At 42.3% G+C, this 258,327-nt stretch overlaps 2 protein-coding genes, 1 long non-coding RNA gene and 1 pseudogene across 3 annotated transcripts; 1 reads left to right on the top strand and 3 right to left on the bottom strand.

Annotated features, from left to right (window-relative positions):
• Nucleotides 1-34,150: 34,150 nt before the first annotated feature.
• Nucleotides 34,151-118,872, bottom strand: LOC118655926 (sperm flagellar protein 2-like). Its single transcript, XM_036308503.1, has 27 exons — nucleotides 118,831-118,872; nucleotides 113,477-113,611; nucleotides 111,476-111,551; nucleotides 109,503-109,564; nucleotides 107,429-107,532; nucleotides 103,325-103,581; nucleotides 101,032-101,140; nucleotides 99,858-100,015; nucleotides 96,061-96,237; nucleotides 92,148-92,198; nucleotides 88,974-89,122; nucleotides 87,180-87,307; nucleotides 86,958-87,096; nucleotides 86,423-86,560; nucleotides 81,654-81,805; nucleotides 79,322-79,502; nucleotides 71,845-71,992; nucleotides 69,731-69,859; nucleotides 68,027-68,165; nucleotides 64,658-64,887; nucleotides 54,534-54,640; nucleotides 53,486-53,668; nucleotides 49,409-49,501; nucleotides 45,489-45,668; nucleotides 41,803-42,042; nucleotides 41,546-41,668; nucleotides 34,151-34,333 (listed from the first exon to the last, which is right to left on the bottom strand). The coding sequence occupies exons 1-27, from the start codon at nucleotides 118,870-118,872 to the stop codon at nucleotides 34,244-34,246; spliced, it is 3,720 nt and encodes a 1,239-aa protein (XP_036164396.1). The 3' UTR covers nucleotides 34,151-34,243.
• A 10,115-nt stretch (nucleotides 118,873-128,987) lies between these two features.
• LOC118656806 (sperm flagellar protein 2-like) lies at nucleotides 128,988-163,363 on the bottom strand. Its single transcript, XM_036310464.1, has 9 exons — nucleotides 163,242-163,363; nucleotides 154,079-154,181; nucleotides 151,306-151,558; nucleotides 145,660-145,800; nucleotides 144,202-144,266; nucleotides 139,204-139,390; nucleotides 137,757-137,945; nucleotides 132,111-132,298; nucleotides 128,988-129,177 (listed from the first exon to the last, which is right to left on the bottom strand). The coding sequence occupies exons 1-9, from the start codon at nucleotides 163,297-163,299 to the stop codon at nucleotides 128,988-128,990; spliced, it is 1,374 nt and encodes a 457-aa protein (XP_036166357.1). The 5' UTR covers nucleotides 163,300-163,363.
• Nucleotides 163,364-200,904: 37,541 nt separating this feature from the next.
• LOC118655747 lies at nucleotides 200,905-202,436 on the top strand (annotated as a pseudogene).
• A 45,146-nt stretch (nucleotides 202,437-247,582) lies between these two features.
• Nucleotides 247,583-256,665, bottom strand: LOC118656102. The gene is made up of 3 exons (XR_004967490.1): nucleotides 256,584-256,665; nucleotides 251,124-251,212; nucleotides 247,583-247,842 (listed from the first exon to the last, which is right to left on the bottom strand). It is a non-coding gene; the product is annotated as an uncharacterized LOC118656102 (long non-coding RNA).
• Between the last annotated feature and the right edge of the window lie 1,662 nt (nucleotides 256,666-258,327).

Below are 258,327 nucleotides of genomic sequence, written 5' to 3'. Positions count from 1 at the left end.
CAGGAGGCAGCTGATGGATGATGTTTCTCTTTCATCTATGTTTCTATCTCTCTATCTCTTCTCCCTTCCTCTCGCTAAAAATCAATAAAAACCTATTTAAAAAATAAAATAAAATAGGATTCTATTTGTGAAAGGCTGATTGTCACACAACTTTTCAGGAACATGTGGTCCATGTAAATCACACTAGTATCTACATGTGCAGGGCAGAAGCCTGAGACAATGGGATATGATTCAGGCTCTCCCTCCATTTGTCTACCAATCAAAAACATTTCCTGTCACAGTCTCATGGATAAAGTGGTGATATTTGTTAAGCCTGGCTACCTCTTGGCCATCCTTGGATTTTTGTCTTTAAGCCATCACTAGTGTAAGAAGGCACAGATTAAGAGCGGTTCAGTCATTCTGAAGGACATACTTCTGCTCATTAGATGAATAATCAAACCTGGTTTTAGGCTATCAAACTCTCTCTCTTGATTCACAGGGGCTCTCTTTTAGAAAAAAGTCACATGAGTACGACTCTAAGGTACTGAGGACACAGATGTTGCGTGGTCAGTGGGTTATGAGCTTCTGTTTGATTCACTGTTACTGGGTAGAATCGGTCCTCTGGGCCAGTGGAAATGATTAAATTCACAAAGATAAACAGAGTCTTTGAAAGCTCTATGAGTTAGTCTCATCATTACTGTTATGTGACAATCTCAAAATAAGAGGTGGGGCATTTGTACTGGTCTCTGAGAACCACTCTTGAGGGCTGAGGCAGATCCAGCGACAGAGATGGAGAGCCCTGTTTATAATGCCTCACTCCAGCCCAGCCGGTGTGGCTCAGTGGTTGAGTGTAGAACCAGGAACCAGGAGGTCATGGTTCGATTTCTGATCAGGGCAAATGGCTGAGTTTCACCCTCGATCCCACTAGGGGGCAGAGATTGATGTCTCTCTTTCTCACATTTCTCTCTCTTTCGCTCTCTCTCTCTCAAATCAATAATAAAAAAGAAAGCTATCATTGGAAATTTTCATAAACGAAATAAGCGTTCAAGAAGAAATCACACCTTATATCTATCACCAACACAGATCTAATGAACTACTCACAGGTTGCCACTCCATGAGTAATTGGGTCATGTCTCTTTAAATCCTCTTGTTTATCATTTAAGTGGACTATCATTTTGATTGTATCTCGTTCCTTTAGTTGTGAAGATTTAAAAGAACAAAGCCTAGACACAATATTTTGGTACAGCATGTGCTAGTTTGCTCAGGGGATTTCCACTGGGGTGCTCGCTCTCTGCGGGTGGGGCAGGAGATGCCGAAGGACCTCAGAGAGAAACCCAGATAAAGCGTGGGGAGCTCAAAGCAATGAGCAGGCTCACTCGTCCTTCTAGGGTGACGGGGACCCATGGTGCCTTCTCTACTGTCTTCACCCAGGTCTCGTGAGTCCTTGGGAGACTTAGGAAAACGAGGAAGGACAGCCTTACTCCAACTGTCCCCCAGATGAGAGACACTTATGATGCTGCTTTGTCACTATTGTGCATGAGAGCAGTGGAGAGAGAAGAAAGGCAGGTCAGGACGGCAGCAGGACCCCTGAGCCCCCAGCTGCGAAACCAGGAGCCGAGCGGTGGACTGTGGGCGAAGCAAGTCCTTGGACACAGCAACTTGGTTGGATCATACATCGTCTCTCAGCGCTACCATCTCTCTTCCTTCTTTTATATCTTGTCTTCCTTTAGTTTCATGAGTTGCTCTGAAGCGCTGAATCATGAAAAGGAAAGGCATTTGATCGTTTCTCACAGTGACCTGGTAAACTCCCAGAATCAACCAGCTAGCTACATTACTCCTTGCCATTCCTGTGTTGGTTCAGACCACTTGTTTAAACAGACAAAACACATAAAGATTTTCTTTTCATTTCGTACTGGGGTAGGTTATGCACCCTCTGGCTATAACTGGGACAGTCCCAGAGAGCGGAGATAAGTGACTCGCAGCTGGCCCCGAGAAGCGGGAATGTTAGAGTTGGAGGAGGGTGTGCCCTTTCCCTGATTGTTCCTTGTTTGTCCACTTGGTGAAAGTGCACCCCAGCCAGTCCCAGATTTTTCTCTTTACTTCCCATCAGTTAAGGACAAAAAATTTCTCTGGGAAAATTCAGGCTGAGCATCTGAACTTATTACGAATCTTCCCCATCTGGACTCCTCTTAGGAGCAGAAATTTCACTTCCATTCTTGACAGAAAGTATAAAGTTAGTGGGACAGACACTAATGCATGATCTCTTTCAGTGCTCTTGGGAAAGAAACTGTTTCAAAAGCAAAGTGTTTCTCTGGGCCAGATTTTAGAGAAAGCTTATAAAATAACCCTTAAACATTTAGCTATATGTTTTCAATGAGAAAGAGTTAAGGGTGACTCACCTTGGGATTGGATATTGAAGGGCAATAGAGTGAAACAACAACTACTACACAACAGTAAGAATAATAAACAGTATGTGCTGCTATAGGAGTATCCTTGGCAAAATCCGATGTTTGAGAAATGCTCAGAAAGTTCCAACACGTTCAAGAAACCTGTTTTAACTGTCCCTCCCCCTACAGTCACTTACCTTCTTTAATTAACAGTTAGATTTGATCCACAGCCCCTGCTTCCTGCTGGAGAAGAGAAACCCATGCCAGCTCAGCGGAGTGACTAAGGACCCCCAAAAACTGTGGAAAAAGAGAATTAAAGCCACTCCAGAGGGTCAAGTGGGTGAATCTGGCTGTAGGGAACCTAACCTTGGTCTAGTCCTAAATGAACCTTCTTTAGTATTTTATCAGTGTGTGCTGAGTCAGTCCTGGGCTGTCGGGGGAGTCCCAGCATCATGAGGTTTCATTTCCAGGAGCATAATGTTTTCCTTGTTGTGGCTCTTCTTTCATTTCCCTTTCCTCCTACCCCACGGCTTCAGCCCCATGCCTTGCTGTCGTTTGTGTTCTTTCTGGGCAGAGTTTGAAATGTCAAAGATGTTTTGTCTCTACAAGATTTTAGTCTTGGTCTTTGCATGCAACAAAAATGGCATCTTTGGAGTGCCAACTGTTCCTTCTTTGCTGAAGACATTTCTGCCAGAAATGGAGTCGTTTGATGTCAGGACATGCCCACATTTCGGTAAAAGTGTAAACAAGAGTGTCCATCTTTGGAGAAAGTGACTTGCCTTCTGGCAATGACTGCAGATGGCAGTAGAGCAGCTGAAGCAGGTGTTGGTCTCTCTGTAACTCAGAGTCTCTCTCAGGCCCTTTCCAGAAGACAGTTCATGGTAGGATCCTGCTCATAACCCTGATGTCAGGCACAGCCTTCCACAGAGAAAAATCTGGCTCAAGTGAGACCATCCTGGGCCTTGGCCCTCCACAGAGAAAAATCTGGCTCAAGTGAGACCATCCTGGGCCTTGGCCCATGGCCCTTGTGTTGGGGTGAGCTTCTATCCTCCCACAAACCACGTTCTAAGGGACTGCAGTGCTGATTGCCACACCTGCATTTAGACCCAGACAACTGGGAAAATTGGTAAAAGCCCTCTGTTCTATGTCATGTGCTTCCTCTGCCAGGCTAGAACCCAGCATCTCTTTGTAAATTGAGTCCCCAAAACAGCATTGGTATCCAATAACTTCTCAACCTAAATATGCAAAGTCAACATTAAAAGTGATCCTGAGTGGTAATGTTCATGGAACTGTCACAGAGAAATAGCATGTGTTCCTAAAAAAGAAGAAATAAGAGGTGTGTTTGTTGACAGACTACATGACCCTGGGCTAAGTCACTTCCAGAAAAATTTCAAGAAAATGGGGAAATAGTACCTGCTTTTGTGTACCCAGATGTAAACATTTTACTTATCTGTATCAGAAGACATTGGAATTTAATATAGAATTTTTTTGTTGTAAGTATCAGTTGGGTTATGTCACTGAAAGAAGGAGATGCAGAAATATGGTGGCTCTAACAAAGGTGCAAAATTTACTGCTCTCTCATAGTAGATGATCCCTGGGGTAGGCAGCTCCATGCCTTCATTCAATTAGGAACCCAGCCTAGTCTTTCATTTCATAGGATGTTGTTCTTTTTTTTTTTTTTTTTTTTTTTTTTTTAAATATATTTTATTGATTTTTTACAGGGAGGAAGGGAGAGAGATAGAGAGTTAGAAACATCGATGAGAGAGAAACATCGATCAGCTGCCTCTTGCACACTCCCTACTGGGGATGTGCCCGCAACCCAGGTACATGCCCTTGACCGGAATCGAACCTGGGACCCTTCAGTCCGCAGGCCGACGCTCTATCCACTGAGCCAAACCGGTTTCGGAGGATGTTGTTCTTGTCTATGTATTTGATGTTAGCTTCCCAGCACATTGCAGTCCTTGGGAAGTAGATGCAAAAAAGTGAAAAGAAATCAGTTTCCTTGTCAAGGGCATGATCTGAAAGTTGCATATATGATATTATTTCTACTCTTCTGCTATTGGCCAGAGAGTAGCCCCCATGGCCAATAGCATAAGAGTAAGGGAGAAAGGAAAATATGGTCTGAAAAGGAGTAACTATGGACGCAAGTAAAACTGCAGGTTCTGTTTGTAAAAGGGAGAAGGGGGAGAATGCGTTTTGGGGAGAACAAGTAGCCTCTGCAAGAGCTGTGTGCTGAGTTGCTACGCAAAAGTATGTCCACGAGAACATAGGCAGCAGTAGCTATCTCCGCCTACGGGAGGCGAGAAGGCACTTGCTCTTGGGGTTAAAGGATGTGAAATGACCTAGCAGGTGAGTGGATCTAGATATGGGTGGGGTGGGCTTGCACTTGGCCACTGAGCAAGTAAGAATTTTAATATTTATATCCAGGTCATTTTCTCTAATCTCAGATTTTTGCTCCTAAGAGGCTCTAAAGAGAAGTGACGCTTTAAACCCGGGATTCTAATTGGGGTACTCCATGAATCCCCTGAAACTCTAAGCAACATATGGGGGTAAAGTTATCATTATTATTTTTTTTAAATATATTTTATTGATTTTTTACAGAGAGGAAGGGAGAGGGATAGAGAGTTAGAAACATCGATGAGAGAGAAACATCGATCAGCTGCCTCCTGCACACCTCCTACTGGGGATGTGGCCGCAACCAAGGTACATGCCCTTGACCGAATCGAACCTGGGACCCTTCAGTCCGCAGGCCGACGCTCTATCCACTGAGCCAAACCGGTTAAGGCAGCTATTTTTTTTTTTTTTAAATTAGACTCTCAAAAGGAACTGTGACCCAAAATATTAAACTTCAACACATTGACCCAGGGGGACACCATGTGAAAGCAATTGGGTTGTCATCATGGGGCCTGTGGACGATGAGAAACCCAGGCAGCTGTCTCTGAGACTCTTGGCTTGCATTTTTGGGTTCTGAGATACTGCAGGATCCTAACGCATCCTCTCACCTCCATCTCGGCAGTTAAGGGACGATATGTCCAACAGTGCAACTCACGCATCAAGTATTTGTGCTGGCTTCTACCTTCCCAATTGAGGAGCAGCTGGGAGCAGCTGTCCTTGCTTATTCCATCTCCAGTGATTGGAAGGCGGTTGGCCTTTCTCCTGTGGAGGCTTCTGACCATCTTCTTCTTTCTAAGCACTGCCTGTACCTCTTCCAAAGCAACTGCCTTTCTTTCTGCAAACGGCGCAGTCTATTCCCTAACTCTGCCCCAAACCTGGGCTCTCTTAGCTACATTCTCTTCCACTGCTGGAAGCGATAGAAGAGGACTTACTTCTGCTCAATGAATAATGGCAGAGGCAAGAAGGGAACTCAGGGTACATCCTGTGCTTATTTTTTCACTGAAAGGACTCTGGCTTTTTCTAGTTCATCATGGGAAGCTGAATTTTGCCTGAATTGTACAATGTCTCCCCTGAAGGCAAAATCCTATTTAAGTAAAATCGTAGGTCATTCTGGGCAGTGCTTTGTGCCCATGTTTCCAGAGGGTCCTTCATAAAGAGTTTGGAGGCTACTGAAGTGCATAGGAGGGAAGAGGAGGAGGCTGAGCCAGGGTGCTGAGGGTCTGGCTCTAGAATGGTGATGTTCTGGAAATATTAATTACTGCTCCCTCCCTGCCCTGCCCATGTGTCTTCCTTCTCCTTTTTGCCCTTATTCCTTTCTCTTCGTAGGAGAGCTAGGCATTCTGAACTCTTGGCTCAGGGTGTTAGCCTAGTTAGCTAATTATTGATGGGCAAGGAAGCAAAGGGGGAGTCAGACATTATTGAGCATATTCACCCGGGAAGCGGAGGCCTGTTTTCTTCACCAGGAAGCTAGAGCTCCACACAAAGTGCATGGGTATTAGAGCATTGCCCAGCCAACTCTCCTCCCTTCCCCTCCTGGATTGTGGGGGTGTGGGGATGAGGAGAAGCAGGGGTAGGTAAGTACATGCACAATAAAGTCAAAATGGCACAGGGAGAGGTGCTTGACCATAGAGGCCTGTCAGTTTAACATGGGAAAGGGATCATTAGCCAGGGGTGGACCCCATCGGAAGTCCAAGAAAGTTTGGGAAGTTGATTGGTCATTTTGAAAAAACTCCTGGTTAAATTCTCAGATGAACAAAGAATCTCTCTCTCTCTCTCTCTCTCTCTCTCTCTCTCTCTCTCTCTCTCTCTCTCTCTCCCTCCCTCTCCCCCTCACTCATGAGAGCTCCAAAGGACTATGAAGCAAATATTCTAGATGCTGGCCCTTGTCTTGGCCTTGCTGAAGGCAAGATTGGCTTTTTCCCTGGCAGGAGAGAAGGGCCATCACAAATAAATCACCTTGTCACCACACCACAGTCTCCCATGTGCAGATCCTTGAAATAGTTTTCTCTCAACCCCATGGAAGATCTATTTTCCACCCACAACAAGGGCAGAAAGGCGCTAGTTGAAAACACTGAAGAAAGTATCTCCTGGCTTTTGAATTGCAAAAGCCTGAGCTGTGAAGACAGTAAAGAGAAGAAGGCATGAAGAGAGTCACAAAAGTACTCTCACCTTCTCTGTACCCTCATATATCACACTGTCCCTCCCTCTCTCCAGCAAAGGGTTTGTATTGGGGAGGAGAGAGTGGAGAGAAGGGAGAAAGGATAGGAAAAGAGGGCATGTCCCCAAGGCTCAGAGGGAGCAGCTCAGAGATGGAGCCCCTGCTGCAACCGGTCTTCCAATCCCTGGGATCTCTTCGCAAGATAAACCAGAGCCTCACCTCTCCACTATGGGGACCCTACACACCACCATAACCCAGAGCTCTACCAGCCGTCCTTCCCATGGGGCCAGGGAAGATTTTACTTCAACATGGCCATCAATTTCCCCTCCTGACTGCCCGCAGGGACAATGCTCTATTATGGTCTGGCTTTTGCCACAATGAAGTTTTGGGTGAGTGCTAAATACAGAGAAGACACAAAGTACAGCCTTGGACATTCGGATAGGACTGGAAAGAGGAAGAAGAAATTCCCTGAACTTGAGTCAGGTCTGAGGGAGGAAAGGGGAAGCAATTTGAGTTGAGTAGCTGTTGGTCAATATTAACTTGGAAATATTAATGATCTAGTTTGCTCCTAAGACTTCATTAGGAAACCTAAATAAAGAAGAGCAAACTAAGCTCCCTGAACTCCTTTATAAAAAATTATTTCCATTTAAGATCCCTTTGAAAAAAAGTGAAATCCCACCAAACCGAGAGAAGAGAATTCGCAACAAGTTGTTGAGGATAGAGAGTTAGTTTTGGTAGTTTGTGTCTTTCCAGGAATTTGTCCATCATCTAGGTAGCCTGCTCTTTCATCCCTGATGTAGTAATTTGAATCTTTTCTCTTTTTCTAGATCAGTCTAGTTAAGGGTTTGTGTAAGTTTTTGACATTTTCAAATGTCTTTCTAATGTACCATAGGTATATATTTTTAAAGAAAATCATAGAAAGGAGAGAAGTTGGGAGGGAAATATCTTACTGAGAATACTCCTTAAAGCCTCATTCTGATATCTGACTGGGGAAAGTATTACTAACGAAAGATTCACATTTTAGTATTCTAGAATGATTAGCTAGAATCACAGCACAAATACAAGAAGAAATGAGTTATAGTTCAGATGAAGTGATTGGAAGAATTAGATGTTGTTCATGGTAGCTACATGGTAGAAAGCATATCTGACTTACGATGGGACAAGATCAGTGTGTGGCCGGTTTTCCAAGGGTTTTGTGAGAGGCCTGAGTGGTCACATGTGGCTAAGAAATAGGTTTTAGTGTTGGTGGGCAGTTGGCTTCCTCTACCTAAACTAATAAAAGAGAAACATGCAAATTGGTGTCACTCTGCTACACCCACCAGCCAATCAGGATGAGTATGCAAATTAACCCAACAAAGCTGGCAGTTAATTTGCATAAGCAGGCGTGAAGCGAAGACTGAAGATGACTGAGGACTGAAGAGGCATGGCTTCTCCACTGCGGCCGAACCAAAGGCCTGGGTCCCGGGTACTGGAGGAAAACCAGTGCCGGCAGCCAGGGGAAGGAAGGCTTATTGCACGAATCTTCGTGCAATGGGCCTCTAGTCTTAGAATAAAATGGCTGTTGTGTATCTGTGGAGGAAACAGGGGCATGGGTTCAGAGAGCTTGAGTAGCCAGAGAAGGGGCGAGGAATCACGGAGAGAGACCCTGGCCTGAACTGATGTGAGAACTGTCAAATGACATAAAGTTTGGGTAAACAGACTCTCAGGCTGTGTGATGGTGAATTGAACCATATAATAGCTCTGCTCCAAAGTCCCAAGACATTGGCAATAAATTTTATATTAGTTATCAGTGCCTTCACTGTGGGTTTGTGTGTGTGTGTAGTGTGACTAATTTTAGACTGGCTTAAAGAAGGAACAAGACTGTGAGAGGTGTTTTATGGTTTTCATACCTCTGGGCCCCTGAGCTGGTCCTCAAGGGGACACCGGGACAGGGTAGCAATGGCACCACCTTCTTCCACCATAATTAGTACATGTCCCTGGTTAAATTTTCAATATATTGCCAATTCCCCTTTTAAAATTTCACTTTGAAGAGAAAATTTCACTCTTCTGATGAAAAAGCATGGGACTAGATGATCTGTAAGTTCATTTTTATGGAGTGACAGAATAAATATGACTAGATTAAATAAAGGAACTAGAAGAGAGCTGATCTTTGGAATTTTCTAGCAGTTTTCATTTTTTATTTTTATAAACAACAGGTGAAGGAGAAATAGTTGGGGCAGTGAAAACTCAAGAAGTGACAATTTACAATCTTAAAGAGGCAAAGTTTACCTTTGCAATGTATGAATCCTGTCTCTCAATTCTGTGGGACTTTTTTCTTTGTCTGATAGAAGCTTTGGCACTGCCTTTATTTTTTCATCTGCTTCCTTTGCATATTTTTTCTTGTTATTCAAAGTGAAGCTCCGGAGGTTATAGCAATATCAGTAAATAATTAAAATGACCCAAGAAGGTGAAGTTCAGCCATCCTCTCTTCTTTTTCTGTTTAATATATTCTGCCCTGGGCTGTGTGAAAAGAGAGAGGAGAGACAATGACAATCTTGTGTCACAGAGCTTCACTGACCTGACTATTCAGATTAACCAATTGTCTCTGTTTCCTTTACACACGCTGCTGATACTTCAGGCCCACTGATCACCTAGGCATGCTGCTCTGACCAGTGGGATTGTTTATTTACCAAAGATAACTTTCATGGGTCTGCAAACTTATTTTTGCCAGATGTATTTGTTATTGTAATTACCCATGTTAGTTCAATACTACATAAACTGATGATCTATCCATATAATAAAAAGTCATTATTTCTATAAAGTCACATTTGAATTATTTTTTAAAAGTTGATTTACTCATTACATTGAAATATGGTCATCAAACTAGGTGTGTGACAATTGTTAAGGATTGGTAAGAAAAAAAAATCACCTACATGTAAAGGCATTCTTCACTCAGTTTCACAAGTACCCTTAGTTTATTGGTTAATTAAGAACAATTAACTGGAAATTATTGGAAAAAGCCTTCTGAAGACACATAAAAAATAACACCAAACTCCAATTAGAGGACATTAACTAAAAAAAACACACAAACAAAACCCTTAGTCTTCTATCAAGATATTGGCAGATAAATGGACATTAATTTGTCAAACATGCTTAGATTATGATTTTTAATGATTTTGCTCTTTATTCTATTATTTTTAGCTAACCGACCGACTCCTACTTCTGCTAGGAGAACTTCTCCAGTAACAACTTTGGTGTTCCTTACCCAGTGCAGGATTGTTGTGCTATGTATGCCTTACTTTAACAATTTTAAATGGTGGTATTATTTCCATGTTAAATTACCTAAAACTTAGAGGGGTTAAAAGACTCACTCAAAATTACATAACTAGAGTGTTCATAGCAAGAAATAAATAAATGAATACACTGCAGATCACATCAGAGTGGCGGAGAAAGCCTGCCTGGGGAAGCCCTCCCCTGAGTCTCAGTGTTCTAATTTAAAAAGTGCACAGAATGATGCTTTTGCCGAGACATGAACCTGAAAGCATGTAGCAGGAAATGGACATATAACAAGTATTCAGCAAATGTGGCTGTTATTGTGGTACGCAGTTAGGCAAGACATGAGCAGGGCACGGACGATGGGCCAGGTACTGAAGGTCACAGGGGGGAAAGGCCTGAGTGGCTAGCAAAGGAGAATTGTAGGTGGGACCTCGTTCCCAGGGTGACCTTTCTTCCCCTAGTGAATCGCTGGTCATGCAGTTTGGATGCCCCACCCTTGTCCTCCCTAGAGATAACATCGAGGCGTCAATTGTATTTCAGCTCCAGGCCCAGAAAAGCAGCAAAACCAGACACGCCAGGATGCCATGGTTGACCTCTGGACCAGCTGCATTGGATAATGAACACCAGCCAATCAGTGGAGACCTAGACCCTGAAGGGAACACCTGGAAAACTGCTGAATATTTGATTGAGATCTTCCCCTGGGACCTCCCCTAAAATCTCCCCCTAAAAACCCTTAGGATGGAGGACCCAGCATGCTCTCCCTCCAGGGAGCAGGCATGAGTCTTTCCTCCCCACCCTGTCTTTAAGGTGCTTTTAAGAACTTCTAAGCTCCAAGGGCCCTTCCTTTACCTCTATAACTTGTTTCCTAAGTGCCGGGGTCCAACCCCAGCAGGTCCAGGGGTCCCCAAAGGTGTAGACGGAGTCGGCAAAGAAGGAAGGACACGGAGACAGTGTTCAGTTGATCAGCAGCCTAGCCAGGATCTCCAGCCAGGATCTCCAGCCAAGTTCTGGTCTGGATCTCCAGAGAGGTTCTGGTTAGGATCTCCAGCCAGGTTCTGTGTCCATGTTCTCTTGCTAGGTTCTCCAGGTTCTCCAGCCAGGTTCTGTAGCCATGTTCCCTCGCTAGGTTCTCCAGCCAGGTTCTGTGTCCATGTTCTCTTGCTAGGTTCTCCAGGTTCTCCAGCCAGGTTCAGTCACCAGGTTCTAGTCAGGTTCTCTTGCTATGTTTTATAGTCAGGTTCAGTCCAGGATCTTTTGCCATGTTCTCTCCAGCGAAGTTCTTCTGTCTGTGTAGGTTCTGTCTTCTTACATCTGTATTTATACCAGTTGATTCCAATCCTATCAGTCTCTATTCCAAAGGTTAGGGCGTTTCTTATCTCCATTCCAGGGAGTAAAGATTATGTAGCTTAAGCATGATTGTTCGTAGTTAAAGTGATTAATTACCCACCTGGCACTTAGTTAAGAGGTTTTATTCCCTCCCTAACTTCAGGGGAAAATCCCTACCTGGGGAAACAACCTTTCTCAGAGACCTTGGTTAAAACACATAGTGCCAAGAAGGTGAGCAAACATATTAAGAACAGTATGCCATATAGGCCAGGTCCCTTGAAACAGCAAGCATGGACCGGCTCCCGGAAAATTCCCCCTTTTTTATTTTTTAAAAGCAGGCATTAAAAAGAAAAACCCCAAATGCTCTCTTGTATCCATTTTAAGAGTAGGATTGGCGCTTTCAGCTATTACCTGAGTCCTGATCTATCACCCCAGGGAGAGCTTGCCAATCCTGCACTTTCCCGGGGTGGAAAGGCTGCAGTGGGGTTAAGGATAAGGCTCCTTGGGCCTACCTTCTCCCATGCCTCTACATTTACCTTTCCTTCCTCAGAAAAGCATGGACATACTTCTTGTATAAAATGTTCTGACTGGGAGTAACCTTAATTCCTCTGCTAGCAAGCATATGTGTTAAAAGATCAATACAGAGTCATTTCTTTAGACTCAGTATGGCACATCTTCTTAATCTAAAGATCAATACAGAGTCTTCTTTCTTTGGACTCAGTATGGCACATCTTCTCAATCTAAGTTCTGTACTATCCACCTTCTTACCCTACTTATTCTTTATAGGGGGGTCTGTAGCACCCTGGTGGAGTCCTATCCGTCCCGAATGTGGGGGTTCTCAATTGGGGGGGGGCTTACCTAGGGGAATCCTGTTCCAGGGGTTCCCAAAGGTGTGGACGGAGTCGGTGAAGAATATCCACCCTCTTCCTATGGTGGAGTCCGATCCGTCCCGATTGTGGGGCAAAGACTATCCACCCTCTTCCTACGGTGGAGTCCTATCCGTCCCGAGTGCGGGGCACTTACCTAGGGGTCCCTGTTCGGGCGCCATACAGAACTTAGATTGAGAAGATGTGCCATACTGAGTCCAAAGAAAGAAGACTCTGTATTGTTTCTTAGATTGAGAAGATGTGCCATACGGAGTCCAAAGAAAGAAGACTCTGTATTGATCTTTAGATTAAGAAGATGTGCCATACTGAGTCTAAAGAAAAAAGACTCCGTATTGATCTTTTAACACATATGCTTGCTAGCAGAGGAGTTAAGGTTACTCCCAGTCAGATGGAACATTTTATACAAGAAATATGTCCATGCTTTTCTGAGGAAGGAAAGGTGCCGGAAAGGTAATGTAGAGGCATGGGAGAAGGTAGGCCCAAGGAGCCTTATCCTTAACCCCACTGCAGCCTTTCCACCCCGGGAAAGTGCAGGATTGGCAAGCTCTCCCTGGGGTGATAGATCAGGACTCAGGTAATAGCTGAAAGCGCCAATCCTACTCTTAAAATGGATACAAGAGAGCATTTGGGGTTTTTCTTTTTAATGCCTGCTTTTAAAAAATAAAAAAGGGGGAATTTTCCGGGAGCCGGTCCATGCTTGCTGTTTCAAGGGACCTGGCATATATGGCATACTGCTCTTAATATGTTTGCTCACCTTCTTGGCACTATGTGTTTTAACCAAGGTCTCTGAGAAAGGTTGTTTCCTCAGGTAGGGATTTTCCCCTGAAGTTAGGGAGGGAATAAAACCTCTTAACTAAGTGCCAGGTGGGTAATTAATCACTTTAACTACGAACAATCATGCTTAAGCTACATAATCTTTACTCCCTGGAATGGAGATAAGAAACGCCCTAACCTTTGAAATAGAGATTGATAGGATTGGAATCAACTGGTATAAATACAGATGTAAGAAGACAGAACGAGGAGAGACAGAACCTACACAGAACATTCTCTAGAGACAGAAGAACTTCGCTGGAGAGAACATGGCAAAAGATCCTGGACAGAAACTGGCCTCAGAACCTAGAGACAGAACCTAGCGAGAGAACATGGCAAAAGATCCTGGACTGAACCTGACTACAGAAATTGGCAAGAGAACCTCACTAGAACCTGGTGACTGAACCTGGCTGGAGAACCTAGCGAGGGAACATGGCTACAGAACCTGGCTGGAGAACCTGGAGAACCTCTCTGGAGATCCAGACCAGAACTTTGCTGGAGATCCAGACCAGAACTTGGCTGGAGATCCTGGCTAGAGATCCTGGCTAGGCTGCTGATCAACTGAACGCTGTATCCATGTCATTCCTTCTTCGCCGACTCCGTCCACACCTTTGGGGACCCCTGGACCTGCTGGGGCCGGACCCCAGCACCTAAGCCCATTTTTTTCTCAAAAGTCTTGCAATTAGCAATGGCTCCTCAAAGAGCCAAGATGATAACCCATTTTTTTTTCTATGAATTACTTTTGTGATTTTCCAAGTAAATGTTCTCTTATAATTTGAGTCTTGGCTCTGAATTCTTCTTTTTCTCTCCGAATTCTTTCCTAGCCAGAACCCAAGTACTGAGGTTGCTGAACCCAGGTCCGGTCTGACCCCACTGGTCTAACACCAGGTGCTGTTCTTGCCACCACCTGCATAATCATTAGATCTGCGTTCTTTTTTGTCCTCAGCACCTCTGTTGGTTCTGCTATTGGTTTCCTTTGTTTGATTCCATGCCAACCTGGGCTCCTTCTACTCAATCCCCAAAGTCAGGCAATTCAAAGTAAAAGCAGGCAAGTTCATCTTTGGAGGTCAGTCGCACAATGCACCGTGCCTTCCCTGTTAGGCCAGTCTCCTGTCCTGGTGCTATGTGGATGCAGCCCTTGAGCATTGTCTCCCAAGTTAACCGGGTCCCAGGAGGTTAGAGAAGGGCAGCTGGGAAGGAAGGAACAGGCTGCTTGCTCTCTGAAATAATTTAAAAAACTCTTCTTACTGATGGAGAATATGAGTTCAATAGTCTTCTCTGCATTCCCTACATTTCTCTTTTCTTCTTACTTTATGTGCGTTTTTATTTGCCTTTCATTTGGCAAAAAAAAAAAAAAAAAAAAAAAAAAGATGTTGGCTTATTGTCAGTTTTCCTGTATAGAGATAAAAGATTTTTGGTGTTTTTTGTTTCCTCTCTGTTCCCATCAATTTTGGTTCACAATTGTTCAGAATGTCTTCTCCTTTTTGGTCATCAAGATGATAACCCATCGTTGTTTCACATTTGCAAATGAACTAAGAAATGGGATCCAAAGCGGTATTTCACTATATTTAAAGTAATAGTTTTTTGGAAATTTAAAATTTCATCACTTGGAAAATTAAATAAAAAAAATGTAGTCAAGATAATGTATCAGAATGTTAGAAGTATGTTAATGCTAATCACTGACTCCAGACAAAAACGTCAACTTGAATAGTGTCATTTCAACAGTTTAGTCATAAAACATCACTTTCAGTCTTTCTCTGATTAACACTGAAAAAAATAACAACCCAAAAAACCAAAGCCACTACTCCTTTCCCTCAACTTTCTAGGTAGATGTTTGGCGATTACAGGAAATGTTTGTTTACGAAGCAATTGAGGGAATGACTATGATACAAAGTAAGAATCCATTATGAATGCCGGCAGGCAATTAGGCAGTGTTATGACCATAACTGAGCGGGGTGTGGAATCATGAGTACATTTATCAAAAGAAAATCTGAGAGTTCTGAATGGTGAATGGAAAAAAGCCCCAGGCAGGAGAGAGAAATACAGCTCATAATAGGAAAAGGACCAGGTAAAACCAATTCATGGGAAGACCGCATTGCAGTGACGGAAGGGCAACCCTCAAAAGGCTTGCAATTAGCAATGGCTCCTCAAAGGGCCAAGTGAATAAATGCATATGCAAGGGGCCCACTATCCTTCATCATCATCATTATCGTCATCATCACCACCATCATTGCAAACACATGCTGAGCATTTGTTTTATCTCATTTAATTATTTCAACAAACTTACTTAGTAGGAGACTAAGCCTTTGGGATTTTAAATAGGAACCTCCACAGAGTGATGCTGCTATTTTAAGGGGGATGCAGGTCTGTGTGATTCCAAACTCATGCTCTCAGCTGCTATACTAATCTGACCCAAAGAACAAAACTTAAAGACAATATACCATGTGAGGGGGGGGGGGGGGGGCAGAGTTTGCCACTCAAAATATGCCCTTTGGGATATAGACTATTTTAAGGCAATTATTTTTAAGAAACACAAGACTCAGGGAAAACCTTAGCTTTTCTCCCTAACTGCCTATGAGGAATTTAGATACAGGAGCTGCCCCAGGAAGGGCGATGTCATCATAGATAACTACAGTGTAATAGGAGCTAGTGTGTGATAACAGGAACCATTCAAAGTCCTCTGTGTGCCCCAGTGTTCAGATGGCCCAGCAAACATGTATTTACCAAACGCTTGCTTTTCATCTCCAGGTGAATTGCCTTCTTGTCTTTTGAAATCCCAAGCCTCAGCTGCAGATGGCTTCTAAGCCTCAACTGCCCAGTGTTTCCTCAGGGCTTACATTCTCATACATACTTGCTAAATTTGGTTCTTTCCCCCTGTTGATCTGTCTCATGTTAATTTGACTATTAGCCGGACCAGAAGAACTTGGAAAGGTGGAAAAGCATTTCTTCTTCTTCTACACTTGGCTAGCCCTCCTGTAAGGAGCAGGTACCCACTTCAGCTGTTTCTCTGCTGCAGTTCCCATAGCCTCCTGGGGGCCCGTGCAAATGAGGACACTGCTTATTAGTCAATGTCCTGCACTAAGTGAGGAGTCCCTGGAAGGAAGGGACAACGTCTTGTCCTTTTCTTTATCACCATCATAGCACCAGCGACAGGGGCAGAAATAGAATGCTGGGGAACCAGCTGGAATTGTAAGAAATGTGAATCAGGCTCTGTTAACTGTGAGTGCTTTGTTCTGATTAAAGAAGGCACATTCTAACCTGGCTGGCAGCTGCACTCAGGACCTGGGAGCTCACCTGGAAATCAGCCCTTCCTCCCCATTGGAGCAGCCTATTATCATGGAAAGATGAACAACTTTGTTGCAGAAACCAGAGCCCTTTGAAGACCCCAACCCTTGCATATCACTAAGATCCCCAGCCCTTTGGCATACCTGCAGACCTTTGTAAATCTCCAGCCTGCTTACCTGTTAACTGCCCATTTAGCATACCCTTTAACTACTTCCCCATGTGCCCAATATAAGCAGCTTGCTTATGGTGGGGTGCAGAGTAGATTTTTGTGGATGGCCTGCTGCTCTCCCATGCTGCTGGCAGTATTGGCATAAATGCTCATATATGATTCAACCCTATCTCTGCTTAATTGGCTCAAATAGTGACAGGCAGCCTGGACCCACTGATTGTCTGGTTACACCAGGTATACTGTATTGAGAAGATGAATGCATGGTTGATTATTTTTAGCATTGATTGCAAAGTATGAGTCATGGAATCATAACTGTATGAAACGTCATTACAAGTTTTCCAGTTTAATTCCTCATAAATGTTCGCTGAGTAAAGAAAGCTTGAAAGTTAATTCCTTCATGCAGTGATTTAGGCTCACTTTTCTTTTGTTGAGGTCAGGACACATCAAGAATTGCTATGCATGGGTGTTCAGAAGAGCCTTCACATACGTGGAGACCATTGCTAGGTCATATGCAAATCTCAAATCCTATCCGAAGGCTTCTCAATGTCTGTTCAAGTTCTGCTGCTGCTTAGTCTAAGATCACAGAATGGGATTTGGGGTGCCAGTAAATGCCTGCCAGCCCTGACTCCCTTGAAAGCGCTACCACATTTGCTAAAATTTGGAAAATACTCCCACACCTTCCATGAGGACAATGTTATTTCAATGAAACTTACAAGGAAAGAAGGACCTTCTAGGTTCTCAGGGACAGAGTAGCTTCTTATTTATTTATTTATTTATTTAAATATATTTTATTGATTTTTACAGAGAGGAAGGGAGAGAGATAGAGAGTCAGAAACATCGATGAGAGAGAAACATCGATCAGCTGCCTCCTGCACACTCCCTACTGGGTATGTGCCCGCAACCAAGGCACATGCCCTTGACCGGAACCGAACCCGGGATCCTTGAGTCCTCAGGCCAATGCTCTATCAGCTGAGCCAAACTGGTTAGGGCATCTTATTTAAATTTTAAATGAGCCGACTTCAAGTTTAAAAAGAAGATTGAATTCGTTTATCAACCAGGCTTAAAATGCCCTCATAATTCTTATTTTGACTCTCAATGAAAACGAGCCAGTGTTCTAAGTATGCTTTTTGCACCCATCTTCCTTCTTCTCTGGTCTCTTCCCTTGTTTTGCTGCAGATGACACACGATTGGCTTAGTCCAGGCTGGCTGCAACTATTCCCGCCTTGGTTATCTTGCTGTGAGTTCCGATATCAAAGAAGCAAGGTCTTAACCATTGCAGGCACCGTCTTGATGTTTTTTGATGATTTACCAACTTGCTTGCCGAACAACAAAAAAGGTGTTCAGGTAGAAACCTTTATAGAGATTAGGTTTTCCTGTTTACATGGTTTAGGCAATAGTTCTATCTTGACACCCTGGCTTTTATTTTTGTGATGCACCAGAAGTTGACGTTGTCTTAGCCACTTTGAAGCCGGGCTGTGTTCTGAGACTGACTTCAAACAAGTAGGATTAGATCTTGTTTTCCAGGCAATAAAAACAAAGTAAAAGCCATGAGCCAATTTTGAATAGAAATTCAAAGGATTCTGCACCTTCCTCTTCTGTTTGGTTTCTGAAATCCGGTTTAACCCCTTTCTTTCAATAGACCTGCTACCTTTTGAGCAGGTAGCCAACGTACGGTGTAACTCAGCACTTCGGGCCAGAACCATGTTGATACCAGTTTTTGCTTACAGATGAAAATTGTTCTTGAACAAATTGTGGGAACAAAGAGCTTTGTTTAATCTGACACTCTGCTTGTGGTTTATAGGTGTTAAAAACATTTCCCCAATAAGAGAACACCCGAAATACATGCAATTAGCATCTTGGCAATTATTTAATGAAAATGGATGAATGTATGTTTTTCATCTGGATGATTCTAGAACTTGCAGACACTAGACCCTCCAAAAGCTTAGTCTTGTGCCAGCTTGAGGTGTATTTCCATATGTCCTAAATAGAATATTTTATATACAGAAGGGTCAGCATAACAAATGTGATACCCAGGCAATAGTTTACATGATAGAGCCCCCTCGCTCCGCGTGCAAAAGAAAAACTGCCAAATAATTTGATCCAGTCCTGAAGACAGCTTTTAATCTAGAGGTCCAAAATGATTCATTCAAATATGAGTCATTCTAGTAAGATGAATCAAACTGGCCACTTTAGGGGAGATAAGAGCTGACTAAGGGAGCAGTTTGGTTCTTAAGGATAGTTCTTAATAAATCATTGAGAACACTGAAGGAGAAAAAAGGGGAACCTGGAAAGAGATGTCTCTATCTGAAGAGCAGGGTAGGGTAGGGTTTTGTGGTAGCATTTTCTCTAATGTTGCTCCTGCCTGATTGAAGAAGTGTTTCCATCATGATTTTAATTCATGTTCCCGCTCAATAATGTTTCGGAGAAGCCTTATATAATTGGAAATAGGTCAGCCAGCGTCGGTAAGTGATTTGCAATTGGGCAACACATTCCCGTCAAAGTAGGGCAGGTCAGTGCCCTGCGAAGCACGATTCTACTTGTGTAAGTAGGAGTTCATTTTTTCACAATCAAAAGCTACGTAACATTTGAAAACAAAAGGAAAAAAGGTAGAGTTACAGAGCCCTCTTTCCACAGTGATGAACTATGAGTTGCAATCCAGCCAATGGAACTGAGAACCACAGTAACAGTAAAAATTACCTTTAAAGCAAAGAATCATTACTATGGCACCCAATACTTCCGAATTCTGGTAAATTAGGTACCCTTAGAGGCATGCTTCATTAGGAATCATCAATAAATAAAACACTTCCAGGATCAATACATTGAAAAATAAAACAAAAAACCTGAGAGGGTGTGATTAAGAAAGGAGCTTCCTTTACTTATAATTGCTTTAGAATCAGCAACATTTATATGTGAATTTGATATGGTTCTTATTTCATGCAATTCACCAACTCGAGATGACATTAATTGTAAAGTTCATTCCAGCTTCAGAGAGGCTCACTTTCGGGGAAGCCAAGTCCATCGTGTGGAAATGGCCTTGCATCAGGATGTCTTTTTTTCACTCTAGTTCCTATAAACACATGCCTTTAATATTTGTAATCAGTAGAATTATACTGCTGAGAGAGTATTATGCTGCTTACTCTCATCCTGAACTCGGAAAGGATTCCCTATTAAAGCAGACAATTACTATGTACCGTGCTACGAAGTTATGAGGGGTGTGTGTGGAGGGGTGGGGCAGTCAAACAGCAAAACATAAGACTTTGGTGTTTTGTCTTATGTCTCATCCTGGGTGTCCCTCCCTATCCACGGATCACCCTACATGTCCTGCAGGACTGTTTAGCTGCATTCCAGGAACCAGCGACAGGTCTGAATTCCCAATGGACCTTACCTTAAGGTGCTGGGGAGGAGGCAGGATGGGCCATCATCTCCCTGGTGCCTTCTTGTCCCAGAGAGGCTGCTGCCTTGCCAGGGAGATGGGGCTGAACACTTACTGCCCAGTGCCAGTTCAATATTGGTCTGGAAGGGGAAGTTCTGATGGGTCAGAGGTTATCGTTTTTCCAGATGCCTTGGTGATGCCCCCACCATCTTTTTCACACAGGCTTGTCTACTTGGTGGAGGTGAGAGGGACGTGATGTGATTTGCCCAGGAAGACTAAATGTTTACACCTGGTTGGCACCAGAAGCCCCGAGAACACCAACTCTTTCTGACCCGCCTTAACAAACCACAAGTAAACAGTATGTTAACCTCCGACACTGTTGTGAGAAAAGTTAATGAAGGTGACACGAAAAAATGAGGCAAGGGAGATGGTCTGCTTCTCTTTCATGGTTAGAACTTTCTCCTTTGGGTAAGAAACTTCTCAGAAAAGAAAGAAGCAGACAGCAGATGTTTTGGATAGCTGGACATCTAGATATCTCATACTTTTCAATTTCCCATAAAAATAAACATTTTGGGTGACGTAACTGAATGTATTAGATTACATATATTTTCAGGTCAAATAACTTTGCCATTGAAGTCAAATTAAAATCTGTATTTTAAAAGGAGAAGGAGCTGGGAACCTATATTGTGCTCCATTTCTGAAATGGTTATAGCATTGCTTCAGACTACAAAACCAGGACTGTGGCTTGGAAACAAACTTTGATATTATCTGAAAGTCTTAAAGAAATGCAAGTGCGGCTGTATTTTTTTCTAGCTGTTCTGCTGTGTGTGTATTTTAAGTGTCTGATTGTGCTCAGATGTGGGTAAGTGGTGGGGAGGAAAAAATAATGTTTCTTTACTCTGCGGATAAAAGGATTTTAAATTCGGTGCATTTCACGTACTTGGGTCATCTGCCCTACATTCTGCCCCGTGATGTGGGGTAAATACTGCTAACTTGGTGTTTATTTCTTTGGAGGAAACAAGCTTGAAGGGAGCTGTTGCGGACAGGTGGTGATTACTGAGCTCCATAAAGGGAAATTGGTGATACCTCTCAATGAGGACCTCGGGGGGCAGGGGATTCAGTCACAGTTATGGTGCCTACCCTTATGAGCAATTGATTTGGGGAACCCACCTCCTGTCCTCCCTGGTCATTATTGAGATACCAGTCTTCACTCTGATTTTGTTTTTTCTGCTGAAAACAACCAAACTAGGAGATATCATGTAGGCACCAATGAGCTAAGCCTGGATTCTCACACATTCATACCACAATCATTATAAGGAAATTAAGAGAGGAAGACCATGTTCTGAGAACATTGGGGGGGGGGGGGGTCTCACATTTTATCTTAAAATATATGTGTAATTTGTTTTTGATGTCATACATAGGTGTTTGTTTAATATAAAATAGAGTTTTTCCAGTTTCTTTATATATAAACCTACTTACATATACAATAATACTATCATACATGCTATTTTAACACAATTTTCCCCTCATTTTTGTATTTGTTTGCCCTTTTCACCCACAATCACATCCTGCCACCTAAATCTAGGCTAATAATTTAGTGTGTGTCTTCCCATTTTTCTACATCGTATAGAATCATATATAGCAGCACACACACATGTATATACACATAGAACACATGGTACACACATACATATGCATGTAGTTTTTGTTTTTTATTTTAAAAAATGGAATCATATAATACATGCTTTCCTGAATCTGGCTTTACTCACTCAACATACCTTGTGGAAATGTCTCTAAATCAACAACTTACCTCTGAAGTTTCTCTCTCTGTATATTTTTCCTTTTTTGTTTATTTTTTCATCTTTTTAAATTTTTCTTTTATTTTTTTTAATGATGACATAGTGTCCCATGACCTGCATATATCATAATTAATTCAATCATTTCCTCTAGGAGGGCCATTTTCCTCCATCTGTTTCCACTGATCTTCAAGAATGGGATTGTTGGGTTGAAGACTTCAAGTATTTAGACTTTTAACAAATGTTGTAAGATTTCTTTCCAAAAAACATGTATTAATTCACACTTCTCCCAACATGTATTAGAGTAATGTAATTTTCAAGATGCTTGTTATTCAATGTATGCTCCATGGACCAGCAGCCTTAGCTTCACCTGGGAGCTTGTTAGAAATTCAGGGTCTTAGCTGGACTCAGGACAAAAGATTTACTGAATCCCAATCTGCATTTTAATAAGATCCCTGGGTGACTCAGATGTACTTTATCATTTTGAAATCAATGTTTTAAATCATTTGCAATCTGTGTAAAAGTGAGAGGGGGTGTATTTGTCAAGTATCCTCTCTGGAAGGATAATTAGGAAATTAGTCATAGCAGTTGACTGTTATGTGGAGCATTGTGGGACTGGCAGACAGCACTGGGGTGGAAATTTGCTTTTCACCATATATGTGTGTAACCTTTGTACATTTCCATGTGTATTATTTGTTTAAAAGTTGTTAAGAGCAACTGTTTGAAAATACAATGATTACTTTCCACCCTCAAGTCTACAGGGAGATGGCAGCCCTGTGGCTCCAGTGGTTTCTATTGTTTGTTTGGTTTTTTTTTAACAAGTAAACAACCATAAGCAACATTTTATTGAAAATGATAAGATAGCAGCACTTTACATTTTAAAAACTTAGTGAAAAACATCTTAGCAAAATCTGTTTCCAGAAGGATGTGGCACCCAAAATGCACATTTCATTAAACAATTGAATATAAGAAGTGTCTCCAAAGTCAGAAGTGATGCTTTGGTATATCACTGGGCAGACTCTCTCTTTAGTGAAGAGAAGCTAGCACAGGCAGCTGATGATGGTGACCAGATAATGATTGCTTTTAAGTGGCAGGACGATGCTAAGCAAGAATCATGGGGGAGAAAGGAGAACCTGGCATCAAATTCCGGTTAAGGGAGTGGTTCTTAAGTTCTAGAATATACATTTAATTTCTTCTGCCATAATTACTTAAATAGGATGGACATTTTTTTTAGGGTTAATTAGGGGAGCACATACCCGTTAAAGCATCTTCACAGAAAAGGACTTGGTCTGTCCTGGGAGTTAGTATATCACACTTTAAATTCTAGTTTGGGAAGCCTGGTGAGGCCCTCTCTAAGCAGCCCAGCTTACTTTTTGAGGATATGAAAATGTAATGATGTCAGTGGGGGTTATCTGATAAGGGAACATTTGGCAGGGCAAATGTCAAATGACAGAGTGAGTCAATGCCATTGGGCACCTCCCAACTTTTTCTGCGACACCCCCATAGTGTGAAAACCGTGATCACCATCCCAAGTAACAGGAAACACACTGCGGCCATGACACTGTACTGAATCTAGCTGCTCTAGCTTCTTCTATGCTCAGGGTACACTTTATCTCAGGATTTTACTTCTGCATACGGGCTTCTGAGTCCCAGACTGAGTTCCTGCTATACCCACAGCAGAAACTCCCAATTCATGAGAAGTAGTGGTTTATTTCTGGTCTTCTCCATGGTCTAGGAAAACACCAAGTACCTAAATAAGATGGTCATGGCCAACCAGCTACCATCTAATCAACTCTTGAGGAACTTCCAGGGACAGGGACCAGCCAGCTGTACAGTCATTGGCTCCCACCTGGGTTCATGCACTTCTTGCTCTCTCTAGCACGCAAACGGAATTAATTTCCCCTGTCCTCTGTGGGAAAGAGCAGCACGTATCACCTTCCAGGGAAGTTGAGGGAAAGGGGGTTGTTCTCCATTCTCAGGTCCCTGCAGCTTAGCTGGGAGGATCTCTGGGTATTGGGCGGGTGCTGGGGCAGGTGGGGAACCAGAGGATGGGAGGAGATCCAGGAAGTGCTTTTACCCAGAGTTCCCCTAGAATCAGTTAAGAGGTTTTCATAAAGTCTTATTTTCCTAAAGAGGAAAGGGGGTGGCAGTGCAAAGGAACAGGATGATGGGTGGGCATAGGAAACACATCGGACCAAGCTCTTCCACCTCTGGGAGTTTCTGCCAGGGGAAGCGGGTGTCTTATGAACTGAGTCTGCAGTCACTTGGGAAGTAGATCGACCAGCTGTGGTTTGGGAACGACAGTTTGATCATAATTGATATGTGAGTTTTGAGTAAACTCGCCACCTCGGTAGCTTTGCCCTGTTTCTAGTCATAGGAGGAGGGGTGGCTACAGGAAGCGGTGCTGGCTTTTCCATTTCAATTCAGCCTTGCAGATAACATTGAGAGTTAGGTACAAGGTAGGTGCACTGCGATTCAGCCTCCTTCTGCAAAGGGACGCGTGGGCAAGAGCATCAGCAGATTGTGCAATGCGGTCATGTGCTTATTCTTGGACTTGGCCTAGTTCACCACTTCCAGGTTCCTTCAAGGCTCAGCCTTGTCCCACGCGTATGTGCAAATCTCTCTTCTATCCTCCTGTGTCTAACGTGGATGGGACTCGTGGGTGATAAGAAATGGGCTGTAGACAGGGTTGTGCCTTTGATCTTGGTCTAGCTGTGCACCCTAGCCTCCTGGGGCTCAAATGTCTGACAGTCTAGGAATTGATGAGCAACAGCTGGAGAGCCCTGGTTGCTGCCTGCCTTCCTTCTTCAGGTTGTTTTATGGTTTTGTCCTCAAGGCCTGAGTGTCCAGGTATGCTGGGTGGGGCCACGTCAGGGCTGAGGAACATAGCTGGGCGGTTTGTGCACTGCAAAAATGCAACCAGTTGAGAGGAAAAAGGGAGAGGAACTCTCTTAGCTGATCTGCTGTGCCCGGCCACGTGCTGAGTGTCTGGAGGAAGGGACGTCTCCCCGAGTGTGTCCGTGGAGAGTCATGCGAAGGTGCTAGATGAGCGAGTGGTGACCCTGGGCACAAGGCTTGAACTGTGAGCACTGGGTTTGGCAGCCTATTCTTGCTGCCATGACCAGTCCTTCTGACTTGCTTGGAGTGACCCCTTTGGAAAACCTGATAGTGCAAAAGCATGAATACAGTCACTTGGCTCACACAGAGTTGGCCCACGGAGGGTTTAAAACTATTGAATTAGTTGTCAATATTTACAGTTTAAGACATTTTGCATAAAGACCAGAATTTCTGGCTTCCCATGGTATTGCCATTGCCAGTGACATTGGGTGGCAGCCAGTTAGGGTGTGACAGTCCTCGCTTCGCCCAGTGGCCTCGCTAACACCAAGGATAAAGGGTAATCGCTGTTGATCATCGTACTTGTGCTTGTTTTCTTCAGTAAAATTAAGAAAAAAAGTGAAGTCTATCCTGTACTCTCTCTTTTTTAATCCCCACCTTGAGATATTTTCCCATTGCTGTAGGATAGAGTAGAAGGGAGGGAGGGAGTGGGGAGAGAGAGAGAGAGGAGAGAGAAACATCAATGTGAGAGAGACACATCAATTGGTTGCTTCCCACACATGCCCAGCCTGGGGCGGGGCATGGAACCTGCACACTTCGGTGTGCAGGCTGAGGCTCTAACCACCCACCAGTGCTGGCCAGGACTATCCTGTGCTCTCTTTTAAAATTAAAGACAGACTGAGAAGCCATTTTAAAAAAACACACAGAACAAAAACCTGACCAGCTAAGCACTTACAAAATGCCTGTCCAGTCCCTCTAGCATTTGTGTTTGCAGCCTGTGCTCTTATGGTCAAATCATCTCATAACCACGCCATCGAGGAAATGGGAGGAATTCCGTTGAAAGCACATGAGTCTTCATTTGGCCATTACATTAAGCCACGGGGCTCACAGAAGAACTTGGCTTATTATGATTCCTCTGCAGTAGAGGGCTTACCCTGGGAAGTGTATTCTGGGGACTCATCTGTTCCAAATGTCCCCAGTCTAGAGTGTTTGTCAGGATAAAGGGTTTAGACTTGCCTGCTGACCTGGGAGGCCAGATGGTGAGTGGACTGCATGCAGCCAAGTCAAAGGTCAAACAGCGGGAGACTGTGATTAGACAGGAGGAGACCCACATGGGGGTGCGGAGAACAGACACATTAGGAACACAGGGAAGGCCAACCAGGTGGCCACAAAAGGTGGGGTCTGTCTGTCAATGGAGTCAGATCCAATAAGCCAAGGCCCTGCTGGCAAAGTGCTGCCAGGGCAAAGGCGAGGCTCCAGGGCATTGAAGAGGCTGGTCTGTAGCTGAGGGGAGTAAGTGGGACTTTCCTCACGAGGTTATACCTTGTGATGCCCCTGCCTGACCCACAGTGGCAGGTGAAGAGCCCACATCTGGAGACAGATCCTTTCCCTCCCGGTAGGAGTCCTAGCCTCTTACTAGCTGTGTAGTTAGGTGGATCCCTTACCCCCTCATGCCTTTTGCTATATAATGAGGGTAGTAATATACCGACCTTATACGGTTGCCTGGAGGTGAGAATTAAATGAGAAAGTTCTTGGAAAGTGTGTAGAACAGTAGCTGGACATGTCAAATACCCAAGAAGTACGTATTGCTACCCACTGGCTACCTCTCTCACCACCCATAGAAAATGTAATATTTAGGAACATGGGTCTCAGCTTGGAGGAAGTTGCCCTTTGGGAGAAAGAACAGCAGCATAGTTTCACAAGTGGCACCTGGCATTTTAAAGAAAATTTCCATATGGCACCATGAGCGAGCTTTATGAGGGGCAGCCAAATTCAGCAGGGAATTGCCCACATCTCCTGCAGCAAGAGAAAGCTCAGTGGTGTGTCCTCTAGTCCAAGGCACTGTTCCTGTAGACTCTTTGCAAGAAGAATGGTGGCAAAGGCTCTCCTTGACTTAGAGGGACTTTACCATGAACTGGGCACAAACAGGGAGGCCGGCGGAAGCAGCAGCAGCCCTCTACCTTCAGGGTGCACGGTGAAGTCTGCCGTAGGCGAGGAGGATGCTGTGGTTTCAGCCTGGTTTGTGGGGGCACAGCAAGGTGAGGCTGTTCAGACAGGGCTTGGTGTCGCTGTCTCCCTGTGGTTAGCCTGAAGTGAGCAAAGACACAGCAGTGCTGGCTCGGAGCTCAAGTGCTCCAGGCGTTGCTTTGAGCCCGTATGGCCCTCTGGGGACTTTGATCTGCAGCCACAGACTCTGGTGGCATCTCTTTCCAGATTTGTTTTGACACAGGCTTGAAAACAACATGTTACTCTGTCCTTATGCTGAGAATCTGAGAGTGAACGTGCTTACAGATTTGTTTATCCCTCTGTCACCAGCATCCTTGGTGATGCCACCAGTAACAGAGGACACCAGCTAAGCCTGTGTCAGAGAACATGACAGGAACACCATGGGAGACCACAGGAGCTATTCCACCAGTGCCGGGGTCCAACCCCAGCAGGTCCAGGGGTCCCCAAAGGTGTGGATGGAGTCGGCGAAGAAGGAATGACACAGAGACGGCGTTCAGTTGATCAGCAGCCTAGCCAGGATCTCTAGCCAGGATCTCCAGCCAAGTTCTGGTCTGGATCTCCAGCGAAGTTCTGCTTAGGATCTCTAGCCAGGTTCTGTGTCCATGTTCTCTTGCTAGGTTCTCCAGGTTCTCCAGCCAGGTTCTGTAGCCATGTTCCCTAGGTTCTCCAGCCAGGTTCTGTCCAGGTTCTCCAGCCAGGTTCAGTCACCAGGTTCTAGTCAGGTTCTCTTGCCAATTTCTGTAGTCAGGTTCAGTCCAGGATCTTTTGCCATGTTCTCTCCAGCGAAGTTCTTCTGTCTGTGTAGGCTCTGTCTTCTAAGTTCTGTGTGTAGGTTCTGTCTTCTTCCTTCTGTCTTCTGAGTTCTGACTCTTTCTGTCTTGTTACATCTGTATTTATACCAGTTGATTCAATCCTATCAATCTCTATTACAAAGGTTAGGGTGTTTCTTATCTCCATTCCAGGGAGTAAAGATTATGTAGCTTAAGCATGATTATTCATAGTTAAAGTGATTAATTACCCACCTGGCACTTAGTTGAGGGGTTTTATTCCCTCCCTAACTTCAGGGGAAAATCCCTACTTGGGGAAACAACCTTTCTCAGAGAGGCGACCTTGGTTAAAACACATAGTGCCAAGAAGGTGAGTAAACATATTAAGAACAGTATGCCATATATGCCAGGTCCCTTGAAACAGCAAGGATGGACCGGCTCCCGGCACACCAGGACACACACATTTGTTATTCAGACAAATGTGCCGGTACAGTAGGAAAGGCAGATTAAGTTGGGCAAGGTGTAGGGGTAGAATTAGGGCACCTTTTTTTAAGAATATGAAATGGGTAGGGAGTTGAGAGGGGCCTAGAGGGAGCCCAGATGGTAGGGGCCACTGGGCTGACCTATTCGGGGGTTAGACCAGGTTCCAGGTCCTAAAAGCATGTTCATTGGCTTCCATGAGTCAGTCAGCCTCTAGCAGATGTGACTTCACTCACCTCTTGTCTCTAGAGCCGCAGGGGGAGAGTCAGAAAGAAGGAATGTGACCCACCTTCTACCTGTACACACACAATCCTAAAAGGTTAAAATCAGTTCTCTCTATAGATTTAACATGAGAGATATATTTAAGATTATAGGAACAACTTTACTGCAAAAAGTTCCTCTCCACCTCCTAGAATTCCTGTTAAAAGTAGACATCCCTCTCCATTCATCAATTCTTTCCATAATTATTGAACATCTAACAAGTACCAAGGGCTGTGCTGAGTGGTGCTGTGTAGAGAGAGCCTGAGAAGGCACATGGGCATTTCTTTAATTACTGCCAGCTGAAGCCAGTGATGTTGGCAAAGCCACGTCCTGGAAACACGCTTTGCCAAAAGGCAGGAGTGTTGTCAGCTTGACCTTCAGCCCAGGTGCCAGGGGGTGGGTTTTGTTATTTAAATCCAGCCAAGCACCAGGAATGAATACAACTTGGGCCCACCCAAGAATGTGCATAATCTCCTTTGTCTTGACTTTTAGTAAAACTTCCTGTTTTTTGCTGTATAAAATAAACACTGTATTGGCTGTATTGGCCCTGGGTCCCTGTCTCTCCATCAGAGGACAGTGGTTCCACCCGGACCCAGCTTTTTTCTTCCATCTCTGTGTCTGTCTCTTTCTTTCATTTTCTCAATCCCCAGGCGCCCCTACTCAGTAACTGGACTGCTCTCTAGCCACGCTGGACTTGGAGAAGAGAGAGAGACATATTTACAGTACTGTGTGAACTTGAGTATAAGGAAAAGATAAGCATAGAGTCAGATTCTAAATAACATGCTAACATGTAATATGGCGAGCTGGCACCGCCATGGCATACTCAGCCCCAGGGTGCCTTATGTGCCACGCCAGCTCAGCCAGGGTCAGTGACCCTGAGAGGGGGCCGTGAAGGATGGAGAAAAGACAGACAAGAGAATGAGCTGGGTCTGGGTGGGACACTGCTCCCGGATGGAGAGAGAGCGCCACGGACTATAAGTTGTGTCTTTATTTTATAGCCAGATTCCACAAGGCAAAGTAAAGGCATGGTCAAGATGTTTACAACATTCTTGTGGGTTTTGATCCTACTCAACTACATGCACCTGAACTCTATTAAGCCCATATCACTCAGGCACGTAGGGCCATGTGTTCAGACCATAGGTTCAAGCTTACGATAGCTGTTGGCCACGATTGTGCTGAGAGGGCCCTGCCCTCGAAGCTTGGACTTGCACATGGCAATGAGAGGACTGTGCCCTCTCATTAGTCCGAGGCTTGAACCTGTCCAAATACTGTAGCCGCTCTCCACAATGTAATTTATTTGACAGCAAGGAACCAGAGGAAGGTTTTTAAGTAGAAGTGTGACATGCTTAAGCAGAGTTCTGGGAAGGTTATTCGGGAGCAGTGTAGAGGCTGGGCTGGGGTAGAAAATGCGGGCGGGGGGGGGGGGTTGGAAGAAGATGCAGGAGGATCTTTCAAGGTTCTGCTACAAGTGTCCAGATGAAAGCTGTTAAGGGCTTTTAAAATAAGGTGGACACTGTGGGAAGTGAAAGGAGAGGAGAGATGAGAGAGACATTTATAAGGAGAAATCAATAAGACTTGGGTGTGGAGGGGGGGGGCAGAGAATGAGGAGGCAGGGACTCACTGAAGGTTTGAATGTGGGAGACCAGAAGACCCATAAGCGATGCCCTTAATACAGGACTGGAAGGTAGGAGGAGGGAGTCTCCCCAGAGAACCTCAGAGATAGATGGAGCCATAAAGTCATCCACCAAATGCCCCATCCAATGTCTGCATCCCTTCTGATCCCATTGTAATCCCCCTTAGGGAACCACAGGCTGGCTTGGGCAGGGCAACAGCTAAGTGGCTGAAGACTAGTATTGGTCTCCATGGGTGGGAACTCTAGTGCAGGCAACTATGGGGTGCTCAAACAGTGGGCTAAGCCGAGCCAAAGTGCTCTAAAGAAAGGGGAGACCCACACACCATGGACACCCAGCTGAAAGGGCCCTTTGGGAGGTGGAAGTTGGAGTAGCAGAGCTGAGAAGCTGATTCAGTAGAGAGAGAATTGCAGTAGGAGCAGGACAAAGAGGTTAACTTCTGGGCTCCTGTCATGGCTGCCAACTTCCCTGCCACCTGGTGTCCTGCCCCTCTCAGAAAACTTTCAGAAACAGGGAGCTTGGAGCTCCATGGGTTCAGTTGAAATCTGTCTTACTGCAACCTTCACCCTAGTGTTGCTTCATCCCCTGGGGCTGCAGAAAAGAGACTTCATCTGGACAGCTTTGCAAATGGCTGGGATGGAAACCTCTCCAGTCAAGGCCCCGGCTGAGTGATTTTGAGTTCCCTCACTTCTGAAGGGATAGATCAGCTCGTCTGCATTTATGGAGCGTGCACATATGAGAGTGTGTGGCCAGGAGCCACACATGGAGTATCATCAGAGGCCTAGCCACCGGGCGTGGAGGAAAAGCTGTGTCTCCCTTCCTACCCGGAACTTGAGGACACTGGATTCTTTAGGGCCTGAACCACAGCAGACTAGATGAATTTACTGGGAACAAGCCTTGTGTTTTTATTGTGAAAGACTGCTAAGCCATACTTCCTCCATCCCGTGCTTTGAAATTGGCTATTTGTACCTTTATTGAGCAAACTGGGTAGGAGGAAGGCTTTTGGGATTATTACAAGGTTTCTAGTTTGTGTCTATTACTTACCAACTGTGTGACTTTGGGAAAGTTACACAATCTCTTGAAAATGTCATTTTCATTATATGTCAATGGCAAGCTGCTAGTAAGCATTTCGCAGAGTGGTGAGAAGTGAAAATTGAATGCCTGGGGTGGCTCTCGGCACACTGCCTGCCTCCTGGTAAACCCTCGGCAGTATTTGCTATTATTATCTATTGTTGCCTATTAGTAATATCTAAACTTGGTCATTGGGTCCTCTTTCTCTTATTAAACATAATTTAATTCAAATCTCTTCCAACATTGTGTCAACTATAATTATAATTTGCATGGGTTCTGTATCTTCCTTTGAATTTCTTCGATGTTTTCTGTCACAGAGGTGAATAAGACAGACATAGTCAGTATCTCCTATAGCTGACAGTCCACTGAGGAAGAGACACACTAAATTATTCATGTGATAAGTCTTCTGTGCTTGCTGAAGACACTCCACTCCAATACAAATTCACTTGTCTTTTTTCCCCACTCAGTCTGTATTGTTTACCTTGTTCCTGAGGATATATGAGGATACCAAAAGTGATCCAGTAACATGCCATACTGATTTCCAGAGGAGAGTCACTAGGATAAGAGACCTCAGATCCATCTCACAAAAGCAACAGATGGAGGGGAGAGAGGGGGGAAGAAGAGAGGAGAGGGAGAGAGAGAGAGAGAGAAAGAAATATGCTGAAGAGGGTGACAATTTGGTGGTTAGTTTGATGAAGATGGAGAGAAGGCAGCTGTAGTTGACATAAACTTCCAATGAGGCCAATGTTATGCTGGCAGGAGGTGGCTTTTCAAGCACTTCTTGCCGACAGCTCCTGGACCATGATTCGGAGGAAATGGTGACTCCCTTGCAGGTTTTCCCCAGGAATTCATCTAAAACATCAATCTTTATTATAGATGAAGAAATGGGTCTTTGATTTAAATGGCCATTGCGAGTCAGGTGTGAAGGGGGTGGAGACCTATTTAGGGAAAGAAAGAGAAGAGAAGGAAAATCCAAAGAGGGTTTCACTTTTTGGGAAAAAGCTGTCAATGCGCTACTGTAGGTCTTTGATAAAAGATGAACTTCAGGAGAGCAGAGGGCATCCTTATGCCTCTGTTCCTTTCTCTGGAATAACTAGAATTATTTGACAATAACTAGAATGACATGTGAATCAGCTAAATTGTAATTGTGAAATCCCTGGTAGAGTTTCTTCTGCATTTCCCACCCAAGCATGCTTCTGAGTCATTAATCTTCATCTCGAAGACAAAGTTTTGGGAACGAAGCCTTGGGAAAAGCTTAGTCCATAAGCAGCAAATTTAGGAAATGTGTCACTTCCTGGAAATAGACTATAATTACCACCTACAATAGAGACTGCTCATTGTTTTAGTGAGCAATCCAAATATGATATTTCCACACATTTTGCACAAATGCATCAACACAGTTTAAAGCTGGTTATTGTTTTACTCTTAGGTTCTGGGGCATAGCAATAAAGAAAATAACACAAAATCCCTTGCTTTCTGGCACTGACAACCTAGTGGAATGACAGACAAACAAAAGAGTAAATGTATAGTTTGCCAGCTGTTGATAAGTTCAATGGGAAAAAATCAAAGTGGGGGTGAGCCGTGTTGGGGTGGTGAGTCATTTCTATTTTGTATTATGTGTTGAGGGAAGGCCTTACTGGCAAAGTGTCTTTAGAACAGAGACCTGAAGGAAGTCAGGGACCAAGCCCAATAGTTGGGAGAAAGTCCTTCCAGGCAGAGAGAGAAAATAAAAAAAAAAGCCAAGGTCCGGAGGCAGGGGCATGCCTGGTGTGTTCCAGAATCAACAAGGTGGAGTTGTCCCTTAAGCAGAGCGGGCAGGAGGGAGAATAGCAAGAGATGAGATCAGAGAGGTAGCAAGGGGTGAGATCAAGGTGAGGACTTGGACTAGACGCTGAGTGAGGTGGAGGCCAGTGGCGGATCGGAGCAGAGGGGTGACGTGACGTGACTTGCCTTATTATAAATGGCTCCTCTGCTGGCTGTGGACATGTGCTTGTGATAACTATGACCTATCCATGTGGTGATCCAGTGGACAGCAAAGGAGAAGGGTGCCAGGAAGATGGGAATGGAAACTTCGGCACTAGCTTCTGTAATACCCGTACGTTATGGAAATAGAGGGGTCATCCAGGGATTGACTGTGGACAGAAAACACTGAACCCTGGAGACACAACAGTTTGGAGACCCAACAACATCTGTAAGAGGAGGGTCCAGCAAGATATCCTCAGAAGGAGTAGCCAGTGAGGAAACCCAGAGGGTGTTTCATAGGAGCCCAGCCACTGAGAATATATTATCACTCACTTAAAAAACAACAACAAAAAATTTCTTGAGATAAGTATCATTGAATTGATTGATTTGCTAATTTATACAACTAAAAAGATGCAATTGTTGCCGAAACCGGTTTGGCTCAGTGGATAGAGCGTCGGCTTGTGGACTGAAAGGTCCCAGGTTCGATTCCGGTCAAGGGCATGTACCTGGGTTGTGGGCACATCCCCAGTAGGAGATGTGCAGGAGGCAGCTGATCGATGTTTCTCTCTCATCGATGTTTCTAACTCTCTATCTCTCTCCCTTCCTCTCTGTAAAAAATCAATAAAATATATTTTAAAAAAATAATAAAATAAAAAGATGCAATTGTACATCCATCTCTACAGGAAAGTATAATAATAATATTTCATCCTATTCTATGATGAAAGAATTATGACTAGACTACAGGAGCATGAGTGTACCAGCAGCTGATGAAGTAGCCTTCTCCTTGGCTAGTGGGATGAGCCTTGGACTTTACAGCACACGGAGCAAGAACCACAAAACGTCCACAGCAGAAAGGCCCTGGTGTGGAGCTTTGGGGGAATTTTGACTGCATCTGCCTCCTCTAGACATTTCTCATAGGGATTGCTCAAGTGTGGATTTTTTTTTGGAATATCTTGTTCTGGTGCCTTCTATTTTTCAGAATCCCTTCAAAATGCATTCCTTCTCACTTTGAATTTTTGCTCAGAAATTTAAGATTTATTACAGAATATTGTCTGAGTTAAAGAAGCCCCCCTCATAACCTGATAGGGGTCATTTCTACACTTACAAGAGAAACATACATGACAAACACGGTGTTTGCATTGGATGTTGAAGGATTCATTGCCAAGTTGTAACAATCACACTCTTTTGTTTTCATTTCCTGTCCTCTGTCAGTCTTGAGGGAGATCTCTCTTCATCACTTCCTTGTATATGCTCACTCCTTAGCAGAATCAATTTAATATCCTAAGAGAAGAGATTTAAAGGGAAGTTGTAAACATTTACCAATGACAGGATTAATGATCACCTAATACGTGGCAGTGATTAAAGAGTAAGGAGGTTTTTATTGTTTTCCTTTGATAAAGTTGTTCTCTATTTAGTTTGAATCCTCTCCTGCTTTCCCTCATTTCATAGTGGAATTGTCCCATTAGCTTAAATCACGTTTATAAAAGCAATTACACGGAGCTTGGCACATAATGGGTAAGCCAAAAGATTATTTCCCTATTAATGAATAAAAAGCAGTACTTTCTATTAAAGGAAAATCCTAATGCTACATTAATCATGTCTCCAGACTTGTAGACTTTTAGAACAGCAGATTACTGAGAAGGTGGGGATTGCCTCATTTCTTCATTTTTTTTTTTTAATACCAAGGATAGAAGGATCTGTTTTTCACCCACTTAAAATGCCCAGCTTGCTTACATTTTAAATCACAGATGCTTTTCCAATCTACTTGTAAATTATTATTATACTTGTGATTTAAAAAAAATCTTTATTGTTGAAACTATTACATAGTTTTCCTTTTCTCCCCCCCCCCAAACCCCTTCTAGCCTGCCCCCACTCCCTACCCCACGTTTTCACTACCCTATTGTTAAAAATAAACTTAAAATACTATCACAATGTACCAGGGATACAAACACTTGTGGAAAATATAGAATTATGTTTATGCGGTTTCTAGTTTGCTCCCCCCCTCCCCTACACACACAGATTTAGGGAAGCTTCTTTTCTTCAGAGCTGAGTTCCAAAGGTTTCAGTTTGACTGTGGCCACTTCACTCACAAAGACATGAGTTAGTTCAGCCGAGTGGCACACACGCAGGCTGCTTCTACATGTCACTGCCAGGAATCGTGGTGAATCATTGTCTTGAGGAACGCTTCTTTGAAAACACAGATCTTCTCCAGTCAAAGGCCGATCTTCAGTGCACCGAGTGAAGAACTGGGAGAAGAAGAAGTCCGCCAGCCAAGGACTCTGGATAACTTTAAATAGTGCATGTACCGACTGTCAGCTCGGGGTCTTAGGGATGAGCTGGCCTGTGGCTCTCTGACCCTCCGTAGCAGGGGGAGAATTGAAAACTCCAGATACATAAACCAACCTGGGCTACGCTGATAGCTGAAATCGCAGGCCATCCTGTTCAGGAGCAGTTCATTGAGAAAAGCTTGAGAGTCTGGAAATGTTTGACCTGGGAGCTTTGAAAGCATGAGGCACTGAAGCAGCCGTCACGTTTTGTTATAAAGGTAAAGGAGAGGTGGAGCCTATTTTAAAATCAGGTGCCTTGAAGACAAAACAGCACGAGAGTCCCTTCTAGTCACACTTACAGTTATAGGAATTTGGTCCTCATGTGATTGGGTCTTCACAGAAATTCTCTTCCGATTTTAACACAAGCAGATTTATCATGATCTCCTGTTGAAAGGGAGCCTTAACTTTAAGGCTCTATGTTCCATTTAGAGCAGTGATTCTCAACCTGTGGGTCACGACCCCTTTGGCGGTTGAATGACCCTTTCACAGGGGTCGCCTAAGACCATCCTGCATATCAGATATTTCCATTGCGATTCATAGCAGTAGCAGCATTACAGTTATGAAGTAGCAACGAAAAATAATTTTATGGTTGGGTCACATGAGGAACTGTATTTAAAGGACCAGAAGGTTGAGAACCACTGATTTAGAGGTTAGTTAAAAGAAAATTACATATAATCAGCATGTGTTCATGATAAGAAATGACATCTGTTAGGTTTGTAGAAAATCACGTGTTCGCTTGCATTTTAAATATATTTGTCAGAGGAAATTAATGGACTCTACTCGCTAATAACCAAGTCACAATGCTCTCATTGGTCTTGTCACATTTCACCAAAGCATTTTCTTAATAATTTAGGAACCTTTCTTGAAGATATCCTTTTCGTAGCAGAGCTATGAAAGTAGAAGTGAAATAAGTGACTCTACTTGAACAACTATAAAATCCAACAAAAAATCTGGATTTTCCATGTAGATATTTTCCACAGGGTTGTTCCGGGGTTTGAACCTTTGTCTCCAGGGCCCTGCACCAGGGACCGCTTTCCTTCTTTCCAGAGCAGACACTGAATTCAAGAGGTGACATGCCAGCTTATTAGTCCTCCCACACATAGCGTTTACACAGCTCAGAAATATTTCCTGTGCAATTACCATCATACCCACTGATAATAATAGCTAGTGGCTAACATTTATTGAGCTATCTATAGCTGCCAAGCACCTTTATATCTCTATATTAAGTAATTTAATCTATACAAGAACCCTGTGAGGTATGTGTGATAATTAACCCTGTTTTACAGATGGGAAACCAAGGCATCATGAGGTCACTTGCCCAAGATCACACAATTTGTTGGTATGAACCCGACACACGGATTGGTTCATCAGTGTGGTCCCGAGCCTGCTCTCCTAACCACAAAGCCAGGCCACCCCCAGCAGGAGCAAAATAAAACACACGAAAATAATTATGCATCCTTGGTTTCTAAATATGCACTTTTAAATGCTGCTGCTCTCAGACATGAACCTTGTAAACAGAGTTGTTGCCCAACAGAGCTGTTAGGCAACACCCTTCGCTTCCCACTGTTGATAAGAGCAAACACTGTAAAAACCACACTCTAGCTTGTGCTCTATTATCTTGAGAGATCTTCACATAACACCACTGTGGGTAAAGTTCATTTTAAAATGCGATCTATTTACCTGCACATGGATATCTGGAGCAAAAATGATGGCAAGGCCTGTGCCTGCGTCTTCAGAGTCTTCTTTCTTTTCCTTTCTGTCTTCCTTTCCTCCCTCTCTCCCTCCTTTCTTCCTTTGAAGGGAGGGGCCGATGTGCGGGGGATGCTGAAAGGAGAGGAATCCGGAGGAACCGGCCGTGGAGGAGACTGCCTGTCGAGGGCCTGTCGTGAGGTCTTGCGGGCTGATCTGCATACCCATGCCATGACCTTACGAAGTCCTGCAAGGAAGTCCTGACCGTCAGTCCTCCTTCCGTCCTTACTCCTTACTCCTTCCGATGCTCCTTTCTCTCCCTCTCTCCCCCTCTTTCTTTCTTTCTTTCTTTCTTTCTTTCTTTCTTTCTTTCTTTCTTTCTTTCTCCCTTTTCTATTATTCTTTCCTTCTTCCTTCCCTCCCTCCTGTTTCTCTCTTTTCTTCCTTCCTCTCTCCCTTCCTCCCTCCCTCTCGCTGCCCCTCTCTCCTTCGTTCCCTCCCCTCCCTTCTTATTCTCTCTCTCTTTCTCTTTCCTTTTTTGCTTAGTGAAAGTGAGAATAGAGCATGTTATTGGAAAGGAGACTTCTTTCATTTTAGAATATCAGAATTAAGCCTTTTCAGGTGGCAGGCTCAACTCCCCTTGATTCGCAGTCATGAGTGAGTCCTTATGGTGGTGGCCCACTGACTCTCCTTAGATGCCTCATTGGCGTGGCAGGGACGAGATGTGAAGGTCAAGGGGAGGAGAGGCGAGGAAGCTGACTCAGCAGAAGCACTCTGGCAGCGAGGGAATGAGACTGAACAGACTGACGACTGGCTGACAGACACACTCTCTTTCTGCTATTGGAGCGTCAGGCCATCCTGGTTCCAGAAGCCAGGTCACTGGGGTAAGACACCCTCAGCCAGGGGAGACTGGGGAAGGTGCGGAGGTAGTTTGGGGGTCAATACATCGAGGTGCTCCTGGAATACAGTGGGTAAGGCCCCAACTGTTAGATTGCTGCCACACGGGAGACAGCCCTGCGCAAAGAGGAACCATGTCATCCAAGATGCCAGCAGGACTTCAGTGGAGGTGACTGCAAACTGATGAAACTCCCTCCAAATGAGGAAAAAACCACGTTAAAAACAGCCTCCTGGCGGCCAGCTCCCAGGAGTGCGGGCACCGCCCAGCGGCTGGCTCTCCAAGGCAGCACTGCGGGGCCTTGTTCTTTTCTCTGCAAAGTGCCGACCAGCATCGTCAGCATCTTCTCTGCGAGTTACCCACCACGGTGGCCAGTCATTCGGCGAGAGTAGGGGTGATCACAAGTGGTCCTGACGTCGCGGGGAGTTTTCCTCCCATCCGGGACACCTGTGGTATCATTTTATGCTCCTACTTATTCTCGGCAATAGAAGATGAATGCTATTGTCCACAAGGCCAAGGGGTTTTGAAAAACCTTTTTGCTGGTTCAAAATAGGACTGCTCCCTGAAATGTGGGCAGAACACGTGGGATGAAATGCAGTCTGAAGTCACGGGCTTCTGGAACCCACTGTACCCAGAAGGATGGCTAACAAGACGGATAAAGGGGGACAGATCCCCACAGCTGATGACTCCCCACCCTGTGTGTGACACTCACTCACCTGTCTCTCACTGCTCCTTTATCTGGTCCTGGTGTGCTCCGTCCCCACTAATTCTAGGGGTGTCCTGACTTATGCCCTCCTAACCTGAAGTGGGGAAGAAAGCTGCCCTGTACTAATGAAGGAATAAAATAGAAGACGCTGAAAGGGACATGCGACATACTAGTTTCAGTGCAAACAGCAGATGCTTGTGGAATGTGTGAATAACTTGGAATAACGGCCAACTGTGTTTCCAAATATCTCAGACCTATTTACTAGTAAAGAAAGAGACACAAATAATTCTTAAAAGAGTCCTGTAAGATGTAGAGGCATAATGGCACGCTATGGTTAAGGCAAAGAAACACATAGGGACGAGAAATTAATACCCTTTCACACCCCGGCTCAGAAGCCTATATCCTCTCCCCATCGTGTTTCAAATCAAATCTGAACTTCTCCGGGTGACCTCTGGGGTCTTTGCTACCTGGCCCGGTCTAACTGCTCTGACCTTACTGCTCCGATCTTCCTGCTCCGAGGGCATCACTAAGCCCTTCACCAATGCCCGTCAGCCCGTCAGGCTGCTGTTCCTGCTCCTCCACACCTTTGCCCAGGCCTCGCCTCTCACCTGGGAGGCTGCCCCCGCTCCACCCCACAGCAAAAGCCAGGCGGACACCCCCTCCTCTCCCTCCACTTTCCCAAACCCTGGCCATCTTTGAGGACTCGCTGTCTAGCACACACGTACAGAAAGCCCTATGTTTTGAATTCCTCTAATTGTGCGCTTGGGTGCTTCGCCTTATGTCATTCTCATGTGGTTCCTGCACGAAAAAGTTCCTTGCAAACAGAAGTGTATTGCTCAGGAGCAGCAGCTGAGCTGGGTGCTCATGGTCCTTCTATGACGGGCGTCAGCGGTGAGTGCTGGGTGTTGACTAGTAATCACAACAGCCGTCATTTCTGTAGCGCTTGCCACGCGTCAGATACCATGGCAAGCGCTTCCGATGCATAATCTCATTGACTCCTCGCCATGACCCTTTAAACAGGAAGGGCTGCTATCCCCACTGAACAGACGAGAGAGCCAGGACCGAGAGAGAGTTAAAGTCAGGTTCTAGGGAGTGGTAGACCCCAGACTCAGTCCCATGACTTTCTGATTCCAGAGCCTGTGTTCTTAAATGTTATGATCATGCTTTACTGCTAGCTCATTAGAGATCCACTTCAGTTATTACGAATACAGGTAGTAGCCTTTGTATGAGAAAGGATCACCAATTTAGATACAAAGATATTTAAGTTTGGATCGTCCCATTCCTGGGCATAGGTAGTTATCACCGAGAAGTGAAGAGAAATGCATCTATATTACCTGTATTTTACCAAAGCTAAAGTGCTTGTATCTTAAGCTCAGCAAACGTGTTTTAGTCCAATAAACAACTAGCAGGAGCCAAATAGGAGAACTTCACGCATGTGAGAGGGTCGCAGCAACCTGCCACACCCTGGAAGGGGTCAGCCTCTGTCCTCCTACCCTTGCTGTTGGCGAGCTGGGGCTGGCCACGGTGGGGGTACATTCAGCATGTGGGTTGAAACTTGCTTGGTTACTGAGTGAGCTCTGAGGTACAGCTCTTCCTTTTGTCCTTCCTTTCTTCTGCTGGGTTGGTCCAGTCTTTATGGGTTTCATCCTCAGTTTCCCCATCCTGAATAATGTTTCCCGGATGGAACTGGCACCCGATCTTTCTCAGGCACTGTGACCATGTGTATTACATAGACAATGTGTACCATGGATATGTCATCACTTGGCTGGGGATCGTGGTTTCACTTCTCTTCGGCAAGGGGGGATTTATTCTCCACACTTTTCAATCACAGGCTCGGTCATTAGGTGGCGGGAATTATCCAGAACACAAATGCTGGCATCCATCTGGCTTTAACTATCATCTACCCCCAGCCTTCTGTTGTAGATCCAAAGTAATCCTGTGGTCCTGCTGAGGCAGATGCACAGTACGAAGAGAACTACCCTATTGTTTCTAGTTCCATCCATAGCACTGAGAGCACTACCCCTAGTGTTTCTAGTTCCATCCATAGCATCGAGAGTACTATCCCTAGTATTTCTAGTATTATCTATAGTACTGAGAGCATTATCTCTTCTAGTTCTAGTACTATCTATAGTGTGAGAACACTATCCCTAATATTTTTAGTGTTAGACATAGTACTGAGAGTACTACCCCTAGTATCTCTAGTACTACCTGTAGTACTGAGAGTTCTATCCCTAGTATTTCTAGTACTATCTATAGCACCGAGAATATTATCTCTAGTATTTCTAGTACCATCCATTATACTGAGAGTACTACCCCTAGTATATCTAGTACTGTCCATAGCACTGAGTACTACCCCTAGTATTTCTAGTGCTATTCCTAGCATTTCCAGTACTATCCATAGCACTGAGAGTACTAACTCTAGTATTTCTAGTACTACCCATAGCACTGAGAGTACTATCCCTGGTATCTCTAGTACTATTCATAACACTGAGAATACTAGCCCTAGTGTTTCTAGTACAACCCATAGCACTGAGAGTACTACCCCTAGTGTTTCTAGTCTATCCATTACACTGAGAGTATTATCCCTAGCATTTCTATTATTTATAGCATTGAGAGTACTACCCCTAGTATCTCCAGTACTATCTATAGTATTAAGAGACCCCTAGTACAGATAGCTATCTGCACTGTGCCTGGCCTGCTGCCCTGGGGGATTGTAGGCTGGCTTATCTGGCCGGATGCCATTCCAAGCTCAGCTTCCCCAGACCCTGTCTGGCTGAGTCCAGCTTCTCCCCGCTTCCTGCTAGTCCACATCTGAATGTCCCACTATGCTCCAACCTGAGCTCAGCCGAATGAGGATGCCTTTGGGTGATACTCACAGGAATCCTATAGCCGGGATAACTGGAAATCAGGTCTTGAATAAAAGGATGCTTCAAAAGAACAGAGACTTCTATCGGCTCCAGATTCTTGGCACCCAGGTCCTCAAATACTTTTATGAAGCTCTTAAGAAAGATAAAATTAGTTAATCTTACAATTCTGCAAATGTTAAAAAGTGTTTTTTACTTAATAAATTCCATAAAAATATGCTTCGACTTGGGGCCACTTTTCTTAGGCACAGGTTGCTTCCTTTACCAACCTCTAAGTAGGCGTTCTCGGCCCTCAGGTGGTGGGCAAATCTGTTGGTGTTCTGGGCTTTGTTTTGTGCTCGGAACACTTGGAGCAGTGTTTCCAGAGAAATCTTTTCCGTGTTGATATTTTCAGGAATTTCTGGTTCCCTTTCCTCCCTTTCCTCTATGAATTTCCTGTACGCACTTAGGAAGGCCTCCTCTGGTTCAGAATAGTTCTGCAGTGGACTCTCGTCAGTAAAGAAGTAGGTCTGCACAAATAAATGAAGAGAACATGAAGTCAGACTGAGTTCTTCCCAGGAACAGAGGCATTTAAAAAGCACCAACTCTGTCACCGATTTTTTACGCCATGGAATGATAGTGCCTACCACAAGCTAGCTCCACAAAGTCAAGAAGAGAATATGTTGGCCAAACTGAAAATCATGTCCAAATCCTAGCCCAATTCTGTTGGTAATTAAATCTAACCGGGGGGAGGGAGGGGGGTGAGAGAGAGAGAGAGAGAGAGAGAGAGAGGAAGAATTTTCTATCAGGTGAAGATTTTGGAATTAAGCACATCTATTCATCCATCCATCCATCCATCCATCCATCCTCTTCTCCATTTTGAACAGCTGAAGTGCTACATGGCATAACTGTGAAGCTGGCCTTGTCTCCACCTAGGAAGCCTGGGGATCATCACAGTGGCTGCCCATCAACAGTTGCCCAGGGTAGTGAAATGCACGGAGAGATGTGAAACCGCCTGCTGAGTGAGGGAAGAGTGAATGAATTCCTATTCAGATGCAGCAAAGGTGCTGGGTGGACCCATAAAGACAGAGCCTGTGGGTGAGCCAGTGACTAGTCAGGTGAGAGCAGTGGGTGATACCAGAATTAAAGCGAGAAGGAACCTGGTCTCTCCGCACTATCTCCATGGTTAGGAACCAGCCTTTCCAAGGCCTGGCACGAGCAGCATGGATAAATGATTTTTCAATTTTAGCTAAAGGGTAACAGTTTAATCCTTAACTGATTAGTGTCAGAGGATGCTCTTAAAATTTTTGTGGTTTTTGCTCTCTAGGGGGTTGGGACAGAATGGAACCAGTGGTTCAGAGGGAGGGGAGAGGGGAGCGAGGCTGAGATTGGGACCAGAGCGACTAGCTCAGCCTCCTGGCAGGACTGCAGGGCGTGTAGAGGGGACCTTCTCCAACACACATCTTGGAAAGACCACGGGTTTTAATGGAGGTGCGTGACCAAAGCCAGGAGGCGGGAGAGGAGAAGAGCCAGTGCGTCTGAATGAGCAATTATTAGAGGCATCAAAATTCTGTGTGCGTCACTTTGTCATCGTATTGTGGCCCTGGCAAATGCTATGTCACACCCCGAATGCTCAGAGGGAGACCTGGAGACCTCCCAGCAGATGCGTCTCCGGAATGGTGCCAGACCACGCGTTCCTATATCCAATCAGTTCATTTCCGCATCTCAGGGCGGAGCAGGTCACTAACAGGACCAATGTGGGCAAAGCATCAAAGAGCCAAATGGAATAAAAATGTGTGTGTTCCCAACCCCAGGGCCTCCAAGGCTCTGCCAAGATGCTTTAACACGACTCGAAAACTCTGGGAGATTCAAGCGCATCGGTTACTCATTTCCAACATCAAAACCCCACACCGCATGGGTCAGAATGAACCATTTTCCAACGTGTCAACTTCCTTCAGGTTTCACTGGGATGAGGGCGTACTCATTCGTGCTCCGCTCCTGAACGTCTTTTAAATTACCCAAGAGGAAGGGGGTCTCATTGGTAGGTCTGTGCCACACCAACCGGAACAGCCTGCGTTTCAGAAGCAGAGTCAGAAAAGCTGAAACATCCGGGAGGTTTCTAGTTGTTTATGTGGAAAGCAAAAGCAACTCTGATTCAGTGCCTTGGGAGTGGCTGTGAATCTGCTGGAGGTGTGATTTCTGAGTAGGCTCATTTTGGCTTCCTGAGATGAGGTTGCCCAGGAAACTAAGAACACAGTTGGAAAGGGCACAGGAACAGAGCCGCATCATCGGATGCAGGATGGCAGGACAGGGGTGAGCAAGAATGAGGGAGGTGGGTGGATCCTGTATGTCAAACCTCCTAGGGTTTACTCCAGCCAGGAACAGGCTGGTCCGTGTGGTGTGGGACACGTGCATTCCATGCCTGGCTCCTCTCCGGGTCGCTCTGCTGTTCCCTGGTTGTGGGTCAGTTCAGGTGCAGTGTCCTTGGGTTTTCAAAGAGCTCTTGAGAGAAGCCCTCCAGGGGAGAGCTGCTTCCTGGGTGGGGCAGTAGCTGACTTTGAATGGGTGATTCAGGGGTAGAGGGGATTCCACCCTGATAGCTGGCTTGGCTGCTACCCACCACAGCAGCTATCTGTTGCTGTAGCAATAGCTTTAGCAAGGGCGTCCTTTTTCCTGGTCTCTGGCTCCTTGTAGCCTCATGGCTCCTGTTTTTACCTCTGCCTGGAATAGCTGCTGTCTTCTGCTTTACCTTGGAGACTGGGGTCTATTCTTTCCCCTCTCTCTCCCTCCCTTCTTTCCTGCCATGTCTGCAAACAGTTGAACACTTGCGCTGTGGCAGCTACTTTGGGGTAACATGTCGTCCCCAAATCAAGGTAGAAATAACTTAGCAAAAGGATTCCATGGATAAGCAACTGCCTTCCTGAATAACGAGCTCTCCTTCTTGCCTCTTTTGCGCCCCCTGCAGTCTGACCTCAACACCGCAGCCCGGGAGGGCCACACATTGTCCGTCAGACGGCCACACTCCAATGACTTCTGGTACCATCTCTTGTGGGGCCTGCCAAGCCCTCTGAGCTCTCCCCCCACTTTCCTTTCCAACCACTCCTCCAGCTCACTGCTCTCCACTACAATGGTTGACTCTCTGTTGCTGGGCATACACTAGGCGTGACCACTTTAGCTGCTTTCGCATTTACAGCTGTCTTCACTTGAAACGCTCTTCTCTCAGAGACCAGCCAGGCTCCCCACCTTCTCTGGGCCTCTGTGTATATTCTCTCCACAGAGAGACCACCGACGAAGAACAGAAAGACAACAACATTCCGTCATGAGATTCACAGATCTATCCTCCGAAGATCAGGGCAAGCCTAAAAAGTCATGTCAATGGATACCTAATAAGGACATTAATTAGTACCCTGGCCTGGGGCTTTTTCACCGGAAAAAGCCCAGCAATGCCAATGCCTTAGAAATCTAAGGGGAACGTGGGGTCTTGTTAGATATTAAGCTTCTCTGTCCCAGGATGCAGGAGACACAAAGCACCTGGGTTTTCAGGTGGCTGGGCTTCGGCCTGAAACACTACCAGCGTCACAGACACGTGGGGTGTGTCTAAAGTCTGGGTGGGTGTTACATAGGGTTTCCATAAAGCCTTCAAATAGATTGGGCTGGCCCCAGCTCTTTCTCATTTATCAGGATAAGCACCTCATGCAAAAGAAAGGCTGTCCTTTACAGAGAAAACTTGGATTCCGCCAAGAAACTTTGAGCAAATTTTGACAACTACAAAAGCATTTTTTTGGGGGGGGCGGGGGGGAGAGACAGTGGAGTCCGATTGAATAAGGCTGATTGAAGACCTAGGACATGCAACTTGGTTGTGTTAGTTACCCAGGAAAATACGGAAAGGAAAAGAACACAGTCCTCCTTAGAAGCGTAGGACTTGCTGGCATCCCCCTCCAGACCCCAGGGCTGCCCCATTTCTGAACTCAATTACCTTTTCTGTGGTAAGCGAAACCAATTCGATGGGCTGGAAGATGTGCGTCCCAACGGCCACGCTGAGGGCCCTGTAGACCCCTTCTTCGGCGTTTGAGTGGCAAGCAAAGTAAAGCAGCATCTGTGTGTAGTCGAGCAGGGGTGGCTCCTTCTCAGGGTCGGCGAAGAGCCTAAAGAAAAACTGCCACACAAAGGATTTCAGTCAAACGTAAGATGCACGCACTCCGGTTGCCCATGCACTCTGTGGACAGGCCACGCGGACGCCCTTGCCCAGCAGCCGTGGAAAACGGTCACTTTCTGGGGACAGAATCAGTAAAACTAACATATGTGATGGCGAACCTTTTGAGCTCGGCATGTCAGCATTTTGAAAAACCCTAACTTAACTCTGGTGCCGTGTCACATAGAGAAATTTTTTCATCTTTGCAACCATAGTAAAACAAAGACTTATACTTTTGATATTTATTTTATATATTTAAATGCCATTTAACAAAGAAAAATCAACCAAAAAAATGAGTTTGCGTGTCACCTCTGACACGTGTGTCATAGGTTCGCCATCACTGAATAGTGAATGGTATTAAATGAAGAATATGCTAAATAAAATTTAAAAACCCCATAAAAAGTAGGGCTTGGAATTCTAATGGCAAAGAAAACTGTATGCTAATCAATGGTATGAACATATTTAGGGAAAAAATGTGCTAATCAAATGGGGGGGACCACATGTTAAGCAGGAAAAGGGAACCCAAGAGCAAGGACCCTCAGTCTGGGCTCAGCACCACCATGAGTCCTGAACATAAAGCTTCTGGTACACCCCTCTCTGTGTGGAGTGGGGAGAGGAGGAACGAACAATGCCCAAAGCCACTGGGACTCTCGCCATTAAAATCTTGAAACGGGCCCACCTTGCTCTGGACTTCGTACTGAATCTGCTGACAGTGATGTGACTTCTCCCCACAGGGGCTCACCTCCAGGGAGAGAGTGCGCTACCCATTGAGCATCCGTTGTTTGCTAAGCCTCCCTCTCATGCTGGGGACCAAGGGGGCAGCCAGCTCTATGCACAGCGTCTCGTGCGTTTGGCAGCACGAGGAGCTGGTACGTGGGAACCTAACATCCTCTGGGGCCCTGCAAAGCTGAGGCCATGCATGAGACCCACAGGCCACACCTAAGACCTATTGGACCTGTCTGGGGAGGTGACTGGCTCTTCTCAAACACGTGCATACAGTGACCCAGAGAATCTGTTCGAAATACAGACTCTAATGGAGCCGATGGTCTGGAGCAGCCTGAGGTCCCGCCCGGGTAGCAAGCTCCTAGGGGGCTCCAGTGCTGGGGCCTGGCCTGCGCTGTGAGGAGCGAGGGCCTCGATCCGAGACACCATGCTGTTCTCTATCACCAACAATCCCTACAACTGTGGGCACATCTCCTGAGACATATTAGTACATGAAGACGGAAAAGGAAATTTCTGATATTCGGCAAATCTAATAAACATGTAAATAAAAATAATGTTTATAGGAAAATGCATAGAATTGGTTACGCTAACAAAGCAGAGAAGAATCAGAGTTTGATGGGATCTGTAAGTTCATTCATTCAGCCACCCTTTATCAACCGTTTGCTGAGTGTCGCTGTAAGCCAGGCCCGAAGCCAGGCTGAGATGCTGAGAAACACCCTCTGATGCTGAGGCACCTTCGGTTTCTCAGGGATCATGATCCCGCTCGCGGGTTCATCCAGGACCACGCATTTCCCTCTCCTCATCCCTTGCCTTTGAGATACTTCAGGGGCTCCCTGAAGGACGAGGAGTACAGGGGGCTGACCATTTCCTGCTTTGCTGCTACTCGGCCCCGGGGGCGACCCACACCCGTCTGCCTTCTGGCTCCAGCGGCTGGGTGAGCAACTAAAAGGCTCTGCCCTTGACTGATATTTCTTTTTCTTTTTAAAAATTCAATTTTTAAAATTGAATTTATTGGGGTGACATTGGTTCACAAAACCATACAGGTTTCAAGTATACAACTCAACAACGCAGCATCTGCACATGCATCGCGCGCCCTTCGCTTCCAGCAAGGTCTCTTTTTGCCCCACACTTCCTCCCTGCCCCCACCCCCACCCCCTTTCCCTCTGGCCATGACCACACTGTTGTCTGTGTCTGTATGGGTTATGCATCTGTGGTTTTTGTTTTTTGTTTTTTGCTTAATTCCTTCACCTTCTTTCATCCAGTCCCTTAACCGCCCTCTCTTCTGACAGCTGTCCGTCTGCTGCATGCAGCCAGGACTCTGGATCTATTTTGCTCATCCGTTTATTTTGTTCATTAGATTCCACATATGAGTGAGATCATGTGGTGTTTGTCTGACATTTCTAAAAACTTCTGTCTGGAAAGGAAGGTGCTATCCAGTCTGCTGGTTTCTTGACAAGTAATGAAGGACCTGTTCATGTCTCTGCAGATTTATTTGTTCACAAAATCGTTCAGAGATGGCCTCGCGAAGCTTTACAGAACTGATCTCAGTCCCCCAGGGCCCTGTTGTAAAAAACACCAACAACCCAAACAAAAAGCCGCCCCTGAAACTGCCACCTGTCTCGGGCTCCTGGTAATTCCGGGGTGTCTCTCCTCCCTGCTCTCCTGCTCGCATTTAGCAGAGATGCTCATAATATGTCATTCAATGGAAGGAAATCGCTCCCTTTGAGGTTATAACTGGAGTCATGTTCAATTTTGCTTGGCAATTCTGGACTCGTGGTCGGCTGGAAATGGAATAATCGAGCTACACAGCTTGCTGTGGTGTCTAAATCTACCCTTCAACCCTTCTCCTAGCTTATTGAGTTTGGCATATTTCCATATTTTCAACATTTACAATGAAGTCAGAGTCATTTTTAGATTTTAAGGTATTGCTTTCTATTGTGGCCTCAGGAAAGAAGGTAATAGCATGACTCTATTATTATCATCAGTGTTACCACTATCATTATAGTACTATTATGAATAGTTACTCTTGATATTTTAGATAATAATGAAAATCCAATGGGCCATGGCCAATGCCATATATGCAAACTGTCGGTATGTTATACCATGTTAGTCAAAATCAGAAATGAACAAAAACATATACATGTAAAATGACCGTTTCATCCTAAGCTTTTTGAATTGGAAGGGCACTTAGAGACAGATGTGGTGAGTAACTCACTAGCTTGTTTGACAGATGAGAGGGAAGCCAGAGAGGTGGTGGAACTTGTCCAAGATCCCCTAGAGCAGTGGTTCTCAACCTTCCTAATGCCGCGACCCTTTAATACAGTTCCTCATGTTGTGGTGACCCCCAATTTCATTGTTACAAATTGAACATAACTAAAGCATAGTGATTAATCACAAAAACAATATGTAATTATATATGTGTTTTCTGATGGTCTTAGGCGACACCTGTGAAAGGGTCGTTCGACCCCCAAAGGGGTCGCGACCCACAGGTTGAGAACCGCTGACCTAGAGGGTCAACAGTGAAATTCTACCTAAGAGTGGGCCTGTCTCCTCCCCAGGGCTCCTCTGTGCTGCCACTTAGAGAGTGTTCATCTTTCCCTAGGGGATGGAGCAGAGGAACTGGAGGGTGGCAGTGGTGTCTGAAACAAATTACACAAGTGGAAGAAAAGACAAAGGAATTGATCAGTGTCAAAATACTCAATTTTAAAAAAATTCTCACTCAAGGATATGTTTTTATTGGAGAGAGAGAGAGAGAGAGAGGAGAGAGAGAGAGAGAGAAATATTGATGTCAGAGAGAAATATAGATCAGTTGCCTCCCTTACACACCTCTTCTGGGGATCAAACCCCCAGCCTAGGTATATGCCCTGACAGGAAATCAAACCTGCAACATTTCGGTTATGAGATGACGCTCCAACCAACTGAGCCACTCAGCCAGGGCAAAGTGTTAGTTTTTTTTTTTTTTTTAAGATCTTAGTAATTACCTGTATGAGATGCTCCAGCCTATGGAATCGCAGCGGTTCAAGAGGATTTTCTGGAATTTTTATATCTTCATCCTCTGTAAACCACAGACCAGCCTATACAAAAAATAAAAATTATTAATGTAGCATGCTGAGATATAATTATTCCGCTCAAAGCCACAGAGACTGAACCCACCTTGTGCAGGTGCCTGAAGTGGGCTGGAGAAACCTTGGAGATGCAGAAGCAAATACTAGAACTAACATTTGCATATATTTTGATCATTTGTAATTTTTATTTTTAAAAATGTAATCCTATGTAATAAAAGCCTAATATGCAATGTGTCCCCTTGACCAGGAATTCAACCAGGAGTTTGACTGGGGGTGGGGCCAGCGGCAGCAGTGGTAAGTGGCCAGGGGAAGGGACTTCCCGTCCCCGAGGCCGGCAGCGGCGGTGGTGACAGGCGGTCTCTAGGGACCCTACTTGTGCACAAATTTTGTGCACTGGGCCTCTAGTAATGTCTATAATACATCAGTTGCAGTAGTACACATGTATAATTTACAAATGAAAATCCACAAATTAGGGATGCTAGCTGTGTCTGAACTTGGAATATGTGATGAGGCTTGAAGGTTACTGCCTAGATTTTGCTCACACAGCAATATTCTGGAGGGGACTGCTGCACCAGTGACAGTAGCTCGCATTCCACTCGCCCTGTCTGAGTTGCTGTCTGTTCTCAGAGCCCATTGTTGGTTCTGGAAAGTCTTTGTTGAGTAACTGACTGACTGACTGACTCAAGAGCTCAAAGGTCTACTTTTTACTGACCTTGCTGTTTCTCAGCCCGTATCTAACACCTATTATGAAATCCCTGGATTCCCATTTGGCGATGCTTTGCTCATCCCTCCCTTCCCACGGCTGCCATACTGGTGTGGAACCTCATTACTCCATCACATGCCCCCCCCGACCCCCCGTCACCTCGGAGCTGGTTATGTGTCCAGTCTCCCTCTGATTTGTTTTAGCTTGTACCTTGCAACCATATCAACCCTCTCACAACTTTAATCTTGTCAAATCAGTCTCTGCTCAGACCACTTTCTACTTTCTTTTTGACACATCTTCACAAATCTTAATGTAACCTTGAAATGATAAAACTGATTCAAGTAACCTCTCTGCATGTCTGACAATATGTAAAGTATACAAAACTGGGCACCCAACAATATAAACTTCACACTACCTGGCATCCAATAGAAGGTCACTAGGCATGCAAGAGAAGCTAGGAAACATGATCTGCAGCCAGGAGAAACATCAACCAATAGAAATGAACACAGAAATGACACAGATGATAGAATGAACAGACAAGGTTATATTCACTTAGCGATTCTAAACATATTTCATTTGTTCAAGGATGTGGAGGAAAAAATGCATATAATGAAGCAAGAAATGAAAGAAATTAATAGACCAAACATGAGCTTCTAGGGATAAAAAGTACAATACCTGAAAGGAAACATCCACGGGATGGTGTTAACAGTAGAGTCAACGTGGCAGAGGAAAAGTCAGTGAACTTGAAGACATAGAAATAGAAATGAGGATGAAATAAAGAACAGAGAAAGAAGACTGGAAAAAATGAGCCAAGCATCAGTACCTTTGGAACAATAAACATATGACTGGATTTTGAGAAAGCAAAGGGTGCAGAAAATAATATTTGGGAAAATATCCTGAAATTTCTCCAAATTAAACAAAAAACTAAAAAACCCATAGATTCAAGAAGCTCAATGAACCCCAAGCAGAAAAATCACTACATGGAGGAACGTAACAATCAAATTGCTGAATACATGTAACAAAGAGGAAATAGTAAAAGAAGCCAGCGGGGGAATGAGGAAACAGGGCTAGGATCCCTCCACTTTCCCCCATCACTCAACCAACTCTCAACTCCATATCCGACGGTTTCAGTGCACAGGAATCTTCCTTGATTTTTAAAACCAATGGTTCATTTAGATTAGTTTTCCAAACGTTTATAGCATTTCAGAAACTACAAAACTGTTTCAAATGTTCCACACTTGCCCTGGCCAGCGTGGCTCTGCTGGTGGGAGCATTGTCCCTTGCACCAAAAGGTCGCCGATTCGATCCCCAGACAGAGCACACGCCTAGGTTGCAGGCTGGGTCCCAGGTCGGGGCACATGTGGGAGGCCCCTGATCGGTGGTCTCTCTCTCGTGTTTCTCTCCCTTCCTCTCTCCAAAACAATAATATAAAAACAACACCATATCCTTGGGTGAGGATTAAAAAAAAAGTTTCACACACAAGAGGGCCACATTAGAAAGAACAAAAATAACCTAATCGGAAAACAACTGATGGTGTTAAAATAGTCAGTCATCCATGAAAACGTTCACACTATGAAATGCTGACCTGAACCTGCATAGCAATCAGGGCTGAAATGGATAAATCGAGGTTCAGGCCACCACCCCCTGCCGCCCTGGCGAGTGAGGTGATTTCTCCTTGAAACATGGAAATGCCCTTGGAACTCTCTTGCTAGCTAGAATGTGGCCAAAGGATTTTTTCTTTCAATGCTTTTCCTTAGAAAATAAATAATTACTGCACCGCTGGGATCCTGGGACGCCTGACTCAAGAAGCCTGCAATACCACCACGCTCCCCGAGAGCAGGGGTGAGAGCTGAACACCAGAGAACTGCACACGAGAGTGGCCACACATGCACGCGAGACAGAGGCAAGCGTGTGACGGCGGCTGCAGGGCTGCGGGGAGCACAGGGGAACGGGCTTTCATGCTCGCATGCAAGGCTGAGCAAGGCGCAGGCCCTGACCTCACACACCTCGTGTCTCCTCCATCGTGAGAGCCGGGAAATCAGCACACTCTCTCATGTGGCTGCTGTGGTGAACTCGCAATTAGTCAGAAGAAAAGAAAACGACAGACAAAATAAACAGCGGAGGAGAGAGCCTTCCTCGCCCCGAAAACTTCATCTCAGCAGTGGGCTTAGAGTCTTAGACTATTGCCCCGTTGACATGACAACATGGCATTGCCATAAACCTTACAAAGTTTTGCCCTAGAAGCTGTTTAGACTTTTCCCATAGAAGAACTGGTTTTGCTGAGCTGGGGAGGCTGGAAACCTGTAAAAGTCATGACGGGGGATGGTCCAGGGCCTGTCCAGGTGGCCTGGTTGTCCCGGGGCCCCTGAGGAGTGGGAACTGTGGGGGCAAGAGGAGAGGGCAGAGCAGAAATCAGCTGCTCCCGGAACACGGGCGGGGTCCCAGCAAGTATTTCCGAGTCTCTCTCAGGCAGCAGCCAGCTCTCTCTAAGAAGCTCGCGCCTTTGGTAAAGCAGCTTTCTGGGTTTGGCTCAGGACTTCGGTAAAAGTCGCTAACACCCTTCGCTGGTCTCACGTTTGCGAAAAAGGATGTTTAAATCGATATCCTGTGTTAATGGGCGCGCACTGTAAACAGTGAAGGGGGGGTGATTGCACCGTGCCCGCTTTTAAAGGTCTTGAGCCAAAGAGAAAAATCACCTTCACAAGTTGTAAGCCCGGGCCAGCTTGTTCAGAATTCATAAATGGCTCTACTTGGGACGTAAGTCAGCACCTGACCACCCAAGCGCTGGTTTGGTCAGCCTTGGAGGACTCTTCTTACCATGTAAGTGCTGTTACCTCCGGCTCAGTTGTGAGGCGTGAGAACTCGGGGCTGGCGTTCATTATGGGAGAAAAGACAGCGGGAGGGGTGACCTTTCAGGGGTGGCATGCACTTGAGAGACAGGCCTCTAGGGGGTATCACCCCCTTTCAAAATGAGCACCTTCCCAGCGTGAACGTCTTTTGTGTCTGCCAGCAGCGTGAACTGGTCAGCAACAGGGGAATTCAGTGAGTAGGCAGGCAATGAGCAGCGCAGGCCCTTCTCGGTTATGGGGTTTCACTCCTTCCTTACTCACACTTCTCAAAAATGAGTTGTTTTTTCTTATGTTCACTTTCTAAAGGCCTCACCATTCCCTCACTCTCTGCGATCCAGATTCTGCCTCTGCCAGAATTGCTCTGGTAAAGGTCCCCAGTCACATCCGACTTCTTAGGTGGAAAGTGGGCTGGGCTTAGTGCCACTGGGCATCGATAGCCACCTGCATATACTGCTCGTAAGTGATGGTGCCGGACTGCTCCTTGTCCACGGCCTTGAACCTCCGCAGGGTCTCCAGCAGCTGCTCCTCCAGAGGGATGGGCCACGGCAGCGAGGTCGCCAACAGGAATTTCCGCCAGTCCACCATCTCCGAGTCGACTGTTAATATAGATGTTAACTCCTGAAACTAGAAGAAAACAGGAGATGCCGTTGGAATGTTTGTGTGATTCTAGAGCAGGGGTCCTCAAACTTTTTAAACAGGGGGCCAGTTCACTGTCCCTCAGACCGTTGGAGGGCCGGACTATAGTTTAAAAAAAAACTATGAACAAATTCCTATGCACACTGCACATATCTTATTTTGAAGTAAAAAAACAAAACGGGAACAAATCCAGTATTTGTATTTGCATGTGGCCCGCGGGCCGTAGTTTGAGGACCCCTGTTCTAGGGTGATGCTCTATCTGCTCATGTGTCTTGACAAGAGATTCGGGTGAAGGAAGTAGGATTTCAGCCCCTCTGCACCAGGCAGTCAGTACCTAGAGAGCGTTTCATCTTTCGCTTCTTTGACATTTGGGTTTCTGCCTACTGTTACGTGATAAATTTATACACGTGTCCCCAGTTGATTTTGCACGTTTTCAATAGAGGTGGGAGAAAAGTGAGATAGGGGCTGTGCAAGGCATACAGCCTGTAGGGAAATACTCCTTAACCACTTTGTCTTCTGATACATTCTTGAGAAACAGAGGAAGATGAAAAGCAGGAACTGCCAGAATCATCTGCTTTTACTAGTCAGGACCGTCCCATCAGGTAACAATGGACACAAGCTTAGGGGCTGAGCCTCACGGGCTCAATCATGTTTCACTGACTGTGAGCACCCCTATTCCTTCTTCCAATACCGAGCATGTGTCTTACGTTCATCCATGCCATCATTCAATTGTTATTGGTTGCCTACTAAATGTCAGATACGGTGCGAGTAACTGGTTATTCTTGAAACTATTGATGTATTGATCAAATAAAATTTCTCAGAGCTTTGAAACCCAAACAAAACAGATGCTTACTTCAGGTTGAGTGAGGTGCATCCAACTGCTGGGAAGGCTGTTGGTTCCGAGGTTCAGAGTCACCAAGTCAAGAAGAATGTCAGTAAATGGTTTAGTTCCTATGATGCCTATAACACAATGAAAAATATTTTTTTCAGTTATGTGACGGGGAATCACTTTACTATTATGATGGAAAACAATAACCTTTAGAAAAACAGAAGACATTTTGAAAGCATAAAAATAACAATCAATTTCCTGATGCGCTCCCATTATTTCTTTCCTGGGACTTCATATTTTAGTTTGGAGGGTTTTTTTGTTTTTTTTAAACCTTTTACTCGGAATCGGTTGAATTTTTAAGAATACTTAAACTTTCCTATTATACAGTAGGATGCAAGAGTAAAATATTGCAGAAAATATGGGACAAAGGTGTTTCAAAGGCATGCAGATAAATCACCACAATGATCAAGGTAACACATGTATCCTCACTTCACTCTTTAGATCAGAATATATTTGTTTTATAAATGTAGGGAGATTTGAATTATTAAATGATTGGATTGAAATTATTAACTCAATCACTATTTCAAAATAGAATTTTTAAAAGATCACTACTAACCTTTTAAATGCTTTGCTCTTATATACTAATCTACTTTACCCTGTCCAGCAAAGATGTTTGCTTAGTCAGTTTCTCATTTCAAATTGTACGCACATGCATTTAAAAGAAATAGGAAAGCAAAATAAGTGAATCTGCTTCAAGAATGTCTAACTCCCATAGCAGAGGCTCCTGCTAGAGCTGAAGAGACTCCTACACGTATTGGGTATCTTTCAGGTCCAGAATGTATGGTTATTCTTTTTTAGAAATAGAAAGAATGAAAACTGTGGACATAGCATCTCAAATTTTTTGCTTTACTACTAAGTTTTTAGCATTTATAAAAGTCTAAACTAAACTTTATCATCTCCTTTAACCTTTAGGAGCATGCAGTAACTCATGCAAAATTTCAGTGGTTCAAACCAAATCGACAATTTTGAGATTTAGACGGTAACTTTCTGGGGAGAAAGAGCAGAATGTGTTTTTCTTTGATATGACTGGCCATCCAGCGGGTTGTTCAGAAATAAATTCTTTATCTTTTTTAAATCAAATCTGAATATTCAATTTTATAGAGATGAGAATACTTTTCAAGGTAGTAGAATTTTCAGTAAAACTATCTTTACATGGGATCACATTGGTTTTCAGGTAAGTTAGAATAAATCATTCATGTTCCTCACTATAAAACCATAATAAAACCTCTTTTGAAACCATGAAGAGGCTTGAAATACTTACAAATTCTGGTAGATGTAGAAAATATTTCCACTGTCTCTAATAGCCATGGTGCAAGCAAAGTGTTGTAAGATAATACATTTTTTATTGGTTTTTTTTTTAGAGGGGAAGGAGAGGAGAGAGGAGAAAGGGAGGAAAGCAGAGGGGAGAGAGAGAGAGAGAGAGAGAGAGAGAGAGAGAGAGAGAGAGAGAGAGAATGTGAGAGAGAAACATTGATTGCTTGCCTCCCAAACGGGTAGCCTTGACCTGGGGATTGAACACACAACCTTTTGGTGCACAGGAGGACACTCCAACCAACTGAGCCACAATACTTCTAATTACATAGGAACTCTTTACCTGGGGACATTAGTGTGAACTGTAAAAAAGCTATTTTAATATTTGTCCTGTTACTTAGATGACCAAGACATATAGTGATATGATCTGTACACATAACTCTCAGAAAGATGACATCGAAATAACACCATTGCTTAGAAATATACACCTCCACCCAAAGACTGTGAAGGAATGTGTGGATATACAAGTAGAATCAGAGTGTTATTGGAAAACCAGTTTTTGGATTTTTGCTTTGTATGTCTGGGAGATACCAAATGCCTTTTGTCTTTGATGCGAAGACCAGTGCTGGCTTTACTTTTATATTTCAGGCTTGAAAATAATTTTTTTGTTTCTGCTATGATCAAAGATGAAGTCAACATTCATCATATTACTGGTCACTTCCATCATGGCTTCCTGAGTTGGATGAACAATCCGAATTAGGTCTTGTGTCACCAGCTGAAGATAGTGTTCTCATATTCCATAAATGGTTAGCTTTCCTGGGGTCAACGTTATTAATGTCTGGAGAATTCATTTGAATAGTCAGGAGATCTGACATGCCATCAGCCTTGACCTTGGCATGCCTCTGTGACTTGGTGCATTGCATCTGACGAAGCCCCACTGAGTTTGCCGGGAGGGTCAGTACGAGGTCCACTGTGGTCAGGTTACTTGGATATCTGTGTAAGCAAACCGAAGTCACAACATCTCAAGTCCATTTGCGGATGTCCTGTAACCTAGGAGGGAAAGCGAAAAATGTGAAAGATTGATACTCCCAAAATTTACCCTAATATTTGTTTGTAAGGATCAGCATATTTGCTGATGCTCACCCAGCATAAATCTCTAATTTCAGCACGCTCCCCTCAGTGGGCACTTCATCGATTTGTACATTGGCAGCTGCCAATGCTGGTCCATAGTGTGCCATCAGGATGGCCACCTCTTTATCTTCGAATTCTGCCATCAATATGCAAATGAAAAGTTACTGATATAAAAAGCACTCACACAGACGATCAAAGAACCGCAGGCTCCGAGTCAGGGCATATCGGTTACCGTGATTGATCTTTGCGGGCCACGATTGAAAGCTTCCAGTCACAGCTGCCTCCACCACATCTTGGCTGGCATCTCTGAAACAGCCTCGCAGCCTCGTGATAAGATGTGTCAAAACCATGTTTCTCACACTAGAAAAGTTTCCTTTTCCTTTGAGGCAGTGACCATGAAAGTCTGCGACTGAAGCCGCCCCAGTTCTCTTGGCCTGGGCCGGGGAGAAACAAAATGCTCCACATCAACCATTAAATGGAAAAGCCCCTGGCAAATGATTTCCCAAGACATCATCCCCGACTCCTCACCTCATCTGATACGTTCGGAGCATTTCCCGTGGCGACCCCAAGGTAGCAAATACACCTGCGATTGAAGACTTTTCGTTTTGGCTGACATGGGACAGAATGCTAGGCTCATTAACGACATCCACCAGGCCATGAACACATCTAACAGTGTCTGCTCAGAGAAGGAACTCTGGAAGTTCTTTGGCTTTCTCATGACCGGTATGACTTCTGCCTTCACCCATCTGTACCACAGGTTGGGAATAAAAGAGTGGTCTATCTTTCTCAAAATTATTATTTCGAATTGCTCAATAAAAATATTTTCTATTATTCTGAAAAACTAAAACAGTGGGTTAGTTCCGAATTACTCACTGAACGCAGTTGCTGGACAATTGCAGGGTGTCCCTTGGAAAGGCCTGGAGGGCTGCCTGTAATCCTGCAGCCATGCCTGCCCCCCGACCCCAGGAGGCATCACAGGATGGAGGCAAAGGCTTCTGAACGCAGTTACCGGGGAGCTCTTGCGTAGCGGTGAACTTGATAGAAGTGACAGGTGCTGTGGAGGAGGTCTCTGACACTGTTGTACGGGGGAACGTTCTGGAACTCCGCCTCATGAGAGAGTTCACGGTGATGTGCTGAGCAATACACAGCCAGCACACATGGCTGGATTGCTCTTAAAAGCAGGGCCACGCAGCTGTTTTCTCCCTCGGAGCCAGAGGCACCATCGCTTCCAGAGCCAACCAGCTTCCTTGCCCAGTCTTGGCCCGACAGCCTAAGCTGAAGATTGCTCTCTAGAATTTTCTCAGTGGCAGTTTTGATGGCCAGAGGATCCTTTCTTTTTACTGTTGGTACCCCAACGAGCTGGCAGTGCACCTTCTGTGTGCAAGCTGCCATGGACCGGGTCAGCGTCCTCCATCGCTCCGGCTGAGAGCCCTTCCCCGAGGACAGGGAAAAGCTGACTTCTCTCTAGTTCCTCTCTTCAATCCCCCGAGTTCTACTTTAGCAACAAGATACGTAAATGTTCTTGCTGATTTGTTAGCTCAGAACACAGGGCCAACATCGACACCCTTTGTATCATCCAACTTGCACATCCAAATGAAATCTTGGAGGGGCCGTCCGGTCTTGGTGACAGCATGGCAGGATCGGAATAAGTTCCGGACTCTCCCCAGGGTTCCTTGGCTCGTGGTCCCCGCCGCCCGCTCCGTGGAGGCTCTGTTCACCGGAGGACCGTCTGCTGCTCCCGTCAACGGAGCTCCGGCATGAGCCGTGATGAGGGGCTGCGCTCCGAGCTGCTGCGCTCCGAGAAGCCCAGCCCTAGCGCTGTCAGTGCCGTGGAAGAAACTCACTTGATTTCCCCTCGATTACACTCCATGCTTATGACACAGGCCACGGAACCTAAGGTTTAGGATCTCATCATATACAAGCCAGGGGCCTTTTTCTTTCTTTCCTTTTTTTTTAGCCAGATTTTCAAAAATTGATTGTTCTTCTTTGGAAGGTAGTGGTCAAGCGTCCATGTTTTTCTCTGTGTTTCAGTGACTCGACTCAGATGGCCTGCAGGGTCCCCGCCTTTAAAACAGCTCCACATTGTTATGTTAGTGTCCGCCAAAGTCTAACCCCAGTTTTGCTTAATGCCTGCCCCTCCCTTAGCCGCCCACCCCCCCCAACTTCCTCATTGTTTCTGGAAAAGATCAAAGTGCGTGCTTACTACTTACCGGGCATCCTGGCTAGTGTTTTCATTGGCTTTTATCATTTAATCCTTATAATACAGTCTCTTTACTTTATAGTGAAGAAAATGGACTAATTACTATTATCACCATTTTCTGGGTAAAAGAACCAAGGCACAGAGTTACTGAATCTATGCAGTGTCAGAGCGCTCACAGCGGTGGAGCTGGGCCTCACTAGCAGGCAGTCCTTCTCCACAGCCCCCACAGTTACTCGCTTCATTATGACGGGGTTCTCATAAGGGCAAAGGGGGCTGCTCTTCACTCTAGAATCCATTTCTCCATGTGTTACAGGGACACTGAATTTGCTATCATTTCCTTTCCATGGTGAGAAGAAAGAACGACAGGGCATGCACAGCAGCGTGTCTGCAGGCTCGGATGTGGGCCCTGCCGGTGAGCCTCAGCGGTTGAATGTCGACCCGTGAACCAGGAGGTCAAGGTTCAATTCCTGGTGAAGGCACATGCCTGGGTTGTGGGCTCGATCCCCAGTAGGGTGTGTGCAGGAGGCAGCTGTTCAACGATTCTCTCTCTCTCTCTCTCTCTCTCTCTCTCTCTCTCTCTCTCTCTCTCTCTCTCTCTCTCCCTCTCCATTTCTCTTTCAGAAATGAATTAAAAAAACAAAGCCTGCCTTGGATGAATCTTGTCTCCGGCATCTCCAGCAGCCGCGCAGCCACCCTGTTACAAAAGGGCGTCAGGCTTTGAGACCCGTCAGGTGGTTTTGTAAAGCAGCTGGGATTCATGCCTCTTGTTTTCCTTCCCCGAAAAGGTCTCATTTGTGATGATTTGCCAGAGAGGGGAGTGTATACTTACCCGGATGGAAGCACACAAAAATTAAAATTACACAAAACAAAACCCTACAATACCAGCTTCTCTGAAGGCAGAGAGCCCAGCCCACATACTCATCTCCTCACAGGCAACAAGCCAGGCGCCCTGGCTCCCGCCTCCGGGCTGGCTGAGGCTTTGTGGATGGAGTAGCCCCAGCTGCTCTCCTGGTCGCCTCCTCCTTTAATCCCTGCTCCTCATCCCTCGGCTCCACACGCCTTTGGTAACCCTCTTCTTTCGTGCCCTTTGTCAGCCACTTGAGACTTCACGACTTGACCACAGCCTCTTTGTGGTCCTCACCTCCTGCCTCTTGCCCCAGCTGGTCTGTGTGCTGTTCCCTAAATATGTCATGCCACCTCCAAATCTCAATGTCTGCCCCATGTCCCCGGTGCCTGGCATGCCCTGCCCCGCTTCTCTTCCTGGAAGCTCCTGTTCAGGAGTCTCCGGCCAGCGAACCCCTGTGCTGACCCACATGGGCGGCCATGACTGCTTCCTCCCTTGAGTTCCTGTAAGACCAAGGAGCTGAATGGGTGTGCTTAGCCACCACAGCCTGAGCTCTGACATGGTGCCCTCTGAGACAGTCCCTGATCTAAGGGTCTCCCAGAGGGGTTTGCGGGGGGCTGCTTGTCAGTTCTCAGAGCAATGCGAGAGGCCTTGGACCACTGAACGCTGCCTCTCCTGAGGAAGGAGTGAGGGTCAGATTTGCTGGACCTGTTCTCCCCAGATCACCTCTCAGCAGAAGCCCAAATAGCTCTGAACTGCATCTCTGCGGGCATTATGCAGAGTACAGACAGGCTTACGAGCTAAAGGAGTTCTTATGGTTTAAATGGGGACAGAAGACATTGCTAAAGTGTTCTAGTTTCTACAAACTCCAAATTGCTTCCACTGGATAAGGGCTGTCTTTCTGATGTGCTTGGCACTTGCTGTTTAGAGACAGGCTGTACCGACCCAGAGCCTACTGTCATACAAAAATGAGTGTTTTTGTTTGGGATGCTTATGGTCCCTGGGGAGCCACATACCCCATGGTTTAATTCTACCAGGTAATGTAATTTTTTCTGGATGTGTTCTAGGGTAATGTTGCAGGTGCTAATAGGATATGTGCACCTTCAGGGTGCTGAGCTAAGATTTTGAATAATAATAAGAAGAATAGTTTACATCAATATTGTATAATGCTCTATATTTTCTAATAATATACTACTGTACTTATGTAATTAAATGATTTATGTTACACTTAATTGTACATTCTAGGTACCAGACACTTTCTAAGCAGTTTATGTATATCAATTACTTTAATACTCATAATAACCCCATTAGTTATCCATTTTACAGATGAGGAAAGTGAGATAGAGAGGTTAACTAGCCCAAGATCGTATTGCAACATTTGACAAGAGCGGATTTGAAAAGAGCTGTGAGACTGCTCTTACCCATCGGTGAATCTTCTTACCCATCCAGCCATGCTAGCATGGCATAGCTTCTGATGCCATGTCAATATTGGCTTTTGTTATAATTCAGAAAAAACTCACTAAATCCCCTCTCTGTTGGGAGTATGCTCGTGGGAAGGATGCCTGAGACAGTCGATGGGACAAATGTCTTGCTGATTCAGGGGCTGCCTCTTACTTAAGCTTCTCTTAAGATACTAAAGGGTGCATGCCACCAGGCAGCAAGAAAATGCTAGCACGAAGGTTGTTTCATTGCATTTAGCATGACCTTGTATGATTATCACACATAAGGTCATTTTCCCCAGCCTATTTATGACAAACATATTAAGAAATGATATGTTATGTCTAATTACTACCTTTACCAAAGGAGACTTAGAATCGTCACAAGCAGCAGAATTTGACCAGGAAGGGATTGTTGACTACAAGCATTAGAGAATATGATACATTTTCCATTTTCCATTATCTTTAGTAAGAACTATTTTTTAAAATTGATTTTTAGAGAGGGAGGGAGAGAGACAAAGAGAGAGAGAGAAACATCAGTCGGTTGCCTCTTGTACTTGCCCCATCTGGGGGTTGAACCCACAACCTAGGTATGTGCCCTGACCAGGAATTGAACTCATGACCTTCCAGTGCATGGGATGATGCTACAACCAACTGAGCCACACTGGCCAGGGCTAGTAAGATCCAGTAGATCAGCTAATACTCAGCAGAAAACCCCTTAAGCTTTAGTTCTTGCCATTTATGTACAGAGAGTAACTACTCACAAGTACTTAAAGTATCAGTCACTTGTTTTAATCACAGATTATCTATTTCCTTCTATAATTTTATTTATGTAGAATAATATTAACACCATTAAGTTATGCTTTATAACTCTATTTTCATCATTCATGTAAATTTGGTAAAAATATTCTTACTGCAGGTCGAGTAACATAATGACTGTTATGTGCAAATATGTATGCTTTTCTTCCTAGAAAAAGAAATCCATCTGTTCATTTTATTTTATATATTTTAGTGAGCTTGAAGCTTGCATTTGAAATATCCTAGGCTGCTCTGGCATATATGAAATAGTGTAAGAAAAAGCTCCTATTTCTCTTAGCTTAGAAATAATAACAATTTTAAAATTCTATAGCAGGAAGTTCTGTCGGATCACACATCTAGAAATGTACCACCTTCTGACAACGCTCCACAGTTTCAAATCTGTTATTACTCCCACTGAGATTGTCTTTTGATATCGTAGAGTTGTAGGGTAAATACAATGGAAAGTATCATAAAATATTGTTTTCTAACTTTTGGAAGGAATGTGACAAAGGATGTCATTGAAAAGCTAGAAAGGCGTGTATCATTTAAGGCACTGAACAACAGTGACAGGAATGTAGAGGGAAGGTGAAAGTCAGAGAACGCTTTTCGGGGCTGGGTGTGAGGGGGAGAAGGAGTGGGTGGCAATTGTTGGACTTGCTCAGGGTAGGGGTGGGAGCAATGCCAATATTGGCAGCCTGACTTGAAGGTGTCATGAGAGAACCTCTAATTCTGTGACTCTGGGGCACAGGAAGTGGAATAACTATTGTTTGCCTTCCCTTTATAACATTAGCAAAAACAACAGCACAGAAGATTACTTCTGTTGGTAGACTACCCAAATGCTGTGAGAAGTATTTTACATGTAATTAAGAAGCAAAATATCCAATAGATATTTTTCCCCCAAATGGTATATTTGAGTTAATAATAAAGAAAAGAGATTGAACTGCTTGCTCATAGACAGTAACTCATTTTGAACCATCAACATCCATAAGTCCCTCAGTATTATACAGCCTCGGAAATTCTGCATGAAGCACAACCAGCATCCATAAACCAGGGTTAAGTCCCCAGCTCCGGTGGGTGGAGGTGGCTCCCCAGACAGAGGAGGCCTCCCCATCCATTTGCCTGCAGCTCATGCAGATGGGGAAGGAGTAGCAGAGCAGGGTCCTGCCCTTTCCTGAAACACCCCAACTCATGCCTCATATACACACACTTCCTAGTAACTGTTCCCCAACTTTAAATCCCCCCCCAGTAACCTTGCCATGAAATCACTCTTCACTTCTTTCAGTTCCTCCCTCCAACATGTAGTTGCACAAAATTTTGCCTGACCAACCTCCCTATATACTGATTCTCCTTCGCTTGTCATTCTTGAGTACGTTTATAAAGTTCATATTCTGTTCCAGAAAGAACCTAAATAGACGTTTAGGTCTTCTTCTTGTTCGCTTGCCTATGCAAATTTCACTCAAAGTCCCCAGGGCAAGTGGTTTTCCTTTTACACCTACTTTGTTAAAAATATAACTCCCTCCTTCTCCCCCTCGCTGCTTCCCTGTCTTCCTTCTCCCTTCCTTCCCCTTTCTACCATACTTTGAAAGCTGTTGTACTCTACCATACTCTGAAAATAGATAACTGTATCAGTTGACATCTTTTAATCCCAAGGGTCTCTAGAGTTAATCTGAGACATACACATGTCAAGTTATAGCTTCTTTTTTATATTTTTTTTATATTTTTAAAATATATTTTATTGATTTTTTACAGAGAGGAGGGGAGAGGGATAGAGAGCTAGAAACATCAATGAGAGAGAAACATCGACCAGCCGCCTCCTGCACACCCCCCACTGGGGATGTGCCCGCAACCGAGGTACGTGCCCTTGACCGGAATCGAACCTGGGACCCTCCAGTCCGCAGGCAGACGCTCTATCCACTGAGCCAAACCGGTTTGGCAAGTTATAGCTTCTTTTTTGTTATTTATTTTTAAACTTTTGGTTGAAATACAAACTCTGGTTTTGAGGTTGGATCTAAGAACGCATTATGGTTATCACCATAGCTACTAAGGTACCTTCCGAAAGGGATTAAGAGTGGTTGATAATCTTCAATATCCACTTCTACAAACTCACAATCCCCGTACAAAGCCTAAAGCAGAAGCACACACGAAGCCGTCCCTCAATTGCTGAATGGAGCACGGCTCAAATTTACCAACTCACCGGCCAGGAATGATGATCACCACACGGCCAAAGAGTTGGTCACTGTTTTTCTTCCATTTGTTAAATTCGGATCTATGTTGTATGAAGCAAATAAGAGATGGACTACAACAAAGCCAGGGCTCATTTGGGGGCCGTGCAGTCCCGGAGGGCTGATTTTGCTTGTGGGCAAGTGGTTACCATCCTGGCGAATCCTGACCTTCTTTGTGCTCTTTTCATCGCCATCGTCTTTCTTACCTTTGGGTGCAATATCTGAGAACTGTTCTCGCAGAGTGTCCAGCTGCTCGATGGTCAGGGTGCCATTCTCCTCCCTCTCCACGGGCGGAGGGCGAACCGGAGGAAGGGGGTCGGGGAAGACTTTTATGTCGCCATTAATGAAGAAGCCGTCCTGGTCTAAATAAAGTTCGTTCTGAATTTTCGTAGCCGTTTCAATGTGATAGCGAGCTATCTCAGTTAGTTTCTCCACACTGAAAGTGGAAAAAATGAAGAGGGTTATTGCCAGCGAAGATCCCATGAAGTTAACACTGCTTGCTTATTCGATACACACAGAAAGTTATGATAGTCTATGGCTAAGTTAGACAATTCAATATGCAAATTTAAAAATTCTAACTCCTCCTCAAATCCATTTCTGAAGAGGCAGGGTATAGATAAATAAACGCAGACTAGAATCAAAATACATGCTTGTAGTAGAGCTTACAGCCACGTGTTTTATATAAAGCTAAACAAGAAGGGATATTAAATATGGTTATATTTGTATTAGAAGATATTTTATTACATAAGCAAGATATGTCAAGTGATATATTTCATTCTAAGTATGAACCAGAATCTATACTAATAATAGAGGAATATGCAAATTGTCCAGGATGCCATCACATAATGAGCAATCAGGATGGGGGCAGGGCTGCGGTGGAGAGCTATCAGCACACCTGCACCGGGGGTCCAAAGGGTGCGGAGAGGAAGGAGGAGTACATAGGCAGTTAGGGGGATCAGGCCAGGAGGGGAGAGCAGTTAGGCAGTTAGGGTGATCAGGCCAGCAGGGGAGGGCAGTTAGGGGGATCAGGCCATCAGGGGAGCAGTTAGGACATCAGGCAGGCAGGCAGGTGAGCGATTAGGAGCCAGTGGTTCCAGATTGCAGAAGGATCCCGGATTGGAGAGGGTGCAGGCTGGGCTGAGGGACATCGCCCCTGCTCCCCCCCACCCCCACCCCCTGCCCCATGCATGAATTTCATGCACTGGGCCTCTAGTATGGTTATATGCCAGAAAAAAAACACACTTGTAATATATGACTGTTGGAATAACATGCTCATTTGGAATCAGGATAAATTATTAAGGGAATCAAATTTATATAAGCATATATAACCTGAAGGATAAGTAGTGATAGTTAGGGACTACTGTGGTCGCTGGGCTGAGCTCTCATTCCAGGCCACTCCCTAGCCATGGGTACTTGGGTTCCTTACTGAATTCTCTTAATACCCTTATCTTTGCCATGGGGCCAATCACACACAACTCCATACCTCATGGCTATAAAAGCGAAATCACATAGGGCGTGGATTTAAGCTGCATTGGGGATTATAGTTACAGCTCTATTAAAGGACAGAAAAGTTTTATAGGTAAGTACTGTATCCTGTATTACTGGGAGGATTTTGTTCATAGCTTGCAACACAGATTGAACATAATAGACAAAAATGCATGTTTAATCTGTTCTTACAGAATTTAGAAATACCAAAACATTCACATACTGAAATTGTTAAAAAGTAGTATGAATTGCTTTTTTTCCAATGATATCGTTCACTTTACCTCCAGCATACCATGTTGGTGAGTGTCCATAGAGTGTGTTATCTAATTAGTTTGGACTTGATGGTGTTAGTGTGCGGAGGGGCGGAGGAGGGCATTGGATGGCTGAGCCTACAACTGGTGAGTGGGAGGGACTCCAAATGCAGTCAGAGAGCAAGCCATGAGCAGGATATCATAGTAAGCAGGCCATCTGGTAAAAGGTTACCAAGAGCAACCTTAGCAAGAATGGGAGGGGAAAATGCTAGAAAAATGAAAAGTGGGATTTGAAGTTCCAAGGATTCTGAAAGCTCTATTTTATTTATAATCTCTGAAGGATTTTTGCAATAACCAAAATAGAAAGCTCAGCTGAGCAGCCCTACGTTTGAACTTCTTGTGGCCACATTCAGAGATCAGAGATATGCAGATATATAATATGCACCTGAGAAATATGAGTAGATCTGATAAAAATAAAGAGCATTTACGTGTGATGGCTCATGGGTGAGAGCTCTGACTCCTCAGAATGAAGATGATGGGCTTTCATTGCTAAAGGACAGGCAGAGCACAGACCCGAGCATCAGTGCTCTGAGATGCTGATGAGTAACTGACTCGGCTGTTCAGTGAAATCATTGTAAGCATTACTACAGCAAGGTTACCAATGGAGTGAGTGTGTGAGTGTGTGAGTGTGAGTGTGTGAGTGTGTGAGTGTGAGTGTGTGAGTGTGTGAGTGTGTGTGTGTGAGTGTGTGAGTGTGTGAGTGTGAGTGTGTGAGTGTGTGAGTGTGTGTGTGTGAGTGTGTGTGTGTGAGTGTGTGTGAGTGTGAGTGTGAGTGTGTGAGTGTGAGTGTGTGTGTGTGTGAGTGTGTGTGTGTGAGTGTGTGTGAGTGTGAGTGTGAGTGTGTGAGTGTGTGAGTGTGTGTGTGAGTGTGTGTGTGAGTGTGTGTGTGTGTGTGTTACCATGAAGCAACAGATATAAACAGCTGGGATAAATATTTTACAACAGAACTTTCATTATGAGACAAGGATTGGAGAAAACAAGCCATAACAACCACCTCTTTTGCCTCTGAGAGTACTTGCCATCTGTATCCAGGACTTGCCATATGTATGTAGCAACTTCCAAATGTTTAGTTAATGTTTGCTGCCAACTCTCGTGTATCAGAATCTATATCTAGTAGGAGCCTGGGAAATACTCCAGTTGGAGTGCTTCCTTTTACAGATGAAGCGGGCCCTACAGCGATTAGGCACGCTGCTCATTTGTGGACAAAGTGGGAGCCCAGGTCTCCTGAGGGCTATTTTCACGCTGCCCAGATGGTACTTTACTCCTTTTTAGGGGAGAATTAAGAGGATGAGACTCACTGCCCCTCACGAGCAGCGAGAGTCTGGAAAGCCTTTGGAACCCAACAGAAAAGCAGAGCATAGCATTACCCTTCCCAGGGGACCAGCATGATGAGTAAAACATGTCATGACTTCTCAGCCTTCCATTAATTGGCCCTGACTAGTAATAAGCCTGGCATTAGAAAGATATGAAACATTACCTTACTTCTGAAAGATATCTAAAGATTACCTATACTCTTACCTTGTAAACTAAGGTCCTCATTGAGTAGTGGGAAAGCCAGGCTCTTAAATTATGTGCAAGACTGGATATTGCAATACAACCCTTTGAAATGTGATTTACCATTTGAAAAAAAGAGTCAATACAAAGATACTGTGATTGTCTAAAAGGTCAAAATTTCTATTTGTAAATGTAATTTGCATTTGTATACATCTTAAATTCTTGTCAATTTTGGTCTTCAGAAGTTACCAAAGTGTATTTTTAAAGAGTCCCGCAGTACTTTACCTGGCCATTTCACGCAAGTACCTCTCACCAAGCCACTTTTCCAGGAGTTTATATACGTCAACGACCTTTGTTACTAGATCTTCAAGGTGAGCCAATGCTTTAATCTTTATTAGCTCAAGTCGGAACTGGGTGGCTATCTCTATTTAAAAAGAGAAATAAGGATTTTTTTAATGTATTATTTGTACATGCATATTCTGATGAACTGAAGTCAAATTTTAAACCAATCATGCTTCGATTTGTGAAACTTTAGACACACATGTAATCTAAAAATATGGATAATACCTCATTGAATATCTCATTGAAAAGCAGATGTGGTAGAGTCACTTGACAGTTTATTTAAACCCAAACTGTAGAGCTTTACATTTATTACACCTCAGAATAATATACTCTTCGACAAAGCAGAATGGAAAAACACAAATAGATAATGTCCTAATTTCTAAAGGGTGAGCCTATTGATTTGGGATGACAGTACCATTGTCTTTCTCAGCACTGGGAAAACTAGGGTCAAGTTCATGGGTCCCAGAGCAAACTTCTCCACAGTCTACCAGTTCAGCTCAAGCATTAATTCACCTGCTAGGAAGTCTTTCTTGACTTTCCTCCCCCCGCCCCCAATGCTCCCTTTGTCCTGTAAACCAACTTTCAATATCACAACATATTGGGCTTTAATTTTGTTAGTTTGGTGTTTGTGTATATACGAATGTGTTCCCAGCAGCTGTTATAGGGCTGGCATATCGTGGAAACCCAATAGACATTTATTGTGTGAACAAGCGAATTAACCACAGCAGGGCTCATGTATGAATGAACTGAAAGGTGAAGTAGACTTTACTGAAAGCAGAGGTGGAGATGGGCAGTGGGAGAGAAGATGTGTCCTGCCTTTCCTGACCCCACAGATCTTTCCATGTTCAACTTACTTCCTGTGTTCAATTCACCTGCTGGGAAGGTCTTGGAATTATGGAAGCAGATGGTAGTGGGATGGGGGGAAAGGAGAAGAGGAGAGAAGCAAGGGATGGAAAACATCAGTAATAGTTAATGGTCATTGAGCAGTTAATGTGTCCTAGCTGACCTAATAATGTAATGTTATTATTTTGTCAACTACTATATTTACCATAGTTCCTTTCCAATTAGAATACTTTTGCTCATTTTCCTGATCTTTTCAAGTCCCACTTAGCAATGCATTATAAGACAACTCAAGGAGCCCAGAGGAGACTGTCTTGTAGAGTCATTGCTATTCAGAGAGGAGGTCCTTGGACATTATTGATCCACGACTTGCTCTCCTATGGGCTTTGGTCCCAATAATTCACTTTCAGGGCCTGTTCAACTTTGGGTAGGTTTTATTTTTCTAATGAGATGCCTAAGTAATTCTTACTAGAATACCAAGCCATCTACCTAGCCTTCTTCCCATCTGTAAAATCACACCAACTCTAGAATATTCTGTGTTTCTATTCTTTGAGATTATACATTATTGCTACTCTCCAACCCCATCCCAAGGTCTCATTGTTGTTGTTGTTCTTTGAGATCCTAGCAGACAATTATACAACAGTCAAATCTGGTCTTCCTATGGTCACATGAAAACAACCAACTGAATGCTGTGCTTTTCAGTTTGCTTTGTGTCCCTGAAGACACAGTTTGAGCTGGCGGTGGGCTACTTGCCTACTGGTCTATTTTCTACTGAAAAGGATCATCTTAGTTCTTTCTAATTGTTACCTTCAAATTGCAGGGCAGCAATATGCTCCTCCTTTATTTTGACTCTCAGTTCATTCTTCTTTTCCATTTCGAGCATATCCTCTGGGGACAGCGCTACCGGAGTGGCCTCTGCTGTAGGTGGTGATTTGCCTGAGAGGCCAATGAAACCCAGTAAGCTAACAATAGACAAGTGTGCACACATGGTACTTGGACAAAATGAGTATAAAGTAAAATGTGTAGAGCTATAACCCTCTAGCAGTGGTTCTCAACCTCCTCATGCCACGACCCTCTAATACAGTTCCTCATGTTGTGGTGACCCCCAACCATAAAATTATTTTCGTTGCTACTTCATAACTGTAATTTTGCTACTGTTATGAATCGTCATGTAAATATCTGATATGCTAGTGTTTTCCAGTGGTCGCGACCCACAGGTTGAGAACCGCTGCTGTGACTTAGAAAGGAGAAAACCCTGGTCTTGGGAGTGTGAGTGTGAAATATTGATAGTATCTCCCTGAGAACTCTCCATGTGGCATCTGGGCTGGACACAGATAAAAATGCCCTGTTTGTGTGGCATTGTGGGAAAATGAGATTGTGCAGCAAGTACAGACATGGTTACAGACCAACTCCAAAGAGGTTGCAATTCAGAGTATGGGGACAGAAATTGGCAAACCTCAGTGCACCGTGGTTGCCATTAGCCGCCTGTAGAAGAACAGCTCTATAAGGGTTACTTACATTAGCCAGTGTTTCCTTGGTCTTCATCAAGAAAAGACCAGAGGATCATATGGCTGAAAGGTAGCTGGTGGTCAAGAATCTGTAGTTTACTTAATTACCTTGCAACTGTCACTTAACTACAAGTACTTCAGTGATTGCATAAGAACATTAGAACCTGAGAGTTTGTCAGTATGGGAGAATTTGACAGTGTGATTCTTAGTTGTGGGCCCAGTTTACATAATTCTACTAAGTTCAGTAAGTAGTTCCTGGAGGACCTCCCGCAAGGGGTTTAAATCTTTTGAAGAAGACATAAGTGTAAACAAAGAAATTCTAATAAGATGTATTGATAACAACAGTGGATCTATGTATAAGTTACCGGTGAAAGAGAGCTGCTTCATCTGCGTCTCTGTTTTATCATCTGTGAAATGAAGAGACGGGATGTGACTAGTGATTCCATGAGAGTAATTTGAAGCATTTCCTGCAAGTGTTGCTTATATCTTCTCTTTTCATCATCTGAGATGAACTGGTGTGTCCTTTATCGTGGTGCTATCCTTCCATTTGTGTCAAGTGCCACCACCCACACCCCTCCCTCCCGCCCATGGCTGCTTAAATGGACTCCATTGGGAAGTGTTTCCCTGCCCCTCAGATGGAGTGGGGTGACCTTGTACCTCCCCTCCCGAAGAACAATGAGATGCCAAATGCCCATCTCTGCTGCTAGACTCCAGTACCATGGGGCGAGGGGCCATGCTCTGGTTTCTCTAGAATTCACTGTTGTGTCCCCAGCACCCATCGGAGTGTGTTTCACACAACGGGTGCCTAACGCACATTATGAGCAACTGCTGAGTGGAGTGACTGTGTGCATGTGCGTCCATCTCCTCCTCTCTTGCCCCACGTCCCTGCAGAAGTGTACACGAGGAAGCATTCAGAGCGGGAGGTAATGCTGTGGCAGGGCTCATCCCCAAGGTTAAGGGGCGACCCGAGTTTTCTTTCCTCTTGACTCTCCAGGAGGCCTGGAGGAGAGAAGGACTTGCTTGAAAAAAACCTGAAACCTGAATTAAACCTTAAAGGCACATACACAGAATTAGCTTTTCACTTTCTCTTGGTTACTGCAGTGACTGTCAGCCGCTTGGCACACACTTTTCAGATCAGAGTGTCATCTTGGAGTTCTGCTAGCATGTTCAAAAAGGCCGCTGAGGTTAATTCTACCCTGGATATGCATGGCTGCTTGGATAAACAAGTTAGGTAGGACTGGCACTCAGTATGATTTACCAACCAGAACCTCAGTTCCCAGGAGCCTGGGTCTCTAAGTTAAACCTAATGGACCTCATTCAGCGGCTTAGAGGCTAGTGTGCGTGGTGAAATGCTGGGTTTCCGCCATGTGAGGCTTAAGCAGCCACAGTTCTGGATGCCCAAACCATGAATACCTTTCTCTTTTTTTAATGAAAGTTTTCTCTTCGGCGGTTCCTTTTTGGCTTTTTTGTTAGCGTTCGTCTGAGGAGATTTTTCTTTGGTTTCTGCTGGCTGGTTTTCTTTCTCCTCGTCCAGGAGCCTCTGATGAATTTCCGCAGCCACCTGGTTGTAAAGAGCAATATTTCAGTGAGGGCAACATTGTGAAATATGGGAACCTTTTAGCTGTAGTCCTCAGGTGGTTCCACTGAAGCCACCACAAACCACCATGGCCTGTGCTCAGGCTTTCCAGCGCGCACTGCGGCCTTCTAATGGATGGAAACCTGGCCAGGTCCCCAGAGGCAGCTCCCTGAGGCCTGTGGAGGCCGCTCACCTTCCCAAGCCCTGCCTGCAGGGGGTGCGTCCTACGTCTCCTCATTGCCACCTCCAGACCACGACAGCTCCCTGGTTATGCAAAAGTCCCCTTTGAAAAAAATCTCAGACCCTATGGACCTACCTACCCCTGTCCTCCCAAGTTCCTAGTATTTCTTGGCCTTCAATCAGGGGCATTCCCCTATATCAGGGTCTCTCAATATACATTTTATTATTATTATTGACCCCCTTTGGAATTTTTTTTTTAAGATTTTTAAATTGACTTTTATAGAGAGAGGAAGGGAAAGGGAGAGAGAGAGAGAGAGGTGAGAGAGAGAGAGAGAGAGAGAGAGAGAGAGAGAGAGAGAGAGAAACATCAATGTGAAGTTAAATCATCATTTGGCTGCCTCCTGCACGCCTCCTACTGGCAATTGAGCCTGCAACCCTGGGCATGTATCCTGACTGGGAATTGAACCAGCAACCGATGGTGCCCAACCAACTGAGCCACACTGGCCAGGGCTACTCCCTTTGGATTTTTAAAAATAGTTTTCCCATCACACCCCCCCCCCCCATGATATTTTAATACTGCAGGAGAGATTGTATCTGTCTATGTATTTTATGCATATCTTTGTTTTACGCATAAAATGGGTTAGAACTTTTCATGCTCCCCAAGTAGTTTTGGGAAGCACATGCTCTGTATGTATTAGGCTCCTGGACACCTGAATCCTGAGTTCCATTCTACTCGAAGACCAGACGTCGCCCAGGAAGGTGCGGTGTTTGTGAGGAGGGCCTGTCCTACAGGCTCACCTCACTGCTGCTTCTTAGCTTCCTCGACACAGGAAACTCAGTTTCTCTTCATCTCAGCAAACCTCTCCTTTCATTCTCACACGTATCTGGCTTTGAGAGATTTGTTGTGTGGCCACCCCACACTGGCTGATGAATGGGGAGGGCCGGGCGCTGCCAGGACCCGCCTCACCTTTCCTCTCAGGCTGGTGCTGTGCTTCAGGCAGCGAGAAAAGCTTGACTCGAGGCTTGGACAGCTGGGGCTGTGCCTACAGTTAGGAAGATTGGACCTTTTTAAAGGAGTCCAAGGGGCCCTGGAGAGGTGAAGGGCATTTCTGGGTGTCACCCTGAGAAATGAGAGCTGAGGAAAGACACCCTGGAGGCAGGAGCCACATGTGATTCAACTTTAAAATCTTAAGAAGGCAACTGGTGAGGAAATGGCGGCCCACGGGAATTCATTCGTTTACTAAAGTGCTTAGCGTGTCCAAACCTGACATCGTTGCTGCGGGTGGGTGGTGGGGGTTATTGGGTGAGGGGCCAGAAGGAGAAAGAAGAAGTTGGATGGAGGTGAATAGAGAGATAAGGCACAATCTCTGTCCTCAAAGAAGCTTAGTCATGGGGGCCAGATAGACCAGTCTATTCCGGCCTTCTCCAAATCCCTGCTGCACTCCATACCCTGTGGCTTGGCATATAACTGTCCCCAGCTGTTCCATGAGCACGAAGTGTCACCCCACCCTCCACAGGGGCTGGGAGGCTCCTGAGAGCTGGGCCAGTCCTACTTCTTGGCATTCTCCCTACGGCACTGTGCTATGCTCAGAAGGGGTGGCCAGAAAATGCTTGTTAGTTGATGGAATTTCTTTTAAGATAATCATATTCCACAGAATACACCCATACCTTCTTCAGTATCAGCAGAACTTTGGAGGGATACAGAAAGGTTTCAAAGAGCAAGCAGGTATGTTTTTAAATCAGATGTTCTTTTGATAAAAATGGACTTCATGATATATACTGTACTTCCAAATTCTTGGTAAAAGCTGAACGCAGGCTTGTTAACATTCCACCCTAAATTGCAAGCAATTCATTTTTTGAATCTGTTCTTGCAAAGCACCAAGTTAGCAATTTCCTTTAAAATTGGATTTTTCTCCCTTGTCAACAACCTTGTGTTGGTGGTGATGATGATGATGGTAATTATCATCATCTTAATTTTTCTACTCATGTCTTTCAAAGACCTTTGGGTCTTTCTCAAAAAACAACAACAATAACACACACACACACACAAAACCAAAAAAACAAACACATAATTCACAATCTATTCAGCAGTCTAGTTTATAAGGCTGAAGAAACTCTGGAAATAATGCCTTCGCATCGTGGGCATTAAATAGGACTTGTTTCTTTGAAATCATTGCATACCTGCTAATTAGAAGGAAGTTTTCCTAAAAATTAGCACAGCATGCTAAACGAACAGCTCCTGGTAAGACTGCTGCATGGAAGAAAGCCCGTGTTACAGTGTTCTCGTTTCAGGGCACTAATCTCAGCTGGTATTGCTTTCCCTGCAACAGTTAACTGAATCACCTGGAACTGTCTCATCTCCGAGCCACACTGGCCAGGGCTACTCCCTTTGGATTTTTAGAAATAGTTTTCCCATCACACCCCTCCCTCCATGACGTTTTAATACTGCAGGAGAGATTGTATCTGTCTATGTATTTTATGCATATCTTTGTTTTATGCAGAAAATGGGTAAGAACTTTTCATGCTCTCCAAGTAGTTTTGGGAAGCACATGCCCTGTATAGACTGGGCTCCTGGACACTTGAATCCTGAGCTTCATTCTACTTGAAGACCAGACGGCGCCCAGGAAGGTGCAGTGCTTGTGAGGAGGGCCTGTCCTGCAGGCTCACCTCACTGCTGCTTCTTAGCTTCCTCGACTCAGGAAACTCTCAGTTTCTCTTCATCTCAGCAAACCTCTCCTTTCCTTGAGGAACTCACAATCGCCTTAAGGTCATGTGACATCAAAGTCATACATGCCTCTTAGAAACATAAAAGCAGGATTCGAAATAATTATGAATAATATTAATCCGCAAACAACCCTTTCTCCTGTGCTTTCTGTGTGTTTTTTAAAGCTCCACAAGGAAAGTAGTCCGATTTTGAATATCTTAACAAAATGATCTGTTACACTTAAAATTTCCAAAACACTTCTATATACATGATTTCATGAAATCTTTTCAACCATCCGAGAAAGAGAAGGTAGGTAGAATGTCTTCCATGTTATACATTGAAGGAATAGAAGGCTCAGACTTTCCTAAAATCACATGGCTTCATCAAGACGGGTAGCCAGTGCTCTTTGTGCTGTAGCATATTCTCTTTCTAACAGTGTTTTACAAATGTAAAATGTCTACGTGTCATATTTTAAAATGTCATTTCCCCCAGGTAACTTTATTTTTTATTTTATTTTATTTTTTTTGCACGCATAAAAAATCAACATAGACGAAGTTTATAGAAAACAATAAACTTCTGAGAGAAAGATTTATAAATACGGGTTAACAAAAACTGATTAGGTAGGACAGAAAAAGCTAAAGCAAACCCAGGTAACTTTAATGGGACTCACAAGACTTGCAAATTATGTTTATGCAGCTCCATTAGCAATAAAAATAATAATTCATAATTTTTTTCCTAGAACTCCTAGCTCTAGCTCTGGTTTCCTACTTTCTGGTGCTTGATAGCTATTGTGGTTTTTGTGGTGATCACCACTGTTATTGAAGCATCACTAATATTCACATCAGCGTTATCGGTATGGAAACAGCAGCAGTTAGGGCTTAGTGCCATGTTAGATGTGGGCATTATCTAGGTGTAGGCTATATAACAGTTTTAGAATCTAGTTAGTATTCAAGAAAATAAAAAAATAAAAATTAAAACAATGATCTAGATCAGTGATGGCGAACCTTTTGAGCTCCGCATGTCAGCATTTTAAAAAACCCTAACTTAACTCTGGTGCCGGGTCACATATAGAAATTTTTTGATATTTGCAACCATAGTAAAACAAAGACTTATATTTTTGATATTTATTTTATATATTTAAATGCCATTTAACAAAGAAAAATCAACCCAAAAAAATGAGTTCGCGTGTCACCTCTGACACGCGTGTCATAGGTTCGCCATCACTGATCTAGATAATAAGAGCCAAATGAATGGGAGAGGCAATAACTGTTAAAAGAATTGGAAGAGCACAGGTCATAGAAGACTAGGACTTCCGAAAACAGGCAACCAACTGGTCAGGAATCAAGGTATAAACTAGTGCTGAAGACTTAAAGAAAGTGTAGAATTCATGTGAAAAAAGGAAGGAAAAACAAAGTTTAGGAAAGAGAAATGGCGTTAGCCAAGGCATTGAAATGGTTAATGCCCATTGAAAATATAGGGTGCGCTGTCTAGTCAGTTTGCTAGAGGGTTTGAATGGGAGAATAATCCCCCCAAAAATAATGAGGAAAAAAATAAAGTTAAGGGAAAAAAACACAAAGTAAAATGAATTAATGAAGTTGGAAGTTAGTTCTTTGAAAAGACTGATATAATTGATAAAGTTCTGGGTAAGCTGATCAAGGAAGGGGGAAGGCACAAAGATATTATCAAATAGATAATATACTGTGTTATAGTAACACAAACATAAAAATATATTTTAAAGAACTTCATGCTAATACTTTTGAAAATGTAGAAATGGAAAAATTTCTAGCAACACAAAACTTACCAAAACCAACCCATGTTTTTTCCCAAGAAGATGCAAAAATAGAATTACCCTATATCTATTTAAGAAAATGGATCCCTGTGTGGCGGGAGCAACAGAAACTCTTCATACAAACTTTCTACAAACTTCCTATAAGCCTAGGTGTCTTATTGGCAAATGCTACCAAACATTTCAAGAAGAAAAAATTCTAACTTCCACAAAAATCTTAAAAAAAGCTATATCCCAGCTCAACTTATGAGGCTAGTATTATCTGGATGCTGAAATTACTTGTTCAAAAATTTAAAAATCCAAAACAGGTTATTAGGAAGACAAATTCAGCAATGTGCAAGAAGGGCGAGGCTTCATTACAATGCTGAACTTATTCCAGGGATGTGATGTCAGTTTAACATTATAAAATTGATCAACATATTTCACATTAGCATAAAATGGAGAAAAAAGTCACATGATAATCTCGATAGATGCAGCAAAACCATTAACTAGCACAACTCATTTAAAAACCTTCATAGTAAGCTAGAAATGAAAAAGTTTCATAGCTTGATAAGTACTATGAAAAAATAGCTACAGCCAACATTTTCCTAACTCTTGACAAGCTGATGTGAAAACTTGTATGGAAAGGCAGAAAGCCTAGCAAAGCCAAAATGCTCTTGACTAATGATGGCAAGGTGGGGAGATTTGCTCATCCAGATAACAAATCAGTGTACAATATCGTGTGGTTTGGGTACAAGGATAGGCAGATAGAGCAATGCAGTTGACATAATGTGTGATATGTGGTGGCAAGGATGATACTGCAGGAAATGGGGAAAGGCGCTAGCATTGCCTCTGAAAGCGGAAGCACTATGTATACCACTGACATGGAAGATAGCATATATGCCCAGACACATGCCTCACAATGATGGGTGCACGTGCACATTAGGGGACAAGGTCAAGAATGTTCACAGCAGCAGTAGCCACAATGACATCCAAAAGGGAGCCCACATGTGTACCTGGTTAAACTGTGACCTACTTGTATAATGCAGTGCTATACAGTGACGGCGCTGAACAGAACGCAGCTACGCTCAACCGGATGGACTATCACAAATACTTCTGAGCAAAAGAAGACACAAAGAGGCAGGAGGTAGGAGTCCATTTATTTAAAGCTCAAAAGCAAGCAAAGCTAAACTATGCTGCTTAGAGGTATAGACTTGGGGAATAAAAGAAAATCAAGGAAATGATTGCGAAGCAGGCAGGACGGAGGCTCCTGTTTGCAGGGATGAAGGGGTGAGGGCTGGGAAGGGGCACATGAAGGACTTGGCGGGTGTAGATCTTCTCCTTTCTCCCCATTGGGGGTCCCAGGAGTATGTAATCTGGACATGCAATTATAGTTCATGTACCTTTCTTATGTGTGTCAAAACGCACACTGAGTGGTTTTAAAAAGAAGCAAGACAATGGCAGGAGTTTACAACCCCCTTTGAGAGGCAGGAAACAAGTAGGAGAACAAAAGAGAGGGGCAGGGGACAGAAGGGTGACACTGAGGCTGCTGTGGGACAAGGGCCAGAGAAGAGAACCCAGGAGGCAGACTGGCCAGGAGGGACTCAGAAAATGCCCAACCGGAAGCACTGATCGCTCGCCAAGAGAGACTGTCATGCAAGATCCTCTTCTACCACTTCCACAAAATCTTTTGGAAAGTTGGCACTGCTTTCTGTTGGAATGGGCTAGTTCAGGGAAAATCGGAGAAGGCCTGGCACAGAACAAAGATGGAAACTGCATCGGTGGGCCCAGGGCTGGAGGATGAGGAAACAATGTCGCCCGAGTTAAACTCCATGTGTGCCTTCTGTAGGGGTCGCAGCCTCGAACTAGATTACAGTGACCTGTACGCTCTTCCTTTGATTTGGTGCAGGCTCAGTGCAGGCAGGACTATCATTACTTTACCTCCCAGGGAAGGAGAAGAGGACATGAACTCTGATGTCATACAGACCCAGAATCAAATCTCATTTTGACACTTACCTGATGAGTGACCTTGGGCAAGTTTCTTAATCTCACTAGACCTTGGTTTTTCAATGTAAAGAGGATAGTGATACTTACCCCATAGGTTGCTTGTATAAAATGCCTAGCAGAGGTTATAAACTAGGGGCCTAACGGGCAGATGTGTAGTTCGCTTGTCTCTGTAAATCTTTAAAAATTTGACTTAATTTCTAACATGTTAACATCAGTAGGTGTCATATAAAAATATGAATTTCTAACTTTTCTTGTAAAATTGAAAATCTGGTCATACTGGGCTTCACCCTTCAATGGAAAGTTGGTTCGGACCGAGTAGCCCATGCCTCTTGAGACAAAGGTGTGATTTCCACTTGGCCATAGTCCCACCCTTCCCTATTGCCTCCCACTTGACCCACTTCATTGACACTTCTGGTTGGCCCTGTACTTGGAACCCTGCCTGGCCCAGCATAAAAAATAACCTAAATGTTGGTTCATTCCTTTTTTGAGCATATATATTTGCTGTTTTAATTGTTTCATTTTATATTTCTTTCAGAAGAAAAAGTGGAGATATTGTATACAATGCTTGCAAACATGGTGTAAATTTTTTATTCATAACGACCAATATTAGCATTTAATGAGTGGGTATTACTGAAATATGTAAACAAGCACAGCTTACCATGTGGGATATTGCTAAGGAAGCCTGCTGCCAGGTGTCCATTATCAACTTCTCATCTGTCTCGAAGTTGAACTCTACTTTCTCTAGCGAGTAATCAGTCTTGCCCTTCAGTATGGCTTTTGCTTTTGGTTTGGATACAGGTACGTCCGTAGAAATGGATACTCGAGAAACTAGAGGAATTCTTTGGAAAACAAACAAAAAATATAAAGACTTTAACAGAGTTTTATTTTCCATTCCCATGTTACTCTGTGAATTTTGTTGTCTTGCTTTACATCTCCACTTTCAAAGTTTTCCTGGTAGAGCTCTTTAAATACAGAAAAGACGACAAAAGACTGCATTCACATCTTTGTGGTCTAGGACGTCTTGAAAAGGAAAACAGGAAACTGGAAGCAAACAATGACAAGACGTAATTTTCAGGGTGTGTTCTTAGTAACTGCGAGGAGGGGATTAAACGATGGCAATGAAATGCAACTTTGAAATTTATCTGGGGCATCCACTTCCAACCAGGAGCAAGTCACCCACAGGAAACAGCGAACCATGTGGAGCGGGCCTCGCGTCTTTCAGCTGACTCGCATCTGGCTTTCTGAGCGGACGGTTAGAAAGCGGGGTGTGGCAGGGGCGGTGGGTCTGCAAGGGGTTCCAGGGGGCAGCCACGTTCCAGCGGTGAGTGGGGAGGAGTTCCAGCAGCCTCCCCACTCTTTTTTTTTTCCTTTTTTTACGTTGAACAGCTTTTTTTAAAAAATTGATTTTTTACAGAGAGGAAGGGAGAAGGATAGAGAGTTAGAAACATCGATGAGAGAGAAACATTGATCAGCTGCCTCCTGCACACCCCTTACTAAGAATGTGCATGCAACCAAGGTACATGCCCTTGACCGGAATCGAACCTGGGACCCTTCAGTCCGCAGGCCGACGCTCTATCCACTGAGCCAAACCGGTCAGGGCAGCCTCCCCACTCTTGCACTAGCGTGGCCAAGGCTGTCTCCTGTTCTGCAAAGTGATGTGGGAACACGGAGCTACATCTCCCTCTCCCTGCCGGCAGCCCTATGGCTTCCATGTAGCACGTTCAGAGCCGCAGGGGAACAGTCCATCACCTCAGGGTCCCGGGATCTCCAAGACCAGCAGCAGCAGGAGAGAGCCTCGGGCAGGATGCTCGCTGGGCCTGGGGTCCTCTGGGTGACAGAGCGAGCAGAGCTTTCGGCCTGGGCAAGGGGTGGGGAGAGAGGCGCTCCGAGGGTGCCTCTGCTGAGGCTGTGGAGGGGAGTCAGGAGCGAAAGGAGAACACGCATTGGGTTTGGCAGTCCAGCTGCCGGGGGCCAGAGCAGTGATGCAGACGGCGGATTGTGAGCCCCAGCAAACAATTAGCTGGCCTTGTTGTTTCTGTGTTGCTAATCCCCGCCTGAGGACATCTTCCCATTGATTTTTAGAGAGTGTGGAAGAGAGACGGAAAGACAGAGAGAAATATTGATGTGAGAGAAACACATCGATTAGTTGCCTCATGCACACACCCTGACCAGGGCCCTGGCTGGGGAGAAGCCTGCAATGAAGGTATGTGCCTTTGACCGGAATCGAACCTGGGACCCTTAGGTCTGCAAGCCGTTGCCCTATCCACTGAGCCAAACCGGCTAGGGCTTAAAGACATTTTGCTGTCTGTTCATAGCTTCTCAGGGTTTGGGATCTTGCCCCTCCCGGTCCCCACCTATTGGGTCTATAAAATATTTTTTATAAAACTTTTGTATTTCACACAAGTGTTTGGCTGAAAATATAATTTTTGTCCCACCCTTACCACTAACTTAGTTTTCTTACTGGCAGGAATCTGATGTTAGACCATTAATGTCTTTTATTATCATCATAATCACAGATGACTGGGTCTTTACTATTTCTCAATTTTCTCACCTGTAAAAGAAGACTCATAACCCCTTCCATTTTCATGTACATAATATGATACATACACACATACACACAAAACAGCCCGAGATTTCGATGAAGTGGCAGAGGCTCACAATCCCTTACTAGAAACCCTTTGTTTTCAGAATTCAGAGTTCATACACACTATATCATTTCTATTATTCATAGCAGAGTCTGTGGAAACATTCCCTAACAAAACACACGCTACCTCTGCAGCAAAAATGAGTAAATATTCACCATTAGTTGGATAAATAATGCATATCAATAGTCCTAAGTTGAAGTTAGAAAAAAATGTTCAGTTTTTAGAGCTTTTTTGGATTTTGGATTTACAGATACAGGAGAGTCGTTTTTATAAGTGGTATTTGATTTAAAGTATTAAAGTGTTATGTTCAGACAAATTACAGTGTGACATAATAATCTGTCTTACCTCAATTGGCTTTCCAAAATCTCTCTATTATCCAGTTGGACCAATGGGAGGCGAGTAAATTTCTTATTGTCTTCTATTGGGATTTTGCCTTCCATTCCCTTGTAATAATCTTGAAGGAGTCTCCTTGTATCTTGAAAACGGTTCAGTTCTGCCTTTAATAGCAAATATAATGTCAATACCGCCCCCCCACAAAAAAACCCAAGCTGATCTGTGCATACTTTCTATATAAGCTCTGTGAGCAAGGGCAGGGGAAAAAGGAGACATATGTAATACTCTTTGTAATACTTTAAGCAATAAAATAATTAAAAAAATAAAAATAAAAAATAAAACAACAACAACAAAAATAAAGCATTTAGGTTGAAATCAATTTTCTGGAAATTAAGAAAGAGAACTGGCTACACGTGTATGTGTAAAATTTCATAAAAGTTGAAGAAAACTGGTGACTTTGCATTTTCTGTGCTTACTGAGTACTAGAGGCCCGATGCACGAAATTTGTGCAAGAGTAGACCTTCCTTCCCCTGGCTGCCGGCACCAGCTTCCCTCTGGCACCCGGGACCTGGATTTCCCTCCAGTTGCTGGCTGGCACCCAGGACCCGGGTTCCCTCCAGCTGCTGGCTGGTACCTGGGACCTGGGCTTCTCTCACAGCCCCAGCTTCATTCGGAAGGTCATCCGGAAGGATGTCCGGTCTAATTAGCATATTATGCTTTTATTATTATAGATAGTCCACTAAAAAAAAAAGAATATTTCTATGCCTCTTAATATTGTGACAAAAGACTGCATGATGTCTGATGTAGTGTAGTGTATATTATTCATTATTTTGATATTAAGAATTCTTCCTGTGTCCTGTATTCAAGCAATCAATACATTAATAAACATTTTGAGTGTCTTCTGTCATAGGTCACATGTTAGTTGATTTGAGAGATACTAAAACTATTATAAATATAAATGTAAAATACAAATACAAACAACTGAAATACAAAATAAGACTAGGCTTGGTCCTCTAGTTGTGGAAAGAGGATAATCAGGAAAGTAAGTGATGATGGCAGTTCTCTTGTCACAGGTCCATCCTTGCTCAATCTGTAGGGTAAGGTCACTCCTCCATGCTCCCAGCCACACCCTCTGCTGGCTTCGCCAGTAGGTGCCTTGAGGGGAATGGAGAAGCACAGAGGAGCTGGTGACGAGACGAGCATCAGTTATTCACCAGCGGCTCCCTGCCAGCCAGGTCATTTCCCTTTGCAGCAAGACACACGTGAGTTTTCCCACCTTTGCTGCCATTAGGTGTCAGTCTTGTTGGCGCGTCTGTGCTTCTCTTTGGTTGTGTAAACACGGCCTCCCAGACTTTGCTTTTGTTAGTGGGGCTCCTTAAACAGGTACCTGAGGGTTTAACTTCTGAAGCTCTCATGCAGATGTACTCCATATAGCCAGTGCATTACAGAAGGCCTCTATCCTAAAAGGAATGGAGCCGGCCTAGTGTTCAAAGCCCTTAGCTGCAACTGACCCGAGGGTGTTCCTGAAGGGATCCCCATAGTTACCAAGCAATTAATGTGGTCAGTTATTTCATAAGACAACAACTTTCAAGAGACTGTCTTGTACAATCGTATTCAGTTTGGGACAAATGCATGTCTGCTCTGCATTGTCGTCTATAACAAAAGACAAGAACGGTTTCAATAAGTTTGTTTTCATCCCCCAGAGCTAAGCCGAATTGCTTCTGGAAAGCTGTCCTCTGCAGTAGCAAACTTTTCTAGCTAAAACAATGAAAGAAGAAGAAATTCATTTGGTTCATTCGAATCTATGTTGTACAATAGAATTACCATTCATATGTTGTTTTAAATTATGGACACACTTGAATTACTCTTGGATTTTCAACATAAATATATATTTAAGTAACTTCAAACTAGCATTTTGAAATGATTAGGAAAACGAAACATTTTCCTTGCCAAGAAACCCAATTGGGTTTTAAAATATCCACATATGGACTAAATTTCACAGTTTGGAAGTAAGTGTTTGTACCTGTCGTGCTTAGATTTGCCGAAACAGTGGTGAGAAAATGAGTCTTGTAAACTATACTCATGTGAACCCCCACAAAACCCCCGGCAGTGAGCAGCATGCAAAGGTCAACCCATGTACAAAATGAGTATTGGCAAATAATGTTGGGGAAGTGAAGAAATGTGTTGTGAGGTTATAAAAATCGTTAATCATTAAACTATAGCATTACATTATTTGGTAAATAAATTGAGAGACCAGGAAATTATTTCCTCTTTAGCTTAGAGAACTGAACTCCTTCATTATGACTAAGTTTAGTGGATCCTATTTTACACCATTGGTATTTGGCACAGTGCTGGTATCAATGCTCTAGGCTAACATTGTTTTGTTATTTTATATAAGAGGGCAGAATTTGATACAGCTATAGCTAACCATAAGTAAGATGCCATTCTATATCCAGGATTCTCATATAAGCAGAATTGAACAAGACTCCCCTCACCTTCATGATAACTAGTAAATAATGCTTTCTTATTATTTCTATTGTCCTAAAATCTTAGTGACAGGATTCTTAGAAATGATCTAGGATAGCATTCTCTAAAATTTATTTGGTAGAAAATGTATCCTATAGGCCAATGATGGCGAACCTTTTGAGCTCGGCATGTCAGCATTTTGAAAAACCCTAACTTAACTCTGGTGCCGTGTCACATATAGAAATTTTTTGATATTTGCAACCATAGTAAAACAAAGACTTATATTTTTGATATTTATTTTATATATTTAAATGCCATTTAACAAAGAAAAATCAACCAAAAAAATGAGTTCGCGTGTCACCTCTAATATGCATGTCGTAGGTTCGCCATCACTGCTACAGGCTATCCTCTTTTCCCCATAGTTGCTTTTAGCTGTAGACTCAGTTTCTCAGAAAGGGAGAGAGAGAGAGAGAGAGAGAGAGAGCCTTAAACCTAGGTATTTCTGAGAGAGTTATACCATTTCCAAGTATTGCCCAGACTATTGAGAATGATTCACAAAAATTCTCTATTCCTTTTACCTGCACTAGTGGATTTCAGCTATTTCTGCTATAAGCGTTTGGCACACCTGTTCCAACATGCAGTCTCTGCTTGCCCAAACTCATGTCCTGGAATGCTACTCAGACTGGCTTTAGCTGCTTGGTTGTATCACTTTAATCTCTTGCACAATCCATGCCTTGGAAGTCCCATCAGGATCCCGGAGTTAGTCATTGGTGAGGTTGTTCCAGGCCAACTGTGGTCCAACCTCACAGGTTTCTGCAGATTTTTCAGGCCAACGGTGGTCCAACCTGCCATGCACCCGGGGTTTGTTCTGACATTCACAGACATTTGTTAAAAAAGCATTCATTGAACACCTACTGTATCTTAGCTCCGGCGATTACCAGCTAAATATTCTCATTTTTGCAGTAGGTCCTCATGTAAATGAATCAGCAGAAGCCGAGAAATGGCCCCCTTTCCATTCTCTGCCCTGACTGCTATTCGCTTAGGAAAAAGCACTCATGTAGACACAGCTTGACCACAACAGTCTTCTTATTCCCCTTAGAGAGATTAAATTTCAGACAGGCTTCTTCCTAACCCTAGGCTCGTAACCTCCCTTGTTCTTAGTGTATTTACTTTATTTACTTATTAAATATATTTTAATTGATTTCTGAGAGGAAGGGAGAGGGAGAGAGAGAGAGAAACATCAATGATGAGAGAGAATCATCAATCGGCTGCTTCCTGCATGTCCCCCACTGGGGATCGAGCCCGCAACCCTGGCATGTGCCCTGATCAGGAATCGAACTGTGACCTCTGGGTTCATAGGTTGATACTCAACCACTGAGCCATGCTGGCCAGGCAGTATATTTACTTTAGAAAACTTGTCAGTGTAAATCCTTTCTCTGTCCCTTTGAGCTATCTTTTGATAACCTTGTCGGTTTTAGAACCCAGGCTGTCTTTTTCTAGGAACTGGGAACCATCTCTTTGAAATGTAAGCATCAAGAAAGAGAGCCCTCTAGGTCTCGGTTCCTTTGAGAGGATGACTTGGTCCAAGTGGCACAACTTCCTCCTGTCTTGAGCATAGGACATAGTGTACCCCCCCCCCCGCCCCCTTTAGGCAAGGCTGATTAGAAAACACAGGCGGCCTACTAACTTGTTCCCCTCACCCCACCCCAGGTCTTAGAAACTGTATGCCCTTATCCTTGGCAGAGCTGGGTAGCCACACGTGGTCTGTGCTCCCTTACTGCTGATAGTAGTCTGGGGGAATAAAAAAACCAATGTCTGTCTTCTTGTTCAGTGCAGCTTGCTATTTAACAGGCTGCAAATATGTTAATCAGGTTGTTTTCATGAATGGTCTGCTTTTCCAACCCAAGCATAACCTTTTCTTCTGGCATCAAATGCTCGCTGAGGCTGATCTGGCCCATCCTTCTGATCTGCTCTCCTGGGCTTCGGCTGGCCACTTTGGGTGTCCGCTGTGAGAGGCTAACGAGGGAGCAGCCATCAGTGACACCATCTCCGCTGGCCCCTCCACAGCTCTAGGTGGTCTGGAAGCAGAGCTGGTTGGTGGGTAGTTGCTTGAGATGCTCCCAATTCTGGTGCTTGTTTGGCTGGAGCCAAAATGATTTCTTTCTGCTGACTTCCTGGGCTTGGAGCTCCGGGCGGGCGGAGTGCATTGAGTGAAATGAGCCCTGAACAGACCTCTGCATTCCCAAAGGACTTGTTTACATGAGGAACATGGCTGTGGCAGGCGGAGTCGAGGTCATCCTGACCGGCGCTCTTACCTGCATCAGCGAGAAGAAATTGTTAATCAGGATTGCAGTCGAGTCCTGCAACCAGCTATTGCTAATTATGTCCAGCCGCTCCTGCTCGGCCTCCTCCTTCCGGGCATCACAGATGTCCCACAGGCGGTCTCGTAAATCCTGGGCAGAAAGAAACATCGCTGTTTATTACCTCAGTGTAATAAAACTCAAATCCTTTTCCTGTCTTAAAAATGTCCCTAAAGAGAATGTTGACTTAATACACGTCATTCAACAAATATTTATGTTGCTTCTATTCTGTCTGAAAGACACCAAGTCATATGCCCATGTTTTTGCGTTGGATTTTCCCCTTGACTGAGGCACTAATCCCCCAAATATCCGCATGGCTCACTCAGTCACTTCTGTACTGAACTTGCTCCTTCTTGGAGGGCCTTCCCACAACCGCTCCTGGGACTGAGTGTTCAGGCCATTTCCCTCTTCATCCTCTCACCTCAGGGAAGCAAGAAGGGTATGGGCTAGGGGTCTGCAGTACAAGAGAGCGTGCGGCCCAGCAGCTTACATTCACTCTTTCGTGTAATTCCGCCTTTGTTTCCTCATCATCCCATAAGTCCTCAGGAAGAGAGTTGAAATCAGCCTGCCATTGAGATACAAAATCTTGCTTCTGATCTGGACGCCTTAGAAAATGCTGGAAACTTGTTCTGTCAGGCATGAAAAGAATGAGCTGGTACTTACGTGTCATGCCTGCAAACTACAACATTTGAACTTTGGCAGCTTTCCTTACCGAATCTCATACAAGAAGGCAAGCACAATGTGCTGGTCTTCTCGGAGGTTCCTCAGGACTAATTTGATGGAGTTTGCATAGGAACGTTCTATTAGTTCCCAGTAAAGTGCTAAAAATGAAGGCATGTCCTGTTAAACGGAAAAGCATACAGATCATCATTTCAAAGTGACATTCTGAATAATTGAGTCAAAAGAGCAACACTAAGCAAGAAGGTCAAGATGCAACTGCTAATATTTGAAAAGTCTCTGTGAAACTTCCTGTTCCTTTTTCCTTCCCCTCACCCAGCTAATTCTTGGGACCACCTGTCTCATAGAGCCAGGAGCAATGGTTGTCTTACTTGAGACTGTACAGTTTTCTCTATAATTTCCACATCCCTGGGGGACAGTAGGTGCCCAAAGAAACATTGATTGAAGGCATGAATGAATGAATGAGTGAACTGCATTGTCACAGATGTCACATTTTACCTAAGTTGGAAAATTGCCTTGTATAGAGAGCATCTAGTGTTCATGTCAGAATGATGATGAGTTATTTCTCTGAATTCATCAAAGAGATTTTATCTTGTTCTGTGCACCTTGAAAACTGGAAGTTTCTTTTATGTTATCTTGAATAATGCAAATAAATAATTAAGAACCAAGAAATAATCACAATGAAATAAAACTGATGATCTTCAGTATGAATTTACTGTACTACTTATTCTCTTATTGGCTGTGCATTTAATTACTCAGGGAATCACACATGGGGTCATTTGACTTAATTTTCTCTTCAATTCAGAAATGCCAAATACTAGAAATAGACTGTTCAGTCTCTACGTGGACCTCACTGATGCATCAAGCATGACATTCTAAGGCAGCCCCCTACAGTGTCGCACAACTCATGTTACTAGAAAATTCTTCCTTGTGTTGAGCAGAAATTTGCCTTCCCGCAGTTTATTTTAAAAAGTAGCATAGTTTGGCTTAGTGGTATCAGTTATACACATCCATAATTATATAACTTCATGTTCTCCTCTTCACATGTTTTCTGTGGTAATTTCCCCCTCGATACGAATTAATTAATTAAGGAGTTTATGTTGTAATTGGGGAGGTAAGCCATTTCCCTAGGAAACCTCAATAAAAACAGCAACACCCCAATCACTGCAATTCATGACTGAGTCTCAAAGGCCTGGCACAGATGGTCAGCTAAAGGAAAGGCCAATCTGTGATTTTCCAAAGGTGGTTTCTCTATTAGGGCCATCAGATGTATCCAGGTGGCAACTGGGCTTTGCAGTTGTTAGAGAACAAAGAACTGAATGGCACTTCCAGGGCTTACCTCGGGCATCTCCTCCCCTGAATTCATGCACCCATTTACTAGTAAAGTCCTCAGGCCAGACAACTACCTGTTCTTTTATTAGCTTAGTTAGCTTCCAAACATTTCTTCTATTTCTGAACATCAGAGGTTAAACTTCATTTGGAAGCATTATGATTAGTATGGGAACATGGGAAAGGAGCTATAATTTGCTGGGTATGTGCACTGGGGAAGTCATTTTTCCAGGAAACTGCATCTCTGCTTGTCCCTGGGGAGAAAATGGGTCCTCACAGGACCCACTGGCTCCCCTGATTTCTGCACTCAGCAGCGGTCCAAAGCATGACTCAGTAACGAGGGAGTGGAGGAAGGATGAGATGTGGCTCAATGAATAGTCTTTAAAAATCATCTCAGTTTTTTGATGAATATATTCATCAACATGTATGGAATGGCGTGACTCTTACTGTAGACAATAAAAAGAATATGTTCTACTAGCTTGAATCTAAACTGCCATACCTCAGGAATTGGTTCATTCACGTAGACCCAGTCTTCCGATCCTGGCTTTGGTGGTGGTGGCACTATTGGGGTAGGTGACAGAACTGTGGATTCAGGAGGTGATTTCTTTCCTGATGCTTTTCCTCCTGACAGTTTTCCTTTAGTAGAACCTTAAACATGCATATAAATCATTCCACTACAAGTAGGTGAACGGGACCAGATTCTGGCGGGTGAATAAATATATGAATGCCATGGACTTCAGGCAATTCATTAATTACATTTTAAGCAACTCTGGGTAGCATCAACTAATCAAAAATAATAAACCTCATTTTCTACAGCCCAGACATTAGCTAGTAATATCAATACTAGTTTTTGTGTGTGTTTTTTTAAGCAATGCAACCTCTCTTGTTCGTTTGGCTATGACAAGCAACTTGATATTTTATTTTTATCTCTGTCGTTTCTTCCACAAGGAACATATAGTTCTTACAAAGTTTAGAGTCTAGAGAAAAGTGTATTTCATTTACTATTGCAAAAACTGGCACGTGAAACTCCTCACCCTGAATGAGAAAGAGGGCAGCTATAACAGAAGTGGTTCTTGGTGTTCCTTGAAGCCCAGGGAAGGAGGGGAGGGGGGCGAGGGAGAAGAGGAGGTTATTGTAGGGGTTATCCAGAGCTGGTGAGGGATGCGGGGGAAGAGAAGAAGGCATATGGTACCTCCTGAATAGTCCCACATTCCCTGCATGAGACATTGGGTTTCTGCGTGGAAAACTATATTCGTTGCTGGAGTCAGGGAGTATGGATAAAGGTAATCGCCATGCCATAGCCTGGCTGAATTAAGGCATTAAAGAGACAGAAGAAGAGGAGAGGGGAGGACATATGAGGGGAGAGAAGGGTAAGAGAGAGGAAGGAGAAAGAGGAGGAGAAAGAAGAGGAAGAAAAGGAGAAAGAAGAGACCTAATTTTCAGTTCAGCATCAAGATGGGAATGAGACCTGTTAAGTGCACCCTAATGATCTAAAAGACTGTGACTGACCAAGGCACCTTGATTCTGGAAGGACATTACTTCCTTAAAGGATCGAGGTTGTCAGAGTGTAGAAAGTCATTCTGTTTAAATTCTACTTATCAGTAATCCAGATTCTAGATGCAGTTTATAGATGCCTATAGAATTGGGAGCACATTCTTTCCCAAAAATATATGTATGTAATGTTTTTTGAAGAAAAATGCTCTTTAGGAAGTAAATATATCTTCTACTTTAATGCTAGTTAAAAATATATGGATTATATGTAGAGGGGAAATTGGCAATTGTATTTTGTAGGTAGTTTAGGTGAGTTCTACTTATTTATTTAAAAAGAGTATCCATTATCCACAGGTCTAATGTTGTATCTAGATTTTTTTTTAATTTAGAAAAATTTAAGAAAATCTTTGTTCAGTCAATAACCAAAATGTTCATCTATTTTTTTTCTGTTGATAATTTTTCATCCCTTGACTTGACTCTCTGGTGCAATAAAAGTGAGAATGCTATGGCCACTTTAAGATAAATTTCTCTAAGAAAGATTCCTAAGAAGAACCTTGTAATTATCAATGTGAGATGGAATGAGTTTTATTTTCTTCTTCATGTATTTCAAATATTATTAAATACAATAGAATTTCAGTAAAATAAGAGCTAATTTTTTTCTAAGTCCCTGGAGTTACTTAAGTTGAACTAACTACATCACTCCAGTGTATGTATTTTACTGGTTGAACTTGTATCTGCTCATTGTTTGTTTAGAGTCTGTATACTTTTATGATCATAGAGCATGTGCACTATTATGTCTAACTTGATGGTTTAGTACCTAATATGCATAGGTATAATTAACTCCTACTTTCGATGATTTTGTAATAATCCTTCATTTGATTTTGTTGATCACACTAAGAAAGCAAGGGATGAATCACGTAAATGTGAAAATTATTCTCCTATTAGTATAAGCAGGTGAGAGGTGAGCATAAGTAATGGCCTTAAACATTTCAGCTAAAATTTTTATGTCAGTGTTAATTCACCAAGTGGCTCTAGTTATATAAGCTCGTCAGGGCATATGATCAGAGAAGGGTGATATTCTCTTTGAAATTCATAGTTATGTATCTTTAAATGCTGAAAATAAAGATTGTTTTTTAGCACTTCATTTTGTGAACTTTGCACACTCTTGGGAGGCAACTACATTGGCAATTTGTAATGAAAGTTAAACAGAGGTACACATTTCATGACAACCCATTCAAACGCACCTTGGAAAATGCCAATTGTCTGTATCCATAACTACCTTTCAAGCTCTAATTAACTGGCCATTGCAGCAGCTTCAACATAAATCCAACTAACATGCTTTTAGAAGCGGGGATTTCCTTTCACCAACTGTCAATTACTTTAAAATATATACCCCTTATTTCACAGAAATAGTTAAGATAAAATAGAAAAAAAAGCATAAATGAAATTAGGGTCAGGAAAAATACAACTTAAAGTAGAAGGTCAATACCAGGGGAGGCATTAGAAGGCAGATACTGAGACCTAGGTCCCTGCATAGATACTAAATCTGAGTCGCTAATCTGTTCTAAACTTTTAGACAGAAAAATAAAAAAGAGGAAATGCTATACTTTAGCTAATTATCTAACCACTTAGAGGAAGAAAGATTTTCCTGTCCCTTGATTCTAAATGAAATTTCTCACCGAAGATTTCCTATAGGGGCCATTGAATGATGTAGTGGGCATGCTATCCCTTCAGAAGATATAATACCAGATTATTATTGGTATAATGAAAGTTTCACCTCCACTGCTATGTTATGTCATGAAGGTCATTGAGGATTTTATACCAAAGTGGTTATCAGTGAAAGCAATTCCATGGGACCCAAGAAATAGGTTCAGTATGTAGCTTTCTGATGGCATAGCTTAGCCCAAGGATAACACCTATAATACCTGTGATGAATGGATATTCTGAATATTAGATGTTCTTGAAATTATTCCTTACAAGCATCACTTTTCTCAGCAGGACCTTTTCTAGGAGCCAGGCTGTGGAAACAATGAGGTTATATTCTCCGGCAGGGGTGTATGGCTTACAAATGCCTGAGAAGAGTATTCAGTGTATACCAATAGTCTAGCTTTTCACTGAGACAGTTAGAAAGTGCAGAATTATATTTAATCAGATATACCTTTTTTTTTGAGTTCAGTATCACCTTTCTTCCCCTTTCCTTCTGGAGGAGAGTCTTGCTTACCACGCGGGGGTTCTAAACAAAATTCAACACATACATATCATTTATCGTTTTTTTAATAGTCTGAGCTATATGATTTGTAAGCAATCAAATGTTACTTCTCACAGATAAACAGTTACATTTGTGAACCCCATAACATGGCTCAGGCCTTTACCATGAGTTAAAATATATTCTGAACCAAGCCTGTGGTTCAGAACTTCTTGAATGACAGCCTCATTAGAACTATTCTATTCTGTCACACAGAAGTTTAGTCCTAGTTTAACACCAACATTTTGTAAGGGATTTGGTTGTAAATTCTTCACGGCAACAAACCTGTAGAGTTTTAAAAGTTAGTCACAGATCCATTTGAAGCGTATGGCTGTGTTTGGATTTATTTCAACTGAAGAATCCTTATACAACACGACAACTGAGTCAGTAATAGAATGATGCCAAAATACCTTGAAGAAGAGTTAAATAACCACATGTTTTCATATGGTGCATCCTTGAACTTCCCTTGACCACAGACTTGGTTACCTTGTGACTTCTGCAGTTCCATTTTGCGTTGACTATAATTAGCAATGCAAAGGGTAGATTGGATATATTTATCATGGATTCCCTGAAATCTAGTCCAAAATATATTGGAAGAGAGAAAATGGGAAACTGATGATCTATACGTCAATAAGATGTCCCAAATAATAAATCGGTTCCTTGAAAAAATTTCACTACATCCTGCATTATTCAGTCAATAAATTTCATCATTTTTTCCCTTTATCCTGGAGCTACAGTATTTTTCTTCAGTAGAAAGATGAATATATAGGGCAATTTAAATGCCTGTGATGGAAAGAGACCCCATCTGAACCTATTCTTTGTATTTAGAAGTGACAGTTATAAGAGTATGTAAATGCATAGCACATACCACTTAGATTTAAACATCTCAGATCCAACAACCAGGACTCCATAGAAATAAGACCAGTGTAAGACATAGAGAAGGAGTACCTTGAATCTTTGTTAACTTCTATAAAAGGACTGGATACGTCCAAATAGCTGACCTCCAAACTCATAAATAAATAAGAAATTCAAACATTTGAATTAATTTCTTTTTAAAGAAATAAGCTTAATAAAATAATGATGATGATGATGATTAAAATCTACATATGCTTCTAGTTCCTTTCATAACATTATTCTGGGTAATCAACTGTTTAACTTGCTCTAAACTTAAGCTCAAGGCAACAGAGAAAAGAAGGTAAAAATAGAGGTACCTAAATACAACTTAAAAAGTATTGTGGGCAAGTCTAATTTCTGCTGGGACAGCATGCACTCTGTCCACATTTTTTGTTTTTTTTATCTGTTTTAAAATATATTCTGAAATCTCAACAAATATTCTTAACTCACAGCATGGGTGATTTCATCACATTGAGAATTTTAGTTTTAAATGGAATTCTGACATTCGGTAGTAGATTTGATACTAAACTCTTTATTAGACCGTAACTCTGAAGTTTTCAAGCTTAATCCCAAGTGCATTTGCAGCAGATATATAAAATTCAGACACAGATCACTTAGTACTCACTATTCTATGCCTATGCCTCACTCTTGACCCCATTTCCACCCTGATTTTTTTTTTTTTTTAGTAATTCTTCTTCTTTGCATCTCAACTCCTAAAGGTGATTCTAATTGGGTGTTTGAGTCGGGCATGTTCAGAGGCCTCAGACTTTTAATTCTGAAATCTTCTCTTTTGAAAAAATTATAAATTTTTATATTTAAAAAAAAACCTGCTGGAAATTTTCCTCCTAAAATTGCTTATCCAAGCTTCCCTGAGCTGTAAGGGCAGCGAGGCTATTGCCCCACCAGTGCCCCAAAGCACCACGATCTCCTTGCAACAGAGATTACAGTTGGAAGGCAGGAACTAGGCCCCTGGAGATGAACCCTTCTGTGCATGTTTAAAGATCAGGCACCAGCCCTGTCCTTGGTGGAAAAAAGAGACAGCAGATACAACCACTCTTTGAAGCAACAATAGCTTTATTATATCTCCAGTGCACAGTATTCAAGAACAATTTTAAATTCACAAGGAAACTTCAGAAACTCAGACTGAACTGTGTCATGACCAGAAACACCAGAGATTGGTTTGAGGGCCTGGCTCAGGTACATGGACCCTCCCACCTGTGAGCAGGCTGAGGGTGGGGGGAGGGAGAGCTGAGCCACAGGTTGAAGGCCTGTCTCACTTGAGCTGCTGTGGAGACTGTCTTCCCAGTTCTACCAGATGTTCTAAAGATTTCCATTTCTCCTCCAGTCTCTGAATTGTTTTGTGTTGTTGTTTTTTTTAATTCCCAGTGAGATAGTGGGGAAGGGCGTACATTTAACTCACAGCTTTGTGCATTTCTTTTGTTTGGGTTATTGTTAATCCTCACCTGAGGATATTTTTTCATTGACTTTTAGGGAGAGTAGAAGAGAGAGGGAAAGACAGAGAGAAATATTGATGTGAGAGAAACACATCCGTTGGTTCCCTCCTGACCAGGGCCTGGGCCAGGGAGGAGCCTGCAATCAAGGTACGTGCTCTTGAGCAGAATTGAACCTGGGACCCTTTGGTTCCCAGACTGATGCTCTATCCACTGAGCCAAACCAAGTAGGGCACAGATTTATGTTTTATTGTTCATATGATAAAAAAAACAACAACCCTCTTTTAGAGTTTGTATATTTTGTCTTTAGTTAAGCCCCATTTTGTTGGAATATAATGGTCTTTAATAGATCATAGCATGTTGCCAAGTCTTTGAATTTATTTAATATAAATAAATTTAATTTAAAAATATTCAGGCCCATTTCAAATTTCCATGAAGCATGAAGATGATGGGATTGGAAATACAATCATGAGACACTATCAAGAATATACCCAGGGAGCTCAGCAGGCGTGGCTCAGTGGTTGAGCCCCGACCTATGAACAGGAGGTCACGGTTCTATTCCCAGTCAGGGCACATGCCCGGGTTGTGGGCTCAGTCCCCAGTAGGGGGCATGCAGGAGGCAGCCGATTGATGAGTTTCTCTCATCATTGATATTTCTATCTCTTTCTTCCTTTCCCTTTCTCTCTGAAGTCAATAAAAATATATTTTTAAAATAATTTAAAATCTTTTTAGATATACTCAGATAGACTTGGGTAACTGTACCATCTGCCACTCATAAAGCTGAAACCAGAAACTACGGCCACATTTGTTCATGTATACAGCCCAAATTTATGATGTTATTCTACCAACAACATGCATTTCAACAATGAAGCACTTTACATTTGTCATTATTTTCATTGTCTAACACGTAACTTAACAGTCCTTAGTGGTTAAGAATCTAGAAAAAATGTAAGCTACGAAATATTTTCTACACAAACTCTTTATCCACATATATTATATATTACATAATATACTTCTATCCTTTTATAATCATACTGCACTGAAGATTAAGTTACAGACAAATCCTAGTCTCTAATGAGTACTATTGATTTGTTCCCTTATTCTGTGGATACCTGCGTATGCTAATTCTCATGTCATAAGATGTTCTCACGATACGTCAAACTACAGTTCAGCACACAGACGTCTGTCCTCCTGATCTGCTCTAAATTCCTGATTTCCTCTGTGTCTTTTCTCTTCCCATCTGCGGACTTATTCTAATCAGTAGATCTGGGTGTGAGGACTTCATGGTCCCCGCCCCCAGCGCAGTGAAGTGCCTGGGCTTTCTGACCGCCAGGCTCTTAGCTACTAAGGCTCTTCCACTTCCATCTGAGCATATGGCTTGTATCCATATGATTAGAGTTGCTCAAAGTCTGACTCTAGACTAGTGGACTGGGACTACCATTGCCATTCTCTTCTAAGTGAAAATGAGACTGGCGGACAGGATGGCAGATGGTCCCGTCAGTCACCTGGTGGTGCTTTTCCTTTTCCAGAAGTTTTCGGGCGCTCATGCGGGGGATGCGTTTCCTTCTCTTTTTCTGGTTCAGGAGGCGGGGGAGGCGGCGGCGGCGGCGGCAAAGGTGGAGACTCAGCCAGGAAAGCTTCTTCCTTTTTCGCAGCTTCCTTTTCTTCTAGTTCCCTTTTAACTGCAAAAGGACGATAAGAATGAACTTTGATTAGGAATCTCAAACACCTACTATTTCATTTGACCTACTATTAACCACCTAAATGGATATCAATTGTCTGTATTGATTTAAGGCTACATTTATGTTTTCGGGCTCTCCCTTAAACTATCCAGCTCTTAAGATTTTCAGCTTCGCTGCTTGGTAAGAAATGCCATTTCCCTCTGATGATGTTTGTGGTGAGGCTGGGATGGGGATGGAATGGGGAGTGGGAGTGTGTGTGTGTGTGTGTGTGTGTGTGTGTGTGTGTGTGTGGCTTGTTGAGGGGGTGCCAAATGTAAAAGCAACAATCTAAACATAGCTAATGTGGTGGAATAGGAAAAAAGGATTATTTCAGAATTTCCAATGGAAAAACAAGATTTAAAAAAGTGTAAAGAGAAGGTGAAGAGCAATGTGGTGGAGGAGATGGGGGTGGGGTGGAAAAGAAGGGGAAGGAGATGGCAGCACCAATGTCTATGAGTGAATAGATGTAAAGCGCTTAGAATAGCACATAGTACGCCACTGAGTTTTAGCAGTTCATTCATTCATGTAACAACCATTCACTAAACCTGAATTGTGCCTTGAAAGAAAGGAAGGGCTGTAACAATAAGGTAAGACTACCACTACCCACCACCTGCTACTATTCCTACTGCTGCTGCTGCTACTACTATTACTGCTAGTACTACACTACTAACTACACTACAAACAACACCAGGCACAGTGCTGGTTGCTGAAGATACAACAATAAAACGAGAGAGAAACATCGCTGCCCCGTGAAGCTTGCATTCTAGCGGTGAGAGGCAAACCATCAATGTGATGGATAAGTTAATTTTTTTAAAATATATTTTTAAACTGTGGTACATCTACACGATGGAATACTATGCTGCTCTAAAAAGGAAGGAACTCTTACCATTTGCAACGTCATGGATGGAACTGGAGAGCATTATGTTAAGTGAAATAAGCCAGTCAATGAAGGAAAAATACCACATGATCTCACTCATTCATGGATAATAGAGACCATTATAAACTTTTGAACAATAATAGATACAGAGGCAGAGCTGCCTCAAACAGATTGTCAAACTGCAGCAGGAAGGCCGGGGAGGGTTGGGGGGCAGGAGGTAGGGGGGTAAGTGATCAACTAAAGGACTTGTATGCATGCATATAAGCATAACCAATGGACATAAGACACTGGGGGATAAGGGAGGCTAGGGGACTGTCTAGGGCAGGGGGATAAAATGGACACATATGTAATACCCTTTGTAATACTTTAAGCAGTAAATTAAAAAAATAAATAAATAAAAGAAAATAAAAGAAAATAAAAAAATAAAAAATAAAAATAAAAAAATATATTTTTAATGATTTCAGAGAGGAAGGGAGAGAGAGAGAGAGAAACATCAATGATGAGAATCACTGAATTGGCTGCTTCCTGCATGCCCCACACTGGGGACTGAGCCCACAACCCAGGCATGTGCCCTGACTGGGAATCGAACCGTGACCTCCTGGTTCATAGGTTGGCGCTCAAACACTGAGCAGTGCCAGTGAATAAGTTAATTTGTATGAGAGGTTTGGAAGGTGATAAGTGCTAAGAAGATAAATAGAACAGAGTACAGGGGATCCAAAGTGCTGTGGGGCAGCCAATGAAGTTTCAAATAGAGTGCTGAGCAGGGCAGGCCCATTGAGAAGGTGGGGTTTGAGCAAAGACTTGAATAGAGTCAGGGAGCCAGGCCTGTGGGTAAGGGAGGGAAGAGGGGCCTGGCAGAGGGGACAACCAGCCCAGAGCCTTGAGTAGCAGAGCGTGGCTGGCTTGTGTTTTCCCAGGCTCCTGTTATTGTTAAGGCCCTTTGGCTTTCATGATTCAAGTTCACCCCTTCTAGCACACTGTCCTTGCCCTCCCGGACCTTCAAGCCCTCCATGCTGGAAATGGCCACAACCTTACGGCCTGCACCCCTGGCAATGAGTCCCTATACTCTCGTATGGCTGTTTCTCTTTGGACATCCTCCCTTTGCCCTTAGATTATTCTCTGCAGTTCAGCAAACAAGGAGGTTTCATTCTAGGAGATTTTTTTTCAAAGTAGAAATTAACTTTTTCTCTGATTATAAAGTAAAATAATTACTATTTTTTAAAAAAATCAAACAATTTAGACAAATAAGTAGGAAGGGAAATGGCCTGCTCAGGCTCCTTGCCTTTCTCCTTTCCTGACCATCAAGTACTGCATAGGTTGCTGGACTCTTTTCCGTGCATATTTAAAACATAGACACACTTTTAAAACAAAAATGAGATTACTTACTGTAGAACCTGCCTTTTCCTATTTAACTACATATTATGGTCACATTTTTGTGGGCATCAGAATATATATAAAAGCACCACAGCCTTTTATTTTTTAACAGAGTACTAAGTAAATGTTTAGTATGTTAATGATAAAATATGTGTTAAAATAACTAACTGATTGGACTGTAGATCTTAGACAAGTGGCAGTTCAGGCTGCTAATGTAATCGGCGATTAGAATGTAAAATCTTTAGAAAAATGTTAAAGTGAGACGGATAGCTGAGAGAAACAAATTGGTTCTAACCTGCAGGTGTTCGAGGCTACAGCTTAGAATCAGTCTGGTTTTGCCTCCCAGCCCAGACTCTGAGATGGCTGTGCGAGGTTTGTTCCTCCTCTCAGCCTAATACCTGACCTTCCAATAACATGCTAAGCCACTTAAATAATCGACCGGTCTGGTTTTTATTGTGTCTGAAAGCTTTGCGTGGGTGTTCCAGGAGCTTGTCTTTCTAAGCGGGAGGTCCTAGCCCCCAGGGTGGTTGTGCCTGATTCCCGGGTGCTACTTCAGTGTCAGGCAACTGACACATGATGGTGTGTCGGTCACAAGTCTAATGGCAGGGGGCAGTTGGCAGTTTTAGAATCCTTGTGATACTAACTTGGACAATTTTTTAATTAATCCAAGAAACTGCAGTTGCCAGTTTAGTTAGGGGTAATTGATAAAAGGGAAACATTTTGCAAATCATTTCTCAAGGGTAGGATTCCACTTGAAGTCTGGCATTGACAGTGGATGACTCCTCATCCCTTTCAATAGTAAGTTCCAATAGTACCATGGAACAATTATTATTGGTTAGATGAAAGACAAAGGAGGTCAGGATGGTTTGACCTGGGTAATATGTATCCCAGAGGCAGGCATATAAGTCAGCAGTTCCTAATCAGTAAATTCACACCGACAAGGGGAGATGGAGGAAAATAAACTGCCTCGTGTTCCCTCCCAAAAGGTGGATTCACGCACTGCTTCCTTAGAAGGCTCAGGTTGACAGAGTGGTATCTTTACCCTTTTCTCTAGCAGCCTTGATTTTAACTCTGCTATTATTGTTTTTCATATGAAAACAATGGTTTCAGCTAGATGACCTATTTTAATTAAATTAAAACAAAGAGAAAAAATATTTTATTTAGAAACATCTGTGGCAGAAAACTAAAATCAGAGGTATAAGACGTTTGTAGATGGCATAATCCAAATCCAAACTAGGACTTTGTCACCACACTCTCATTCCCTCCTAAATTCATTAAAACCATACATTTTGATTATATGAGCTCAAAATTATAAAAAAAATATAGTTACCTTTATTCTCTTTTTTAACCATTTCATTCGCAACCACTTCTTTCACTTTTTGGCATAATGACTCTTTATCTACTTCAGCATTGATTTTTATCAGAATATTTTCCGGTTCTGTAAACCATTGCTCCAATAAAGGCCAGTTGTCCAAGAAACCTATAATTCTACAATATCAAAATATTATATAAACATCACATACTGATTGAAATATTCAAGTAACATTATGCATGATTTATCTCACGTCCATAATGAAAAAACACACATTGCCAATCTACTTAAATCTGAAAGACCAACTTTAAGAACTCTGCAGGTAATGGAAGAATATTCACTTTAAAGAAGAAATTATTTAATACCAAAAAGCCATATTTTTGAGGTGTATGAAAGAGCAAAAGAAGGTTTAAAACAGAATCATTTCAGGAACCTTTTAGTGGCAGTTCAGTTCTCTAAGGATACATGGCCTGCGCTCACAGGGGAAGAGCTGAGTGCGCTTTTGAGGGCAGCCACAGCCTGAGCTGCCTACATCATCTACTCTTTTCTTACAAGATAGAAATTGAAGAGATCGTTGAGTAAGTGGAGCTGGCCGACTTACTTGCCTTACTCAAATATATTCTTGGAATGATTCTTGAAACTTTCCTGTGTTCCCTGAGAGGCAGTAGGTTTAATTAATGTCACTCAAATTACTTGTCCCTGGCTCACTATGTATTTTTAGACTCCTCAAGGTTTCATAAAATTGTTTAAATTTTCTTTTCCAATGAACAAATTGCATGCAACCAAAATAATCGTTTCTTTTTTTTAAAAAAGCTTAACTTCATTTTAGCAAACCAGAAGTAGTTTTAGAACTACACTCTGTAGTCTGCTGCCCAGCTCTTTGAGATTTTACAGTTTTCATCAGCATTTGCTGACTAGGGGCTGGATTAGGATTCCATATAATGAACTTGTAAGTTCCTGTAACCATAGAGGGAGGTGCTACCTGATTTAATTCTTCCCTCCCAGGTTATGGTGACTGGTGCTCTGACTATATCAGCAAGCTAGCACACAACATCAAAGCTACTTAGCTTTGCTCTACCTGTAAAAGACTGAATGCTAGGAGATACATCTTCTCCCTGGATCTGATGACCCCAAAGGGACTTGTCAGTCTGTTCAAAGAATAGGAAGCAAGGACACTGAGTTTTATACTAACCGGTGCTGAATTTGGTCTCTTAAATTCTGGTCACCACCCGTGTCTGATGTTCTAGCAGCTACATACTGATCGACATCTTCCTGAGAAGTCTCCGTTGAAAATGCTTTAGCTGTGACATGAAAATTACCTAATTAGATAATTTGCAAAATGAGTCAAAGTTGCTGACGTGCTGTTAAAATGTATTAGGGTGACCTGCTCTTACCCTTTCCTGCTTGGACATGTTTTCTGAAATAGATGTTGTTAAAAGCCTTTTCCCATAGCTTGGGGCCAGCGGAGGCAAGATAAGAAGTACACCCTCTGCCTGTTGGACCTGTGCATTCTCCTCCCTTGACTCCCTTGAACAACTCATGCACCCACATCCTGACCCTCTATTGCATAGTTTTACCCTAAATAAGAGGATCTAACCCCCCTCTTGGGGCTGACACCGACACTGGTCTCAGCCCGCTGTGAGAGAATGCAATAACATTTCTTAAACTCTCACAATGTCTCTTGGCCTGGCTCCTGTCAGTGTGGACATAACAAAATGTACTGATGCAAGAAAGTCAAATAAATATGGCCCCACCTTTGGTCCAAAATGACTGAAAATGCTTAATAAGATGTTGAAAGAGTGTAGTTTTGGGATCGGAATTTAAATTCCCTTGGAAATTGGAGAAAGCATGACATACAACAATAAAGAGGAGTTGTGGTTTCAGTGGAGAGGGTCTCAGGACTAACTATGAAGAGATGACAATGAAAAATGATGGGTCATCCTGAATAACAGACTAGCAAATGATTCGAAAACCACCACCAGGATGTAAAAATTAAGAATGAAATAACAGGGTAGACATAAACTCAAAGATGCATACAAGTTAGTTGTCAGTATTATATTACTAATAAAGTAATTTATCTTTCTTTATAGACTCTATCATCTTCCCCTAGGGTAGAATAATTATAAAGGAATGGACCACAAGAGACCGAAAACAATAACAAAAACAATCTCAACAGCTCTGATTGATCCCTATTCAGAATTAATAGTATAAAGCCCAGAACACTCATAAATTTAGAATAAATAGAAAATCATGAAGGGGGGGGGGAAGCCTTGTACTAGATTTTAAAAAAATAGAATTACTCAGGCAATACAAAAGATCATTGGAGAGTGAATTAACGGTGTTCAAGAAAATGAAGGACCCTCACAGGATATAGCAATCTGTTTTTTTCTATCTACATTCATGGCATAAAAAGAGGAACTGGATTTAGAATACAGAATAATGCTGTGGTTATTTATAAAACTCAAAGATGACTGACATCAGTAATGGGTGATGGAAGGAAATTGTGGGAGCTTTTCTCAGGAGATGCTGCCATGCACCATCTCAGGGTCACTTTCTTGTGTATGTCAAGGCCTTCAGCACATGGATGAGCATTGCTCTCTCCCCAACCCTACTCCTCTCTCCTCCGGCACTCACTGCCATGGCCACATCTAGGATTTTGTGGTCACCTTGAATGGCTCCATCTCTGCAATCTTAACGATTTATACTCTGATGATCTGTCCAGTACTCCCATGTCACTGATGAACTTCTTTGACAACAGTCATTCCCTAAACACCCTTTTCCACCAAATTAGCAGCATTATCCTGGCTTTGCTTTATTTTTTAGCAAACCAGAGTTGCATGTTTGAACACTTCAACTTCTCTCCCTCATCTAATAACTTTACTTCCTGTGTTTTGGCTTATACTAATATACTAATATCAATAGACATCTTTGAAAAAAAAACTCTGAAGAAGAGACCCGAAGAGCTTCTGGGTTGATGAATGCATCCACATTCTGGGAGGAGGGTGCACTCCAAAGATGCACAGGGACACTTCCAGACCTTGATCTATGCACCCCTTTATCTGGCCATTCATCTACATCCTTTATAAAATCCATTATAATGAACCAGTAATCATAAGTAAAGTGTTTCCCTGAGTCCTGTGATTCATTACAGCAATTTATCAAACCCAAGGAGGAGTCATGAAAGCTCCCACATCTGTAGTCAACTTAGACAGAGTATTATTAACCTGGGGATCCACTACTTGAGATTGACATCAGTAATTGGGTGAAATGTTGTGGGAATGAGTCTGCACTAACTCCAGTTAGGTGGTGCCAGAAAATAGCTAAATTTTAGGATACCCAGTATCCTAGAGAAATTTAAATTGTAAATAAGGTCATTAAAGAAGGAGAAGGAGAAGGAGGAGAAGGAGGAGGAGGAGGAGGAGGAGGAGGAGGAGGAGGAGGAGGAGGAGGAGGAGGAGGAGGAGGAGGAAATGTGTCCAACTTACCCATGATGTCATTCATGCGACCCAGTGAGGAATTATCTGAAACGTCTAATAATATGACAAAATCAAATACACCTGGGGAAAAAGGCACATCTTTGGCAGTTATAGGATCAACAGCCAGTGTGAATATTCGTGCTTTCTTTTCCTCCAGTTCCATGAGGTTTCTGGTGCAACCTGTGAGAGCTTGCTCCAGAAGCTCTGCTTGGTTCAGTGTCATTGGAAAACCATCGAGGATCCAGCCTTGATCCACAGGTATCTGACTAAATTGAAAATGGACAAACCATGAACATGGCGGTAGGCATAAGTATGTTAGAAATAATAATACAATGAATCTTTCCTTTATCTTTCTTTCAACTTCATAACAATCTCCTCCTGTATGAATATTATTTATCTATTTGAGGCCCGGTGCACAAAAATTTGTGCACTTGGGGTGGGGGGTCCCTCAGCCCGGCCTGTGCCCTCTTGCAGTCTGGGACCCCTCGGGGGATGACCACCTGCTGGCTTAGCCCTGCTCCTCGGGGGATTGGGCCTAAGATGGCAATCAGACATCCCTCTGGCAGCCCGGCAGCCCTTGGGGGATGTCCACTTGCCAGCGGGGAGCAGACCTAAGCTGCAGTCGGACATCCTTAGCGCTGCTGAGGAGGCAGGAGAGGCTCCCACCACCACCGCTGTACTGGAAGCCATTAGCCTGGCTTGTGGCTGAGCAGAGCTCCTCCATGTGGGAGCTCACTGACCACCAGAGGGCAGCTCCTGCATTGAGTGTCTACCCGCTGGTGGTCAGTGTGTGTCATAGTGACCAGTCATTACCAGTCTTTCTGTTGTTGGGGTCAGTTTGCATATTACCCTTTTACTATATAGGATAGAGGCCTGATGCATGAGTGGGGGCCGACTGGTTTGTCCTGAAGGATGTCCCGGATCAGGATAGGGGTCCCACTAGGGTGCCTGGCCAGCCTGGGTGAGGGGCTGATGGCTGTTTGCAGCTGGTCACACCTCCTTCAGGTTGGGGGTCCTCACTGGGGTGCCTGGCCAGCCTGGATGAGGGGCTGATGGCTATTTTCAGGCTGCCCGCACCCCCTTTAGGGTGGGGGTCCCCACTGGGGTGCCTGGCCAGTCTGGATGAGGGGCTGAGGGCTGTTTTCAGGCTGGCCAAGCCAGCGATGGAACCTCCCAGCCTCTCCTTTTTTTCTTTCTTTTTTTATTCTGGGATTTATTTACTTTCTATAATTGAAACTTTGTTGCCGCTCCAGCTCTGAGGCCAGGGCCTGCTGAAAGCAGGTATCTGGGGTTTGTTTAGCTTCTATAATTGCAACTTTGTTGCTTAGAGTGGAGCTCAGAGCCCGGGCGCAGCAGGGAGGAAGCTTGGCTTCCTCCATCACTGGAGCAAGCAAGCCTCCTGCTCACTTCAGCTGCGTGGCTGCCAGCCGCCATCTTGGTTGGGTTAATTTGCATATCCTGCTGATTGGCCAATGGGAAGCGTAGCGGAGGTATGGTCAATTACCATGTTTGTCTATTATTAGATTAGATAGTAAATTTGGGTTAACTAATCATTCACTTGCTTAAAATCCTTCTGTGGGTACCTGCTGCCCTCCAAATCTATTCTAGAGGCCATGACATGGTATTTAAAACTACCTGGACACAACCTCCTTACCTATCTTCTCTCTCACAATTTTGTACTATTTACTTCAAACAAAGTGATCTCCTCACTGTTGTGTGAGTATGAATTAGTTTGCACTTTCTAGATTGTGTTCCCAGGCAGTTTCTCCATTGAAACTATCTCCTCATCTATACAAAGTGGGATAGCATACCTCACAAGGTGGTTATGAGAATGAACTGAAATGACATATTTTAAGACCCCAGTACATAATGGATACTCACAATGCCAACCTGGGAAGTTCTTCCTACCGGACCCAAGCCAGCATGGAGTCATGACCGCCTGATCTGAACTCATCTTTCATTCACCTCACTACACAACTGGTAATTATCATATTTCTACTTAGAAAAATTCAAGTGAGTCTCATTTATCTCAATTAAATTATAAGTTGGGTACAGACCCTCAGTGTAGTATCCTCTATAGAGAATGGGTGGTCTAAGAATTATTTTAATTCTTTTAATTGGGAAACAGTGTGAAAAGGGTATAAACTTTAACTTTGTTCTTCTAAACCTCTAAATCGTGCACAGTTGAGATTTTGGTGTTTGGATTAAAAGTTATAATCTTGTTTCTTTTTCTGTTAGGACTATAAAAAGCAGGAAAGTACCTCATTTTTGCTTTTATAACTTGTCCAGAGTTTGGTAAAGCACTACATAGAATCGGCTTGTTGGCCTACAATGGAGATGTTTCTTGAGCACCTCGCCAGCTCTGTGGGATCCCTCCTCCACCCACAGTCTCAGGAGCTACTTCAGAGGGAGGAGGTGGTCAGGGTCACACTTGTTCAGCTGTCGTGTGATGACATCAGGTGACATAGGGTGAGAAGACCTGGGCGTTGGCTCTGGCCACCCTACTAACCAGACACGTGACCGAACTGCCTCATGGAACTGCCACGTGCCTTACTTTCCTCATGGAAAATGGATGAGTTTGGACCAGATGAAAGAATTTCAAAGTGACAGCAGTCCTCTGAAGGCATCTCAGGAGCAGTGGGGATGGTGGTGGGAGGGCAGTGAAGAGGGTAATGTGCAGACACGAGAACGCCGCTGAAACCAAAGCTAAGATCTGCTTTATATAGGGTGTCCCAAAATTCACGCAAGAAGTAATTTTGAGAGAAAAAACAGGTTTATAATTGAAAATTGTAAATGTTTTATTAATTCATAAAGTATATAGTATAGGGTTATGTATGAAATAGCACATCAGGTAAAAGGCCCCCACGGTTTTGCTGGAGCATACACAAAGCCGTGGTCTTCATTTTCCCTGCTCCTGGGCCATCATTGGTACTTGCTAATGCTTATCAAATTGAAGGGATTGAAATCAAAGGGCAACAGATATTAGAATCTGATTCAATAAACCAAGTAAAATTAGGCTTTTATTTTGTTGTTGTTGTTGTAAATGCTCACGCAAAATTCAAATCTTGCGTGAATTTTGGGACACCCTATAGCTTTTTTTTTTCATATACAATGTTTTAAACAAGGAGTCCCATAGGTTAAACATAGTTTGCACCACTTCTGAGAAATGTTACAACTAGTTGAATGAGATCCCTTCCAGCTCTGAGGGGGAGCATCCCTGTGACCCACTTTCTTCAGTACTGCATTCCAGGAACAATCATTCCAAGATACATCACAATGGAGAAGCAACTCAAACCTTTAATAAGGTCGTAAGAAAACACTAAAGGCAGATTCCATTCCAGATGCAGAGCACAACTTCCCTAAAACCTCCTTCCCTCCCTCTCTCATGGGTCTCATGTTTCTTACACAGCACAGCTACCCCATTCTATTTCCTCACCCACACCAGCTCTCTTTCATGGTAGCTTTTTGATTTTTTTTTTCCCCATCCTTCCAAACCTCATCTCTTTATTATATGTACCAACTGAGCTTTTATGGCTTCTTTTAATTTGCCCCTTTACTGTATTACAAAGAAGGTCTATGGAGAATTCTCCTTCCTTAGAAAAGAGGAAGATTACAGAATTACACCCTATTTTGGCTTTTCTTCATCCCCTATCACATGTCACCTCTGTGTTCTGCACATAATTAATTCTTGCCTGTGCACCTCTACATTCTCACCACCTTCTTACACATCACTGCTCAACCTTTGGATCCCTAAGTTCATACCCTCCTCCTGAAACACAAAAAGAGGAAGCACATTGGCCTGTGAAGAGTCTCTCCCATCCATAATCCGTCGTCCATTGGCTTTTCTAAGTAGTACCTGATTTCTCTTTGAATGTCTCACATGTTATAGAAACTGACCTGAATTAGCATCTGGGTGAATAAAATACAGTTGGTAAATCAGAAAGTGAAATACAGGCATGTAAATAACAAAATATATCTTGATCTTGCTGTGTGTTTTCTTACATAGAATAGTAGTAGCATTCATTAGATATGAAATATAAAATTTTTCTATATTATTTTTATAATCTCTATATGGTAGAGAATATATTAAATAGATACACAAATAATACTTACTTAATAGCATTTACCATGATATTAACTAGCAATGTGTCAGAAACGCTCTTTCCTTTCTTCAGCAATTTTTCGGATTTTGCACCAAGCTGAGCACGCACCGTTAACTATAAAAATAAACAATGGATGGTAGAGTACAGCTACTTTAAAAAATAAGATTCTAAATATTTGGAGAAAAAAACATGAAATGGAAATTTTCTCTGATGAAGATTCCAATCATTTGTGACAATTCCGGGGTCAGCCAAGCATTTAAGGAAAATGTGTATGCAGATTTTGAGGTTCCTCCCTTATAGCTCCCTCCCTTCCAAGATCTTCTTTAATTTTCAGCATCCCAAACTTCATCCTCTAATAATTCAGATCAGAAAGATGGAAGCTTTCTGCTAGAGTTCTAGCAGCTCGTGCCATGTAGCTGGTATGCCTCTGGTATGACCTGCAAAAGCGTGGCTCCTGTCCAGTGATGCTTTCTTCATTCAATGGTCACATTCAATGCGTTTCCTGCCTGGTGTGTGGTCGCTGCTTTGCTTTATCCACCTGCTGTTGGCCCTCAAATACTAAGCTTTTCTATTTTGGCCAGCTTTATAATGTCATCTGTAGAAGGGCTAGTCCAACAAAGCTACTCTATTATATCAACTTCCCTTATGCCGCTTCGTGACTCAGCCACCAGACTGAGCACTTTATAGGTTAAATGATACTACATCTCTACTCAATACCCAGCAAAGACTCCCCCTTTTACTCCATATGTCCTATCATTGCCTGAAAGGCCCTGATGGCCTGGCTCTTCTCTCTTCCTGTGCATCTGTCTGGTCTCATCCCCTACTCCTCTCCTATGGTACCAAGCACCTTTCTGCCTCATGGTTGTCATCCAGCTCTTCTCTCTGCCTGAAGTGCGTCCTCGGGTCCACTTGGATGACTCTCTCAATCTTCCTTCAATCTGCTTAAACTTCACCTTCTCAAGGAGGACTACCCCATGTGAAACAGCAACTTCCCCTTGTTCCACCGTCTGGGTCCCTGATCCCCCTTACTCTACTCTACTCTACTCTACTCTACTCTACTCTACTCTACTCCTCTCTATTCTACTTTTTCTCTTCTCCTGGCATCATCACCATCTAATAGACCATACAATTCATTTATTTATGTGTTTGTGGTTTATTTTCTGTCTTCCTCTATTAAAATGCGAACTTCATTAGGCCCATAAACTCTTTTTTTTTGTTCAGTGATATATCCCAAATCATTACAACAGTGTATGAAACAAAGTATAACCTTTGACTTGAACTGAAATACGGACTCTGGGGGACCTATAACTCAATAAATGTAAATATAAAAACACACTTAGCCTTTCTGATAATTTATATTTCAAATACACAGAGTAAAAATTATAAGGCCCCCTTTATCATTTTCTCTGTTGGTCATTATGTTTACAGTTTGGTATGTATCCTTCCAAAACTTTCTCTCTCTTTAAACAGTTTTGAAATCTAAAACATTATGAAATTATTTTCCATGATGAAATGCATAAAAAAGTAAATGAAATTATACTTGATTAATCTGGCCATTCTATTTGAGCACATACAGTGAACTGTGAAAATAAACAAAAAATGTTTCCATATACAGGAAAGCAATACTATATACAGAAATATTAGTTTCCACTAAAACAATAGTGAGTGAATTGTTGTAAACATTTTTTCAGAGGTTAATAAAATATTCTGTAGAGTCACAAATAAGGCAAAGAGTTAATTCTGGGAAAATTCTTTAGAGGTAAAGAGAGTCTGAAAGAAAATAAAAGTCATAAATTGAGTGGTAAAGAAAAACACATAAATATAAATTTGGCATAAGTCTAAAATAAAAGAATGTGTTTACTTTCTTACTTGGCAAAACTGAACATAAATTTCCACTGCTTTAAAGATAAATAATATAAAAAATATAAAGTAAACTCAGATTTAGCTTATATTTTACTCTCAGATTTACTTTAACCCAAAGAGGAACACATTGCCATTTCATTCCACGTGAAGATACTCCTAAGAGCAAGGGATCATGATACATTCCAATATACCAGCAACCAAAATTAGATTACAATACTTACTTTAGAAACACTGTCACTTAACTCGATTTCTTCAGCTTTTGGTGTTTTATTGGTTTCAGAACCTATCAACAGGAAAAAGTGGTAAGAACAAACTCCAGTATTTACAACTAACAACCATGTTAGCATCTGACCATCTATGGTTTTGGATTGATGGGCCACTGGATCCAGTTATGCCTAATACTCAGAGGAAGGAAGTAATAGAAATACCACAGTATGGCTGTTACCCTCATTCCACAACATTAAGATCCTAGCCACTGTGTGGCTTGGTGTTTCCTACCTCCTTCCCTCAGTATGGCGCACTCACAGCAATATCCTTAGAAATACATTCATATTGGGGTTTTCTTTTCAGAAAACAAGCCAAGTTTCTCAAGAAAATGTTAATATTTTTATTTTCCTGGATTATCTAGTTATAAGTAACAAGTCTAAAAGTAGAAAATGTTAGAAGACAGAGGGGTTTTGGTTAAATTCTATGAAAAAATACAGTTTTCAGAGTCCATTTATAATCACTGTACTTTTGTAATAAAATAGACTATACAGTATTTAGATTAAAAATTAATAAAAATATCTGGAAGAAACAAATACCCCAAATAAGGGACAGATTATCTCCTTTTAAATGATGGAAAACTCGGCTGCTCTAGGGAGTTGCATGTTCATAGGGACTCTAGGCATTGTCCAGTGCTGATGGCGATTGTGATGATGGCACAGGAGGATCTGAACATTATTCTAGAACTAGAGGCTCGGTGCATGAAATTCGTGCATGGGAGGGGGTCCCTCAGCCAGGTCTTCACCCTTTTGCAATCCGGGACTGCTGGCTCCTAACTGCTCACCTGTCTTCCTGCCTGATTGCCCCTAACCACTTTTGCCTGCTGGCCTGATCGCCCCCTAACTGCTCCCCTGTGGCCTGATTGCCCCCTAACTGCTCCCCTACCAACCTGATCACCCCTAACTGCTCCCCACTGCTGGCCTAATCTCCCCTAACTGCCCTCCCCTGCCAGCCTGATCGCCCCTAACTTCTCTCCCCTGCTGGCCTGATTGCCCCAAACTGCCTCTGCCTCGGCCCCTGCCACCATGGCTTTGTCCAGAAGGATGTCCGGAAGATGTCTTGTCTAATTAGCATATTATCCTTTTATTAATATAGATATGAAGAAATTATTGAATATGGAAAAGCCATCATTAGCACACATAGAGAGTATATTTAAGACTTAAAATTGCTTTCTACCAGTGGTTCTACAAAGGATCTAAAGAACTGGAGCTAATTTCTCATTAGGTTTGGGAAGCTTGGTTCTATTTGCTTGCCCATGGTTAGGAATACACTGAGCATTATCTAAGGTACCACTGTTCAGGTGGCTTGAAGAGTCCAGACCCTGCAGCCTCCCTCAACACTGTGAACAAAGCAGTAGTACGCGGAGAGGGCCCCAGTAATACTTACTCACCCAGACCTGCATAGGTGAAACAAACAATGAAAAGCCAGGAAGAAAGGAGGATAATATATTCTGGTGGTCTTGATAACACAGCCAAACTGAGCAACTACTTGAAGAAGTGTGAAAAAAAATTCGTGTTATTTTTGTCTTATCCCTAGTTGTAGACAAAGGTTAGGGATCTCTGTGTTTATCTTGTTCTGTCTGTCAAATGACCATGGAGACAATTACGTGAGACTCTCCTGCAAGCACATCTGTGCTCACATACATGTGTTCTTACTGTTTCTCTGTCCCTCTAAATTAAATGATGGATGATATATATATATTATTGATTTCAGAGAGGAAAGGAGAGGGAGAGAGATAAAAACACCATCAATGAGAGAGAATAATGGATCGGCCACTTCCTGCACATCCCCTAGTGGGGATTGAGCCTACAACCCAGGCATGTGCTTTTGACCAGAATTGAACCTGGGACCTTTCAGTTCACAGGCCAAAGCTCTATCCACTGAGCCAAACCAGCTAGGGCTGGATGATGTGTTTTAATGTCTTACTTACTAAGTATAGTTTTATCTTCTCCTTCTGGTAAGGCTTCCTCTGAAAGTAGATCAAGTGAAAATTTACTCTGAAGATCCTTTGGGGAGAAAACACACACACACGGACAGGTTTTAATGTTGTCATTTAATAGCATTATAAATTTCATTTCTATAAGTAAGGTTTGAAAAAAACCACTATTTGTAACACTAAAATATAAGTGATATTTGGAGGGACTGAATAACTTCCAGAAAGAAACAAAGTTTGGTGATAATTGAACTTATGGAAATACACAGTAACCTGTGGTGGAATCTGTCTTTCAATTGGCCTTCAATTACTATGTAAAATACAGCAACTGCCATTTTGAAAACACAATGGAAGATGAGAAGAGGTAGAGTTTATGGAAACCACCCGAGAAAGAACAATCCTAGAGATGTCAGTCATAGCTAACCATAAGGGAAATAAAGTGAAGATGTGTTATCTGGCACCCAAAAGGTTGGAATATGAAGAGTACCACAACATGGAAGACACAGCATCCCACAGTGAAGAAAACTTCGTTATTTTCAGAATCCATAGTTAAAGGACACTTATTTTATAGCTCATGCCAATGATCTGGATTAGATTCTCTGCTAATTCATTCAATTGCAGAGACAGCATCAGGTAGGGGAAAGAGTTTTGGGTTTAGAACCTGGGATCCTGATCACAGTCTCCAGCCGTGGGCAAACTACGGCCCGCGGGCCAGATCCGGTCCGTTTGAAATGAATAAAACTAAAAAAAAAAAAAAAAAAAATACCGTACCCTTTTATGTAATGATGTTTACTTTGAATTTATATTAGTTCACACAAACACTCCATCCATGCCTTTGTTCCGGCCCTCCGGTCCAGTTTAAGAACCCATTGTGGCCCTCGAGTCAAAAAGTTTGCCCACCCCTGGCTAGACCAGGGATGGTGAACCTATGACATGCGTGTCAGAAGTGACACGCGAACTCATTTTTTTGGTTGATTTTTCTTTGTTAAATGGCATTTAAATATATAAAATAAATATCAAAAATATAAATCTTTGTTTTACTATGGTTGCAAATATCAAAAAATTTCTATATGTGACACGGCACCAGAGTTAAGTTAGGGTTTTTCAAAATGCTGACACACCGAGCGCAAAAGGTTTGCCAACACTGGGCTAGACATTACCAAGCCCCTTATCCCAATCAAACCAATTCATGCTTAGGGCTTCTACTGTCTCCCAAGGTGGGGCCACATTCTCCTATTTTCTGCACTAGAACCTTCATGCAATAATGTAGCAAGATGCAACACTGATGAGAATGTGATGCTGGTAAACCTCCCTTCAACCCCCCACCTCCACAAATTGAGGTCTATGAGTTTAGATCAGAGATTGGCCAATAATGAGCATGGACCAAATTTAAGGAACTGACTATTTTTATATGGTCCGTGGGCACTTAAAACTCCATAAGACACCATTGTGAGCCTGGAGACTAAGCCGGGTGCCACCCTCCACACCCTGTCCCTGCTCAGCTCTAGCACTGGCCTCGACCATTGCCCAGGGCTGGCTTTGGCTCCAACTACCTGATGGGGACCCTGCTGCTGGCCACTGCAAGGCTCTCAGGAGTTGAATTTCACTCTGGGCGCTGGTGACTTGCTGAACTCCATACAGCACTCTTATCCTCTCCCCTCCAGCCCTTAAAATTCAGGCCCTCCACCCCCTCACCAACAGTGGCTCTTTCCTGAGGAGAATGCCTCTAGCGGAAGGTGACTGGGCACAAAGTCAGACCATCACCTTGGATGGACCACCCAGGGAAACTGGTGGGGGGGGGGTGGATTTTCTCTTGTGGTATATAAGTACCCCATAATATCCTTGATTTTGCCTCTTGACCCACAAAATATAAACGATTTACTCTTGGGACCTTTACAGAAAAGGCCATCAATCTCTGGTCTAGAAGATCTTTTAGATTCCATCTAGCTTCAAATCTCATATATAAGATGCAAGAAAGATAACTAAAATCATACTTGCCTGGCTTTCGCTACTATGCAGATCCAATAGAGCCTTTTCTTCGGTTTCATGATGAATTAGAAGGGTCTCACTGACTGTTTCGTTGTCATGATATGCTTTGATAGCTTCTTGGAGAAGAGTGTCAATAGAAAGTACCTGAATAGGAAAGTCTAAAGTACAAAAGGCAGTTTTACTGACAGCTTCTCATGTAGAACAATGACATCATTGTCCTGTGCTGGGTTCGCTCTCTCACACTGTCTTAAGGGCCCCCTAGAACTGCGGTCTGGATCAAGCTGCTTTTTTAAATTATTTTGTTAGAATTTACAGAACATACAGTACCCATTTTGACCATTCTACAGACACACTTCAGTGCCATTTAAGTTATTCACAATGTTGTCCAACCATCACCACTATCTTGTTCCAGAAAAATTTTATCATCCCAAAAGGAACCCCTGTACCCATTAAGCAGTCACTTCCTCACCCTATCCCTATCCCTGGTAACAACTAATTTGTTTTCTGTCTCTATGGATATTTCTATTCTGAATATTTCATATCAGTGGAATCATACAATATGTGGCCTTTTGTGTCTGACTTCTTTTACCCAGTATCATGTTTTCAAGGTTCATTCATATTGTAGCATGCATCAGTACTTCACTCCTTTTTATGGATGAATAATATTCCATTGTATGGATATATCATATTTGTTATCCATTCATCAGTTGAAGGACATTTGGATTAGTTCCAACTTTTGGTTATTATTAATGGTACTGCTATGAATATTCCTATACAATGTTGTTTCTTCTTTTTTGAACACCTGTGTTTAATCTTTTTGGCATATAACTAGTAGTGGAATTTCTGGGGTCATATGGTAATTCTGTGTTTAACTTATTTGAGAAACCACTAAACTGCTTTCCATAATGGCTGTACCACTTTACATTCCCACCAGTAATGTGTCCCAATATCCCTACTTGTCTTTTTCCCATTAAAAAAAATTACACCTGCCCAGCCAGTGTGGTTCAGCAGCTGAGCACTGACCCAGGAACCAAGAGGTCACCAGTTAGATTCCTGGTCAGGACACATGACTGGGTTGTGGGCTTGATCCCCAGTGGGGGCGCATGCAGGAGGCAGTCGATCGATGATGTTCCTCTCATCGATGTTTCTATCTCTCTATCCCTCTCCCTTCCTCTTTCTCTAAAAATTGATAAAAATATATTTTAAAAAATAAACCTATTCTAGTGATGTGAGGTGGTATCTCACTGTGATTTTGTCTAGTTGCTTTTTAAGGAGGGCTCTTTGACATCTCAATAATGACCTACCCTTCTTTGTCTTAGATTGATGCAGGATGGCCTGGCCTCAGTGCAAATTTTGAGCTTTCCCATGAAAAAGGGAAAAATATAATGAATAAAAATGAATTAAACAGATGAAAATCTGTGATTTTGCCTCTAACTGAAAGAACTTCTACAGAGAAAGACTAAGGCTCATCAAAGACAGAGTGAAAATTCAACAAATATAAAGAATGAAAATATTTACATTTTTTATATTATATAATTTTCAGTGGATTTCTCTTGCACTTGTGACAAATTATTAATATCCTACTCCATATATTGGTAAAGTAAGTAAAATTTATGAGGAAAGTTTAAGACTTGTTATTTCTAGTTATACTATGCATCATGATAATATAGCATATCCATATAACCAGGTTTGCCTGGGACAGTCACAGTTTATGACTCTATATCAGTAAGTGTCTGACTTAGAAACAAATTATTTGATCATTCTATTATAAAATTCTTGATGACAGATTTTCCTAATATATCAGCAGACCCTCATGTATATTTTCTACAGACATAGCCATTTGCAGTTACAGTCAATGTTAAGATAATTTGATAAATACAAATATAAAAAGAAAGAAATTCTACCTTTTTCTAGAGCCTTTAGAGCAGTTGTTTTTCCACTAAATGTCTTCCCTAATATGCACCCTTTAATAGCACATGAAGGCAATTCAGATTCTACTGATTCAACTTGAGGGGGAAGAGATTTTTCAGTTAGTCTGTAGACCACATGGCCCAATATGCAATTGTTGGAGGGTGGTACATTTTCAATCATTTCTTCTGGTAAGGCCCACTCTCCAACCATGTTCTGTGAAAGTAGCAATGAGACAAACAAAACATAATCTTCTTAAAAGTGGAATTTAGGCATTTAAGGATATTGAAAGCAAATACAAATTATAACAAACAAAAGCTAATCAATAGGTCAAATTATTATCTATAATAATAAAAGTGTAATATGCTAATTAGACTGGATGGCTGAACAGCAGAAGAACTGTCCAGACGACCTTCCAGATGACCTTCCAGATGAAGCCGGGGCTGTGAGGGCTGAGCCCCTTGCATGAATTTAGAACATCGGAACTCTAGTATTACATAAATGGCTAATAACGTGAATACTTTCATACTAGAGAGCAAAAAATGAGCTCACCACATAAAAATTAAGAAAACACACACTAACCCAACTCTAAAATCCATAATAGTTTAGAAAAGGAGGCATATTGAGTTAACTGAGGCAAATTAAAGTCCAGATTGAGCATTAAGATACTTAAATTAAAACTATAATAAGTAAGCAGATAAAAAACAGTAATAGTTTTATCTGCTATTTCATGCCCAATATGGTGTCTATGTTTAACTCCCAGTTTTTTCCAGGTTTCTTGCTGAAATGATCAATTAAAGGGAAAGAAAAAAACAACATTACAGACCACATTCTCTGAGCTCTGTGTAATAAAACTAGAAATTGATGTTTGAAAGATATGAAAAATATAAATTCTTAACAACTAAAATCAGTCTTTTTGAGTAATTCTTGATGCAAGAAAGAAATTAAAAATATAAATGTCCAAAAAGAACATTAAATTTATTTATTAAAAATATGGGATGGGATCAAACTGTACTTAGAGGAAATTTCATAGTTCCTTAGCATAATGCCTTGACTTAAAAAGAAGGGAAATAAATAAACTAAGCATTGAACTAATATTAAAATAAATTTAAAAATAAGGAAGAAGGGACTCATAAAAATGGAAATTGATAAATTAGAGAGCAAACTATTGAGATACCTGTTATTGATATATTCCTACATTTGTCCATGATAATCCTGATAATAAAATTGCTATTAGTTCTGAAAAAAGGTGAAGAATAGCAAGTATCAATTTTGTAATATAATAGAAAGAAACAGATTTTAAGAAGACTTAAAAATTTTTAAGAAAATGTTATATAACTCAACTCTAAAAAACTTATGCTCATAACCTCTATACTATGTTGAAGTTGTCTTGCCATAAGTAAATCAGTTATTTCATGAACACTGGGAAAGATAAATATTAGAAAACCTATTACCATATCACATTAATAGGATAATTTATTTTTTACTGTATGGTAAAATGATATTTTACGAGAGTAAAAATGATACAATTTTTAATTTAAGTGGAGTATTTTAAAGATGAAAACCATGAAAAAAATTGGAAAAGTTGTCAAAGAACGATATCCAGAGGAATCTTGAAGACCATAATAGTCTACCACAATTAACTGAAATATAAGTGTTGTTTAGTTTTCTAGAGAATGGAATGAAATAGAAAGCTTTCCAGTTCACCTGGCAAAACTAGCATAACCCTGATACCAGAAAGATGTCAAAAGTAATTGACAAAAATAGCATCCAAGAAGAAAACTACAAGCCAACCTCACTTGGAAATACTTTACAAGAATCACGCCTGAAATAGCAGAAGAATTAGCATTATATTAAGAGACAATAAAGATACCAATTGACATTTACTACACAGTATGTGCCATATACTGTTGTTTTTATTTATTATCTCACACGATTCTCACACGACTCTTACAAAAGTATTCTTATCTCTCTGATTTTTCAGAAGAAAACACCCAAGTATTATAGAAGCTAAATTTCTTGTCAAGTGTTCACAACAAATAGTAATGGCAGAACTTGGATTGGAACGCAGGCAGGCAGATTCTAGAACATGTGTTCATAACCTCTGTACTATGTTGAAGTTGTCTTGCCATAACTAAATCAGAGTTATTTCATGAACACTGGGAAAGATAAATATTAGAAAACCTATTACCATATCACATTAATAGGCTAATTTATTTTTTAAAAAAGCCATGATCATTTTGACCAAGAAGCATCTGATAAAATTCAAAATTCATTTCTGATGAGAAAATATATATAAAAATTAAAATGAAACAAAGCAAATCCTCTAATATGCAATGAATTGAAGATGACATCCTTAGCACTTTTAGGATCGATATGTAGTGGTGAACAGAGATGAATGATACATTTTTCCATTAAAGGCAGGAATAAGAAAAAGATATTTATCATTAGCATTAATAGTTACACTATTCTGGGAGTTCTAAACAAGTAGTTCTACATCAGAAAAAAGAAAGAAGTTGCAATGTCCCTAGGGAAGTAGAGGTGGCTGTGCAATTGAGTCCCTGGTATAGAGATGGTTGCTGCTGCTCAGAGGCGCCAGAATAAACCCTCTTCCATCACTGAGTTAGTGTAGAATGTGGCAGAACACAATGGGACAGAATGTTGACCATGAAGAGAATGGAATGCTTAGATTAGAAAAAGAACGGAGGCCTGACCTGTGGAGATAAGCAAATCAAAGTGGTTTTTTTTTTTTTTGGGGGGGGGGGGGTGTTAGGGGGAGGGGACACATTTTTCAGAACCATCTTAAAAACACAGCTGAAGACCAAGAATAAAGGGTAAGTCAAGGTAAACATCTCAAGTTGGAACAAGCACATGATGAGTGAAAAAGAGGTCAGAAGAACTAGAAAAAGAGGTAAATTCAGACCAAAATGAAGATTACTAGTTTCACTCCACTGAGCAGAAGAGATTTTCTAGTTCATTAGTGAAGAACCAGGTTTCTCTTTTACATAATTATATAATAAAATTATACTAGAGAAAATTATATAAAATATTTAATTTTTACTCCTTCAGGTACTGGTATAAATAGACATCTAACTATTAGTTTCAGGACTCTGATGCCTAGAGTGGGCAATACCAGGTAAGCATCACCTGGTATAAACCAGTACTTTAGTAAGACACTATTTTGTGTGTAAATGTGCTCCTTGGTCTTAGCACTAATTCATGTCAACTGACATGCATGTATAATGAACAATTAACATCTCTTTATGTTTATTGTGCCTATATAAATACCATCAATATGTATTTTTGAGAAGGTAAAAGTGCAAGACTCAAGATCTATCAACACCTCTTGTCTACCTACACACAGAGTTCATAAAAGTACAACAGAGTAAACAACCTCTGACCTTGGTTAAAAGTCATAACCTCTTTGCTAGTAGTATTTTTATTAATTGACTTACACCGACCTTTCCAGAAACTGAATTCTGAATTCCTGGGACCATGGTATCTCCCAATTCTTTCTGTTTTCACCAATAACATGGGCCTAACAATCTGCTTACCGGCCAGGATTCAATACACTCACATGGTTCTCTATATCATGTTGTCGCTACCTCAGGTTCCCTAGTCTTCTGATTCTGGTTACATCCAGTCTGTCATATCCTTTTGTGTCCTGTGGCCTGATAAGTCCTTGTCCTTGGTCCCCTTGTTATTAACTATGGCTACAAGTATCATGACCGTGTACAGACAGACTTGATTGAGAACGGTGTGTTTGAGTGTGCACACTTCAAAGACACACCTAAGATCTCCCACATGACCAGCTCACTGGATTCCCCTCCTCGACTGCAATATTGCCCAAGTGGCTGGATGCTGCTGCTGGTGGAGAGGCATGGTTTTCTCAACATGCTTTGCTTGCTTCTCTGAACATGATTACGCCTGGAGCAAAGCAAATGCACCTCATTCTCACTTCTTCTGAAGATCCAAGATGGAGACAGAGCTTTCTCATCTATCCTTTTAAAAGGGAGGGGAGACACGGTTCACTTCGACGAACCTGTGTTAATGGAATCTGGACCTTGAGAAACATTCAACTGTCACATGAGTTCCAATAGCACGATACTCAACACACACACATTGGGTTATGCCAATGCTATCTAGTAGCAGCCTTTGAATGTGGCCTTTGCAGAGTGGCGGTACTGGTTTGAAAGTACACACAATCCAGCGTGTGTCTTCGTCAATGGCTAGACTTTACCAACATCTACATGTCCTGAAGTTGTCCAGCTATTCCCAGTCTGGTGAGCTCCAAGCATCTCACAATTCAAGCCCTAAAGCATTCATACCTGCCAGTTTCCTTGAAATGCCATCTTTTTACCTAGAGATACTAAAACCCAACAACAGACATATTATCTGGTTACAGTGGCCAGAAAATGAATGGTGGAAGCTTCTAATAAACTGACCTCGAAAAATGCCACATATAGTAACTCCACAAAATGAGGCTAGGTCTCCTTTAGAGTGCAGGGCCAAAGCACCACAACTCCACCCTGCCAAGGCTTTGGAGCTGCATGGATTCTGCATCTACTATGGCTGGCTTTTCTTGCACACCACCCAGCAGAAAGTGAGGGAGAGAAGACAGTCTGTGATGGCTGAAGTACAGCTGAGGCTTGTAGTTGCAGCCTCAGGGGTTGTCGTAGCCATTATCAATCCTCAAATTCCCTAGAACATTCTATTTTTGTCATCATGATGACCTTGTCTTTAGCTACTTGTACAGGCTTCCTTCCAGGTCAACCACTTCACCAAATGTCTCCATTTTTTATTGTTATGAACCCCTGTGGGCACTCCTCCCCCTGCCTGGCCTCTATTGAAAAATAATTACCAATTGTACTGCATCTTCCAGGAAAGTGGCTTTCAGACATTTTGGCCAAGGGCCCTCCGTAAGAAATGCATTTTACATTGTTGCCAGTATTTGTGCGCAAGTATGTGTAAGACAGAAAAAAATGTTGTATGAAATACCTATCCTTACTTTAGTTTCTATTGTATACCATTGCATCATTTCCATTATGTTGTGCTTCTATTTTTAAAAAATAATGATTATGACCTATGAATTAATTTCATAATCTATTCTCAATCCACTGCTTGAAAAACAAAACAAACCAAAAAACCAAAAAAATACAGGATGTTTTATTGGACAAGACACCAGGTACCCTCAGTTCTGATTTCATGTGTCTAAGTACCATCTTGGATTCATCTCTTAAATAGGAAGGATAATCCCTTAACTTTATACTAACAGTGACTCAACCCAGAGAGTTACCAAGTAGAGATTTACCAAAATATATTTTAAAAATAATAACATAATTCTAGGTGCAATTTCTCATAATTGGTAATCATTTAAAGATCCGGTTTATTCACCTTTTTTTAGATCTTATTTGTGTGGTTGATTTTAGATCTTTCCCAAATAAGATTGACAGGCACAACTCAACCCCAAATCTAGATCAGGAAATGTCATCATTACAGATAGAAGTCAGCAAGAATCCACAGGCCATGTACGAAATTAGCTAGTTCTGGAAGCATTTCTTTTTTATATATATATATATTTTATTGATTTTTTACAGAGAGGAAGGAAGAGGGATAGAGAGTTAGAAACATCAATGAGAGAGAAACATCGATTATCTGCCTCCTGCACACCCCCCACTGGGGATGTGCCCACAACCAAGGTACATGCCCTTGACCGGAAACAAACCTGGGACCCTTCAGTCCACAGGCCAACGCTCTATTCACTGAGCCAAACCAGTTAGGGCTGGAAGCATTTCTTGAAGTCAGGGTTTGTAGTATGAATTTTGAGAGAGCTTCTCCATTAAATCAAGGCATCTTTTTATGGCAGCAAAAAGCATCCCAGTTGAAATGGAATAAATTATTAACAACCTATATGTTTGGGACTTGGTAAGAAGCGCTGCCAGAGACTTTATAGTGTCCTGGAATGGGTAGGAGCCGCCTGTGTGAATGGGCACGGAAGAGGTGATGTATGGAGAGCTGTTTGTGACCTGATTAGTTTCATATTCCTAACTGGATATTTGCCTTGGGTCTCCTAAACTAGGTTGATGCAAACATGTACCACGTGACGGGCAGATAATAAAAACAAGGGGCAGACATTCCAGCTCTGTTTGTGGCAATTGCCTAGGGCCTCCTCACTTTGCTTCCAAGCCTTTAATCCGCGTCTTCTTCTGTTCCAGCTCTGCCTCCTTTCCAACCACCCAGCTTCATTTTCATTCTCTAGTCTGGCTCTCACCAATCTCAGCTTTGATCCTTGGCTACTGAAAGGACTTGGCTTGAGCCCACCTCTGCCGCTTCCTGTTTCTGGCTACTTTCAGATAAACTATCTTGATCATCTTGGTTCCAGTTCAAAGAAATGAACCTCTGGCACCGGCAATCCTGGCTGATCTTCTGTTTGGATCTGTCCTGTCTCCTACCAGAGGTAATCAGACGTTATAGAAACACACTTATTACTATGGCAACATGGAAAATCCAGGGGCTATATTCCAATTACTGGAGTTTGGCATTCAGAAAAAAAGTCATACTCCACAATGGAGTGCTAAGGGAAAACTTCGTAGCTTTCAGAGCTTCTGTTCTTTGCCTTTCCTTCCCAGGCTTTTTCTCCTCCAACCACTCAAAAACCCTGAGGGAATCTGGGGGAACTGCCTAAATTTGTAATTCAGACTTTTAAATTCCTGGCAACTGCCCATGATTCTCAGGAGAAGCAGAGGGGTGGTTGGATACCATGGGGAGTCAGCTCATGTAACCTGGCAGCCCTATATGGTTTCTTAACCAGAGTGTGGAACCTTTTTGATAGCCAGGTTCCAATGAGAAGAATGGATCCTGCCCTGTGCAACCCTGAACAAGGAGGAAGAGAGGAGAAGTCAGCAGCTGATGGACAACTAAATTCTGACGTCTCACCTCGGAACTGTCATGGAGTGGGCTCTGCATGGGACCCGATTTAAAGGTCTCGGAGCAACTAGAAAAGTTGAGCCGGCCCTGCTGAGTGAGCTTGGCAGCCTTTCTAAGTCACCTGACTTCCAGTCATGTCATAGGATGGTTAGCTACCTGGCCATACCTTCCTGCCAGGCTTGCCTGTAGATTCCAGAGGAGCTAAGGGCATGGGGATGTACAGCTCTCACTGATGTTGGCAGGGTAGATGCACCTCCAGAGAGAAGGTATGCCTCCATGCACCTCTACGCTAGAGTGCTCAGTCTGAGCCCCCTACCTATTGTCAGGAAGTGCATACGTAGCCCATGGTAAGCAGGGAAAGACAGGTTAACTCTACTTCACCCACAATGCTGAGCTGAAGACTGTCCTGGCTACAAGAAGAATTGTGAGTAGCCAATGCCTGCCTCTCAGCAGATCCTGCAGTTAATTCTGTCTCATTAGGAAATGTGAAGACCTGGTCCTAATCCTAATAATGGCTTCCACTCAGAACCTTATCACTTAGGTCCTAGCAGCAGCCGTCCCCAACCTGCCCTGACCTAATGCCACGGAAACAGATGTTTAGTTCTAGCCTATCACAAAAGGAGGCCCGGGTAACAAATTCCACCTCCTTTGTGCCTAATTTGAATCCCCCTACTTTGAGGGAAATTCAAATTGGCCTTGGTCAATTACCCAGCAGGTGATGAAGATCACCGTCAAAGCCGAGAGGCCTACACCTGAGAGGGCCTGGCTCCTCACTACGCACAACCCAACAACTCGAGCTTCCAACGGTCCGTAAGCTCAGCAAGCCCGCACTTGCAAGAAGGGGCAGGCTTCTTTTTTCTCACTTATAGATCAGGCAGCCAGATCTGGGCTGACACTTTGTCTTGCAGGTCTGATTACCAGGAGCAACTGAAATGAAGCCACTTGGAGAGCTCCTCTGTCCTGCAAACGGATATTTCTGTGCTGCTGAAATTCAGTGACAAATCAGCGGCAAACAATGGGCAGGGGCTTCTGCGTGGCACTCTGATGCCAGACGTGCTCAAAGTGACTCAGCGGAGGAGATCCAGGGAGGAGTAGCTTATTCAACCCAAAAGGACAGGTCCATAGTCCTGGTTCCCTTCTCTGCCCTGGCAAGCACCCCGGCCCTCCTGGGGCATTGAACGCAGCATGTTGGGGATTACAGCAGCTGTGCAGCTAGTCCAGTGCTTTTTACAGCCCAATTGCCTGGGTCTGAAACAAATTAAGACTCTAAGGCTACTGCAGTCCTCCTGACCCCCAAATGCCCTTGGGACATTATCACACTGGACATTATATCAGCTCTCTCCCTGTGAAAGGACCACCAAACAATTCTAGAGTTGGTAGTCCTTCTAATAAAAACAGTAAACTGTATTTCTTAGTTGGTCAAACTATGCGTTATTCACCAGAGAGGTGGTGTCTCCCTCAAGATCACTTCGATACCAACTGCTATGGTCTTGCTGCTCAAAACTTTTCCAGAAGCTTCTACATCTGAATTCACCTACCTGCTACCATCGCTCAGCCAGGGACAGTCAGAGAGACAGACTGGGTTGGAATTTCTCTAATGTCACATAAGGTTAATACCTCAAAGGGGTGTAGACCACTCCAAAAAAGCTTATAGGTGGCACTGACCCAATATATCAAAGACAACTCTATGTCCAATGTACCAAAGTATATTGCTGACAGGCCCTGGGAACTGGACAGCAGCAGTGGGGGAGGGAGGGTTCCTTCAGGTGGGAGAGTTCTCAGCCCAACGCCTCTGCTCCACACCAAAATCCAAAGACTTTCTTGGATCCATTCAAGTTTCTTGAGATTTATTGGGCCCCATGACCAAAGTGCCCCTTCTAGTCCCTCTACTCCTTAGACTCAAGACCTCTTGCCAAACCCCCTCCAAGTCCTCTGAAATCCTTGGCCAATAATAGTTGGAAGATAGCCTTGTTTCTTGATAACCACAGGGTTAGGATAACTACAGCTCCCTTTGAAAATCAATACATGAATATTCTACTTTGTAAATCAGTATCACTATGTTTGGTTACCATAAATCAGTACTATAGGACCTACTGGTAATCCCACTAAGACACCGCCACACAATGGGGCCTTACCCTGGAAAAGCCGGCTAGCTAGCCTGACCAGTACAGGAGGAATTTAGAGAGCTGGAGACAAAGCTCTAAACAAATAGAGCCATTAAGTGCATAACATAAAAACGAAACTAGAACCGTGGTGGGAATATTCCTTTCAGTACCAACCTTCCTTCCTAGCTCCTATTTTAGAGGCTGATGGTTATTCTTGTTACCTATCTTGGGAAATGTTTGTGTATCAGCAGATGCCTCTTATGTTTTAATCCAAAGAAGTGATAATGTGTGGCAGCAGGTACAATGGCAAACAGAACTTTTAAAGTAGGAGGTCTGACAGATTATTTCAACTTCCATCATGTAAGCAACTGCTCACTCAAAAGTAAGCTATACTCCCACAATGCTCAAAATAGAAGATACAAACATATCTTCATAGTAAAAAAGGTATTTTAAGACTTCTTTTTCAGCAAGGAGCAAAAAAAGAAAGCGATGAAACAGCCATTTCATTTGAATTCAAGGAGTCTTGCACTTGAGGTATTACCTAAGCTTGCACTCTGAGGTATCTCATAAGTGTCCTGAGTAAACAGGTATGTTACGGACTCTATTGTGTCTCTCTACAGTTCATATGTGGGGCCTTTGCAAGATAATTAGGCAATAAGGTTTTGACAGTGGGGGTCCCCATGATGGGAATAGTGTCCTTTAAAAAGGAAAGAGACCAGAGTTCTCTCTCTCTCTCTCTCTGCTCCATGTGAGGACACAGTGTGAAGGTGGCCGCCTGCAAGTCTAGAAGAGAGTCCTCACCAGGAAACTAAATCTGCTGGCACCCTGATCTTGGATTTCCCAGGAATGTGAGAAATACATTCCTATATTTTGAAGCCACCCAGTCTACAGTGGCAACCTGAGTTGACTAATGCAATAAATATCTTTTAAATAAATTTTTTTTTTAAAAAAAATGGGTATTTACAATCACTTACCTGCTACTAAAATCTATCACTGTGCTTGTGTCAGTTACCCAGTGACTTCACTTGAGTGACACAGGCTTCAGATTGATATTCTGCCCATAAGAAAATTTGATTAAATAATAAGCTATGAAGAATAGGGCATTCACTGGGAAGCCAGGGAGCAAGGCAGGGGTAAGCTGGCGTGTCCACTCTTAGAAGCTGAGTCTGAAGCCACTGGGTCAATACTAAAGGCTGGAGTTGAGAGTAAGAACAAGGCAGTGTCTGGAGCCTCTCAGTCAGACAAATCAGATGAGACATAGGAAGGCAACCCCATGGTTGATTTAGTCCCTCATTCCTATTCTCCAGTGGAAAAGGACCTGGCAATAAACAAATATATAAACAATGTATAAACAAACCTGGGGGTCTGCTGAGAAAGAAGGTGTGTATACATCTGGCGTAGTGACAGGAGCATGAATGTTAAACCACAATATATACAAATGCATCATAAAATCTAGTTAGTAGAATATCATAAGCCAACAGTGTATGTGCATTACAACATACACTCTAGGGTCAGCCCAACCACAACAAGCTCAAGTGATCATGAGCTTACACAGTAATTTTTCAAACAAAAATAACAATGACAAAACTTTGGTCAACTTAACAACATGATATACTGGACACAAAATACCCTTCTTTCAAATTGGGGGAATTCCAACTAACACTTGCTTGTTGGCATGCACAGCAGAGCTCTGCAAATTGCCAAGTGTGTTGTGGCGGAGACTTCCTGAAAAGGACTTGCACTGGGGAGAGTTTGGGGTTTACCAGGCGGAGTCCAGTGCGTAATTGAGAACCACTGGCTGCTGTGTGAGGACCGTGCCTCCAGAGAGCTAGAGAGGCTGGGCTCCTGGCTTCGCCTGCTGCGCAGGGTGCACTGGGTTTTCAGGGCTCTTCCCTGCTCGTTGTTTTCCTGTGGCAGTTGCCTGGGAATCCCAGAGGGGCCCGGCTGTTCCATGATGCTGTTACTGCCTCCTCCCTAGGAGTGGTAGCAAATGGTATTTCTGGCCATGCCATTCCTGGATGATGGAGTGTGATGATGTAGGAAATAATGTTAAGAAATAACAGACATCCCTAGCCAGTTTGGCTCAGTGGAGAGAGCATAGGCCTGTGGACTGAAGGGTCCTGGGTTTGATTCTGGTCTTGATCCCTGGTGGGGGGCGTGCAGGAGGCATCCAGTCAATGATTCTCCCTCATCATTGATGTCTCTCGCTCTCTCTCTTTCTCTCTCTCTCTCCCTCTCTCTCTCTCCCTCTCTGAAATCAATAAAAATATATTAAAAAAAGAAATAAGAGACAAATTGTTGGCAGCTACATATGATGCATACATGAGCAAAATTGTGTTTCATTCCAATTTCTAGGAGTAATATTTAAAATATTTAAGCATGATAGTTCTCTAACAGAGCTTTAAAAGTGTGGGCTCAAAACTGGGAGATATTAGTTATTTAAGGATGGTGTTTATGGGCATCAATAAAGTATGCTAAGAAGGCAAATCTTTGGAAGACTAATTTCTAAGTTATGCGTTTAATCCCTAAGGACTAGAAAGGCTGAGCAAATTTAGCAATGATAAGTATGGACAGCTGCTCCCTTCAGCTAAACCAGGCTGTGTTGTCCCCCTTAAGCCAAATAATATATTTTACAAGTTGAAACATTTATTTTTTGCTTGCAGGCAGGAACAGTTAACAAGATCCCGAAGAGACAAAGAAGTGCTAACAATAGAGAAGGATTAATGTATAACATCTGCATATTATTTTCCATCATGTGGTCAAAAGGAGCAAAGTATATAAACACAAATCAGAAATCCTAAGGTAATTTTCATTTCCCGAAAGACAGTAAAGGCTATAAACACAATAAACTGCCCTGCCAGACGTTCACACACACACCTAACAAAAGTTTACAATTTCCTACAAAGGATGTGGGTAAGACGACCGTGTTCCTGTGGTAATGATTTCCCAAACAAGAAAAAAAAGTTAAAAAGACAAATCTTCGCTAAGCTGCAGGCTACCCGGTCTCCTGATTTATGAGAACAGCAAGAATAGAGTAGAGCTATTTAAGAAATAAGTTAGAAATCAATATTCCATGATTATAGATCTGTCAAATAAAATGACAATTTACAGTGGAAAGAAATCCCTTTCATAACTCGATATTGTCAAAAAATCTTATTTTGTAGCATGGCACTTTAGATTGACACACTACGTCTAGTATATTCTATGGTCAAACGAAATAAAATATGCACACATATCCCATAAGATTCTACTCAATCCTTAATAAATAACAGTTCTCTTAGTAATACAAATACAGATGCATCCAATTAAAATATGGTGTACATTTAGTTTCTCATAATCTCATTTTCTTTCCTTGCCTTTTTGCATATTCTTATCTTCTTTCAGTATTTACATACTAGTGCTATTTTACACTTTGCCCGGTTCATTGTCATTCATTTACTTCATTCATGCATCCTTTCAACAACTATTTAGTGAGTACTTGATGGCTTCAACAAACGATTGTGCCAAATCATTCATATTGCACTTATTGCCCTTCTGGAATTAATTCAATATTTCTAATAATAAAAAGCCTCTTATTTTCTTCCATTGCTGCTGATCAACCCAGAACTTCTATCCAATAGCTATTAATTTTACAGTTTCCTCCTAAAGGTGAGATGAAGTTGGGTGAGGAGTACAAGGTGGTGAGGAAATAAACTGATATGTATTATTTGCATCCAACACGCAATGCACTTGGTTAAATGTTCAATATGTGTTACCTTCAGCCCAGCCAGTGTGGCTCAATGGTTGAGCATTGGCCCAGGCATTGGCCCAAGTTGCGGGATCTATCCCCAGAACGGGGTGTGCAGGGAGGCAGCCAATTAATGATTCTCTCTCATAATTAATATTTCTATCTCTCTCCCTCTCCCTTCCTCTCTCTGAAATTAATAAAAACATACACTTTTTAAATGTATTATCTTCACAACAACAAAATAAGGTAGGTATATTATTATTGCCATTTCACAAATCAGTTTTGACACTAAGGGAGTGGCTGCCTGTGGTCTCACAGCTACCACATGGCAGTGCCAATGATGAGCCCTTGGTTTGTCTAACCCCAAAGGCTTTTCAGCAGCTCATCTGAGGAAAACAATTGGCACCCAATACAAAAAAATCTTTGAATAAAGTTTTGTTTAAATCTATGCTACTCATAAAGCTCAGACCTTCTCCTCTTTCATTTGCCACTAAGAACAATATATCTTTAGATACATTTTTTTAAAGAAATACCCTTTAACAGGGGTTTTTTTAAGCAAAGGTAGTTAGCTCATACAAAGAAAAATGCTGATTGATAAAAAAACATTTTAAAATTCTGCAATTTATCTGCCCAGGCAATGTACTTTGCTTGATTATTTTCAGACCACTCATAATATTAACTGGGAGTAACAGGTAATAGAGCATATGTAGTTAGGCATTTACAAATGAGTATTTTACTACACATTAAACCAAGGGAAAAATGCAAACATAAAATCCCATTTTTATTAATAAGAATAAAATAATATCACAAAATTAATGTTAACAGGATGTTTATTATGTTGCATTCATCTTAATTACTCCATTTTTGTTCGTACCTTATACTCTTCATAATCATTGTTGTCTAGCAAGTCCCTTTTCTCCATTTCTGTAAGTTGCTCTGCAGAAGGCCTAGCTGGCAGATCCTTAATAGAGGCTTGCTCATAAATGGGCTTTCCATGAAAAAACAGTTCCTTCCAATCATGCATAATTTTATGTGGAATCAGACTATCGCAAAAGAAAAAAAAGGTAGAGATGAATCAACGGTTAGTCATACGTACACCTTAAACTATAGTCTTTCTATTATTATATTAGAGGCCCGGTGCATGACATTCATGCACTGGGGGGGAAGGGAGGTTCCTCAGCCTGGCCTGCACCCTTTTGCAGTCCACGAGCCCTCCAGGGATGTCCGACTGATGTAGAGGCAGGCCACTGTGCTCGCCAGCCATTAGTCTGGCTTATGGCTGAGTGGTGCTACCCCTGTGGGAGTGCACTGACCACCAGGAGGCAGCTCCTGGATGGAGTGTCTGCCCCCTGGTGGTCAGTGCGTGTCATAGCAACTGGTTGTTCTGCTGTTGGGTCAATTTGCATATTACCCTTTTATTATATAGGATACATTCTCCAGGGTCTGCTGTTTGAGACCAGGGATTCCAACTTGCTGTTATATTCTTTTTTTTTATTATTATTGATTTTTCACAGAGAGGAAGGGAGAGGGATAGAGAGTTAGAAACATAGATGAGAGAGAAACATCGATCAGCTGCCTCCTGCATACCCCTGACTGGGGATGTGCCTGCAACCAAGGCACATGCCCTTGGCCGGAATCAAACCCGGGACCTTTCAGCCCACAGAGCGATGTTCCATCCACTGAGCCAAACCGGCCAGGGCAATTCTTAAAGCCTAATAAAATGTCTGGGGCTTAGTAGGTTTGAATAAATGAACGTTACTTAAGGACACTGCTCTTCAAACTTTCTGACTATGAACTAAGAACAATATATTACAAAATGATTCACACTATCGTAATACTTAGGTTTTTTATTCCCAGCTGTTTTGTTAAATGGCTGTGTGATTTCAGGAAATAATTTAAATGCTCTGGCAATAGTGCCCTCCTATACAAAATGAACAGGTGGAATACTTTTCAAGGCCCCTTTAAGAAGCCAGTTGGTTTACATATTTTCATATTAATGTATAACAGAAAGATCGACTGTATGGTTGTCTTATTGTCACTGAACATTTGTTAACCTTTAAGATGATTTATCAGTAATTATTTCTATTTAAATCTGAGGGATGCCTAGAGGAGGTAATCAGACAGAGTGATGGGACAACAGTTCTAAGTTGAATGAAGCGGGCAAGGAAGGAAAGAGACTGACATGACGCAGATACAGCTCTCTAAAAGTAGCTTGAAATTACAACGTAACCAGCAGTAGTTCATGTATTTCATTCTGAGACATGGCACCACATGGGTGAACCTTGAAGACATGCTAATGAAATCAGCCAGATAGGAAAGGACAGATGCCCCATGTTTCCACTTACACGAGGGACCTCGCACAGTCATATTCATAGAGACAGAGAGTAGAACAGTGGTTTCCGGGGCCGGGGAAGGAGGGAGGGGGGAGTTATTGTTTAATTACCCAGAGTTCCAGCTTGGAATGATGAGGAAGTTCTGGAGATGGATGCTGGTGATGGGACACAACAATGTGAATGTACTTAATGCCACTGAACTGTGCACTTAAAAACGTTAGAGTGGTACATTCTTTATTTACCACAATAAAAAGTAGTATTTAAAGTTACAATTTAAAATATAATCATGTTTTCCATGAATAAAATATTAATAGTTGCTAAAGATTGCTTTATGGAGAGATGGAAGTTTAGAAATTAATAAGCTCAGGCATAGAAATAACACCAGAATTATCAAAGTGTCATTGGCTTCTATGATGAAGTAAATAATTAAATCATTGAATTATATATTGCCCAAACTTAATCTTGCAGTTATTGAACTAATAGCCTACTATTTGAATATTAATAATTTTGTTAAGGAGCAGTCTTAACAAAAGTCAGTTCATATAAATAGCTTGATACCAAAAATATATATACTGATATCTTTCTTAGTGCAGAATATAGAGAAATTAAAATCAGTTTATCTTGATTGTTAATCATGTAAACTAAAAAAAAAATCTTAACATACAGGGGGTAGCAAAAGCAGGTGTACTGTTGTAATACAAATAAGTAATAGAATAATTAATAAATAATAGAAGAATTAAACTCTGTTTTGAGTACTCACAACTACACATCTACTTTTGCCCACCCATGTTCATGTGCAATTATCTTATTCAGTTGCAATTAAAAGACACATTTTCAAAGGAAAGCCTCCCTAAAAGTTCTATATATCAATACTTCTGGAACTTTAAAATTTTATGTATTTTTAAAATTATAATAAAAATAGCTTCATGTAGGCAATATGCCCTCTATATTAATTTTCATGAAGCAGGACTTAAGAGTAGTAAGGGGAAGACTAGTATATGCCTCCGTGAAATGCTACAATAATCAAACTAATGCATATAGGAAGTCTTGAGCTTGCGAGAGAGTTGTGCTCTGTAAGTGGGTTTTTAAGTCATCTATTTGACATAGAAATAATATATGTTTCCCTTTTGCTTTGGCCACCAGGAAACTCAGATAAAATTTGTAGCTCAGTTGCAGTAACTGGCAAACCTGCTGCCCATATAACTGTGCTTCAGTGTATCCCCTTGTTGTTAACTTTCTACTTATATTTAGATTTTCCCTTGTTCTTATTTTGGCATAGTCTTAATATTTCTTGTTTTGCTCAATATTTTCTTATAAATTGCATTAATTATTAGTAAAAGAATCTTTAAACAATTCCCGTCTCCTAGGAAGTCCTGAGTATTTCAAATAAATTATCATAGTTGTCTTAGTAAATTGTAGTAAATTTACACACATTTAAATGTCAAAGACCTATAAGTGCGTGTTAAATAAGGCAAGTCAGGGGTGAATTAAGTCAGTATCCAGGTTCTCTGGACCCCACTTCTCAGCCTTCCTTTCATGAAACATTTTTCTCTCTTCCCCACCCAGTGTCTGCTTTACAATCGTAACCTTTCTCATTCTCTGGGGTGTCTCTATTGTATTAACTCTAAGGAAACAAGACTTACTTATTTGTCAAAAGCCGGTATTCTGCCACTTTTGTGGACAAGTCAAGTATCTGATCCAAAATCTCTGTGCATGCTAAGTAGTGCTTCTGGTAGAGGGCTTGTGCTCTCTCCACAGCGATCTGCTCGTGAATTTCCCGCTCTCTGATGGCTTGTTCTTCAAACTCATGCTTGGCTTGTCTTGCCAAAGCCTAGGGTGACGCAGACATTTTTAAATCACCGTGACTGGGCAGCGGTTGAAAAGAAAATAATGTCTTCATTTCGATAATAACAGAAATAAATCTCTAAATAGAATGAAACCTCCTTTTACACCAGGAAAAAATAAATGATAGAGTCCCTTCTCATGAACACGTTAAATACTGAGAATGATGGCAAAGACAAGTTTGGAAACACTCCCCTAAAAGCTTACTGATCAGCAAAATCGAGTACAGACGAAACTGGGCTAATCAGGGAAAGCCCAAAGCGGACTGATGATAAGTTGGGTCTTAAGTGTTTTAAACGAAGTCCTGATCTCACGGGTTTCAAGTCGTCAGGGAAGAGAGAGAAACAGGCACCTTTGCCCAGCCAGTGTGGCCCAGTGGCTGAGTACAGCCACATGAACCAGGAGGTCATTGGTCCCATTCCTGGTCAGGGCACATGTGTTCCTATCTCTCTATTCTTCTCCCTACCTCTGTCTCTAAAAAATCAATTTAAAAAAACCAACATTAAAAGAAAAAAAAAGACGCAGGCACGTCAGTGCTAGACCTCAAGCACGTCTGTCCTCTTTGTACCCGTCTAAGGGCCTTGCTCAGACACACCTGCTCGGCCAGTGCCCTTCGTGGGGAAGTTCTAGAATACTGATTTAGATGTAGAAAATCCTTTGGAAATCCCCTGATTATGCTGACCTGAAAATACCGCACATTTGCCGACAAATGTTACATGTGCTTAGACATCAACAAAACCTGCTGCTGTCGCAGCCTTAATGCATCGATAACATTCATGCCTACAGACATGTATTTCTGCAGAAAGCAACGAAGTGCTTAAGCAGTTTGTCATTACCCTCAGCTCAGTTTGCACTATTGGTTTGTTTAAAAAACCCTTTCTTCACACAAGTACGAAGGTCGAACTCAGCATGACCAAATACCGCTTTTCAAGCAGCTATCCCGGCTCCTGGAGACATTCTATCCTGTGCTAACCGGCTCCAGAAACAAGACCTGCCTCCTGTGCCGTGACCCAGTGAGGGCAAAACGGAGGCGAGCTTGGGCCCGGATGGCGCTGTGATGGGATCTGAGCCCCGCGTTCCGTACAGGGGTCAAGTACTAGCTGTGAACTTGGGCCAATCAGGGCCTGCGCCTCCCTCTCCCTCTGTGGACAGCGCAGATACAGTGGGGCATTGACTTACGAGTGTCCTGACTAAGGAGTTTTTCAAGATACGAGCCGTCTCTTGGCTGATTTTTTGCTTTGAGTTGCGAGCTAAAATTCGGGTTACGAGCCAGCTTCAGATACCCCACCGCTAGTTGGCGCAGCGAATGTCACAGTGAACGCCACAACATCAGCCCAGCATCACGTGTCTCACTAGTTCACTTTAATGATTTGACATACGAGTAATTTGAGTTACGAGCTCCGTCACGGAACGAATTAAACTCGTAAGTCAAGGCCCCACTGTATTAGGAAGATTTGCCATGAATAGGAAAACTGACTGAACCGTCTTGTCACAGCAAATATTCCTTATCATGATGCTGTTCACACAGGACTAAAGGCATGGCAATAACTGTGACTGTCCGCTGAACCAAATGGGAGGTTCTTTTGTCTTGTTATTGTAGTCCTGCTTGTTTTATTGTTGCTGGGAAAGGGGCCGGGCTGTGTGGCCTCTGAGGCCAGCCCTGTCCCCGTGGCCGGCTGAGGAGTGACAGCAGAATGCGTTATCCTCGTGCTGCTCTGCAGGTCCTGTTTTGTAAGAAAGCAAACAGCTGAGGTACAAAGCTTTATGGCATGCTTTAGGAAGCATGAAGAGTTCTGGAGAGAGGAATCTGAGAGAACAGTAGTTAGTAGAGAATTTATGGAGAAAGTAACAGTAAAATGGGTCATGAGCTTGGTTTACTACAGAGTGCCTGGAAATATTGGAATACTTAGGGTGCGATCAAACCAAACCTGAGGGCAGCAGGGCCATGTCTGTCCCTAGGCAGCGGTTCTCAACCTTCCTAATGCTGCGACCCTTTAATACAGTTCCTCATCTTGTGGTGACCCCCAACCATAAAATTATTTTCGTTGCTACTTCATCACTGTAATTTTGCTACTGTTATGAATCGTAATGTAAATATCTGATATGCAGGATGTATTTTCAGGGGTCTCGATCTACAGGTTGAGAACTGCTGCGAGCTTTCACCTGGTACACCTCCCTCCCTCCCTCCCTCCCTCCCTCCCTCCCTCCCTCCCTCTCTCCTTCCCAGTCTCCTCTTTCTCTCTTCCCCACATCTCTCTACCCTCCCCTTCCAAGTCCCTTCCATGTCTTTCTTCCATCTTTCTAGCTACCTAGTCTTCTACCTCTACCCACACTACCACCCCGGACCCTGAGCTAAACTCACTGTAACTTCCTGTCCCATCACAGCAAAGTGGGTTGCAGCCCCAGAAAAGAAAGAAGGAAAGAGCAAAGGAAGCCTGTGGTGTGCGTTCGGACTCTGGAGTCTACAGACCTGGCCTGCTCCCAGCCGCGCCACTGAGAAGCTGTGTGACTGAGCTTCTAGACCTCATTTTCCTTATAACATGTGGAAAGGATAGTGGCCACATGAAACGGCCACTGTGAGGGTACATAAGCATGCAATGAACAGAGCTCAATGCCCGACTCAAAGTAAATGCTCAAAAAATGTTAAATATTAATGTGTTCGATTATTGTTAAAACAATAGTAGGCCAGGAATTTAAAATCAGAAACTGTCTTAATAGACACCCAATTGTCTTAAAGAGATTAGCAAAAGCAATCTAAAATCAAAACAAAACAGACAAAAACTCCTAAATAATGTGCACAACTCCAGGCCTCTCTCTCTCTCTCTCTCTCTCTCTCTCTCTCTCTCTCTCTCTCTCTCTCTCTCTCTCTCTCATTTTACCAGACATTGGCTTAAGCCCTGGGGAAACAGTATTAACAGAGGCACACATGGTCCCTGTCCTCACGGAACTCTCATCCATGGAAATAGAGACAAAAAGTCACACATCCACTGACAATTATGCACTATACGCGTCACTAGGGAGAGACGTGGGTGTGAGGGTCCATGCAGCAGCCTGACCCGGACACGCCATGTGAGGGGCTCTGCAAGATGACCGCTAGCTGGGGAAAGGCAGGTGGGAAGAGGGCAGAGAGAGAGAAGTGGCTTCTTCAGGGTCCGAGAGACCAGTGTGGTTGGAGTCCAGGGGATGGAGGGGACAGGTCGGAGCAGGGATGTGGTGGGCAGGAAGCCAAAGCTGGGTCCTCTTTAGTGTGAGTCACGGCTGTGGTCACATCTGAGTTACCAGTATTCCCCTGGCTGCAGCGCAGAGAGCAGTGTGGGAGGGGATGAGAGCAGGACAGACAATTTGTATAAGCTCAATCTAATTTTCTCCTTTCTTTATTTCTAACAAGTTATCCGAAGTCTCACTGAGTCCTGCATTAGGGAATTTCTGCAGATGGAAAAGATGAAACTGGTGGAGGCTCCTCCTCACTTTAAAGGCTACATCCAGAGGCAAGTGAGTCTGAATTACTCCGAGAGGACAGAGGGAAAGGCGCTGAGAACACGGAGAAAGAGAAAGGGTGTACCCCACTCCCCTGCAGCTCCTGGGTAGCAGCAAAACCTCCCAGGGGAACATGTGAGGGACCCACAGAGGCCGGCACGGCCTCCTCAGAGACCTGTGTGCTGATGGCAACGTGTGGGCTGGCGTAGCTGAGTCTCAATGGCAACAGGCTGGGCTTGTGCCCGGTGGCCGACACGTTTCCCTGATGACTTGACCCCGTGACCTGGCCACTGTACACCCCTGTGGGCAGCGGTGAGCTGTTGGAGTTTAGCTGAGGTCGATTTGAAAGATCTAAATAATGTTATGATCTTGCACGCGCCAGCTGTGGTTGCCAATGCATAGCCAGCAAACGTAGAGGAAGGAGACCTGGCAGCAGGAGGAGCTGGGGGGGTGGTGCTGGCATGGAGGGAGATGGGCAAACTGAAGAGATTTTTATTTAGTCCCTGAAATCAGCAGGACTAAGTGATGTTTGGGATATGGAGGAGTGAGGATTAATCAGACTACAAGTGGGCCTGAGCTTTGGTTGGAATATGGAACCTTAAAAAAGACCAGTTTAGAGACATGGGTCATAAATTTGACTTTAACGTGTGATGCGGATGTGAGATGTATGAAGAGAGAGGTCAGGGATGCAGCTGGACACATGGATGCACATGTCAGAGGCCGGAGACATAGATGCGTGCGTCCCATGTCTGTTGCAGTAATTACACCCTGTGGCCGTGGAAGAGACTGTCTGAGGAAGCAACAGAGGAGAGAAGGGGGAGTGGGGGGCAGGACTCGGCTTTAAGGACCCCGTGAATGCTTCGCTATCCCAGGAGAACGTCCTACACGAGAGCAGGGGCTAAGCAGCCAGAGAAATGGGGGAAAGCCAGGAGTGTTCTCAGCTGTGCTCAACAGGACTGGCCAGGAATGGGATTGGCGAGTCCATCCCACTCACAGTAACAGTATGAGGCACTACCAACCGCTCATAAGCGCACCGTGAACAAACTTTAACGTTTTTAATAAATGTAAAGGTACTTATCGAATTCTCCCACCGCAAATAACAGCACAACTACAAGAACAGTTAAAAACTAATTTTAACAACTTCCTGTGCCTTCACAAAGGGGAGGGATAATGCTGTAGAAAGCAAGGGATGTTTGGTGTTTTTAGTGGATATTACCGGAAAGAAAAGGTGATAGCGTTCCCTTGAAAAATTCAACTCTTCTTTATTTCCTCCCTCCTTGTGCACTAGCCACTGTTGATCGAGGAGGGGGTACATCCAAGCTGCGGACCCGGCCATCTCGAAGGGAGGGGCTTCGGGGAGCAGATGCCTCAGCGTTAGGAAGGGCAATCCCCTGGAGGAAGGGATGCGGTTGTTACATCCCTGTCTCTGAGGCTGCCGCGGCCTCCGTGGCCCAACCTTCCGCAGGCTGTTCCATCCCAGGTGAGGAGAGGGAACGCTTCTCAGCCCAGGGAGACCGGCACTGCTACAGCCACATTACTATCCTGCCCCTGATTAACTGGGCTTGTGAGGCGAATGTACTCTACAAACAGGCACCTGGAAAGACGAGCTAAACACATCATTTCCAGGGTAAGCAAGTGCGCTCGATCCGCTCAGCGTCACTCTTGTCAGAAAAGGAGGAATGGAACGATTATCCGGGCAATTCCGCTCCTGAAGAGGACACAGAGGCCAGTGTCCACGCAGCCACAGGACTGTGGAGAGCGGTAAGATCTGCAGAATCAAGACTAAAGGGGAAGGGTAAAGGACGGAGATGCTGTGTGCGTTTTCACTGTAGTTGTACAAAAGTAAAAAGGGGGAGATAATGGAGAGAGATCATTGATTGGCAGCCACATGCCTACAGCTTTGTTTACCTTGATAGGTAGGAAGAAGCAAAAGTAACCTCAGAAAGATTTTTAAGGGAGATATTGTTTACCGCTTCTCGATCGAGAGCATCCTGGAAATCTTTAAGTCGCCTCTCCTCATATTGTTTTTCTCGGAAAATTCTGTTTTGCCACAAGACTTCCTTCTCGTGGCGGACGTGCATGAGCTGCACGGCGATCCTGCGCTCCTGCTGGGACTGCCTCATGAGCCGGTTGATCAGCTGCTCCTCCCGGTAAGCCTCCTGAGAAGACCATTGGGGGAGCCAGTTACTGTCAAGGTCATGCCCTAGTTTCCCACTGGGCTAAGACCCTGGCTTAAACAGTGTGGAAAAGGTATAGCAGTCATCTGCATCACTTTCCGCCACTTGGTTTAAATTTGAACATGGCAAACATCAAGTCATAAAAATAAAAAATTTCCAACCAAGGTTGCATACTCTGGGTATCTAGAAGAGGCATTACGGATTTACTAGTATAGCTCCCTATTATTTAAATAAATTATTGCCTCATTTAAAATTTGAAAAAAAAAAATCAGGTGATTGTTTTCAAGGTTTTATAAACAAGGGATCTGATTCTCAATTTTGAGTATGTTTGCGGAAACGTGGAATTGTGCTGTAGGTACTCTTAACGGAAATGCTAGTTGTGAAAACAAATAGAGGCGCTATCTGGCTGCAGATGGCGGATCTGATTAGTTCCCTGAGGGGCATCTCTACACCTATTGAGTGAGGAAAGGCAAAAACTGAACAGAACAGGAAGACGGGGAAGAGGCTAAGGAGAAAGGACCTACAGCTTATCCTAGAAGATTGTAATGGTTGCAATCTGGAACACAAAGCAGATGCATTCTCTTGGTTCTCTTTCAGAGAATTAAAGGGGAAGCAGTAAGTGAATAGTGGACAGAGCATGGAACTGGGATTCAGAGGCCCTGGCCCATGCACCGCTGTGTGTCCTAGGCAAGCAACTCGGATTTTCGGGGTCTCTTTCTGGACAAGTAAAATGAGGGGTTTAGGTGAAAGGTGATCTCCAGAGCCCTTTGGAGCTCTCTCACTTGTCTAAACAGAGACATCATGTGGAAGGGTGAGGTAATTCAAGTCCTTAACGGGGAAATGTCAAAAGAATACCTGAGAATTGGCGTTGCCCATTTAACACTCAATAACCCAATTATTTAAGAAGCAAATATGACATCACTAATGACACAGTTTCACACCACTTCTCCCACTATGTGATTATGAGAGGAATACTGCATACCTTTTCAGAATCAAGATACAAATAACAACAATACTGCGGCAAATGCCACAACTTGAACCGGGGAATTATGTAAAAATGTAGGTAAATGTGAATCTGAAGTGGGAAATAACCTTTTAGCACTAAGTGATGTTATGATGTCCCATTGATATCTGAGGCAGAGTGGCAGATGATACATAAGATACGCATAATGTGCATATGAAAGACTGCATTTTGCGACATTTCCAACAGTATCATTTAACCAACATCCAAATATCTAACCTCTTGTGCTTCGTGGGCTATCAGCTGGTCCATTAACAGTCTCCGGCGTCTTTTCTCCCTTTGCTCTCGTGCAAACGCGTCTTCTTTGAGGCGCTTTTGGATTTTTTTAATGTAGTCGTCATCCGAGTAAGTGCTTAACAAATCGGCAGTTGTCTGGGCTGCTGAATCTAAAGAAGGCTTGGGTGTACTGAGGACAAGAGTTTTTATTTTAGATTCAAAACATAGTATGATCACAGGCCACTACTTGTGAGCACGGAGGAAGAACTCGGGAGAAGGGCCCTCGGAGCCCTCTGCTAATTTATCATTATAAGCATGAGAGTGAATACTAGAGCTTCAGTGTGACACTTCAGTGTGGTCAACAGGTTCCGCTTTGCCTCCCCCCTTTTCTGGACTCGAGCTCTGGGGGGTCCCTAGCGTCGCCTTTTCTCTAGGCCCATCAACTCCTTGTTCTTACACTTCTCATGATCTTCACTCTACCCAGACACTCTGGATGTCTCTGCCTCTTCTTCCTCCTGGCTCTAGGCCTCTTGCTTCCCCTGTTTTGAGTCAACAGTAGCACAATATTGGCAACCCAAGTGTCAGGGGAGTCACAGGCATACTAATACCAGGACACAGAGTACTTCCAGGGTGGTTCTGTCCACTGCCACTCTCTCTCACCTATGCACGTGCAAGCTGCTCTAGGACCTCCCAACTATCAGACTGTTGAGGGCGGTGGCCCAGCTCCTGCCGGAAGCTCTGCAGTTGAATGTTGACTTGCTCATCATGCCACACTCACAGGCACAGTTCTGACCTAGCTTCTCCACCAAGTCCTGGAGACCCAAGATGAAGAGACCTACTTCGGGGATTTGTCCTACCTCATGTCCACAATTAAAGGCTCAAGGACAGTTGGTCTCACCAACACAAAGCACACACACTCAGATGGTGTCTTAGAAGAGAATTGCTAGATTCTTTCAAAAGTTATCATTAGAAGATGTATTGTTATGTCTATAAGGATCAAATAACCAATTCCCATCCTCATACCTCTTTAAAAAATAAACAATGGCCCTAGCTGGTTTAGCTCAGTGAGTAGTGCGTCGGCCTGTGGACTGAAGGGTCCTGGGTTCAATTCTGGCCATGACTCATGCCTGGGTTGTGGGCTTGATCCCCAGTGTGGGGCATGTAGGAGGCAGCCAATCAATGATTCTCTCTCATCATTGATGTTTCTATCTCTCTCTCCCTCTCCCTTCCTCTCTGAAATCAATAAAAATATATATTTTTTAAAAAGAGCAAAGCCATCTCTCATAAAAAAAAATGAAAAATAAACAATGTAAAACAAGGGTATAAGATATATCATAATATGGCTTGCCAAGAAATCATGAATTTTAATATTAGGAATAATTATGGTTTTTAATATTATAAATTATTAGTGTATTTATTTTAAAATATAACAATTTTACTTAAAAGACAGGACACATTATCATTGTGTGTAGGAACTAAATGGTCATCAATTCTCATACAGAGAAAGGTACTCTTGCAAAAGCACAGCTAGTGCATGTTCAATGAGGCAGTAACTGCATGTTAGAGTACAGATCACATTATATTATAGTTCGTTATTTCTAGGTTTGCTGCTCCCCGCTGAACTCTGAGCACATAAGAAAAGCACAGAAGAAAAGTATCCAATTTTCCACCTCTCCGTACGTAGGCCTTGTATGCCTGCCGTGCAGCTGATGTTTGCTAAATTTCAAATGATATGCTAAGAAGTATAATACACGTGTGATATAATTTTTAAAATTACACACTAAATTTCTGGTTATTTTATCAGCAGGGGCTCAGCCTTCAGTTCATTCTGTCACTGAAAGTTGCTGAGCAGAAATTGAGTAGCTGTCAAAGTCTCAGTAATGAAGACAAAGTTTATCCCAATCTATATATCAAGATTTAGTACAATTAAGTATTTATGAAAATTATGTAACATAACTTCTTTAGATCATTCATCAAAATTCTTGCCATATTTTTACATAAATGTGTTGTGTAAAATATTTTTTTCCTAGATTGAGCATGGATTAATGGCTCTTTTGACAATGTATTTATGCTACCAATAATATAGCAAATATACTTTCCCTCCTTTATTTATCAGTCAGTTCATTCATCCACCCATCCATCTGTTGTCTTATTACAATAAAGGTCTGAACAAAGCTACATGATACTTCCTTAAATGAATATTCATTTTACTCGATATGGGTTTTTGAGGGCAATAATTATGTTTTCTTTTTATCTGCTTGCCAGGCTTCCATAGAGTTAGGATATGTGTGAATTATTAGTACTAGGAACCTTGGCCAAATTTGTAAATATTAAAAACAGCTTGTTAGGAAGAACCGACGGGAAATGTGTGAATCCAAATGTCATGTTGCAGCAGCCAGCAACCTCAGCTACAGAAGCAAATAGCAGGTCACATTTGTTCTTTGTCTTAAAAAGTAAAGACGCACATGTGAGGGAGAAGTAGCCTTGGGAACCCTTGTGTTGCTCCCATTGAGACCTTTTATTCTTCCACGAGGGGAACAAGAAGCACTGGGAGGTGACATCCCCGAGGACCTGTCAGGAGCTGGCTGGGAGAGGACTGCAGTGCTTTCGGGCAGCAACTGGTACGGTTTCACAATGAGCCCAGAGCATGCTAGAGTCTAAGCTAAGAATTCAGAATGTCTCAAAAAAAAGTAGCGACTGCAAAAGAGGCTTCCGAAGGACCGTGCTGTACCATAGCCTTGGTTTTCTTTCAAGGTTTGCTCTAGCCCAGGGCTTCCCAACATTTTCCACTTTAGGGCCATCAGAGAAAATGCTCTTTGTGCAGCACGTGGAAGGGACATTCAATCTCTGATGAGGCTGGTCACGGTGAGGGGGGACTGGTCTAGGGGCTCTTGCTGCCTGGGCCCTATCCTGCCTTTCCGAGAAGGGAAGGTGCATATTCATGGTGCCCAGGGGGAAATTTCTAGCAAGATGAAGAGGAGGCTCTTGCAGAGAGAGGACTTGTGACAGGCACTGCTATGTCCCTCCTTTTCCCCTCCAAACCGAGCCCAACTTTTATTCAGAAAAACACAATGTCCCTAGCCAAAAACTACACTTCCCAGCCTCCCATTCTGCTGCGTAGGACAGTGTGACTGAGTTCCAGCCAATAAGATGTGAGCAGAAGTGTTATATGGGCCTTCTGGAGAGGCTCATAAAAGGAGCCATTTAAGACTGGAGATAGCTACTTTTGCCTGCCTTCCTTCCTGCTACTGGAACATGGGCCAAGTGGCCGGAGCTCCAGCAGCCATCTGTGCATGTGACGGTGAGGATGCAAACCACACAAGGGGACAGTGGAGCAAAAGGCACCGAGGAGCTCAGTCCTTGAGGACCTTGGAGCTGCAACACACACCTTGAGTGCTTACGCTCTGATTTCTGTGACACAAGGACGAAGTAAACATCCATCTACTTCAACCCACTCTTGTCTGGTGGTTTCCAAAGCTAACTGGTAGAGAGACCGAGTCTCAGGTCCAGTTAGCGAAGGCCACAGAAAGCAGGGTGCGTGTCTGCAGCCATGCTATACAGAGATGATCTTTGAATCATCTAACCGACAGGGCAAGGTCACGAATCAATTGGAATGGATGCTGGGGCAGGGGATGGGAGATGCTGCCGTGCTTGGTGCCACCTCTGGTTGCTAACTTGTGTGGTGTCCTAGGAAAGGAGCTGGCCCTGGGGCCACAGAGACCACCATCCACCAGAAAGTAACAAAGTACTCCAAGATGGCCGTGCTGGTGGATGTCATGTGTTTATCACTCCAGAACAGGGGTCCTCAAACCCCGGCCCGCAGGCCACATGCAAATACAAATATTGTATTTGTTCCTGTTTTGTTTTTTTACTTCAAAATAAGATATGTGCAGTGTGCATAGGAATTTGTTCATAGTTGTTTTTTTTTAAACTATAGTCCGGCCCTCCAACGGTCTGAGGGACAGTGAACTGGCCCCCTGCTTAAAAAGTTTGAGGACCCCTGCTCCAGAGTGTGTGGCTGGTGAGGTGAGTGAAAGAGTTGGGAGAAATGCAGTGGTTTCATGAGCCAGTCAGGTGGATGTGGTGGGTTCAGGCGGCGGCCACCTGGGTGTGTGGGCATGGACTGTGTTTTCTCATGGAGTCGGGGCAGCACTGGAAAACGGGAGTGGGAACCACGGCTGGGCACCGGGAGTTTCTGCAGAGGGTGGGAGGGGAAGTACTGCGTACATTCTTCATCGGCTTTACTTTCCTGCCACATCTGACTTCTGCACCACTTTTTCCTAGCTTTTTCTTATTCCTCCTCATCTGACACTGTTTCCTTCCCTCAGAAATATTAACATGGAACTGAAGTATATAACTTGTGCCTTTCTTCTTTGACAAAGATTTATTTCAGTCTATACATTTAAATTCTATAGATTGAGTAGAGTTTGATAGTTTACATAAAAAAAAGAAAAACACCTCAAGCTGCTCCTATATTATACACAGTCCTTAATCAGTTATAGTGAGTCAATGAACCCCCCAATAGAAGATCTTTATCTTTGGGCAAATGAAGCCCATTAACCAGGCACTTTTTCAAGAAAGTCACCAAACTGACTTAGTGACATTTGGTCAACAAACTGATTCAACAACTCTTTATTGAATCCCTGTGTTAAATGCTGAGGAGACACATGAGAAACCAACTAGCATCTAATAAAGGTTTTACTGTGACAAACTTAAACTTGAAACAATTTTAGTTTAGAAAATGTTAAGCAGAGAATAGAAAAATAATTGAACTTCGCATTATAATAGCCATTTTCCCTCTTGAACTTTACAAAAGTTGTTAATGAACCATTAATCTGAACTTTAAGTCATTTATATTCTTTCGTGTACTGTCATAATGAAGCATCTACAGAGTGAAAAGGTCTTCGGAACAGCTATTCCAGGTACACTATTCCAAATATTCAAAACCTACAGCTTAAAAAGAATGTAGTTTTGTGATTATTAAAATAGTTCATAACTCACCTTTCTTTTGCTTGGAGATCCTTTTTTAGTAATGCTTCAAATTCCTTAATCTCATTGGCCACATCCTTTAAAAAAAAATTCATTATCAGTTTTCTGCCTCTAAAAATCATTGAAAACTGCCACATACCCTATTTATTCAAATTTACAAGGTAACATGCACTATTAACTCAAGCTAATTAGGAAGTGAGATCGGAAAAGCCACACTCCAGCAAATTTCTAAGATTCTGATATGTTACTTCTACTCTGGACTAAATATACCTAAAAAATATGAAAATTGCTTAACCTGACTCATTTAGTTCACATTTCAGCTCTTAATTTAGTAAGAGTTAGGACACAATTATTTTTAAATTTGAAAACATTTATTAAATTATAGTTGAGCTTTTTAATTGCAATTCTTATAAATGAGGATACGCATTTTTGGATATAAACATTTCTTTAAAAATCACTGTCTCATGCAGCCTCATTTACACTATTAATTTGCTCTCTATTAGTTCATCCTCTGTCTACTGCATTTATTAATAAAATTTAATCAACTCTAGGAAATATAAGAATTATGTACTTTACTAAAATGAGGTCAGAAGAAAACATCCGTGGGTAATATTTCTTAGAATCCACACGCGGGATTTTTTAATTAAAAAAATAAATGTAGACCTGCCAACTCTGCTTTGCCAGCATTGTGAGCTTGAGTAGAACATGCCAGCTTTCTGAGTTCCAGTTTCCTTATCTACAAAATGGGCAAAAGAATAGCCTACCTAGAGAGTTATGTATAAATTAAAGATCGTGTCAAATGTCCAATCCATAGCTTGACATATAGCAGATGCTCAATAAATGGTAGCTGTTAATCATCTTCTTGGGTCATTATTGTAGTGGTATGCAAACTACAGGAATTTGTATCAAAATATACTATTATTCCCCCACAGAACAGAATCAGATGGCATCCTTTGGCATGGATCGCTAGCAAAAACTCACTTGTGTAGGTAACTTAAATTTAAATATACTGAAAACAAGCAAATCGCTCAACACGTCTAGGATTCATAGAAAAATAGTGCAGCCTGGCAAGGAGCAACTGAGTGAACACATTAGGGACGAATAGCACAGGCGTGGTATGTGCGCCTCAGCTGGCCCCTGTGGCACCCACGGGAGTCATGCTGGCAGCACCCATTCTGGCCCAGCTCATTAGCGATCACAGAACCCTCAGCACGGGCACTCACACAGGTGCTGTCACTTAACCAGAGTCTGTCATCTCTGGCCCAGAGCTGCATTTTCTGTTTCTGAACAAGTAACATTATGAAACGGACTGAATGTGCATACCATGGAAGCGTTTTCATGAGAAGGGACATGCCAGAGATAATTTGTAAAGAAAGTAAGCAGTTTTGGGAAATCTCTCTCTGTGTTTTAGGGAACGATCATTCCTTTATTAAGATAAACACAACCCAGTATGAAAGGACTATCACCTACCTCTGCCTCTCTTTTCTTTTTCATCATCTTTTGGGCCTCAATTGCTTTCAGAGTACGATTTGATGTCGGTTTTGGAATCTGTATGATAGCCGCTTGGATTTTGGCCATTATTTCATTTTGTCGTCTTCTGCTCAAGCGTTGCTGAATACCCCATAGACATTAGTTTAGTCATTCAGTTCATCAGACTAAGAGGCAATGTCACACACTCATAGGAACACATACACACAATTTCCCCATTGAAGTTTTCAGAACTCATCAACTAATCAATGGACTGGGGGTCACAACTGTATGATGTTACAAAGCAGGTGTCAACATGACTTAGTTTGGAAAGTATGATATTAAAACACAGTTTTGGAGTCCCCAAGTTATACCAGTCAATTGTGTGCATTTTCATTCTGGGTGCTGATACAAAAAGGAATGTAAAGGTTTCCCACACACAAACGCGAGTACGATCCTTTCCCAGTTCCACCTTCATGACCTGCCCGATAGTGGGAAGAGAAAGTTCTGTCTGAAGATGATCTGAAGAGGAAGCTCAGTCTAGGGCAGTGATGGCGAACCTTTTGAGCTCGGCGCGTCAGCATTTTGAAAAACCCTAACTTAACTCTGGTGCCGTGTCACATATAGAAATTTTTTGATATTTGCAACCGTAGTAAAACAAAGATTTATGTTTTTGATATTTATTTTATATATTTAAATGCCATTTAACAAAGAAAAATCAACCAAAAAAATGAGTTCGTGTGCCACCTCTGACACGCGTGTCATAGGTTCGCCATCACTGGTCTAGGAGGTCTTTAGGAGGATTCCTGGGTACTCAATAGAAATGACAAACTTCCCCCAAACTCAGTCACACTGAAACACTGAATTCATAAAATACTGAATTCATATCATGTCACTAAGTCAGGTAAGATGATTACAAAGTCATCTCTTCTCTATGTAGGCAATAATTATTTTAAGAAGACATAAGCAGAAGGGCATAATTAAAAAAAAATTAGGTAAAATATTTTACAAATAAATGATTTAGGAGGTAACATGAAACTAATCATGACTTTACTACTAAAGCAATATATTAAAACAAATGAGATCATTAGTACCTACATCTAAAGATAAGAAATGTCAATAAGAAACAAGTCAGAAATAAAATAATTCTAAAATTTTCTTCAGTTCCTTTTCTAAAATGCAAATTGTTACTTAACTGCAATATGTTTATCCTTTATCTTAAGAAAACCAGGAAGAGCTAGGTTCTCCGTTTTGTCCTATTTGCTTCTTATCATTTTAACAGTTTATTTCAGGATATTTAAAGTTGTTTTTCCCAACTTTCTTCGGAGACTTTCTGCAGGAGCCTCGGCCCATCAAGGCTGGGCAGGCTGGTTCCACCTGGAGTCCCAGCCTAAACACTCAGAGTGCCTGTCTCCTCACCAGAAATGCCCAGGGAAGCCCACCCCCTTTTCCAGTCTGCGGCAAGTAATGTGATCCTAAGACTTTCCAGAGTTCGTCCCTCATCCTTCCCTCCCTCCTCATGAGGAGCTGGCTACATTCAGGATATGTTAGCTTCTTATCATTTTAAATATATGAATTTATATAAAGTGAGTTACAGTGTGCAATGGAATTATTTTGCCTGCAGTTTACACATTCCATACACACAGCCCCCTGCAATTCTCTGCAAAGTCTGTGATGACTCCATCATGTCAGAGGAGATCACAAAAGACTTTCAGAGAAACAGGAGAAGCAGCAGGGAGTCAGTCAAAGCCTGAAGGGCCAGGAAGATGCTGAGAGGTTTAAGGGGGCTGGGAAGGGAAGCAAGCCACATTGCCAGGAAGAGAGAAATGGGGGAGGGTAGGAAGGCCAAGGGGTGGCAAAGGAGGAAGAGGACAGAAGAAATGTCCACTCTGTCTCCCTCAGTGGTGACAATGGCCACAGCCTTTGCTGAGGAGCCAGGAGCGCGCCCCCGCCCCATCACTAATGCATCTGATTCACTGATTGCTACCAGACATCTTATAAAGCAGTGGTTCTCAACCTTCCTAATGCTGCCACCCTTAAATATAGTTCCTCATGTTGTGGTGACCCCCAACCATAAAATTATTTTCGTGGCTACTTCATAACTGTAATTTTGCTACTGTTATGAATTGTAATGTAAAATATCTGATATGCAGGATGTATTTTCATTGTTATAAATTGAACATAATTAAAACATAGTGATTAATTACAAAAACAATATGTAATTATGTATGTGTTTTCCCTTGGTCTTAGGCGACCCCTGTGAAAGGGTCGTTCGACCCCCAAAGGGGTCGCAACCCACAGGTTGAGAACCGCTGGATCAAGTTGTCCTGCCATTCCAGAGAATGGCAGTTCTCGCTTCTTAGCTATGAGTGGAGGTGACAGTGAGCAGAAGCGGAGATGGCGACAAGGGGAAAGTGAAGGAGAGAGAGGCAGGAGCAGGCAGAGCATGGTCACATCGTGCCTAAGCAGCATGCACCTTGGGCTACGTTAATGCTTATGCAATGTGTACTTCAGGCATCAATCACACAGTATACTATGCACTCATGAATTTTTGTTAAAATTGTGCTATAGAACCTTTTCCATATTAAAACATCTTTGTTGTTCCTTGAGTTTTTGAAATTTTTCAAGTTTCTCAGATTGCATTCGGACAACATCTTCTTTCATGTGTACGTATTTTTCTTGAAACTTGTGCGTAACCTGCATCAGATTGAAATCGGTTTGACGTGGTATCAGGTTTCTAAGTCTCTAAATGAAGAAAGCATTTCAAAAGATGCCATTATTAGAGAATAAAGAGTATATCATTGTTATAAGCACACATAAAATTTGTCTTTGAAATAAAATTTCTATAAGATACTATTGTTGGTTGCTAAAATAAGCCCCATTCTAATGACTCACATCCTTAATTGATGTAAGGAGAGAATACAAAAATATGACTCGAATTCTTTCTTACAAAATAATCTGATATATATAGTTGTATAGTAAATTTTTGTCCTGAGTTAAATTTTTAATAAATGGTATTTAAATTATTGGAAATATAGTTTTATAAAAATAATTTTATAAAACCAATTTCAACAAGTGAGAGAGAATATAAGTCAGGTTCTTTCTATCACTTGAGCCTCTCTCTTCCTAGTAACAAGTGAGGAAACATTAAAACTTCCAGGCCACTGGAGAATGCGATATTATAAGAAAATAAACTTTTAAAGATGATTGTTAAGTGGGACACAGAAACATGGACCATGTATTTAACTAAAACTTTTATATTCAGAAGTAATCTCCGTTGAAACTAAAGACTTACTGAAAAAAAAAAAAAGAAAGAAAAGATAACATTGGTTCTCCTAATATGGCCTCAGTGGGTCCTGCCACTTACTCAGAAGAATGTTTGAGGACCTTTGAGCTGACTTTAAGCTCCTCCACACCTTCGGCCCTTTTCTCTATGAAAAATGGCCTGGCCTCCATCTCCACAGGGACAGCAACAATGGAAGATCCTTGATCAGCCTACCTCTCCGCTTCAACACATATCTATGTCTCCAACTTCATTCTTACTTTCCCCCCAACCCAGGAAGTACCCACGGAGATCGCAGAGAGCCTCCTATGAAGTGTGTGGCTCCTAGAGTCAGATCGTTCAGGTTTGAGTTTTAGCTACTTGCTCTGTAAAGCTGGGCAAGTGTTCTAACCTCCGTATCTCAGATTCACATCTGCAAAGCGGGGAGAGAAAAAAATACCTATCTCATAGGACCGATGTATTAGACAAGACAATATATAAAAAAACACCTGGAACAGGGCTTGGCACATCATTAAAATTAGTGAGTTTTGTTATTTCTACATAATGAACAACCCTGTCTTCATCCATTTGGGACTGAAGAGTGTCATTCCTACTCCTTCAACTGAACCCCTGCCTCATTCCTCCTCTTTCCTCCCAGAGGCTCTCCTTCCACTTCTTCCTCACATCAGGCATCTCCTGCCACTGATTTCCGTCACCTCAACCAGCAGGTTGTCCCAGTATCTCTATCCATAAACAAAGTCTCACGCTTCCCTTGAGCTTCTCTCCCACAGCTATTGCTCTTATTTCCTTTTCTCCTTCACCTTCACATTTCTTGAAAGAATAGTCTATGGCTCCCATCTTTCTCATCTCCAATTTATTCCTCAACTCACTGCAATCTAACCACTAAACTGAGACATTTTTCTCCCCCTAAAATGTAAGCTCTAAGAGGATTTGGGTTCATTGTGCAAATGCCTGGCATAGAGTAGGAGCCCAACAAATATGTGTTCAATGGATGATTGGCTGACTCTGGTAGGTCACCCAGGGCCAACATGAAACCCAATGGTCTCTAGTCTGGCCTCATCTGCCCAGCTCTGTAGAATTTGTTACTGCTGCTTATCTTGTACTTTACAATGACTTGTGTATTGTCTTCTTGAAGTTAAAAAAAAAAAAAAAAGCCTAACTCTGCAGTAGATAGAGACAATCATCATTGTTTTTACAGTTGGGATAATTAAGACTGTTCTAGGGACTGGCCCAAAGGTAATCAGCTTGCAAGTGAAGAATGAAAGATGCAATCCTGTGATTCAGCTTTAAGCCTAATCTAATTTCTAGCTCTCATGGGTCCTGACTTCATTCTGTTACCAGGCTCACAAGGCTGTCCATTAAGCATAGACATAGCTGAAAGTAGAACTGTCCCTCACATCTATTATGTCACTGTTGCTTCATAATTAAACTAAAAATTTTAGTTACTTCCATTTCCATGTAGTGCATTGCATCAGTGCAGCACTCGCCATTATCCTAGAGACCTGGAAAGGTTAATGCATTCCACTGACCATAAGGAAATAGCACCGGAACTGAAGGTGATTGCCACCTAGGAAGTTCTATCAACTTATCAAAACATGTGTAGTGAGTGGTCAAAATGTTGAAAGAAAGCATGGTACTAGGCATATCCCATGAATTTGAAAGACTGAAAATCTTATGAGGTCATAAGACAAATCAATATTGAAAGTCAGCAGCGATATCAGGAACAGAAGGTTAACACCAGAGAGTGAGAATTACCTGTCCCCAAGGAGGTGCCCGTGAAGAGCCCATATGTCCCGGGAAGGCTGCACAGGAGATGGAGTAGATGGAGAGAAGTGTGGGGACAAGGAGAGATGAGAGGAGTCAGCTTGGCTGAGAAAAGGAAAGAGTAGGAATAGACAAGCAAAGACAGGCTGCCAATCAATGCAGAAGCGAGACTTCCTACTGAGGACTATGAAGAAATAATGTTTACAAGACAGACTAAGAACACTTAGTGAAAGCTGTTGCTTGTCAGTCTAAATTGGGAGACAGGATATATGTAAAACAGAAGGTTTGTAAGCAAAAGAAGAACCCGGTGAAAGTGGAATTTAGGGACAAAGCCTGAGGCTCAGGAGTCATGTCAGTAGGTTCATAAGCAAATATGGCTACACTTAGAGAGAGAGGAGTAGGCATAAAAGCTCAGGGACTTAGGAACAAACAGAATTTGATAAGCTATTGGAAATGTGGATAGCATGAGAGAGCTATTAAACATGGATAAATGCATTGAAACTATTAATATAAAGTAAAACCCCACTATAGCCAAGCACATAAGGGCCGCAGAAGGGACACATACACCCACTGGGGCTTCTCGCGTTTCCTTCTGTACTTACATCTCGGAAAGCCTCACTTTTGATGTTCTGAAGTCGCATGGTGATCAGGGGCTGCATGGTTTGCATTTCCGCCCCAGTCAGTCCACTTTTCTTCTTTTTCTGGAGAGTCGTGTACAACTGATATAAGAGTTTCGTTGCCGCACCAGGCTTTTCTGTGATAATGTTGCTAGCCACTTTCTGATCAAACTGCACACCCAGGAGGTGAAGTGTTGGCTCCAAGCGAGAAAAATTATTCAGCTTGGCACTCGAAACACTAGGCATTAAAATATTTTACATATTTAGACACTGGCATTGGATTAAAAACAAATATCAGAGATACTATCGTGGTCCAATCGTCTGAAGTATGCTGTGTTCTTTTTAAATATATCATTCCTCTCTAAAACCACTCAGTCGTGCAAACACATTGAGCTCTCCTATTGTCCTGAAATTCATGTATTTACGAGTATTTCTCTTCAATGGCTAAGTTAAAACTCATTCATTTTATACACTTTCCTGCTAAAACAGATGTTGGAATGGTTACAGGAAGTCAATACAAAACCAGATAACTAGATTCCTTCTCCTAAGGGAAAAATGAAACAATGGTTTTGAAAAATACCACTACTCAGAAGTCAAAATAACAAATTAAAAGTCCATTTCTTCAAATGATATTATTACTAGAGTCTGAAAATAGCCCTGAATACTGCACTGTCAACTCAGATGTTTTTGAACACAGAGAAACCACTGGGACATCTTTGCTCTGGAGACAGAGTATGTGATGTAAGTCATGACTCTAAGGAAAAGAACTGAATTCTGGGAAAAGTCTCCTCCCTCCCTATTTGCAGATCTAATTTGCCAAGGGATTCCCTATCTCCTCTTCTTGCCACTCGGCGAGGGAATTTATGTTTCAGAGCAAGTAGAAGCCGCCCTCTCCGGGGTGTCTGTGTCTCTTTATTTTTCATCCTTTTAAGTAATCTGTTCATTTTCCACCTTTTGGGACAGACTGAAAATACTCTAAAACCGAGAATTCTTTCAGTGTTAGGTGAGTTAGGATTTAGATTTTTCCAAGGCAAATAACTTAGTTATTAGCAACATATACTTACTTTATTGTTTACATTTTAGTGTAAAGCAACTAAAAATTATTAGACAAAAATCCCCAAAACATGAGCTTTGGCCCTAGACAGCTGCCCCCAAATAGATTTTAACAAAGAAGGATTCTCTCCCCACCAAATACACTAGTACAAAGGTCATATCCATGGATTTACTGGTCCTTGTCTTCTTTAAAAGACTGGTTGTCCTGGGAAAAAAGTGGGCTGTTCCACAAACTAAAGATGAGGGTGTTCTTTTGTCAGGAGCAGTAGGTCTCCTCCCCATCTTGGGGATTGCGATGGCTCTTAGTGGGCAAGAGAGTCCTCTGTAGTGGGGAAAGCAGGCTGTTACCTGTGATGATGAGCAGGGCGCACACCCATCCAAGAGTGGGGCGAGGTGGGAAAGCTGCCCTGTGTTCAGGTTGCCAAGCCCTAAACCTGGCACAAGCCCTATCCATCGACTTTTTCATAATTCTGGAAATTAGTCAAAGGCCTGTAACAATCCAAGCAGCATTGATTTAAAAACAACAGCTGCAGCAGCAGCAGCAGCAATAGCCAATCTCAGTCAGCAATGAGAGCTTTCAGTAATTTTATTTCTTTCTTTTGTGTTAATCCTCACCTGAGGATATTTTTCCATTGTTTTTTTTTTAGAGAGAGTGGAAGGGAGAGAAAGAGGCAGAGAGAGAAACATTGATGTGAGAGAGACACCCTTCACACACAGCCCAACCAGAGCTGGGGAGTGAGCCTGCAACCGAGATACGTGCCCTAGTCTGGAATCAAACCCGGAACCCTTCAGTTCCCAGGCCGACGCTCTTTGTGCTGAGCCAAACACTTTTTGTCATTTTAACTCGCCCATTTCCATTCCCATCTTCCCCGCTCCATGGTAGCCTTGAAGCCCAGCAGCGTTGCCACAGAGAAAGCTGTAAAACCCAGCAGCCGCCTGAGAGGTCAGATTTAAAGCTCCTCAAAAATATGTAAAAATAAGCAAGAGCCTTACAATCCAGCAATTTTGCTCCTTGGTGTCTACTCAAAAGAACTGAAACTGTCTGTCCACACAAAACCCCGCCTGTGGGTGTTTCCAGAGGCTTTATTCATAACTGCCAACTCTTGGAAGCAACCACGATGCCCTTCTGCAGGTGAATGGATACATAAACTGCGTGACAGGAGACAGCGGGATGTCATTCATCACTTAGAAGAAATGGGCTCTCAAGCCATGAAAAGCTGTCGGGGGACCTTCAGTACACATTACTCAGTGAAATAAGCCAATCTCAAAAGGCCGCACACTATATGATTCCAGGTAGAGGACATGCTAGAGAGGGCAAAAATATGGAGACAGTAAAAAGATCAGCGGCTGCCCAGGGTTGAGGTGGGCGAGATGCACAGGCAGCATGGGGAATCTGGGAGCAGGACTCTGTATGACACTGTAATGGTGGGTTCATGTCATTACACGTTTGCCCGAAGCCACTCGGATGGCTGCGATAAGACAGGCAATAAACAAGCAAGCGATGAGGAGGTGGAAAAATTGCAATTTCGCACGTTATAAATGCAGGAGGAAGAGACAAGTTCCACACCAAAGGTGTTCTTGCTTGGTTTAGGCTTTAAAAGGGACCTTGGGATTGATGATTCTTAAAAGTTACTGTTGGAGGCTAAAACCATGCAGATGCCAGAGGAATTGACCCCCTTTTTAAGTACGAAATCATCTGACTCACTTGCTTTGGGAAAATTCTGAAAAGTCATCCTGGAGTTCAAATTTGTGCAGAACTTCTCCAATGAGATAGCCGCTGGAAAATGCCTTTGCAAAGGACTTGGGGCCTGAATTTAAGCACAGAGATTAAAAAATCAATATGTTGCACATAAAGTCTATATATTTTAATTATTTATTTATAGAGTGAAACTCCATCATTTAATTTGAACTCAAAATTCCACAAAATTAATTCTAGAAATGTTATTTTAATAAGCAAATAAAAAGATTGAAGTTTAACGGTACATGTCTTCTAAAAACTCCTGCATAAACATATATGAATACTCGGTGACATATGAAATTTTGAAAGGAAAGACAACTTCTGACCAAATTAAAACACAACCAGTAAAATCCATCGCCTTATGTTTAAAAACAAACCTTCCATGTATTTTATAAAATCACGCTGCAGCTCCTTAGTTATCAGTACAACCTGTGGGTGGTGATAGCACAGTATTCTGACCAAGCAAGGTACAATATAACGTGCTAAAACAAAATGAAGACTTAATTTTAACCTTTTTACAATGGACATTTCACAAACCCATCTGCACCTTCTTAAATACAGCCAACTGGACACAGTCAAGCTTCTCCTTGGTGCTACGGAAGGCGACTCGGGTGCAGTTGTTCTGTGGAACGATGGAGAGAGGAAAGCAGGCTTTCGAGCCAGAGACACGGATGTGGGCATCTTGGCTCTGCCCCTTAGTAGCAATGCGCTTCCTGAGTTTCTCATCTCTAGGACAGACAGGACATATCTACACCTATCTTGGAGACCTATTTTAAAGATTAGAGGTAATGGTAAGAATCGCTTAGTACAACGCCTGCCAGATAGGAGGCATCTAATGATAAGTGCAGAGCAAAGAAAATTAAAGTGTTAAACAGAATTTGTTTTCTTTAGAAATGTCCTTAGTTTGGGTTCACTTGTATTTTTCTTATGAAGGAAAGGATATAGGGTTACATGGTATTCAAGGGTGATGTATAAAATTGACACATACATTATATTATCATAGGACACTGCCATCATCTCTCAAACGATTTCAAAATCCTGCAGACATCTTCAGCATGTTTCTTTAAGGGTCTTTTAAGCAATAGCAGTCAAAATATTATATGTCATTGTAGTATCATAAACTCATTTGTGCAAGATTGTCCTCTTTTATGAAGAAATGTTGAATTTGTCGATCTGATGCTTAATGTGAGGTTGCAGTGGGGCAAAGCCAGTTGTTCCATAAAGGCCACAGCCCAGAGACCTCATTCAGAACACGACACGTTATCACAGGAATAAGATTCTTGCATATGTGACACTAGCCCACAATTTTGCCCAAAGTCTTCCTAATTTTTGCATATTTTATACTCTTAATAATACTCCAATATTTAGGTTGGACCATCTATATATATAAAAGCCTAATATGCAAATTGTCCCTGCAGGAATTTGACTGAGAGACCAATCACTCGCTATGATGTGCACTGACCACCAGGGAGCGGAGCAGAATGAAGGAAGGCCCCAGGCTAGTAGCCGGCAGCCAGGGAAGGGAGGCCCAGCCGGCAGCTGCAAGGCCCCAATGGGCCCTGATTGCTGGCCGGGCCTAGGGACCCTACCCATACACAATTTCATGCACCGGGCCTCAAGTATAATAATAAAATAGACAAACAATGGTGTCAATGATTCCCACCGATTCCATTCACTCAGGATGAGCTCCAGAACTGTCTAGCATTAGCATCTACTGGCCATGTCTTCTGGCATCATACAGTAGTAGTTGTTTGAAGCAACTGAAATCCAAATGGCTGTCTCCACCTCCAAAGGGCAGAGGTGTGCCACCACCTCCTCCTCCCAAGTCACAGCTGCTTTCCCCTTTCCTTGAAGACGCCCCATTGCTGGCCACCTCTGCTGTGCCCTGGTCTCAACTGCCACCACTGCCCTCACTGTGCCATCTGGGCTGCTCCGGATGTGCCTTGCCCCTCTTCTGTCGGTTGCTTCCTTCTCTCTGCTTGTTTCCCTTCTATCTTCCCTAACCCATCCCCATTCTTCTCTTGGTTTTCTGAAGAGCCACTGGACAACGAGCCATTGCCAGACTATGGATTCCTAGTGATAGTCTAAAGACCATAGCTTTGCACTCAGGAGCTATGCTGCATTCTGAGGGTCTCATTCGTCTTCTCCTTCCCTCTGGATTTTGCACTGGGCCTGCTGTTCATGCTGACTGAATACTAAAGTCTAGCTCATGAATAACTGGGGGATAACTGTGTCTGATTCCATCACTCTCAAAGTGGCAGGCAAACAGTCTGCAGCCAATTCCTACCAAAAGGTCACTAGGAAAATAAAACCATAACCCACTTCCTATGAGTTGGCATGTCGTATTAGTAATGAAATTCTGATATGGGTAAAATAGAGGCATTTATGGGTATAAAGGTCAAAGGAGAAGAATAAACACTTATTATTTCATTCTCAAGTAGTTCACTACAAATAAACAATTACAAAATATCTATGTGCAGTTTTGCATGCATAGGACACTGCAGATTTTACTGCGTGCCACCCAGACCAAAAAGAGAATGAAGAGTGAAAAACTATAGCAACCAATAAAAGCAACAAAGGAAAGAAATGTAGAAAAAAAATAAAGAAAAAAGAAGAATACATGCAAGGAATTAGGCAAGAAAAGAAAGTTATCAAATATATATATATATATATATATATATATATATATATATATATATCAGAATTCCTAATATATATATTTTAGGAATATATTGATTAAAAAGTATGAGAAGACAGGTAAGAAGTCAGAGAGAGGGGTGGGAAGAGAGAAACAATAGGGAAAAAGCAAAATCAAAAAAAAGTTTATTTCGCCCCTTTGGTTTATCATATTTTTCCTCCCAGTACGTGTTTCTGAATATCATGACTAATTTCTTGACAGCCCCCTCTATAAGTTAATTTGCACTAACAATTGGCATTTCCTGCGGAAAGAAGAGGCGGGTTGATTCTAGGACAAGGAGCAGTGAAGAATATGAGAAATAACTAACCCATGGGAGCCAGGGAGGGGCTTCTTGCTGAGCTCTGATATGCTTTCCATCCGGGATAAGCCTGGTTGGCAGCAACTCACCGTGCCTCCAATCTTCCACGCCGCGTAACTCATCCCCAGCACTAAAGTGTATTTTGCTGAGAGCTGTGAAGCGGGCCTTCGTGAAAGGTGTGTATTAGGCCAGGACCGCGGGGCGATCGTCCCTGTGCTTCTCCATCGGAAGGGCCCTGAGCCAGAGAAAGCACGGGAAGGAGCAGGCCTTCTACACTCCAAAGCGGTCACGAGGGGAGGCAGATTCTCTGGCTTTGAGTCCTTGCTCATTTAGAAGCCACTGGCCTTTGGGCATCTCTACCTCAGGAGAGTTGGTCTGAGAATTAAATGAGATATCGCATGCAAAGTGCTTAGTGCTATTCCCGGCATATCGTTAAATGCTCAGTGACAATTTTTGTTATTCTTACTGCCTCCTAATTTAAGATAACAGGTTATATTAATTAGTTAATTCAGAAGCTCAATAATAGATCCTCAATGACTACAGTACATTCTTACCTAAAAGGTGATTCAGCCGAAACCGTTTTAGCTCAGTGGATAGAGCATCAGCCTGCGGACTGAAAGGTCCCAGGTTCGATTCCAGTCAAGGGCATGTACCTTGGTTGTGGGCACATTCCCAGTGGGAGATGTGCAGGAGGCAGCAGATTGACGTTTTTCTCTCATCAATGTTTCTAACTATCTCTCTCCCTTCCTCTCTGTGAAAAATCAATAACATATATTTAAAAAAATGAAAGGTGATTCAGTACTCAGAGAGCAAATATTTGACATTGTCTTTTAAATTAAGATACAGGCCGACACTTAGGGCCAGATAAGCTCTAACACTCCAACCAAAAACCCGTGCAATCAAAACACAGTTGATTTCCACAGTGAAACATCTGAGTGGGAGAAATAAAGATTAAACATAGCGTCACAGCATTTCCGGTCAAGGTTCGCCACCAAATGAATAAAGAGACATTTGGGTGTTGGACTTGTGTATAAGAGTCTGTAGACCTATCCATTCTATGCTCAATGGCCTTCACTCTTCCTGTAATAGAAGAGCAACGTTCCCGCCTGCATTATCAATCACATTTAAAAAGTCAAGCAAGTTTACTTTTAGTTGAGAGAGAGAAGAGCAGCTGCTGAAGACGGGGAACCGGCCTGGTCTCATCAGGCCTTGGTGTTCCTAGGCACTGGCTGGCCCTCAGGGCCAGGCCTTGGCATTCTCCTGCCAAACATAATCAGGTTCACAGCACACCAACGCCAGACAAGGCCACTCTGAGATGCTGATGGATCAAGACGAGAACAAAATCCCTCTGTAATCATGTTTGTACTCAGACAAAAACAAAGTTGTCCAAAACACAATAATGACCAAACATCCATTAATCTTCCCATTATGAGGGGTTGCTGCTTTTTTTTAAAAAAAAAAAAAAAATGTTTTTATTGATTTCAGAGAAAGGAAGGGAGAAGGGGACAGAGAAAGAGGGAGAGATCAATGATGAGAAAGAATCACTGATCAGCTGCCTCCTGCATACCCGCCACTGGGGATCAAGCCTGAAACCCAGGCATGTGCCCTGACCTGGAATCGAACAGTGACCTCCTGGTTCATGGGTCGACGCTCAACCACTGAGCCACACCGGCCAGGCATGTTGCTGCTTTTTTACCAGTCGTGACTTTGTGGCACTTTATTCTCTCCACTTCCTGGATAAGATTTATGAAGGTGCCCTGCCATACAGATGCCTATGCTTCTGACAGTATGGAACTCAGAGCAAAGCGCCACTTCCTTGAACCCTCCTCAGAAACACCTAACGCAAGTACAAATGCTTTAAATCCTTTCTCACACCCTCTCACTGAGATGCCCCACGCTGTCAACCGGACAAAAAACCTGACTTTGTTCAACTACAGGTGTGTACTGCGGCCTTACAGAGGAGACTGGCCGTTTATTTTCCTCCAGTGTGAGAACAGGATGGCCAATCTTCTCCTTTGAAGACTTGATCATATGTCCCAAGATTTACTGTTCAAAATGCAGTCTCTGTGTTATTATATCCTCCTTTCATGGCTTACACTTCGGGCGACATTCTTTTCTTGAAACTTCCTACCTTAAAATTTTGAAACTGATTTACGCAACAGCCTTCTGTTCCTAGATTTGCTGTCTCAATCTCTAGTCCAAAGAAGCCAAGTTTTAATGAAGGGAAATGCTGCTGAGCTAGCCAGAAAGTATCAAAATCTGTGGTATTATGTGAGGAGCAATATATTTCCTAATGACTCTGAGGGGTGAAGCGTGAGAAAGATGTGTGGTTTAGTGACACCAGATTATAGGAGGAATGAATTCAAAGTCAGCAGACTCAGAATCTACTGCCAACTTTCTACTACCAAGCTGTATAACCCTAAACAAATCTCTAAACATATCTTATTTATTATCTTATATGCCAAAGAAGAATTAAATGATGTCTGAGATTCCTTTTCAGATCTCAAGTTCTATGAATCTTTGATATGGTAAGGTCATCATAGGCCAATAATAGCCGCCACAATCTATATATATAAAAGCTTAAAGTGACCGCTATGATGCTCAATGCAAGAGCTGTCCCCTGGTGGTCAGTGCACTCCCATAGCGGGAGTGCCGCTCAGCCAGAAGCCAGGCTCACCGCTGGCGATTGCAGCTACAGCGGCAGGAACCTTTCCTGCCTCCATGGCAGCACTACCGAGCAGCAAGCAGAGGTGGCAGCAGTAGGTGCAGCGGGCTGGGATGAGCGGGAGCTGCGAGGCACCTGCCCCGGCTCAGGCTCCTTCCCAGCTGCTTCACACACTGGTACATCCCTCAGGGAATGTCGGAATGCTGGTTTCAGCCCGATCCCCATAGGCCCTGCAGGGATAGGCCAAAACCGGCAGTCCAACAACCCCTGAGGGATCCCGGATTGCGAGAGGGTGCAGGCTAGGCTGAGGGACTCCACCGGTGCATGAATCCATGCACCCAGGCCTCTAGTATATTATAAAATGTATATAAATCGTCTAGAAAATAGTCTAGAAAATATTTTAATAGCTCCTTTTAAAAAATAAAATTTGATACTTTTGAAAAGGTCTTGACATAAGACCTAATCAACAAAGTCTAGGTAGTGCACAAGGAGACTCAAGTAAAGAATGCAAATAGTAAAAAATGTCACTCTCTAAAACAAAAATTACTAAGATTTAATATGAAAGAACAAAATTAGCCACCTATGGAAACTCACTTATACAAAAAAATTAACAGCCTATCTCTTATAACTGTATCTATTTAATTTTTTTTACATATCATGTAAACTATAATCTTTGGATATATTAATTAACCTTATTAAGAATAGAGATTTGCTGCGATGAAAGAATAGACAAATATTGTAATTTCAGAAACTTTTGTAGTAGTAGTGACACTGGAAAAGTAGAGTAGAGTTTTTCCTGCGCTGGTGGGAAAAGAGGAGGAGGGGGAGGAGGAGAAAGAAGAGGAGGAGGAGGAAGGGGGAGGAGAAATAGGAGGACAGGAAGGAAGGAATCTGACTCTAATAGAATCTAACCTAATCTAATCTAACCTGTCACAACTATGTAGATACAATATCTGTGGAGCAGATAAGTAAAATAAATCAAATATTAGCTTAATTTGAGAGCTCTGTTGATAATACCTAATTTCTGATTGTCAGTGAGCAATCTGATCTATAAATCTGCTCTTCTCCCGAGTGCACCCGCCCATTAAGATGGTGCACTGCTCAACTGCCAGGATCGGTTGTTCCGCTATCATTTCCTCATGATAAATTGGTCCCCTGGTTTATAAAATCAGGAAAATGCGATTTCAGTTAGTAGGACACAATTCCCAAGAACTTGCTTAAAATAATAAAACAGCTTCTGAACTCACAAAGCTGAGGGTCAATGTTTCCAGGGTGACCTTCTCAAGATGAACAAATCCATAAGATTCAGCCTATACTCTTGTCTCCCTTGCAGACTTTCAGGTAATAAACAATTATTTACTAAATGCCACCACATGACAGGCACTGTACTAAGCATTAACATAAAGTGAGAGACAGAAGAATTGTTGAGATAATATATTTTTTTAGTATCTTAATGTAGTAGATATTAAGAACTGTGGTAGGTATTTTTCATTTGCAACCTCATTTAATACCCTCCCAACTACATAGCAATTCTTATTCTTACTTTAGGTATAAAATGGGGACCTAGAGATTATTATTTCTATTTTGGATACTGCAAAATTTTCAACATAGCCACACCCAGAATCCAAAAGAGCATGGACTATCTTGTACATCCATCTTTACAAAGGATCTGACTGGTACAGTACATGGAATTCAAAGGTTTCTACTCAATTATTAAGAATGTTCACTTTTTTTGTGGAGAATATTCTGATGCTAGTTTCCTCCTATGATGACTTCATAAGAGTTTTGTAAAGCAGAGCCAATGTTTATTTTTGAAAATAATGGAGTGTCCTTAACATTTTTTACAGCAAATTCTTTAGTAACATTACATTACTTGTTTTTCATTATGAAAATAATTGCTTGAATTTCAGGTGTCATTTTGTGTTGAGCAACTTTTGTGTATTCTAAGACATTTCATTAACATACACATCTGAGCACCATTTTCTAGGGGAAATGGTCGGGTTACATGTAACTCACTGAAGATCCTTAGCTTTGGTAACATAGATGTGAATCTTCATATGTTGGGACTTCACAAGTTCCTAGTGACTCCAGAAACCTCCCTCCGGTAAGAGGAGGGAGATTTCTCAGTTAAAAATCATTGGAATTCTTTTTTTTACAGCTGATATTCAGGGCAGTCCAGGCAACACAGAGGTCAATATCCAAATCGACTCCTGCCTTTCAGAATGATCCAGAAATCAACGGACTATAGCTGCCTCTGAAAAATGACTGAACCATTATTCAACCTCGTCAAGGAAGCACGTGCACTCCTGTGGCATTCTTCTCCTGTTCTCTTCGTCCCGGCAAGTAACATAAAGACAGAATCACTTCTAAACAAACGCTAATAAGTCTACCGCTGGCACCTAAACATCGAGGAATTAGGTTATGCCCTGTGAAGGTACAACAGGCCTCGGTGGATGAGTCTCTGTATTTCTTGTGACTTCAAATTGAACAATGATTCCTATAAAAGGAGCTCACATGAATAAGAAGCTGGGAGCTGGGTTATTTAAAAATATATTCCCTACATATAAAGTTGTACAAGATAGTGCCGAGGAGCACAAGTCAAAGATCTAGCTTCGAATTCTAGCTGTGCGACCCTGAGCAAATCTCCACGCTCTCTCATCTCAGCCCCTTTTACTCATCGGTACACCCGGGACAATGTCTCTTAGGGTTTTTTGTTTGTTTGTTTGTTTTTAGGATTAAATAAGAAAATCGACATAAAGGGCTTAGCACAGGGTCCGATGTAAGTGCCTAAGTGTTCAATGAGAGGTAGCAAGTTGGTGTTATGCAAGGGTGTTTCTGGGAAAACAGCCTGAAATGGTTTGGGCTGAGAACCTCTTGCCTTGAGCCAAAACAATCCCAGCTGGAAAACAAACGCCTGTTTTTGAAACAACAGAAAGATGCTGAGAGGGACCATGGCGCTGAGCTGCTGAGCTGCGATTCCTTGGCTCTCACAGATGCCAGCATGTAAAGCCGCCTCTGTGAGATTTAGAGACTTTGGGTGGCGACTGCATGGCTGGGAATGAAGTCAGGGTAGAATAAAGTTAGCTTTGGGCAAGAGTAAACAGTCGTCAGCTAATGTCTGTAAATGTGGGGCCGAACCTGCGAAGTGTGTACATGTCAACATGTTCTGCATTATCTCACACCTGATGGCAGGTGTATGGAGAGGATGCCTGGGGTCTACTTTACACTGGAGGCAACACACTCAGAGAAGGCACTGCTAAGGGTCCAGGACACACACATTTCGTGGGCTTGCCAACACAGCAGGCCAGGGATGGCACCGTGGGGCTGGGGGGAGCCTGGCCGTGTCTGGGGCGAAAGAAGAGGGGCCCCTACACAGGCGCCCCACCTGCGCAGCTCGCGCCAGCCTCGCCGCCTTCCATCGGCGGGGCCCGCTCGGCCCTACCCCGCTCTCCGGGGCTGTGACACTCACTCACGGTCTGGGACGTCTTCACCTCTTGGTTGAGCCACTCGCACAAGATCTCCGACATGGTTCAGCCTGGGCCTCCGACGGCCAGCGGCGGGGAAACCAAGCCTACCTGTTCGCGTCCTCCTGTTGCCACGGGCAACCCGTTGCTAAGGAAGCGTATCCCGGCCGGAGCTCAGCAACAGGCTAGGTCAGAGAAGAGGGGTGACCGAACCCAGGCGCGGAGGAAAGAAAATCCTGGCCTGCCCCCTTCTGGCGGGTATGACTGCGATGTGCGCAGGCGCAAGATGCTCCCCCGGACCTGAGATTGGCGGGTAGGGAAGACTGTTCAAGAGACCCCTGGGGTTTTACAGGAGGGGAGAGGTGCCTGGCCTCAGGTTTCATCACAGGGAGAGTCTTTGTCAAAATGCAATACAAAAATAATTACCTGGAAGAAAAATCTGACCAGAAAACAAAATTTCATTAAATATTTATCTCTCAAAACATTTTAGAGAGTTGAATTCCCTATCTCAGCCAGCACTGCCTGTCCTCCAGGTCTAGCTCATCAGTCATCACCTTCATAAAACCTTCCTTCTCCCTCCATCTTTCCAATCCCTTCACCCTTCTGAATGCTAAGAGGAAGTCCTTTCCTTTTAACGTTCATACTCGACACCTGATCTTACCAACCACCCACAGCTTGGCCAACAACTCAGTTTTACAATCTTCTAACATGTTTCTCAACACTTTTTCAAAGAGCATTAATTTAGGCTCTCAGAGACAATGCTGTATCTTGTTATTTATGGCAAACAACAATAGCACGGTGACAGTTTCAAAATTCTTGGAGTCTTTTATGCTAAAGCAGATATGACCCTTCCTACTACTTGACTGATTTTCCAGGTTCATGGGATTTGTCTTATATATGGCTTGTGTCTTTCACAGACAAACACTTAAATTTTCAATCATAGAGAACAATCGGATTTGAAACAAAATCAAGTTAATAAAACAATACACTTGGTGCCATGTGATAAAAAGTGAGTCATATATTCTATACCTAAGAAAGAGCAACCCAAGTTCATTTATCAGAATTCTTGCTCTAATTTCTTATTTTCCCATACTGAAGTTTTCAGAGAAGCCAAACCACACGTTAGTATCACAAACGTAGAGCCCTAAATTCATGTCTTGTTCCCGCCTCAGCACAAAATTAACATTACCAGTAAACACTCCTTTTTTTGCTGATTGTAATCAAATTGTTCCTATAGCAATAGTGTGCTTGTGCAGATAGGCCTGCAATTTTATCTTTCTCATGGATCATGCTTTATGGAAGACTGGATTTTTATGAATGCCAAATTTTACAACTAACTCTGCTGCAATTACTCTCTAAAAACATTTATATATATTTTCCAGGGAATAGGGTTTTGTTGAATTACTAACTCATAAAAAAAAAAAGTCCATATCCACTATACTTCGACTTTTGATGGGAATCTTTTGTTTTTATGCTTCCAATGTTTCATATGTAGACAACGATCTAGCCTGTATTTCTGAGTACAGGATAGATCACAAAAAAGGAAAATCAGTAGAACGATTTTCCTTTATTGTGCTATTCCTCATACCTTATAAAATGTCAGTGGTTTCTTATTTTCTATAAAAGTATATGCCAAACTTTTCAGACATTCCATAATCTGATTCTATTTTTCTCTGTGAATCTCCAATTTTACACATTCCATCAAGAATAACAATATACCATGCTAATTCCTGTCTGTATTTTTATGACCAGTTGTACCAAAGTCTACTCTTTAATTCAAGTCAAATAACTTTTGTAAAATTTTGTTGACAGCCCTAATTGGCAGCCTTTTCATCTCAACTCCAGTGGGTAAGATGCACCAGCAGAGTCTTGGATATCTTAATACATGGATTGCTTTTCATTTTTACAGACCCAGAAACTAGAACAAATTTTCACATGCCCAGATCTAAAGCAGTCAAAATAAAATTTGAAAACAAAGACAACAGCTATACAAAATGTTATAGATATTTTAAGGATGTAAATTAAAATATGGATGTAATATGTGGACAGATCTGGAAACCCAGCCGTAAAATAAATCTATTTTATAAAAACCCCCAAAACTGATGGAAGGTCTATATCTGAAAACTCTTTTGATTAAAATGTAGAATTCATTGGATGACTTACAGTAAAATGGAGAGTGTGGAAGAAATGAATGAACTTGAAGTAGGACACTAGAAACTATCCAAACAACATAAAGAGTAAAAAGTCTGAAAAAAATAAACAGAGCTCCATGACTTAAAGAACAATATCTTGTGTAATTGAAGATCTAAAATAAGATGAAAGAGATATTGGAGTAGAAAAAAATCTTCGAAGACACAATGGCCAAACATTTTCTGAATTTGATTTAAAAAAATATATACATACATATCTTTCAAACAAACCCAAACAGAAAAAACTACGCATAAGCTCATTGTCAAATTGTCATGTTGTCAAATGCATAACGATGAAGAGTAGGAGAATACCTTAAAAAGTACAAAGAGAAAAAACATAGGTTGCATATAGGAGAACAATGAAAATGACAACTGGTGGTATAAGAAACAATGCAAACCAGAGGACAATAGAATATTTTTAGATTATTGAAGAAGCATTAAATCTATAATTCCATATCCAGCAAAAAAAGTTCCTCAACAATAAGAGCAAAATAAAGGCATTTTTAGATAACAAAGGCTAAAGAAGTTTGATGCCAGCAGACCTACCCCATGAGATCGTTAAAACAAACTCTTCAAGTTTAAGGAAAATAATACCAGATGATAACTCATCTATCCTATATAATAATAGCCTAATATGCTAAGTGTCTGGTCAACCGGTCAGCCGTTCAACCAATCAAAGCGTAATATGCTAATGATATGCCAAAGCTGCTCAACCACTCACTATGATGTGCACTCACCACCAGGGGCAGACAGCCAACTGGTTGACCAGTCTCTATGACATGCACTAACTACCAGGGGGCAGACACCCTGACCAGTAGGTTTGCTTGCTGCTGGGGTCTGGCCGATCAGAACTGAGCGAGATGGGTCAGACACGCCCTTGAGCCTTCCCGCTGTCCCTCCCCAGCTGGCCAACCTCCTGCAGCTCTCCCCAGCCCCAATCGTGCACCAGTGGGGTCCCTCAGCCTGGCCTATGCCCTCTCACAATCCGGGACCCCTCGGAGGATGTTGGAGAGCCAGTTTCAGTCCGATCCCACAGGCCAGACTGAGGGACCCCACTGGTGCATGAATTTGTACAACAGGCCTCTAGTGTGTGTGTGTGTGTGTGTGTGTGTGTGTGTGTGTGTGTGTATAGATAGATATAGATATAGATATAGATATAGATATAGATATAGATATAGATATAGATATAGATATATGGCTAATATGCAAAGTGTCCCCTTGGGAGTTCAACCAGGAGACTGGCAGTTCAATCTCTCTCTATGATGTGTACTGACCCCCAGGGGGGCAGCGCAGAACAAAGGAAGGCCCCAATTGGTCCTAATCACCTAGGGACCCTATCCATGCATGAATTTCATGCACCAGGCCTCTAGTATCAACATAATAGAAGGAAGAACACTGGAAATGGGAAACATGTGGGTTAATATGAAAGACTTTTTTCTCATTTCCTCTGTTTTTTTAAAAGAAACTGATGAATGTATGTATTATAACAATATATTTTTGTATTTAAGACATATGTAGAAATAAAATATATCCCAAGAATAACACAGTGAACAGGAGGGTACTAAGTATAATTGTATTATTGTAAAGTTTTTAAAATAACCTAATGTACTATATAATCTATTTTTCCAAATTTTATAAGAGTTTATTTGACCGGGGTGGGGAGTGAGGGCATAAGTAGGGGTGTGTGTGTGGGGACAATGGGGCTGGGGGGGGGGGGCTAAGGACACATATGTAATACCTTAATCAATAAAGAAAAAAATTAAAAATAAAAAAGAGTTTATTTGAGCCAAACTGATGACATGCTTGGAAGCAAGATCTTGAATGCTCCTATATAATATTTTTAAGGTATATACCAACAAGTTCTGGTTACATATTTAATCCCTAAAGCAACCCACTAAAATTTTTTTAATGATATAGCTGAAGGTCGGGTAAAGAAATTACTGAAAGCATATACTGAAGCCAACAGAATGCAAAAAAGGAGTAAAAAAAGGAATAAGAAAAAAATGGGACAAATAAAATAAGTGGTAATATGATAGTTTTAAATTCAACTGCCACCAATAATTTCATTGTGTATGAATTAACCGAACACTTCAGTTAAAATGCATAGATTATCAAATTGGATTTTTTAAAAAGCAAAACCCAACTATATACTGCTTAAAAGAAATGCACTTTAAATATAAAAGACACAGATAAGTTAAATTTTGGAAAAACACATTATGTAAACTACAAAGTTTAAGTAGCAATATAGATTCCTGACAAAGTTGATTTCATGATAAGCGTATTACTAATATTAAAGAAAAACACTAAGAATATATATAATACTCATATTTGTTATACACCTGAATAACAGAAGCAAAACCCTGCAGAACTAAAGGAAAATTAAAATTACATAAACTTAAAAGTTTATAAAACTATAATTGGAGATTTTAACACTTCAGTCTCAATAATTGATAAACTAGATAAAATGTTTATTAATGATATAGAAAACTTGAAAAACACTGTATTGACCAGATTAACAAATTGATATTTAGAAAACAGTATACTCAGCATATATATTTACTGCCTACCTTGGAAGGAAGCAGCTTTTGAAGGCTGATTGTTCAACTACGTGGTCATACAATTAAAGCCAAAGATACTGTAGAAGATTATATTGACTCCTTGATGACTTCAAAATCATATGAAGAGAGTTATTCTCATATTTCTTCCTACCATGAACTGTATTTGCATTATGATGCATTGTGTTATATTCAGTTAAGTTCTCATTAATTTTTCAAACTTCATCTGTTCACATTTTTAATTTTTCATTAGTTCCTTTACACATGTTAGAGAAGAAATTACCATTTCATAATGTAGCCATTGGATTACAAAAAAAGTTTACTGAATTGTTATATTTTTTTATTTCAAGGAAAATCACAACACTAATTTTATAAGGAATATGATATTAGAGGTAAAATAAAACATATATTTTGGGAGCATTTTAGCCATATATCTACTCGATGAAATAAGCTATACTATAATCACATTCCTTCTTGATTATTTATTTTTAGGGTTTTTTTTGTTCGTTTGTTTTTAATGGATGGGGTGGAGATAGTGTCTTTGAATGGCCAGAGCAGTAACATAAAACTACATTTCTATGGAATGGTTTATAAAACCAGAATGGCAATCGCTTTTATTCCGCTAGAATGAAGGGAGTGTGTATGATTCACGTTGAGTAGCAATTTCTAAACTCTTGAGTTTGATCAGCTGGCAATATTCCAAAAGCAAATTTGAAAACCAATGTAAGGCTGTACAGTTGTTTTTTCTTTTAAGTAAGAACATAAAAACAAATCTATACTTCCCTGGCCATCATTTCACATAAGAAAGAACAATTCACACCAAAAGAAGTACGAAGCACAAAATGTGAAAATGAACAGTCCTTTAAACTGAAAAATAGGCTTTATGAAAATCCCCAGTATGCCATAATAGTCTTGTGAATGCCTTGATAGAGTGGACCTATTATCATCAAACTCTGTCCCAGAACCCAATACCTAGGCTGTACACTTTAGGCTCCATGATACTTGCAGCCCTTCCTTCCCCACTGGAGTGTGTGTGTGTGTGTGTGTGTGTGTGTGTGTGTGTGTGTGTGTACATGTGAGGGCAAAGTATCTGTATATGTGACTTCTTCAGCCTACGCCAATTTCTTCTTTCAGGGTACCACCTATCTTTCTATGCCCTCTGAAAGAAAAAATATAGTTAGATTTTTAAATTAATTTTTTTGTTGATTTCAGAGAGGAAGGGAGAGGGAGAGAGAGATAGAAACATCAATGATGAGAGAGTATCATTGATCGGCTGGCTGCCTTCTGCATGCTCCAGGCATGTGCTCTGACTGGGAATCTAACTGTGATCTGGTTCATAGGTTGATGCTCAACCACTGAGCCACGCTGGCTGGGCTATAGTTAGATTTTGTTTGTTTGTTATGTTAATCCTCACCCAAGCATATTTTTCATTGATTTTTAGAGAGAGTGGAAGGGAGAGGGAGAGACAGAGAGAAACATCAATGTGAGAGACACATTGATTGGTTACCTTCTGCAAGCAATCCAACCAGGGCAGGGGGACCTGCAACCAAGGTACATGTCCTTGACTGGAATCGAACCTGGGACCCTTTGGTCTGTGGGCCAATGCTCTATCCACTGAGCAAACAGGCTAGGGCAAAATAGTTAGATTTTTAAGGAAATATTTTTATTGGAGATGGTGATTTATAAACTTTAATAGAAACTATAATAGGAGGCCTTTTTCTATAGAACCTGTAGAGTCCACACCCGAATTCTGCAATATAGGAGAGAATGGCCCTTGATAAGTCAAGTCCTCAAGAAGAAAACGTTTTCCTTCAGATCATGTGACCTCTGGGACATTGCTAAATTCTTGTAGCACTAATCTGGTGCTTTAAATCATGCTGTCTTGAATTGTATCAGGAAGTCAAATCCAAAGTAAGATATGTATTTGCTTTGGATACTAGCAACTTCCATATCACATTCCTACATATCTGATCTGAGCATGTGATTAAATGATCAAATCCTCTTTTGTGACAAAAGAGGTGAAAGTTTGAGAACACTGACTGAATCAAGCTGTACCCAAAAGAGTTCCAAACATCTAAGGGAAACATGAAGTTAGCTTCAGTTTCCTTACTTAGTCATCAAGCACTGTATTTCATCAAGTTAATAACAGGGCTTCAAAAGTTTTATTGATTCTAAATCACTCAGATGTGACAAAGGCAACCTGTTATGAAATTATAATGAAAATGCATCTGTATTTGTTAAGAAACTTGATTTTTTATGCCTAATTAGTTTTTGAAAAGGGGAACTCAATGTTCAAGTACTATTAATTTGATATATCTACCAGATGGATTTCTTTTTATGTTAAATTCCTGCTAGCCTCACCAAATAATCCCTATTAAACATACTTAGTACATCCCCAAAGACAGGGCAAGATTTTGACAGCTACCAGGAAATTAATGAGTATAATATATGCTAAAATAGCAATGATGCGGTGACCAATAATTATAGTAAATTCTATTACTTAGAAAGTACCTTTATCTTATTAGTCAAGGTAGAATTTTTATTCTAACAAAAAGGTTCATGAGGACAAGTCCACAGGGTATACATTTAAATAATTTGCAAGTCAAATAATGGAAATATTCTGTATCAGGAAATCACAGGCAAAAGAAGGTATATATTTAACTTCCCTTACTAGCCCTGAGCAACCTCCATATTGTATTCTTTGACATATATATCTATACCGGAGGCCCAGTGTGTGAAGTCACATGGCCCTGCCCACTGCGCACGCCCCACCACTGCCGGAAGCCGGTCCATCCTTGCTGCTTGACACAGTCGCTGCAGGAAAGAAACATCTGCACAGCATATGTTTCAAGGGACCTGGCGTATATAGCATACTGTTCTTAATATGTTTGCTCCCCTTAGCGCTGTGTGTTTTAACCAAGGTCACCTCTCCAAGAAAGGTTGTTTCCCCAGGTAGGAATTTTTCCCTGAAGTCAGGGAGGGGATGAAACTCCTTAACTAAGTGCCAGGCGGGTAGTTAATCACTACAAACAATCATGTTTAAGCTACATAATCTTTACTCCCTGGAATGGAGATAAGAAACACCCTAACCTTTGTAATAGAAATTGACAGGATTAAAATCAACTGGTATAAATACGGATGTAACAAGACAATAAGCAGCAGAACTTCTCTGGAGATCCAGACCAGAACTTGGCTGGAGATCCTGGCTAGAGATCCTGGCTAGGCTGCTGATCAACTGAACACTGTCTCCGTGTCCTTCCTTCTTCGCCGACTCCATCCACACCTTTGGGGAACCCCTGGACCTGCTGGGGTTGGACCCCGGCACACCACGCCCACCGCCCCTCCTACCAGCCAGCCCCCAGCCTTGTTGCAATAGGAGGCTGTGGGCCATGAGGGAGGGACCAAGCCACGCAGTGTGAGCCACAAGCCCCGACCTAATGCTGCAAGTGGCTCGCAGGCTGTGGGGAGGGACCAAGAGGTGCCCCATGCACCTCCGGGTGACTGGTCTTTTTGTTGTTCCGGCGTTACAGCATTACGGCTACTGGCCTTTTATAATATAGACATATAAATATATTTATATATGTGCATATGTACCAAACTTTACACAAAAAGTGGAAGAGCAAATCACTGTGCTTATTTCTAGCGCAGGTTGAAAAGACATGAGTATTTGGAAGCAGAATAAACCATCATTATATGAGAAATCCCTATAAAATAGAAACCCAACGCCTGTCATTTAACTCCAATGCTGCTTTTCTTTGAGCCTATAAAGTTTTTGGAAATCAGAGCCGTCTAATCAACTTGAAGACCATTGGAGATTTGAGGTCAGATTTTACAACTTATTTCACTTACAAGATAGTTGCCTGTTAATATCTTACGAGTGATTGGCAGGAGTGGGGGGAAGGGGCTTGTAGATCAGCTGGGTATAGTGAGAGAGATCACTATCCCAGAAATGGAAAGGGGACTGATAAGGGAAAGGTGGGAGTGGAGAGATCAGTTTTCCTTCCACCCCAAATTGACAGAAGGTTAAGTCTAACCTTTAGGATAAAATCTGGGGGCCAGTTGTACTACGTAAGAGAAAAATCAAGGAAGTTCTGAATAAGATGTACTTTTAAGATTTTCAGAATTGATACCCATTTTGAAGTATCATGAATGACTCCATGGGGTGTGGGGTAGGAAGGGAGGCAAAAAAATTTCTGATGAGGAATGGGCAGAAAGACTTGATGATCAGCGCTCTAATATAGCTTTTATTCCATTACAGTCACAAATGAAAGAGTGAAGATGTGACAAAAGAGGTGAAAGTCAAAAACCAGATGAAGAGAAAAGCTATTATTTTTTTCAGTTCACACAATTACAATATGATGGTGACTTGGTCTTTTTCTTACATGCCTTACTCATATTATGGAAATAACTAGTGAGGGATGAGTCCAAAGATGGAAAAGCCTGATATGGGTAATTTCCTTTTGGTGAAAATGTCAGTCATGTACTCCATTGGCAATTTAGTATCTAGAGATGACTGAGCTGATTTCATTTCTAGATTTAACCAAATTAAACTTCTGAGTCTGAAAAAGAGAAGAGGAGGAGGAGGGAGCAAAGGAAGAGGAGGGGTGAGTACAAGAAAAGGGAGGAGGAGGAGGAGGAGGAGGAGGAGGAGGAGGAGGAAGAGGAGGGGGAGGAGGAGGAGGAAGCAAAGGAAGGAAAGAGAGAAAGAGAAAGAAAAATAAAGTAGAGTGAAGAAAAATATCTCTGTGATCCACAGCATCTGGGCTATTTGATCTTGAAGCTAAGCATGGGAGCTAATGTGCTACCCTCTGTCAATCATACATGTCAGATATTTCAAAAAGGACACCAATTGGAATAAGGGAAACTTATTCTAACTAAAGAATACGGAAAACTTCAGGTGTCTTTCTATTTGGTATTTGGTATAAGTATTTGGGTCATACACTTATAATAAAGTTATAATAAAGTCACATTCCTATAAAATACTCTAACGTGTCCCTTTTGTTGATTTAACTACGATTTAATACTTCTATAGACATTGCACTATTTTCTTGCAATTAACTTGAATTTCAGGAAAGCACTAAAGAAGATAATTTAATGCTGTAGCTAATTTGAAGAACTAATACGGAAAAGGCTTTAGCTTTAAACATTTGTAAATTTGAGCTTTAATATATGCAGTTCCATTTTGGTTAGCAATTTAATCATTAGGGTAAAACTGCAGACGTAAAGCTTATTGGAAGGGATAGTAGAATAACTTGGTTGGCTATAAAAAAAAAAAAGCAGCATTATAAACTGTTACTGTGGCTGTTTAAAAGACTTGTGCCTCCGTTGCAAATAAGGAGAAAGTGTTGGAATTAGAAGATGCACTGGTGTTAGATAACGCATATAAATATAAATGCTCTAGCATATTACTGTAGTAAGATACTACCTCAGGAGAATGAGAACTTTAAAAGCTATACTAAAAAAAAAAAAAAATGGTTGGAAGTTACATTTCCCTCTGCAGCCAATATTTTCTTTGGAACAAAACACCAGAATGAGGAAGGTTTTTTGTGAACTTGAACCAGTAGCACTAGATTGGTGTTCAAGTTTGTTTGATGATGTTCTTCCAAGAGCCTAAATAACATTAGGATTACGCATCTCATGTGACAAACACTGAAAGTTGCTCCTTACTCCCCGCCCCTCCAACCTACCAAAAAATGATGATTTGATGTGACTGGTAAATGCTTAGATTATGGTTGAGGGGCCTTTGATAATGGGCAGATAAAAGATAGGGACACCATGGAAAAACAGAAAAATGAGAAGGCTTTTGGGTTCAAGAGGACTAGGAGATTAGAAATAACATTTCCCAGCTATGTGGGAGGTTCCAGTACAGTCTGGGCTGAGAGCTGAGGCATTTGAAAACTACGTGGACACATTTTCTAGAACTCAGATCCTGAAGAGATACAGGTTAAATGTGATCATGCAGACATTGGGATTAAAAGTTATTTTTAAAGAACACAGAGAAGTCAGTAACTGCATTGAAACAAACTTGGCATCTCACGCTGGAGTTTTCTATTTGCTCACCTGGGCACTGTCCCCAAGAACATTACCATCTGTATTATCATTATTCTGCCTCTCTAGACCTCATTGCCCAGTGAAATGTTTGTGATGTAGACTCTTTGCGGGGGGGGGGGGGGGGGGGGGGGGGGGGGGGGCAGTCTTACCTCTGGCGATTAGGGGGTTTTCCCTTCCTGGTATGAAGGGAAAGGGAGGGAAGGGGAGAGGGAGAACACCTTCACTAGGGGAATGTATGATCTGTCCTCTGGCCTATAGTGGGACAGCAAAGAGCTCATCCTGTGTTTGCTTTCTCTATTGCTTTGAAGCTCAAAATAACCTTTATGGCAAAATGGCATATTTTGGGGTGGAATATTCTGATCTCCTACAATCTCCTGCTATGTTAAAGAACTGTTTTAAGTTGATTTGAGATACTCCTACTGAAATGATCCATGATCACCTAATTTCTAGAACCTTGAAAAAAAATAAGGTGCTATGAACTTTATATAACATATATCCATCTTTCCTCAGAGCAGTATTTCCTAGTATTTCCTGAAGTGAGGTCCATGCATCCAGTGTAATACACATGAGGATGTAGAAAATTTATGAATTCCTTTTACACATTTTTACTGGATACTTTAATTTATTTTTTTGGTATTTTCAAATATTCATTTTATTTATTTAGTAAACATAAATGGTGAGGACATGAGGTGGTTCATGTCTTGAACCTTGTATAAATAAATAAACCGGGTACCTCTGATTTATTTTTTTAACTATTTAGGGTTTAGAGATTTGTCCTCCAGTTCTTTTTCTTTAAGTGACTACATATTGTGTCTTTTGTGGCAAGTCACTTCACCCTTCTAGATTTTGATTACTTAATATGTAAAATGAGGAGTTTGAAAAGTCCATCTATCTTTTCAGGTTTCTACTTTTCCAGGGCCCTGGGGAAGCAACACTGTGCCTAACATAAAATTCAACTTGAAGACTGCTGTAATGTGCTTGTTCGTGGACCTGGAAACTATCAAATTAGATCTACATAGCGCATGACATCATCATTTTCATTATTATTATTACTAGAGGCCTGGTGCATGAAATTTGTGCATGGGTAGGGACCCTAGGCCTGGCCAGTGATCAGAGCCCATCGGGGCCTTCCAGCTGCTTGCTGGAGCCCTTGTTCCATGCCGCCCCCTAGTGGTCAGCACACATCACAGTGAGCAATCAAACTCCTGGTCTCCTAGTCAAACTCCTGCAGGGACAATTTATATATATACTAGAGGCCCGGTGCACAAAAATTTGTGCACTGGCCGGGGGGGGGGGGGGGTGTCCCTCAGCCCCACTTGTGTGCTCTCACAGTCTGGGACCCCTCGGGAGATAACGACCTGCTGGCTTAGGCCCACTCCCGGGTGGCAGAAGGCAGGCCTAATCCCTAGGTGCCTGCCCCGCAGCTCCTGGTCGGGCTCAGAGCAGGGCCAATTGGGGAGTTGGGGCGCCACCCCCTGTCATGTACAGAGCAGGGCGGATCAGGCAGTTGCAATGCCACCCTCAGTCACACTCAGGGTAGGGCCGATTGGGGGGTTGGGGCACCGCCCCCGTCACACTCAAGGCAGGGTCGATGGGGAGGTTGCGGCGCCACCCCCTGTCACGCACAGAGCAGGGCAAATCAAGGGGTTGTGGTGCCACCCCTGTCACATACAGAGCCGGCCGATCAGGGGGTTGGGGCGCTGCCCCCTGTCATGCACAGAGCAGGGCCGATCAGGGGGTTGGGGAGCTCCCCCCTGTCATGCACAGAGCAGGGCCGATCAGGAGGTTGTGATGCCACCCTCAGGGTAGGGCCAATAGGGGGGTTGGGGCGCCACCCCCTGTCACACTCAAGGCAGGGTCGATGGGGAGGTTGCGGCGCCACCCCTATCACCCTGTCATCCACAGAGCAGGGCTGATCAGGGGGTTGGAGCACTCCCCCCTATCACACTCAGGGCAGGGCCAATGGGGAGGTTGCAGCTCCACCCCATCACACACAGAGCAGTGCCTATGGGGGGCTTGTGGCGCTGCACCCTGTCACACACAGAGCAGGGCCGATCAGGGGGTTGGGGCGCCTTCCCCTGTCACGAACAGAGCAGGGTGGATAGGGAGGTTGTGGCCCCGCCCCCTGTCACACACAGAGCCACAGGGTGATCAGGGGGTTTGGGCACTGCCCCCGTCACGCTGCTCCAGGGGCCAGGAGGCCTCGCTGCTCCGCTGATCCTGGTGCTGGGAGGCATATTACCCTTTTACTATATAGGATAGAGGCCTGGTGCACGGGTGGGGGCCGGCTGGTTTACCCTGAAGGGTGTCCTGGATCAGGGTGGAGGTCCCCACTGGGGTGCCTGGCCAGCCTGGGTGAGGGGCTGAGGGCCGTTTTCAGGCTGGCGGGTGACCGAAGCTACCAACCTCTCCTTTTTTCCTTTTTTTTTTTTTTTATTCTTGGATTTATGGCTGTCACTGGAGCTGAGAGCTGGCTTTAGCTGTGAGACCTCGCTGCTGAAAGCAGGTTCCTGGCTTTGTTTACCTTTTGTATTTGAAACTTTGTTGCGACTCCAGCTTTGAGATCCCAGCTGGCTGAAAGCAGGGATCTGAGTTTGTTCTATAATCGAAACACTGTTTCAACTCCAGCTCTGAGATCCCGGCTGGCTGAAAGCAGGTTTCTGGGGTTTTGTTTAGCTTCTATATTTGTAACAATGTTTCAAACTGCAAGCTCAGAGGCCGGCAAGGCAGGCAGGAACGTTAGCTTCCTCCGTCACTGAAGCAAGCAAGCCTCATGTTCGCTTCAAGCTGCCTGGCTGCTGGCCGCCATCTTGGCTGGCAGTTAATTTGCATATCGCCCTGATTAGCCAATGGGAAGGGTAGCGGAGGTATGGCTAATTACCATGTTTCTCTTTTATTAGATAGGATTTCTAGTAGTAGTTGTCATAAAAGTAGCAGTGTGAAGTTCAGATTGAAGTCAGCTCTCTTGCTACTCTCTTGCTATTCCCTTTCAGTGTGTTCACAAATAGTTCCTGAGTAAATTCCAAGCACTCAAAGCAAAAACCTTTTCTCTCTTTAGAATACTTTTTCTCGGGAAATTTTATAACTCTTTTTTAAGGCATGTTATAGATGTTCCAAGTTGCTAGGCAACTTGTCCTAGGGAACATTGACTGATAAACTTCTTGTCAAATCAATATCAGGTTCAGGTACCCAAGGAGATTCTGGTCTGAAAGAAAAGTAAGACAGGCTCTTTCCTTTCCCTTACAAGTAAAAAATAAATTTAAAAAATGCCTTCTTTTTTCAAAGTTAGAGCAAAAGGTCACAGTGCATTTTTGCTCATAATGTAGAAAAGTCTTTCTTAGCTTTCTCTTCATCTTTTCCCTAGGACATTGCAAAGAAGATGAATGAGAGCTTGGGACAGGATAGTGGAGAAAGCACTTTTTCTCTTTTCTTTCTCTCCAGCCTGCTCTCTCTAAAGCAAGGGTTCTCCACCTGTTGTCTGAGACCCTTCCAGGGGGTCTGTAAAGTCAAAACTATGATCCTATTAACACTAAGACATTATTTTCCTTGTCACTCTTATTTTCCTATGAATGTGCAGTGTAGTTTCCCAGAAGCTATGTGACATGTGCTGTCATAGCAGATTGAATAGGGAAGGATATACGAGAATCTAGCTGTCTGCTCATAAGCCAAAGATTAAAGACATTTGCAAAAATGCAAAACGATGCCACTCTTCCCACAAAATGCTTTTGTCTTTGAACATGTACTTTGCATAAAGACATGATATTTATGTTAATATGTCATGGATTTATTATTATTATTAAAATAAGTTACTCAGTGAATATTTGAAAAATTCTCCATTTAAATTTTAAATGTGGTAAATATTGATCGATACTAATTTACATAAAGAAAATCTCTTTATAATATTTAAGAATTTAAAGAGGTTCTGAGACCAAAAATTTGAGAACCACTGCTTCAAGTAGTTTCCTCTGTAACTAAGAAGAAAAACTAGGAAATAGATGAACCTAAAATCCAGAGGAAAAGACCAGAGGCACTGAAAAGCTGAAATAAGTCAAAACAATAGGATATAGTACTTGGAAACCTCTCCCAAACTCCATAATGGGGTAGATTCAATGTGAGTAATAAATGAACCCTTTAATTCAAAGTCATGTGAAAGATTAGGGCCCTGGCCAGTTTGGCTCAGTGGATAGAGCGTCAGCCTGCGGACTAAAGGGTCCCAGGTTCGATTCCAGCCAAGGGCACATGTCTGGGTTGTGGGCTCGATCCCTAGTAGGGGGTGTGCAGGAGGCAGCTGATCAATGATTCTCTCTCATCATTGATGTTTCTATCTCTTTCTCCTTCTCCCTTCCTCTCTGAAATCAATAAAGAAATATATATATTTTTTTTTTAAAAAAAAAGAAAAATTAGGCTGGAAATAATAAAATAAAGGCAGAACTAAGGATAAGTGAGAAAAGGCTCAAATTGGGCTCTAGATTTTTAATGCTCAATAAGGTGCTCTTACTGTTACCTTAAAATATAGTATTTGTTTAATGCACCACAAATTGGTGTGTCTTCGATGTTTGGATTGCTGTGTATATGGCATCTGTGTATTTGGCTTAAAGTTTACTGTTTGGAACCTGTTGTTCTCTCATCCAGTCCTGGATGGGAATGTTACCATAAACTTACAGGTTCAGAGCAGAGATTTTGGAATCAGGCTGCCTGGGTTCAAATCCCAGTTTTTCAAGTTACTTGATTTTCTCATCTACAAGGTGGTGCTGATAGCAATAGCAACTCATGGAGTTGCTATGAATTTAAAATGAATTAATACTTGTTACAACGTGATAAATGCTTAGCATGGTGCTTCTTAATGCAGTGCCTGGCCCATAGTATGTGTCATATGCATGTTCAGTTAATAAATGAGTGGAACCTGCAATGCCCAGGTTAGATGCCATGAAAAAGCAAGGACCTAAACTGTGAAGCAAACACAATATTGGGAGCAGATCAGAGTGACTTACTACGTGAGTTAGAATCAGTCCATAAGGCTAATCTCATGTGAAGTCAAGAAAAGTTCAACCAGCTAAAGAGGTTTTAAAACGAGAAGAAAATAGGGTTGGTCCAAATGAACCCTCATGAGAAATGCCTCACAGGAACTGAGCTCCTTTTGAAGGTCTGAGGAGGCTTTGCCCATACCAGCTGACTTCCGCAAGTGTGGAAGCCATGACACTCTGAACCCCAGCATTCACTCCTCCAACGATAAAAGATCACCACCACTGCTTGATGGCACTGCATTCAAATGGCACACACAACGGGTAACCATTTCCATTGCTAGATCTCTTCTAAAGTCTGTTCCAAAGCACTTAAGAAATGTGTTTTAAATATTTTTATTTTATTTTATTTTATTTTTATTGCTTAAAGTATTACAAAGAGTATTACATATGTCTCCTTTTTTTTCCCCCGCCCTTGACATTCCCCTGGCCTCCCCTAACCCCCAGTGTCTTATGTCCATTGGTTATGCTTATATGCATGCATACAAGTCCTTTGGTTGATCTCTTACCCACCCCCCTCCTGCCCTCCCACCCTCCCCGGCCTTCCTGCTGTTTTAAATATTTTGAGGTAGAAAGAAAGTGGAGAATTTTTTTTAAGTCATACTAAGTTTTTTCCCCCAGGGGAAATTTAATTAAATTTGAAAAAAAAGGGGAACTTTTATTTGCTCTGGCATTTAAAGTAATCTGTTCTAATCTCATTAAGTAATCCAGATGCTTTTGAAAACACCCTCATTAAGTACTTTATAATAGTTAAATTTTAATTAAATGTACTATTTATTTACTAATCTTATTCAAAAATAGGACCTTGCAATACAAAATTTATAATTCAATTTGGCACATATGGTTGGATAATTCTCTTTTAAACAACAAAGGCTTTTAACTATTGTGTATTCAGAAATAAACACTGGGTTTAATATTTTAAAGTTAGACACAATTTTATTTGATGTGGTTAAATATTTCACAATAGCTAAACTTCAGATTTTCAATGGAAATTATTTTGTTTCTATGAAGGTTTAGATCATTGACCTAGAATGGGTTATTCTCTGAATGCAAAATGCCTATTGTCTGTTCTATTTGAATAGAAGCTCAAATCACCGTCTTTAAGCTTATTATATAACTCCAGAATGGTAGGAGTAAACTTCTGGAAAAATTAACACTCTAGTGTCCAGTCAGTGTGGCTCAGTGTTGAGTGTCAACCCATAAACCAAGAGGTCATCAGTTGAATTCCTGTTCAGGGCACATGCCCGGGTTTCAGACTCCATCCCCAGTAGGGGTGGTGCAGGAGGCAGCCAATCGACATTTCTCTCTCATTGATGTTTCTATCTCTCTCTCCCTCTCCCTTCCCCTCTCTCTAAAAATCAATAAAAACATTTTTAAAAAAATCAACACTCTAGTATGTGCACTTCACCTTGCAGGAATCCAATAAGCATACAGGTCATGACTATAATGGATGTCCTTCTTCTAGAAGCAAAGTTGAGGAGATACCTTTTCAGAATTTCCAAATAGATCCTTCTCTGTGCTATTGTATAAGGAACACTGATGTAGAAGGGAGTGGCTTTTCTCCTGTTCCTCTTTAAGAACAATGAGGAAGAGTTCAGTAGACATACTCGCTTTTGTTGAGAGACGAACGTCAGTTGAATACTTTGCATTTTTCATGGGACATCTCTGTTGAGAGTCCCTGAAGTATTTTGTAAATATAAAATTGTAGACAATCTCTGGAATGGAACATAAGAAACACAAGGATTACGAAGTTATAGACATGCCCCTCAACTCTTTCCAAAGATAACATTTTTAGAGAGCTTACTAAAGAATGCATAACACCAGAGGAGAAAGGCAATTTTTTTAAAAGGTGGCTTTGAAAAAGGAGATTTCTGAGCAGAACAGAGTAAGTCCTCTGCTGCCTACATTGATGGCTCATTTCAAATAGTGACAGGTGAAAGCCGATGCCGGATGGAAGAGCCTGAGTGGGGACCACAGCTCGGTTAGGACTGAGACTAGATTGTGGAGAAGATTGTTATCACAGCGCTTGGTGTGCCATGAGCCCTCAATAGAAACAATATTAGCATACGGTTAATTATTACCTTAGAAGGTGAAGTCGGTGGTAGTAACTGAGCCCATTCCTTCCTGTTCCTTAGTGGCCCTTTCATCTACCTCCTTGCCTCAGCGGTGTTAATTCATGTATTTAACGAATATTTAGTGGGTGTCTAGTATACGGTAGGCACTGCTTTAGGCACTAGCTGACCATCTTGATCTTACCTGGGCCTAGAAGACAGGCTCCTCCTGGAAATCACCCCCACCGTTTTGTGTTCCAGGAAACAGCTCACTGCAAAGAACCATCCTTCCTCTCACGGCTTAGATCAGACTCAATGATGACCCTCTTGTTTATCTACAACAAGGTCAGACCCTCCAATTCCCATTCCTTATCTCGTAAGTGATTAGCTGGACCGTTGGTCCCCATTGACCGATGCGAGTAAAATGCCCACTAACCCAAGTTTTCCAAACTTAGACAGGCTTCTCTCCTTCCTTCAGGAAAAAGGGAACTGGACTCTGGTGTGCTGAACACAGGAATGTGGAATAACCTCTCCTTCCCTCCTCAGTGACAAGAATTGGTTAACCCAGGGTAAGATATTCACTGATTGACTGTCCTGTCACTCCAGCTGCTCATCTCACTTCCCACTCTTGGTTTTGTCTAGTCTCATTTACTCCTTCCTATCAGAAATCCCTTACCGATCTGACCTGTGAGATGCTTGCAGATATCATGGTTGGAGCGCTGCCCTGTTGCAAATGTCCCCACCATCCCCTCTGGATTGCCATAGTCCCCTTTCCTTAATTGGAATGATCCTTTTGAATAAGGTAAAATGAAATACAAAATTCCAAAATGTTTTTTGTTTGACAGACAACACAGCAGCAAACGAAACATACAAAACCCATGCCCTCATGATGGGAGAAATAGACAAACAACAAGAGAAAAAAAAGCATTTGTCCTCTTGTGAGATTGCTTAGGAGAGAAATTTAAAATGTTAAGAAGTCAGAGGGTGAGGGCATTTTTGGAGCCCTGGTAATGGTGGTTGGCAAAGAGGTGATCTTGCACTAAACTCCCTCTTAACTTCCCTTTGACTTTGTTGAGGAGACAGATCGAAGAGAAGATCCCTATTCAAACAGTGGGACCTAAGGAGTCAGTTTTACCTTCAGGCACAGTAGTAGTTCAAAGCCAATGCTTCTGATTTTGTAAGGGCTTGGTATACATAGAAGTTGGTCCCAAACCGTAGATTGGAAGGAGGATAGATGAGATGCCAGGTGGTCTTGCCACCACAGACTAGGTAAAGGTCTTACTAGCTTGGGGACATAAGGGAGAGGAATAAGGGAACATAAACAGGAGGTCCCTGAACTCTGGCCCTCTTTCTCTTGTCTGGAACTGAACCCCTGTGTATGATTGAGTTAAATGATAAACCTTTGCATAAGTTTGGGAATCTGAGGTCAGAGGGTACCTCACTTTCATTGTGAAGTCAGGAGAGATGACAAACTCCTCACAGTAGCCCCTCTGCGATCCCTGTTCCCTCACACCCAAGCATGCAACCACAGAAGAAATCCTATATAATAAAAGCTTAATATGCAAGTGTCTAGTTGTCAGGTCATTCGTTCAATCAATCAAAGCATAATATGCTAATGATATGCTAAGGTCTCTCAACCTCTTGCTATGACGTGCACTGACCACCAGGGGGAAGACGCTCCGACAGGTAGGTTAGCTTGTTGCTGGGGTCTGGCCAATCGGGACTGAGCGAGATGGGCCAGACCCGTGCTGAAGCCCTCCTGCGGCCTCTCCCTGGCTGGCCAACATCCCGAGTCCCTCCCTGGCCCTGATGGTGTACCAGTAGGGTCCCTCGGCCTGGCCTACGCCCTCTCCCAATCCGGGCCAAGGGACCTCTCCCCCGAGTGCACCAAAGTCGTGCACCAGGCCTCTAGTGGTAGCATAATATGTTTAGGCAGAGAAAGATGAAGGTGTCTGGCCACAACCCTCCCACCAACACACATCCCAGAAAAGAACAGGAGAATGAGCAAACTTTTCTCAGCCCCTGTGAGTTGGGAGGAAGTGGCTGAGAGGACCACAGCCCTGGAGTGGCATCCATCAGGTTGAGGAGGATACAGACGTTCAGAGGTCCATCCCTGGAGAGCAGAGGGGTTGGAGCTCTCTCTGCATGTGCATGGGGACTCCGTGGAGGAAACGACAGGTGCCAATGTCCATGCACAGAAACCTCTCTCCCAGTGAAGGCAGGACAATACACGAGCTAGAATTTAGGGATCTTCCAAGGAAAAGAGGGCCAGAAGAATTGGAGGAAGCCTGATTTCACTGAATTCATACCAGAGACAACTGAGACAAAATCCATTGCCATGAATTGATCGGACGAGGTTTACTACTATCACGTGAAATCCAACCTTAGAGATTAAGGTTTCATTTCCTGAGTATATGGTTTGAAATACCAAATTGGTTCCATTATTGTACAGTATTACTTATTTGTAGTATTTTTAAAAAATATATCTTTATTGATTTCAGAGAGGAAGGGAGAGGGAAAGAGAGATAAAAACATCAATGATGAGAGAGAATCATTGATCAAGCCCGCAACCAGGGCATGTGCCCTCGACCAGAATCGAACCTGGGACCCTTCAGTCCGTGGGCTGACACTCTATCCACTGAGCCAATCCGGCTAGGGCTATTTGCAGTATGAATAAGCAGTGAAGCCATCCCACAGTGTAGCTGTTTCTGTTTCTACATTTTATTTCCCGTTATCTAGCAGAGCTCCTCTGGGACTGATGTTGAGCTCTTTAATTCGGGCCACTCAGTAAACATGTTTTTGTTTGTTAGTCTTCTTGTGTCTTCCTCACGAAAATTCCCTCTGGGTATCCCTTCACATTAGCCCGAAGAGGAGAGGCGCCTTCTAGTTAAGGAGAATGAAAAACGCCATCATCTCACCAGTGTTATCTCACTGCACAACTCCAGGGGGCGGCACCTACACTGTAGTGCATGTAAATGGTGCTTCCTTGAGTATCACAAGGTGAATTTCACCACTCGTAGGCAGCCACTCTTTAATAACTTGGGTATATTTACTTTCACCCAGCATTTAATGCATATTTTATACCTTTTGTAAACATTATTTTAATCCTTGCCTAAAAATTTTAAAATGTACTAAGTATGTCACAATTTACATAATAATTTCTTCGTATTTTTTAGGCAACTAGTATGTTTACTAGTATATTTTCCTATTAAAATTTAAATGGATAACTATTTTATATACAATTATTTCTTCACATTTTGAATTGCTGCTTTGTGACAAATTCTCAGAAATAGGTCAAAGGGCATGAACATTCTCAAGACTCTTACTGCTCCCCTAAAAAATATTTTCCAGGAATATTCTTCTGACTTACTTTCCCATGAATGGCTTATGAGAGTGGCTTTTTCACAACTTTGCCAGCATTAAGCAGTCCATTTATCAAATGGCAAATTGGCAAAGATGAAGACAGTGAATGAGCTGGAGGGAGTATATATATATCTTGTACATTTCAGGAGGACAATTTGTCATTTTCTGAAATGACTTGAATGTATGCACGGACATTAGAAATATCCCACCATTGAATGAATAACATCAATGACAAAAGTTTTTTGTAAGAGAAAATGGGAAGCATGTGCAAAAATGAGCACTGAACAATGTTTGTTAAGATGTTGCAAAGTAGTGAGAAATGGAAGCAACTTAAATAAATAGGTTATTGAAAAATTATAAAGTAACTGCATACTAAAGCATTATAAAGCTACTAAAATGTTGTAGAAAAATATTTAACATGGAATGTTAATGAGTTTAGTAAAAAAAATTAACCAACATATCAGAAAAAATATTTTTGAATTCTTTAAAAACTATATGTTGATTTAAAAAATAAGAAGTGCTTCTTATTTTTAGAAAGAGATATCAAAATATTAACAGTAGCATTTGGGGTGATTCTGTTCATTTGTTTTGTTTTTCTCACTATGCTTTATTCTATACTAGAATTCCCATATGTGGATAATTCCACATATTCTACCATTGATAAACATTAATCGACTTTTTAAAAATTAAAAAGTTTTAAATTCATATAAATGTGTTAGTTACTCTTGGAAGTCCATCTGAACAAATAGCACATCTCTGTAAGTCCCCTTTCCCAATGTCTCCCCTCCCAGTCAAACCTAATTATTGCCAAGTTAATGTACCCCTTTGCTCCTCAAAATGCTGTCTGTTAAGCAATGGCCACCGCATCTTCGGGGAGCTTTTGAAAATGCAAACTCTCCAGCCCCATTCAGGCCTCCAGAATGAGAACTGACAGGTTCAATTTCTCTATATGATTTGTGTTCCCATTAGCATTTGAGAGACGCTGGGTCAGGAGTAATGAGAATGAATGCTTTCAATTTCCTTCTTTTTTGTTTTTGTTTTTGATTTAAACCTGACCTTGGGGGTAGAAACAACTATTATAGGACCATCTGCCCAGCTTGAAACAAATTTTATCTTTCAAGTGCTGCTGTATGATTTCAAACCAAACAAATCAAGATAAAGTTGACGTTTTCCTGGAAAATTCAGATGGGGGGGGGGGACCTCAGACATTTGCTTAAGTATATCTGTCAATGAGATCTATTGTCCAAGTGATGAGATTCCTTCTTCGTAACCACAGACCTCACCGAACAAAAACATAGATGCCTTTACATGAGCAAGTTTTACATCACGGCTCAGGGAGAACATGTTCTGCTGCCAGGGCTTCTTTTTTGGTGAAAGTGGCTACTTTCTTTTCTTTAAGATTTATTTATTAATTCATTTATTTTCTTTATTGATTAAGGTATTACATTTGTGTCCAAAAGTGGCTACTTTCAAAACTACACTCCTAAACATATGAATATTTCAACTAAAACAATTCAGAAAAATAACATGACCTCTTACACTTATCACATCTGGTGGGAAATAATCCCCCTGGTTTGAAAGAGCGGATGGAAAGTGTTTTCCTGGAGATCAACGTGAATAAAACAATCTCTTCAATCCTTGCAAGAATTCCCCTGTGGGTGCACCTGTAACAGAGTTCCAGGGAAAGAGGGACAGAGCCCCGTGGAAGCAATCGAGTCTCCTCGTGTCACCGACGAGGAGCAGATAGGAGAATCTCTGAAACAGCTCTCCCGCTGCTTCTGCTTTCCTGGGTGGTTTCTGTGCGCATTCTGAGAAGCTGCGGACGTAGCTCATCAGTTTGGGGCAGGCGCAGATGGCCACACCAGGTCAGTTCTTTGACTTTCCTGGTTTCAACAGGTGGCATCTAATGCCCCTCTCTTTGCCGTTGCGGTGGTTTGGTAACCAACAGAATTCAGAGAAAGTGGCATCGAATTCACTTCAGGGCTGGCTAGGAGGAAAGCCATGCAGCTCTTGCCTGGCCCCTGAGCAGCCAGGCTGCTGGATGCTTCCCCGGGAGTCGCTCCTCTGGGGCCCTGGCAGGCGTGCTGTGAGAAGCCCAGGCCATGTGTGATTGCTCTGGGGGGACACCCCGCTGACAGCCCCGGGAGTGAGTCAGTTTGCTGTCCATTGCAGTCGATGATTGATGATTGAAACCCCAGCCAGCGTCTGACTGCGACAGCATGGAGGTCACAGTGAGAATCACCAGCTGAGTTCTGCCTGAATTCACGATCCCAAAATTATAGCAAAAGAGCCATGTAAGATGCGAAATGTGAAGTAATTTCTCTCACAGCGACAGACAAAGCACCAACAAGTGCCCGCAGCCCTGTTGTGGAGACTGCTCTCTGTTGCCCATGTCACTAATAGTAACCATAGCTTTGCCTGGTCATCCGTGATGACCTCAGAGGGCTAAAATGTCATTTTCCTAGCTTCATTTTGTTTTTCAAAACTTAATTACTCAATGGAGCCGACTGTCAACAAAAATGAATTGCGTTCTTGCTAGGATTGCATTTGTAGAATGAAGGCAATAGCTTTGAGTACTTTAACCCATTAGAAAGCTAGGCACCGGCTAAAAGGAGGATTACCTAAAAGGTAAGGAAAAACTAGTGAACAAGAGAATAAAAGCAGTCGGTTGCTTTTGCAGAAAGCTTTTAAAAACATAATGTCCCACAATTGTTCCAGAGCCAAAGTTTTTCCCCAAAACTTTAACAAACATTTATTTTTTTTTTTTTTGTTAAAAACATTGAAATTGAAAAACCAACTATTTTCCATTACTAAAACATGTTGATATCCAACACATGGCTAAAGGGATTTCTAATTTAAAGTAAAGTAAAAGTTTCTTGCGGGGGTGGCAGGTTACTTTCAGTCTACAACTTGGTATTCTTGACTAAACAAAAACTGAAATGTCTAAGGTAAAGACCTCAATCACTTTATGCCATTTTTAACTAGAGTCCAGGGACAGCTTTCCTGCCCCTACAGGCCAGCTTCATCCATCTATTCAACTATCTAAATACAGGATACAATCTAAACTTGTTCCTTCTTTGATGCTCACCCCGGCCATGTTTTGGCATATTTGAATCGGGCATAGGAATCCCAGATGTTGTCCATATATGTGTGTTTTTCAGAGCTGAGGGGGAGAGGATTCCATGATGCTATGATGGCCAGAAGATCCAGAATTACTGATTTCTACTGTGTGGTCCTATGTCCTCTTATCTCCCTGAGGAGCCTGTGGGATTAATACACTGAATGGGACAATGACAAATGGGAAATCAAGCATTCACTTTACTCTTAGCTGGACTTCTGCCTGATACCATAATATAAGAATTCCCCATAGAGTCGGATTATGCAATTTAGGCTTATGGCAAGCAGTCCTCTCTTTCTCCCATGGGTCCCCAAGTCTGCTGACAATCCTAAAGTAATGCAAGCTCCACGGCGTCTAAGTAATGTTTAACAGAAGGAAGAGGCTCTTGGGTTAGTCTACCCATCCTGCTGCACAGAAGCAAGAAAGTAGAGGGAACCAGAGTGAGAGTAAAAGTTAGGGTCATGCCAACATATTTTATCGAAGCCCGTGGAAGCCGGAAGTCATAAAGGCCGTGCGCTGCCACCATTGTTCACTCACAGTGGCCATGCTAACGGGTAAAAATGGCTCCACTGTATTAGCAACTTCCCTCATGTTATCACCTGCACTTTTCTGCAAGATCACAGCGGAGTATGAATTCCCTGTAGGACTTGATAACAAAAGTCTCTTAACAGATAAGCCAACTCTATAAAATGGGAATTCCAATACCTGTAGCGGAGGTTTGTGAGAAAAGAATACGAGGCATAGGTGTGCACATTTCACACAGGGCTTGTGAGGTGCTCAGTAGATGTCACGATTGTTATAATGGACAGCACAATTAGTGGTAGCAGTCTCCTAATATTTTAAGATAAGAAAGTTCAAACTAGAGAGGATAAGTGACTTGCCCACAGTGAATAGGTAGTAAGGCAGGGAATGGACTCAGATTTCTAGAGTTGCACAAACAATCAAATATGCTTTGCCCCTCATTGTTATGCCTCCTATGTTAGAAAAGTATCTTTATTAAGGGGCCATCACATACACAGGCCTAAATTTTATAGTTTCCTGCTCACTTTCTAAAATAATGGAACACTAGCCACTTGTTTGATTTTATTGTAAGAAATTTGTTTTACTTTTCAAAAACTCACATTTATCTTCACATTTTCTCCTGAGGAAGTGGTAAAACAAAATTAAAACCCCAAATTCAATTTTAAGGGATGGAAAATTAAAAGCAAGAAAAGAAGAAAGACAATGTATTTTGTTTTCTCAGATAATAACTACCATGTCTTTCAACTTTTTTCATTTCATTGTATTTTCTTTCAATGAAAGGAGAGTCAGGAAATATGAAGCTGTACTCCAAGGGGAAAGATTGGAATATGGGGTAAGTCCAAGGATAGTAGAAAAGAGACTTCCTCATGTTGTCCCCCATTTACTCTAATTTCCTAACTTCTCCACAAATGGAAGCAGCAGATAAATGTTTCTGGTGATGTCATAGGTGTCTGGAAAAAATGTATTTCCTATGAGTTTTGTTTATAATAGATCGATTTTTATGTTTTGTCCTGACCTTATTGTTTCAGGACAAGACCAGTTGTTACGTCTCACAGCATTTCCTAGTGGCCTTGTGCTTTGCAAAGGGACAAAGCCTAAGTGCCCATCAGCAGATGAGTGGATTAGAAATCTGTGATACATCTACACAATGGAACACTATGCTGCGGTCAAAGAGAAGGCATTCTTACCATTTGCAGCAGCATGGATGGACCTGGAGAGCGTTATGCTAAGCAAAATAAGTCAGTCAGAGAAAGAAAAATATCACATGATCTCACTCATTTGTGGAATATAATGAACAACATAAACTGATGAACAAAAACAGATCCAGAGATAGAGAAGCACTGATCAGACCATCAAATCTCAGAGGGAAGGTAGGGGAGGGTGGGGGTAAGAGGGAGAGATCAACCAAAGGACTTGTATGCATGCCAGAAGCCTAACCAATAGACACAGACACCAGGGGTGTGAGGGCATGAGTCGGGGGAGGGTGAGGTGGGAGGGTCAATGGGGAGTTAAGGACACATATGTAATACCTTAATCAATAAAGGGAAAAAAAAGGAACGAAGCTTTCTCTGTCCACTTAACTGTGTGTCACTGTGCATCAGGAATCATGCAATGTGCTCTTAGACTTTTATTCTCTCATTAACATTTTAAAATTGCTTTAGAGACTTAGGGCATTGGAATTGCCTGAGAATTAGACAAGCTGGGAAAATACTGTTCCTTTAAAATCATCAAAAGCTTATTCAGTTAATAAGTTAATGTGTCCTCATCTCAGTTCCCTGCATTTTGGATGCAGACGTTCGCTTCCCAGCACCCCATTCCAAGTAAACCAAGGGAAGAATAAAATCCTCCTGCAGAGCGGATCACATCCATTGATATTTGAATAATTGATCTTCCCTAAACCTATTCCATCTCTGATACATAGGCTAAGGTAATCATGGGAATGCCTTTTCCCTAACAGTGGTTTAGTCTGGGCATGGGTATGTGGTGCAATGAAAGCAAATGAGACAGAAGGCGTCGTTAGATGGAGGTAAGGGAATAGGGGGAATCTGAGACGACTGAGATGTAGTAATTGTATGCTAGGCTGAGTCCTGTAAAGGAGTGTCTGAGAAGTGGGTTCTTGTGAAGGATTGAGAATGTTCTCTCTGGAGAATGAGAGTGAGAGAAGCAGAATCGAGTGTAGAAAAACAGCTCAGTTACCCTGGCCAGGTGGCTCAGCTGGTTGGAGTGTCTTCCGTACATCAAAAGGTTGCAGGTTCTATTCTCCGTCAGGGCACGTTACCTGGGTTGCAGGTTCAATCCCCAGTAAGGGCGCTTATGGGAGGCATCCGACCAATGTGTCTCTCTCACATCAATGTTTCTCTTCTCTCTCTCTCTCTCTCTCTCTCTCTCTCTCTCTCTCTCTCTCTCTCCAATTAAAAAAAAGAACAATAAAATATCCTCAGGTTAGAATTTTAAAAAAAGAAGAAAAGAAAAAAAGCTAAGATATAGTGATTAAATAAGTCCTCTGTTGCAGACAGGAAAATAGACTTGAAGGATGGTGGGCAGAGTCGGGAAGACATAGTTAGAAGACATTTTATTGCCCAGGTTTAAGCTAATGAGCGACTGAGTCAGGACATGGCATGGGGAGTGACAGGGAGAAAGAGACCTCAGAAACAGCTGAGAAGTGGGATCAGCAAAACGTGGCGATAGATTACTTGGGGTTAAGGCAACAGGAGAAAACAAGTACCATCCCACAGTTTCCAGCCTGACTGCTGTGGCCATGGATGAGCCAATAAGAGATGAGAGTGACAGCAGAATTGAGAAGCTCAAGTTGGGTATCCTGCGTTTATGGTATCTTTGGGGCATTCATGAAGAAATAGAGGGTAAACGTTGGGCCCTGGAAGTCTGAGATCTGTGAGGATAAACTTGGGCTGAAGATGCCTATGCAGTTGTCATCAGGGTATTTATTGTGGGTGGCAGGCAAAACCACAAGAGTTTCCCAGGAGAAGTTGTGTGACTGTGGTCGATAAATAATGATCCCCCCAAAGATGCCTATGTTAGCATCCCTGGAACCTGTGAATACTAGAGGCCCAGTGCACAAAAATTTGTGCACACGGGGCGGGGGGGGGGGGGGGGGTCCTGGCCTGTGCCCTCTCGCAGTCTGGGACCCCTCGGGAGATAACGACCTGCTGGCTTAGGCCTGCTCCTGGGTGGCAGAGGGCAGGCCCAATCCCTAGGTGCAGCCCCTGGTCGGGCTCAGAGCAGGGCCGATTGGGGAGTTGGGGCGCCACCCCCTGTCATGCACAGAGCAGGGTGGATTGGGAGGTTGCGATGCTACCCTCAGTCACGCTCAGGGTAGGGCCGATGGGGGATTGGGGCACTGCCCCCTGTCACACACAGAGCAGGGCCCATCAGGGGGTTGAGGAGCTCCCCCCTGTCACTCCCAGAGTAGGGCCGATAGGGGAGTTGGGCACCGACACTGTCACACTCAGGGCAGGACCGATAGGGAGGTTATGGCTCTATCCCATCACACACAGAGCAGGGCCCGTGGCGGGGGGGGGGGGGGGTGGTTGGAGCACTGCCCTCTATCACCTACAGAGCAGGGCCGATCAGGGGTTTGGGGTGCCGCCACTCTCACACTCAGGAGAGGGCCAATGGAGAGGTTATGGCTCTACCCTGTCACACACAGAGCAGGGCCAATCAGGGGGTTGGGGCGCCTTCCCCTGTCATGAACAGAGCAGGGAGGATAGGGAGGTTGTGGCCCCACCCCCTGTCACACACAGAGCCGCAGGGCGATCAGGGGGTTTGGGCGCTGCCTCCTGTCATGCTGATCCCGGTGCTGGGAGGCATATTACCCTTTTACTATATAGGATAGAGGCCTGGTGCACAGGTGGGGGCTGGCTGGTTTGCCCTGAAGGGTGTTCTGGATCAGGGTGGGGGTCCCCGCTGGAGTGCCTGGCCAGCCTGGGTGAGGGGATGATGGCTATTTGCAGCTGGTCACACACCCTTCAGGGTGGGGGTCCCCACTGGGGTGCCTGGCCAGTCTGGGTGAGGGGCTGAGGGCTGTTTTCAGGCTGGCGGGTGACTGAAGCTCCCAACTGCTCCTTTTTTTTTTTTTTAATTCTGGGCCAGCTTTAGCTCTGGCTACAGCTCTGAGGCCTCTGCTGCTGAAAGCAGGTATCTGGTTTGTTTGGGTTCTATAATCGAAACACTGTATCAACTCCAGCTCTGAGATCCTGGCTGGCTGAAAGCAGGTTTCTGGGGTTTTGTTTAGCTTCTATATTTGTAACAATGTTTCAAACTGCAAGCTCAGAGGCCAGCAAGGCAGGTGGGGAACGTTGGATTCCTCCGTTACTGAAGCAAGCAAGCCTCATGTTAGCTTCAAGCTGCCTGGCTGCCGGCCGCCATCTTGGCTGGCAGTTAATTTGCATATCACCCTGATTAGCCAATGGGAAGGGTAGCGGACGTACGCTAATTACCATGTTTCTCTTTTAGTAGATAGGATGTTACCTGACATGGCAAAAGAGTCTTTGCAGACATGGTTAGGTAAAGAAACTTGATATGGGAGGTTATACTGGATTATCCAGGTGAGCCCAGTGTAAGGGGAAAGCGGGAAGGTCAGAGTCAGGGAACAGAAGCCAGAGATATAGAGAGATTAGAAAATGCTGCACTGCTGGCTTTGAAAATGGACTATATAGGGAACCATATGAGGAAGCCAGCAGGCGACCACTGAAAGCTGAGCAAGGCCAGGAAACAAATTCTCAGATCCTTGGGAAGAAATCCGTTCTTCCAAGACCTGAACTTGAGCCCAGTGGGACTGAGTTTGAGGTTTTGACCTCTAAAACTATAAAACAATAAATCTGTGTTGATTTAAGCCACTATATATCATGGTAATTTGCTACAGCAGCCATAGGAGGCTAATACAGTGAACTTGTGTGAGTCACCTGACCTCTACAAACTCCAGATTGTTCTATGCTTCCAAAAATATGTACTGAATAGCTACTCTGTGCCAATGAGTAGCCTTTAGAAATTAGCAGACTCCTGGAAGAGAAAAATAATTGTAAACACAGTGTGAAAGGAACTGAAACAAATAGTTCGTAAGGGAACCATGGGTTGAAAAGGTGGAGGGGTCAGTTCTCTCAAGGATAAGGAATAGGGAAGGTTTCACAAGGTGGAGAACCTTAGCTGAGTACCACGGGGTGTCTGCAAAAATTACTAGATGATCTCAAAAAGGCAAAACTCTGAAATCAATGAACTCTTTTCAAATGGAGTAACTAATTGGGAGGCATCTTGGGAAACAGGCAGACATTCTTGATTGATATAACTGATTTCCTCAATTACTCTTTCTGAACTTCTCTGATTGGCGCAATTTTCACTCATCTCTCCAGATGATCACATTTAAATATAGACTGAAATTCTTAACAACACAAATGACTAAAATTAATAATACTTCTATGCTTAATTGTTTGTCTTTATTTATTAATGCATTAGTTTCCTACCAAAAACTGTGGCTTAAAACAACAGAAATTTATTGTCTCACACTTCTGAAGGCCAGAAGTCCAAAACCAAGGTGTTGGCAGGGCTGTGCCCCCTCTGAAGGCTATCGGGGAGCATCTGTCCATGCCTGGTGGTTGGTGCTTGCTGGCACTCTTTGGCATTCCTTGGCTTGTAACTGCCTCATTTCGGGCACATGGGCAACTTCTTCCTGTGGGTCTTCACATGAACAGCCTTCTTTCTGTGTGTCTGTCTCTGATTCCAAATTTTCCCTTTAAATAAGGACACCCCAATGACCTCATTTTAACTTGATTCCCTCCCTAAAGATCCTATCTCCAAATAAGGCCATTTTTTTTTTAGGAACAAGGGATTAGGTCTCCAACATATTCTGGGGGAGGATGCACAATTCAATCCATCCCCATTGATGACTTCAGTTCATTTAAATTTATGAATGAATTTAAAAGGAGCTAAGAATATTGCAAAGCTACTTTGTCCTCTCGAAACTATGTAGAGGAGAAACTGTAAGGTAAAAATTTGGCAATAAATAGGGTAAGAGTAAGAACAAGAAGACAAAAATCAGAAAAAGATATGCAAATGCTGACACAATTTACTTTGCTTTGTTTTAAACTTGTTAAATTTTCTATGTAATATTATTAAAAATTATTTAACTCTTTTAGAAAATTGTTTATATCACCTGAATATTATTATACTTACAAGTTATTTCATAAGATAATCTGCATCAGAAATCAGTTTAGAAACAACCACTAGTGAATGTAGAGTTGTTTTCACATAAGGGAGTAAAAAAGTTGATCATGAGGTTGGGCAGTTGGAGGAGAAAAAGGGGGGAATGATCAGCAGGATACCCTGTTGCTTTTCTCTCCCTAGGCCAGTGGTTCTCAACCTTCCTAATGCCTCGACCCTTTAGTACAGTTCCTCATGTTGTGGTGACCCCCAATTTCATTGTTAAAAATTGAACATAATTAAAGCATAGTGATTAATCACAAAAACAATATGTAATTATATATGTGTTTTCCGATGGTCTTAGGCGACCCCTGTGAAAGGATCGTTCGACCCCCAAAGGGGTCGCGACCCACAGGTTGAGAACCGCTGCCCTAGGCTTTCCCACAGGAAGGGGGAAGAAGGAATCAGCTAGACTTTGGGGGATATTCTTTTTCAACAGAAAGTTATTAAAAAGTCTCTCAATATGACACCCTGTAGTAACTGTTAGTCATTACAGCTGCGAGGGGACTGCCAAGCTGGGCTGCTTCTGAAGGCCTGGGCCACCCGGAAGTACCAGGGCGTGGCCAAGAGGGGAAGGCAACTCCAGGTACATCCCACAGGACCAGGGACAGGCACATGCTATCAGGTGTGCTCTAGATCGAAGTGAAAACAATATAAACATAGTGAAGAATCAATGGCAAAGACACTTCAGTTTTAATTTTCTTCCTCCAGTTTGCTTTCCAAAGTTACACATTTTTACCCTTCAATATGCATGCCTTCATTTTATTTTAAAATAATGAGAGGAAAATATGCAAACATGTAGTCAACTTGGAAAAATTTCAGACTATTTAAAAGATAAGGTCATCACCAAGGCACCATTTATCTTCTGTTGTCTGAAGTATCAGTGAAGGAACATGTGATTTCTTGAATATGTATTCGTTTCCTGTGGCAACTGGCATTCCTTGGCTTGAGGCCATATCGCTAATACCTGACCCATGTTCACGTGGCTTTTTCTCCTTTAGTCTGCATCTAACATTCTTCTGTCTCGCTCATATGGGTCCTATCTCCAAATAGGGACATGTGATTGCATGAGTAATCAAGAATAATTACTTAATTGCATCTGCAAAAACGCTTTTTCCAAATAAGGGCACGTGTACAGGTAGGAGGGATTAGGAACTGATGTCTTTGCGGGGGACATAATTTAGGCTATTACAAATACAGACCTTGCGAAACTAAAAACATCACATAATCGTAGTAAATATGCAAGGTAATATTGAGTGATGTTAAATTTGGTCCACTCTGGTGTCATACCGACTTGGGTTCATGTCCCCACTGTACTTTTATTACCTGTGTGACTACGAGCGGGTGACTGAACCTTTCTGGACCTCACTGACCTCACTGGTAAAATATTACCACCTCCAGAAAGGGTGTGAGGAGGCTAGATGAGATAATACACTTCAACATTTAGCTCATGGCTTGCATGTGGCAAGCTTTCGATGTGACCTATGGATAAAGTAAGAACAGGAGTGGAGGAGAGCTCTGTGACACTTCCAATACTATCGTCAATTGTGTTCTTTCACATTTAAAATTACTTCCTCTTGAATCAAAGATAAACATAAGACAACTTGAGTGCTTTGACTCTAAGGAAAAGACATCACAATAATCTTTATAAAAGAATAGAACGGATACCTAGGAGCAAGAGGTGCCACAGGCAGAAACACAGAGCAAGGACAAATGGGGACCTCAGTGGGCCTCACAGCAGCCTGAGTACAGAATTTATTCCCAAGGAAAAGAACAAAGCAAATAGCAAAAATGCTTTTGAATTGGCAGACATGAATTGCTTAAAGGATGACCCAAGGGGAAGTCATGATTTTAAATGAAAATAGAATAACATGGATAGGATTGTTAGTCCCAGGGCCCCTCTTCATGCCCACCATCATTCTGTTTTTTAAAACATAAGAACTCATATCACCAAAGAGAAAGATCTCATAGAACTCTGTCGCTTTTGTAAGACAGCAATTTGTGATGCCCCCTGGGAGGGAGCATGTACAGCAGGCAGAAGTGTGTGCTGCTTTCGCTCTGGCAAAAGTGCTTTCCCGCCCACTCCTTTTTTTAAAACTTAGAGTTGAAGACAATTTTGAGAGAAAGACCTATTTCACATCAACTGTAAATTCTATTTTGGAGAGAAGAGTGTGGGTGAAGTGTAGGTAAACATAAAGAACATCAAGATTAGAGGAAGAATTCTCCAGAACCACACACACACACACACACACACACACACACACACATGCACACACACACAAATACTCAGAATAACATAATTAGCTAAATATCTTTCCTTGTCAGTTTCACAAAATGGTTGCCATCTACAGGAAGTCCCGTTTTCTCCTGGAATTAGGGTGCATAGCCGTGTGTGGCTGGAGAACAGGACCCACCTGCTTTAGCCCCCCCCCCCCCCACCTCCCCCCGCGCTGCGTTCTGAGAGAAGACTTCAGCAATCTTCTCTCCAGGCTGATCTCAGCAGAGGTGATGGGTTCCCTTGTTCTCTTCAGTCCACTGCCGTCACTTCTCGGACACTGAGTGCTCGTGGGATTCTTATCGCTTCCCCAGGATTCTTATCGCGTCCCCATAACTGCATTATTGAAAAGCCCCCTGTCGGAACCATCGCACACGCTTTTGCTATAGTCACCGTCACTACTCATCCTCACAGGGAAGGTCAGGTTGGGAGGAAACCTGGTAACTTCTCATGTTGGGAGAGGCTGACTCAGTAGGCTTGCCTTGGACTCAGGAACTTGGATTTCTTAACATCTTTCCAGTAGCTTCATTTACATGATGCTTCCTGGTCACTTAAGTAAATGTTCCTTTTCTCTGGAAGAGAGAATAGGAAGCCAGGATAATTTTGCCCCTGGGGTGTTTAGTGCTCTGGGTGTGGTGCTGTTTACACCGCATGTGTATGTGCGCATGTTTCCGGGTGTGTGCATGTGTGCGCATGTGTGCGGTTTAGAGTGGATGCAATAATGCCTATTTACTTCCAAACATTTGGAAAATTCTTGACTATTAGTGCAAATAAGAAAGCAAAAAGTAAGCTCCTTAATAACTCCAAAACTTGAAAATTACTTGCGACTTGATTATAATGCTAATGACAGATAGATAATTGAAGATGGAATAAAATAACAAAGAAGTGATTCGTTAGTCTAGAATATAACTGCACATGTTCTTAATCTCTTTCACTTCCTTCTAATTATAGCATTTTATGAATTGCATAATCTTTGAAGCCCATTTAAATCTTTTGTTAGAGCAAAGTTGCCAATAACTAACCATAACAATGGTAACAATACTAGCAACAACCGATATCCATTTAACATCTGTTAAGTTCCAAGCCCTATGGCAAGTGCTTTACATATAATTTATCTAAATTCACAACTATCATATTAAAGTAATATTATTAATTTTCCTGTTTTACTGATGAGAAAATCGAGTTACCAAATAGTTAACTCCCAAACTGCAAAGCAGTTGGGCTGAGGTGACCCCATGAAATCTGATTTCAAAGCTTGACACCTCTATTAAATAAACAAAGCTGTTAACATTCAAAGAAATGGCATTTCAGAGCACAGCTGTATTGTAACTTCAGCAAAGTGTTGCCTCAGGACATAAGGCCCCAAACCGGTTTTTCATTGGTTTATCCATTAGGTATACCAACCACGTCTGCTTCCCGAAGGAACTTGAGTTGGTTCACAAGAGTAGACACCAGAGAGAAAAAAAATCCAAGAACCAGGATCTTTAACAACAGGAGGGAGTGTGAATAGTCCCCATGAGAAGACCTCGCTGAAATGAGGTCACCGTGATGGTAGATGGCAGAACTAGGATTCGAACCCGGGCTGTCGGTGCTTCTAACTCCTGTGCTCTACTGCAGGTCACTGGCGTCTCCGAGCAGCGCTGGAACTGCAGCTATTTCCTCTGAGCATTTCAGCTGTGTGGTAGGTACAGGGGAAATTGGCCTTTTGCTCTGATAACTCACTACAGCATTTGGGACGGGGATTTAGAGCACTGGATACTCGCGCCTCAGCAAGGACATGGGACCCAGAAGACTTGAAGTCAGGACCAAACTTTCTAAGTTCCAGGACTTTGCATCACCCTTTCCTGGGACTAGAGACCCTCCCAGGCTTCCCTTCACGCTCAGACTGTGCTCTGGAGCCTCCCTCTGCCTGCCAGGCTTTTCCTGGCCTGACTCCCTGGGACCTGTTCCTCCTGTTTGCCTGAAGACCCGATCCTTCCCCATTCCCCGGTCTGTTCCTGCAGCGGTGGCCCTCTGCCTGAGCCTGCCAGTGGCGGGCGCTGGAAGGAGAGGGAGGAAGGGAGGAACTAGGACATGCACCCCGTCTCTCTGACCGGTCTCCTCCGTGGCTCTACTTCTGTGGGACAAGTCCAGCTTCCGCTGAGGGGCCCTGACTTGGGCCCCGCTTATCACACACCTTCCCCTAGTCCTCCCAGCCCGGGCTGCTATGGCTTCCTGCCACTTCTAATCTTCGATTGCCTCACCCTCCCACTGGCTTCTGATCTCTTCTACCACCCATGCAACCAATTCCATACGTTAATTCCCTTTATTTTAAATGCAGTAGCAGTTTTTGTTTTTTTCTCATGGATGTGACTGAGACATCTCTATTTATCTGCCTCCGCCACACTGGACCTCTTGCCTTTCCTTAAACACAGGCGTCTTCCTGCCTCAGGACATTTGCACTAGTTGTTGACTCTGTGAAATGCTCTTCTTTCAAATGGTCTCCTGGCTGACTCTGACATGCCATTCCAGTCTTGGCAAAAAGGCCACCTTCTCAGAGAACTTACCTGGTCATCATGTATAAAGCAAACATCTCTTTTCCTCATATTTCTTTTTCTGCTTAATTTTCTCCTAATGCTCATCACCAGCTAAAATGATCTTGCTTGTGTATGTTTACTTACTCATTGACCATCTTCCTACAGGAGGATGTAAGCTCCGCGGGGGTGGATATCTTGGGTGTCTTGCTCACTGCTGTGCTTGAACACAATGGGTAGAGTGATGTCTGACTCTGAAACATTCGTTGATGGACAGACTGACTATCTGACTAAGTGATTGGATGAATAAATGCAGTTTCAGAGTAATGACCACAGGATGGCAAACAGGTAATCTGATCAATTAGTAACGTCTGCAGGGGATATAAACCATCCTGGCCTGGACGATTTCAAGGGTAAATCTTAACAGTGATTTCATGGAACCTCAAAAGAATTTTAATGTGGTGCCTGGAGCAGGCTGGATTCTGAGAGTCCATTACCACAGTGGGTGCACTGGTCTGCACTAACTAGAAAATGTACCTCCAGCTGGCTGAGTGGCTGTCCACCTAAATTCTGGAAAACGTCTACCTACCTCAAAATAATAGTTTCCGTTTTATATATTAGCTGTTGTGCTGCTCCTTCTGCTTCTCAAAGCAGCCCGTGAAATCTAAAGTAGGGTATGCATGTTTCTATTTGCTGCTGAAGCAGAGAATGTGCATGTTTGTTCCAAGGGATACCTGTTGATGGCAGAAAATTTAGACAATGCATAAATCTCAAACAAAACAAAAAAAGGAAAATCATCCAGAGAAAATCGCTGTTAGTAATTTTGCACAAAATCTTCCAGTATCCTTTTGTGCACACATGCATTATATTCACAAAACTATTTATTTTATGCAAACTGCTTTGTAACTTACTTTTCCCACTAAAATAGGTTGTGTACATTTCCCCATGCTATCAAATGTTCTTCTAGCATGGCTATCATAAGAACTGTATCATTATTCGTCATAATGCTATACATCACAATGAGTTTAATTATTTTCTTATTGGTGGATTTAAGGTATATTCATTTTGTAACTGTATATATATCCTGTATAATAAAGAGGTAATATTCAAATTGACCATCACGCCCTCGCACAAGATGGCCACCCTCATGTGGTCACATATGGCCACCCCCATGTGGTCACAAGATGGCTGCCACAAGATGGCCAGCAGGGGAGGGCAGTTTGAGGCAACCGGGCTGGCAGGAAAGGGAAGTTGGGGACAATTGGGCTAGCAGGGGAGCAGTTAGGCATCCATTAGGCAGGCAGGTGAACGGTTGGGAACCAGCAGTCCCAGATTGTGAGAGGGATGGACAGGGAGGGGGCACTGGGAAAGGGAGGCAACTGTTAATGAGTATAGGTTTCTTTTCTTTCTTTTTTTAAATACATATTTTATTGATTTTTTACAGAGAGGAAGGGAGAGGGATAGAGAGTTAGAAACATCAATGAGAGAGAAACATCGATCAGCTGCCTCCTGCACACCTCCCTCTGGGGATGTGCCTGCAACCAAGGTACATGCCCTTGACCGGAATCGAACCTGGGACCTTTCAGTCCGCAGGCCGAAGCTCTATCCACTGAGCCAAACTGGTTAGGGCAGTATGGGTTTCTTTTGGAAGTGTTGCTAACATCCTACAATTGGCTCCTCTGAGGGGATGCGGCTAGGCCCTCGGGGCGTGACTCTGGGGGCAGGATGAGCCAGCTTAAAGCCTGGGCTGAGGCGCAGCGGCCGGCCCACGCTGTGGCGGCTGTTCCTCCTGGAGGCATGGAGGAGTGCGCTTGCCTCTGCGTCGTGGGCTCTTCGCAGGGATGTCGGTGTCATCAGGAGTGCCAGGGCCCAGCTGAGACGGCAGTGGGCGAAGGCAAGCCGGCCCCGGCCCCGGCAGAAAAGCACCTCCAGGCAGATGCGGCAGCGTGGTGCTGTGCGGGGAGAGGAGGAATCGCAAGCCCTATGCCACCCCCGCTGCCCCCGCACTGCTCGCTGCAGGACCTGCTGGTGGAGATGCTGGTGGAGATCTTCGCCTGGCTCCCGGGCACCCATCTGCCCAGCCTGGCCCAGGCCTGCACCAAATTCCACCACATCCTGCACATCGACAGCATCTGGAGACGACGCTGCCGCGAGGAGTTTGGCATTTGTGAAAACTTGTAGAACCTGGAGACGATAGGTATGTCTTATTGAGAAGTCTATACGAAGCTGTTCCACCCATACAGACACATTTTGGGATTGTGGCAGCTAGATACTGAGGACTATAGAACACTGCTGAATGTCGTGGTGGACGGCTTATGCATTACTGGACATTTGGGTCTTGCCTTAATACCCATGTGGATGGCCCAATGCAATTCAAGCCCGCGTTCAGAATTCGCCTGACGGAGCGGAAATCAGCCGCGGTGGAGTGCATGGAAGGCCGCCACAGCAGGCCCCACAACCGCCACGTGCAGATTCCGAAGGACAGGCTCACCACCCAGTGCAATAAGACAGACCACCGAAAGGATTCACCCACGCGGCTTAGGGACGAATGGGGGCGGGTGCTGGTGCAGGAGGTCAGACAGCAGTATGACTGCCTGACCTACCGCCGCCTCTACCTCCCGCCGAGCCACCCGGACGACCTCATCAGGCCAGGCCTCTTCCAATGCAACTGCGATGCCTACAGCCTAACGATTGCCATGCTCAGCTTCCATGGGAAGTATGCCAAGCCCACGAAGGTCAAGGGAGACTCCAACCCGAGGTTAGAGATCTACCTCATGGGCTGCATCCAGCTGCCAGATGGTGAGATCTTCCACAACTTCAACGAGCTCTCCCGCGTGGCCCAGGAGATTGACGAGCAGGTGATCCGGGAGCAGCAGCAGCAGCAGCAAGAAGACGGGACTGAGGAAAGCGAGGGCCATGGCTGGCAGAGCCCTGCCCAACCCAGTGTCGGGGAGTCCAGGGCTGCAGCTTCCGAGGAGCAGCCTGTTCCATTTGTTCTGCCTGTGGGCGTGCGCTCAAAAGACCAGAAGTACCCCCGAACCTGCAGGATGTGTTTCTATGGCGTGGACACTACTTTTCCTGTTACCTTATATGGCTTCGCCTACCCCAGGCACTTCCCTGGAGTCTTCATCCTGTTGGATGAGAACCACTTCGGGTTCACCTGGCTGGAGCTGAAATACTTCGTCCTGTTCGGCAGAGTCCAGAACACCTTCCAGAATGTGGAGGTACCATGCCCCCAGGCCTTCCTGGAGATGCTCAAGAACATTCAGTCCGGACCCCCTGGGAGGAGCAGCTTGCCTGCACTTTGAAGATTTGACCTTCTGACCAGGTTACCCACCTTTGTTTGTTTTTTTAATCCTCACCCGAGGATATTTTCCCATTGCTTTTTCTTCTTCTTCCTCTTCTTAAAGGATACCTTTCACCATTTCATATAATACTGGTTTGGAGGTGATGAACTCTTTTAGCTTTTTTTTTTTATTATTTTTTTTTATTTTATTTATTTATTTTTTTTTCTGTGAAGCTCTTTATCTGACCTTCAATTCTGAATGATGGCTTTGCTGGATAAAGTAATCTTGGTTGTAGGTTCTTGGCATTCATCACTTTGAATATTTCTTGCCACTCCCTTCTGGCCTGCAAAGTTTCTGTTGAGAAATCAGCTGACAGTCGTATGGGTACTCCCTTGTAGGTAACTGACTGTTTTTCTCCTGCTGCTTTTAAGATTCTCTCTTTGTCTTTTGCTCTTGGCATTTTAATTATGATGTGTCTTGGTGTGGTCCTCTTTGGATTCCTTTTGTTTGGGGTTCTCTTCACTTCCTGGACTTGTAAGTCTATTTCTTTCACCAGGTAGGGGAAGTTTTCTGTCATTATTTCTTCAAATAGGTTTTCAATATCTTGCCCTCGCTCTTCTTCTGGCAACCCCATAATTTGGATGTTGGTATGTTTAAAGTTGCCCCAGGGGCTCCTTACACTATCTTCGTATTTTTGGATTCTTTTTTCTTTTTGCTTTTCCGGTTAGGTGTTTTTTGCTTCTTCGTATTTCAAATCTTTGACTTGATTCTTGCGATTCTCTAGTCTGCTGTTGGAACTTTGTATAATATTCTTTATTTCAGTCAGTGTATGCTTAATTTCTAGTTGGTCCTTTTCATAACCTCGAGGGTCTCACTAGATTTCTTGAGGGTCTCACTAAATTTATCGGTGGTTTCACTAGACTTATTGAGGGTCTTACTAAATTCATCAGCAGTTTCTAGAAAATTCTTGAAAGATCTTATGAGTGTGGTTTTGAACTCCATATCCAGTAGTTTGCTTTCCTCCATTTCTGCCATTTGTGACCTGTTTCTTTGTTTCCGCATTTTTTATGCTTCCCAGTGTTGATAGAGTGGCTTTGTGTGCTACGTGTCCTATAGGGCCCAGTGGCTCAGCCTCCCCAATTACCTGAGGAGGACACTCTTGTTGCACCCCTTTGTGGGCTTTGTGCACAGTTTTGTTGTAGTTAAGCCTTGATTGTTGTAGGTATCACTAGGAGGAACTGACCTCCAGGCCAATTGGCTGTGAGAATCAGATGTGTCTGCAGTGGGAGAACTTCTGTGCTGAAGACACCCTTCTGGGGCAAGACTTGCTTCAGTGGGGCTTTGTTGCTCACTGAGTCTGCCCCCTGAATGTGTCCCTTATGGATCTGAGGAGTTGTAATCTGGATGGTCCCACTCTGACCACTGGCTCTTGGATCTCTAAGGAGGTGCTAATTTAGCCTCTGCCTGAGGCTACCCAGCAGGAGCTACGGAGAGATCTGCAAATTCCTCTTCTTTGTTTGGGGTTTGGAGGTGCCCAGATGAGGCCCAGCTGTGAAGCAATGCAAGCTGCTGTGGGGCCTAGGGCCTTCTTTTGGAAGTTCTGTGTCTCTCTGACCCAGCTACAGTTTGTTAGGTAATTTTCAGATTGCAAAGGGCCAGGCCTTTCATATGCTAAAGCCTCTGCGAACAGCTTGGGTGGGGCAGGGGTCTCAGGGGATTAACAGGGCGGAGCAAGAAGCTATGGCTGCTCCTCAGTCCTACCCTAAGAGGCCCCGAGTCTCAGTGTCCCGGTAATCGCTGCAAGCACCTCTGAGAGAAAACCGCCCTTGAATTCTGACTGATGCCAGACAGTCCAGTTTTTCCCCGTATGAGTCTGGGTCCCCAGAGACTTGCCCGGAACTGGAGTTCAGAGCAGTCGGGAGCTTGAGATTCCCTCCCGATTGAAAAAGACAACTGTGTCCTCAGTTGCCAGCCCTTTACATGTGCGCCTCTGTACCTCTGCACTTTACTTTGGCGCCTCCTCTGAGTATCAGTGTGCTTTTCTCTTTCCTTCTAGTTGTAGAATTTCCACTCAGCCAGCCTTCCTGTGGTTCTAGATGATGTCCATTTTGTCTTTTAGTTGTATTTTTGAAGTGGTTGTGCGAGGCAGCAATTTACAGTGTTTACCTACAACAGCGTCCTCAGTTGCCAGTCCTTGCCACATGCGCCTCCGTACCTCTGCACTTTACTTCTGCACCTCCTCTGAGTCTCAGTGTGCTTTTCTCTTTCTTTCTACAGTGGGGCCTTGACTTAGGAGTGTCCCGACTAATGAGTTTTTTTGAGATATGAGCCATCTCTCGGCCGATTTTTTGCTTTGAGTTGCAAGCTCAAAAATATTTGGGTTACAAGCCAGCTTCAGATACCCCACCGCTAGTTGGCGCAGCAAACGTCACAGTGATTTGACATACGAATAATTTGAGTTATGAGCTCCGTCACAGAACGAATTAAACTCGTAAGTCAAGGCCCCACTGTAGTTGTAGAATTTCCACTCAGCCAGCCTTCCTGTGGTTCTGGATGATGTCTGTTTTGTCTTTTAGTTGTATTTTTGAAGTGGTTTGTGAGGCAGCAATTTCCGGTGTTTACCTATGCCGCCATGTTGGTTTCTCCTGTCAGATGCACTTAGTTGTAGATTCTTTTTCATTTATTTTGTTTAGAGAATGGATAACTCTTAAAAAAACACACACCATGTAAATGTTTGGGGGTTTGAGAAAATTTCTTATCATTATTTCATAGTTTTTGCTCTTCTCTATGAATATTTTTCTTTTATTATATTTTCCTTCTCTATTTTATATCTATCCTCTTTCCTTCCTTGGCATTTCAAGATAGCATCTCAACCTTCTATTTCAGCTTTTCACTCATTATTTCCACCCTGCAATGTGGGATTTAATGTTTTTATTATCTTTTTAGTTTCTTAGTAATTGCTCACTGTCTTATTTTTGTGTGTGTGTTTTTTATTTGGACTGTTCTCTTTTTATTTTGGTCTTTTTTTTCTTATGCCTTTTATCTGTTTCAAAGAAATGATATCTACTTTTATTTGATGAGACTGCCAAAATATTCTTAGAATTTTCTTCTGAGATTATTAGTTCATGACTTTCCACCAATGTGCTTTTCTTTCTAAGTCTTCAGAAAACTGATTGTTTTTTATTTTCTTCTCTATCAAATCATAGATACAGGTTTTTCCCTATTTTGTTCTCTTTCAACTTTTGTAGCAGTCAAATTCCATTCTCAGATTTGTACCTGGATACAAAGATGTAGACAAGTCCCAGTCCAATTACCAATTTTTGACAGATATTTACTTTGTTTTCAGTTTAGTCCTATTCTCCTTTTTTCCCCTACATATGATTATTTGATAGTCTGAACAACTGAAAGAGATGAAACACTATGTACTACTGCTATTCTTCCTGTGTGTACCCTAATGAGTTAGCTTTCACTCCAGGAGACTGTGCTAAGTTTAGAACTGTCTAGAGTTCTAAGGAACCTAGAGCTAAGGAGGGATGGGGGCAAAACATACTTCTCTCTCTGTTTTTTAAAAGCAAAGCCTTCATAGAAGAAGAGCCAACCACACGCAGTCTTCTGGATAAAAAAGTCCCTGGTTCTCACCTGTTTCTCCCCCAGAGAGGCTAAATCTCAAGTCAAACTGAACATGCCAGAAGGTGAAGTCCCCATGCGTTTCCTCAGTATCATCCATCTGTCTTATCAGTACAGGCAAGTTCTGAAAATGTCTGTTGTTAGGATGTGCATTTGACAATATTCAACAGACATTTATCAAGTCTGCAATATGGCAGTGCTGTAGTGGTTGCTGGTTTAACAGTCGTGATCAAAACAGAAAAGGTTCTTGCCTTCATACAGCTTAGCCTCTCATTTGTTTGTAAATTTTAATTTTTGTTGTGAGGTGTGTGGGGTTTTTTTTCTATGTTCCCTTTGGTCTTATAATGGAAAACTGTGAGATGCTAGAGGTGGAAGGAGGCAGAGGGTGGGAAGTGCTGTTACTTCAAGACCAATTTGAACATGAACCCACTTTACTTTTGTATTCACTCTGTATTGTCTTAAACCCCTGGTTTTGCCATTCCACATGTGGATTCCAGTGTAACAATTTACAGAGATAATTACAGTACAGTGGGATGTTCAGAAATGCTCCTGTAGAAGTTGCCTATTGTTGCTATAACAAATTACCACGAAATGGCTTACGACCACACAGATTTATGACCTTATAGTGCTGAAGGTCAGAGTCCAAAGCCGCTTCCCTGGGATAAAGTCAACCTGTTGGCAGGAATGCATTCCTTCTGGAGGCTCCAGGGAAGAATGCATTCCTGCCCCTTCCCAGGTTCAAGGGGCCGCCTACATTCCTAGGCATGACTCTTCCTCTTTAAAGCACAGCACTCCAGCCTCTCCTGCCATTGTCACATCTCCTTTCTGACTCTGCTCCTGCCTCCCTAATAAAGGACCTTTGTGATTACTTTGGGCCCAACTGGATAATCCAGGATAGTCTTTCCAGAGTGAGAACCATAATCACCCTTGCGGAATCCCTTTTGCTACCTACAGGAACAGATTCACAGGTTCCATGGATTAGCATGTGGACATCCCAGGGGACCATTTTTCATCTACCTCCACCCCTTTGCCTGACTTTTCTAGGTAAAATCATGCATAGAATATTATCAAATATACCCTTTCCCCAAGTCTCCATTTTGTTGGTACAACTGTTTTAGATTTCCATTGCTGCATAACAAATGCCCCCCAAATTCAGCAGCTCACAGCAACAAACATTGATCATCTCACAGTTTCTGTGAATCAGAAATCTGGGCACCATCACTTAAGGATCTAATCTCACCTGAAGGTTTGACTGAGGTGGGACCCACTTCCAAACTCAGGTCTTTGTGGTTGGCAGACGTTCGTCTCTCGCTCTGTGGGTGTCTCCACAGGGACGCCTCACAACATGGTAACTGGGTTTTCCAAGAGGAGCAATCCAGGAGACAAAAAGAGAGAACATGCCCAAGATGGAAGCCACATGTTTTCCTAGCCTCCTCTTGGCCATATTCTGCTCACTAGAAGTGAGCTGATTCATCCAGCCCATATCCAAGGGGAATAAATAATGCATGACAATCAGGAAGCTGTTATCCCTGAAGGACGCCTTACACTCAGGCTGCTTACCACAAACACCCTCGTGTGTCGAACCAGAGGGGACTTTCAATGCCAAAATTGTGCAAATATTCCTCTTTTTCCAGTCTCACATCTCTTGGCTTCAGATATTAGGTAATAATTCTACAATATTTGAAAATATTTTTAAATGCAGGAATTTTTTAACAGTCTGGGCAATTATTTAATTTATTTGTGAAGAATATGAACAAATTTTATCCTTATGGATTTCAAACAACTTTATTTTAACAGTGCTTTATTTTATTTGACAATAAAGGCTGGAGAGAAAAAAATACTGGAATGAAATTATTGCCCCAAATTTAGATACTCTAGTAGATATGCTCAGATAATAGAGTCAAATGAACGGGGGAATGTCTCTCTCACCATAAGTATCAGAATGTCCTGTGCCAAAATAAATAAATAAATAATGCTGCATTTCCATCCTACAGTGAAATGAACTACTTGATTATTTTAAATAATGGATGACACATTTTGCACATTTCTCTCATTTCTTATTGCTTTTCTCCCCTTTTTGTTTTAAATAATGCAAATCAACATACGAATAATTTTTTATCATTACAGTAACAATCTAAATTCCAGCACACAATTTTTCCGGTGCATTAACAAGAGTTCTTCCCTGAAGAATTTCTATGCCCATCCACCAAGGAAAATCTGTCAGTGATAAAATTGATGTTGTTTATTCAGTGTTAGTTCTACCGAATTGGTTCTTCCTCTTGGAAAATATAATCTTAGCATTTAAAGTCAGTACATTAGGTCTGTTTAGATATAATTCTTTTCATTACTAAGGAAATAATTTTAAAAAGCACAGTAGTGGAGAAACAGGCGTTGGGGGCTTGAAGATACAACATATAAAATGATAAACTTGTTCACCTAGCTGAAGTCAAGAAGCGAATGTGGAGAGGTGAAATGAAACAAAGATGGCATAATCATTGTAACCTTTCATAAATCTAAATGTGCAAAAGGAATCTTATATTGGTGCTGTTGGTTAGATGCTTGAGGAGAGGAATGACCTGCTTTAATTTTAAAGAAAAAAACGAGTTCTAAGAGGCATTTAAAATTGGTAAGAGAGAGGGTACATGAGGGGAATGGCCATGTATCTGTATTATGTTTAAGAACTTGTGTAGGTTTTTAAATGAAAATGTTTTAATGTTGACACTATTACAGATGGCCTCCATTTCCCCCGCCCTTTGCCCACCTCCACCCACCCTCACAGTCCCCTCCCTTGGCCTTCAGCACACAATTATCTCTGTCCCTGGGGTATGCGTACGTGTTCTTTAGCTAATCCCTTCACCTTCTTCCTGTCCCTATATTCTGCCTGTTATCTCCCTGAATCATTCAGGCCACACCTAAACACCTCCAGGCACAGGGCAGTCAGTACCTTAGAAGAAAGTGACTCTGTAATAAGACATTGGTTCTATATAACCAAGCATTTTATCCTGTAACTTCAACTGATAAGTTCTAGTTGCCTTAAATATACATTTATAGAAAATAGACTCTTATGACCTAACCCAGGGGTGGGCAAACTTTTTGACTCGAGGGCCACAATGGGTTCTTAAACTGGACTGGAGGGCCAGAACAAAAGCATGGATGGAGTGTTTGTGTGAACTAATATAAATTCAAAGTAAACATCATTACATAAAAGGGTACGGTCTTTTTTTTTTTTAGTTTTATTCATTTCAAACTGGCCGAATCTGGCCCGCGGGCCGTAGTTTGCCCACGGCTGACCTAACCTGAGCCAGGTATTCTCTCTTTAATCCACTATGTGTATGAGGAGGGTGGGGTGCTCACATTATATTAAAATGGGTGACATCAACCATGTAACTGAAGTGAGAAGGGGAAAGTGGAAGAGGGTAATTTCCCAAAAAGGGGGGTCTCCAAACCCAGATAAAGAGGAGTTTGGAGTAAACACATTCAAAATTCCTACTATAGCATACTATCCTGGAAAATATCTGACGATAACCATCAGGTTTCTTATGAGTCTTCCAGTTCCCAACTTTTCACCTTGAGATTTTTTTTTACCATTTTCACACTAATTTGAACCCCTTATCTTTTTTTAAGCTCTTCAAAATGTGTACATATTACATAGAATATACAGTAAAGTCAATGACCAACATAACACACAATTCTATATATCTGTCTAATGACCATGTGGGGCATTAAGCAGAAGAGTGTCCATAACCTCAACACTGCCAGGACTTCCTTTTTCTTCCTTTATCACCCAAAGAAAAACACTATTCTGAATTTTAAGGTTATTCTTTCTTTGCTTTTATTTGTTTACTTTTTGGTAGTTTATTCACCTAACTATATAACCTTTAGTTTTGCCTGAGTTTTTTTTTTTTGAGGGGGAGGAGGGACTTTGCAAAATGAACCCATACAGTATATAGAGTCAGTCATGTCTTCATTGCTTTACTCAACAGCTGATTTTAAAATTCATGCCTATTATTGCGTGTAGCTGTATTTTGTTTGCTTCTAATTGTGTTCTGTTGAGTGAATGAATATGGTACATTGCTTAAAGCCATTCTAAAATTGAGGCACATTTAGGGACTTTCCACGTGGGGTATTGAACACAGTGCTGCTATGAACTTTCCAGATCACGTATCCTGGGGCACAAAAATACGTGTTTCTCCAGGGCATGTGCCGAGGACCAGAAATGCTGTGTCCTAACTCACACATCCTGGGGCCCAACAATACATGTTTCTCCAGGGTACGTGCCGAGGAGCAGAAATGCTGTGTCCTAACTCACACATCCTGGGGCCCAACAGTACGTGTTTCTCCAGGGTACGTGCCGAGGAGCAGAAATGCTGTGTCCACATGTCTTCTAAAGTGGTTACACCAGTTTACTCCCCATCCCCTGGCAGGATCTGAGAGTTCTTGTTGCTCCACATACTTACTGTGACATAGTCACCACCTTTTTTCTGGTGACTGAAAGGTCGAGTCATCGGGGGGCCTCGCCGCCTGGCTTTCTTCCCTCCCCCCACCTGGGCGTGGGGGGTCGTCCAGCCAAGTGGGGCGGGAGGTGCCTTGGCCCGCCACCCCCATACCGGACCCGTGCAGCAGCGGCAGCAGAGGAAGAGCCAGCGGCCTCGAGGCCTCCCTGCCATGAGCAGCCGCACAGCGATGAGGCCGAGCTGGAGGACCAGAGGGGGGGCCGCGGCAGCGGCGCCGGGCGTGGTGGCGGGCGCCTGTAGTCCCAGCTACTCGGGAGGCTGAGGCTGGAGGATCACTTGAGCCCAGGAGTTCTGGGCTGTAGTGCGCTATACCGATTGGCTGTCCACACTAAGTTCGGCATCAATATGGTGACCTCCCGGGAGCGAGGGGGCCACCAGGTTGCCTAAGGAGGCGATCGCCGGCGCCCCCGGGGACGAGACGGAGGACATGGACTTCCTGTCTGGGCTGGAACTGGCCGATCTGCTGGACCCCTGGCAACCGGACTGGCCCCTGGAGCCCGGGCTCAGCTCGCCCTAAGAGGGTGACTACGCCCTTCATCTTACCCTGGGTCCTCCATTTTTGGGCAGAGCCATGTGCTCAGCAAGGCTTCTTCCCGGAAGAAGCCTCTGCTAGCCACACCCAGGATTTCTCTGGACTAACCAATGATAATCAAGGGAAGTGCACGCCATCACTATGACCACATCCTGTGTAGTGAGACACCGACTTGTGCCTGGCCAATCAGCGGGGCCCACAGTCCCCTCTCCTGCCCTTACTCCACCCCCCTATAAAACCCACAGTCCCATCAGGCCTCGCTCTCTCTGCCACTTGGCTTGCCGTTGTGTTGGTGAGTGTGGTGGACGGGGAGCTCGAGCTAGCTTGAAATAAAGGACTCTTTGCTTTTTCATCGGACTCGCTGGCTCCCTGGTGGGCTCTTGGGAATCTTGAAATCTGGGCATAACAGTGACTTCGTTGTCAGAAATTCTTGGTTAGATGTTACAGGTGTTCCCATCTTAAGTTGCCCTCAGAATTGCACCTCCAGGTGTGAGCTAACTAGAGTGCTCCTAACTCATTTATTATTTAAGAGTACACGTCTGTGCTTAATCTGATCACATCAATTGTGAACTAATCTACTAAACCTTGCAGTCTTATTAAGTCATGTCTCTCAGATGATATTTTTGCAGTTGATTTTTTTTTTCAGTCAAAGTTCAGTACTTCATACTTATTTTCACCTAATCCAATTTGACCTATGATGCTAGTTATTAAGATGATTTAAGATGATATTAGTTCTGTCATCAAAAAATATTAGCCATCTCTCTGCTTCAAGCAAGTTTTTACCTAATTCATTGTTCTGTCGGGATGCAATCACTAAGCTGTTGAGAAGAACCTGGTCCAGAACAAAGTCCTTGAAAATGTACCAGGAAACTACCCTCAAGTGGACTCCTACCTGCCCTGCAGCCCTCTCACCACCTGGCTAGACAGTCAGTCATAAAAGCTTCCCTGTTATTTTACTATCCAGAAGTCTTCACTTTATACCTGTGACTCATAGACTTTGGGCTGCTATCCTTTGCTCGTTGTAATATACTAGTACGTGCAAAGAGCCACATTTTACTGCGTGAACTTTTTCTTCCAGGACTCAGGTCATCCTGAGCTTTGACCACCCCGGCATCTTTCTGTAGTACAGTTGTCCCCCTTATCCACGGTTTCGCTTTACACGGTTTCAGTTACTCACAGTCAACCATGACCCCAAAATATTAAATGGAAAATTCCAGAAATAAAAAATTCATACGTTTTAAATTGTGGGAAGCTGGTCTGAGTGGTGTGATAAAATCTCTTCCCCTCCTGCTGGGTCCTGCCTGACAGTGAATCATCCCTTTGTCCACAGCATCCACCCTGCACGCCATCCCTGCCCCTTAGTCACTTAGGAGTCATCATACAGCTGTCACCGTCTCACAGTGCTTGTGCTCAAGTGACCCCTCTTTTACTAGATAATGCCCCCAGGGCGCCAGTTCTGAAATACCAAGGAGAAGCTGTAAAGGGAAAAGGTAGGCAAGTATAGGAAAAAAACAGTATACTTGGGTTCAATTCTATTCACAGTTTCGGGCATTTACTGGGGGTCTTGGGTCACATCCCCTGAGGAAAAGTAGGCGCTCCAGCACTGCAGGAGGCCCTGACATTCCCCTTTGGTTATACGGCTCTATCTTATATAAAAGTCCTTTAAAATCTGGCATCATCTGAGGAGCTCTGTGTTTTCCATCGGCATGCATTTTTTTTAGATGTCCACCCCTAGTTTTCACCCTCCGTTATGAAATCTGAGTTAAATTTTCAAGAACTTCTCAACTCATGGAAATTGACTTCATCGATTCGTGTCATGAAGTGATTTTCTCTGATTTTCTTTTATGCCCATCCTTCTAAAATCTAGACCATACCTTTTATTGGCTACTATGAACTGTGAAATGAGTATTTTCTGCCAGGCCCCACTATGACTTCTTTGGCAAAAAATAAAAAGTCTTCCACGTTGGCAGGGCTGGCTTCCAGGGCATGTGACCTGTGCTGTTGCACAAAATGTAGTCCTCAGAGGGCCCCACTTCTCCCAATGCCCTGCTCTCACCATCTTTACATTCTTGACTCTTGAGCAAAAGGCCGATAGTTTCATTTGCTTGGAGCTCTAAAAAGTATGTAGCTGGTCCTTGTACCGGTCTGCATTCATAATAGGAAATCACTTCTCTGCTGTCTCTATTTCCTTGGAAATAAAGTTGACTACAAGGCAAGCTAGAATATAGGTTTTGATTTTTTTTTTACTCACTACTGCTTCCAGAGATATTCACTCTATTAAGCAACTTACTCCCATAACCAGACCTCAGAGCTTTTGATCAAGATCCATCTCCAAAGAATTTTCTTAAAAAAAAATCAAAATTCCTTCCAACAATAGAATCACACACGTTTATCACAAAAAAATGAAAAATACAAAAAAGACATTTCTATAATCCATAAACAAATAGCTTTAATATTAGAGTTTCTAATGATCTAGTTTTTAGCATAATTATGGTTATTCGGCATCTACCAAGTTTTATAAATTAGTATTTTAAATATTATTATTTTATTATAAATATACATAAGATCAATTTTTAAAAATTGAACCCATCAAATCATAAAGATGTTTTTAAAAGTTGAAAAAAAAATTTCAAAGGATTCTCCACTCAGAAATAGCAACTCTCATAATTTTGAACGTTTTTCCTATTCTCTTTTTGCCTCTGAAGATTTTTAAATAGATTGTGCTGTGTAACTGCATCCTAAGCAAATGAATAGACACGAAAAATAAATCGGAAAGCATCTCAAATGGGCTCTGTGAGAGATAGTACTCCGCACAGAGACCTTACCCGTCAAGATCTAACTTCCTAGGTGCCGCTCCCATCCCCTCTGACCTCTCGCTTACTTACACCTAACTCACCTTTTTGACCACAGCATGTTCCTACTGGCATCTATAGGTAGAGGCCAGGCTTTGCTGCTAAATATTCTACAGTGCGCAGGAGAGCCTTCCCTTCCCCCGCCCGCTGAAGCTAAAAAACTCTGGTGTAACCTAATTCTGTACTACCCAATACAATTAGAAAGGACAAAGAAATGAGAAGCATGAATACTGGAAAGAAGACACACTTATTTTTGTGGAAGATACGATTGCATACTAGTCAAGCCAAAGAAGCCATTTACAACACTATTGTAAATGTATTGATGATAATTCAGAATAGAAAAAGAAGTCCTACTAAGAACAGCCAAAGTGCTGTGCATGATAGCTTATGATAGTTTAAGATTTGAAGGCAAACCAAATGTGTACCAGTAACAAGAAAATGTAAGAATGTATTTCTTTTTTATAAATTGTTACTTTATATGATCATTTCAATGTTTATTCACGTCGATGTTTTGGTCAACAAATGGGTTTGGAATTTCAGTTTCCTGCAGGAATATGCTCTGATGGTGCAGCCGCAATGAGAAGAAGCATTCTAAAGTCGTCACTCAGGTTCGGGAACTGCCAAGCCATCAGCATCCTGCTTCCTTCACTGGGAGTCCTGCTATGAAAAACGTTAGTTCATCTATGTCGTGCACTTACTGATGCTATAAAATCTGTGAATTTCATAAGGCTACTGTGTTAACTTTGAGATTATTCTCCTTATTCTGTTTCCCATATGAGTTGATCATAAACAACTATTACTGCACGCTGACCTACAAGGGTTATTAAGGTAAAATTTTCTGTTGAGAATATCTGAGCTAGGAAAAATATCTTAATGTTTTTGGTCCCAACATTTTAAAGATGCAAAATGGACATCTGGACTTACTTTACCCTAATATTTCTATAAATACACACCTTTCCATTCGGTATTTTAATGTTTAATATGTCCATGCAAGAAAAAAATGTGCAGCATGCTTTTCAAAGGCAGTTAAAATAAAAGAGCAAAAATGAAAGCAAAAGAAGTTGTAAGAATAGTTTCTACAGACCACTGTGACATTTTTCATAATTTAACAATGATTAACCATGAAGGAGGTGATGATTTGAATATTGCACACTTACAAAGAGTAATCACGGAAATCCTTTCAAATGGTAGGATGCCTTGAATTTTATCTTCTGTCAAGAGAAGATTCATTCCAGGAAATTTTGTTCATTTTTCATTTGTTCTTTCATCAAAAGATATTGTACATTTGTAACCTTAAAGGATAAGTTTTAGAGCTGAGTACTGATTAAAAATTGAAGATGGATTTTGAGATTACAGCTCTATTTCTTCATTTTGGGAAAAGTGAAATATTCATATTGAAAACTTGATACATTTGCTTCAGTATCTCATTTTCATTCCCATCAACACACTTCTGAGAGATGAGTTTCTCTGCTATGAATGCTATTAAAGCAGTTGGACATACTTGTCCCTCTTCCCTCTGCACTTAGCATTATTGTCAACCCAACCTCGAGAAGATATAGCAAAAAGCATGCCATTGATCACATTCAAAACTTAATGTATTGAGATATATGGTGTTCATTCAAAGTGCATGTATAAGTGTTTAATGTGGGAAATAAACTGTGATGAATGACTGATCCAAAAAGAGGAAAAGATTTAAAAATTTATGAAAGAAGTTTTCTCTCAAAATGTGCTAAATCCAAGTGGTTCTCAGAGGCATTCCTTTAAACTCTTAAGGAACAGATACCTGGTGTAATATTTAAATAGCCCCAGGGCATAGAGAAAAAGGAATCACCCCGATTATTCTTATGAGATGACAATAACGCTGATATAAAAACTTAACAAATTGGGGGGGATGAGGACACATTTGTAATACCTTAACTAATAAAAAAAAATCTTAACAAATAAGACAAAATAGAAAATTATATTTTAAAAATATATACAAAAGCTCACATGATATGGATTATAGGCATATATTAAAATGACTCCAGAGTGCAAAGATAATTCAATAGTAGAAAAACTATTAATATAAAGAGTATAATTTATGTACCATATTAGTAGGTCAAAAGAGAAAAAAACACACATTATAGCAGATGCCAAAAAGACATTTGACAGTGTTGAAAAGCCATTATTAATTTTTTAAAATTAGAAAATAGTGATAACTGGATACTTTTTAATATACATATACTACCAGGGAAGTCAGACCACACACACACACACACACACACACACACACACACACACATACTCAAGTCAAAAGCCAGCATTCTGCTCAGTTATAAAGTGCTGGAACTATTCTCATAAATCAGTAACAAATCAAGAACTTCTGTTACCATTACGGTTTGGTGTTGTTCCCACAACTGTCTTGGAGGGACTGGAAGCTTTAATATAAATGCTAGTGTAGTAAACTGAATAATGGGCTTCCACAAAGTGCCAGGGTCCTGCCCCAGCTGGTCCAGGGGTCCCCAAAGGTGTGGACGGAGTCGGCGAAGAAGAGATGACATGGAGACAGCGTTCAGTTGATCAGCAGCCTATCCAGGATCTCCAGCCAGGATCTCCAGCCAAGTTCTGTGTCCATGTTCTCTTGCTAGGTTCTCCAGGTTCTCCAGCCAGGTTCTGTAGCCATGTTCCCTCGCTAGGTTCTCCAGCCAGGTTCTGTCCAGGTTCTCCAGCCAGGTTCAGTCACCAGGTTCTAGTCAGGTTCTCTTGCCCATTTCTGTAGTCAGGTTCAGTCCAGGATCTTTTGCCATGTTCTCTCCAGCGAAGTTCTTCTGTCTCTAGTTCTGTGTAGGTTCTGTCTTCTTACATCTGTATTTATACCAGTTGATTCCAATCCTATCAATCTCTATTTCAAAGGTTAGGGCGTTTCTTATCTCCATTCCAGGGAGTAAAGATTATGTAGCTTAAGCATGATTGTTCGTAGTTAAAGTGATTAATTACCTGCCTGGCACTTAGTTAAGAGGTTTTATTCCCTCCCTAACTTCAGGGGAAAATCCCTACCTGGGGAAACAACCTTTCTCAGAGATCCTGGCTAAAACACACAGTGCCAAGAAGGTGAGCAAACATATCAAGAACAGCACGCCATACATGCCAGGTCCCCTGAAACAGCAAGCATGGACCGGCTCCCGGCAACAAAGGCCCTTTCTCTAATCCCTGGAAGCCGTGAAAATGCTGTAGAATAATGGAAAAGGGAAATTTGCAGGTGTGATTAGAGATACAGAATTTAAATCAGAAGATTATTCTGGATTATAAAGGTGGACATAATCTAATCACACGATCCCTTACAAACACAGAACAAGCAGTCAAAGAGTGTGAGAAGATATTGATGCGATGTTGCTGGCTCTAAGATGGAGGGGCCCCCAGACGAAGACCTGAGAGAGGCCTCTAGATGCTAAGGGTGACCTCCAAGTAATAGCCAGACAGGAAATAGGGAACTTTCACTGCGAGGAATTGGGTTCTCCAATCACTGAAGAGCTGAGAAGCAGACACTTCCTAGAGCCTCTTTTTTAAGAACCCACCCAGCAGGACAAGAGCATGATTTCATCTTTGTGAAATGGAGAGCAGAGAAACCAACCCAGATTTCTGACCCTCGGAAGATAATACATTTGTGTTGCTGTAATCTGCTAAATGTGTATGATTTGTTATGGCAGAGTTATGGGCTGAATGGTGTTCCCCAAAAGTCAATTGTTGAAGCTCTAACCCCCAAGGTGAACTACATTTGGAGATAAGGTCTTTAAGGAGGTGATTAAGGTTAATTGTGGCCTTGAAATTGGGATTCGCCCTAGTTGCATTGCTTACATGGAGGGTGGTCCAACACCAAAAGGCTGCAGGTTCAATTCTTGGTTGAATCCCTGGTCTGGGTGTGTATGAAAGGTAACTGATTGATGTTTCTCTCTCACATCGATGTTTAAACTTAGAGCTTAATATTTTATACAATATTATTTGAATAAAATAATGCCTATTAACAGGCTAATGTTAAATAAATTATGTTAAGCAAATACAAAGAAATATTATAAAGCAGTAAAACTAGTATATATGTTTTGGGCATAAACATTATTGTTAACTGGAAAAAGTTAATGACAGCAAAATGTGTATCTTATGTATCAAAACTATACATAGATGGATAAGGGACATTTGGGGACCTCTTATGTGCTGATAGTGCATTGTGTCTTGATTTGGTAGTTTCTTGGTTGTTATATTGGAGTGTGCAGTTTGTGACAATTTATTAAGATATAAAATTATAATATGCCTACACTTGTGTTATATTTTAATTAAAAAGTTTACTTTAAAACAGTATCTATAGACATTTATATCGGTACATGTGTGTGCATAATTTTTTAGAAAAAAATTAGAAATAATCAATTATTAACAGTTGTTTCTTCTGGTCAGAGGAGTGGCATTTGGGGAACAGTGAAGGGACTCTTATTTTTTGTTCTACATATTTTGCATGTGAATGTTTTACAATGCATATACCACATGTATTATTTTATAGGCAAAAAAATCTCCCAAAGACATATTTTTAAAATTAGCTGCACATTTATTAACTTTATCTTTGAAATTTATTTTTACTTTACACATTCAGCTGCCTCGTGTTCTACTTGCAATTCCAGCTTGCGGGGGGTGGGGGGGTGGGGGTTCATCCCCCTGGGTTTTGCAAGCACCGTGACAAAGATGACACAGTTGAAATGTACCATCTGAGTGACAGCCTGCTTCAAAGGAGTCTCATTTGTCTTTAAAACAAAGTAAATTACCCGAGTGGATGCAGATCCCATCTTGTGGAAGCTTTGTTGAGAGGTGAATGAATAATTGATCAGGAGACTGCGGGCCTCTGCAATGGCCCTTCCTCTCCCCCCTGGGTGCACTTGGATAAATATTTCAGCTTTAAAACATTCTTGAAAGTTAGTTGGGAACAGTGTCTGAGCTCTGGAGACACAGAGTACTTACTTAAGTGCTATGTCCAAGGCCGTCTTGATGAAGACTCCATGGGGTCTAAGGGAGAGTTCGTCACAGACCAAATTGTACACATTTCTTGAGACTCCCAAGCTAGGTTTCATCCACCTGGGAATAGGTGTGCAGTCATGCTCTGAGGCCAAGGTGCTGAGCGGCTGAAATCCAGCTTTTGTTTCTGCCCTGTCAGCTGCCACCTGGGCCCAGTTTCCCCATCTGGGGCAGGGCACTGGACACAGGCATGAGCCTCAGGAAGATGGTCAACAGTGTGGGAAAGCAGGCAGGATGGTGGTGGTTCTTGCTGCCCTGACCACCGGCTTCTTCCCTCCTCCCACCTCCACCCCAGGGCTGATGCTGGCTTGTTTTATCTAGCCTGGATCTAGGCCTCTAGATCTCTAGGTTACTTTTATCTCTGCCTCCCCCTCCCCCCACACCACCCCTATCACCCCCACCCCACAACCCCCCGCCAACCCCTATTTTTACTTCAGGCAACCTTGCCTTCTCATCTAGCTGCAGAAAACCTCTTCCAGTTTGTTAAACCATCAATCTTTAGTCCATCTCACCACTCCTGAAAATCAGTCTGGCTTGCAGTTCATGCCGACCACCACTGCTGAAATTCAATTCGAAAGTTATACAAAATGATATTGAATGTGAACTGTAATTGAAAAATAAAATTAAAACAACAACAATGAAAATACCAGAAAAAAAGACTTCACTCACATTTTGTGTAATTCTTTTAAAGTTTTCACTGCAGTTTCGAAAGTGCCAAATTTGAAGGCTTGAAAGTAAAAATGTAATAGTCAAGAAACCTTGCATTTCAATAAAACTCAACAAAAATACTCGTTGTCAATGTTTAAATATAGTGTTCACGGGACGTCTTACTCCTCTATTTGTTTTGAAGTGTCAACATTCTATAAAGATGATAAACTCTGTCGTAATAAAAATCTGGTTTGACACTCTGCTTCTCCCCTTACTTAATTCTGCTCAGTGAGGAGGGCCATTCACTGGTTTTAGAGTTTGTTTCCTGACATCTAAAACAATGACATTGTAATACCTACCTTGAAGATTTCTTTTGAGGATCAAATGAAATAGCAAGGGTCATATACCTGACACAGAGTAGCTGCTCAATAAATGTTAGTTCCCTGTTCTGCCCTCACCCCAGGATAATGTTTTTGCTTAAATCACTTCTTAAGTGGAATAGTTAATGAATGACTGCATAATTCCGGGTACGTACCTTATCAATCACTGATATTGTTATTTCTCTCTATCAAGTTACCTTGCTCAAAGTTAGGCTTCAAACAGTGATTCCATTCATTGGAATATTTTTTTTCTTTTCTTGGTGTAAATTTAATTAATAACTTTACCTAGTCATCAGTCTACCCACATATCCTAAAACCGCTTGCTTTACAAGTAATCAAAGAGTTTCATTCACTACCCTTTAACAAGAACAACAAAAGTTAATAGTATTTAGGAAAAAAAGGTTTTTCTTAATTTTTTTCTCAAATTATAAGTGAAAGAATTATGGCAGAAAAGATATATTAAGTATGATAGTTGTTTTAAACACAAAGAAGAAAATGTTAAAAGTAATGATATACTGTAAGCAAAGGAAAATTTGAAATTGATATTTTGTTAATCAGATTGACTTTAGATATTCATTCTTGGTCATCTGTGAGGTTCACAGTTGATGAGAGTAAACTAGAACACTAGGGAGACCCTGAGCTGAGCTGTAACGTGTACAATCAGCATTCAGATACATGCAAATGCTACTAATGTATTTTTAAAAACATTTTACAGTGAGGCACATGGAAACAGACAAATGGTCTGATTTTTACTTTTCTCACTTTGTCTTCTTTTTCATGAGTCCAAATGCATTACCTAAATTTATTTCTCCACACTCAAGACCGCACAAGTTATCTCTGTTCCCTTTGCTGGCTTTGTAAGTCGAAGATCCTTCAAATTTTATACCATCTTTTAGGACAACGATTCCATTAGAAACTTTCTAATAAATGTAAGAAAGTGAATTAGGATGAGTAGTTCTCAAAGGTGCACAGAGTACCTAACACACAAAGGTGCCTGTGATCAGGTCCAAGAGTGAGGCTGATGAAGGCGAGGTGTTTGCAAATTAAAGATATAATTGCTTTTCAGATGCTCCGTGAGGATAAGGGCTCCAGCTGTCTTCTTTATTCTCTGAGTTCAAACCCTCTGTATTTAAAAGAGTACCGTTCTACTCCCAAGATGCTGAAGTTATGCGAGGTCATGGAACTGCATTGGGAACATAGTAAATGAGGTCATTAAAAGGTCTGACTCAGCAGCCCTCAGACGAAGGTCAAGTCAATTTTTCTACCACAATGTTGAAAATGTAAGTGGCTAAATTATGGATGCCAAAGAGATCCGCTCTTACTAACAATAATATTAGCCTATTAACAGATGACTGTAATGCAGACATTTGCCTTCCTCGAGAAGCAGAAGGAGTTGCTGCACTCCAATGTCCAGTCTGTTGGTAAAAGATTATTTGGGGTAGGAGGCCCTACAAAGCCAGTTTATGGTTTTGGTTCCATTACGGCTTTTCAATTAGATAGACAGATAAGAAGATAAACATTTATATCCATGTCGATCCATATGTGAATCAAGAGAGAAAGAGAGATTTATTCGAAGATATGGACTCACACAATTATCAAGGCTGACAAGGCCCAATATCTACAGGTGGCAAGAAAAACCAATGCGTCAGCCTGAGTGCAAAGGCCAGAAAAGACCACTATCCCACTGTGGGCAGTCAGGCAGGCGTTCGCTCCTCCTCAGGCTTGCTCTTCTACTCAGAACTTCAACTGATTGAATGAGGCCCACACAGAATAGGGAGGAAAATCTGCTTTACTCAGTCCAGACCAGAAGACATAGAAAGAAGCTGATGACATGTGGGGAATATTTTGAATCTTAAAAGGCAGACTTTCCTCATTCATGGCCAAGGTTCACGGGGCAGCATCCCAGGTAACAATCCTTCACCAGAAGTCATGACCAAGATGCCATCAGTCACATTGCCCCTCATGTCCGTGGTCATCAGATATTGTAGACTGCTGTTTATTAAAGTGTGACCAAAGGGTTAACTGAATGAGATCCTGGGAGAATAAGAACACAGATTCTGGGACCTCACCCTAGACCTACTGAGACAGCTTAATCTCAGATATGCCTATGGCTTTTGAAAGTGAAAATCACTTATTTTCTAGACCTTTCCTTCAGAAAATGGCTTCAGGGAAACAGAGGCTTAGCTGAAAGCTCTGAGCCAAATTGCCCCTGATTGTTCAACGTGGAGGGTGCTATCGATCTCATGTGACAATGAACAAAGAAGAGCATAAATTGGGGATACCAAGATCCTTGCTCCAGAAATTAAAATTCTGAATATCTTTTCAGGAAATGGGTTCAGCAAATAAAATGGTTCATTTGGGCACTTTTGCTTCTTGTACCTGCTGAGTCAGCAGAGTCTCCTGTTCCTTTGTGAAAAGGAAAATAACCTAATATGTATTGAGTTCCTAAAATAGGCTAGGCTCTATATCAGGTACAATCACACACAGTACTGCTTGACTTAATCCTCACAAAAGCCCGAGTGAATAAGATATTATTAAATATCAGTGCAACTCAGAGATTCACTTTGCTTGTCCGAGGCCATACAGGCAGTATGTTCTAGAGCCACAAATTGAAAGGCTCTCTAATACAAGGCCCAGGTTCTTTATGTAGCACATATTGTTGTCCTCTTAGTTTAGAGGACAAGCGAGTTTGGAAAGTATTTATGGAGAGAATTGATCAAAAAGCATAATTATCCTCATGTAAACAGAGCTCTTTGAATTGGTGAATGATACGTGTACTTCTATGTTTTGGGGGAGGAAGTATATGGGTGAATGCCTGTGAGAAGCACTATATTAAACTGTTTGATATTTTTTATCACATAAAACCCAAATACTGGAAGAAAGTATAGCAAGAGCCCAAAATGGGACCACAGAAATAGGAGTTTCTCTCTGGAAGTCCTGAGAAGTGCAACTAGCTCATTGAAACAACTGCATGTGAACTGGCCTATACCCGTTGTTCTCCTCTAATTTGGATGTGTACTTGAAGTCAGTAGAAAGGATTAATATTTGGTGAGACATGCCCTCAGGAATAAAGCATAAAGCAGAAGTGAAAAGGTAGTTTCTAGCCACCAACATTCAAGAGGTAGGAATAATAAACCATAGCTGTAAGAATTTTGTGAAATCCAAAAGGTTCTAGAACGTCTTAGCTTATGGGAATTTGCTTCCCTTTAGCTATTTCTCCACAATGATTAGTAAGAAAACTCATAAAAGATAAAAGGCCTTTGTACCTGTATAGCCTATGCTACAGTGGCTTCAGAAAAATTCTAACCATACAGCCCCGAGCTTCTGTTCCACAGGAATGTCTAATGATGCTTCTTTAGAAATGGAGCCCCTTCTGGTTTTTGCCCAAACCATTCAGAATGAAACTCAAATTGTACTGTTTTTACAAAAAGGAGAATAATTTTAAAAAGTGCATAAGCAAACCAAAGAACTTTTTTCAGGTTATTACAAAGGTCCTGAGTAAGGACCAAGATGCTGTTGCACTTTGGTGGGAGAGGAGAATATTGTAGGACCCAGAAAAGATCAATAACGATTGGAAGAAAAAAAACAAACTTGGACCAGAAAAATCACAGGCACTGTATTCTTAACGTTTAAGAGTGTTCACCGACGTGTCATTTGAGAGGGAACTGGACATTAATGTCAAATGACCACTATAGCGAATCTATGCTGAATGTGATTGTTTAGCATACGTTGACCAAAAAGATAAAAACACACACAGAGTTTTGCTTTTGTTGTCTTCCAAATGTCTTGAGTTGAAGCATTCTTCTGGATATTTCATAGGTTAAACAACCAACCAGCTTCCTATGCTTGTATAAAGAAAAAATCTGACAAGCACTAATCCTTCAAAATGTTGCTTTAGTGGGTTTATTTCTTCCTGGATATTTCGTGCATTCTTTCCAAGGTAGGAAGGCAATTAAGAGCTGTAGAAAGTACAGTTGCAGCCAGAAAGTATCCTGTTGTGTATTCCAAGATAGGGTTGGCGTAAAAACCCCAAGAGACGGAATGACTCAGATTAGCATTAAAGCCAGTAGGAAAGCAGATTGTGTGTCTAAGGTAAAATTTCGGGAGGAAAATAATTCCAAGGCAGTTGTCCTGGGTCTGAAAAGTGACCCCATGGACCTAATAATAGACTGGTCACTGGGTATTAAAGCCAACCAAATAAACATTGAAGGATTTTGAGGCAAATTAGGGTAAGTAAATTATTTTGATACTTTTTCCAGTGTTGAAATAAATGGAAATAATTTTCATAGATTCTTAGAGATCACCATAGGTAGATTCTAACCAATGAATTCGGGTCTTTTCTTAAATATCCCACTGGCAAAAGTTGGGAGCAGACCAATAATTCACTTACTCAGCAAATATTAGATAGGAAACTAATTGCCTAATGAGCTCAGCTTGAGTCAAGTGCCCATCCCTAAACCAGTCAATTATAATGAGGAAAGAGGGGATCACTATGTATGAACTTGGCTTTGATCATAACATTGAATGGGGAGAAGGACATTTTCTATGTTGCTAAGTAGGCAACTCCATGTGTTCAGTGTAGTACATGTAATGATTTTTTCAATGTCCAGATGGTCGAATTTTCTATCACTGCTCTATTGTCTATATCAGTGGTTCTCAACCTTGGCTGCACATTAGAATCACCTGGGAATCTTTTTAAAATCCTGATTTCTGGGCCTTATTCCAGAGGATTGAGGTGATTAGAATGTGCAGGTGATTCTAATGTGCAGCCAAGGTTGAGGACCACTGGTCTATCTAAATCTAGTTCCTGAAACTATGCAAATAATTTTTAAATACTATATATATTTTACATCATTAAAGAATATACTCAGTTCTTGATTCTATACAGAATTCAGAATTGCACACAAGGAATGTGCAAATCACCAAATCAAGGGTAGATTCACCTTAAAAGGTATGAAATCTCTTGCCAATGCAGAATAGAAGTGTGACTTAGGTTCATTACCAGGTCAATGTTAGTGCTGGGGATCTAAGTTGAGTGGCATATACAACAAACTTCCTACTCTATTTCCAAGATTGGGCCAAGTATCAAAGTGAGGAAGAAGGATCCTGTAGATTTCATTGTGGGGTAGGATGGAGAACAGTGTGATATTCAAGAGACGCCAAAGGGAAACAGACAGCAGTGATAAAAATGGTAATGGTAAAATACACTTAAAAAAATGCTCTACAGATTTTATCTGCCTTCACCCACTTAATGAAAACATGGGTTTATCTGTTATGTTCATTAATTCCTGCCACATAGTAGGCACTTAATAAATATTTATTGAATTAACCAATGAATGAATGCAAGGGTAGATAGAGTGCAGCAAATGTAATAGAACAACATGTTACATATTATGGATGGTTTCCTCTGAAAAATTCCCTCATGAGTATCTATTGAAAATATTTCTCATCCAGAGTGAAGTGCTAAAGAAGAATGAAATTTGTGCTTCCAGCACTTTCATGTCAGTGGGGTCTCCGTGGAAACCTGAGCATGTCAACAGCATGGCTTCACCTCTTGGGGGAAGTTGCAGTAAGAAGAACTCATTTCTAAAAAAAAGTACTTACTGATTGGAATTCATTTAAAATCAGAGGGTGAGGGGGCTTCCTTTGGAGAGAACAGGAGGATCCTTTGGGGTGCTTGTTTCTAAAACTAAATCTTCTGTTTACCACCCTTGAAGAATCTATTTGTTTTTTCCTCTTCCTTTTCCCTGACTTCCCCACACACTTTAGTGGATAGTTCCACACTTGAGACATTTTAATCATTTACAGAAGGATCTAACGCTGGGAGACTGGCTTAGCTGTTCATGAGTTTTTCGCTAGCATCTTCGTTTTATGCTTTTTTATGTGTCACATCCTGGGAGTTCTATATTTTGCTAGTTCATTTATCGCCCATCATTCATTGCCAGAATTTGAATTAGCAAATGTATTTTTTGTTGTTTAATCCTGTCTTTTCCCCCCTTGTCATTCTCTGTGCTTAATTTTGAATAGCAAATGTATCGTAGTGCTTTATTCTTTTGGTTCTAATACATTGACAACATGGCTATAAATTTCCATGTTGATGAAATTCTTGTTCATGCTTGTTTTGGTGATGGTCAATTTTCCATCATTTCATTACATACCACAGTGTGTTGTGGAAAGAGTGAGGGTTAGAAGCCCTGATACTCACCCAAGTTCTGCAATTTATCAGCCCTATGAGTTTAAACGATTCACTCAAACCCTCTGCGCTTTAGTTTCTTTACCCACCCAATGAGCATAATAATACTATTCTTATAAGATTGTTGTCAAACCAACTGAAACAATAGGCTTGTTAATGTCTTCTGGAATGCACAAAGCACTTTATCAATCTAAAAATCTAAAGCATATGGCCAGATGTCCCTTACGTGAGGTTGCCTGGCCACTGATTTAGGTATGAGTTTGGGCAAGAAACTTAGTCCTTCTGTGCCTCCATTTCTTCAACTGAGAAATAGGATAATAAAATTATTCATCTCACAATGTTTTTGTAGGAGTTAAGTGAGATAATACATGTAATGTGCTATCTGGTACAGAATGACCACTCAATCAATATTAGATAGTATTTTTTGACAGGGTAATTAATCTTAGTTTTTCCATAATCTAACAGAGAACCTGGTGGCTCTGAGAGAATTAATAAAGGATCATTTTGTAGATAGGAACTCAGATTGGACCATTATTTTAACAGTGGGGAGCTGTATAATAGATGCAATGTTTTGAACTCTGGTAGCTGTAACTCCAGGTAACTTATTTAATTTCTCTGGTTACCAATAACACAAAAATGTTAGCCTACCTTCAAGTTCTAAAAAAGGTCTGAGAAGAAAGAATTAGAGGGAAAAGAACTATTCAGAGGCAAAACCCAAGTAAGAATATAATGGAGAAGGTTTCGAGTTCAGCAGACAGGAACAACAGAGATGATTACCTTTTGAGTCACAATAATTGACATCGCACAGTGACCTAAACTGGCAAGGTAGTTTGAAAGGCTTCTGGGTCATGGGAACTCTGAAGGACAGAAAAATTAGCTCAAAGTGTCAATTTCCTGGATTGTTGAGTGGATGAAACGACAATTAATTTTAAAGTGCTTTGAAAAAGATACAAGTGCTTTAAAAATGTGAGGCCATTTTAATAACGAGCAGATTTGCTCCTTCAATAATAGGTACTTAAAACTGAAAACAGTTGTGCTCATTCCACCAGCATCCTGTTGGTTTTGGTTGATTTAAGGTATGGCATGCATAGTCAGTCCTTCCTCGTTTACGGTAAACTTAGTACCCAAAATAACTTACGTTGCTTAAATGAATATTCTTCTCTTCTTCTTTTAAACAGAATATTTAACCTTTGATGTGGTTATAAATTTTTTTTAAAAAGCAACACATTTTTCAATGCAAATGTGTGTGATTGCTTCTTACTCTCATGTCATTCCAAAGGTTTAGGAAAAGTTGTTTGTTTTATTTGTGTGTGTTTTTTACTTGATATAAATCTCCATAATGAGACAAAGAGGAGTTGGCGAGGGGCAATGAAGACACATGCCATGGGCCACTGAAGAAAACAAGGCACTTCACTAGATGAAAAGAATTTGACGGGCATTTTGACAGTTGTGCATTTACAAATTATTCTACGACTCTGACCCACTTTCATGTCTTTTAAAATAATTCAAAAATTGTCAGCATTGGTATTCAGTGAAGGTTTGGTTGTGACCAAAGATCTAATTGTGCTGCTTTTACAAGGGAACATTTTCAGTTCCTAAGACAGCATTTTCCCAGAGGCCCTACACATGGATATTAGTAGTCAATCATGATTTTTCCATATGTCTAGAATTGGCTCTTGAATATTGTCCAGGTATTGAGATTTCCTCAAGCTATGAGAATAGACATCTAAAAAAAATCGTAGCCTGGCCAGAGTGGCTCACTTGGTTGAGCATCATCCTGTGCACCAAAAGGTTGCCAGTTGATTCCATCAGAGCCCAGACCTAGGTTGTGGGTTTGATCCCCAGTTGGGGAGTGTAGGGAAGGCAAATTGATTGGTGTTCTTCTTTCATATCAATTTTCTTCTCATCTCTCTCTTCCACCCTCTTTCTTTCTTTCTTTCTTTCTTTCTTTCTTTCTTTCTTTCTTTCTTTCTTCCTTCCTCCCTTCCTTCCTTCCTTCTTTCCTTCCTTTCTTTCTTTCTTTCTCTCTCTCTCTCTCTCTCTCTCTCTCTCTCTCTCTCTCTCTCTCTCTCCTTCCTCTCTCTGAGCATGTCCTCAAATGAGTATTTTTTAAAAAATCCTATTTTGTCAAACTGTCCATTCTAGTACTCCTTGACATTTTTAAGCCTATATTAGCCTTTGGATTACCCTTTCATGTCCCACATTGTGTCCTGTTCCGGTCTAATACACATGGGATCAGACTTTGCTTTCCCTCTACATTAAGGTTATAGAGATATGAAAGGAACCAAGAAAGAACGAGTTTCCCAGAACTTCTAAGTTATTTGGGGGGTGGGGGTGGGGAATAGAAGGGCCATATGATTTGGGTCCTGTCCTCAAGGAGTTAACAACCCAAATGTGGGAGGAAGTTAGAGCAGAACACTGAGTGTCAAATGGTATTTACAGGAGGCAGCCCCCTCCCCTCCATGATGGCCCCAGAAACGGCCCTCCTGGTAACATACCCTGTCTTGTCCCCTCCACATCATACCAGAGTCAGTCTGTGTATCCAACAGCCTATGACAGGGGTGATGGCACACTCCTTCTGAAATTAACTTATCAGAGATAGTGTGCCTCGCATCTTCATTGCTCACTTTCTCGTCCTCTTAAATAACGCCCTAGGAGAGAAGGCAGATGTCATGTGGTCAGGTCAGCCCCTCCACAGAGAGGCCCACAGGGACCTGCGACCTCCATCAGGAGCCACATGAGTGAACTGACAACAGGATCCCGCACCAGCCACACCTTCAGAAGGCTGCAGCCAGCAGCTTGACTGCAACCTCCTGAGAGCCTCTGAGCCAGGCCCACCACCCTCAGGAACCAGGAGGTAACTAATGTTCACGGTTCCAAGCCTCTAAGCTTGGAGGCAATTTCTTAGGCAGCAACATCCATCTATTGCCCTGTTCGTCAGACGAAAACTGCTCTCTAAATAAGAGAAGGCAGAAGTCAGCGAGGCGTCAGCTCCTCTGGACAGGCAGCTTGGAGAAGGTGTGACAACAGAGAAGGCATTTCAGAGGGAATAGATCTTTTTCCTGCCTCTCACCCCAGCCTTGTGGTTCCTCTGTCCAGGAAAGGCCCTGTGGCTAGTTTCTTGGATATCTCCCCAGCACAGTCTGAGCATTTCTGATGTTTTATTTTACAAAGAAGGAAACAGACTCAAAAAGGTGAGGTGACAGGCCAAGTCATAAGGCAAGGGCATGGATGAGTAGCCACATACAAACTTTGAATCTAAAGGCAACATTGCTCAACATTGCTTTCACAGGTTACAGTGTCTCTCAAAAACAACGCTTGCCATAATAACTTTGTTTTCATCCACTTATATGCCCTCTGGGCTTTTACTGATAATATATCTTTGTTAGGAGACAAATCTTTCCATGGATAAAATGACTTCATAACTATAGATGCTTCAGTTAGAGTAAATGCTCCTGGAGCCTCATTGCTTCCAAAACCTGTATGTGATGCTGCATGATGATCCACTTCCTATGCTTGACATGGATTTCTTTCTTCTTTTCAGTCATCCAGCAGTGCCCCTGCCTAAGCATACTAAAAACCAGATAGAAGATAGACAAAACTCCCTTGCTTGAAAATTTGATCCTACTCAATTTGAAAAGAACTCTCAAGCTTTGACAAGCAGTTCATGTTATATTATAAAAAGAAACCGTCATTCATTATACTTGGCTTTATACTTAAGAAACCCACCAATAAGAATTAAAAGGGAAGGTCAGGATGGCCCACGAATGTGACTTACTTCCCGAAGCATGTTTAGACAAGTCTCTGGCACACAGAAATGCCTTCCAATGTCATAGCTATATAAAATTCATTTTTATCTGTTTTGCCTCAAGTTTGTTATGCTGTATTTGCTTAGTGCTTACAGGGCTAAAGAATAACAAAAACCAGACCAGAAATCACTGCATTTTGCCTGGGCTCTAAATGTCATGTGTCAGAACAGTCACTGGACTCTCACCAGATTGTTGATTGGATTCACATTATGTCCTCCCCCCTTGTTTGATTTCAACTACCCTGAAGACATGAGCTCAGCAGTGCTCCAAGACAGCTGGCACGCTGTGTCAACAGCCCATGCTCAGAACTCAGGAAAGCTTCACCAACGGCCTGAGGAAACTTCTAGTACAAAACCACTTACAGGTTGGAGGAAAACCATGCTTTAGGTCACTCTGGGGAAAGCATTTGCATTATTCATTACAGTTTGTGTGAACTAGACAGAGAAAACATGTCCCAAAGGATTATCCAAAACACTTTAAACCGAGGTGTCTCCAAACAGTATGTTGGGCTACACAACTGTTAGAGATTTTAAAATGTAGGCAATTCTTACTCCTTCCTCTCACCTCCATCTTCCAGTTAGTTTACTTTCATGTAAATATAAAGCTATTCTAGCAGAAACCGGTTTGGCTCAGTGGATAGAGCGTCGGCCTATGGACTGAAAGGTCCCAGGTTCGATTCCGGTCAAGGGCATGTACCTTGGTTGCGGGCACATCCCCAGTAGGAGATGTGCAGGAGGCAGCTGATTGATGTTTCTCTCTCATCGATGTTTCTAACTCTCTATCTCTCTCCCTTCCTCTCTGTAAAAAATCAATAAAATATATTTAAAAAAAAAACTATTCTAAAATTCAAAGACCAATACAATTAGCATTTTTTTAAATCAAAGACTAGAGAAATGAGGTACTGGTCAATAGGTAAGGAAAAGAAGGAAAGGAAGGACATACCCAGGCAACGCGGTTGAGTCTGCTGTGACGTTATGGAAACCTGGAGAATATTGCTCAGGGACATTCCTGCCCGGGAATGTATGCTGCCCACAGAAGCTCCTCCTAGAGACATTTCACCAGTGAGCGATGGGGCACGGTTGCGCCTCAGAAGGTAATGAGGAAGAGACGGATGCCAGGAATACCACCTCTGCCTCCGCATTCTGTGAGTGGTGTTTACTAATATGAAGATCATGGCCATTCTAGGGCTCTTAGTCTGATTCTGGGAGAAAGCCCCTCTGGGGTTCTTTCATAATCACTAGCAGCTGTTGAACATCTCCTAGGTGTCAGGAATGGAAGATACAGAGGTGAACAGAATGAGGTCTATGGTCCTTGGTGTGGAGAACTTCACTGAAGCGTGGGGTTGGGCCCACAGGGCATCATGAGAATTGCTAAGATAGAAGTAAAATCGCTAAGGGGCCATAAAAAAAAGAAGCTTTTAGATTGGACTTGGGAGTCAGTGAAGATTTGAGCTGAATGTAGAAAGATGATTTAAAAATAGGCTGGGGAAGGGCTGGGCGTTGCTGCAAGAAGGGGTAGCCGAGCAAAGTCATGGAGTCATGAAACAGTGCACCCCACTTGAGAAGGGCAATGAGACCTCCACAGCCCAAGAGCTAAAGAGTGAGCAGAATAATGGCTTGAGGAGTGATCTAAGGACATGAACTTTTTTAGAGCATTACAGGCAGGCTCCTCACAGCCTCTTATAGCCCACTTCCCTACCCACTGGGGCTTTGTAATAACCCATGGAATAATCAATCCGACAAGACAAATGGAGAAATAACATAAAGTTGACTAGCGTTATAAGATGACAGACTGCAGACTGATGTTCCACTGTCATTTTTATTCTACTGCATATCTCAATTCTATCATATGGAATTTATTTTAAAGGAAATAAAAACTCTTGTGATGATGAATGTACAAAATCTCTGCCTCATGAAGATGATAAGTATGTGCATGTGGGGGGGGGGGGAGAATTCCTATACCAGACAAATTGCATCATAGAGCATCTTTAGAAATACCTCCTTGACATTCTTGGGCTAAAGACCTTGCTATTCATCTGATCATAGGGTTACTTTTTCCATGGACTATGCATATTCTTTGCATGCCATCAGGGCTCAGAACTGTGTACTTTAACCCCAGCATGCCCTTAGCAAAAATATAAATGTTGTTAGAAGTGGGAATATTTCTCTTGAACAAGAGAAGACCGAGGGGCAGTGTTTGCTGAGGGCTCATTTCCCGGGGATTACCATCCATTGGGAGGGTCCTAAGGGCTTTGTCCCTCTCATTCACCCTGTATCCTCAGGGCCTAGCAGACGGCCTCACAAGTAGGAACTCAGTAAGAACTGGTGCGTGGCTGGCGAATGGACAGCTGGAAGAAGGGCGGAAACATTTGGGGGTGCCGCCGCTAACTGCAGAGTGGCACTCCGGGCAGCAGTAGGGGAAGCCAGCTGCTGAATGCCTCCGTGACGCCACAGTGCAGCGCAGTTCTGAAATCAGGCCCCGTGGATATTCTGTCTCTGTCTTTTCACAGCCCGGCATGGGCATGAAACGTCACCTTTTTGTCCTAGGTTTCCTCATCAGTAAATGAGGGATATTAAAAAACATAAAAATAATGTTTTATATCATGATTGTGAGCATTGTGATATAAAGGTTATCACTTAATATATGTGGTATATATATATATATATATATATATATATATATATATACACACACATATAAAATCAGCATACACACGTATACACAAAATTAGTTGTAACAGCATCTGGCACATGGAATTCACTAAAACACCAGTATTTTTTATGTTCTGCCTTTCCTTCTAGGCACTTAGACTCTTGGATACTAATAACAGGAGAAAAGGAGAGATAGACAGGGGAATGTTACCCAGTTTTCCATCCTTTATTCACTGTATCTTACTCTGAGTAAGGAGGAATTGAATGGGAACCATGTATTCTTGAAGGAATACGATAACAAGTCAAAATGAACCTATAAAACTCTGAAAAGTATGGCATGTCTAAACTAATAAACTAACTTGAACTTTTCAGTTTGGTCAGCTGGGTTGATTTGAAGTTGAATTCACATGAACAGAAAATGGGAGCAAGATGAGTGATGGGAGATTTTCAACACAGACCAGGGCAAGCAATGTACTTTCTCATCTAAAAAGGAATCTTTCCCTCCCTTTTCCTCCTTGAAGAGAAAGAGGGAAAGAAATGGCGAGGGCTGAAAGACCCAGGTAGGAGCTGACCTGGGCTTCCCCTCAGGGCTGAATTATTGACGGGCTTACTCATCCTGAAGTAGACACTGTCCTCACATCACAATGATTCCGGGAATTTCTCAGCTCACTAGGAAGCGGGCACATTATCTGTTGCAGGTGGTGACTGAGTCCACATGACACTCAGCACTAGACTATTACAGGGAACTCTCTCCCCACTTGGGCAGTAATCGCCCAGTTCTCATCACACCCAGCTAACTTCGCATCCCTCAGCCTAGGCAGGAAGTAAGAAAACTGTGATTGGGGCTTGCTGGCAAATCTCCGATTCTTGGAATTGTTTGGCAGGTGGATTTGCCGAACCACTAATTTCCCCTAAACTAAAAATAAGAGGAAAGAAAAGGAACGGCTGAGATCCCTGACGTTACCTCCGTGTTGAAGGAAGGCCCTGCTCAGTGTGGCCCTAGGAGTAGACGCTGCCATGGGAGGTGCTGAGTGACTTCCCAGGCACAGTAGCAGGTCGATGTAGGCATTTGCTGTGCACAGTGGGGTCGTCTCCCAAATATCCAACCCATTTTCTTCACTGAATGCCTTTGGGAGAATTGAGGAACTGACCTTCATTTTAAAAAGGTGGATTTGGCCCAAGCCGGTTTGGCTCAGTGGATAGAGTGTCATCCCAGGTTCAATTCCAGTCAAGGGCACATGCCCGAGTTGTGGGCTCAATCCTCAGGAGGGGGTAAGCAGGAGGCAGCCAATCAATGATTCTCTCTTATCATTGATGTCTCTCTCTCTCTCCCTCTCCCTTCCTCTCTGAAATCAATAAAAATATATTATAAAAATAAGTAAGTAAAAAGGTGGATTTGTTATAAGGTTCAGTTATAAGATTTTCCCATTCCCTTTGCCAGTGATTGGTGTTGGAATGAGCATAGAAGCATTTGCTGGAGGCTGTGGCCTCACCAGACTTAAAAGACTCAGCCGTCTAATAGCTTGGAGGGGAACCGGTTGATGCTGTGGATGGACAGGTGCCACAGGGAGGCTGAGTCCTCTATGGCACCATGGAACTTCTGGAGTAGCCTGGAGCATCTCCTACCTTACAATCCCCTTTTATGGAACCTAATAAACATCTTTGTTATTTCTAACCATTTGAGTTTTCTCACTTACTGCTAAAACACCTTTAAAATACAGAAATCCACTTAGAATATATAACTTGTCTTTGACATTGCTACATTTTTATGTCAACATATAGGATCAGCTTCAAAAGGAACACAGAGTTTCCGAGTGAATGAATGAATGAATGAATGCTGGATGAATTGTCAATTTTATTCATTAATTTCTATATGTCTTAGTGGAGTGCCCACTTGGAGTCTAGCATTATGATTGATAGTGAGGGTAAGTGGGTAAATAAGACTCTGCCCTCAACTTGCTCATGTATGCTAGAAGACACAGATGTAGAAAAAGAATGCCATGTAATAAATGTGATCAAAGAGCTACACAAATATTTCTGAGTTCCAGAGAATTAATGATGCCAGAACTGTGTCTCGTAAGATAACCGGGAGCTAAGTCAGGTAGAGAGAAAGCAAAGAAGCATTCCAGGGGTTGAAGGCATTATGAACCATGACATGGCATCCATTCTCAGACTACAATGTAAATGGTAACCTTTAGAGTTGTCCGATGCACAACCTCTACTACTGTATGCAGCAACCTTCCATAAAGACAAAGGAAAGTAGAAAACAATGTGAAAATTCACAAAACTATAAACTGTCATTCTTGTAGATGGGTCCTCCCAGGAGATAAGGTTGGAGAGGCCTTCAGAACTGTATATGAGTCACGTTCCTCACATAACATGTCAAGGAAAATGAACTTGATCCCATAGCTTACTATTTCTCCTAAAGTATGTGTATCAGCATCGTCCAGGGAACATTTTTTTTTTTTCAAATGCAGACTTGCAGATCCCACTCCCAGAGATGATCTCATGAGTGTGGGGTGGGGACAGGGACCTGCATCTTCAACCTGGTCTCCAATGGATTCGTCTGCCTCCTAAAACTGGAAGAAACAGCGGTGAAGGCAAAGTGATGTGGAGTCACTGAAGGAGGTCAGCCAGTGGAGTGACACAGTCAAATTGGTTTCAGAAAAAGACTTTTCTGGCTGCTATTTGAGGAGTGGATTGGGAGCTGGCAGAGTGGAGGCACTTAAGAAGATGTGCAATAATTCAGATGAAACGTGAGGAGACAAGGGCAGTGGGGATGGAGAGGAAGCCAAAGATTTATGCAGCTCCTGCGGCAGGCCAGATGGCCCCAGTGCCAGAGGAGCACTGTGACCCTCGCTTGTTTTCTGGATGGAGAGCCTTATTCAGAAAACTCCTTGCGACTGTTGGAGCATCCCAAAAGCCTGTGAGACATTCCTGAAATTGACTGCACAGTCCCTGCTGTGGACATGTCTGCTCAGGAGTTGAGGCTGAGGGGGTCATTAAGTACTGTGGTCCCAGGCACCCTAAGCACCCCCATGGATCAAGAACAGACAAATCATGAGTATGACTAAAAGTATTAGCAAATACCCCTTCAAATGCCAATTGGGGTAGCACAAGCTGAGTAGTAAAGTGCTGTGAAAACTAGAGGCACAAAAGAAAGAAAAAAAGAAAGGAAGAGAGAAAGAAAGAAAGAAAGAAAGAAAGAAAGAAAGAAAGAAAGAAAGAAAGAAAGAAAGAGAGAGAAATGGGGAGATAGGAAGAGTAGTGAAACCCACAATTTTTATCAGACCTCCCCCTACCCCATCCCCAGGAGTCTGGTCAACTAGCTGAGGAGATGAATGAGCCATCTAAAATTAAGTATGTAAACACAACTCTGCCACCCTGTCAGACTTCAGGGGAGTTATCTGATCCTCCTGCTCAGTTTCCTCACCTGTAAAATGGGAACAGTAATGTGCCAGCTCAGAGAATGGCTATAAGTAATAAATGGATTCGCCTCTGTAAAGCTCTTAGAAGAATGTAAGCACATTGGGCAACAGCAGGGCAACAATTAGCAAGCCCATGGAGGTGCTTCTTAAGTTTACTTTCAATAAAGTATATTTAATAAATCATATTTAAGATAAATTACATTTGAATTTGAATAAATGCGCCCACTACGTTAGCAATGAGTGCCCAGGGCCTGGGTTGAGCCAGCGTCTCTGCATTCTAGCCTTCACTTCCCTGCTGGGAGTGATGCCAAGGCTCATAGGTGATAGTACCACACAACATTCTACTTACTAGACGCTGGTTAACTATAAAAGGATATAACCCAGGAACGGTCAGGTAGAAGAAATGCATAGGGCATTGTATGTGGGAAGGGGTACGGAGCTTGCATGCTCTCTGTGTGTGCCACTCTTTCCAAATCACCTCATGTTCACCAACCTAGACACTCTCTGAGCCTTGCCCTTTGGGTGTTTATGGAGGCTTCATTACATAATCGTCCTATATAATAAAAGCCTAATATGTTAAGTGTCCGACCGTTTGTTCAACCGTTTGACCAGTCTCTATGATGCGCATTAACCACCAGGGGGCAGACGCTCTGACAGGTAGGTTACCTTGCTGCTGGGGTCCAGCCAATCGGGACTGGGTGAGATGGGCCGTACATGCCCTGGAGCTCCCCCGCAGTCCCTCCCTGGCCAAAATTGGCCCTGATCAGGACTGGACGAGAAGATCCGGACACACCCTGGATGGATCCATGCACTGGGCTGGTTTCGGCCCGATCCCCGCAGGCCAGCCAGAGGGACCCCACCGGTGCATGAATCCGTGCACCAGGCCTCTAGTGATTAATAAAATCATTGGCCACTTGCGATTTATTCAGCCTCCAGGCCTGTTTTCCTCTCCTAAAGTCAGAGGTGGAAATGAAAATTCCAACCCTTTAGACACATGGTTGGTTCTACTGGCAACCAGCAGCCTGTCCTTGGGTGGGTTCAAAGGTCACTTTATTAACATGAGACACCTTTTTTCTCTCTCAACATTTAAGAAATGTCAAGGGTTTTAGGACTTCTGTGCCAGAAATGGAACTAAAACCAAGTAAATATTTGTTGTTATTGTGGACGAAAGGGGCCACATACTGACCTGACAAGCTCAGGGGAGGCCTGCATGGCCGTCTTGCAAACTCGGAGACCTAAAGTAACCACAAAGGATGGTCTGAAATTAAACTTTAACTAAAAGCAGTTATGGTGGGCAATTATGTTCTAGGCCAGTATCTTCACTGACAAGGTCAGCCTTTACCTTAACTGAGCCTATCTGTCTTTTTGCATCTATGATAACATACCCTTGAAATGTCTGGGTAACTTGTGACTTCCTTTTATCTGGAGCCCTTGGGGCACAACCAAATGTGCTGGTTCCCAGGACAGATACCACAAATTCCTTCATCATCGTGTTAATTGTTCCTGCACCCACCTAAGTATGTGTCTATCATTTTACTTTTTATCCAATCCCAAGGGTTTCCCTGCTTTGCTTTATCCCTCCTCCTTAAATCTGTCACCAATGAATTTCATGTAACCCACCTATGTTCCTCCTTTGATTGCAATGTATAAATACGGATGTAACCCCGTCATTCTCCGGAGCACTATCTCAATTCGTTGAGGTTCTACTTCCTGGCATATGTCGACAGTTTGGCTCAAATAAACTCACCAAAAATTCTTTACAGGTTTCAATGGTTTTTTTTTACGTTAACATTATAAATGACAATATCATACCGCCAAACTGCTTTCCACAGCAACTGCATCATTTTGCACGCCCACTAGCAATGCACAAGGGTCCAATTTCTGCACATCCTCCCCTACACTTGTCATTTTCTGTAGTTTTTATTAAAGCCATTCCAGTGTGTAGGACGTGGTCTAAATAACTTTTATTATACTTTGGAATCACTCTGCATTTGTTCTTGGAGTTCTATTATATAGGGTAACTCCCTTGTGCATGACCTAGGAGCACCTAGGGACCTGGATGTGATGAACTTTTTGAGGTGATGACTCAATCCTCCTCTGGTGAGATTATGTTTCAGAAATTATCACAGTGTATGTTGTGGGCAGGGAAACACTTCTTCCTAACTTCTGGTGTTTCCTTCCATGTGAGAAACTTCATGTAGCTTAACACGCCAAAGCCTGTGCCCTCTTAGACATAATTGATGATGGAGCTTGAATGGAAGGAGGAGGCAAAGGTCACTGAGGTCCTTCCTGTGCTTTTCTGCTCAGGAGCCAACTACTCTTGGTGAGTCAGTCTCCCCTCTGCTCCTCTGGGAAGGGTCCTATCCTTGCTGACAGGGGTTCTCCCCCGCTGGAGGCTAATTCCAGCAGGGCATAATAAAATGTGAGAAGTCCTCAAAGTGTTGAATGGACTCTTTCAGCAGGGCTGAAAATCTGCATGTTATTACCTGTTGCTGGAACAGCCAAAGGCAGTTCCCCAACCTGATAATCCTTTACTGTTTCCCGGGACCTTACCTTTGATATGTGTATCTGCTTTGCTAAAGGGAAAAATGTGTGAATAAAAAGCCCTGGGTCCAGATTCAAAGAGCTCAGTCACTAGAACTAAGTTTCTGTCTGGCACCCCAAAATGCCTTCCAAATTCATATTTCTTCTCTAGTCTCTTCATTCATTTATGCACAGCCCTTCTCCAGATTCCTGAACCTCTGTAGATGCGGAAAAGACCCCGGCACTCCCCCACTCCCATGCTGATTTGTAAGTTTGCCTCACCTTGGGGTTTAGTATGAGAAACCCCACATGCTTACAGATGCCAGCCACGTTTTCTAAAAGAATCTCTTCAACAAGGAGTTATTTTGGTCTCTGCTGATCCCTTTCTCTTACCTCAATTACTTTAGAGCTTAGGCTGGGAAGTGAGATGTTCTTAATTGCATGCATTACTTGAAGACATCTCTACACATATACTTCATATCATTCTATCAGTTTTACTTTATGATTAATTTGATCTTGTTAAAATACAAGAATGCATGCATTTGTTGAATATATTTTATGGATGTGAGTGATCCACCTTATTGGTTGATTCTATTGAATAGAGAATTGATTCCTAGGTGTTTAAGCTGTTTGTTTAATGCATTTAGTAGCACATAATGAACAGATGGATTGGGTCTGGGCTGTGGACAAGTATTATAGTTGTTATTGTTCAAGTTTTTAAAACTGTTTTTGTAGGATTGGAGAAATGACCTTGGATGAGATTTTTCTCCTCTAAAATAAAAATGCTGCTTTTCTGAAATAGAATGAAGAACATGAAAAACATTAAAAAGTGAAAGAGTTCACAAGATTTGTGGGCAAGAAGAGAAAATCTTGAAGGGAGAAGTGAATTTGATTTAATCTTTCAATTATTCAGTTTAAACTGATCCTTCATAATGTTAATGCTTGAAACTATTGTAATTTGATAAGAACTCTTCTTTCATTCATTCCTTCATATCATTAGTTTTCTATTAGCACTAATTATGCTTTTATGATCCTTTTATGATCCTTCCCTATTGATGAATAGTGTGCATCTTTCTCCTTTAGCAACTTTTGTATTGCAACAAGGTTTTTATTTAATGAAGATAACTTATTCTCTAGATCAGTGACTATCAACACTTTCAGAGCCAGCCAGTCTACATATTTGTGTCCCATGTGAATATGCCTGTCTCACATTCCGGATTCTTCTATTTCAAGGCCTTTATAATTTTCCACCATGAGTATCTGAAGCATAAAATTACAAAAATTTTGTTCCAGGAACACTGTCAGCCTAGGAATTAATTATAGACAAAACAAAAAATACAACAACAAAAAAACCACCTTTATTTACAGTTGTCCATGCATATTGAATCCAATCTATCCATATTACAAGAGTATCCATGGTTATTAGTCATTCTCTATTATTTTATTTTGCAGTTTAAATTTTATTTTTATATAAAGGCTTTTAAATTATTTTATTAGTGTATTATGTTATAATAGAGCAAACTTCATAAGTTTATAGTAAGGGTTTAATGAGTTAATACATGTGAAGTATTTAGGACTTTTTCTAGCTGTTATTATTATTATTATTATTGTTGTTATTAACTAGAGGCCCGGTGCACAAAATTCGTGCGTGGGAGAGGTCCCTCAGCCCGGCCTGCACCCTCTCCAATCCAGGACCCCTCAGGGGATGTCCGACTGCCGGTTTAGGGATCGGGCCTAAACTGGCAGTCAGGCATCTCTCTCGCAATCTGGGACCACTGGCTCCTAACCGCTCACCTGCATGCCTGCCTGATTGCCCCTAACCAATCTCCCTGCCTGCCTGATCGCCCCTAACCATTCTGCCCACCTGCCTGATGCCCCTAACCGCCCCTGCCTGCTGGCCTGATCGCCCCTAACTGCTCTCCCCACTGGCCTGATCACCCCCTAACTGCTCCCCTGCCTGACTGATCACACCTAATTGCCTCTGCCTCGGCACCCACCATCGTGGCTTTGTCTGGAAGAATGTCTGGAAGTAGTACAATCTAATTAGCATATTACCCTTTTATTAGTATAGATTATTATCATTTGCCTTAGCTTTGGGGTGTAGATTATATTATTTTTATTTAACCTTGAGGTTATAAGTGTGATGTGAGCCTGAGTTTTAACCAAGACTAAACAGCAACATGAGTTCATTAGTTCACCTTGGGCTGCCATAACCAAAACAAGCTAGTGGCTTCAACAAGACTTTATTTTCTCACAGTTCTGGTGGCTGCACTCCAAGCTTTGGCCTGATGACGCCTTAAGTGGAACAGATTTTTACTTGGTTGCAAAATATGAAGGGAAAACCCTAACATGATTAAGCCAATCCATTTTTTGTCTGTGTGTCTTTTTTATTATAGTTGGCCCTTTGAATTCTTGGGTTCTGAATCTATGGATTCAATCAAGCTTGGATCAAAAATATTTGAAAAAGAGTTACATTATTGCTGATATGTACTATGTAGTGAGGCCTAAAGTGGTTGTGTCTGTACTAAACACATACCAACATTTTTTTTGGTCATTATTCCCGGAACAATACAGTACAACTATTTACATAGCATTTACAGTGTATTAGGTATTATAAGTTATCTAGAGATGATTTAAGGTATACAAGAGGATGTGTGTAGGTTATATGAACATAAGGCATTTGTCATTCATTTCATATATGGAACCTGAGCATCCTCAGATTTTGGTATCCAAGGGGAGCCTGGAACCAATGCCCTAAGGGTGCCAAGGCATGACTGTACCTAAATAAACTGCTCCACTGAACTTACCCAGTGTATTCAATTTATGTAACACATCATCTCCCTATAAATCCTCTATTTTAAAAAATCTCTGAAGTCCAGCTAAACAGCTTTACTGTTATAAAAACTCTAACATTGCTTCTGTATAACACGCATCAGTTAAAAATGAAGTATGATGTACCACATGCTAGTCTGTTTCTTATTAAAGTTTAGCAATATTGATCAAAGTGTCTAAATTTCATAGACTTGAAGCATTTCCCATTGGTATAGTTACTAATAATTGGCTTGCTTGGCTCTGGGCTGTTGCTTCTCTTTCTTTTTCCTTACAAAGTGTTGTTCAAGGTTTGAAATCAAAATTACTGCTTGTTTAGTGAATAATACTTTTTATAATTCCCACTGAGTGATGACTTGGGTTATGTTTCTCCAAGGAAAACTCACTAGCATTTAGAATTCTTTTTTAGAACTTGCAGACGCTCCCAATTAAATGCATAAAGATGGAACTCATTAGGTGATTTCCTCTGGGAGGGAAATGTTTAGCTTATTTATGCTGTGTTGTAGTGAATGCTATGATAGATTCCACTTCATGTGACTGTAAGTTTTTATGAGTATGACCCTCTTTGCTTGGAAAGGCTATGCTAACTTTGTAGACTTGCACCGTTGAGTACAAACAACTTCATCCTGGTGGTTAAAAGGCCTGCTCTGTACTTACAAAGCCTTTGTCTTGGCCTCTTGCCATGATGTCAGTTATGGCTTGTTTCTTCTGTACCAGTGTCATGTCAAGGTGCCAGTTTATGACCGGGAAAGAATGTTCTTCAGATATTAAGTGCTACTTCATTTAGATTTTAAGATCATAGCTTTCCATTGAGTCTCCTATGAAGTTGTGTCTGGAATACTCTGGAGCCAAAGCTTTTAGAGACACAGTCCAAAAAATGGTTTTGCAAAAATAGTGTAATGGTCATTTAGTGGCGAATGAAAATAGATCTGGCCCAACTGGAGGACATTCTAAATGCTGTATTGTGGCCGAACAGTATGTCATAGATGATTGAAAACTTAGGCTCCAATGGTGTGGAGAAGTTTGGAGTATCTGGGAAACAAAGGTAGCCCACCTGACAGCTTGGAAACAAGGTGTCAGGATGACACTGAGATAAAGAAGATGAATCTCACCAAGCTTCTAATTCTGCAACCACAAGGTACTATCCTTTCCCACTTGTTCATTCCTCCCAAAGACTGTACCTGAGCACCTATGCTGAAAGCCTGTTAAACCTACTGAGTCCTTCCAGTGGAACACTGAAAAGGTCCTTCGCAAACCAATTGCACCTAGAATGTTACTGCCTTAGAAGTCCCCTACTTAACTAGATCACCATTCTAGAAGGAAAATGAATAGAAGATTATGATAAAACAGAAACTCACTGTTATCAAACTCACTGTTATAAAACTCTCTGTAACAGTGTGCACTGTTATGTAAACAAACTAATTTCAACAAATTTAAAAAACATAGACAGAGCCCTAGCTAGTTTGGCTCAGTGGATAGAGCGTCAGCCTGCAGACTGAAGGGTCCCGGGTTCGATTTCAGTCAAGGGCATTTGCCCAGGTTGCGAGCTCGATCCCCAGTAGGGGGTGTGCAGGAGGCAATCAATGATTTTCTCTCATCATTGATGTTTCTCTCTCTCCCTCTCCCTTCCTCTCTGAAATCAATAAAAATATATTTAGAAAATAAATTTTTTTAAATAAAAATAAAAAACATAGAATCACAGCCACCATTTAAGTTGCTTCTTGGCAATCTGTATCGAGTTTTATAATTCTTTTTGAAAGAGGAAAATATTCTTACTCTTCATAGATGTTGGAGACATGTATTTAAGACCTAACCACAAGCACGTGTAGCCATTTCAGAGTTCCATGACTGAGGCATGGGTCTTCTAGACACTCTGTTACCAAAAGTGAGAAAAAGGAAATTGCAGGAACAAGTGGATTTTGGTTAGACTTTGGTGTAGCCTTACGAGCCTTGGAAGGTCATAATGAATTCAATTCTTTAACAGTCATACTTAGATGTTCCAGAATCATTCTCATTTTATTGATTACTAAATTGTGTGCACCTTTCATTGAAAACCTTGAATGCTGTGAAACATGGATAATTCTGGTGAGACCCAAGGTGGTCTCCAATGAGCTGTGCCTCCTGGTATTCATGGATATTGTACACCATGTGACTTCCAAGGCTAGGCCATTAAAGGCATTGAAACATCTGCCTTGCTCTCTTGGATCACCTGGGGAAAGCCAGGTGCCATGTTATGAGGACATTCAAGCAACCCTCTGGACAGGTCCTCATGGTGAGAATGTATGGCGCGTGCCATCAGCATTAACTTGCCAGCCTTGCAAGTGAACCACTTTGGAAGTGGGTCAACCTGTTGCAGAAGACCAGAGAAAAAAATCAAGCAATGCTTAGAGAAATGGAGTTATACTTTATTATTATTACACCAGTAGGCTCAGAGAAAAAAATGTCTTTCAAATTCTGAGCAACAACATGGAGGAAGCTTTCCCTTTTTATATCTTTCCCAATCCTTTGTCTCCCAAATATGAGGTTTTCCGGCCCCCTATGCAAGTTCTTAAAGAGCCCCATGTGCTGGGGCTTTGAAACCTCAACCAAAGGCCTGGCCTGGCACCAGCATGGATAACTTCAGCTAGGGATGGTTTATAGCCTCTCTAAAATAGGAGTAAACAGGTCTTGCAGGACCAGACAATGAAAGGGGCGGTGACTAGATTCAGATTGCTAGCCCCCAAAAATGTCTCTTTTCCCCCATCAATCCAGCCCTCAGTCACATGCAGGTGACTGCAGTCTTGACCACAAATTCAAGAGTGACCCTAAGCCAGAACCACTCAGCAGAGCTGCTCTCTAATTTCTGACTCACAGGAACTTTATGAGATAATAAATGTTTATTGATTTAAGACACTAAGTGTTGGGGTAATTGTTTATACATCAACAGATAACTCATATAAATGTGTAATGTATTGCTCTCCACCAACACAGCTTATCAAAAGTTTGCTTCTAGCCAACACTTTCCATAACACTGAAGTCTAGGTAGTAGATGAGGACTGATGGCAAAAATGGGGACAAGGAAGCATCATTCCAACTCCACTTTAGACATTTGGTCCCAGTGATTAGAGTACTCAGAAACACCCTGCTGGTTACTCTGCTTTCCACACTCTCTGTGGTTATGAACACTATTTAAATGGCACTTGAACTGCAGGGAGACATGAGCTCTTCAGAAAATATCAAACTGAAACATAAGTGTGTATTTTGCTTAGAATTGCTAAGTAAGCCCTGACCAGTTTGGCTCAGTGGATAAAGCATCAGTCTGTGGACTGAAGGGTCCCAGGTTCGATTCCAGTCAAGGGCATGCACGTTGGTTGCGGGCACATCCACTGAGCCAAACCAGTTAGGGCAATAAAATATATATTTTTAAAAATTGCTAAGTACGGCAATGGCTTGGAAGGTTAGTTGACTACCTTGGGAAATAGTACTTTACTTCTCATACGAATGTTGGCACTGTGGATTCTAGACCCTTTGTTAGGCCTTTGACTGGCTATAGCTACCTGAGAAGTGTGCTAAGGCAAAAGTAAGAAAGGCCATTCTGCTGGTTGCTCTGGGCTTGCCATTCCTCTACCCAACCCCCATCCCAGGAGAGCACTGTAAGGAGACTCTCAGTTCTTCTCCGTCTGGCTTTGTGTCCTATGAGGCATGACCCTGAAACCTGCAATCCCTGGGCATCTTTGTTCCCTGGCTTCCCATTGGGTCTGGAGGGAGGCCTGAGGGAATGAGGAGAGAGAACGGGGTAGTTTTTCCTTGTTCCTTTTCTGCTTCAGCACCTAGTTCTGAGAGTGTCTGTGATCATAGCTCCTGCCAAGTTGCCCTCTCCCATAACCAGCTTTAGGAAATACAGTCTTTACTCCCTAAATTCCTCATGCCTGAGGAAGGTAACAGCTTTCTGCTATTGCTAGACCCTGGGACACTCCATATCACTTGTCCGTCTCCTTAAGTTGCCCATAGCTCTGTATGTGGTCTTCTTATTAATCCACTTTTAAGATCTTAGCTCAATGAGCCCCTTGTTTCCTTCCAGAACCCCTGACTGATGGAGTCACTCTGAAAAATAAATGTCCCTCGGAGTTTTAAAAAAGCATGACGTTATAATCAGGGTTTCTCAATCTCAACACTACTAATGTTTTGGGTTGGATAATTCTTTGTCGTGGGAGACTGTTCTGTGCACTGTAGGATATTGAGACAGACAACCAAGATCTCATATTTTCAGAACCGTGTATGCTCTGCTCTAACTGGTAATCTTTTCTGTGCTGTTACTGGCTTGCTGTATGAGGCACTGCATTCCCACACCTCTGATAAGTTTCATGGTTCATTGAAAATATTTCCACTTCTGGATGGTGTGGCTCAGTTGGTTGGGCATCTTCCCTTGCACCAAAGGTTGCCAGTTTGATTCCTGGTCAGAGCACATGCCCAGGTTGTGGGCTCCATCCTTTGTCAAGGGTGTGCAAGAGACAGCTAATCAATGTTTCACTTTCATATCGATGTTTCTCTCTCCCCCTTTCCCTTCCTCTCTCTCTAAAAACCAATGTAACAAATCTAGGTCTAAAAACAAACAAATAAATTAACCCATGATCCAATTAATCATACCACAGATTGAAGAAAGTTATTTCAATGTAATTGAAAAACAGCACACAATACTCCCAAGGAAATAACATTATAGGCCTTTATAGCAATAAAAAGGAAGCTGTCCAGTATCTAACAGCCCAAAGAACTAAAAGTCAGAGTAAGAGTCATCTAAAAACGTTTTTATTTGGTTCCTGGGGGATGGGCTGGGGGCCTTTTCAGTGAAATCTACTCCAGGAAAAACTCAGGCAATTTAAATAAGAAATAAGCACAGATGCACAAACATCAAATGAGTGACAGCTTCATTTTTTTGTGAATCCCCAAGTAGTTGATGTTTTTAAAAATGTATTTCTCCTTTATAAAGATTTCTTCTGGAAGACAGTTACTAATACAAGGACCCTTAGAATAGTACTAAAATTATGGTAATTAAAAAGAAATCCTAGGACAATTTGACATTGCTGATTCCTTAGTTTTGCTGTTAGTTATGATAATTTAGTGGGGGGGAGGGGGTTTGCTTAAAAAATTAGATGAAAGCACATTTGAACTCAACAGTAAATATGACAAAATAACCATCAATTATTTTCCCCCAAATGCAATAACTGAGAACATGAAAGCTTACATTTTTATAGCAAGTGAAAAAAAAAGTCTTTCTTTATTGAAGACACACAAGCAATCCATTCTCAATTTTGTATTGTAAAATTTTTAAAATGTAACATTTACTTTATGATTTTTAGTCTGATTTTGAATTAAATGCATGTAATATTTCTCAGTACTGCTCGTTAATCTGCATTAAGTAGTATGAATTCAGAGGTCTAGAAAAGTCTCATTCTTTTATTGGGTAATAAACAGTGTAGTATTTTAGAGAATTTATGCCAAAGATAAATAGAATCCAGCAAATCCAATACTTATTATTAAATTTTTTCCATTTTGCTTGGCTTCGTCCAAAATTAATTCTGTTAGCGTAATAATGCCAATCATAAATTCTACTATCTGGCCTGTAGGGAGCAGCAGAAGGAGCTTTCTTGTCAACAAAAATACCACTTGGGAAGCTTCAAGCCACCTCTGTGCTCAATGAAATCATGTGGTTGATTCAGATGTAGTCACCAAATATTGGCTGAAATTATTGTGATCGCTAAGGAAGAACACCCCTCCATACTTCTCTTTGACACCCTTAAAAGTACACAGAACGTTTCAGTTACATTTCCTTTCAAGAATCTATAGCTAAGCTACAGATATTTGCAGTTATTAACAATTACACATATGTAAATGAAGGAAAAACTCCAGAAAACATTCCCTTTGACATTTAGTAATTGCAAAGTGAACATTATTTAGCAAACTGGTTTCTTTTTTTAAATTCAATTTATTGAGTGACATTGCGTAATTAAGTTCTATAGGTTTCAAGTGTACCATCCTATGATACATCATCTGTATATTGCATTGTGTGTTTACTACCCAAACTCCAGTCTCCTTCCGTCACTCTACATTAGACACCCTTTACCACCTCCTGCTTTCCTTCCCACTAGCAACCACCATCCTATTGTCTGTGTCTATGAGTTATTGCTTGTTTGTTTGTCTTGTTTGTTCATTTGTTGTTTTCTGTTTTACATCCCACATATGACGGAAATCATATAGTTTTTAACATTTTCTGATTTATTTCGCTTAGCATGAAATTCTTAAGATCCATCCACGTTGTCACAAATGGCCATATTCATCTTTTCTTACGGTTGAGTAGTATTCCACTGTATATATGTGCCACATTGTCTTTATCCAGTCATCTGCCGAAGGAAACTTTGGTTGTTTCCATGTGTTGGCCACAGTCAATAATGCTGCAATGAACATAGGGGTGCATATATCTTTGTGAACAAATGCTTTCAAATTTTGGGGGTAGATACCCAGAAGAGGTGTTACTGGGTCATGTGGTGTCTCTGTTCTTAATTTTGAGGAACCTCCATAGGGGCTGTACTGGTTCACATTCACACCAGGGGGACAATGTTTCCTTTTCCTCCACAAGCTCTCTAACACTTATTGTTACTAGTCTTGTTGATGATCTCAACAAAATCAACACTTTTCTAGAGAAATGTGAACACCTTCTTCCATGCCTGGTTGACATTAATTGGGGCTTTAGTATATGCAAGACTGTGTTCTAAGCACTTTATAAATCTTAACTCTATACTCACAACAGCACTGCAAGGTAACCATTGGCATCTAGTTTTGCATAGAAAGAAACTGGGGCTCAAAATTCTTGCTATTTGCCCGAGGTCATGCAGCTAACAGAAGGGAGAGCCAGTAGCGTGACTCAATGACCACAGGAAACCGCCTCCGTGAAGTGGAGGACTTCGGCCTTTACTAACGCCGTATCCAGTTTGTCTCAGCCACAAGGCTGCGGCCATATATTCGCAGCCAGGAAGCCCATGTTAACGGTAAGTTACATGTGCTGTTGGTCCGAAAGAGCTCTTTCATTCTTCGTGTTAACACATCAACATGGGATTCCTGGGAGTTGAGTGAAGGCAGAGAGAGCCAGACTTTCTGCATGTCCTGTTTACCATAGCTACCTAACCATGAGCAATTCAAAGGAGAGATAAATGGAGGCTTTTTCTTTCCTCCCTTTATGTATCCAATCGTTTAATAAACATTTATAGAGCTGTACTGTACACTAGGAAATGGTCTAGCTTCTCAAGGACCACTGGTGGCTGAGAAACACTTCCTGCCTTCAGAACACTCAAAATCTAGCAAGGAAGCCAGAGAAATAGGTAGTTTACCAAGATGTGCAGTAAGCCCTATGCTATGTTCAATGGCTACACCTAAGAGGAAACTAGATTTTTGGCAGTGAGCATGCAACAGAGTCCCCAGATAGTAAATTATAATGTGACCTGAAATTTATATAATGCTACCTCCCAATATTAGCTCTATCAATTTAATAAAAAAATAAATGGGGGGATTTTTTTTAATTCTAAAAGAATGGGAAAAAATACAGGCAGCCTCTGCAGGAATTGCTGACCTCTTAATTTTCACCCATTCAGACCAATGTGGGACTTCTAATCTGGAAAATAATAAATTTGGGTTGTTTTAAGCCATGAAGTTTGAGACAATTTGTTACAAAAAGCAGTGATAGAAAATTAATACAAATGTTATCAGGGTGTTATAGAATATCAAGACTTGGGGGGAAAAATTGATTCTAGCTGCAGTATGCACTGAGGTAACACAGTTAACTGCATGCCACTTACTTTGAATTTTGCATAAAATATTACAAATCCTTAAAAATGTATATAACTAACTAAACGTTAAGGAAAAGAAAAGAAATTTTTTTTTTTTAGGGAGAAAGAAATAAAGAACTTAAAATCAGAGGAAAATCTCAAAATTGGTGGGATTTTGAACCAGATACAAATATTTTACTGGTAGTCGGAATAAAATGTTCCAGGGGAAAAAAAGAAGAGAGAGATTAGTTGTACCTAAAAGTTTAAAGGGAACATAGATTGGGCCCAGATTATGCAGTCTTGGATGTCTTCCTAAAAAGTTTTGACTCTCTTATAATCAGCCAAAAGTTACAAACTGGATGTGTTTTAGTTGGCTCTCATAGTATTTTGTGTGTGTTAAGGTTTTTGTTTTGTTTGGAATTTGAATTACAAAAAGGATAATTTAAAAGTTAGGAGACTTAACATAAAATTCTAGACTTCCAGCTTCTCTTGGGAAAACAAAACAAACAAACAAAAAATGATTTGGCCACTTTGGGCCACTTGACCACAAATGGCTAGAGCTTCGTAGTGACTGACCCTTAGTTTAGGCATGTCCTCTCCCGACAATTTCCAAACTCCCCGTAGCTCCCTACTGTATTATCTGCCCACTTCACAACTCTTTGTTCTTCCTGCTGCCATAGGCATTTGGGTTTGCTGTAAGCAGGTAGTAACCATTAAATCATTTAAAATCAAATCCGTGCTTTGGGAAGAAAACCCTAACTGCAACTTTAAGATGGCCCGTTATTTGTATTTCTGTCATTACACTTGCCACATTGGGTTAAAGTAATCTATTTGCATGTTTGTCTTCCCTGCTAGACAGTGAGATATTATAAAGGCTCAGAAATGCTTTGAATTCACCTACGATTCTACGGCCTAGTCGTGTCATGTGAGACCCAATAAGCAGAGAGATGGATAGGGAGACTCAACCGCATTCTAAGGAAATATGAGGACCTGAATTAGGATGGGTCAGAGGCCACGGTAAGAAGGATACCATTGCTAAAGGTATTTAGAAAGCAGAGTTACTTGGATTTGGCAACCAGTATGAAGGGTGAAGGAAAAAGAGGAATAAAAAGTAGCTCTGAGATTAATGTCAGACATACCATGTGGGGTAAGTTATCATGATTTACTGCTCACCAATCCAAAAAGAGCAATTATCCCACCCACGCGTTTGGCCCTCTCCTATTGCATTAGGATATAGCAGATGCAGAGTGATCCTACTAGAAGCTGTGGAAAGGCTTGAGGCTAGAAATTGGCGGGTCAGGACTGATCCAGCCTCAGGTCTCCCTCTTACCATGTGGCCCTCAGCAAATAACTTCCCTGATGATCAACTTCCTCATCTGTAAATGATGATCGCCTAACACCACAACAAACCTGTGTATATGGCTGCTTAAGGCTAAAGCTAGTTTACCTAAAAGTACTTTGTAAACCATGTTATATTATTCAAATAAACCTCACCTGCTAAGCCTGTATCTAGTCAGTGGGGATGCAAAAATTAATAAGGCACAGAAGCAAGTACGCAGTTTCAAAGAAGCTGTGACATTTCATTTAAAATGTAGTTAAATAAAATGAAGCAACATTTAGATATGTGGCTGAATACAAATATATTTAATACATTTTCATTCAACATTTTCTTGGAATTCTTCCTAGAAGAATATTTTGCAACTAACATTTTACATCCTAGAACCATGCGCTATGGGATAATTGAGGTTCCTTGGCAGATGTTTGTATTTTTCCAAATTTGGGCTACTGCTTTTGCCAAGTTCACTGAGGTGTAAACTGCGGATGATATTACTGGATGGTTGTACAATGACTTCTAAAGATTTTAAAGCACTAGGGGAATGTTTAATAAACATAAATACACAAGTCTTACTTACCCAGATCCTTCTAACCACAAGCAGATCCCCATCTGTGGCAGCCACCATGCTATGTACCTGGCAGTTCTGTGACACTGTAAATTCTGGTACTAAAAAAAGATTGAAATGAGCCATAGCAATGACATTGATTTGTCAGAATAGATGTAGGTACTCAGTTCACTTCCCTGGTCATCCCTCTGCCCTCTCCCATAGATAACACACAAATACATTAAAATCTACTTAGCATAAGAGCTTCTCAGATAATATTGTGTTGTATTGCTTTGGCAATTATATAGGGAGTGAGAGTAGCTTGATTTCAAATGGCTGGCCCATTTAAAGCTGCAGATAAAAATGACATCAAGTGAGAACAGGGCCATAGTACTAACAGATCACCCACTCAGCTAAATGAACCAAACTACTTTATAATTTTAATAGAAAAATAAATTTTAGATCACTTAGCCACAGAGAAATTCACATTATTTGAGGAGTAAATTGAAAGGACGGCTAGAAAAGTAACCCTGCCAGTCTTTGAATTTGCATGTCCAGGGTTACATAGGAAGAACTCACTGGCCATTTCCAAAATATGAATATGCAGTAAGACTATGTATTTATTAAACATTGATGCATGTCTTTTAATATATATCTATATATTTCTTTCAGAGAGAAAGAGAGAGGGAGATAGAAACATCAATGATGAGAATGATCGATCGACTGCCTCCTACACACCCCCTGCCTCAGCCCACAACCCAGCCATATGCCCTTTACCCAAATCGAACCCAGGAACCTTCAGTCCTCAGGCCAACGCTCTATCCACTGAGCCAAACCAGCTTAGGGCTATGCATGTTTTGTAAAAGAAACTTTTAAAAATTCTGAGGCACTTAGAAATGGAATCTTTTCTAATGTAATGAATGATAAATACTTTTGGTTTGGGAATACAAAAGATTACAAAACAAACAAACAAACCCCAAAACCTCAAATACTCATCAATCTGTAACTGCACAGTGCAAAAAAAGTATGCAGCCATAAGAAATTGAGGAAGATCTTGATATGGATAGGAAAACATCCCCCACAATGTACTGGTTCTGGATAGTGTATAGTAAGTAGGCCTGGAGTGCTCAACCACCTGGTTTGCCCAGAGATAAGAAATTTCCCGAGACAGGACTGTCAGTGCTGAAACGAGAAAGCCCTGGGCTCACAGGCACTGGCGGCCGCCCTGAGTGACTCTAGCCCCTTTCTTCTTTAAGAGACGTGGGAAGTAGAACACAAATTAATCTGTGTTTATGAAGCCGGCAGAAAGACAGGAAGAAACAATAATCCTTGTTTGTTTTATCTTTGGTGGGATGGGCAACAGGGTAGATGCCAGACTAAGACTGAAGATCATTATTTCATTTTATGTATATTCTAAAGTTTTTGACTGATGTGGATTTGATGGCTACTCAAAAATTAGCAATAAAATAAAATAAACCACATAAAGAGTCAAAAATGAAAAGGCTACCTTTTTTTTTTTTGAGGGGTTGCGGGTAGGGTGAGATATGTTTTTTTCCTAAGTGGAGAGCAAAGGGTATGGGTCATTTGTAGAGTTGAAAGGTTTGGAAACTTTCTTGCAAAATGCAATTTTTGCTAAGCTCTGCCAGCCAGCTTTGGGGTAATGGATGCAAAGCAATGGCCTGAGAACAAAGACTTGCGGCTGTCTTGCCCATCTTGCCCGGGTCAAGGAGGGCAAGTCTGAGTTTCCCTTCAATTTCGGAACTGACCAGACAGTCTGACACAGGCCCATCAAACTACTGCCTGAAAGAAAGTAAATTGTATCAGATCAAATCAGCCTGTGAATACTGCACATTGCCTTCCCGTTGAAAGTGCAGTCTGTATCACAGATTTTGCTTTTAATTTATAAATTAAATTATGCCATTACTCCATTCATACTTATTGCCGTATAGCTCCATAAAACACGTTGTGACGTAAAACGTTCTCTATAAAAGTTAGATTTATTTGAAAATTCGTAGTTTTTCCAAAATTGTTTGTTTTTTCTACTCTTTTGGGCAGCAGAGAGGGAGGGGGGGCAATAGAAACAGTAGAAGCAGTGCCTAGAGGCCATACATGGATGAGAGAGAGAGAAAGAGAGAGAGAGAGAGAGAGAGAGAGAACATTCTTGCTGTTGAAGCAAGAGCAGTCCTGGAGTAAGTCCCTGTCTCAATCAGTCCAGCAGAGAGAGAGTGCATTTTCCTATGATTCACCATTTTTGTTCTATTCAGACCCTAAATCCAATAATCACCTTTTCCTTTGACATGTGTGATACTATAAATACCTGGGGTTTTTTCCCCAGTTCTCTGGCTGTTCTGGGTTTATTAGTTATAGTATTCTTTTCCCCACAATTCCTTCAATGATTGTATCTCTGTGTTTGGTATTTATATCTCTAGTACTTAACATAGAACCTTTTACCTAAGAGCATTTGATATGTCTATTTTATTAGGAAAATGATTTGCATTTTTAAAAAGTGTAAGGAGGTATATAAAACCACTAACAAATATAAATAAGTGGCTTAATTCTGTGATTAGAATAGAAACAGGCCTGCTGGTATCAATACAAAACTAGCTCTTTTTTTCCAGAGGAAGAAAATGAATAAAGAATAGAATTGGTGCCTGAGGCAGGTTTGTGGCAAGTTAAGAAAATCTGAATGTGGGGGCGGGGCACAAACTAACTGATGTGTTTTATTTTTATCTTCTTCAGTGATCTCCAGTCAACGGGACTGGAAGCTCCAGATGGAAGTTTGAAAGGGTCCATGTTCTTTGCACCAGTAAAGAGCTTTTGCATGGCGCTTAGAAGTATGCAGTAGGGAAAGAACCACGCTTAAGTTTATTTCAGAATACTCCAAAACTTTTGATTAAAAAAAGAAATCCCTTCTTCTCATTAACATCTATTCCTTTATCAGACATAGATACATACCATTGCTTTAAGGACCTTCATAGAGCTAAAGAGTAAAAGAAGTCAGCTACATTGAAAACACTGACTGCTGAGTCTTTGTACCTTGGAAAATACCAGACTATACCAATATCAAATACCCTCTGAACATACCTCAACCAGGGGATGGGCAACGCCCCAAAGTCATACCACAAGAGGACATCTAGTACGAGACTAAAATTATACCATGGGTAACCCCTCCCCCCAAATGATAATCGAATATATGGTTAATATTCTTAAGATCATCAATCTCATGGATTATTAACTATAACGTCTACTATGTGCTGGCACTGTGGTAAGCATTTTACATATGTTTTTTCACTTAAATCTCAACAATCCTATGAGGTAGGTGTTACTGTACCTGTTCTAGAGAGAAAATTAAGGCTTAGAGACTGTAGTGTAGGAGCAAGTTCCAGAAACCAGACTCCTGGAATTAGAATCCTGGCTGTCCCCCTCATTAGCTGTGTGATCTTGGGCCAATTACATAACCTCCCTGCCTCAGTTTCCCTTGTAGAAAAAGAAGATAATAATGGTACATACTTCAGTGTCAAGCAGCTGGCAAATAGTAAGTGCTTGTATGTGTATGACATTGAGTAACTTCATGACAACGTGCACAAGGTCACACAATTAGTAGCTGACAGAGCCAGAATTTCTGCCTAGATTCCAAAGCTGGTATCTTAACTGACATGTCCCCGAGTTACCCCAAATCAGATTGTAGTCTTTCTGGAACATTTAGCTAACAATTAGTTATGTGTTTTATTTGGTTTCACAAAACTCTGTAAAATAGCATTAATTGTTCCCATTACTGACTGTTGATTGAGCGTTTATGGCACAGAGCCAGATACATAAGAGACAATGAAGAGCTGACCAAGCCCAGAGACGTGTCTGGAGCTATGCTTGTTGAGCATAAGTAAACAGTCACTGACTCACGGTCCCCCGGGGCCCTCGATTTTTATAAGGAAAGATATGTTTAGAGGCCAGACAGCTGCTCATAAACGATTTGCTTCACAGTAGAAAAGAAATAAAACAACAACAACAACTACCAAAGTGAAAAGTGCAGCCTTCTTTTCCCTGCTTTCACACTTTATTCACATCCTCACCTCTGGTTCTGATGTGCAGAGCCGCTGGCCTTGGTAGGATAATGGAGATTTTTACTTTACGGGGAAGTCAGGGAAGTGATACTGGCCTTGCTTGAGCTCTGCTTTTGTTCCCCATGCAGAATCAGACCTGTTGCCCAAAGGGGGCTGGGCATTTTTAGGGTGTCTCCTCGAGTTATTTTTAAATAGCTCTTTCTTGTTCCAGAGCCAGTTGGCGGTAAAAGCATGATCGCATCAGGAGAACTGAAAATTTCATCTCTGTGTTGTCAGGTAGCATTGACATAATGTACCTCACATTATGAAGAAATGCTGGCCCCGAATGTTCAGACTGTGGCCAGATGGTAGGAAGCTAGGAAAACCCCTGGGCGAGTGGAATATGGAAACTGAGACAAGAAAAGTAAGCAAGGCCAAACATTGGAGCAACTTACAGCCAGCAACTTGTGAATTGCAAGACCTTATCTTCCCTAACCAACCAAGGGCACGTGAGAGCAAATAGTTGATACCTACCGCCCTAGCCGGGAGAATCCATAGCTAAGTCACCCTGGTCTGGGAAATAAGAGAACAAAGACCCAATTAATGCCATCTGCGTCAGCTAAACACAAGGACAGATGAAGTCAGGGGAACAAGTAAGAAACACCCCGGTGAAGCCAGACAGGCCTAAGATAAAATTAAAACAATAAAACAGACCAAAGAATGATGCCAAACTCCCGTATGCGCTCATTTTGATGCATCAGCACATTAAAAATGCACCTAGGAAGCTGATGAATATTCTGCTGAAACCCTCCCCTAAGATGCTCACCCTTAGGGAAAAATTTTTTTTTAAAAGCCCTCAGGACAAAAACTCAGCAAGGGCTCCCTCTAGAGCACACCCATGCCCTTTCTCAAGCATAAACTTTTTTTCATGCAAAGGTGCTTTTATCTTTATGGGATAATTTCTCAAAAGTAGGATTGCTCAGTATGTATAGGTAGCAGTACATAGATGTGTATTGAAATATCTACTGGAGAAGAAATAACCTGGAAATCTAAATGTTAATTAGTAAGTAAATGCTTGAACAAATTGTGGTACATCCGTACAATGGAATATTCTCTCAACACTAAAAGAATGTTAGATTTACATCTGCTGATCTGAAAAGAGGTTGGTGAGAAAAACTGCAAAGTAAAAGGTGTAATATAAAACACACACACACACACACACACACACACCCATGAACTTTTTACTTCTTCCTAAACTCTAAGGGTCCCCAGGAGACTTGCCACCAGGAGAGCATGGGACAGCAGCAGCTAGTCCAGGGCGTACCCCATGATCCTATCTCCAAGGCCCCCTTTTCTCTGACTTCCCAGAGAGCTTAAAGCAGACCTGTCTTGTCTCACTTCTGTCACTGTGACCACTTCCCAGTGAGCTGACAGCAGCCCCACCTTGGCTCACCGCTTTCCTATAGCGTTTCTAGGGAGGTACAGCAGGGTTCCGCCTCGGCTGTCTAGTTCCTTCTTCTGCCCCAAGTCCTTCCTTTGTGTCACTGTCCCCAGTGTTAATAAACGTACTCTTAAAATCACCTGTTGTGAAATCTTTCTACCCGAAGTCAACAACCCACACGCTACAGGCCGGCCTGTGACAGACCCGCTCGGGGCCAGGCCCTGTCCAGTAACTTTCTGACCAAGTCTGTGTTTATCAGCACCAATGGCCGTGACTCTGGAGGACTGACATTGTAAAAGAGGCCAGACAAACAGGCCTGGCTGGTCTGCCTCATTCCAGGTAGGAAGCAATGTCCTCATCACACCTCGCTCAGAATCCTGGGCTGGCTTCCCTAGCCTCCTGAATGCCTCAGTCTTGCTTGGAAGATTCTGGAAAAAATAACCCCAAACTTATGGTCTACTATATCATCTCTTGAACCCTATACTTGAGGCACACTGGACAACTTGTCCCTTCCCCAGATAAGTTTCTCATTGTCTTTTTTAAAATTTTGTTTCACTGCTTAAAGTATTACAAAGAGTATTACATATGTCTCCTTTTCCCCCCCCTTGACCTTCCCCCGACCTCCCCTGCCCCCCAGTGTCTTGTGTCCATTGGTTATGCTTATATGCATGCATACAAGTCCTTCAGTTGATCTCTTACCCCCACCCCCCACCCCCTCCGCAAACCCTCTCCGGTCTTCCTGCTGTAGTTTGACAGTCTTTCGATGCTTTTAAACCAGTTAGCACATATTTAGACAGCACTGTCTGAGGCATTGTGTTTGGTGATGGAATTGTAATAGAGTTGCCTTTGTAGAGCCTAGAAGGAAAGACTGACATTCATTACAAGTGTGTTGGGTTCTAGGAAGTAAGACAGAGCACTCTAGCAGGATAAAACTCTGGAAGCAATCCGGCGTGGGTGCCAGGAAAGGTGTCCATGAAGAAATAACTTTCCGTTATAAGATTAATCAATTGTGGAGACTTAGGGTAGAGCATGATGATGATAATTAATTGTACACTTGAGTTTTACTAAGAAAGTAGATCTCACCACACACACACACACACACACACACACACACACGCAAGTATATAAGCTGATGGTTAAGTAATTACCTTGATTGGCATAGCATTTCACAATGTACAGCTATGTCAAAACATCACGCTATATACCTTAAATATATATGAGTTACATATTTGTTGATCAATATTTGACAATGATTATTTGTTAGTCATACCACAATAAAGCTGAAATACAGAAATAGAAAAGAGTTGATCCTAGCTATCTTAGAGGCAAAATTGTAGGTGAGTTGCCCTTCTGGTTTTCAGATTCGGATTCTGTTTTCTTGCTTTGCAACACTGCTTTTCCTTCTTATCAAACAGTGAGTTGGCTGCCAGGGCTTGTCTATATCGATGACTTATAGATTCATGTGAGGTTATACTGCATTTAGAAAATGGTAATAAAGCAGTATTTCTATATTGCTTGTGCACATTTTTCTCCCTTTAACTCTAATTTATTTTTCTGATGGGCTAATTGGGAGAAATGGGTTTAGACCATTTACTCCCACTTTGAAGAAGAGCTCTCTGTCTACATGGAAAAGTATAGGAAACCTTGTTTACCTGGAATTATTTTAGTTCCCTACTACTATTCAAAGTCTTCTTGAAAACAACATAAAGTAATAGCTTTTGTGCTAGGCTATCCAGAAGCCTTGACACCAGATGAG

The sequence above is a fragment of the Myotis myotis genome, unplaced genomic scaffold (assembly GCF_014108235.1).
Source record: "Myotis myotis isolate mMyoMyo1 unplaced genomic scaffold, mMyoMyo1.p scaffold_m19_p_5, whole genome shotgun sequence".
In the NCBI taxonomy this organism is placed as follows: domain Eukaryota; kingdom Metazoa; phylum Chordata; class Mammalia; order Chiroptera; family Vespertilionidae; genus Myotis; species Myotis myotis.
This window is presented reverse-complemented; position numbering and strand designations above follow the sequence as displayed.

What these genes read in the sequence shown, in the direction of transcription:
- LOC118655926 (XM_036308503.1), bottom strand. Translation starts at nt 118,872, where the DNA reads ATGGTCCCAGGAATTCAGAATTCAGTTTCTGGAAAGGTCGGT. An exon ending in ATTTCTTCTCGCTGATGCAG is followed by an intron (nt 81,806 to 86,422) that starts GTAAGAGCGCCG and finishes TTGCTATTAAAG; the next exon opens with GCAGAACTGAACCGTTTTCA. An exon ending in ATTTTGGAAAGCCAATTGAG is followed by an intron (nt 79,503 to 81,653) that starts GTAAGACAGATT and finishes TGTTTTCCAAAG; the next exon opens with AATTCCTCTAGTTTCTCGAG.
- LOC118656806 (XM_036310464.1), bottom strand. Translation starts at nt 163,299, where the DNA reads ATGTCGGAGATCTTGTGCGAGTGGCTCAACCAAGAGGTGAAGACGTCC. An exon ending in AAAAGAAAAGAGAGGCAGAG is followed by an intron (nt 144,267 to 145,659) that starts GTAGGTGATAGT and finishes TTTTTTTTAAAG; the next exon opens with GATGTGGCCAATGAGATTAA. An exon ending in TACCGGCTTTTGACAAATAA is followed by an intron (nt 129,178 to 132,110) that starts GTAAGTCTTGTT and finishes CTTTTGCGATAG; the next exon opens with TCTGATTCCACATAAAATTA.